Raw genomic sequence first — 288358 nt, 5'->3', positions numbered from 1 at the left:
TGGTGTCATTACTGATCACATGTACAGCATCATGGGATATAGCAGAGTCCCGGGGCCCCTGAAGCCCAATGGTGACCTCTAGAGTTAAGGACAGCTGACATCCATCAATGTAGAGTGGGTTACAAGGCATGGTAGCTGTAGTGCGAGATGAACAAGAGGGCGCCAGACACTTTTTGAATGCAAAGAGATTTATTGTCTCTTAAACAGAACTGTGGGAGAGAGGATTAGGGCCAGGACACCCTTAGGTAGATGCAATGTTAATTGGCAGACTCCGAGACTTCTATAGGTAGACAGCTATACAGATGAAAACCTCCAGGCAGACACCACTTCTGTATAGGTAGGACCGCTGTCTCCTATAGCAACAATCTTGTAGCTGTTACTAACGGTAAAGGAATTAAACTTTCTGCAATACGAACAGTTCTCTTTACCCAACACTCACTGTGGGTCTTCACTCAACGAGCTCCCAGTCTCTTTCACTAGAATTCAGATCCAATAGCCACTGGATCCCCTGAGCTCTCTCACTGTAGCACTCCTCAAATGTCACCCCCGTTGCGCTGCTGGATCCCTGGCACTCACAGATACTCCTCAAGCTTCACCCCTGCTGACACTTTAGCTCCCTGGCTTGGCACTCCACAAGCGTCACCTCTGATCTCCCCCTCTACCTCCGACCACGACAGGTTCCCCGGCCGGCAGAACCGTTACTTCTGGTTGGACTACAAGCCCGCAGTCCCAACCCTGCACTACTTCTAAATAGGCTCTCAGATAGCCTAGCAGCCAGATGTCCCCGGGATAGGCTTTAGGTTTCTGGCCTAGCAGTCCGGGGCAATACAACACACGTCTACCCAGACAGCTGTCCAGGTGGCACAGAACCCCAATCACCTGACTCCACCCAAATAAATAGGCTCTCCCTGCAATCCAAGGGACCAAAGAAAATCCCTGCCCATTGGCTGAGACACCCTGTTCATTCCTAATCTGTCCTTCCAATGCCCTTGTCTTATCTAATGTCACCAGATACCCGGCCATCTAGCGACAGAGGAAAGAAGTGCAGCAATTCCAGAATTAGGGTGAAATCAATTGACTTCCTATCAATTGGCCAATGGCCACTATAACTTGGCAAATAAATTTAAAAGCAACCTTGCCTAAACATCAGGGTGCTACATGTAGATTAAACAGAGGCAAAGATGGCAGCTTCCTTGGCTAAAAACGATAGGGAGCTTAACTTACACTTTAAGTGGTTGTAAATAGTGGTGTAGTGATGAAGGTGGCTCATGATTAAATCCATGATTTTCTTTGTCACTAGAACCTGAGGATGCTATTAGAGATGTAATACTGTCATTATAATGTAAGTGAAGAAATGCAAAGTTGCTAAAGTGACCATTTGTACTGTGAATGTACTTTTATATTCATTTTATTGGTAATATGAACATGTGGATATTTATTTGGGTTTGTTAATATAGTTTATACCAAACTATAATAATTAATCCAAGTAAATATCCTCATGTTCATATTACCAATAAATAAGTATAAAAGCACTTTCACAGTGCAAATGATCACTTTAGCAGTTTTCCATGTCTTCATACACATTATGATGCCGCGTACAGACGATCGGAATTTCTGGCAACAAATGTTCGATGTGAGCTTGTTGTCGGAAATTCCAACCGTGTGTATGCTCCAACGGACGTTTGCTGTTGGAATTTCTGACAGCAACTGTTTGAGAGCTGGTTCTCAAATTTTCCGACAAAAAACCTTTTTGGAAATTACGAGCGTGTGTACACAATTCTGACGCACAAAATTCCATGCATGCTCTGAATCAAGTACAAGACGGAAGCGCTCGGTCTGGTAAAACTAACGTTCATAATGGAGCAGCACATTTCTTACGCTGTAAAGTTTTTCATCTTTTAATGCAGCGCATTCTCTTCTTCTTTATAATACTAGAATAATGAAGTAGTTTTGCTGCTCATATTCACACAGAGTTCGGACAAACTGATTTATTTATTATTATTATTCTCGTGATCTCATGAATTTTTTTTTCGCCATATCTCCAGAATAATGTTTATAATTTTTTTTCTAGTGATCTACTTTTTATTTATTTTTTTATCAAGATCTCCTGAATGTTTTTTTTTTCTAGTGATCTTCATAACATTTTTTGTCGTTTTGTGTGTTAAGTTACCACAACACCATTATTATCTTTTTTTTTGTTTTTTTTTAGCTCAAATATGTTGTTTGGTGTTGGTGTTCCTTTTTAATTTGACATTGTATTTTTGAAATGTACCTGCCTACTCACAAACAAACGGTCCTTTTTGAACTAAAACACATAGCCAAGGACTTTTAAAAAAAAAAAAATTGAAATTTATTAGGGGTCACAACAAAGTACAGAGGAAGGCAACACTGGAGAAACTGTTGAAATTGGCAAAGCCTTTGTACCCCAGGGCAGACATCAATTATTTGACAGGCAAAATTGGTAGCCTGAGGAATCCATTTAATAGGGAGCACAATACGGTCCAGGACTCCGAGAGATCAGGAGCAGCAGCAGATGATATATATGTCCCGAGGCTGTGGTCTTACCACAGCCTGCGTCTTTTGCCAGACCAGACCAAACCAGGCCATCACTCTCTTGTCTTCCTTCCATGCTTCCTTCCAGGCTGTGGCTGTGGTGTTGGATTTGTGGCAGGAGGTGGAGGAGGAGTATGGTCCAACTCACAGACATTACTTTTTTTGGTGAGTTTGCCCATCTCTCCCTTATTTAGGATCTGCAATATGAGCTCCTCACTGATGAAGCGTTGGCCCACCTCCATTTCCTGCATCTTACTGGCCGTCATACAGGCAAAGGCCTCTTGAACACTGGGGGTTGTTGTGAGGACTGCAGTAGCCTGCCGAATCAAATGAAGTGCTGACCCCTCCACGTACCTAGCCTATCTGGGCCTTTTTGTTGAAAGGTGGAGGGGAGAAACCTGTGATTCGGTCAGGCTACTGGGCACGGCCACCTCCTGGCTGCCACTTTCCACGGCCACCTCCTGGCTGCCATTTTCCCCCACCACCTCCTGGCTGCCACTTTCCACAGCCTCCTCCTGGCTGAGACTTTCCTGTGTATGAAAATGGGACATAGTTTTAGTTTTTTGGTTATCAATCACACACAATTTTGAGCTCATGACTGTTGCAAATTCAATGTTAACAAATAGAAAAGTCTATCATTCTGACCCCAGCATTTTTTATTCTTGTCCCAATCATTTTTGGCTACTACTGTCTATTGATATGTAAACCACTTTGTTAAATCAGAAATTAGTGATCAATGATAGCATCTAGTTAACACCATTCAATTTTTGGTCAAGAAATATGTTGAACAATGCTATACCTGACTCAAGCTGGGCTCCTCCACATCTTCCTGGGTGGAAGGCCCAGGTTGGACTTCAGAAGCCTCATCTAAGGTGGAAGGAAGAGTGGAAAGAAGTGTGGAAGGAAGGGTTGAGAGTGTTGGCCTGATTTCAGTCTGGTCTGACAAAAACCGCAGTCTGTCATAGTACCAGAGCCTGGGGACATAAATGTCATCTGCTGCTGCTCCTGATCTTATGGAATCCTGGACCTTCTTGTGCTCCCTATTATATGTGCTCCTCAAGCCACCAATTTTGGCCTTCAAATAGGTGATGTCTGCCGTGGGAATCACCGGTTTCACCAATTCCAACAGTTGATCCAGCGCTGCCTTCCTCTTTAGTTTGTTATTATAAAAAGGGTGTTTCACCTGCCACAGACAGGGCAGCTCTCTGTATTTATCAATGAAGTTGGGGAGGAAGTCATGGTCATTGAATTTATCCATAATCTCTGCAAGACACAACACAAGACAAACCCTAATGTCAGGCTAAACTCTCATAATCTTGTCCCAATATAGGCCTCGATCTATAAGCAGTATAGGCCACTGATGCCCCAAGTTAAAATGGTACCAGCGCTTACGCTACTCCGTCCTCCGCTCACAGATCGTACGTACGTCGCACGTGTGTTATGCTTTATGTATGAATAATGGTGTGTCCTTCGCGCCACTAGGAGTAGTGAATGAAACTAGTGTCTAAATTACACCTAATAATTACAAAAACTATGCAGCACAATCTAATGGTGTACACAAAACCACAGGGTAAAATTAAAAATCAAAGTGATCTCGCGCATAAAAGATAAAGATATATAAATATATAAGAAGTGTTAGAAAAATATCTCTGTGCAAACTGATTAAAATAAAAACAAATATCATATAAATAATGGTGTAAAACGCAATAAGAATAAAAAACACAATAAGAATAAAAAACTCTTCCAAAAAATCAATATGGCTAATGGTAATGAAAAGTCCAAATGGATAATATATGTGCATATAATCCTCCAGGTGCACAAGAAAAATAAGAGGTGTATCCAGATGTGTGACAGAATGGTGTAGGTTAAGGCTGGTGCAAGATAGTATTCATGTGGAATTCCGTGAATTCTCTCACCAGGTGCGGTCTCACAAAACTCTCACCTTAAGCCTATGTAGTATCTCGCATCAACAGGTATTGGTATAAGTCACAGCCTTCTATCCGGGTCCTAATGGGTTAATGAATACTGCAGGTGTGTTCTTGGATAGTTCTCCCCTTCATGGTCCTCCACACATATGTCATGGGTTATTTTGGTATCACCACAGCATATAGGGGGAAGGAAGAGAGAGAGAAGCCTCCACTAGTGCAATATGTTAAAAGTAGGGGTATGTTTATTAAATGCCAACAAAGTAATCTCGTACAATGTTGCAGTTAAAACCAAGCAAATTGGACTCTTACAGTGTTTCAGTTAAAATCAAGCAAAGTAGAATGATAATAAATGTACGGCGTTCTGAGCTCCTTCTCACGTCTCCTCCTAGTGTAACTCGGACTCCGGCGACTCCCTACGTGTTATGACACGTCACGTGTCTTCATCTGGGGATGATGAAGACACGTGACGTGTCATAACGCGTAGGGAGTGGCCGGACACCGTACATAGCTTCATATATGACTGTTATTTATTTTGCCTTGGAATTTATGCATTTGATTTAATTGCTTTTTCATCAGTTATTCCACTCAAGGTTAGTTAGCGCCACATATTTTGTTTTTTAAATGTTTCAGGATGGAGAGCAAAAGAAGAGGCGGGTAAATATGTAATTTATTGGGCTCTTCCTTTTCTGAAGTAACACAGTGAATGATCAGTACTGATCACTCACTGTGTTTGGTAAACTGTGTTTACTATGCTTCAGTTTGTGAATGAATGGGAAGACAGTGTAGAGCTCTTCCTGTTTATTCATACTGTAAGCTGAAGCTGCACAGATGCAGATTGAAGATTGTGTCTCCAATCACTTTCTCTGTCACAAAAGTGAGACCTCAGGAGGTTGTTTAGACCCCTGATATTCCACCAGAGTCCCCCCATCCGGGCTGCTAAAAAAAATTTGAAAAAAAAAAATTATAAAAAATGTAATTGTTAAAAAAAAAAAAATCGTAAAAAAAAAACAACAATAAAAAAAAATACTGACACCATCCACTGCTCTACTGACACTGTCCACTGCCCTGCTGACAGCATCCATTGTTCTACTGACACTGTTTACTGCTCTACTGACTGACATCGTCCACTGCCTACTGACTGACACTGTCCAATGCCTACTGACACTGTCCACTGCTCTACTGACTGACACCTTCCACTGCCTACTGACTGACACTGTCCACTGCTCTACTGACTGACACTTTCCACTGCCTACTGACTGACACTGTCCACTGCTCTACTGACTGACACTTTCCACTGCCTACTGACTGACACTGCCCACTGCTCTACTGACTGACACTGTCCACTGCCCTGCTGACACCATCCACTGCCCTACTGACAGTCCACTGCCATGCTGACACCATCCATTGCTCTACTGACACTGTCCACTGCTCTACTGACTGACACCGACCACTGCTCTACTTACTGACACTGTCCACTGCCTACTGACTGACACTGTCCACTGCCTACTGACTGACACTGTCCACTGCTCTCCTGACTGACACCGTCCACTACCATACTGACTGACACTGTCCACTGCTCTACTGACTGACACTGTCCACTTCTTTGCTGACACCATCCACTGCTCTACTGACACTGTCCACTGCCCTGCTGACGCCATCCATTCCTCTACTCACACCATCCACGGCTTTACTGACTGACACTGACCACTGCTCTACTGACACTGTCCGCTGCCCTACTGACTGACACTGTCCACTTCTCTACTGACTGACACTGTCCACTGCTCTACTGACTGACACTTTCCACTGCCTACTGACTGACACTGCCCACTGCTCTACTGACTGACATCGTCCACTGCCTACTGACTGACACTGTCCAATGCCTACTGACACTGTCCACTGCTCTACTGACTGACACTTTCCACTGCCTACTGACTGACACTGTCCACTGCTCTACTGACTGACACTTTCCACTGCCTACTGACTGACACTGTCCACTGCTCTACTGACTGACACTTTCCACTGCCTACTGACTGACACTGCCCACTGCTCTACTGACTGACACTGTCCACTGCCCTGCTGACACCATCCACTGCCCTACTGACAGTCCACTGCCCTGCTGACACCATCCATTGCTCTACTGACACTGTCCACTGCTCTACTGACTGACACCGACCACTGCTCTACTTACTGACACTGTCCACTGCCTACTGACTGACACTGTCCACTGCCTACTGACTGACACTGTCCACTGCTCTCCTGACTGACACCGTCCACTACCATACTGACTGACACTGTCCACTGCTCTAGTGACTGACACTGTCCACTTCTTTGCTGACACCATCCACTGCTCTACTGACACTGTCCACTGCCCTGCTGACGCCATCCATTCCTCTACTCACACCATCCATGGCTTTACTGACTGACACTGACCACTGCTCTACTGACACTGTCCGCTGCCCTACTGACTGACACTGTCCACTTCTCTACTGACTGACACTGTCCACTTCTCTACTGACTGACACTGCCCACTGCCCCACTGCCCTACTGTCCACACACCATCCTCTGCCTTACTGACACTGTTCACTGCTCTAATGACACCCTCCTCTGCCCCACTCACACCCTTAATTGCTCTACGGACACTGTCCACTGCTCTACTGACTGACACTGTCCACTTTTAAGGTAGGGTAAGTTTATATTTTTATAATGACATTTGTTTTATTATATTTCTTCTTTACTATTTAGTTAGGCCTTACTGGGTAACTTCTTAAAAAAATAAAAATAAAGGGCGCTGAACCCTGGTGATCTTTGATCTCTTTCACGTTGTTCAGGTAGATTGCCATCTCTCAAAGGTTGTCTACCCCTGTTTCAGGGTATTCAAACAATTTTGGAGAAATTGTCCACATTTTGATATACTGTATCTCCCCAAGTCTTTTGAATTACCCTCTCAATATGTAAATAAAGACAATAATTCTTTAGTCACTTTGAGTATATTGGCGTGTGTTGGAAGCGGCTCGTAGTAGTGGGGCCCCAGGTAAACTTTTGCATTGGGGCAAACATGCTTAAAGCAACACCTCTGCTAAGTGTATATTATTTGGTTTGCATTAAGGTTATAGCATCTACAAACTATTGTATAGATACTGGAATTTTTTTTTTATACTAGTAATAGCGGTGATCAGCGACTTATAGCGGGACTGTGATAGTATGGTGGGCAATCTGATGCTGGCTGGGGGGTACACTAACTGACACTGACATCAATGACACTAATACAGTGATCGGTGTTAATACTATACACTCTCACTGTACTAATGACACTGGCTGGGAAGGGGTTAACATCTAGGGGCGATCAAGGGGTTAAATATATGCCTAACTATGTGTAATGTTTGTGTTATGTGGTGCTTATACTAAGTGATCTTGCTGTTTTCTTGCTTTGCAGAGAATAAAAAAATCAGCAAGACCGCCTATCACTGTTCAGAGCTCTGTGTTGTTTACAACACAGAGCTCCCTTTCAATAAATGGCGGAGCTGATCAGTGGGTGCCAGCAGTCAGTCATTGGCCGGCACCCGCTGTTCAGCTTGTGCTGATTTCCCTCATCAGTTTTAACCCCTTTGGGTTGGTGCCTGCTGGCCTCTTAAGGGGTTTAGATTGCCGGGAGGCGGGGTAGGGCTTATGGTCATGTGACCGCTGTGATTGGCTGTCATGAGAGTCACATGATCAGAAAGCTCATGATTGCAAGTAGCGATCGGGAGCTTTCAGTTAGCTGCCGGTAACTTACCGGGAGCGTGCAGGGTGTGTGCTCTCAGCACAGAGCTATTTGTACTATTGAAAGAGAAAATGTTTAATGGGAATTAAATGTGTGGAACTGCCAACATCCTAAATATAGAGAGAAGATATATGCAGCAAGTGCAAAAGGGGCCGTCCCCTTGGACTTTTAAGGCAGAAATAGAAGTAACGAAGTAGGTAAAAAGCAACAGAGTGCCACTTTTATTGAGTACACAATATGATAAAATTTGTGAACATAGCCATAAACAATGATGTTAAAATATACAAAGTATACCAATGATCCAATTAATACACAGATGTATATATCAAACCCAAAGCAAACAATCCAGGTACTGCCTGAGTCAAGCTGAGGTCAGTCCATGAAGATTTATAGCCTGTAACCCAACATGTTTCAAAAATTATTGATATGTATTTTCCTTCATCAGGGGAGGTTTACATTTGGGTGACTTCATCTGAAACATAGATATAGTTACATAATGTTTACGCTGTAATACATAAGAACAAGTAGTTTTACGTAAGGACGTATATAGTATTTGGCTTTAAGGTACTTACATAAAGGGTTCACTATGAGAACATGAGAAAGTAATAAAAACATTACAGGGGATCCATGCTGGCTGAGAGAGTCCGCATGGACAACATAGGTGAACAAGCATGTAAACCCGGACTGGCCGTTGGTTCACATCCACAAGAAGCACTCTGATGGCTGCACCAGCAAAACAGTAATAATGTCTAAAAGCCAGAGAAAAACAAAAGGAAATTAGTCAATGCATTAAGATTAATACAGAGACACAACCAGTGTGCTGTAACAGCAAAGCAGGGGCATAAATTGCCCGGAGTTGCCTGTATTCAAGAATACAATACCTTTGAATATGCTAGTGAGAGTGCACACATCACAGCGGCCATGCTCAAACCGAGACATGCCAGCTATGTGAGCACTATAAATGGGAAGTAGCCTGATGAGGTATCCAACCTCATTTGCTGCATGGAGAACAGATGAGGCTGGATTCAGAGTGGTTCACTGATGCGGAGGCGCGCAAGGCAGCCACACCGCTGGGGCGGAATGACGTCACGTGCTGGCGCGTCACCGGCACCAAAAGGATCCTCTTCCATGTCACAGACACAGTGGGGAAAAGTAGGAGCTCCTCCCTACACATACAGCCTGGTGTGGAGGTAGGGTATCCCTTGCCATCCATCAGCCATGCGCAGGTGGAGCCTACCCGCTGGGTGGTGTTAGAACAAGGCAGCCCAGGGAGCAAACATGTGCCACCCAGTGGACCAAAAGGACAATGTCATCGAGCATGTTTACAATGTGGAAAAATCACAAAAACAAAAGACAAAGAAGGAAAAAGGGAGAATAAAAAGCATAAAAATATGTTTTATTTTTTTAAAGTTCTTTTATTCCTCTTCCATAAAATACAAAGAGTCACACACCACAGGATAGTAGCAAGTGCATCGGGTAGATGCGTTTCACACAGTTACATTGTACTTATTCATTACTAAAGTGTTTGTTAAACCTAAATTTCCTGTCGCATCATGGCAGCATACACTTTGGGTTGTGACTCCGCCCCTCACAACCTGATAGGACCACATAGCTATAAGTTGTAAAGATGGCCCCTGCCCAGTATTCTCTTATTTTTCCTCACCTGAAGGACTGAAGATGTCAGAAGCACCCCCTTACCGAATTCGCCCCAGCCAGGTTCTAGCCTCTCCTGGGTGGAAGTCCTTACCTGTACAGCCTCTAAATGAGCTAGATGGAAGGAACCCCACTCTGGTGATCTCAGGGGTATGTTGCGGCTCCAGTATAAGCCTTAAATAGGCTTAGTTGTGTGCAGCGGTCTCCATTACACTTTTCATTCCTTCTGTGTGTGCGGTGCACACTCTCAGGGCGGCCTGGTCGGTTCGCCAGGTTCCAAGATGGCGCCGAGCGGGGCGCGCCGCTACTGAGCATGTGCGGGTGGGTCGTGACCTCGGCGGCCATGGTGGTTCTTTTAAAAGCCTCAATCTGTCATTATATGATGCCTCTGGTTCCTGAAGACACCCTGACTGCTTTATCAGCTCTGTTTTTCCTTCTGGCGTTCCCCCTTGGGGTAAGTGGTTTCTCCTTTCTTCTGGTACCTGTGTTTGGCTGACTGCATGTTTATACCTGCCTATATCTCTGCCAGGTCTATCTGGTACCTGTGTTTGGCTGACTGCATGTTTATACCTGCCTATATCTCTGCCAGGTTTATCACAGTTTCCTTTCCATGGAGACCGCTGCCCCAGCAGATCACCATCAGCCCAATAGGTAAGGGGGGGGATTTCCATGGTAAGTAGTGAAGATTGAAAAAGAGAGCAGGATCGTACTAATGCTGCCTAATTGGTCAGCCCTACCAGGTCATCAAGGTCATCAAAATCAAGACGAAGAGAGACCTCTCGCAGGAGAAGCCGCTCCAGCCATAGGCGAAGCCGCTCACGCGGCAGAAGTCACTCAGCCCACAGAGGAAGCCGTAGGAGGAGTCGTTCCTACTCCAGGCATAGGCGTTCCTATCACAGGAGATCCCCTGCACGTAGACGTCAGTCTCCTGCACGTCCCTCCAGGCCGGCAGGGAATGCTTGCTGGGTATGCGGGGCCACAGCCCTACCAGACAGATTAGCCTGCCGCAAATGCATGGACGAAGCCACCAGGGAGAAAGAACTGGTCACTGTAGAGCCTACCGGAGTCCCTGCCACGCATATCTCAACTCCAGACGTGGAGGTTACAGCCCTAAGCACCTCCCCATCCCATTCCAGTACATCTAGGGAACAAGAATTCCCGTCAGATGAGGAAGAACTGGAGGCGGCAGCAGGCTTTGATTTTTCGCTCATAGGCCCCTTTGTGAAATCGGTCAAGGAAGCGATTAACTGGGAAGAACCTGAAGAGGTACAACAGAAACAAAGGAAGTATTTTCCAAATCTCAAGAAAGTACCTGAAGCCTTTCCATTCATAGAGGAACTGGATGAGCTTATTAAAGATGAATGGCAGAATCCAGAGAAGAAAGTTAGTCTCTCTAACAGGCTTACCAAGTTGTATCCTCTAAAAGAACCCAGGGTATCTCCCCTGGTTTCCCCTCCAGTGGTGGATGCCTCTTTGATGCACCTAGCCAAGCATCTGACGCTTCCCATTGAGGACGCAGTGACGTTCAGGAATGTCCTGGACAGAAAGGTGGATACGGACCTTAAAAGGGCTTACGTTTTCGCAAGGGGTGCCTGCAGACCAGCAGTGGCACTGGCCGCCGTCGGGAAAGCTATTTCTGGGTGGTCTGCAAACACCGCGAAACTCGTGGCTGAAGGTGCAGATCAAGACCAGATCGTTAAAGCCCTACAGGAACTCAGTCTCGCAGGAGACTTTGTGGCGGAAGCCTCGGTGGATACCATTAGGTCCGCTTTAAGATCTGTGTTAGCCACGGTAATGGCCAGGAGGGCGTTGTGGCTTAAACCCTGGTCAGCCGACCCGGCCTCAAAGTCCAACTGGTGCAGGATTCCATATGATGGAATTAACCTCTTTGGCGCAAAGCTGGATACAGCAATATCCAAAGTGACAGGTGGGAAGTCTGGTCTTATCCCTTCAGACAGAAGACCAAAACAGCAAAGAGCGCCTCCCTTCAAGCGCAATCTCCCGGAAAGATACAGGGATGCAAAATCCTATAGACCTGGGAAGGAGTACAGGAGAACTTGGAAGAACCCTCAGACATCCTTCCTCAAGTTCCAAAAAACCAAGACCCCGGCCTCCAATGAACAGAAACCGTTTTGAAGGTACGCCCGCCCAACCAGCGGTAGTGGGTGCCAGGCTCACAAGTTTCAAGTTGGTTTGGGCGGAATTGATAAAAGATCCATGGACAGTATGTCGGGCACAGGTGGTCTTTCAAGAACCGCCCTCCAAGGGGTCACTTCTGCGCAACCAAACTTCCTCCTTCCAGAGAGAAAAGGCTGTCCTTGGTCCAGTATATCCAGGGCCTGTTAAGGAAACAAGCAATAGTGGAGGTCGCACCATCTCAAAGAGGTCAAGGTTTCTATTCCCCACTCTTCCTGGTAAGGAAAAAGTCAGGGGACTTTCGTCCCGTCCTGGACCTAAAGAAACTCAATTCGGGTAGAAACATTCAGGATGGAGAGCCTTCAATCAATTCTCCAGGCGATAAATCGGGGAGACTGGATGCTCTCAATCGATCTTCGAGACGCATACTTGCATATCCCGATTCACGCAGAGTTCCAGAGATTCCGCCGATTTACGATAAACAGCTGGCACTTCCAATTCCGAAGTCTTCCGTTTGGAATTTCCACCGCACCCAGGACGTTCACGAAAGTCCTATTGCTCGTGATAGCCCACTTGAGAGAGAGGGGATTAAGAGTCCACCATTACCTGGACGACATCCTGCTTCTCTCGGACAACAAGGAATCTCTCATCCAGCATTGGGGAATCCTGGTCTCCACCTTACAGTCTCTAGGGTGGCTTATAAACTGGGAGAAAAGCAGTATCCATCCCACTCAGAGAATGGTCTTTTTAGGGGCCGAGCTGGACACGAGAGAGAACATGGTGGAGCTTCCAGAGGAGAAGATTCCTCCCCTGATTCAGAAGGTGAAGAAGGCTATCTCGGCCAAGAGGCTACCAGCCATAACATGCCTCAGTATCCTGGGCTCTTTGGCATCCACCATTCAGATGGTTCAGTGGGCGCAGTGGAACTCGAGGCCTTTCCAGATTTCCTTCCTGCGCCAGTGGAACGGGATTTCAATGTCCCGGTCAATTCACATCCCTCAGGAGGTGAAGCAATCATTGCTGTGGTGGACTCGGCCTCGCAACTTAAGAAGGTGCAAGAACATTATCACCCCTCACCAGGAGACGGTGTCCTCAGATGCCAGTCTGCAGGGGTGGGGAGCTCACCATCAGCACTTTGCGGCTCAAGGCCGCTGGCCATTCAGGGCACAGGACACAGTGGCAAATGTGTTAGAAATGAGGGCAGCACTCCAGGCGCTCCTGTCCTTCAGCTCCCTCTTGAGAGGAAGACATGTTCTTCTGAGAATGGACAACAAGGTTGCGGTTACCTATGTCAACAGGCAGGGGGGCACCAGAAGCAGGTCCATGATGCAGGAGGTCCGTCCTGTCCTAGAGTGGGCACAAGTGAACCTGTTAAGCCTAAGGGCAATCTATGTTCCGGGAGTCCAGAATGTGCTGGCCGACTCGCTGAGCAGGAATTTCACCTCCAACCACGAGTGGGATCTGAACCCACAGGCCTACGCCCTCATATCCCGGACTTGGGGTTTACCAGAGATAATCCTGGTGGCAACCCCAGAGAATGCGAAATGCCGGAGATTCCTATCAAGAATACCATTCCCTTCGGCGGAGGGGATGGATTGTCTCCTGCACCCCTGGAACTTCCAGCTGGGATACATCTTCCCTCCAACTCCTCTCATAGCGAGGTTTCTCCTGAGACTTAAGGAGTCATCGGCACTGGTGGTGGCAGTGATTCCCTTCTGGCCGAGGAGGCCATAGTTTACCACTCTGATGCAGCTGAATACGGCAGATCCCCTGCCCCTTCCGTTGTCGTCAGACCTACTCTCCCAAGGTCATCTTCTTCACCCGAACCTGGAGAAGCTACATTTGATGGCTTGGAGACTGAAAGGGCTAGGTACCTAGAGCAGGGCTGTTCCCAGAGGGTAGCGGATACCCTTCTCCAGGCCAGGAGGCCTACCACGAATAATACTTACAGGCGAGTCTGGGAGAAGTTTACCGCCTTCGCTCAACAGCAAGGTTGGAACCCATCCTCACCATCGGTGTCACAGGTCCTGGAGTTTCTTCAGTTAGGCCTACAGAAGGGCCTTAGGTCAAGTACCTTAAAGGTCCAAGTCTCGGCCCTGTCCGCCTTGACAGGAGTCAGATGGGCACAAGATCCCCTTGTGGTTCAGTTCCAAAGGGCCTGTCTAAAGCTGAGGCCGCTTAGGAAACCTTCCTTCCCAGTCTGGGACCTCTCAGTTGTACTGGAAGCTTTATCTAAGGAGCCGTTTTTTCCTAATGAGAACATATCCTTATGGGATCTGACGCTGAAAGTCTCATTCCTGATAGCCATAACATCGGCTAAGAGGGTGTCAGAGATGCAAGCCTTAATGGCCAGTGATCCATATCTGATTGTATTGCCAGACAGGTTAGTCTTGAAACCTTCGAACCGGTTCATCCCCAAGGTATCCTCGTCCTTTCACTTCAACCAGGAGATTAACCTTCCGGCCCTCAGTACGGAACAAGGCGACCCTCACCCTCTGGACGTCAAGGGTAATGTCCTGCAGTATCTTTCAGCTACCAGATCCATCAGGAAGACCGAAAGTCTCTTAATCATTCCACATGGATTCAAGAGAGGTCAAGCGGCATCCTCACGCACAATTGCGTCATGGCTGGTAAAGACCATCAAAAAGGCCTACTCACTAAGCAATCATCAAGTACCTGAGGGCTTAAGGGCACACTCCACTAGGGCAGTGGCAATCTCCTGGGCAGCATATTGTCGAGTCTCGGCGGAGACAATTTGCAGAGCGGCCACCTGGTCTTCCAGAGCACCTTTATGTCCCATTACAAGGTGGATTCCGCCTGCTTATCCACGGTGGATTTCGGAAGATCCGTTATCCAGGCCAATTCTTCTGTTCTTTGTTAATAAACTTAGTTTGAATTCCCACCCAGTCTTTGCGAGTTACTCCCCAAAGTGTATGCTGCCATGATGCGACAGGAAAACGGAAAATTGTATACTCACCTTTCCGTAATTTTCCTTTCCTGTCGTATCTTCATGGCAGCATACAATCTCCCACCCGTCTGAGGTGATATATACGGAGAATACTGGGGCAGGGGCCATCTTTACAACTTATAGCTATGTGGTCCTATCAGGTTGTGAGGGGCGGAGTCACAACCCAAAGTGTATGCTGCCATGAAGATACGACAGGAAAGGAAAATTACGGAAAGGTGAGTATACAATTTTCCGTTTTTTTTTACTCTGCCAGCCCCTCTCTTGTATCCACCTATAACACACAGTGTAAGTGTATATGGCAAACTAAGCTTCTATATGACTTTTTTGCAGAGCTTTTTAGGACGGTCATGTGACTCCCGGCTGCTCTTCTACTACGATCCAGGGCTTCAGCAGGAGGAGCTGAGAGGTCATGTGACCGTTGGGCTAGCCGCTCGGCTCCTCCCGCTATAGCTCTTAGATTGGGCAGGGAGTGGCCGGGAGTTATGTGACCGCTCTGAAGAGATCTGCAAAAATGGTATTTAGAAGCACTGTTTTCCACATAAACATACACTGAGTGTTATACCCACATACACAAGTGGGGCTGGCAATAAGTTTTTTTAGGTTTAAATGCCTACTAATAGTGGCAGGAGGAGAGGGGAGGGGCGGCTCTCACACACATTGTCAGGGCTAGGCTCAGCCCTTCCTTCTCAAAGACAGCTGCTCAGCTGACGGCTAATTGCCAGCTCCTTTCTCTCCACAGTGACTCACCTATTGATGATATCCTGCTTGTCAGTCCTGCCTACTTAAGCCCTTCAGCCCAGATGATCTCTGCCTTTGCCTTGGTCACATCTCTAGAGACGCTCTCCTGTGTTCCTGTTAAAGACTTGCTTGGCTGACATTCCTTCTGGCTCCAGATCCTGCTTGCTGTTCTACTACGCTCATCTCTGGCTCCCTGATGTCTTGGCTTGTCTGACTATCCGTTCCGGTTCCTGAACTCTGGCTATGTTTTGACTATGTTTACTCTGTTTACTGTTTCATTATTATTATTAAACAAGTGTGATTGAATTGTACTTCTGTCTCTGTCTGATTCATGGTTTATGACACACATACAGAGCTGACAGTCAAGAAAGGAGGGGGAGAGATGACACGAGACAGAGAGCGGGGCTGCGGATGACAGGGGCACATAAACTGACCACCCACGGTGTCAGGGTTCAGCAGCCATGATATACCGTGGTCGGTTTACAGAAGGGAGGGTAGAAACTGGCAGGATCAGCCAGGTATTTCAGGTGTTACAGGGTGCCAAATGACACAGCACAAGCACTGTGCTGTATAAAATGCGTTAAAGAAACAGGATCAATTTTTATTTTTAGGTTAACAAATGCTTTAATGAAGCTTGGCAGATGCCCTATGTGTGTGTGTTGAGGCCAGTAGAACCCCAGCTGAGTATCAACCCCACTCAGCAGATCCCCAGCTCCTTAGTACCCCTGTTCACCATTGGTACCCTTCTTCAACAGATCTCCAGCTTATTAGTACCCTAATTTAGCAAATCCTCTGCTTAGTAGTACCCAAAACTGTGTTGATGCCCTACTCAGTAGTACCCCCAGCTTTGCTTATGCCTCACTCAGTAGTACCCCCAGCTTTGCTGATCCCCAGCTCAGTAGTACCCTGCTCTGCTGATCCCCAATCAGAAGTAACCCCCAGCTCTACTGATCCTCTGGTTTGCTGATCCCCCTTTCCCTCCTGTCCCTGCTCACCTCCTGCTGTATTGCTTCTATGCTGCTCACCATTCCATGCTGCTCACCAGTGACATTGCTAGTTTCTCCTGCTCTGGTCTGCCAGCTCTGCTGATCCTTTGCCCCTCAGTCCTCTCGCTCCGGTGCCCGCTTACCTTCCACTATTAGATTCCCATGTTGCACACAATGTGTGCCGTCTGCTAGTTGCTCTGCTCCAGTCTGAACACTGCTCACCTTCCTGCTGTTCCACGCTGCCTGCTGCTCCACGCTGCACACCAGATGTGACGTCTGCACCAAACACTTCCAGAAAATATACACATGAACCAGAAATTACAGCTGATGATGTCTTTCTGGTTCCCTTGTTGGTCTCCCAGTGCATCCTGGGATACCTCATACCTGCAATGCGCTGAAGTGTGAATGCAGCCTAATGCCCCTTACACACAGTCGGATTTTCCGACGGAAAATGTTTGATGGGAGCAAGTTGTTGGAAATTCTGACCGTGTGTAGGCTCCATCGGACATTTTCCATCTGATTTTCCTTCACACAAAATTTGAGATCTGGATCTCAAATTTTCCGACAACAAAATCCATTGTCGTAAATTTCGATCGTTTGTACACAATTCTGACACACAAAGTTCCACGCATGTTCGGAATCAAGCAGAAGAGCCACACTGGCTATTGAACTTCATTTTTCTCGGCTCGTCGTACGTGTTATACGTCACCGCGTTCTTGACGTTCGGAATTTCCGACAAGATTTGTGTGACCGTGTGTATGCAAGACAAGTTTGAGCCAACATCCGTGGGAAAAAAATCTATGGATTTTGTTGTCGGAATGTCCGATCGTGTGTACAAGGCATAAGAGTCTTAGTAATAAATGAAGATTAACAGAAGGGCTGCAATACCTTTACTGGAGAAAATTCTGCTTTAGATTCCTTCTTTGGATGCAGATCACATAAAAAAATGTATTCGTTATGCCATTAAGGTATCTGATCTCTGCTGTATCAGAGTTTTGACGTTCAGGTAGGCTTATCCTCTCATCAGAGATTTTAGAATAGCAATGTGAAATTTCTGCAGAAAAAGACACATTTCTTTTCACTTTTTTTTTAAATGGCCAAATTTTCACAGCTCAAAGCTTTAAAACGCTTTTAAAAATATATATGCCACTTCAGCCTGGCATGTGTGAGAGTGTGCCTGGTTAATGTGACATTTAATGTGTTATAAGTAGGACATGTTTTATAGTAAGAACCATTTCCTGTCAAATTACAGATGTTAAATTATACTTGACCTAGTAAAAATTATTTATACGCGGAAGCCTAATCAGTGGAGGTTTGGCAAATCTTTTAATAAATATAAGCCTATAAACATACGTGCATATCAACTTGAGCTTTATTATGTCATAAAATATTATATTATGCATACAGTAGATATCTATAAAATACATTGTATACAAGCAGTTATGTGAAAATGATATTTGAGATAGATAGATAGATAGATAGATAGATAGATAGATAGATAGATAGATAGATAGATAGATAGATTGGACAAAATTATGGAAATACCAGGTAAAAGAACAAAAACCTGGGTCTTGGATCGGCTTTGGCGTCCGAGACGGCCTGAATGCTCCTGGGAATTGACAAATATAAGTCTTGGATGGCAGATAATGGAATCTGATACCACTCTTCATGCAACAATTTTTCCAGTTCTCGCAGAGATGCTGCAAGTGGGAAACGAGCCCGGACCTTGTTATCCCAAATTGACCATAGTGGCTCTATAATGTTGAGGTCTGGCGACTGACAGCACCAGCTGTGTGAATTGGAGCATTTCCGTCTTGGTATATGTCTTCGGGGAACAATGTCTGCACCATGAGGTGCACATGGTCTACCAAAATGTGTACATAGGGGCATGGGGAATACAAAGATATGGCTACAAAAAAAACATGATTGCACCACCACTATGCTTTACTGTTGGCACAAGACAGTCCTGTTCATAAGCTTGGGACAGTGTTTGGAACCGTGTGAAGCTCAAATCATTGGACCATATTACAGTCTTGAATAGTGATCAGCGCAACTTTCTCAGTATGGGATAAACTAAGCTACCTAAAATCATGAGTGTGTGTAACATACATGCAAATATCTAATGTGCAAAATTCTGTGCAAAATAGGCAAATAAAACCTGTGCAAAATAGGCAAAACAGATGTGCAAAGAAATGTGCAAAATTGTATCATACAGCTGCTAATCTAAAGTGCCAAAATATATAAACAATCTTAATGATGCTAATAAAGTGAAAAAGTCACAAATAATACCAAACTCTAAAATTACACAGCAGTGTTTGTGATACGGTATAAAAATGCTGAAAAAAATCTGAAAAACAGTCCGCTATATATAAAGTAGGTAAATAAATGAAATGCTGATCATAATATTAAACAAAATCTTCAATGGGTCATCTTCATGAAAGCCACTCAATGCTCACTGGACTGTTACCTTGATAAGAAGTGTATACAGCAATAACAATGTATTTCACTGGGGGACGTCCACGGATCTCCCGGTCTTTGAATCCAGTGATGGCTGGTGGTAGCTAATGGTGCCTTTCAAGATGATATGCTCCAAGTGTAGGTAATGGCTTTGGAACTCACAGCGTGCTCATTCATGCACAACGGGCATATACAAGGAATAAAAAAGAAGCTCCCATAGTGCAAAAACTTATACATAGACTGATTTATTTAATGACCAAATAAGCACTTACAAAGAAACAAATTAAAAATGGCAGAAATGTAAAAACACGGCATTGCAGACGCCTCATACGTCACTTCCGGTTCATAGGTCTCCGGCCACTCCCTATGCATTACGTCACGACACGTGACTTCATCAGGGGACCCAGACTGGTTGAAAACTACATCAATTTATGTGCAAAGACAGGAAGTGCGTCAGCGGCCATTTTGTTGGAGTCACGTCTCCAACATGAAGGCTGTCATTTTTTAATGGTCAAAAAATAGATATATATTATACTGGCGGCCATGTTTTTGGTGGATAAACAAACCAAATGCGTCGGCGGTCATTTTGTTGGAGTCACGTCTCCAACATGGAGGTTGTCATTATTTGAATGGTCAAACTACAGTATAGACTGCACCTGATCCCTATCCTCAGATAATGATATTTCCTCATTATCAGAATGCTCATCCGATAGGGAACCCAAAGCAGAGGGAAGGGATCTACCCCTTTTTCTGCTATTTTTTAAGGAAGCTGTAACAAAGGTAGTAATCTTTCCTTCTAAACCATCCAATGCAGCCTTTAAAGTGTCTTCTGTGACATAAACAGGGACTGAAACATTGGGAGAGGCTGCAAAACCTGACAGGGGTACAGACTCATCCTGTGAGGCTGCCTCCGGTCTTGCGGGGGGGATGGTATCCTGCAGGCATGTCCAGAACACCCTAGCTGTAGGCGGTGATTTTATGGTGCCTCTTTTACCTCCCCATGAAGCCCTCTTATGAGGAGACATAGTCTTAAGCTGCAAAGCAGAGGTACTAGTGTAAAGTGCAATCACTGTTGTGCTATAGTCTTACAATTTAAAGTTAGCTACAAACTGCACAACCTGATGCCGAGTAGGTGTCTCAGGTTTGCCAGGATCCGATCCACTGAGATGCTTACTGCCCACAGCTCTGTGTCCCACCGCTTACAGGAACTCTGGGCTTTAAAAAAACGGCCACTTTGTGCCTGCGCGCCATGCACGCCACATGCCCCCCCTCCTTCCCCGCTGACCCTGCCGTAAAAGTGCGCCCCCTGCACGTGCGCAGGTAGGACCATCATGGCGGCGCCCCCAGCGAGGGGGGTGAAAGGAGACCCCTTGAGGACTGCGTGGGACCCCCGGACTGCGTGGGATCCCCCCTTTTCAGTTTATGTGGCAGAGGCTGCAGCGGAGGAGGTGAGCGGCTTCACAGACCAGCTTCACTGAGCGTGTAACCTGGAAGGCATGTAAGTATACATCAGGTATATCTCTTACTCCCTCTAGTGGTGGAAACCAGGTAAGGCATAAACTACTCACAGAAGATAATCCATAATGTGTAAACTTTAGGATTGTCTTCACTTACCTTATCCCCGCCACAGGAACTGCTGAGAACAGACAGATTCCAGCCTTCACCCATCACGGCGGGTAGCATTGTGCCAACCTTTAGGGTTCTGGGTTCCTACTCACAGGATCCTCTTCCCTGGACCTGTAGAAGACTCTGCCAGAAACTTTTCTTGCCACTGTTATATTAGTACACCAAAGCCTGGATCCCAGACCTCCAAGGAGAGACATTACAGGCAAAACGTTGCCTCAAGAGGGTTCAAGCCTTGGATCTTCCAATGTGCCTATCCCCAGGGGTGCGCCAGAGCCTCAATTGGTGGTTACTGACCAAGAATATTCTAAAAGGAAAGTCCTTTGTCCCAGTTACTTGGAAACTCCTAACCACAGATGCCAGCCTAATAGGCTGGGGAGCAGTTCTGGAAGAAGCTTCCACCCAGGGAAGATGGTCCAGAGCTGAAAGGCTCTTGCCCATCAACATTCTGGAAATTCGGGCAATTCATCTAGCCCTCAAGGTCTGGACTTTCAGACTACAGGGTCATGCTGTCCGGATGCAGTTCGACAATGCCACAGCTGTGGCTTATATCAATCACCAAGGAGGCACCAGGAGCCTGGATGCCCAAAAAGAGGTGAATCACATTTTTTTGGGGGCAGAAAGGCATATTTCTTGCCTGTCTGCTGTCTTTATTCCAGGGGTAGAAAATTGGCAAGAGTTTGTTTTTGGGCAGAAAGGCATATTCCTTGCCTGTCTGCTGTCTTTATTCCAGGGGTAGAAAATGTTCTAAGCCGCCAGCAGCTGTGTCCAGGAGAATGGTCTCTACACCCCGTCGTATTTCAGACCATATGTAAAAATTAGGGTACCCCGGATGTAGACCTGTTTGCGTCCAGGTTCAACAAAAAACTGGACAGCTTTGTGTCAAGAACAAAGGATCTGCTAGCACAAGGGTCAGATGCCTTAACGATTCCATGGGATCGGTACTCTCTTATCTATGCCTTTCCTCCAATTCCGCTTCTTCCGCTGTTCCTTCAGAGGGTCAAAGGGAAGCAAAGTCGGTCATTCTGGTGGCCCTGACTTGGCCCTTGGGTTCTTCCGCTGCGTCCAGATCTACTCTCACAAGGTCCAATATTCTATCCTGCCTTACGAAGTCTGAATTTGATGGTTTGGCTGTTGAGACCCACATTCTGAAAAACCGTGGGCTCTTGGAATCAGTCCTTTTCACTCTCATTAATGCTAGGAAGCCGGCCTCCAGGCTCATCTACTACAGAATCTGAAAGGCATATATTTCCTGGTGTAAACCCAGAGGGTGGCATCCTAGAAAGTATGCCATTAGCAGAATTCTTGCTTTTCTTCAATTAGGCATTGAAATGAGGCTGGCGTTGAGCACTATCAAGGTCCAGATCTCGGCCTTATCAGTATTCTTTCAAAGGCCACTTGCCTCACATTCCCTGGTCTGGGCCTTTGTTCAGGGGGCACTGCGCTTGAATCCGCCAGTCAAACCTCCTGTGTGCCCATGGGATCTGAATTTGGTTTTTGTCCGTTTTGCAAGAACAACCCTTTTAACCATGCTTCTTTAGTTCTTCTGACATAGAAACTGGTCTTTTTGGTAGCCATTCACTCAACTAGAGCGGTTAGTGCTTCATGAGCAGTGCATCACCAGGCCTCCATGGCTCAGATCTGCAAGGCTGCAACTTGGTTTTCAGTCCATACATTCACTAGATTCTATCAGGTGGATGTAAGAGAGCATGAGGATGCCGCCTTCGGGCGCAGTGTGCTGCAGGCAGCAGTATAGATCCTCTTGTTCGTTGGAGGTCTATGTATTTTCTGATCTGTGTCTCCCTTCCCTCAATTTGGGCATTGCTTTAGGACATCCCACTAAGTAATTACCAAGTCTCTGTGTCCCGTGATGTATGAACAAGAAAATAGGATTTTTAAATACAGCTTACCTGTAAAATCCTTTTCTTGGGAATGTATCATGGGACACAGAGCTCCCATCCCTCTTCGGGATTATACGTTGGGGTACTTATTGCTTTGCTACAAAACTGAGGTACTCTCCATATGGGAGAGGTTATATAGGGGAGGAACTCACTTTGTAATTAGGGTTACCAGTGTCCAATCACCTGAAGGTACTATCTAACCCATTAAGTAATTACCAAGCGTCTGTGTCCCGTGATGTATTCCCAAGAAAAGGATTTTACAGGTAAGCTGTATTTAAAAATCCTATTATTCCTTTAAACCCCTTCCCCCCGACCGTACGCAGATATGCGTACTCGGCTTTCCGGGGTTATACCGGGATGATGCCCGCAGCTGCAGGCATCATCCCGGTACCGTTGTATACAGCGGGCGATCGGCTACCCGTGTATAACAACCGATGCGGCTAAAAGCCGCTCGGCTGTTATACCGGAGGAGCGGGAGGGGACATCCCCCCCTCCCGCCGCCTCCCGCCGCTGTTACCGGGCCTCCCGTGCGATCGGGAGGCCCGGTGTCCATTCGGCTGCCTTCGGCGGCTGGGGGCGGGCTCGAACAAAGCTGTGAGCGGCTTCGTTCCAGCCTTCTTGTTGTAAACGCGGAAGCGACGTCATGATGTCACTTCCCGTTTACTCGGCTGCCAATGGCGCCGAATTTAAAAAAGTACACAGTATTCAGAATCGCCGTTTTCGGCGATCTGAATACTTTGAAGTGTAAAGGAGGGATGGGGGATCTTTTAGACCCCCCATCCCTCCATAAAGAGTACCTGTCACCACCTATTACTGTCACAAGGGATGTTTACATTGCTTGTGACAGCAATAAAAGTAAAAAAAAAAAAAAAAAAAAATTTTAAACACAATTTATAAAGTACAAAAATAAATAAAATAAATAAAAAAAAAAAAATTTTTAAAGTGCCCCTGTCCCCGCGAGCTCGCGCAGCGAAGAAAACGCATACGGAAGTCGCGCCCGCATATGTAAACGGTGTTCAAACCACACATGTGAGGTATCGCCGCGATCGTCAGAGCGAGAGCAATAATTCTAGCCCTAGACCTCCTCTGTAGCTCAAACCTGGTAACCGTAAAAAATGTTTAAAGCGTCGCCTATGGAAATTCATAGGTACCGTAGTTCGTCGCTATTCCACGAGTGCGTGCAATTATAAAGGGTGACATGTTTGGTATCTATTTACTCGGCGTAACATCATCTTTCACATTATACAAAAAAATTGGGGTAACTTTACTGTTTGGATTTTTTAAAATTCATGAAAGTGTCACTTTTCCAAAAATTTGCGTTTAAAACACCGCTGCACAATTACCGTGTGATAAAAAATATTGCAACAATCGCCATTTTATTCTCTAGATTCTCTGCTAAAAAAATATATATAATGTTTGGGGGTTCTAAGTAATTTTCTAGCAAAAAATACGGATTTTAACTTGTAAACACCAAATTTCAAAAATAGGCTTAGTCATGAAAGGGTTAAATATCGTGCCTGGGAGGTGTCTATAGTATGCCTGTAAAGTGGTGCATCTTTCCCGTGTTTAGAACAGTACCACAGCAAAATGACATTTCTAAAGGAAAAATTGGCATTTAAAACTGATCGCCCTCTGACACCACGGGGACTTCTCTATGGCTTTCCCGTGGCGTCAGAGGGGGTGGGGTCACCCGTTTACGTAAGGAGCGGGTGCAGGAGCCTCCGATTGAGGCGGATCGTCCGGAGGACGAAGTAGGGAAGAAGAAGCCGGAGGAAGATGGAGGAGACCGGAGGAAGAAGCAGAGGAAGATGGAGGAAGAAGCGGGGGAAGAAGAAGATGGAGGAAAAAGGAGAAAACCGAAGGGAGACCAGAAGGAGATGGAGGAAGAAGCGGGGGAAAGAAGAAGACATTATTAATAAAGGATTTGTCAAAAACCGGCTATTGTCTTTTTTTACCTTTCTGACACTTTTTTTGTGAAATGGTAGGGGTACATCGTACCCCATTACCATTTCACACGGGGGGAGGCTTTGATCTGGGGGTCCCCTGTTAAAGGGGGCTTCCAGATTCCGATAAGCCCCCCGCCCACATACCCTCACAACCACCGGGCAAGGGTTGTGGGGATGAGGCCCTTGTCCCCATCAACATGGGGACAAGGTGCTTTGGGGGGCTATCCCAAAGCACCCTCCCCATGTTGAGGGCATGTGACCTGGTACGGTTCAGGAGGGGGGTGCTCTCTCATCCCCCCTCTTTTCCTGTGGCCTGCCAGGTTGCGTGCTCAGAAAAGGGTCTGGTATGGATTTTGAGGGGGACCCCTACGCCATTTTTTTGTTATTTTGGTGCAGGGTTCCCATTAAAATCCATACCAGACCTGAAGGGTCTGGTATAGATTTTGAGGGGGACCCCTACGCCATTTTATTTAAATTTGGCGCAGGGTTGCCCTTAATTTCCATATCAGATCCGACGGGCCTAGTATGGATGTTAGGGGGACCCCCACGCAATTTTTTTTTTAAATTTTGGTTCGGGGTTCCCCTTAATATTTATACCAGACCCAAAGTGCCTGGAAATGGACTGGGGGGGAACTCACGCTCTTTTTTTCAATGATTTTTATCTATATTGCCGAGACCTGAAAATTCATTACAGTGATCAGTTTTAAATGATAATTTTTCCTTTAGAAATGTCATTTTGTTGTGGTACTGTTCTAAACACAGGAAAAATGTGCCACTTTACAGGCATACTATAAACACCCCCCAGGCATGATATTTAAAGGAATATTTCATTATTATTGTTTCACTTTAAGCATTAAAAAAATCACTGCTCCCTAAAAAACTTACGTTTTTTTTTTTAAAAATGTAATTGATACATGTCCCCTGGGGCAGGACCTGGGTCCCCAAACACTTTTTATGACAATAACTTGCATATGAGCCTTTAAAATGAACACTTTTGATTTTTCATGCTAATGTCCCATAGACTTTAACGGTGTTCCGGCGACTTTCGAATTTCCCCCGAACACCGCATATTGTTCGGTGTTCACAGAACATCCGAACAACCAAAGTTCGGCCCGAACTTATGCTCCAGCCAAACTGTTCGCCCATCCCTATTTAAGATCATAGATACAGCTATATTGGTGTCCCTTGTTAATTTTACCTTGTATTTTTTTAAATGTAACTGTCTACTTCCAAACTGTCATTTGAAGTAAAACCCATAGCCTAGTATTATTGTACACAATTTTTTTATTGTGCATTAAAAAAAACGAAAAAAAATAAATTAGAGATGCTATCTGCCATCCAAATATAAAAAAACTTAAACAAAAAGTGCATTCTATGCATACAACAATATAGAAAATATAACGAAGAAAATCATTATTCAACAAAACCATAAAAAAAAAAAATAGTAAAGGGGGTAGGGGTGCAAATCCCCAGACCAGAGGCATTGTTGGGGGTCTTGTGGCTGGTATTGCCACTGACCGCCATGCTGCTGTGGTGGGTGGGGCTGCTGTGGTGGGTTGGCTGTGGAGGTGGTGGATGTGGAGCCACAAAATCACACAGGTATGTGTTTCCTTTATTTGGCCCCTCACCCCCTTTTTGAAGAGCTGCAGGATGAGTACCTCACACCTGCTCCTTTGCTCACCGTCCATCTGCCTTAATTCTTGGCAGTCAGCACGGCAAATCCCTCAGCCCCATCTGGATCTGTTCTGATGGCAGTAGTGGCCTGGCTCAGGAAGGCGCACAGGAAGGCAGCTGTTACCTCCTCCAGATTCCTGCTCTTCCTGGCCCTATTAGCATGAGGGAGTAGAAGAGGGATCTGGGACTCCATCTGGCTGCTGGCCAGGGCTCCTCCTGACTTACACTTTCCTGTGTATGAAAATGGGACATAATTAGAATCTTTTTTAGGGTTTGGTCATCAATCACACACAATTTTGATCTCCTCACTGTTGCAAATTAATCACAACTAAACCAATTAATTGCAACTATCATTCTGACACCAGCATTTTTTATTCTTGTACAAATCATTTTTGCTCACTACTGTCCATATCTATATGGAAACAACTTTGTTAAGGCATAAATATTTCAACAATAACGTCTAGTTATCATCATTGTATTTTTGGATACAAATATGTTCAAATATGTGTGGCCTCAGCAGATGTGGAAGGGAGTGTAGACAGCAATGGCCTGGGTTCTGTCTGGTCGGACAAAAACCGCAGGCTGTGGTAATACCACAGCCTGGGGCCATATATGTCATCTGCTGATGCTCCAGATCTCTGTGAGTCCATCACCTTGTTGTGCTCCCTTTTAAAAGTACTCCTCAGGTTTGAGATTTTTGTCTTGACATAGTTTATGTCTGCCCTGGGGTACACTGGCTTCACCAACTCAAGCTGTTTCCTTCCTCGAGATTGTATTTGAGTAGTTTTGACTCTTGAACTTCCAGAGACAGGGCAGCTCCCGATACAGGTCAATGAAAAAAAAATCTGGCGAGGTAAATTTATCCGTCATGATAAATGATATGATACCTGTAAGACAGAACACAAGACAAAACATCATGTCTGGCTTAACTCATAAGCTGCTCCCAATCTAGGCCTCAATCTAAGCAGTATACGCCACTAACCACCTATGCCCCAATTTCCAATTGTCCCTTGGTTTTCTGGCTCCTTTCGTGTGTTGGCGATGGCGATCATTCGTCCTCCACTCCAAGGTCGTTCCTACGGCTGTTCCATCGACCTTGAGTTATGGCTTTATATACACTGTCCTCCTGAGGAGTCCCTCGAACTGTTTGACCACAGTGTTGGGTACATGCTCCAGGAGGATGCCCAGCGTTTAGAAGGCTCTGATGATGATACTGAGCTAGATGAAGGCAGTAACGTGAGCACCGACAGAGTGGGTGCCCAAGAAGGACAGCAATCTGGCAGTCATGTTCCCCTGCTGCAGCATACTGCCAGGTTTGCTCCAGTGATGAGGAGGGAGGAGAGACTCAATGTGGGTGCCTGATAGGAGAGAGGAGGAGGAGGCACATCACCAATGAGGCAGGATGCCCTCCAGGGGCCAGCCTAAGGGCAGCAAACTGACTGCATCACACCTCAGAGCTCCGCATGTGCAGGGCGCTGCTGTCTCTGCACATTATTCCAAAAGTTCTTTGGTGTGGGCCTTTTTTGTGACGAGTGCATCAGATCGCACCACTGCTATTTGCAACATATGTCTCAAGCGTATCTCTCGTGCCCAAAACATCTCCCGCTTGGGCACCACATGCTTGACCAGACATATGTTGACTTGCCATGCAGTTCGTTGGCAAGCGTACCTAAAAGACCCACACCAAAGAACAAAGAGGACCTCTACTTGCTCCTCATCAGCTGGGATCTCCAACCCCACTATACCTTCAGTCCTCTCTGAGACCTGCACTGAGAGGAATGAAGGTGTAGAATTAGGTGTGTCACAGCCAAGTACTTGCGAGCAATCTGCTATCGGTACACCGACGTCAGATTGTACCAGGCAAATTTCCCTGCCCCAGCTGCTGCACCGCAGAATGAAGTTCACTCCCAGCCATCCACATGCCCAGCGGTTGAATGCTAGCTTGGCAAAATTGCTAGCACTTCAACTGCTACCTTTTCAGTTGGTAGACTCTGCCCCCTTCCGTGAGTTTGTGGAATGTGCGGTTCCTCAGTGGCAGGTTCCCAAACACCACTTTTTCTCACGGAAGGCGATTCCGGCTCTCTACCGGCATGTGGAAGGCAATGTCTTGGCCTCGCTGGACAGGGCGGTCAGCGGTAAGGTGCATATTACTGCTGACTCATGGTCCAGCAGGCATGGACAGGGACGTTACCTAAGTTTCACAGTGCATTGGGTGACTCTGCTGGCAGCTGGGAAGGATGCAGGACAAGGTGATTCTGACACACCTCTCTCCTCCACCCCCTCCTCTTCTTCTTCCTCAATGGCCTCTTCCTGTGCTTTGTCCTCGAAAACAGCGGTGCTCCATAGGCGTTTAAGGGGCTACGCAAGTACGCAGGCCAAAAGATGCCATGCGGTGCTTGAGCTGGTGTGCTTGGGGGACAGGAGCCACACTGGGGCAGAGATCCTGTCAGCTCAGCAGGGGCAGGTTCAGAGGTGGTTGACGCCACACCAACTTAAGGCAGGAATGGTGGTTTGGCACCAAGCTCCTCTCCGCCCTAAGACAGGGACAAATGACCTATGTGCCCTGTTTGGCTCAGGTCCTTAACTTGGTGGTGCAGCGGTTCTTGGTCAGGTACCCCGGCTTATAGGATGTCCTGAGGCAGGCCAGGAAAGTCTGTGTGCATTTCCGCCGGTCATATAATGCCAGTGCTCAGCTGGCAGACCTCCAAAAGGAATTTAACCTAATCTGTGACATGCCCACCAGGTGGAACTCAACGTTGGCCATGCTGCAGCGGCTGCACATGCAGCAGAGGGCCATCAATGAGTACCTGTGCCACTATGGCACCATGACAGGGTCAGGGGAGCTTATTTTTTTTCCCCACGCCAGTGGGCCATGATCAGGGATGCATGCACTGTCCTGGCCACGAGGATGGTGAGCATTGACAGTGCATGCATCAGTGACAGTGTCTCCCTTGTCCACCTGTTGGAGCACATGCTACACGTGGAATAATGGACAGGGCACCTGAGGCAGAACAGAGGCAGGAAGAGGAGGACTTCCTTAGCTCTCAAGGCTCCCTTTATCCAGGCAGTGTTCCTGCGTGCCTACCGATCACACAGGAAGAGGAGGAGGAGGATTGTGTCAGCATGGAGGTAGAGCCTGGCACTTAGCATGAGCAGCAGTCTTTAAGGGATCATTTACAGTCCCAAGAAACCCATGGATGTGGCTGGGAGGAGGTGGCTGCGGATCATGTCGTCCTTAGTGACCCAGAGGACTCCGGACCGAATGCCTCAGCAAACCAACGCTGCATGGCCTCCCTGATCTGCAAAGATTGCAGAAGGATCCTCGTATTCATGGTATCAAGGAGAAGGATCAATACTGGCTGGCAACCCTCCTTGATCCACGTTACAAGGGTAAGGTTGCGGACCTTATCTTGCCATCGCAGAGGGAGCAGAGGATGAAACATCTTCGGGAGGCCTTGCAGAAAGGTCTGTGCAACGCGTTCCCAGAGACTGGGAGGTTACAAACTCCTGTTCCTGGACAACGTTGCTGAGGCTTCAGTCAGTCAAAGAAGGATCGGTGGAGAAGGTGGCCGTCTGACCGATGCGTTCAGACAATTTTTTTAGTCCAAGCCCCAAGGTATGATCAATTCCAGCAACCATCGCCAGCATCTGTTTTACATGGTGCAGTAATTCCTAGGGGCAAGATCTGACTTGGACACCTTTCCCACTGAAAATCCTCTGGGTTACTGGGTCTTGAGGATGGATCACTGGCCAGAGCTTGCACAGTATGCAATTGAGCTACTGGCCTGTCCTGCATTCAACGTTCTTTTGGAACGCACATTCAGTGCTGCTGGAGGCTTTGTAACCGATCACATGGTGCGTCATACCACTGACTCAGTCGATCGACTGACCTTCATAAAAATGAATCAGTCTTGGATCACCACCAGCTACCAAGCACCTCATGCTGATGTAACCGAATAATTTTTTTTGAAATGTCAGATCCATTCAAAGACTGCATATGCTGATGCTGAGTGACTATCCTGTTATGCTGAGTAATTATCCTCTTCCTCCTCAATGCTCATGCTGATAGCTTGTAAGAACATTTTTGGTTCTGGGACGCCGCCACCAGTGCCTAAGGCCCAATTTTTCAGCCCCTGTTTAACAGGGGCGTGTAATTACAATTTTTGATGCAATTCTTTGCAGCAGGGCTAGTTCCTGTGCTCCAACTAGAGTATCTGTGAGGGGTTGCAGTGTTGTGGCACCAGCACCAGTGCCTAAGGCCCAATTTTTCAGCTCCTGTTTAACAGGGGCGTGTAATTACAATGTTTGATGTAATTCTTTGCAGCAAGGCTAGTTCCTGCACTCCAACTCGAGTATCTGTGAGGGGTTGCAGTGTTGTGGCACCAGCACCAGTGCCTAAGGCCCAATTTTTCAGCCCCTGTTTAATAGGGGCATGTAATTACAATTTTTGATGCAATTCTTTGCAGCAGGTCTAGTTCCTGTGCACCAACTAGAGTATCTGTGAGGGGTTGCAGTGTTGTGGCACCAGCATCAGTGCCTAAGGCCCAATTTTTCAGCCCCTGTCTAACAGGGGCGTGTAATTACAATTTTTGATGCAATTCTTTGCAGCAGGGCTAGTTCCTGCGCTTCAACTAGAGTATCTTTGAGGGGTTGCAGTGTTGTGGCACCAGCACCAGTGCCTAAGGCCCAATTTTTCTACCCCTGTTCAACAGGGACATGTAATTAGAATTCTTGATCTAATATTTCACAGCAGGGCCCGTTTCTGCACCCACCAAGAGTAACTGTGAGGACTTACAGTGTTGTGGCACCAGCACCACCACCACCACCACCATCAAAGGCCCAATTTTTCTGACCCTGTTCAACAGGGGCATGTAATTACAATTCTTGATATAATATTTCACAGCAGGGCCCGTTCCAGCGCCCACCAAGAGTAACTGTGAGGACTTACAGTGTTGTGGCACCAGCACCACCACCACCATCACCAAAGGCCCAATTTTTCTGCCCCTGTTCAACATGGGCATGTAATTACAATTCTTGATCTAATATTTCATAGCAGGGCCCTGTGAGGGCTTACAGTGTTGTGGCAACACCAACACCTAAGGCCCAAATTTCTGCTTAGTATATAGGGCAGGTCCCTACTTTCAAATATCCAACTTACAAACGACTCCTACTTGCAAATGGAAGGAGACAACAGGAAGTGAGATGAAATCTACCCCTAGGAAGGGAAATTCTCTTCTGTAAGAGTTAATATGGGAAAAAAGTCTCCTTTAGACTGATGCTTTATCACCAATCCTTGTTTCACTAAAAACCCCAAATTTTCAAAAAACATTTGTCATTGGGACAAAAAGTTAGGTGAAATCTTCTGAAGAGGAGACAGCAAAACAAATGTCACGGGGGTGATAACCCTTCCCCATGTTTTCCAAAAAGCTTAAAATAGATTTTTTGGCTGGAGCTAAACATGTTAAAAATGTACCAGTTCAAAATTACAAACAGATTCTACTTAACAACAAACCTACAGTCCCTGTCTTGTTTGCACCGCCTGTATACTGCTGTTCAGAGTATATAGGGCCTGGTGGCCCCACACCTTTCCTTTTTTTAATTTGGGTGCGGGGTTCCTCTTAATATCCATACAAGACCCAAAGGGCCTGGTAATAAACTGGGGGTTACCCATGCAATTTGTCTCACTGATTTTAATTCATATTGCCAGGACCCGACATTACTTTAAAGCCTCAAGCAGTTTTAAATGATTTTTATTCCTTTAAAATGTCATTTTGTGCAGGGACTGTTCTAAGCACGGGAAACACGCACCACTTTACAGACATACTATAGACACCCCCCAGGTGCGATATTTAAAGGAATATTTCACTTTTTTTAAATTTTACTTTAAGCATCATTAAATCACTGTTTCCGAAAAAACGGCCGTTTTTAAAACTTTTTTTGCATTGATATATGTCCCTTGGGGCAGGACCCGGGTCCCCAAACCCTTTTCAGGACAATACCATGCAAATTAGCCTTTAAAATTAGCACTTTTGATTTCGAATGCTCGAATCCCATAGACGTCAATGGGGTTCTAACGTTCGTGCAAATTTTCGGTCCGTTCGCAGGTTCTGGTGCGAACCGAATCGGGGGGTGTTCGGCTCATCCCTAACCAAGATGTTGGTTTGTTTTAAAACCTTAAAATGCACATGTGAATGTGCTTTGAGTAAATTGTTTTTTACTAAACAATGTGTGGCTTATTATTTCAAAGCTCAATACCAGTGTATTTGTTAGGTAGCTGCAGTTACAATGACAATCTGCTCTTAAAATGTGGCCAACTCATGCAATTTTTAGTCCTCCAAAAAATTATAAGAAGTTTTTGAACTTCATGCATTAGATCCATTAAGAACAAAAACATTGTGTGTGTGCAGCAGATCCCACAGCACACCATAATAGTTAGCTGAAGAAGATATTGTCACCTCATGTAGCAAATGAGGTACATTTGCACTATTGGAGCAAGTGGCCAAAATAAAGCCCATTTGTGAACATATTAGACAGATAAGAAACACAAACAACAGTAGTTCAAATGAAATAGGAGTTTATGATCAAATAAATATATTATTCCTGAACAGCTTCAATTTGCTGCCAAGTCACTGCCCCTATACCCACAAAATAATCCAGGTATTTTTGCCGTAGATCTCTGGCATTTTGGGAGGGCAATCCAGTACGGGCATTTTCGAGAGACGTCATCACGCCCACAGATAGCCGAGCTGCAGCCTCTTCAGCTGGGCCTGCCACTGCAGGGTCCGCATCAGTTGGCACTGAGGCAAGGTAGCTGCTAGCATTCCTCCGTAAAAACATTATGGAGGATACAGCAGCACAATACCACATGGTTGACTTTGTATAGCGCCAGGTTAATTGGTATTAAAAACAGCCTGAACCAACTGGAGAGGATGCCAAAGGCATTTTCAACCACCCTTCTGGCACGAGAGAGCCTGTAATTAAATATTCTCTGCTCTGGGGTGAGGTTCCTCATAGGAAACGCCTTCATAAGATGTTCACCCAGAGTCCTCATCTGCAACAAAAACAAAATTGAGGCCCTCAACATTCTCCTCAGCAGGTGGCAAGTTTAAGGTGCCATTCTGGAGCCACTTGTAGAACTCTGTCTGCATAATGACTCCTCCATCAGAGTTGCAGCCATTCTTCCCAACATACAGATACAAGAACTCATATGTGGCAGACACTACAGCTTGCAGGATTATGCTGCAAAAGCCCTTATAATTAAAATAATATGAGCCCGAGTTGGTTGGTGGGTAGGGATGGGCTATCAAACGGCCTTGTGGGGTATGGGCGGGGATTCCAGGGCTGGTGGGTGGGTCTGTGAGAACGCTATGGGAAGCGTGATGGCGCCATCACGCTTCCCATAGCGTTCTCACAGACCCACCAGACCTAGAATCCCCACCCGTACCCCACGTGGCCGTTCGAATCAACCCAGGAACTGGACGACGGGATGACTGAATGCATTGACTGAATGCCCTGCATTACCCACTGCACTTCTCTGGGTAAATACCACGTTCCCCGAACACTACCATCGGGACCTTGCCGCTGACTCCATGCAGGTGGACAGAAGATAGCACGATCAACCAGCTGGAGATGGTGTGAGCAAGATTCGGCTTTTCTAATTGATCTGTGTCACATCCTAGTGCCTACATTGGGTGAGATCTTACCTTTTCATATCCCCAGCACGGGACTGCTACTTTAATCTGCAAGCTGCATTCCACCCCTGAGCACTATTGATTTACCGACCTAGCTACATTTCTTAGCCCGATCCAACCCTCCAGGGTTCATAGTTCCTCACACACAGGAACTTTCCTTCCCTGCTATCTGTGTCCCACGGTATTGAATGTTCATGTTGAACTTTGCAGACAAGGACAGTAGTGTCCACTGCCCCAGCAGCAAGCGGGTTACTGTCAGTTCTCCCCCCCCTTGTTTTCATATTTACATAGAGGTTGTGATTCCCAGGGTGGTTGCACCGCCATCCACCTTCTCCCTATCCACTATTAGCTGTTACTCTGTAATTTACCAGGAATATCAGCTTAATGTCAGATGATCCACAGTAGATATCATCCTGCATTTATTTAATAGGAGGTGTGCATCTGTGTTCGTCTATGACAACGTTGTCAATTTTAGAATCGGTGGTGGTACCTGTTTTTAAACAGTATATTTTTTGATTGGTTTTAAAGTGAATTTTCAATAAATAGTATTTATATATTTTTGACAATTGCCGGTTCCTCCTTGATGAATTGCTCCCCCCCCCCTTTTCTGATATGCGTAACTAATTCAGAGGAACGCACCTAGATCACGGCCTCAATGCCATTGGTGTAAGCAATTGTCTTTATTTTATACAGGCACAGACATCACTGTATCTCCTTGTTACCACATTACTCAGCAGAGCCTTCAGTTCTTTTTTACCCTTTTGTTGTTTACAAAGTATGGCTCAGGCACAAGCCAGGAGCGAAAAGGGAAAATGGACTATTTCTCTTCTGTGTGCACTTTTTACTCAAACATTCACACCCACTCGTAACCACCCCCATTTGCCTCCTGTCCAATAGATATTGCCAAGAGGTAGTCCTTGTAATATCTGTCCATTCTCCAGGAAGCATGCTGTATTGTCCACTAGGGGGCAGCGTTTGTCCATGAATAGCCACTGTCTGACCTGGGTCAAATCTTCATAGACATCTTTGATCTTCTATAGCTCAACCCATCAGTCATCTTGGCAGCAGTGGCTCTCTTTTTGAAGCTTTGTTTGCAGACGTGTTGATCAAGCACTTCAATCTATAGCCAAGCTCTATTCCCTTGCCAGGGGGCATGAATCAACACCCTGCTGGGTCAACTTGCAACTTCCAACTTAGGCCACCTGGCTGTATCAACCAAGAAGTAAAACTGCAGAAATATGAAATTAGACCATGTTGCTATCCAACGTATTCCGCTTTGCGCCTAAAGGGCGCATACCACCCTTCTTCAGACATGGAACAGTTCATAACTGTCTTAACGTGTTAGGTTTTCCAACAGGTCCTTAAGAAACAGCTCCTATGGAACAGTCCATAATGGTCTTAACGGGTTGTGCTTCCCAACATGTGCCGCTTTGCCACTGAGTGACACACCACTATCATTCTTCAGTGACAGCTTCCATGTCACCATTCTGTGTCTTCTGCCTTCCAGTATCTTCACGACGGGATGCAATACAGACAAGGGGTGTCCACTCACTCACCTCACCATTCACCAGCACACACTCAGAGCAACATATTAACCAGCTTTCAGATACAGAGTCTCGAGGAGGGCCTTACTCACCCATATTACTAACCTAAAATACGCATATAACACTATACCATAACATAAATCAACCCATTACCATAATATATACCTATATATATGACCCATCCACTTATGCATCCCGCTCCCAACCTCCTGTAACCCTTTACTGTAAATCCGTGTCGGGATTAGGCAGGCTTGCTCACAATGGCCTTTCCTACTGCAATTTTGGCATGTCAGCGGTATTTTGGGGCAATGACAAACCACAAAATTCCATCCCTGTGCCTGGATTCCAGAGACCATGCCCAGGGTATACCATGCACCTCTGCCCATTGTCAGGTTCAAGGAACACCCTAGTTCCATGACTAATATTACATCAGTATCCTTTGGGACAAAGAAACAAACTCGTCTATGTCCCAGATAATACCCAGGTGCTTCCTTCCCAGCAATGATCTCTCCATCCAGAATCCAGAGTGAAATATCTTCCCAACATTTTTCGTTCACCACCATGTATTGACCTGGCATACAAAGGACATCATGGTCATGCTTCCGACAGAGGATCATATCAACCTGCCTCCAGATTGAAGTTGGCCGATATCTCCACCCGCCCCTGCGTGTACGCCAGAGCCCATGACAGATTTCTGTCCTGTACCATCATACTCTCTACCAACCTCTCAACATGGTTGACAAAATCTGGAGCCACTTTAACCTGGATGTTTATGTGACTTTGTCGAATGTTAAGGATGCCATCAATCTCTCTGAGTAACAAAGCCCCGCTTAAGCTATGGCTAAGAGTTTGTTCCTCAGGATACTGATGTCCACTCCATTAACAACACCCATCAAAAGCTCCTATTCCCCCCAATATAATGCTGAATACATCCCTCCTCTTTTGGTTACTCCTCAGAAATAAGCGCCCTGAATGAACCTCATCCTGTGTCCGCACATCTCTGGGAGTAAGCCACTGGTACAATGACCGCACTTGATTCAGTGTATACTCAGCACATATAGGGTAACAGGCTTTTATCAACCACTGTGAGATGCTGAAGCGCCATGTGGTGAAGGCATACTGTGCCCTGGTAGCCAGCGTTTGTTCCCTTTATCTAACGGAGCATGCTCCTGTGTGTATTCACTGGCATTATCTGTGCAAGGTTCCAACCTCTCAGGTGAGACATCAATCTCCCCAATGTCCAGTTCTGGTGTCCCACATGTCCATTATCCGATAACCTCTCTGTAGGACTGCTAAGATTGAGACACCACGCCTACAAGGAAATTTTCACCCCATTGATGTGTCACCTGGCCAACAGACATCTTATTATGCATAAGTGCCAGCCTCCTAGGTACCTGCACCATATTAATTCCGTTATGTCAATACATGTCACACATTAAAAACCTTTTCTTCTTTCAATTAATCCCTCCATCAAAAAAAAAACGTATTTTACATTTCATGTTCTTAAGTATTGGACAGGTTATATTCCTTCCCCAACCTCCAACCCATTGCACATGTATTCATAGTACGTTTGCATTCCCAAATGACAGGAGAGACTCCGGCAAATTGTTTCACAAGTCTTGTTGATAGGCACAGTCTTTCAGATTCAGCATTAGCACTAAATTGTCCATAAGAAAAAAGCAAGTATTAATCTGAATCTTTTCATTTGTCCCTTCTCTCCTGAATGTTTATCAGAACAAATTTGCAGTGTGGTATGGCACAGGCAAACTGCCAACCAGATGAACATCTGTCATCCATGTTCCAGAGACCTCTCCAATCTCGCTCCACCAGGACTCTGGAAGTGAAAAACAAGAGCAGAATCAAAATCTTATCCATGATATCTGCTCGCTACTATGTTTACTTATAGTTCCTTCCTTGGAACCCAGGAACTTAATATTCCTGGCTTCTGCAACTCTAAACAAATTATCTTTCAGGACCATTCAAGCAGCGCTTCAGAAAACACAAACCAGCGCAAATCTTGTCCACAGTAGAGCAGGCTTTCAGTTCTAGGTTTAGTTGATTCCTTAGCTTATAGGGATTCAAGACAAAAAAAAAAACACATTAGGGTTCGGATTCTGTGCAGAAATAAATTCCACTCGCCTTCTGGGGTACCATTTGAAGTACTTGGCAAAATAAATAGTATTGTACCTATGTATTAATTTGTCTATCCCTATAGTTAGATAGTCCCATCTGGGGTGCTAATTGAAGTAAATGGTACAATAAATATTATTGTACCTATATATTAACTTGTCTATTCCCCTAGTTAGCTAGTCTATTAAAACTACAAGGTGTTGTACAAAGCTTTCTGAAAACAATGCAGCATCCTGCCCCCAGGCTCTTCTAATGAGCCTCTAGCCCTGACATGAGCACTTTGCTGGTTCATGAGAGGTATTGGGCAAATTTCAAAATTACTGGATACTTGGTGTCAGTCTAGAGGGATTTCGGTTACTAGGTAGCATGCAGACTGCACTAGGTCACATCCACATTTGATGCTGATCTTCTATGATTAAAAGAATTGATATCCAATAAACGAAAGGGGTGGGCCAGAGACAGTAAGGCTGAGGACGACAGGCTAGATGGTGCTGTACATCCTCCAGTCAGATTAATAGGCCAGGCTTTAACTTACATGCTGCAGCTTCTAATGTGCAATGTAGAAAGTTCAGTGTACGATTAACAAATTTAAAGTTTAACACCACTTTTGTTGAGAAAAAAACAACCTCCTCTGGGTGATCTATGAATATTGCAAGGATTTCAACAAAGTTTAAGTTCAAATTGGTCTGTTCTTAAGAAAAAGCTGCAAACTTCACTATGTCCTTGAAATACTGATTCTTGAATAGAAGTGTACATGCACTTGTAGTGTTTTAACCTCCCTGGCGGTATGATTATTTCGGATTTTAGGTGCTGAAAGCGGTACAATTATTTTGCATGGAAATTTGGCGTTTTATATTGTAGGTCTGTAAATCTTAACAATAACACACTTAAATCTGTCCAAACCAGAGTCTAGTAAATATCCCGGGTATGATAAAGTTTGAAACACAAAAACATAAATTATAATATAATAAATAAAAATAAATAATAAAAAAAAATAAAAAAAAATAGTAATAAAATAAATTTCCCCACAATTCACTATCGCTCAATTCTGCAAGTGTTCTAATTTACTATCGCTGTTTTCTAGCCGGTCTAAAGCCACTTTTGACGTAAAGGGACACTTTTTGGTTGCTATGGACAATCTCCAGTTTCCAGGCAGAAAGAACAGTGTATATCATGTAAAACTGCATGCAGGGCATGGGCCAGAGCACTGGGGACAAAAGGGATGTGAAATAATTTCATACAGTACTGTAATCTGTAAGATTACAGTACTGTATGTGTTATGATTTTGACATTTTTTTGAATTTGCCGCCAGGCTCCGCCCCCGTGCGTCGCGCCGCTCGCAGGGAACGGAGCCTGGCACGGAGAGGCTTCGGAGGAGGACGGAGCCCTCGGACACTGCGGGGGACATCGCAGGATCCCGGGGACAAGGTAAGTAACGCCGCCCCAGGATCCTGCAATGCGATCCCGAGTGTGGCTCGGGGTTACCGCTAATGGTACTGAATTTTAACCCCGAGCCACACTCGGGAAAACCGCCAGGGAGGCTAGTGAGGATAGTTGCAGTGTCTGCATCCTTTGAAAGTAAATAACGCTTGGGGAATATCTGGCCATAAATATTATTCTGATTGCAGAGAATGCCTAAACTTGTATCTTAGTGCAGCCTTCTGGGAAAATCAGTGAGCCAATCACACAAGCAGGAAATTACATTTGCGGGGGGCAATTCCGTACAACAACTATGTGTAGAACGTCACCAGGTTGCCATATTGGATTGAATTTTACAGAATATTACAGCATCTCTAGATTGAAAAGAACATTTTTATGTTTTTTATGTTTTATGTTTTATTTACAATATGGCTTGTGTAGCATTTGTATATGTTACTTTTTTATTATTTGCTATATTTTATTTCTCAAGAAAGTAGAGTTACCCTTTAAGTACAGGATAGGAGGCTGTACAACTCTGCAGGACTAAGGCTGGTTTCACACCTATGCAAATTGGATGCGGATTTCCCCGCATCCAGTTCGCATGACAGGAGATTGTGACCGGTTCTCTATGGAGCTGGTTCACATATCTCTGTTGTGGCTGCGGAGCAGCTTGCACAGGAATGCTGTGTGTCTTTGGCTCTGTTTCAGGGTTGAATTCAGGCAAAAACTTTGCCCTGATTCTTCCCTAAAATGGAGAACGGGGATGCACCGGATCCCTGATTTGAGCCACATCTGTCCGAGGTGTGAACCCAGCCTATAAGAGAGGCTAGAGTTTAACTTTAATGTAGCTTTTCAGTAAGGGGAGGGGTGCACACTTAAGGCTGGGTTCACACTATTGCGAATTGGATGCGGTTTCCTCCACATCCAATTCTCAATAGCAGGAGATTTTGACCGGCTTTCTATGGAGCCAGTTCACATATCTCCACAGCGGCTCTGGTGCGAATTTGCACAGGAGCTTTGTGCATCTTTTGGTCTGTTTCAGGTCCGAATTCAGCCAAAACATTCGGGCTGAAATCGGACCTGAAACGGTGAACGGGGATGCATCGGACCCCTGCTGTGAGCCGCATGCGAGGATAGTATGAACCCAGCCTAAAGTGTAACTACTTTGTTTTGGCTAAAGTGGACAGGGATTACAACACCGGCCAGTTTTTATTGCTGTCCATGCCTCTGTGAGGGAGATTCACCCTATTTAATTGTCCTGTTTACCATTATAATCAAAAGTGAAAGTAATGAAAATTACAAATTTTGGGTTGACATCAGAAAAGTAATAGAGATGACATTTTCCAATGGAGACACTAGTTCTGCTAACCCTGGTGACACCCCAGAATTCCTTCACTTTGAAGGGATTTCCTCTCACTTCCTGTCTTGGCTATGGGACAGAAAGTAAAGTGAAATCTCTCCTATGGGACACAGATGGCAAAAAAGCGGGTTATAACCCTCCCTTACTCTAATCAAAAAACATTTTGCCTTTAGCTACACTTTCATTGTGTGTACCTACTTTAATCTTGGTTGCTTTGTGTATTTCTTCAGGATCTGTAATGAGATCCAAAGTTAGGCTCTGTGCACATTAGACGCTCAAAAAACGCTGAAAAATGCTGGATATAAAGTGCAGTAGTGTTTTGGTTAAGGATCGGGCACCCGCTGGTGTCCTTAACAACCAGCCCATGTTGAGGACAAGGGCCTCTTCTCCACAACCATGGCTCGGTGGTTGTGGGGTTGACTTATTGGAATCTGGAAGCCCCCAGATCCCGGCCCCCCATGTGCATGAGTTGTCAAAAAGTAAATAAAAACACAAGTCCTTTATTAAAAATTAAAAACAATGTTCCCTGGTATAGATCCATGGAAAAAGGAATCTGACAGAGAGACCTAAATGAGGGTGTGCCACATCCCATAATAGCTAGAAAAAAAGAAAAATACCCCTAGGTATTGGACTTTTGGAGGCACTACCACAATACAAAAAAAAAAAGGTATAAATCGTTTTATTAAACAGTAACATCACAAACAGAAAAATAGAAAAGTATATGGATGCATTTGAACATGGATACAAAGTGAAATCCAGTCAGATGGTGAGTGAACATATCTCCTTGAATCGACGCACTTCAGAGAAAACAATTCCTTCATCAGGGTTCTTTATGGAGAAATTTATATCTGGGGGTACGTAAAGTATCAATAATTAATAATCAATATAAATACAAACAATTTCTATCTCAGATCAATTACATCAAGAAAAGTCACTTACATTGTATTCCTTGATAGAACAACTAAGCATCCACAAAGTTAAAAATAGGAGATATGCAACCTCGCATCCTGCTCCCCACACGCAATGCCCCAATGGTTAGCCCATAATATGTATAAATAGCAGACAGAACATGCCAAGGGGGGACTAAGGAAAATCCCCAATAGCATCCAAAAGATGCCGCATCCTGGCCTGGGCGCAGCTCCTGTATGTGAGCTGGGGTCCACCTTGTTTTTTTTTTTTACTTTTTGACAGTTTTTTGGTGAATGAGTAGGGGTACAATGTACAATGTACACATGGGGGAGCTGGATCTGGGCACCCCCTTGTTAAATGGGCTTTCAGTTTTGGATAAGTCACCCCTGCACCCCCATAACCACCGGGCCTGGGTTGGGGGGGGACAGGCCCTTGTCCTCTTTAACACAGGGACAAGGTGCTTTGGGGGGGGGGGAGCCAAGCCCCCCATGTTGAGGGCATGTGGCCTTCTATGGTTCAGGAGGATGGGGGTGCTCGCTCGCCCCCCCCTTTCCTGGCCTGCCAAGCTGCATTCCTGGATAAGGGTCTGGTAGAGATTTTGGGGGGGATCTCACACCATTTTTATTTTACTTTCATTTTGCCTTGGGATTTCCCTCTAAATCTATACCAGACATAAGGGTCTGGTATGGATTTGGGGGAGGACCCCACACTGTTTTATTTTTTATGTTTTTTGGCGTGGGGCTCCCCTTAAAATCCATACCAGACCTAAAAGGGCCTGGTATGGATTGGGGACAACCACGCTGTTTTTTATTCTCAATTTTTATTGACGGCAATCATTTAGTTTAGATTCAGCTGTCATTGGGGTACCCTGCTGACAGCCGATGAGCCATACATTGTTAAGGACACGGCAGCCGGCTTGCTGGCCTGCTACTTAACAACCAGACATACATAACATATGGTTGTTAAGGATGCCAGCAAGCCACTGGCTAGGGAAGAAAAACGCTGGAAACCAGTGCATAGCAGCTGTTAGCCTTTAGGAGTCACTGCTGGTTCTCTCTCCTTGTGCAGGGTAACTGGTCTTGTCTCCGACGCCACCTCCTGTCGTTTTCTGCAGGCAGCCTGTAGTGAGTGGAGTCTGCTGAGTCCTTCCTACAGCCCTGTTGTCTGTACAGGCTGTGATGATGTCACAGCTACATTTACAGTGTAATATTTGGGTTGGGAAAGGCATTTGGTGCACACACATTGGACTTTGTGTATATATATATCCTTTGTTGCTATTGAGTATATTTAAACTAAAGTTTTTGTGTCCTGAATTTAACTTTAATAGGCAAATCTTGCTGTTGAGGTCCATCCATGTTACCATAACATCCACCTTTCACCACACCAACTGTGAAAGATTATGTTTGCCCCTGGGCTAAAAGTTTCTAATTCTTCCCAGAATTCAGTAAGGTAAAAACATGTGACAGATGTCCACTCTGCAACAAAAGAGGTCCCATAGTGTCTTAGGGACGTCCCTCTACACCCAGGATTGTCATCTACACGGTCCTCTCAGAAGGGTCTCCACACTTCGGTATCTATGCTTCATTTTCAATTTTGCTACATATTCACATATGGTCTTACCCATTTGCTGTTATTTTAAGTGATGCTGTTCTTAACTAGATGGCCCCGTAGTTAACATCTGCCGCATATCATTAAATAAAGAATTTAAAAGAGGCCCCCTAGTTAACATCTGCCCACCGCTAAGCTAACTAACGGATAAAAACACATTATATGGTACAGCTTTGCAGATCACATCACATAGCTTGGTTTATTTTTTTATTTTTTATTATTGTTTTACATAAACTTTTCCCACCAGGACCCAGCCCTGCAAATAATGCTTACCTAAACAGGTATTATGTTTTAGCTATTTGGTTAGGATAGGCCATGCAATTGTGTCTGCAATGATATTTTTCCCTGAGGCTGTTTAAATTAAACATGCACACTTTGCAAGTAATTTAAAGTGACAGAAAATATTGATCATGTAAAAAAACATTTCACATTCAATTGTTAGATGGAAATTATTTTGCAATGGATTTTTACATTACAGATAGTAATTCCCTTGGAGGAATTTGTACTTTCTTAGTAACAACTCTTTTGATTTTTACAATGTAAAACAAAATTTACAGGACACATTCCAGAGTACACTGTGCAATTGACTAAATATTTAAGAAAGATTCTATAAAATTAGATGCCTCAGGCAACGTTGTTCAGGATTACGTATTCAACTGTCTTTCTAATTACCCAGTTGGTTGACCACGTTAATTTCTTTCTTACTTATAGGCTCATGTGTCAAACTAATGTAACAGACTGTGTCCTGGAGGTCTGTGTAAAGTTCAGTTCTTCCACAGAATACACATTCGTAATGACAATCTGTGCTCCCATTTCTGACAGCCTGATAATTAGTGTCACCATTTTGTACACATCTGAGAAATGCTCTTTTGGTACTTTGCTTTATTAGCCAAACTTAAATGTAAGGCCCAAAGAGTTGAATTAAGTTTTCATAACAACAGTGTTGGTGGATGAGTACGTTATTTACGTTCTATTCTTAACTGATAACTAGATATTCAACTAGTAATAGTTATAAATTACATGTAAATCAGCCTAGGCAGTAAATGAACATGATAGGTGGTTCATTTCACATACTGGTGCAGATTAGGAATGAGGTTCGGGTTAGACCCCACCATGGGTTTGCAGAGAATCTCTGGGAAACTGTTGGCTGAAAACTTTTGCAGTTTGACTGCCAGAAAAAAGAAACAATCTATAATGCAATGCATAGTCTTTGCCCCTGCTGAATCACAGGAGCCAAACATTTGAAGGAATGGATACCCCAATCTCCTTTCTATAAAAGGGTTGAATCAGTTTGTGTTGGAGCTGTTGGAGAGCTAATAATTCTGTGGAGGAAAATATCCTTTTTTTTTTTCTTTCATTTTGGCATTAGTACACGTCCCCCATGACAGTGCTTGACTTCCTACAACTTTTTTTTCACAATAGCTCATTTATTAACCCTACAGATGGCCAGAATGAAATAACAAGATCACCCTCAATCGACTGCAGATTTGGGATTCACTGCAGATTTTGCAAACATTAAACTTTGAGCAAGGTTTAAAAATCTGATTGTGAACTGAACCTGGCCAAGTTTGCCCATCCCTATTGCCAATGGCTGTAGGGAATATTTACAGGGCAATGTCAGATCTACTATAAGGCAAAGTTGGTCTGTGTTGTCTATAGGTGGGAAAGACTAGAAGGAATATAGTCAGCCACTCATCTTTTTCTTATCAACAGCAGTAATGCAGTACTCTCTTCTAAGGGTCTTTTCACGTGGGTGTTCTGATCAGGCTGGACCCGATCAGATGGTCCATGCATTCCTATGGTCTGAAGGGTGTAAACGGACTTGTGTTCGTTTAGACCCGCATACCTCCAGGTTCAATCAGGCCTACTAAAGAAATGGAGGAGGACTATGTCCTCTGATTTAGCAGACCAGATTTGCGGCAGCCAGGTGTCTGTTTACTCCCAACTGCCCATAGAGCAGACATGGACCTGTCATCCGCCCGCTCTGCTCTGACCAGCAGGGAATCTGTGAGGATCCCCTGCTGATCAGATTGCACACACAGACCCTTAGTCTGTTGACATATTATTACATTGTTATAGTAATGCACAAGGTAATCTGTTGAGAATGTTCACTCAAAAAACAAAAAAAGGGATTCACTTTGACTATCCAATCATGTGAAAAAATACTGTTTTTATTATTTATTTAATCTTCAGCTTCTTTAGTAAATCAGCCTCATAGGGATTGATTTACTAAAGGCAAATAGGCTGTTCACGTGGATAGTTGCACTTTGCTAGGGAATTGTCAGAGCTTAGTAATTGAGGTGAAGCTCTGCTGACTTCCATAATCCAATCATGTGCAAGTGTGGGGATCTGCTGCCCTCTACTGTTAGCTGCTAATATTGCAGTGTGATATATTATTGCATATTAGCACTTCCTGTCTTAGGAAGGCTGGCTTTGAATTACCAGAAAGAGGAAGTGGAGACAGAGAAGGTCTCAGCCACATATCCTGTGCATGTTGCTAAACCTAAGCCAGAAAGGACTATTATGCAAGTATTTACAGTGGGGCAAAAAAGTATTTAGTCACCCACCAATTGTGCAAGTTCTCCCACTTAAAAAGATGAGAGAGGCCTGTAATTGTCATCATAAGTATACCTTAACTATGAGAGACAAAATGTGGAATCACATGAGCAATCACATGTCTGATTTTTGAAAGAATTTATTTGCAAATTATGGTGGAAAATAAGTATTTTGTCAATATCAAAAGTTCATCTCAGTACTTTGTTATATATCCTTTGTTAGCAATGACAGAGGTCAAACATTTTCTGTAAGTCTTCACAAGGTTGTCACACACTGTTGCTGGTATGTTGGCCCATTCCTCCATGCAGATCTCCTCTAGAGCAGTGATGTTTTGGGGCTGTCGCTGGGCAACATGGACTTTCAACTCCCTCCAAAGGTTTTCTATGGGATTGAGATCTGGAGACTGGCTAGGCCACTCCAGGACCTTGAAATGCTTCTTACTAAGCCACTCCTTCATTGCCTGGGCGGTGTGTTTGGGATCATTGTCATGCTGAAAGACCCAGCCACGTTTCATCTTTAATGCCCTTGCTGATGGGAGGAGGTTTGCACTCAAAATCTCATTATACATGGCCCCATACATTCTTTCATGTACACAGATCAGTCGTCCTGTTCCCTTTGCAGAGAAACAGCCCCAAAGCATGATGTTGCCACCCCATGCTTCACAGTAGGTATGATGTTCTTTGGTTGCAACTCAGCATTCTCTCTCCTCCAAACACGATGAGTTGTGTTTCCATCAAACAGTTCTACTTTGGTTTCATCTGACCATATGACATTCTTCCAATCCTCTTCTGGATCATCCAAATGCTCTCTAGCAAACCTCAGACAGGCCCGGACATGTACTGGCTTAAGCAGGGGGACACATCTGGCACTGCAGTATCTGAGTCCCTGGCGGCGTAGTGTGTTACTGATGGTAGCCTTTGTTACTTTGGTCCCAGCTCTCTGCAGGTCATTCACTAGGTCCCCCCGTGTGGTTCTGGGATTTTTGCTCACCGTTCTTGTGATCATTTTGACCTCACGGGGTGAGATCTTGCATGGAGCCCCCGATCGAGGGAGATTATCAGTGATCTTGTATGTCTTCCATTTTCTAATTATTGCTCCCACAGTTGAGTTCTTCACACCAAGCTGCTTGCCTATTGCAGATTCAGTCTTCCCAGCCTGGTGCAGGTCTACAATTTTGTTTCTGGTGTCCTTCAACAAAGTATCTTTGTTCTATTGTTATTATCTCACATGTACAGTGAGAGACAGCAAGGTCTGTGTTACTGGTCATGGTATGTGTGTAATGGTCACATTCCAGTATATTAGTAGGTGAACCCGTTTATTACAATAGCGTGTATATGCAGCTTTTGTTATTTTAAGCAACACTGTCCCTTCTGGTCTGGGATTCTATAGCTAATGCTCGATAACCAGCATAGGCTAGAGCCAGATTAGGCATACCACATAAAAGAGGGCTATACAAGCAAAAATGTTGTTCTTGCACATAATTGGGTATTCTTTGCAAAATAAAACTTCACCACATTCACTAAGCTCCGGAGCAAATTCCCTATCAGGGTTCAACTTCCCTTGCAAAGTCACAGCTTATTCACCTTTAGTAAATCAACCTCATAGTCTCTAGTCAGAAGTATAATTTCACTTAACTATGAGAGTAACAGATAATGAGCAATTTCCTGTCATCGTCATATCCCCCAAGTAAAAATTACATTTGCAGTGTTTACTTTTTTGGTATAATAAAAGAGGTTGCGCCCACAAATTAGCATGATTTAACACAGTCCATAACTTCAGTTCTTGCAGTGGCGGCCCGTCCATAGGGGGCGCCCGGGCAACGCCCCCCCCCCCCCCCCCCCCCCTCCAGGCAGCAAAAAAAAAAAAAAAAGTCAAAAAAAAAAAAAAAAAAAAGTCAAAAAAAAAAAAAACTTATTACCGGCCCTTTAAAAAAAAAAAAAAAGAAAAAAAAAGGTCCTTACGTGCACTGTGTTCAGACGCCGGACACAGTGCGACGCCGAACACAGTGCACGTATAGGAAGCGCCACGTCTATGCAATCACGAGATTGCAGACGTGGCGCTGCATTTGCGGGCGTTTAGCCCGCCTTGTGGCGTTTTCTGAAGCGCCGAGTAGCTTCCGCCCGGCCATAGTAATAGATACTACAGGCGCTGGGCAGAAGCTACACGGCACTTCAGATTTGATTGACATCTGCCCTGAGTCAGATGTCACTTCCTGCCTCTCTCTCTCATTGCGTCCGAGAGAGGAAACAGGAAGAATGCTGCTGCATGTGTGAGGAGGAGGACACTGCAGGAGACCCAAGGTAAGTACCGCTGGGACTCTGATGGGGACACCTGCTGTGGGGGGACTCTGATGGGGACACCTGCTGTGGGGGGGCTCTGATAGGGACACCTGCTGTGGGGGGACTCTGATGGGGGACACCTGCTGTGGGGGGCTCTGATGGGCGACTCCTGTTTTGGGGGGACTCTGATGGGGACACCTGCTGTGGGGGGGCTCTGATGGGGGACACCTGCTGTGGGGGGCTCTGATGGGCGACTCCTGTTTTGGGGGAACTCTGATGGGGACACCTGCTGTGGGGGGACTCTGATTGAGACACCTGCTTTGGGGGACACCTGCTGTGGGGGGCTCTGATGGGGGACACCTGCTGTGGGGGGACTCTGATGGGGGACACCTGCTGTGGGGGGCTCTGGTGGGGGGCTCTGATAGGGGACTCTGATGGGGACACCTGCTGTGGGGGAGCTCTGGTGGGGACACCTGCTGTGGGGGGACTCTGATGGGGACACCTGCTGTGGGGGGACTCTGATGGGGACATCTGCTGTGGGGGAGCTCTGATGGGGACACCTGCTGTGGGGGGGGGTTCTGATGGGGGACACCTGCTGTGGGGGGACTTTGATGGGGACACCTGCTGTGGGGGGACTCTGATGGGGACACCTGCTGTGGGGGGCTCTGATGGGGACACCTGCTGTGGGGGGCTCTGATGGGGACACCTGCTGTGGGGGGCTCTGATGGGGGACACCTGCTGTGGGGGGCTCTGATGGGGGACACCTGCTGTGGGGGGCTCTGATGGGGGACACCTGCTGTGGGGGGACTCTGATGGAGACACCTGCTGTGGGGGGACTCTGATGGAGACAACTGCTGTAGGGGACACCTGCCGTGAGGGGGCTCTGATGGGGACACCTGCTGTGGGGGGGCTCTGATGGGGGACACCTGCTGTGAGGGGGCTCTGATGGGGACACCTGCTGTGGGGGGGCTCTGATGGGGGACACCTGCTGTGGGGGGACTCTGATGGAGACACCTGCTGTGGGGGGACTCTGATGGAGACAACTGCTGTAGGGGACACCTGCCGTGAGGGGGCTCTGATGGGAACACCTGCTGTGGGGGGGCTCTGATGGGGGACACCTGCTGTGAGGGGGCTCTGATGGGGACACCTGCTGTGGGGGGGCTCTGATGGGGGACACCTGCTGTGGGGGCTCTGATGGGGACACCTGCTGTGGGGGGCTCTGATGGGGACAACTGCTGTGGGGGGATCTGATGGGGACACCTGCTGTTGGGGGGCTCTGATGGGGACACCTGCTGTTGGGGGGCTCTGATGGGGACACCTGCTGTGGGGGGGCTCTGATGGGGGACACCTGCTGTGGGGGGCTCTGATGGGCAACTCCTGTTTTGGGGGGACTCTGATGGGGACACCTGCTGTGGGGGGACTCTGATGGGGACACCTGCTGTGGGGGGACTCTGATTGAGACACCTGCTGTGGGGGACACCTGCTGTGGAGGGCTCTGATGGGGGACACCTTCTGTGGGGGGCTCTGATGGGGAACACCTGCTGTAGGGGGCTCTGATGGGGGACACCTGCTGTGGGGGGACTCTGATGGGGGACACCTGCTGTGGGGGGCTCTGATGGGGGACACCTGCTGTGGGGGGCCCTGATGGGGACACCTGCTGTGGGGGGCTCTGATGGGGACACCTGCTGTTGGGGGGCTCTGATGGGGACACCTGCTGTGGGGGGGCTCTGATGGGGGACACCTGCTGTGGGGGGACTCTGATGGGGGACCCCTGCTGTGGGGGGGCTCTGATGGGGGACACCTGCTGTGAGGGGGCTCTAATGGGGACACCTGCTGTGGGGGGGCTCTGATGGGGGACACCTGCTGTGGGGGGACTCTGATGGAGACACCTGCTGTGGAGGGACTCTGATGGAGACAACTGCTGTAGGGGACACCTGCCGTGAGGGGGCTCTGATGGGGACACCTGCTGTGGGGGGCTCTGATGGGGCACACCTGCTGTGAGGGGGCTCTGATGGGGACACCTGCTGTGGGGGGGCTCTGATGGGGGACACCTGCTGTGGGGGCTCTGATGGGGACACCTGCTGTGGGGGGCTCTGATGGGGACACCTGCTGTGGGGGGCTCTGATGGGGACAACTGCTGTGGGGGGATCTGATGGGGACACCAGCTGTTGGGGGGCTCTGATGGGGACACCTGCTGTTGGGGGGCTCTGATGGGGACACCTGCTGTGGGGGGGCTCTGATGGGGGACACCTGCTGTGGGGGGCTCTGATGGGCGACTCCTGTTTTGGGGGGACTCTGATGGGGACACCTGCTGTGGGGGGACTCTGATGGGGACACCTGCTGTGGGGGGACTCTGATTGAGACACCTGCTGTGGGGGACACCTGCTGTGGAGGGCTCTGATGGGGGACACCTGCTGTGGGGGGCTCTGATGGGGAACACCTGCTGTAGGGGGCTCTGATGGGGGACACCTGCTGTGGGGGGACTCTGATGGGGGACACCTGCTGTGGGGGGCTCTGATGGGGGACACCTGCTGTGGGGGGCTCTGATGGGGACACCTGCTGTTGGGGGGCTCTGATGGGGACACCTGCTGTGGGGGGGCTCTGATGGGGGACACCTGCTGTGGGGGGACTCTGATGGGGGACACCTGCTGTGGGGGGCTCTGATGGGGGACACCTGCTGTGGGGGGCTTTGATAGGGGACACCTGCTGTGGGGGGCTCTGGTGGGGGACTCTGATGGGAGACACCTGCTGTGGGGGGACTTTTATGGGGACACCTGCTGTGGGGGGACTTTGATGGGGACACCTGCTGTGGGGGGACTCTGATGGGGACACCTGCTGTGGGGGGACTCTGATGGAGACACCCTGCTGTGGGGGACACCTGCTGTGGGGGGCTCTAAAGGGGACACCTGCTGTTGGGGGCTCTGATGGGGGACACCTGCTGTTGGGGGCTCTGATGGGGGACACCTGCTGTGGGGGGACACTAATGGCAACTCTGATGTAAGGGGACAGAGGCTGTATTGGGGGGGACAGAGGCTGTATTTGGGGGGGGCAGAGGCTGTATATGGGGGGGGCAGAGGCTGCATTTTGGGGGGGACAGAGGCTGCATTTTTTGGGGGGGGGACAGAGGCTGTATTTGGGGGGGACAGAGGCTACATTTGGGGGGGGCAGAGGCTGCATTTTTGGGGGGCAGAGGCTGTATTTGGGGGGGACAGAGGCTGCATTTGGGGGGGACAGAGGCTGCATTTGGGGGGGGCAGAGGCTGCATTGGGGGGACAGAGGCTTCATTTGGGGGGGGGACACAGGCATGCTGCATTTGGGGGGGGGACAGAGGCTGCATTTGGGGGGACAGAGGCTGCATTTGGGGGAACAGAGGCTGCATTTAATGGGACACAGGCAAGCTGCATTTGGGGGGGACAGAGGCTGCATTTTGGAGAACAGAGGCTGCATTTAATGGGAACAGAGGCTGCATTTAATGGGACACAGGCATGCTGCATGTAATGGGACACAGGCATGCTGCATTTGGGGGGGGACAGAGGCTGCATTTGGGGGGGGACAGAGGCTGCATTTGGGGAGACAGAGGCTGCATTTGGGGGGACAGAGGCTGCATTGGGGGGGACAGAGGCTGCATTTTATGTGACAGAGGCTGCAGTTGATGTGACACAGGCTGCATGTAAGGACAGACTGCTGGGGACACCTGATGGCATCTGGTGGCAGGCGACGTGGCTAGTGACACACTCGGGGCTCCCACTGATTCTGCATTATGGTGAGTTGAATGATTTCATTTTATATTACAATGTAATAATAGTAATAATGCGCTTCAATCATCCTGACACCATAACAACCATGGTGCAGGGATGATTGAAGCGCTAACACCAGGTGTTTGGAGTATCTTTATCTGCTGATTGCTAAACTTTGTAGAATACACATTTCTATTGTTGTGTAGGATCTAGGCCTGCTGTCCCTCTCTCCCTCTCCCTCCATCCCTCGTTCATCTCAGACGCTAACCATACCACCTTAGAGCCACGCCCACTATTTCGCTGAAACCACGCCCATTTTCACCAAGTGGGAGGGGTCAAAAAGGAAGGGCAGGGTCTGGCGCCCCCCCATCCTAAAACTTCACCAGCCGCCACTGAGTTCTTGATATGCATCACAGTGAGATCATACAAAATGAAGAAGTGCCCAACACCATATAAACTGCCTGCTTACCAAATAGCAGGCAATATAAATTGTTCGGCTGTAACCCAGCCACGGCCTTGACTGTAGGAACGGCTGCTGAACACACACAGGAGGCCTGATACCAGATATGGTATTGGCAACCACTTGAGCATCTCACTGGGTCGTAGCCATACGGGGATGTACTCCAGATAGGCTCAATGGAAAGAAAAAAATGAATAAATATAGCTTTGCATTAAAAACAAGTGGCGGCCAGCAACAAAACAGCCCGTCCTTCTCACATACAGCGCAGTGACGTCAGTGAGTGCCCTCCCAGACGCGTTTCGTCATAGGTGACGTTTTCAATGGGGTCAGGCAGCACAATGACACACCACCATAAATACGATCAGACCTCATTCTGAGGCGTAAGCGTCAGGCCTCTAATGCCATTTTGGTTATGGGAATTCAGTACCCATTCAAAGCAGCAAACATAAATTGGGCAGCTTGGCGTGAATCGTCAAGCCGTAATCACCATAACAAAGCTAAACATCCAATCCTGAATGTCACGACTAGGAAACTGACATGCTGAATGACATAGCTGAGAAAAAAAAGGCTGAGAAAAAACACCCCATATTACACCATGCTCCACATCTCATTAACATTATGGGCAGTGGATACTACAAGAAAAATATTAAAAAAAGAAAAAATCTGGTCAATTATATAATAGACCGATAACTAAGGTTCATGCCTATTACCAATACCGGAAATCCGGCAACGGCCGACATAATAGGAAGAACAGCAAAAAGACCTAAAGGGCTAAAAAATATATAAAATATAAAATAAATGATATAAATTAAGGAATTATATAAACCCCTATATGGAGAAAAATGTGAAAAACGAAAACCTAAAGGTGAAAAATCAGGAGACCCCTCACATGGTGTGGGTAATAATCTCCCACTCAATGTGAATACATGTAAACCTAGTACCAAAACTAGGTAAGTGAATATAGGAGCGAATACGCTACTAGATTTGAGAACATATATAAGTATAAATATAAAAAATTGGGATAAATTGTATCAACTACCATAAGTATTCTTGTTCCAGAAAAGAAAAAGAATATGTGTAAGCATAAATAGTGCAAAAAAAAAAAAAAAGTGACCATTGAAATATAATGTGCAAAAATACTGGGTTAAAAACAAAAATATTAATAAAAAATTATAAACAAAAATTATTTATTTGAACAATACTAAGGGAGGAAAAAACTTAGGCCCACCCTTACGTCTCAGACCAAGTTAACATTCAGGTACAAGAATGCATCCTATCTAAGCCTCAGATCAAATATACATTTATGTACATATTTAAACCAAATATAAGCCTAACATCATAGAAACCATTAAGTCATCCCTGTATTACAGACCTATAAGCTTAGATCACATAGACACCAGATGTTCATCATGAATTGTCAATGAACGCATTGACGTCAGTGTCTATATTAAGCCCATAGGGGGTATAGGATTTTTAAGGATGGATCCATGCCATTTCAAGTCTAGATATCTCTCTTGATAAAGAGCTCCCTCTCCAGTAAGGCTTGAATTTATCTATACCAAGAAAAAGAGTCTTGGAAGGGTCTTTATTATGGGTAAGCAAATAATGCTTAGATACAGAATGGTTCTTAAACCCGTTTTTTATGTTTGTAATATGCTCATTCAGGCGAACCTGAAGGGGACGTTTAGTATGGCCTATGTATTGAAACACCGCATGGGCACTGTAAGATGTACACCACTCCTACTATAGAACATGTGATGCATGGCTTAATTGTATAATGTCTCCCAGTAGAAGTGGAGACAAAAGTGGTGGTACGTCTCTGAGTGCATGAACTAAAAGAACATACCCTACATCTCCCACATTTATAGAATCCTGATAGCTGATCAAAGAAACCTCTACTGATGGTCAGTGGATCTATAACATTTGGTGCCATTCGGTTCCTCAATGAAAGAATACCCTTGAACAAAACACGTAGTTTGTCAGGTAGCACAAAACCTAATACTGCATCATTATTCAAAATATCTCAATGCTTAGTAATCAAATGTTTAATGTTCCTATGCTGTAAGGAATAAGAGGTCACAAATGCCACATCCACATTGAGACCCCCTCTAGCTACTGGCTCCCTCTCTACCAAAAGGTTGGTTCTATTCATATTATTAACTGTATTTAAAGTGTCCACCAGGAACTCTCGCTGATAGCCCTTCTCCAAGAATCTTGTGGTAAGAACCTCTGCTTGGACAAGAAACTCACCTGGGTCAGAGCAGTTCCTCCTGAGTCTCATGTACTGACTCTTGGGAACTGATCTGAGTCAGGGACCGAAAATGACAACTATCAGTCGGAATAAATGAGTTCTTATCAGTCTCCTTGAAATAGGTAGACGTGAAAAACTCATTATCTCTGATAGCAATATTAAGATCCAAAAAGTTGATCTTAACCTGGTCCATTGTACAGTTAAGTTGTATGCCCCTCTGATTGACATTAAGGGATCCAATGAACTCAAGGAGATCACACTCTTGGCCGTCCCATAGGAGGAGGATGTCATCAATATATCTGGCCCATAGGACCAATTGTGGTATGTACTTGGTATAGATGACATCCTCCTCCCACTTGGCCATAAAGAGATTTGCCAAGTTCGAGGCATACTTGGCCACCATAGCAACTCCTATATCTTGTCTATAGAATTTGTTGTTGAACCAAAAGTAATTATGAGACGCCGCAAATTGTAACAAGGCCATCAGAAAAGTCACCTGACTCTCATGGAGCCTGGAGTCCCGATCCAAATACCACTTAACAGCCTCAAACTCCAAATGTTAGGGGATGATAGTGTATAAGGAGGTGACATCTGCGGTCACCATCCATATACCAGGTCTGGCAGGGATGTCTGCTAATATGTTTATAATGTGCCTAGAATCCTTAACAAAGGAAGGCATCCTACGCACAAGAGGCTGCAGATAAAAGTCAATGTATCTGCCCACCCGGGACGTAATTGAGTCAATCCCACTAACAATGGGACGTCCCGGGGGCAGACAGGATCCTTATGCAACTTAGGCAGATAATAGATGATAGGAATATGGGGAGCCCTAGGCATCAGATAGAGGCCCTCTTTAGGATTGAGGATGCCTGCTTTACATCCCTCAGCTATTAGTTTCTCCAGATCCTTAGTATATTGATTTTTGGGATCGGAAGGTAATGCAGTATAGGTATTGCTATCATCAACAATCCTATGCAATTCTGTCATATAATCTGCTCTATCCAATACTACAATGACTCCCCCCTTATCTGCAGGCCTTATAACCAAGTCCTTATTATTACATAAAGAGTCTAAGCCATCCTGTAAGGTTTTATTCATTCTGGCCTTCCTGACCTCTATACAGTCAAGATCCCTTAGGACCACATCTCTGAATACCCTAAGTAATGGTGCAAGGGCTCCAGGGGGATTAAAAAGCGAGGCATTAGCCAGACCAGAATGTACAAATGGTGAAACAACTGAACTATTACTAGTAACAGGATTACCAATCATATACCGCTTAACGTTGAGTTTTCTAATGAACTTGTGGACATCCATATTAGTATGGAATTTATCCATACTCTTTGGTGGCGCAAACTTAAGGCCTTTATTCAAAATCAATTGTTCAGCTTCAGTTAAAAATTTTGAACTTAAATTGAATATCCCTCTCCCCACTACATCCTTGGTCTTTTTAGCTGCTCTTGCCCGCCTCCCCCCTCTAGTTCCTCTCCTCTTTCTCCCTGTCTTTTGGTACCTTGTGTTGGTCTGGAAAAACCCCAACTGCTCTGTCCCACCGAGACAGGGGGCTCTCGAGGTGCTGGATATCTATTGTAAGCCTGATGGAATCCTGCTAGGTTGGACCCACTTGATGGAGGGTGATACTGAGAATTATCACACATGAAATCTCCATCAGGTCCATCTTTGTCGCTAAGTGGAAAAAAGGCATTATGGGTAGGGACATTATATTCCCACTCGGGTCCACCCCCCGAATACCCAAAGGACAGGGATTGTTGATCGAAATCAGCAATGGTGTTTTGTCTCCACCCCTCCCCATGATCTACATTGGGGCCTCTCCCTCTTTGATTATACTGATGGCCCCATCCTCTACCCTGGGATGGATGACCCCTGAATCCAGTAGGTGAACCAAGGTAGGATCCCGGTTCATAGGTCTGTACCTGCACCAGTCTTGAAGGACCAAGGAGTCTTAAATAACCCTGATGAGAAGGACCACCTCTACTTGTCCCCTGACCCCTTCGAGGGGATTGATATGTAGGATGATTCCCATTCCTAGGGGGCTTGTTGTTGGAAAAACCAGGTTTGGGATAGGAAGATTGAGTGGGATGTGCTGGGGGCCGTGGCCCTCCACCCACATCCCCTGTAGTGGGTAGGGAAACTTCCATTTGTACATTATTTTGTTTGGACTGCTCCTCAAGGAGTTTCCTTTGCCACTCAAATACAACGTTACTATGATAATCTGCAAGGTCCCTCTTGTAATTCTTTTTCTTTTTGATTCTCTGATCCTTATCCTCCTTTTCCAGGATTTTGAGTAGATTGTGGGATTTGTCACTATCCTTAGTGCGGGCAAGTTTGTCTTTGATAATTTTAATCTCATCAAGTTTGGCTAATTTCACAGTTTTCCTATCAACCAAAAACCGAAGAAAGGAAACTCCTGCCTGGTTAAAATACTTGTACCACTCTTTCAAATCTGATTCACCTTTTTGGGGTGCAACTTCCCACCTTAGGCTTCTTGGAACCATTGCATGCTTAATATAAGTTTCCAAATAGGCAATGTCCCATTTGATTTTCAGAGACCAGAAGGTTCTTTAGTCTAATAAAGATCCCCCCTAGGCCCCCTTCATCATCCTTATAAAACTCAAAAACCCCATCAACATTAACCACCTTAGTGGCCCTAAAATCAAAAACATCCATTGAAGTGCACCAGGTACTCAAATGGTGAAACAGTAGTCACAGCTGCAGTAAGTATATCAGAACAATACAAGGAAAACACATAAAAAACTGCTCTAGACTTATAAGAAAAAACAGAGGCTGCACCTCAAATGTGAGATACACACAATAGACAGGTAGAATAAAAGAGGTTGCGCCCACAAATTAGCATGATTTAACACAGTCCATAACTTCAGTTCTTGATATGCACCACAGTGAGATCACACAAAATGAAGAAGTGCCCGACACCATATAACCACTTGAGGTCCGGGCCATAGCCAAATGACGGCCATAGCGCAGACCTCAATTTCCGGGAGGCCGTCATGGGATGTCCTTCCCTGTGCACGCGTAACGCGTGCACCCTGCAGGGCGCACGGTGCATGCGCTGTGATTACTGAGTCATGGAGACTCGGATGATCACAGATCCGAGTAAGGGGCCATTCCTGGCCCCTTACCATGTGATCAGCTGTCAGCCAATGACAGCTGATCTCATGATGTAAACAAAAGCTCGGTAATCATTTTTTTTTGTCCTCACGCTCTCAGCATGAGAAAAAAAAGCCGATCACCGGCTTATGTTAAAGGGACATCGGTCCCGAAGAGGAAGGAGGCACATATGCCTCATCTGTGCCTGCCAGTGCCACCTGCCATTGCCACCCGCCAGTGCCCACAGTGCCCAGCAGTGCCACCTATCAATGCCCACAAGTGCCACCTATCAATGCCCACCAGTGGTGCCAATCAATGCCACATAGCAGTGCTGCCATCAATGTAAGCAATCAGTGCCCATCACTGCCATCCATCAGTGACCATCACTGCCACCCATCAGTGCCCATCATTGCCACCTATCGGTGCCCATCAGTGCCGCCTCATCAGTGTACATCAATGAAGGAGAAAAATTACCTGTTTGCAAAATTTTATAACAAAATATTTAAAAATATAAAATTTTTTTTTTTAAATTCGGTCTTTTTAAATTTTTTTAACAAAAACTAAAAACCGCAGAGGTGATCAAATACCCCCAAAAGAAAGCTCTATTTGTGGGAAAAAAATGATAAAAATTTCATTTGAGTACAGTGTTGTATGACCGCGCAATTGTCATTCAAAATGCGACAGCGCTAAAATCTGAAAATTGGTCTGGGCAGGAGGGGGATTTAAGTGCCCAGTAAGCAAGTGGATAAACTGCCTGCTTACCGAATAGCAGGCAATATAAAGCATGTGGCTGTAACCCAGCCGCGCCCTTGACTGTAGGAACGGCTGCTGAACACACACAGGAGGCCTGATACCAGATATGGTATTGGCAACCACTTGAGTGTCTCACTGGGTCGTGGCCATACAGGGATGTACTCCAGATAGGCTCAATGGAAAGAAAAAATAAATAAATATAGCTTTGCATTAAAAACAAGTGCCGGCCAGCAACACAGGAGCCCGTCCTCCTCACATACAGCGCGGTGATGTCAGTGTGTGCCCTCCCAGACGTGTTTTGTCATAGGTGACATTTTCAATGGGGGTCGGGCAACGCAATGACACACCGCCATAAATAGGACCAGACTTCGTTCTGAGACGTAAGCGTCAGGCCGCTAACGTCATTTTGGTTATGGGCATCCAGTACCCATTCAAAGCAGCAAACATAAATTGGTAGACTTGGTGTGAATCACACCAAGCCGTAATCACCATAACAATGCTAGACATCCAATCCTGAATGTCAGGACTAGGAGACTGATCAGGATTATTTAAGACTCCTTGGTCCTTCAAGACTGGTGCAGGCACAGACCTATGAACCGGGATCCTACCTTGGTCCACCTACTGGATTCAGGGGTCATCCATCCCAGGGTAGAGGATGGGGCCATCAGTATAATCAGAGAGGGAGAGGCCCCAATGTAGATCATGGGGAGGGGTGGAGACAAAACACAATTGGTGATTTCGATCAACAATCCCCGTCCTTTGGGTATTCGGGGGTGGACCCGAGTGGGAATATAATGTCCCTACCCATAATGCCTTTTTTCCACTTAGCGACAAAGATGGACCTGATAGAGATTTCATGTGTGATTATTCTCAGTATCACTCTCCATCAAATGGGTCCAACCCAGGAGGATTCCATCAGGCTTACAATAGATATCCAGCACCTCGAGAGCCCCCTGTCTCGGTGGGACAGAGCAGTTGGGGTTTTTCCAGACCAACACAAGGTACCAAAAAACAGGGAGAAAGAGGAGAGGAACTAGAGGGGGGAGGCGGGCAAGAGCAGCTAAAAAGACCAAGGACGTAGTGGGGAGAGGGATATTCAATTTAAGTTCAAAATTTTTAGCTGAAGCTGAACAATTGATTTTGAATAAAGGCCTTAAGTTTGCGCCACCAAAGAGTATGGATAAATTCCGTACTTATATGGATGTCCACAAGTTCGTTAGAAAACTCAGCGTTAAGCGGTATATGATTGGTAATCCTGTTACTAAAAATAGTTCAGTTGTTTCACCATTTGTACATTCTGGTCTGGCTAATGCCTCCCTTTTTAATCCCCCTGGAGCCCTTGCACCATCACTTAGGGTATTCAGAGATGTGTTCCTAAGGGATCTTGACCGTATAGAGGTCAGGAAGGCCAGAATTAATAAAACCTTACAGGATGGCTTAGACTCTTTATGTAATAATAAGGACTTGGTTATAAGGCTTGCAGATGAGATGGGAGCCATTGTGGTATTGGATAGAGCAGATTATATGACAGAATTGCATAGGATTGTTGATGATAGCAATACTTACACTGCGTTACCTTCTGATTCCAAAAATCAATATACTAAGGATCTGGAGAAATTAATAGCTGAGGAATGTAAAGCAGGCATCCTCAATCCTAAAGAGGGTCTCTATCTGATGCCTAGGGCTCCCCGTACTCCTATCATCTATTATCTGCCTTAGTTGCATAAGGATCCTGTCTGCCCCCGGGACGTCCCATTGTTAGTGGGATTGACTCAATTACGTCCCGGGTGTGCAGATATATTGACTTTTATCTGCAGCCTCTTGTGCGTAGGATGTCTTCCTTTGCTAATAATTCTAGGCATATTATAAACATATTAGCAGACATCCCTGCCAGACCTGGTATATGGATGGTGACCACAGATGTCACCTCCTTATACACTATCATCCGCCATCATTTGGGGTTTGAGGCTGTTAAGTGGTATTTGGATCGGGACTCCGGGCTCCATGAGAGTCAGGTGACTTTTCTGATGGCCTTGTTACAATTTATGGTGTCCCATAATTACTTTTGGTTCAACAACAAATTCTATAGACAAGATATGGGAGTTGCTATGGGGGCCAAATATGCCCCAAGCTTGGCAAATGTCTTTATGGTCAAGTGGGAGGAGGATGTCATCTATACCAAGGACATACCACAATTGGTCCTATGGGCCAGATATATTGATGACATCCTCCTCCTATGGTATGGCCAAGAGTGTGATCTCCTTGAGTTCATTGGAGGCCTGGTCTGGCTACATGAGTGAGTTACATAACAATTGTAACACGTCTACTAGGGATGATCTAGCGCTCAACCAATACCTTGCTAAGGCCAGAAGACTTCTGAAAAAGAAGTCGAATCTATACTGGCACATTGAATTTTTCCAACAGTACATATTAGATAACATCTGTCCAACTGGACTCAGGATACAATTGTTCCCTTCCTTTAAGAATGTTACCCCGGAACTAAAACGGCTATGGGAACAAGAACTTACAAAATGTAGTATCGAACTGATTAGAATCTTAGTGGCCCAGTATAGGACAGATCTAGCGGCGCTAGACCTAGAACTCATTTCCCTACAGACACAACAAGATGTGGTAAAAAGCCATGCTCAGTTTGACAAAAAATGGCAGGAGTTAAAAGAATATTTGAACAGACTTAATAAGGACATCATATCAAAGAAACAAACTAAAATGTTTAGGGACAAGACGGCCTTCGTGGAAGGCTATGCTTACCGGTGGCATTCGATGCCACAAAACAAAAGAACGAGACAGGGCACTAATAATAGCCATAATGGCCCAAGTTATTCTTCCAGAGAGGAAGACACCGAATCGGATTCATCTCTTGCCTCCTCTTCTACACGACCCCCTTCACAATTCACTAATACACGTACTAATTCTCACTCTGGCCCACGTAAAAGAAGTTTGGGAGGGAACCAACCTCGTACCCCACACCCCAAAAAACGACCTGATGAAATCACCAAACAACATCCACAAATAGCTAAAACGCAACCCTAATGCCCCCATCCGGGCCCTAATGTAGGGACCATGGAAGGTACCCACTCCATCACACACTTAGGCCACCTAGCCACACAGGCACTCACAATGTTACAAAACCCAACAGGATCTAATGTGAATCCTGTCCTCAATACTGGCCCTAGTGGCCCTAATACGATGACACGTGGTACCACCAACACGACCCCACATCAACCAAACACTACAACACCAGTAATGTTTCCTACTAAACAAAGCACGTTGGATGCTCATGTTACCTCTGTAGTAGCACCGTCCCCAAATTTTCCCTCACTCCTGAACCCACCCCCTCCCACGTAGAACTGGACATCATGAACCTTATTCCTTACTCTTTTTCTCAAGCAGATTTTGATCTCCTAAGATTCGGTCTTAGCTTCTGCCCTACCCCACATATGGATAAATATGATACCATTAAAGATCTATATCTCTTCTGTAGAAGACTAACTTACAAATATTTATTTGATGATCAATACATACGCTCTAAAAAAGACAAGGAACTTTCTGAAAGTATCAAACACTTCACTATGGAGGAATTTAGGGCCTTTAGAGATCTTATCCTCCTACTGGAGGAGTATGAGAGGTCCGACTCTCTAACAACTTCGACTGACACGACTACTCTGCCAGTGCCGAAACCCAAAAAATTCAAACCAAAGTCTAGAAAATTTCCAGACCTTACGACTAACCCACATATTTGGGCATTCCTTACAGCTGCCACAAGCGACCTAAGGCGACTGACACTAGATCCACTACCAAAGAATCTACGTTCTGAACAACTACAATCCCTAAAAAAAATTACGTAATTGCCCTGATCTGATTATTAAACAGTCGGACAAAGGGGGCAATATTGTACTGATGACTGAACAACAATATATCAAAATGTGTCTCAACATCTTAAATAATAAAACGTGGTATCGCAAAATCACTGCGAGTGCCAGTCACCGCTTTGCTAACGAATACAAATCTCTTATAGGGGAGGCATACTATACGGGCCTGATACACCAGGATACTTACAACTTCTTGGACAACAGATTTCCTCGCATGGCCACATTCTATGCATTACCAAAGGTTCACAAGAGCCTGAAAGCCCCCCCTGGTCGCCCCATAGTGTCAGCAATAGGTTCATTGACAGAGAATGCAAGTAGGTTTGTTGATTTCTTTTTGACTCCCCATGTCCGGCGACTACCTTTATATGTGCGGGACACCCTAGACCTCCTCAAACAGATTGAGGGGGTATCGGTCCCTCCCGATGCCCTGCTCGTGACCCTGGATGTGGAGGCCTTGTACTCCAGCATCCCTCACGAGCAGGGTGTCGGGATGGTCCGCTCGTTCCTCATGGAGGAGGACCATCATGCATGGCCCTTCAATGATTTCGTGTTGAAATTACTTCTGTTTATATTGACACACAATTGCTTCCTTTTTAATGGTTCCCACTACCTCCAGGTACAGGGCGTGGCTATGGGCACATGCTGTGCCCCGGCCTACGCCAACCTATACCTGGGGGGGTGGGAACGTTATGTCTTCTCGAATGAACAACTCAGTAGCCACACCAATGAGGTGTTGGTGTGGCTAAGATACATCGATGATATTTTCATCATATGGACGGGATCCCAACAAACATTGGCTTCCTTTGTAGATCATCTGAATAGCAATTAATTTAATCTAAAGTTCACTTACAATAGTGATCTACACAAAATTTCGTTCTTAGATCTAACAATCTACAAAGACGCCAATCTGTGCCTGGCCACCACACTCTACCGTAAAGAGACGGCAGGGAATACGATATTTCATGCCTCTAGCGCCCACCCTTCCACCCTGGTACGAAGTATCCCCTATGCACAGTACATCCGCCTTAGGAGAAACTGTACCACTGACAATGAGTTTAAACACCATGCGGATGCACTGAGGGAACGTCTCCTCAAACGGGGTTACTCTAAGTCCCTACTTCGCAGAGCCTTCAATAAAGCCTGGGACCAATCTAGAAATGCACTCCTTTTTTCAAAGGAACCCAGGAGGGAGGAACACTCAACGACGAAATTCATTACCAAATACTCGCACCAACAGTATCAATTACGCAATATACTACAGCAACACTGGCATATTTTATCTGAGGATCCTATCCTAAGGAAATATGTCAGTGACTATCCTGAGATCGATTTTAAAAAAGCACCATCCTTGCGTGACAAATTGACCAAGAGCCACTTTGCACCCTCACAGGCTCAAACGACCAATAGAGTGGGTATACACACGTGTGGACACTGCTCCTTTTGCCCCTGGGTATCGACAGGCTACAAATTCCAATTGCCCAACGGTGAGACATTCTGTCCACGTTTTTGGGCTGACTGTAACACCCAAGGTGTAATATACCTTATGACTTGTAGATGTGGGATATTCTATGTGGGTAAGACCATCCGCCATTTATGGCAAAGGATACGTGACCACGTGTATTACTCTACTAACGGCAAAATGCTTAGTCCCATCAGTAGGCACCTGGATCTATGCCACAGGTTTGACACCTCTGTTGCGAGCTTTATTGTCCTAGCAGTAATCCCTCAAGACCCAAGGGGGGGGCGACTGGGACAGGAGGATACTCCAACAAGAGGCTAAGTGGATTGAACGCCTAAACGCCACCCGGTGGCCAGGCATCAATGAGGTACAATGTTACAAATCTTTCCTTGGATAAAAACCCTAGGTTGACTCATAGTACAACCAACTAAGGTTTCATGCTCTCCAGTAATTAGACAATATGCAACCTATTACAGTCTACTATTTTTAGAATATTGCACCATCAATCCAATGGCCTCCTCCTCTTTGGGATGGAGGACACCCCTGTCCAGTGCTCTGCCCAGTATGGGCACTTTTGCAGCTTAACACAGCCTTACATACTCCCTGCTAGTGCTATGTATGGATACTATGACCCTACCGAGTTAAGGGACCGGTTAATCGCAGGAAATCGCAAACTTGTAATCATACTGCTATTTGCAAAATGTATATGCATATTGTATTTTTTCTATGACTATTAATTATGAGTATGCATTTATGAACTGTATCACCATGAATGGATTCATTTCCTACATGGTAACTAATATTTTAATTATGTAATAAAACACTGGCCCGATGTCTCAGGCCTGTGAGAAGTGCTGTGGTAAAATGATCCCGGGTCCCCATCAACCTGCTGGTGTCTGGATTACATGTGCGGCTGGTAAGCCGCACTCTGCCCTCCCCCCCTTATTCTTTGGGGGATGGTGTCTGCGGCTTTGGGTCAGATCCATCCCTCCCCCCCTGGATTTACAACGCACACTCTATGATATGTGCGTTGCTATCTCCAGGCTCTTTTCCACCTGTTGGTTCCAGCCTTTACAGCGCTTCACACACTGTACTTAGGAGGAACCACTGGGGGGAGCCTTTAGATTTGATACCTATAGGACTGCTCTCCCTCCTCACATCGTTTCTTGACAGAGGCCTCTTTGACCACTGCGCATGCACGATGGACGTGAGTGCGCGCGCAGCCCCGTTCGGCCGAATCAGGTGATGCATGGTTTGCACACCTGATTGGGATTTGTGTACTTTAGGCTGCTAGCAATAGCCTTGTACCACGTCACTACCCTTTATGGCGCTCTGATGCCTGGACATCTCATCCATACAACACAAGTGTCTGGTAAGAATATGCTGAGCCTATACAAGTCTATACTTAAACGCTCTGCAGTTATACCTTATTTATACAAGTAGATGGAACCTTTATATTCCTTTCACTCCCTATTTAGACGGCGGTCCTGGGATCCTACTAGGTAGCTCCCTGCTGGGATAGGATTAGAGCTTCATTGCAGCCATGCTAGTGATGACTTATCTGGTGTCAGGTTTACAAGCAAGTAGCTGACTCATGCTGTCTACAAGACCTGCTCAACCTGCATTACTTATAAGGTAGGAGCAGCCTTTCATGTACAATTATCCAGCCCTATAGGCAGACCCATATATAATAATTATATGAGGATCTATTTATGCTGCCTGACTGAATGACAGAACGGCACATTATAAGGAGTTGGTGTCATTACTGGCTAATTAGATACATCTTTTTATATTCACCAGATTAAAATCTCTGGATTTTCTGATGCATCTTGATCATTGGAGGTTTTGTCTCTAATTATATGGTGTTTCAACCACCCATAACTTCTACCTGATCCGAAGACGGACCCATTTACTTTGGCTGGTATATAAATTGTCATATCCCAGCCTTTTTATCTACCTCCCCCTCTGCTCCCTTTCTTCTTCCTTTCTTCTCTCTTTCTCTTTTTCCCCTCCCCCCCTTTTTTTCCTTCTCCCCCCCTCTTCCCCCCCCCCTCCCCCTCCTTTCATTTTTCCCTTCCCCCTTTCCTTTCCTTCCCCGTCTTTCCAACCCCCCCTCCCCCCCCCTTGTTTGCCCCTCTCTCTCCCCTCTTCCTTCTCCCCTAACCCCCACTCCCCATCTACTGTGCCCCGTGTTCTCATCTACATATGAATGTTTTGATGTCACTACATATGTACAGTAGTCATTACTCCCCCTCCCTTGGACATTTGGGACTCTTTAGGTCACTACCCCCTTGAGTTTATTGGTGATACAAACTTTCCTACCAGACACGTCCCCGCATGTGATCACATGTCACCATATGCTTGTTGAACTTTGGGCCTTTGGGACTGCTCTCTCACAGCACCTAGTGGTTTTGATTGAGACGCATTATTGTAAAGCCTCTATATAAAAACAATATTAATATATTATTGAATGTTTTTCGGTGTATGTCCTTCTTTATTATTCCCCATTACAGGTGTTAGATGCAACTGTTAAATAAGTTGCTTATAGTTTATATTGCTTTGCCAAATTATTGCTTCATATAGGAATTAAGACACAGAGTCAGAAATCCGTGTATCAGTTCTTGAGCATAATGGACTGCCACTCTTTAATCTTCCAAAGGCCTTTTATAGACAATTACACAAACAATAGCATCAGCACAACCCCCCCACACAGGGCAAGGGTAAACAACAACAGGAGTCACCTGGGTTACGAACACAAGCTTCAACACCATGGCAATATAGTTACAAGACAACAAAAGCAGCTTCAATTGGGTTCAACAGCCAAAAAGTTAAAAACAGATTTACACGTAGGCATCATATTAAGTGAGAACTCTAAATTAAATCCCTGACCTTATCAATTTCCCCCTTTGACATCATCCTCTCCTTCCCCCTGGGTCCTCATGAATAAGTTCTAGTCAGTTTTCCCCAGAGTCCTTTCCCTGACCGCGAGTTGTCAGAGGGGTAGAACCCATCTCCCTAGGTATTACCAACATCTTAAAATTCAAGAAGAGGAGTTTTATAGGAGTAGGGTGATGTCAATACACATTTATCGGTATGCCCTGTCTATTCTCCTAATTTTCCTATTTATTTTCCTGTATACACATATATTTGTGATTGTAAGTGATATTAATATTAGAATAATAATTACCATTGGACTTAACAACCAGTGAAAGGTATTGGTTGCTGTAGAAGACATTCCACTAAATATATCCCACCAATGTGGTGCAGTATCCTGTTGTATCTGTGAGGAAAGATGTACTAGTCTACCTTTGTCAATAATTGCAGATACAAGGTTATTCTGTAGGGTATGTTCTAGTGTTTCTATGTGTTGTCTTAACAACTCTGATTGTTCCAAAACCTGTTTTAGTGGGTCTAAAGAAATTATAAAGGGTGTAGTGTCAGTGAGATTATGTACCTCATAAACTGAAGAGAATACCTTATCGGCGTCTGGTTCAAAAAGATAGGTGTCGTTACCCCATTGTAATATTTTAATCTTTTTTATACATCCCGCAAACGGCGCCGATCTATTTAACGCTAACATGGTGCGGTTGTCATTAGTAATGATACAAATATGCTGGGGTCCTATTTCTATGAATCTATTGTTCACATTTATCGGTGTTCTTTGCATTTTGCATATGCTAGTTTGGTATTTTAACAAGCAAGGTTCATATACTGGGGAACTTCTGCCACATACCATTCCCTTATTGGTTCCTTCACATAGAGTTAAATCATGGGTTCTGTTTCCTTTATCTACATATTTCCCATATATTTCTGGATACCAAAACTCGTCATTAATTACTAATGGCATGACCACTATTTTACACATTTCCATTACATCTGCTACCCGATATGCTTCAAACCTTCCTACACACCATTTCTCCTCACATTCTATCTTATCCCCTTTTACTTGGAACCATACACCATCGTCAGTTAGACCTTTAAAATATTTCATCCAGGTATGATAATTTCCCAACTGAAGTTCAGTCCTGGCCCTATTTATTTGTATATGATAGGATAAGAGGTTAAAAGAGCACTGTGTGAAATTTACAAACTGTTGACTTTGATTCCACAGCTGGAGCTCTGCTCCTATAGTGTGATTTATTAACCCTCCCAAAAATTGTAATAGGGGTATTTCTTGCAGTTGGGTTTCAAAAGTGGTGGGTAACCATTTGCTTGTGATAGTCAAGCTGTCAGCTATGTGTCCCCCTGCATGCTTCCATCTGTTGTTCATTTCTTCTATCTCGACCGAGTTTAAAATTCCCATCCCTGTACCTGTCAGTCCCAATAGTGTGTCGTACCATTCTCGTTTATACCTACACTCCGGTATAGAGGGAAAGGTGATATTGAATTTTATTTTTGTTTTCTGTTGTGATGTTGATACATTTATACAAGTGTTTGGTACGGGTGTTAATATGGAAGATTCAATTGTTGGCGTTACTTCTTCCTCCATTTGTATGTGAAACCCATAGGCCTCTGCACTCCAATACCACCCATCATTTCTCTCTTCCCTCCACCAAGATGCACAGAGGAAAGTACTGGATTGATTAACGGTAATATCTGTCAGATTAAACATCCCTTCGGTTATATTCCCTCCTTCTGCCATGACTGTTAATATTTGGTACATTTGTCCCACTACCCGTTCCCGGGCTTGTTTCCATGTCTGTGAAAGGGATATTTTATGACACCTATGGTTCTTACTATTGTTAAAGGGGAAACCCATATTATCGTTCCACTGGAAAGTTACAGTTACTTCTGAGAGGGGGTCTGCCTGTATCCATGCTATACCTACATCTACATGAAACGGTCGCCTATGTCCTTCAACAGTATAATTACCCACAGTGTAATCCTTATTTATCTCATATCCTGATACATTTGCTACTTTAGGATCATCTATACTCCATTCAAAAGTCATTGTTTCTTCTACCTCAAGTACATTAATACCAGGAGTCCATGCATATATTTGTAAAACAACAATCTTCAACAAAAAATATGTAAGTAGATATTTCATCATGTTGTTTTCTCGGGTTGTTTCTTGCAGTGTGATGCGTGTATCCAGGTAGGTTTTCCTTCCAGCTTTACTGAAGTGGCTGTGGTCAGAAGCACTTGATAAGGACCTTCAAACCTTGGCTCCAATGTCTTTCTGGTGTGTTTCTTTACATATACATAATCCCCTGGTAGCAGTGTATGTGTACCTGCTATTGAATTAGGGTCTGGAAGAGAAGAATACCCACTCTTGTGGATCTTAGTTAGACGTTGTTGTAATTGTATTACATATGCAGTCAAACTGTCACATTGCAATTGCATACTCTGTGGAAAGTATAGACCTAATCTAGGCGCATTACCAAAAAGTATCTCATATGGGGACAATCCTGTTTTTCCTGTTGGAGTGTACCTTATAGAGAATAAAACCAAAAGCAGACATTCAGGCCATGGCTTGTTTAACCCTTGCATTGCCTTTTGTATTTTTAACTTTATTGTCCCATTTACTCTCTCCACTGATCCTGAACTCTGTGGGTGGTAAGGGGTGTGAAAACTTTGTTGAACCCCTAACATGGTCATCACATTCTGCATGATTTCTCCTGTAAAGTGTGTCCCCCTATCTGATTCTATGGTTTCAGGAAGACCAAACCTAGGTATTAACTCAGTGATCAGTTTCTTAGCTGTGGCTTTAGCTGTAGCCGATTTTACTGGATAACTTTCGGGCCAACCTGAGAATAAATCAATACACACGAGGACAAATTCAAAAGGGCCGCTCTTAGGCATTTGTATGTAATCAATCTGCAGTCTCTGGAAGGGGTATTGGGCCCGGACCTGGTGTTTTCGTGGGGTTTTTACTCTCTGTCCTGGGTTATTCAGGAGACAGATTTGGCAGGCTGCACAGTAATTTCTTGCAGTGCTACTGAATCCGGGGGCGAGCCATCCTTGGTTCACAATCCTATACATGGAATTGGAACTGACATGTGTGGGTAGGTGAACTGCCACTGCCATTGCTGGGTACAGAGAGGCAGGCAGGCATATTTTGCCCCCTTCCCTCCATACATTGTCAAGGTCTGGTGCTGCTCCCATTCTGACCCACTTATCTTTCTCGCTCTCCCCTGCTTGCTCCTGTAATTTACTCAGCTGCTGCCATGTTGGTTCTGGGATACTCACCTCTACCGCTGCTAAGGTCTCAGGGCTTCCTTCCCCTAGAACTGCCTGTTTTGCAGTCAAATCTGCAAATGCATTTCCTTTGCCTCAATTGTTTTTGCGCTCGTGTGTGCCGCTATCTTCATAATGGCCACTCGTTTAACCTTTTGAAGATTGTTCAGGACTCTCTTAATCCCTTCTCCATGTTTTACAGGTGTACCTGCTGCTGTCAGATAACCTCTAGCCCTCCATATGTGGCCATAATCATGCGCTACACCATAAGCGTAAGCGGAGTCAGTGTAAATATTCCCTTCTCGCCCTTTTAAGTATTCTAGGGCTTGTTCTAAAGCTTTTAATTCTGCTTCTTGTGCTGACATGTGGGCTGGTAAGGGCTATGCTTAAATCACCTGTGTATCAGTCACTACGGCATACCCTGTGTGATATTTACCCTTGTCATCAGCAAACCTACTGCCATCTATGTACAAATTGTGCTCAGTGTTTAAAATTGGTGTATCTGTAACATGTGGGAATCCCATTGTCTCCTGTTCCATGAGCTGAAAACAATCGTGCTCATTTACTTCCTTAAACAAAAGAGTGTTTAGGTACCTCATTTCCTTTCTCACTAGTACTATTAGCACTATCATTCCCCCTTGCCAAATCTGGTGACTGAAGAGGCAAAAAGGTGGCCAAATTTAAAGTTGTACAGCGCTGAAAAGTGACATTTGGAGGTAAGAGTAAAGTACACTGTAACCTTAATTGCCTGGCCATTGAAATGTGTTTGGGCTGTACCTGAGACAAGATTGCATGTATGTCATGTGTGGTATGTACTACGACTGGATTGTCTAGAACAATCTCTGATGACTTATCTATGATAATTGACACTGCAGCTACCGCCCGTACACAAGACGGTGAACCTCTAGGTACTGGATCTAATGCTGCTGAAAAGTAAGCGACTGGTCTTTGTTTTACATGTGCCTGTGTCAGAACACCTGTGGCGTGTCCAGTGATCTCAGCAATGTACAGATTAAATATCTTGGTGTAATCTGGTATACCAATAGCCGGGGCAGAAATCAACAACTTTTTCAAAGTGATAAACGACTCATAAGCTATTTCTGTAAGCACATACAGTACAATTTTCAAACAATTGTATAATGGCTGCATCAAAGCGCTAGCATGTGGTATCCACTGTCTACAATATGACACGATACCTAAAAACATACGCAATTGTTTGAAATTCCATGGGGGTAACATTCCCTTTATCACTTGAACCCTCTCCTCAGTGAGATGTCTCGTACCCTGTGATATACAATGTCCCAAAAAGATAACTTTTTCCTGACACACTTGTAACTTTTTCTTATTAACCTTGCAACCTTTTTCTGCCAAAAATCGCAACAAATCAAGGGTGGTGGCCAAACAAGTTTCTTTGTCAGGGCAGCATAACAATAAATCATCCACATATTGTAACAATACACAGGAATCTGGTGGTACCCATTCTCCCAACACCGTTTGCAATGCTTGCGAATACAAGGTAGGTGAATGCGCCATACCCTGAGGTAGGCGTGTCCAGGTTAGTTGCCGATTTTTTATTGAAAATGCGAACCAAAGTTGGCATTCTTCAGCAAGCGGGACGGAAAAGAAAGCATTCGCTAAATCTATAACCGTAAAGTACATACTGGTTGATGGTATTTGTGACAGTAATGTATGTGGATTGGGTACTAAAGGTGTCATCGGGGCTAGTATTTTGTTGACCGCTCTAAGGTCTTGGACCATTCTATACTTAACTGGACTACCGGCTACTGATTTCTTTTTAACCGGGTACAAGGGAGTGTTTGCCGGTGATTTTACCTCTTTTAGAACTCCACTTTTTAAGAAGGATTGGACCTGCATTTCTATGGCCGTCTCTTGGGGTGCACTAAGTGGATACTGCTTTTGTTGGGGAAGCACTGCTCCTGGAATCAGCTGTAGGGTAACCGGAGGTATGGGCAAAAGTCCAACATCAGCTGGATGTTTTTCCCATAGTTCTCCTGGAAGGGACGACAAAATCTGATCTAAGTCTGAAGGAGGTGTACCGGACAATTCCGATTCCTCCTCTAGGTATTGTATCAGGTTACACATTTCCATGTGTTCTTGATTATCCCCTATAGCTAAGGTGACAGTGCCATCTGGGTGATAGGTAATGTTAGCTCCTATTTTCTGCAAAATGTCAGCTCCTAACAAATTAGTGGGGGCTCCTCTGGATACCAGAAAGCGTGAAAGGAACATGTGGTTTCCTACTTTAACTTTCAGAGGTTTTGTAAGCGGGGCGTCGGCTAAAATGCCATCATATCCAGTTATTAGTAAAGTGTCAGGTGATTTTTGGCCAGGGAGTAGTTCAGAGTCAGAAAGTAACGAGCGTGAAGCTCCTGTATCGACTAAACAAGAGATTTTCTTATTACCAACCGTTATATTTGTCTTAAGCATTGTTGTTTTGGATTTTTCTAAAACCGGGGTGAGTCATGCTCGTGGACCATCTCCCTGCTGCCTGATATGACTATTTTTGTTGTCCCTGGGCTGGTTCCTTCTCTGATTAACTGGAGAATCAACACCTTCCTCAAGCTCCTGAAGAAGCAATCAGAATTTGCGAAACATGTAGAGCCTTACCGAGCCATATCAGTTTGAGGTTATTGAATGGGAACGGAAGGGGGTTATCCCTTCCTTTGTTGTAGGGACCATCCCCTGATTCGTTCTCATACACTTAGGTAGTGATACACACTACCATTTTTCGCAATGTACTGCGTTTTTTTAAAACAAATGTTTACGTTTATCTGATTCTTTTTAACAATTATGTATAAATAAAAGTTTACATTGATTTTTATGATTGGTGCCTACAAAGTCCATTTGTTTTGTTCTCTTGGGTATTCATACCCCCTCCCCTCCCATGGTTCTAAGATTTGTAAAATAGGACATTGGCACTGCCCTACATATAAGATCTCCACAGTCCATCCTGTGATGAGATCTAATAAATCCCCATTCTTTCATTGGATCCATTGATGTCAATCAGAGGGGCATACAACTTATCTGTACGATGGACCAGGTTCAGATCAACTTTTTGGATCTTAATATTGCTATCAGAGATAATGAGTTTGTCATGTCTACCTATTTCAAGGAGACTGATAGGAACTCATTTATTCCGACTGATAGTTGTAATTTCGGTCCCTGGCTCAGATCAGTTCCCAAGAGTCAGTACATGAGACTCAGGAGGAACTGCTCTGACCCAGGAGAGTTTCTTGTCCAAGCAGAGGTTCTTACCACAAGATTCTTGGAGAAGGGCTATCAGTGAGAGTTCCTGGTGGACACTTTAAATACAGTTAATAATATGAATAGAACTGACCTTTTGGTAGTGAGGGAGCCAGTAGCTAGAGGGGGTCTCAATGTGGATGTGCCATTTGTGACCTCTTATTCATTACAGCATAGGAACATTAAACATTTGATTACTAAGCATTGGCATATTTTGAATAATGATGCAGTATTAGGAAGTGCGCTACCTGACAAACCACGTGTTTTGTTCAAGGGTGTTCCCTCATTGAGGAACCGAGTGGCACCAAATGTTATAGATCCACTGACCATCAGGAGAGGTTTCTTTGATCAGCTATCAGGATTCTATAAATGTGGGAGATGTAGGGTATGTTCTTTTAGTTCATGCACTCAGAGAAGTACCACCACTTTTGTCTCCATTTCTACTGGGAGACATTATACAATTAAGCCATGCATCACGTGTTTTACAGTAGGAGTGGTGTACATGTTACAGTGCCCATGCAGGCTTCAATACATAGGCCGAACTAAACATCCCCTTCAGGTTCGCCTGAATGAGTATATTACAAACATAAAAAACATGTTTAAGAACCATTCTGTATAATGATGCAGTATTAGGAAGTGCGCTACATGACAAACCACGTGTTTTGTTCAAGGGTGTTCCCTCATTGAGGAACCGAGTGGCACCAAATGTTATAGATCCACCGACCATCAGGAGAGGTTTCTTTGATCAGCTATCAGGATTCTATAAATGTGGGAGATGTAGGGTATGTTCTTTTAGTTCATGTACTCAGAGAAGTACCACCACTTTTGTCTCCACTTCTACTGGGAGACATTATACAATTAAGCCATGCATCACGTGTTTTACAGTAGGAGTGGTGTACATGTTACAGTGCCCATGCAGGCTTCAATACATAGGCCGAACTAAATATCCCCTTCAGGTTCGCCTGAATGAGCATATTACAAACATAAAAAACGGGTTTAAGAACCATTCTGTATTTAAGCATTATTTGCTTACCCATAATAAAGACCCTTCCAAGACTCTTTTTCTTGGTATAGATAAATTCAAGCCTTACTGGAGAGGGAGCTCTTTATCAAGAGAGGTATCTAGACTTGAAATAGCATGGATCCATCGTTTAAAATCCTATACCCCCTATGGGCTTAATATAGACACCGACGTCAATGCGTTCATTGACAATTCATGATGAACATCTGGTGTCTATGTGGTCTAAGCTTATAGGTCTGTAATACAGGGATGACGTAATGGTTTCTATGATGTTAGGCTTATATTTGGTTTAAATATGTACATAAATGTATATTTGATCTGAGGCTTAGATAGGATGCATTCTTGTACCTGAATGTTAACTTGGTCTGAGACGTAAGGGTGGGCCTAAGTTTTTCCCTCCCTTAGTATTGTTCAAATAAATAATTTTTGTTTATAATTTTTTATTAATATTTTTGTTTTTAGGTTCAATAAAAATTTTATTTTTTTTTAAGACAGGTTTAAACAGAATAAAGCATGAATAAGACCGGAGCCTAACGTTAAGTACAGGTGCTTATATATGACAATACAGTGTGATGTATTCTGTTACTTATATAAAGGTTGCTGAACATAATGTTTATAAAGTTAACATTTAAACAGTAATCTATCTTCAAATGTTAATGCCCTGTCGTGAGTTCTGGACGCCCCAAAGGGGAACTACTGCGTCCAGGTTAAAATAAATTGTTAATAAGGCTTATACATTCGGTGTGGAAAAAATAAAAAATAAAATTTATTCCAGTTCCTTTAAGTCCTGGAAGCACTCATGGTGAGAACTACAGAATACTAGTAATTCCTTGGTGTGGCCAAGAGAGGCCAAGGAGGGTAGGTTTGAATGTGCTAAAGGTAGCTGAAGAGGAAAGGGAAGTATACAGTAAGGGAGGATAAGGAGGTCCGGGGAGCAAGGGGGGGGGGGGGACAGTGGGCCTCGACCCAATATCAGCATCTGTTCCGGGCATTTGGAAAAGCTGTTGTATGGAAATTTAGAATTTTAAAATCTCAGGTCCCATTAGTTGCTGAGAGCCTATGCTTTAGTTTGTCAGAAGCAGAGTAATGCCTCCATATGCTCCAAATAAAAGAGAATTTTGATTGTGTATCTAGTACCTCAGCCTGCATTTTTTCCATGTGCATTGCATTGTTTATTTCATTTACCCATTCCACCAGGGAAGGGGGGGTAGTGGTTTTCCAATGTCTTGGGATTAACTGTCTCCCTGCACTGAGAAAGAATTTCAGAAGATTATGCTTTTGTGATTTAATGGTACCAGGGAGTATGGAAAGGAGAGCAATGGCTGGAGATGGTGTGAGTGGTTTATCGTATATTTTCGTGTATATTTGAAAAATATGTGTCCAAAAAGGGAGAAGCACATCGCACTTCCACCAAATATGTATGTACATACCTTTCGTTGAGGTACATCTCCAGCATATGTCAGAGGCTGAAGGATACATGACCTTGAGAGAGGTTGGGACTCGATACCACCAGTTTGTAGTTTTTTTCCCGAGTATAGCTTGAGATGGCCGATTTATGAGTGAAAAGGAAGGCTTTCTCCCATTCGGCTTCTGTTATATCTCTCCCGAGTTCCTCAGACCAAATTTTAGTATATTTAGGTAGGGATGTATGTACACGGCCCAAAACTAATTGATATATCAGTGATAAAGTGTGTCTAGGAGTTTCCGGGAGTGTGCAAAGTTGCTCGAATCCAGTCAGGGGTCTATGAATTTGTTTAGAGTTATGGAGTTGTTTACAGAAGGAATCCAGGTGTAGACGTGTAAGCCAAGATACCCTAGGTGATAAAGCGACTCGGTCTGTGACATATGTGCCTAGAGTGTTGTGTACGAATTGTCTGGCTGTAGGCCAGGAAGCTCTGTCATAGTCATCTAGGTTTAGGACCGAGCTGCCTTCGGGGAAGGCAGGATTGTCAAATAAGGGAGTGAGAGGGCTCGGTTCAGAGGTTAGAGAGTAAGTCTCCCGCTTACGATACCAGATTATCAAGGCATCCCTAGTGAGAGGGGATATCTCTGTTAAATTTTTGTGTGTCTGACCATAGCCCCATAAGAGAGCGCGGAGATCAATTGAGGACAGATCTTGTTCCACTAAGGTAGAGGCCTTGACCAGCGGGCGGGGAAACCACTCCAGGATATGTGAGATCACTGTCGATGTGTGATAAAGTTCAAAATCTGGCAAATCTGCTCCTCCTTTGGCGGAGGGGGAGCAAAGAAGTTTATGTTTCAATCTAGGGTGGTTTCCCCGCCAGACAAATTTAATTGCTATGGATCGTAGGGTGCGGAAGAAAGCTGCTGGGAGGGTGATTGGAAGGGCCTGGTATAAATAGAGTAATTTGGGGAGAATATCCATTTTTAGTACATTCATGCGACCAAACCAAGATAGTGGCAAGTCCATACGAGTGTCAGTTAGGCGTCTCAATTTCGTCAATAATGGGCTAAAGTTAAGGGCGTATATTTTTGATGAACGTTTCGGAATGGCTGTTCCTAAATATGATATGGAGCTTGTCTGCCATTGAAAGGAGAAGTTGGTTTTGAGAGAGGCAAGGGTGGTCTGAGACAAGGACAAATTTAGAGCCTCCGTTTTGGTGATGTTCAGTTTATAATTGCTAAAGCAGCCAAATCGATCAATCTCAGCTAATATAGATGGGATAGTAATATGTGGTTGGGTTACGTAAAGTAGTAGGTCATCTGCATAAAGGGAGAGTTTACAATGGGAGGAAGGGGTTTCTATACCGTGTATGTTGGGGTTAGCTCTAATAGCTTGGGCCAGATGTTCAATTACCAAGGCAAACAAGAGTGGGGACAGGGGACAGCCTTGTCTAGTGCCATTGGTGATCGTGAATTTCTCCGATTGAGTGCCATTTACTAAAACTGTAGCTGAAGGTTTGGAGTATAGGAACATTATACGTGCTAGCATTCTTGGGCCTAGGCCTAATTGAGAGAGGGTTGCTGATAGGAAGGGCCAGCTGCTGTCAAAGGCTTTTTCTGCGTCGCATGAAAGTAGACAGGTCGGTATGTGGTTACGTTGAATGTATGTCATAAGGTGTATAGTTTTGGTGGTATTGTCCCTGGCTTCACGACCAGGGACAAATCCCACCTGATCTTTATGGACCGTGTTGGGCAGCAAAGGAGATAGGCGGTTTGCAAGGATTTTGGCATATAATTTCAAATCTATATTTAAAAGAGAAATCGGTCTATAATTGGGGCATAGGGAGGGGTCTTTACCTGGTTTTGGGATCACCACTATTTGGGCTTGGAGCAAAGTAGAGGAGGGGGCAAGATTTCCGTCAATGGCGTTGAATGCTTTTGCTAAAAGAGGAGCTAATTGGAGATTAAACGTTTTGTAAAAACGTGAGGAAAACCCATCGGGGCCGGGGCTCTTTCCATTTTTAAGATTTTTAATGGCGGAAAGAAAGTTCGCTTCGGTAAGAGCAGACTCCAACTCCTCCGTGTCGGATGTTGGGAAAGATGGGAGAGCCGTTTCCTGTATATATGAAGGGAGGTCTTGTAAGTGAGATGAGGACAATGAGGATTGTGGGGTAAAATTGTTTAAGGTGGAGTAGTAGTGACGTAATTCTTCAACTATAGCCACATTGTTCAGTATTTTACCTTTGGTAGAGGAGTTAATGAGTTGGATTGGTTTACGGGTTTGTCGGGGCTAAGGTGTGTTTGCTAAATGTCTACCACATTTGTTGGCCTGAGCATAATGAACAAATCGTCCCTTGTCCCTTGCCACCAAGGAACGTTCAGAGAAAATTTGCAAGAGGTCTCTCCTAGCATTGGTGAGTTCTAGTAGAACCGTGGTGTCAGGGTTTTTTTTGTGCGTTTCTTCTAAAGTGGCTATGCTAGCTAAAAGGCGTGTAATGTCATCTGTGCGCGCACGTTTAAGTCGAGCGCCGTGTTGGATAAATTTACCTCTAAGCACACATTTAAGTGCTTCCCATTTCGTCAGTGGGTTGGTGGTGTCTTGGGCGTGATCAGCTATGAAATGTTTAATGGTCTGTACAATATCCTGTGAGCAGACTATGTCAGATAGGAGGTTGTCATTCAACCTCCAGGACGACTGTTTCTTTTGCAGGGGGATATTACCTAGTGTCATGTGTATAGGAGCATGGTCAGACCATAGAGTGAGGCCTATTGAGGAGTGGGGGGAGTAGTCCAACAAGGATTGGGATATGAAAAAATAGTCTAATCTGCTATAAGAAGAGTGTGCTGGAGAATAATATGTGTAATCCTTAGTGGAGGGGTGTAATGTTCTCCACACGTCCACTAAGGAGAGATCAGATAAGATTTGCGTATTTTGGTCAGAGAGGCCGGGGAGAGCGATGACTTACCAGAAGAAGCGTCGAGGCGGGGTATCAAGGTGGCATTGAGATCACCTCCAAGGATGACGTTAGTTGTACTGAATCTCTTCAAACGAGAAATCACGGAGGAAAGAAAACGATGCTGCTCCTGATTTGGAGAATAAACATTAATTATGGTGTAAATCATGTTCATGTATGACAATTTAAGAAATATATATCTGCCTAATGGATCAATATAAGAATCAAGAACGTCTGGTGTGAATGTGGCATGGAAAGCAGTGGAGACTCCTTTCGACTTTGCTACAGGGTTAGTGCTATGAAATCAAATGGGATATTGTTTATGGGACAATTGTGGAATCGCGTCCGATCGAAAATGGGTTTCCTGTAAGAGAAGGATTTGAGTTCGTAATTTATGAAAGTGATAGAGTATATGTCTTCTCTTTTCTGGGGTGTTGAAGCCCCTGCAATTTAAGGAGGCGACTTTAAGGGAAGTAGGGGCTGACATTGCAAGCTCGACTCAGGGGTGCAGCCAGAGAAAGTATGGTCAAGGCCCACTGACCCAGGGGCAAGGGGAGGTTAGGAGGGGGGGGGGAGAAGAAGAGGGAAGTAAGTAGGAGAGATATGGGAGGAAGAGAGAATAGAAGCAAAGACAGTAGAGAACAGAGGCCAAGATGGCCGTACTAACAATGTTGAAATCAACATAACAGCTAAAACCGCAATGGGAGCTGTAAACCCTAAGTGTGGGGGTCGCGGTCAGAGCATGGGGAGGCCCGCACACGCCGGGCATTTTCCAATAAATATTATCTAAATATTAGGGGGCTCAGGCTCTGCATTGCCTAATATGAGAAGGAGAGAATAAACTATTAAAGGATGTACAAAATGACATCCAACACCATAAACTTGTAGGCCTGCAGGGATACATTCACAACTTCTTAATTTAACAGTGTTCTGCAATAAGGCTGGGGGGGAGAGATATATCAAAAGGGGGTGGAAATCTATGGCGGTAAAAGGGACCGTCGATATAAACATTTAAATTACTTCTGTAGGAAAAGAGAAAAAAAAAACAAAAAAAAACAAAACACATGTATCCCACTGCAAAAAGGTGAGATTTGTGTACAGAAGATCTATATGGGATCAACAGTATAAAACAACGTCCCAACATAGTTGCAAACTGTAAACAGGAATATCTTCACTGGTCCGGAACCTGTGAAGGAAAAGTATGGTTAAGACAAGAGTAGAGAACAATTGTTCATCCATCGGTTGCTCTGGATGCATGCGATTTAGGACGTTTGTTCTTCTTAGTCTTCGTTTGCCAGCCTGTAGCGGTCTGGAAGCCTGGGGTGGCAGCATGAAGAGGCCAATCTGGTATGGGAATTTGTGGCAGTTCAAATGTTCCCAGGAATTTCGGGAGGTCTCCAAGAGTGCGGAATGTTGCTGACTTTCCGTCATGGGATGCAAAAAGATTGAAAGGAAAGCCCCAACGATATTTTATTTGTTTTGCTTGAAGGGCACTTGTGAGGGGTTTCAGGGCTCTCCTCATGTCGAGTGTCAATTTGGAGACGTCAGGGAGTAATGATACTGGGGTCCCATTGAAGTAAATGGCGTCTTGGGTTCTTGCTGCTTTCATTATTGCGTCTTTAATCGCATAGAAGTGCACTCTACAGATTACATCTCTGGGGTGCTCCAGGTTAGGGTTCTTAGGGCCGAGAGCTCTGTGAACACGATCTAACTCTAAGGGAGCATCTTTCTCCTTGTGGAGCAGGTCATTAAATATGGCGATGACAGCAGGGGCTAGATCTGTGGTTTCTACCGACTCTGGTAGGCCTCGGATGCGTATGTTGTTGCGTCTGGCTCTATTTTCCTGGTCATCTTGGTGGTAAATCAGTTGTTGGATCTGTAGTGTGTGGTCATGTAAAATAACCTCATGAGCTTGAAGTGTGGAGGTATTTTCCTCTACCTCATGTTCTACTTCTTCCAGCCTGTTTGTTACATCTTTGCGGAGCTCGGTAATCTCCTGTTTGTATGATCTTTCTAGTCTCTGCACATAGGTTTCAAAGTCATGCTTGGTGGGGAGGGCCTTAATGTAGGCTTCCATGTCCCAGCCACCATAAGATCTATGTGAGTCTGGGGATTGGCAGGCCGAGCGGACTGAGCCGTTATCTGAATCTGGAGGGGACCTGGCACGCTGTCTTGTTTTCATATGTGATGTGGAGCGCTGTGAAGCAGCTCCCTGTGAGGCCGCGTGTGTGCCTGAGGTCCGGGCCGTCGCCATCTTGGAAGAGGGGGGGTCGCGCTGTGTCTGGCCCAAATGGGTGAAAAAGCGGTCTATGTCACCCTCGTTATGTGGCTCGGGAGTGTGGTGTCTCTCTCCCCCTCCTTTCCTCCCCATTACCGACCTGTTTGCAGGGTCTTGCAGGCGCTGTGAGCCTCATTTGTGCCGACGTGTGCGGGAGCTCCAGGCAGACACGTCCTGCTACTCCATGCGCTAGGCCACGCCCCAATATTTTTGTTTTTAACCCAGTATTTTGCACATTATATTTCAATGGTCATTTTTTTTTTGCACTAGTTATGCTTACACATATTCTTTTTCTTTTCTGGAACAAGAATACTTATGGTAGTTGATACAATTTATCACAATTTTTTATATTTATACTTATATATATTCACAAATCTAGTAGCGTATTCACTCCTATATTCACTTACCTAGTTTTGGTAATAGGTTTATATGTATTCACATTGAGTGGGAGATTATTACCCACACCATGTGAGGCGTCTCCCGATTTTTCACCTTTAGGTTTGTTTTTCACATTTTTCTCCATATAGGAGTTTATATAATTCCTTAATTTATATCATTTATTTTATATTTTTTAGCCCTTTAGGTCTTTTTGCTGTTCTTCCTATTCTGTCGACCGTTGCCGGATTTCCGGTATTGGTAATAGGCATGAACCTTAGTTATCGATCTCTTTTATAATTGACCAGATTTTTACTTTTTTAATATTTTTCTTGTAGTATCCACTGCCCATAATGTTAATGAGATGTGGAGCATGGTGTAATATGGGGTGGTTTTTCTCAGCTGTTTTTTTCTCAGTTATGTCATTCAGCATGTCAGTTTCCTAGTCTTGACATTCAGGATTGGATGTCTAGCATTGTTATGGTGATTACGGCTTGACGATTCATGCCAAGCCGCTCAATTTATGTTTGCTGCTTTGAATGGGTACTGGATGCCCATAACCAAAATGGCGCTTACGTCTCAGAATGAAATTGCGTTGCCCGACCCCCATTGAAAACGTCACCTATGATGAAACGCGTCTGGGAGGGCACTCACTGATGTCACCGCACTGTATGTGAGGAGGACGAGCTCCTGTGTTGCCGGCCGGCACTTGTTTTTAATGTGAAGGTATATTTATTCATTTTTTCTTTCCATTGAGCCTATCTGGAGTACATCCGTGTATGGCCACGACCCAGTGAGACTGTCAGGAAAAGCCCTCTTGTAAATATCCCAGCAAACTGAAGGTTAAACGAATGCCTGTGCATAGAAGCGCCATCTGGCGCTCGCGCACGCGCGCAATAGCACCAATAGCGCTAATAGCGCGCACGGGCACACGCCCGTGCGCAATAGCGCCAAAAGCGTCGCACGGGCGCACGGGTGCGCACGCCCCCTGTAACAACACTTGGCGCCAAAGATAGGCTATTTAAAGGAGACTGTTCCAATGCTGCCCTGCTGTCCGGTCTACAGCGTTTCCTGAGACCCCTGCTCCCTTGTTACCAGTTTCTCTGTATCCAGTACTTACTTGGCTTGTTCCTGACTTACCTGTTTGCTGCCTGCCCCGATCTCGGCTTGGACTCTGACTATTCTCTTGGTTTGCCCTCCTGTACCTGATCTGCCCGCCAGTACCTTGACCCGGCTTGTCTGTACCTCCCTGCTGTCTGCAACCTGTTACAGGACTACAGTGCACCTCCCTGCTGTCTGCAACCTGTTACAGGACTACAGTGCACCTCCCTGCTGTCTGCAACCTGCTACGGGAATACAGTGCACCTCCCTGCTGTCTGCAACCTGTTACAGGACTACAGTGCACCTCCCTGCTGTCTGTCTATTGTGTGTATCCCACATTTGAGTTGCAGCCTCTGTTTTTTCTTATAAGTCTAGCGCAGTTTTTTGTGTTTTACTTTTTTGGTATGACTGAAACATTTTGCTAATCTGCTCCTCCTCTGATTAGTAGTGATAGTGAACTGGCTTAGGTTTGGTTTGACAGAAGATTTGTGAATCCAGCCTGAAAAATGCGAACCCGAGTCACTGTGTGGGAGGCTAGCGCGACGAACATGCCAGGCTAGAGCTCCGCTCTGTGAGGGAGAATAAACCGCAAATAAAGGCAGACCACGGACACAGAAACGGTAAAAATCTTGTTACTATTCACCCTAGAGGTGAGGGGGACATTATTCAAGAATAATGGTGCTGGGAGGTGCCAGGAATAAAACCAAAACTAGCTCTAATAGCGGCACCCAGGCAAGACATATTATGAAAAAGGCGCCAGTCTCCTCAGGTAATTTTACCTCAGACAAGAAACTCAAATCCAAGCAGCCAAAAGCTATCTCCTTGGGAGATTCTGACTCTGAACCTGATTCAAATATGTTACATTCTTCACAACAAAACTCTGATATTCCTTCTAACATTTTGAAACAATTTGAAAAAATGTTACATAAAGCATTACAACAAACATCAGAGCAAATTACTAGTAATCTGACTAGAGAGATCAGAGAACTGGGGAGACGCACCGAAGCATTGGAAATGAAAATGGAAGATATAGAAAATTCTACACAGGATGCTTTCTCTGAAATAGATATCCTCAAAGAGGAAAATATTATTTTACAGAATAGACTGGAGGACTATGAGAATCGCGCTGGAAGATCGAATTTGCGATTCAGAGGCTTACCAGAATCACAGACCTGCAATCAACAATCACAGCATTATGCCAAGAATTACTACCTGGCATTTCGGTGGAAAGGCTTGAAATTGACAGAGTACATAGGGCACTTATACCCAAAAAAACTGATGGCCCCCCCAGGGATATTATAGCAAAATTTCATTTTTTTCGTTCAAAAGAACAACTTCTAGAAGCGGCTAGAGGGAAAAATAATCTAACATTTCAGGGACATAGTTATCAACTATTTGCTGACTTATCCCAGTTAACAATATCTAAGAGGCGTGCAATGAAGCCTCATCTACTGGAACTTCAATGTCATGCCATTAAGTATCAATGGGGCTTCCCGTTCTCCCTAAAATTCACCCACCAGGGGACCAGAACTACAACATGTACTCCAAGACCTCAAATTGATTGATGGTACAACTATAGCCTCCACCTCACATAGGAGATCAGCTTCTGCCTCCTCCATTCAGAAAACATCCTCCTCTGAGACAAAAAATGGAAACCATCATACACACAAAAGAGGACGATTTGCATCCTCACAACAAGAACAAGATGACGCCATGGACTGAGTAATATGCACTTATATAATATAGCCATTTCAGCTAAGACAGCACCTACTGGGAGAACAGAATTGTAATTACATTTCTGAATACTCTTCCTAAACCAAAAACTAATACTCCATCTAGCTCACTAGTGAGCAATTGGACATACACTATGAACTAGATTATCTAATTTATTAATTTATACCTTATTGGTATAAGTTTATAATTAAATAACAAAATTTTTATTATGATTTTAGGTTCCCCTTTTTGGTAGTTTTTATTTTATTTATTTATTTATTTATTTATTATTATTTTTTTAGAAGCATGGTATGGTATATGTTCAGATAATATTTTTACTTTCTGAACACCTAAATAGTCCCTAATGTATGGAGGACTGATTAAAATATTATATATATATAATTTTTTTAAAATTTTTATGTATGTGTGTATATATATATATATATATATATATATATATATATATATATATATATATGTATATTTTATTATTTATTTATTTTTATATTATTATATTTCCTCCTCCTTTTTTGTTTCTCAATGGCTTTTTTGGTATTTTTTATTTTAGAAACATGGTATGGTAAGTGTTCAGACAATATTTATGCTGTCTGAACACCTAAACAATCCCTATTATATGGTGGACTGATTAAATTATTATATATGTATATGTATTTTTTTATTCTGTATGTGTGTATGTATATGTATATGTAAATGTATATATATGTATACATTTTTTATTTTTTATTATTTCTTTATTTATTTATTTTTATATCATTATATTTCCTCCTCCTTTTTTGTTTCTCAAGATAAAATTGTGAAATAACAACATTTTTATTTTGAATTTAAGTTCCCTTTTTATAGTACTTTTTATTTTAGAAACATGGTATGGTAAGCGTTCAAATAATATTTTTACTTTCAGAGCACCTATATAGTCCCTAATGTATGGTGGACTGATTAGGTTAGCATGTATGTATGTATAGATATATATGTAGGTGTATGTATATATGTGTGTATATGTGTATATATATATATATATATATATATATATATATATATATATGTATACATTTTTTGTTCAGTATATATATACACGTATACACATTTTTTATTTTTTATTTATTTTTATATTATTATATTTCCTCCTCCTTTTTTTGTTTCTCAATGTAAAACTGTGAAACAACCACCAAGGATGGAAAATCTTATTTAACTGAAGTTTATTTAAAATTCTTCATTAATTTGATATATATAGTTTTTGAATAGTCTTAATTTCACAGTTTAATTTACATTTCTTTGGTCACCCCAATAGGAAGGAAAGGGTTTCATATCCTTTTCTATTAGTTGGACATCCAAATATGTTTCTGATATTACTGCACTCCTTTATTCCCATTCAATTTTTTTCCCATTCGCTTTATATTTAATATAAACATGTGCCCTTCAAAATAATAGACATTACCAATTATATGAAACTCAGGCTCTTAAATTTACAATTTTATACTTTACAATCTTCATATTTTTGTGATAAATTTTCTTTCTTTTTAAGGCAGATTCCCCCATGCACGGAAATCACATGTGCCTCACCATGCCTTCCTCGGATTCCCATAGTAATATATGGGGACCAGACGAAGGCCTCCTTTCCCCTGTTGGGAAGTCCTTGACCCCAACTCGGGTATTCTTCGAATCTACTTACATTTGTACTATACTCAAATGCTTTATAATTTTTATTGTTTCTTATTTCCTCTCTAAGTTATCCTACTATGGATCTGGCTATCTATCTCTTTGTTTCAAATCCGCGCAGGTCAGGCCGAATAGTCACTGCACCCAGACAACTGGTAAGCGCATACTCTTGTTTCAATTGCCATGGCTCCTTGAAATATTTTATCTCTGAATGTCCAGGGTCTTAATGTTCCTCAGAAACAAGTAAAAGCCTTTCGGTCATTTCAGTCTAAAAAAGCACACATTGTATGTCTACAAGAGACTCACTTTACCCCGACTTCAACCCCTAAATTTTTTAGTACTTCTTATCCCCAAGTTTACACCGCCTCGGCGCTCACTAAAAAACGTGGAACTCTCATTGCGTTTCATCGCTCTACCCCATTTACCTAAAGACCCTGAGGGTCGCTACCTAATTCTAATGGGATACATTATGGACACAGCTGTAACGGTGGTCTCATACTATGCACCAAATTATTGTCCTGTACCCTTTCTATCGCACCTATTTAATATCATTAACACCCACAAAATGGGATCAATTTTTATATGTGGGGACTCCAACCAGGTCCTCCTTCCATTTCTTGACAAAACCCCTTATACCCCACCACGAACACAAGATGCTAGGTCTTTATCTCAACTTCTTTCTAGGCACAATTTGATTGACTCTTGGAGAGAATCTAATCCAGCTAAAAGAAATTATACATATTTTTCTAATCCACATCAAACTAGTCGCATAGACCATATCTTTGTAACAATAGGGATGGTTCCTGAAGTAATTTTATCTAAAATTATCCCTATACCCTGGTCAGATCACAATGCAGTTTATACCTCGGTGGCTTCTACTATACCCAAGGGGCATGACCCTTCATGGTATCTTCCAGATGTGCTACTTAAACACCCCTCCCACTGTTTAACAATCCAACAGGCTCTAAATGACTACGTAGAACATAACAAAAGTGACGAAATCTCCTCACTCACAATTTGGGAGGCACACAAACCAGTTCTGAGAGGAATACTTCAGCAACAAGCAGGTATACTCAAACGGGATCGTGTAAAATTGGCTAGACAATTAGAAACTGAATTTAATGCATCATTCGTAGCTTTTCAAAACAATCCTAACCAGAAAGGGAAAATTCGCTTAGAGAAAGCCCGCCTAGAATATAATCTTTTCTTAACTGAATCTGCTGACAAATCCCTCAGGAAAACTAAGCATATGTTTTATAAGAATTCCAATAAACCAAGTACTCTCATGGCAAGGGCATTAAAGTATATTAACAAATCTTATAAACCTATTAGACTCAAAATAGCAGACAACGTATACACCAGTAAAACTTAAAATCGTACAGAAATTTAGCTCTCATTTGATAACTCTATACACAGAGACAAATAAAACTAACATTGAGGAAGCTGATGCCTTTTTTTCACGTATCAACCTACCCAAAATGACGGAATCCCAAAAATTGTCAATAGAAAAAACCATAACTAGCGATGAAGTAGCAGAGGCTATTAAAACATAAAAAATAAATAAAAGGCCGGGACCAGACGGATTCACAGCCCTTTATTATCGAACTTTTACAGACATTATCTCACCCATGCTTGTTGAAGCGTTTAATGACCTATTAAATAATAAATCCTTTAGACAAGAATCATTATTGGCAATCATCTGCATGATTCCTAAACTTCACTCAGATGATACTCTATGTACAAATTATTGCCCCATATCCATGTTGAACATGGACATTAAAGTGTTGGCAAAAATTCTAGCAGCTCGCCTTAATATGATCATTGGTACCCTCGTACATCGTGACCAAGTAGGTTTCATGCCCTCCCGACAGGCAGGTGACAATGTACGAAGAGCAACCTTCTTGGCACACATAGCTAAAAAACGTCACATACCTGTTTGCTTTCTCTCACTTGACATAAAGAAGGCTTTTGATTCTATTGCATGGCCTTACTTGAATTATACCTTGCAGAAATGGGGATTCGGTCCAAATTTTATAAATTGGATTACGGCTCTATATAACAAACCTAAAGCGTATGTCAAATACGCAGGTTATAAATCTGACTTCTTCAACATTGAGAGAGGCAAAGACAAGGATTTCCCCTATCCCCATTGATATTCGCCCTCCTAATAGAACCACTCGCACTAGTAATTAGATCTGACCCCACTATAACAGGGATAGAAATGGGAGGATTTCAACATAAGCTCTGTTTGTTTGCAGACGATATCCTCCTATTTCTTCCATCTCCACAAGTGTCAGGCCCAAACCTAATCCCAATTCTCAATAAATTTGCTAACATTTCTGGTTTATACATAAACCCTGAAAAATGTTTAGCATTGAACATATCTCTTTCTAACATTGAACTGACTTCAGCTAAAATTAGTCTTCCTTTCACATGGTCGAACAGATCAATCCCATACTTAGGCATACATCTTACAGTATCATTAGCAGATATATTTTCAGTTAATTACCCTCCAATTTTAAAACAATTATCAAATTTAATGAAATCATGGTCTCATCTTCCATTATCTAATATAAAAATGACGATACTACTGAAATTACTGTACTTATTCAGAGTATTACCAATTCCTATTCCAGCTTATCACCTAAGAATATTACAAAGGAAAACATCGTCATACATATGGGGTTCCTCCAAACCACGCATACAACTACATAAACTATGTCTCCCAAAATTAAACGGAGGCCTAGGTTGCCCTAATTTTGCTTATTACTATAGGGCTGCACACATAGCAAGCCTGGCTAAATATCATGCGTATCAGGAGACCCCGTTATGGGTACATATTGAAGCCACAGAATGCGATCCTATTCCAATATCAAACTTACTATGGATCACTCCAAAAGATCGCATAGACCTAAAGAATCCAATTACTAAACACTACATTACCCTTTGGGATAGATTCAAAAAGAATAACCATTTACAATCATCTCATAACCGATGTTGTCATTCTATAAAAATCCTGCTTTCTATCCAGCATGGATATTCCCTAATTCCTTTAAAGAATGGGTATCTAGAGACGTACTGTGTATGTATACATTTGTACATTCCTCATCATTCATTCCTTTTTCAACCCTTTGTGAGAGATATGGTCTACCGCAGTCGGAATTATTTAGATACTTCCAAATTAAAAATTTCTTTGCACCCTTAGTGTCTACCACATCCCCATTAACACATATGACTAGTTTCGAAGAAGTTTGTAAAAAAGATCCGCATGCTAGAGGCACAATCTCTACTATATATTCTCACCTGCTGGTTCATTCCAGTAAAGACAAATTATCCTATGTCCTGAAATGGGAAGAGGACCTTGAGCGTACTTTTGATAATTCAGATTGGAAACAAATATGGTCAACAACAAAAACTGCTTCCCCTAATATATTGGCGGTTGAGGCTAATTATAAAGTTTTAACTCGCTGGTATCTAGTACCTACTAGAGTAGCAAAATATGTGCAAAATTATTCGGCGCAATGTTTTCGGGGTTGTTTGGACCCTGGCACATACCTTCATATCTGGTGGTCGTGTCCATTAGCTCAAATATTCTGGAGGGGAATTTTTAACATTGCAACTAACCTTATTGGGAAAACAATCCCTTTTGATCCAGCAATGGCCCTTCTCAACTTAAAACCTGAATTCATAACGTATACCCAATTCAAATTGTTGGTATATCTCTTCACAGCAGCTAAACAGACTTTAGCAAAATCTTGGAAATGACCAACATTAGATATAAATGAAGCAAAAGTTAAAATGAATTACTATATGACTCATGCCAAGATGATAGCTATAGAATTGGACACGATCCCCAGATTTGAGGTAATATGGCAGCCTTGGATTACATATTCCATGCCAACCCTAGACAAGAGTGTTCTACTGCCATGGTAGTTGTGATAACAAGATATAGGCTATATTTCCTTGTCAAAAGAAGTTTATTGAGTATACAATGTTATAAAGATACTTAAAGTAAGTTTACAAGGATCTATAAAGTAAGCTCATTGTTTTACAGTAGGGTTTCTATAGGTAAATATAATGAAATTTCAAATATTAAACATTGGGTTTACGTAAACCTAAATTAAAGATATATATCATTTCCTTAGTTACTTTTGTAGGTATTTAAATGATTTATACCTACTATACATATTGTTTACAAGTAGAGTGTATATAGGTCAAATAAATTCTGATAATGAGCTTTAATCGTAAGGTGGAGAAAAGGAAAGAAAAAGAAGAAAAAGGGTTGAAAGGTAGAGGTATGGTCCACAAGGTTGTCCCGCTCGTCAATTTATTATTCTTTTTAGTTCTCTTTGAAGCCTTAGAATGGGTGTCTCTGTAAGTCATTTAATCTGTTACCATGGCAACAGGACAGAGTCATTGAAGTTTGACAGGAACTTTTGTTTTATCCAAGGATGCCAAAGTTTTTCAAATTTTGGAATTTGATTTTGATCGATGGCTACCATCTTAGCATGGGACATTGTATTATTCATTCTGTGAATTGTTTCTGCTAGTACCAATGTAGGAGATTTCCATGCCTTGGCCACTGTTTGTTTTGCAGCCGTTATTAGTTGGATCATAAGTTTAAATTGAGAGAGTGTTAACCATTCCGGTTTTAGATTAAGTAAAGTTAAATATGGATCTGGTTGTATTATTTTTTTAAATATTTTAGATGCAATCACGAAGACTTCCTTCCAGAAGGTTTGGATTACTGGGCACGTCCACCATATGTGTGAATATGTGCCTATTTCTGGGCATCCTCGAAAACAAAGAGCTGAGGTATTAGGTGAATATTTTGCCACTCTAGCGGGTACAAGGTACCAGCGAGTTAGGACTTTATAATTTGTCTCCAGTGCTAAGATGTTGGGTGAAGATGACTTAGATGTGAGCCATATGTTAGACCAGTCCGTGTCTTCTAAAGTTCGTCCCAGGTCCTCCTCCCACCTCTGAACGTAAGAGGGTCTATTAAGATTTGCTACTCCATATAATTGATTATAAAGTGATGAAATTGTACCTTTAGCAAATGGATCTTTTGTACAGATTGATTCAAAAATGGATAATTGGGATAATGGTGTATCCCCCTTTAGGAATGGTGTATAGAAATTTTTGATTTGGAGATAGTTAAATATCTCAGAGTTTGGTAGATCATATTTTTCTCTAAGCGATGGGAATGAAAGGAATGATTTAGATGCTATGAAGTCATTTAGTGTCTGAATGCCTGATGTTGTCCAAGCTTTAAAAGAATTTGGGTAGATCCATGCCGGATAAAAGGCCGGATTTCTGATAAAAGAAAGGAGAGGATTGTGTGGAGATTGTAACTGATATTTGGTTTTTAGTTTATCCCAGAGAGATAAGAAGTGTTTAGTTATGGGATTATGAATTTTAAAGCGGTCTTTAGGATCAAGCCATAATAAATTTGATATTAATAGAGGGTCATTTTCTGAAGCCTCTATAAATACCCATAATGGGATTTCCTGTTTTGCATGGTATTAGACAGACTTGCCAAATGTGCTGCTCTGTAGTAGTTAGTAAAATTAGGGTATCCCAGGCCTCCTTTATTTTTGGGAAGATGTAGTGTGTGTATAGGTATATGTGGTTTAGAAGAGCCCCATATAAACGAAGTTGCTCTTTTTTGTACTATTCTCAAAAAATAGGAAGGAATTGGAATAGGGAGGACTCTGAATAGATAAAGCAATTTGGGTAGAATAGTCATTTTGATTGCATTAACCTTCCCTATCCAGGATAAAGGAAGTTGCGACCATTGTTTTATTAGATTTGTGATCTGTCTTAATACAGGAGGATAATTGGTTGAGAATAAGACAGAATGAGATGCTGTTAAATGAATTCCAAGATATGGGATTGATTTTTCTGCCCATGTGAATGGGAGTGCAGCCCTATCCGGGATCAATTCCATGTTTGTGAGTGAAATATTAAGCATTAGGCATTTCTTAGGATTAATCATAAGGCCGGATAGGGCTGCAAATCCATCAAGAGCTGGTATTAAGTTAGGACCAGAGACCTGTGGTGATGATAGAAAAAGTAATATATCGTCTGCAAATATACATAATTTGTGTGTAATACCTCCTACTTCAATGCCAGTTATAGTTTGGTTTGTTCTGATGTATTGGGCCATGGGTTCGAGTATAAGGGCAAATAATAAGGGAGATAATGGGCAACCCTGTCGGGTACCTCTTTCGATATTAAAGGCTTCAGATTTGTATCCAGCATATTTTATATAGGCTTTGGGTTTATTATATAATGCTTTGATCCATGTTAAAAAGTGGGGTCCAAAACCCCATTTTTGTAATGAATATTGCATATATTGCCAGGATACTGTGTCAAATGCCCTCTTAATATCGAGAGATAGAAAACATAAAGGGATTTTCCGTTTTTTAGCAATATGTGCCAATAACACTGCCCTGTGTATATTATTGCCTGCCTGTCTATTTGGCATGAAGCCTACTTGATCTCTATGTATTAATTTTCCTATAATGCTATTAAGGCGTTTTGCTATTATTTTTGCTAATAATTTAATATCGAGGTTTAACAGAGAGATAGGCCGATAATTCACACAGGAAGTATCATCAGAAAGGGGTTTTGGGATCATACAAACAATTGCCATTAGTGTTTCTTGCCGAAAAGAATGTCCATCTAGAAGTTTGTTAAACGTTTCAGTGAGAATGGGAGAGAGTATTTCTGAGAATGTTTTATAGTATAAAGCCGAGTAGCCGTCTGGGCCTGGTCTTTTGTTAAGTTTTAGGTCTTTTATGGCGTTAGCAACTTCATCTATAGTTATAGGCTCATCCAAACTGCTTTTTTGATTCTGAGATAACTCAGGTAAGGTTATTTTTGAGAAGAAGGATTCAGCCTCTGTAGGATTAAATTCATTGTTTGTTTTGTATAAAGTTGCGAGATGTGAGTGAAATTTATGGACTATTTTAACTGGATTACAAGTGTAAACATTTTTTGATAATTTCAAACGTATTGGTTTGAAAGATTTGTTAGTTGAATTTAATGCCCGAGCCAAATATGTACCTGGTTTGTTTGTATTCATGTAGAAATTGTGTTTGGAGCATTTGAGGGATTTATCAACTGACTCAGTGAGAAATAGATCGTATTCCAATCTAGATTTTTCCAGATGAGATTTTGTACTCTGAGATGGATTATCTTGAAATGATATGTAGGCTGCATTAAAATTGAGTTCTAGTTTTTTTGCTAGATTTTTGCGTTCCCGTTTAAATAGTGCCATTTGTCTTTGTATTGTACCACGCAAGACAGGCTTATGAGCTTCCCACAGTGTTATTGGGGAGATGTCTGTTGTATTATTAATTGATATGTATTCCTTTAAAGCTTGTTCAATGGCCATCTGATGTAGTGGGTGTTTGAGCATTATGTCCGGTAAGTACCACATTGGGTCATGCGCTTTTGGTATGGCTGAGGCTATAGTAGTGTATACTGCATTATGGTCAGACCACGGAATCGGAATTATATCTGATGCAATCATTTCTGGTATCATTCCTATTGTTAGAAAAATATGATCTATTCTGGTGAAGGTTTGATGAGGGTGCGAGAAATAAGTGAATTTCTTTTTCATTGGGTTACTTTCTCTCCACGAATCTACCAGATTGTATTTGGAAAGAAGTTGAGAAAAAGGTAATCTAGAGGTTATTTTGGATGGTGTAAAAGGTGATTTATCTAGAAATAGGAGGAGGACCTGGTTCGAATCCCCACACATTATCACTGTTCCTATTTTGTGTGTATTAATCACTTGTAATATATGTGAGAGGAATGGTGTAGGTTGTTTGTTAGGAGCGTAGTAGGAAATCACCATGATTGCTGTATCCATTATATAACCCATGAGTATCAGGTATCTACCTTCTGGGTCTTTAATTTCTGATGATAAGGTGAATGGTGTGGATCGGTGAAATGCAATTAGAGTTCCCCTTTGCTTGGTACAGGCAGAAGCCGTGTAAATTTGTTGATAAAAAGGAGAAATATATTTTGGAGTAGAATCTTTGGTGAAGTGTGTTTCTTGGAGGCATACTACGGAAGGCTTTGGTCCTTTTTTGAGGGACATTTATTCCCTTAACATTCATGGAAAGTATATTCAGTGGTGCCATGGCAATAGATCAAATAGTTTTGACTTACTTTTTGTTATGCAGAGCTGACTGCGCAGATCAACCTGTGTGGACTGAAGAGATGAATAGATAGAAAAGAAACCAGTGAATTCTGGAGTAAAGAGTAAACAAAAAACATATGAGATTAGATGATACATTGTATAAATTATTTTTTGCAAGTAATCACAATTTACCCGTTAAAGAGAATAAATATCTCTCTCAGGGGAATAAGTGCCTTCGTCACACTCCCACATAATATGGTTGGGAGAATGAGGAGGGCTAATGGGGGTACACGGATCTTCCGCTTACAGGAGAGAAGTGCTATGTCAAAAGACATCAAAATGATGGTTCATTAATTGGAGTGCAGAATATAGTTTTTGTTGAAATTATTTATTCCAGGGTGGTTGTATATGGTTAGTCTTGCCCTAGGCTAAATAATTCAGTTAGAAAGGTACTGTTAATAACTTTGGTATTGATGAAGATAGTTTGAATTATTTTGGGATTTTAACCCTTTTAGAGTAAACAATTACATATTTTATTCATATGCAACTGTTTAGATATGTTAACTCATAAAATTGAGGTTGTATTGCTTCAGATTAGAATAAACAAAAACATAATTCTAGGAACTAGTTAGGTAATAATATATTTGTTTTAAGAAAAGAAAGAAAAAGCTTCCATTACTTCTGGGTTTTTGAACATATTTGTCCTAAAAAGTAATAAATCTATTGTTATTACCTGATAATATATAACTGAACAAGAATTTCCTTATTTCACTTATATATTCTAAGGCTATATGAATCAGAAGTAATAAGAAATATAACTGGAATGTAACATGATCCCACACAGTGTGTGACTATCAGAATGCAGTTACATTCAGTTATAAATACAGGTTTTTTATAGAGAACCATCTCTTAGTATAATAAATGAAGAGATATCAGGAATTAGGATGTCAGTCCATTGAATCTTCTTGGTCCATGGATGATGTGGCATAACGGCCTCTTTTGTGAGAATGATGATTCCCATTTTGTTCTGAAATTTTCTGGGTGCTGCCTAAAGGTGAAGATGATGCCATTCTTCTGCGTGTGGGAGTGTTGCTGCTTGTGGGTTCTGTCAGATTTAATTTTAAAAGGGTTTGTTGTAGTTCATCTGCTGATCTGCTTCTGTAAATTGTACCTTGGTAGGATATAGGCTATATTTCAGCCCTAGTTGTTGTGGTGACTTTCGGCCTGACCTCGCGGATTCTTTCCCTTAACCTTCTTCTCTTCTCCCCTTCCTACTATACTTTTTATCCTTTCTTTTCCTTATACTATATTATTCTATGATATTGAAGCTCTAATTGATATTTAAATAATAATCTCAATTATTGTCTAGAAATAGAAATAAAACAAGGCAAACGATGTAGCAGAACTTACATAACTCATTTAAATCTATTCTTTTGAAATGGACAAGGACTCCAAAGTTCTTTTTCTTTCCTATTTCTTTATTTCCTTTTAAAATATATTGCCTTGTGTTAGAATATATTGTCTTGTTTTACGATATTATTAATGAATTAACTATTCTTTAATTGTAAATGAGCTTCCTTATACTGAATGTATGTTATTATTCAATGTTATCTGTACATAATCTCCGTACTCAATAAAACTATTTTGACGAGGAAAAATGCGAACCCAAAATATAGTGCCCAAACCCAATTGATGTTTAAATCTTGCAATTTCTTTCAAGGCCAATTTGCAAGCCTTTGGTTAATAAACTGCTTCTGTTTGTAAACAAAGGATCCTGGGTGAAATCATCGGCCACATGGTTACCAGGGTCGACGTTCATCTGCAGAGTGTAAAGGAACTCTGCAAGTTCAGATGTAAGGGGAATGGATGCATCTAAACCTTCACCGTGTCCGTGATGGCCAACACCGGCTTATGCTGCTGAGAAAAATGGAGTGGTGGTTCAAAAGAGTGGTGGTTCAAAAGCAGAAAAGAAAAGAGCAAGTCGACGGCTTCTTAGATTAAGAGCATAACCTGAGTGAGGGATCTGCTAACTCAGAGCAACATCTAGACTAGACGGAGCTTGGTCCTGAGCAGTGGTGTGGTCTTGCCACAGTACCCAGATACTATTAAAACTATCATGCGTGCCCCTGCATATCGCCACCCAGTTCTCTGCCTCCTAAATCTCATTTGTTCTGTCTCTGGGACAGATAGCTAAACCTTTTTATCCTAATAACTTCAGATACCATATTTCTTTGATCTCAGTTTTATTAGAACAAGCCAGGTGAAACTACAAAATAACAGTAATAGACCTCAATAAGTATAATATTGCATACAATACAGTATACATTGCATAAACAACGATATACAGTACAAGATGAGATAATAAAAACTTACTTTTTAAGTTCTCTAAGGGGTGATGACGATAGATTGAGAAATACATGTCTTACTTCCTGCAATGTTTTGAAAAGAATGGTGGCTGGTTCACTTCCTGTTAAGATTCTGCCCAGAATTCCCTGCTTGCTGACAACTTCCTTAATTACACATATATTAAAACAAATAAACAGAACTGCAGCAATACCAAAAAGGAAGGCTAGATGTAGCCTGCACACCACATATGATTGTCTTAAGTAAATTACACATTTTGCATGTAAATTCAACAACACAGGTACAAATAAGGTACAAATAATCAGCAAGACAGCTGGTGGACAGAACACTCCCCGCCTGACATCAAGTGATGTCACTAACAGAGTCCTCTGTAGAAAGAAATAGAATAAGTTCAGTCACTGGTCTCAAGAATACTTTAACCTCATTCTGTTGAAAGATCTTGACCTCGACCTTACGGACACGATTATCCTTGCTTGGGAGTACTTTGGTGATCAAACCTAAAGGCCACATATTCCTTAGTGCCTGGCAATCCTTCATGAGCACAACATCACCAGGTTTAAGATTAGGCTTTTCCGTGTGCCACTTTCTTGTTACTTGTAGAGTAGATATATATTGTTCCCTCCACTGGTTACAGAAGGTATTGTCAAGGGTTTGTACTTGTCTCCATTGACGTTTGTAAGGGTCCTTCTCACAAAACTCTCCAGCTGGAGCACCGGCAAGACGAGTCTTTTGCGTGAGTAACATAGCAGGTGTGAGGACCACTGGATCTTCAGAGTCACTTGAAATGGATGTCAAAGGTCTGGCATTAATGATAGCTATAACCTCTGCCATAAATGTCACTAAACATTCGTGAGTAAGCCTTGCAGTTCCTACTTGTAGGAAGATAGAGTCAAGAATTCTACTGGCTATGCCTATCATCCTCTCCCAAACACCTCCCATGTGAGAAGAGTGAGGTGGGTTGAAGATCCACGTGCAGTCTTGTTCACTCAAGTATCTTCCTACTCCCGTTAACATCCAAGTTAGAAGGAATTTGAAGTTCTTTTACTGCTCCTACAAAGTTAGACCCTCTGTCAGAACGAATGAGTTTCATTGGGCCTCTGATTGCAATTAGTTCAGCTAGCTCTGTGGCTAATACTGTAGCACAAAGTTCCAGCCTGGGTATGGTGTGTTCGGGAAATGCTGCAAGTTTTGCTTTCCCATTACAAACCCTATGTGGCATTGTCCTTTAGTGTCTATGGTTTTCAGGTAAGCTACAGCAGCAATTGCTTTAACAGAAGCATCCGAAAACACACAAAGTCTTTGCATCTGAACGTCAGCAGATGACAGAGGAGCATATGGTCGTGGAATTTTAAGGTTGGATAGAGCTGTTAGTGAGTCCTTCCACTCTAGTCATAGTTTCTTCTTGTCGGTGGGGAGAGGGTGGTCCCAATCTAGCGACTCACAGGTTAAGTCTCTCAGTAGTGCTTTACCCTGGATGGTGACAGGTGCTGCAAAGCCTAAGGGATCATACAGGCTGTTTATAGTAAACAGGACACCTCTACAGGTAAAGGGTTTTTCTTCTGTGTTTACTTGGAAAGTAAACGTGTCAGATCTTAAGTCCCAAAGCAAACCAAGGCTGCGTTGCATGGGAAGTGAGTCTGTGCCTAGATCTAAATCCTTTAACTCATTAGAATGATCTTGGACAGGAAAGGCTTCTAAAACTTCTCTACTGTTGGAAGCAATCGTGTGGAGTCTTAAGTTGGAACACGCAAGCATCGCCTGAGTTCTTTTGAGGAGACTGATTGCAGCTTCATTTGTGGGTAGTGATTTCAAGCAATCATCTATATAGAAATCCTTGTCCACAAACTATCTGACATCTGACCCATACTCTAACTCTCCCACTCTAGCAGAGTGTCTGAGGCCATATATAGCAACTGCAGGGGAAGGACTATTGCCAAATGTGTGCACCCTCATGCAGTATTCTGTGATGTCTCCAGAGGGGTTGTTGTCCCTGAACCAGAGAAACCTCAGAAAGTTACGGTGTTCTTCTTTAACAAGAAAGCAATAGAACATTTGTTGTATGCCTGCCATGAATGCGACTGAATCTTTGCGAACGCGAAGAAGTACTCCTAATAGTCTGTTGTTAAGGTCAGGGCCAGAGAGAAGGACATCATTTAGAGAGACACCCTCATGTTTGGCGCTGGAATCAAACACCACTCTAATCTCTCCTGGCTTCTTAGGGTGATAGACCCTGAATATAGGTAAGTACCAGCATTCCTCTGAGTCTTTGAGGTTTGGGGCTATCTCAACATGACCATTCTGGAATATTTTCTCCATGAAGGAAAGGAAATGATCTTTTATCTCTGGTTGCCTTTCAAGATTGTGTCTTAGGGAAGTAAGACGTTTATATGGTTTATATGCTAGTTCCCTATTGTTAGGCAAACGTTGTCTTCGTGGTCTAAAGGGAAGAGGTGCAACCCAGCTATTAGTCCCGTCTTTCTCCATACTTCTTTCCATAACTTCTAGGAAGAGCCTATTCTCAATGGACATCGCTACCTGGTTGTCTTCCTTTGTTCTTCTGAACACTGTGCTTCCTAAGTCACTTTGGTCTTTGTCATAGGTATTGCTGTCACAGTGGGGACTTAAGAAGGGAAGAGGTACAGGGTTGTTGTGTGGTAGCTACTTTATGAGGATGTGATTTTGACAAGGTAGAGAAAAAGAGGACAGCCATTCTCAAGGGTACTAGTGAGCAGGTTATTAACAGATGCAGGTTTGTGTGCACCTCCCAGGCAAACATCACCTATAATGACCCACCCGAGATTCAGTTTTTGGGCATATGGGGCGTTTTTAGGACCATTGATCAGTTTTCTTACTTTGTGGACTTGCAAGATATCCCTCCCTAGGAGTAAGATTATCTAAGCCTGATCATCTAGTTCTGGTATGAGATGTGCTATGTGATTCAAGTGAGTCTGTGAGCTGCTGCGTCTGGTGTGGGAATCTCTGATCTGTTGTCTGGCATCTGGTTGCACCCTCTTATGGTCGGTAAGGGTAGGCATGTCTTACCATCCATAGATTCAATTTGTAGACCGTCATCTCTTCTCACCGCCATTTCCCCAATACCTGCACAAGTCCTAAGGGAGAAAGAATTGCTCGGGCCTTTAAGGTTTAGAATGTCAAAAAACACAGATCTAGCTAGTGACTTATTACTCTGATCATCCAAGATGACATAGAGCTTGACTGCTTTGTCTCTGCGTCCTTTTGGGTAAACTCTCACTAGACAGATTTTAGAGCAGGATCTGCCACCTGTACTTCCTTTGCAGACTTCAGTGCACTGTGAAATGATTGCTATGGCGTCTGTACTAGAGTCTTTGGTCTCCCCGCCTTGCTCCTTGTCCCTATGAACAGGTGGAAAAGTTTTTGGAGTAGGCCTTGGGTGTAGAGCTGTGTTGTGCTCTGTGCTGTCACATTCTGTACATTTGACACTGACTTTACAATCCTTGGCAAAATGTGTGGATGAAGAGCAGCACTTGTAACAGATGTTGTTCTTTTTGAGGAAAGCTTTGCGATCCTGGATGGTCTTTGTCCTGAAGGCTCTGCATTTCAGAAGAGGATGTGGCATCTTATGTAGAGGGCAGAACTTAGTAGGGTCACTGTCATGATCCTCTGGATGAGACTCTGCAAATCTGTGGGAAGAAATGTTAGTTTTGTGCACTGCTACTGGAGCTCTGAGTTGTTTAGGGCCAGAAGAAGTGGTATAAAACACTGAAAAAATGAGGCTGGGGTCATCTTTCATTTCTGCTTGTCTGTCTACAAAGTCCACAAACTCACTAAAGGGTGGAAAAGGCACATTGTGTTTTCATTTGTAGTTACAGCCATTAGTAATCCATCTTTCGTGCAACTCATAAGGAAGTTTTTGTGCTAAGGAGTTAATACCTCTAGCAGAGTCAAGATAAGAAAGGCCAGGTGAATCTGCTTCTGCTTTAGCCACTTGTAACTCCATACACAAGTCACTGACTTCTCTGAGTCTTTGGTATCCTCTGCTAGGTATTTTTGGGAAGTCTTCTATTCTTTTAAACAGTGTACTCTCTATAGCCTCTGGGGAGCCATAACATCTCTCCAGATGTTTGCAAGGCCTATCTCAGGGTGGTTTATGTTAATGTCTCTGATTCTTTTGGCATGTTCAACAGAATAATTGCCAAGCCACTTTACGAGGAGGTCTATCTGGTCCCTGCAGGATAGATCTAGACCTTGAATGGCACTCTGGAAAGAGGATCGCCACGCGCTATAGTGTTGGGGGGGGATCACTGAATTTGACAAGTCCTTGGGTAACTAACTCTCTTTTGGCCAGGAACTGCCAATGTCTGCAGTAGCCTGATTGGCATTGGGGTAGGCTGCTGGTGTATTGTGGTGCGGTGTTAAGGCATACCTGGTAAAAGTCTCTTCTTTAGGCGCGCTGGGTTCAAACTTGCATAAGGTTGGCAGTTCGTACCAGCTCGTTGCATACACCTTTGGAGTGAAGACTGGTGTTTTATGCTTGTATGAAGGCTGGGCACCTTGTGGAGTAGAAGGTTTGGTAGGGACTGGAAAGTCTGGAACTCTGTCAGATCTTTCTTGCTTGTAGCACTGGGGTTCATATTCATCTTGTTGCTGCTTAAGTTGATGTGACTCACTGACGTCATGTTTAATTTCTTGTTGTGGGATGCTGCTTGGGTCATAGTGCTGATAGACATAATCTGACATGCGTTGTGAAGAATCTTATTGGTCCTCCTCTAGACCAGGTATGCTGCTGCCTACTCTTGACTCATCGTAGATGGCTGCTTCTAAAGCTTCTGCTTCTGCAATGGCGGCAGCAGCGTCTCTGTCCACTGCCAGCTTCTCCATGTTAGCTTCTAAGATAGCTTGCTGCAATTTCAGAGATGCTTCCTGCTGGGCTGGCTCTTCCTCCAGGTGTATTCTTTCCCTCTCTCTCTTGTTCCATGCGTACTCTTTCTTGTTCTTTCTCTTGCTCCAAGCGTACTCTTTCTTGTTCTTTCTCTTGCTCCAAGCGTACTCTTTCTTGTTCTTTCTCTTGCTCCCAGCATACTCTTTCCTTCTCTCTCTCTTGCTCCAAGCGTACTCTTTCCTTCTCTCTCTCTTGTTCCTGTCTCACCTTTTCTGCATCAAGGTGGACCTTTTCTTTTTTCATCTGCAACTCTTGGTCTGCAAATGTGGCCCTGGCTCTTTGTGCTTCAGCTTTTGAATGGGCGATAGCAGCCGCATTTGCGACAGATGACTTAGATGAGCTTGCTCGTGAACGTGTTTTGTAGGAATATGTCCCACTGTGAGACATGGCTGCGGGGAGGAAGCTGTCTTGCTGTATAGAGACTGCTCTAGTGTTGATGCTGCTTGACAGAACGCGTCTCTGTGTAGAGTGGCTGCTTGCTTCGCCTGCCACAGGCCTGTTTCTGTTCTAGTTATACCTCGACATCTTTACCTGTAGCGTTGGAAAAATAACCATTATTCACATGGATATTTCTAAGCGGTAAGGAATAGACATCACGCTAGTGTTGGTGCTGTGGTGTTCTACTACAGGGAGATAGGGATTTGACTATTCTGTGTATGTTTTGCAGGAGCTATAAGTGTGGCCCTAAATGGCCTGGTAGCCATTTTTAATTAGGTATTTCCCATATTTCATATATTTTAAATATGAATCCATGGTTGATACATCTTTGGCATCAGCTGTTGATATTTGTTATGTTTTATTTTACAAAAGGTTTTGATTAATATTCAATAAGACAAATAGAGCCAACAGTTAGATAGTTACATTGCATAATACTCAGATACAGAGACATGCATATTCGAGGCTCGGGGCCTCACAATATTTGGAGTTATAGAATAAATAGCCGAAACGACTCCTGGTTCATGTCACAGTGTGGAAAATAACATTACAGGAGCATCCAGCCATATGGCTGAATGTGGCAAGGCAAACACACTTGTGTGCTGAACCAAGGGGTTTCTGTATATACAAAATCGGGAGTAAATTAAAGTACAATGTAAAAAGGAAAAAAAAAAAAACTAACACCATAAACGTGTTAAGGGATATCAAATCTGATACATTTGATGTATAATGTCTGAAAATGTGTATTTACTGTATGTTATGAGCATAACAATTCCCTTGTAACTATAGCAGATGTTGTAACGCGTTCTTCAATGGGTTCTTGAAGTATGTTTTTATATATAGTACTTTTTTAGGTAATTGTTACCTTTTTTTAAAAGAAATTATTTGTACCTAATAAAATTGATTGTGTTTTGTTTAACATTTTTCCAATGATGTAGATTACTTCTATAATATAAAAGTTATTCTTTTTGCAAACATGGTCATGATCATATCATGTCAATGACTTCCTCCGGAATACCCAGAAGCTTGTTTACAAAGTGAAACCAGCCAGAGGGTGGGTCAGGAAAGTCATTCATTTAGTGCCAATATTGATACTGCCATTACAGTAAATGAACCACTTTCTAGCTGTAACAGCAGCCAGGGGTTTGGGTAGGCAAACAGGCGAAATCTGTAGAAAATCACTTTGTTTACCGGTGTTGTGAACCTCAAGCAACAAGAGTTTGGGTTGAACTCTCTGATAACCCGAATCCAAAGCTCATGCCTACTGATTAGTAGAAAATAATGTAAAATTTTCATGCTTTTATGATTACTTTGATTGATCTATTTGTTAAATTCTCAGACAAACATACCGTATTTGTACTTCTGTTGGTGTCATAATGTAGATGAAGGTGAAATCTTTCTTTGTTCAAGACTAGAGCTGGGCCCTCAGGGGCTTTGCCTCTTCCACATCTGTAGCTATACTGGTGTTGTCTTTTTTTAAACTATGGAAGCATTTAAAATTACGTGTTTTTAATTGAGACTAAAGTTATGCTGTCAGTGGCTTTACTGCTTTCACTGCTGTTGTTATACCACTGCTGTTGTTTTCTTTAAACATAGAGTTACATAAGGAAAAGCTTTAAGAATAGAGCTGGGCCGTCAATGGATTTGCATCTTCCACCTTTAACTTTTCAATTGCTGCTGTTGACTTGCTTAGCTATGTAGGCACCTACGAGTAAAATATACAAGTTTTTGTCAACATCAAAATAAAATTCTAGTATTTAATCAGCAATGTAATTTTCTTCAATGCACCATGCAAAAACAGGCAAATTTTGGGTCCAATAAATTCAGCTAGCATATTCTTAACTATTCAGCAAAGACCCCCTTTATTGCTATCAAGTGACTATTAAAGGATCATGTGAAAACTAGAAAGGAATGGGATAAGTAACTGAGCAGGCTGGTTTTACGGATTAGACAGAAAAGCTTCTTAAAGTATGAGATCAAAGCAAATATAATTTTGCTTGGCAATAAATACGTTCTTATATCAATTGTACTGGTAGATATTTGAAGCCATGGCCACATTCCTTGTCTAATTCCTGTAAAGTTAATTTGTTACAGTACAAAGAAGAACAATAAACGTGAATTATTTTACACCTGAATCTGTCCTCAGCTGTACGACTATAACCGTTCTGTTGTTTCTGACTGTACAGTTGTCAATATTGTGTTTTTATTCAATGTGTTTAAAGAAATGCTCATTGCTTTAGTTTAGCTGCATGGTGCAGATTTGCAATGCACAATGTGGGGAATCTGGAGTTGCTGAACAAGCTAAAGATAGAAGCTGATTGGTTCTCATGCACAGCTGCTCCAAATTCTGGCTTCTCCATGTTTGATAAATTACCTGTGGTTTTATGTGTGCAGTGGCACATAATGGGTACAAACTCATATCCCAAACAAACAAATGATTTCCCAGCACACTTAAGTAGCCTGCAAAAAAAAAAAAGTCCCCGTATAATAACACACATTAACCACTTAAGCCCCGGACCATTTGGTTGCCCAAAGACCAGAGCACTTTTTTGCGATTTGGCACTGCGCCGCTTTAACTGACAATTGCGCGGTCGTACGACGTGGCTCACAAACAAAATTGACGTCCTTTATTCCCCACAAATAGAGCTTTCTTTTGGTGGTATTTGATCACCTCTGTGGTTTTTATTTTTTGCACTATAAACAAAAAAATAGCAACAATTTTGAAAAAAATGCATTATTTTTTACTTTTTGCTACAATAAATACCCCCAAAAAATGTATAAAATTTTTTTTTTTCCTCAGTTTAGGCCGATACGTATTCTTCTACATATTTTTAGTAAAAGAAATCTCAATAATCGTTTATTGATTAGTTTGCGCAAAAGTTATAGCATCTACAAAATAGGGGAATGTTTTATGACATTTTTATTAATAATTTTTTTTTTTACTAGTAATGGCGGCGATCAGCAATTTTTATCGTGACTGCGACATTATGGCGGACAGATCGGACACTTTTGGTGTGATTTTGGGACCATTCACCATTCATTTATACAGCGATCAGTGCGATTAAAAATGCATTGATTACTGTGTAAATGTGACTGGCAGTGAAGGGGTTAACCACTGGGGGGCAGTGAAGGGGTTAAGTGTGTCCATGATTCTAACTGTGGGGGGGACGTGTCTGTGTGTGACACGACACTGATCACCCCTCCCTCCCGATTACAGGGAGCTGTGATCAGTGTCCTGTCACTAGGCAGAACAATCTTCCCCTCTGTGAGACGATCGCGGGTATCCCCATCCGTGGGACCCACGATCACACTCACGGAAGTTGTGGAGCGCGTGCCCTCAAACTGCTTCTTAAAGGGCGACGTACAGGTACAATAATCTGCCTGTACAAGCCCTCCTGCCGACGTGTATCGGCGTGAGCCAGTCGGCAAGCGGTTAACCATTTGCCGACCACTGCACACTGATATACGTCGGCACAATGGCAGCAGTGGGCAAATGGGCGTACCTGTATGTCCCCTTTAATTGGCAGGACTAGTGTACGCGCGCCAACGCGTACAGCTTGACTGTGCTCTTCCGGCCATCGTGTCACGGGGCCGCAGAACACTTAACCCCTTGATCGCCCCCTAGTGTTTAACCCCTTCCCTGCCAGTGTCATTTACACAGTAATAAGTGCATTTCTATAGCAATGATCGCTTTACACATGACAATGGTCCCAAAATAGCGTCAAAAGTGTCCAATATGTCGCATTCAGGATAAAAATTGCAGATCGCCGCCATTACTAATAAAAAAAATAATAATAAAAATGATTAATAATAAAAATGCCATAAAACTATCCCCTAGTTTGTAGACGCTATAACTTTTGCGCAAACCAATAAATATAAGCTTCTTGTGATTTTTTTTACCAAAAATATGTAGAAGACTACATATCGGCCTAAACTGAGGAAAAAAAATTCTTTTTTTATATATTTTTGGGGGATATTTATTATAGCAAAAAGTAAAAAATATTGCTTTTTTTTCAAAATTGTCGCTCTTTTTTTGTTTATAGCGCAAAAAATAAAAAGCGTAGAGGTGATCAGATACCACCAAAAGAAAGCTCTATTTGTGGGAAAAAAGGACATCAATTTTGTTTGGGTACAACATCGCACGATCATGCAATTGTCATTTAAAGCGGCGCAGCGCTGAATTGCAAAAAGTGCTCTGGTCAGGAAGGGGGTAAAATCTTCCAGGGCTGAAGTGGTTAAAAACGGATGGTTAAGTTGCACATATTTGCAAATGTATATGTAAGCCACACTGCCTTACTAAGGATCCTCTGTTTAAGTGTGGTCCTAACTCTATATTTGAGAGTCATCATATTGGAGCATATATAGCAGTCATTAAATTAGGGGCAGACATGCCCGGAGGGAGCCCATTTCTCAGTAGGCACAGGGACACATTAGGTGCAGCTTCCATATATTTGCAAATGTGCGCAACTAAACCCTTGTTTTTTTATGTAAATTGTTAGACAGGGTCAATTTGTTTATTTTGCGGGCTAGCTGGTAGTGTGCTGGGAAAGAGGTATGCCTGGGCAGCCATTCAGTTGTAGTTTGGATTAGGAAATGGAAATGTTCACATTGAACTGTATTACCAAAAGACATTTAAGTAAAGTTGTATCAACTGTCCCGAGCCTGGTCTGAAGTTATTTAAAGGGGTGCATGTTGGTTCTGGTGTATCAAAAGAACCAGGGTCTGTACAGCACAAAGGGGTATGAAGTTCAAGGGTTTACTCTGCAAGACAAGGAGGAGGAATGCAGTTGTTATGAGTAACCACGCACTAATTTAAGACACACAGCAACCAGTCTCTAGGCATGGTACCTGGTATAGGTGACAAGTCTTCTGGTATCAAGGGGGTCAATGTCTGGCTCCCTCCCTAGCGGTCGGTTCCCAGTAGCAATCAGAACCGAACCCACATTACAGAGATCCATGGCCTGGTTGCAAGGTACAGAAGTAAAGGAGTTAATGAGTGCACGCATAAGGTTGTGCACGGAAGGACCCTATTCTGTTACTGGGAGTGAGGTAACAGAGGTATGCTGGACTGGTGGAGAGGGTACAGGCTCAGCAGCTTCCCTCCTAATGCAGCATACTGTACATCAAGCGTGTGTAGTGACATGCAACAGCACTTTCCAGAGAATTCTACACTTATATAGCACACAGTGTGATGACTCATCTCCAAGTCAGGGAACTGCCGTAATGTTAGATTTTTCACACGACTGCAGTCTCCACCTGGTCCCGGGCATTAATGAGCGCACTCTGCACGAAAGGTACCCCCATGTGCAGGGCGAGTAGTCTCCTTACACATACTTTTTTTTACATACGGTATTTTTTTTACGACCTGGTCCTCCCAAGCACACCAGGTATGCATGTTGGTATCACAAACTGTGAGCCAGGTGTGTGCAAACCACATGCCCTTCAGCATTAGATGGATACTTTCAGAGGGGTCTCCCTCAAAATGGGAGTGCCTCCCTAGAGCACTGCACTTTGGGCACCTATTTAGTCCACCAATGTGTGCTGGTAGGTAAGATAATAAAAATAAAAATAAAAAAAAAAAACACCACATTACATTAAAAACACTATTATTATTCACTTTTCCAGGCTTCAGCAAGGTCTGAAGATGTCCCGCAGAGCGTAAACCACAATCAGATGAGCATTGTTGGGTTTCCCACAATGGGCATGGTAGTAAAAAGTGTTATAAATTGCTGGCTAGAGGAAGTCCATATTCTTAACAGCATATTTATGGACAACGTAATGTAGTTTTTATAACAGTAAAACATGCTTATAACAGAAAAAAAGATGAGCACATTATTACTATGTAATATTATTATTACTAATAGAAGAGCTTGTCTTACTTTAGGCTTACTAGTAAACTGATATAATAAGGGCACCACAGCCAGTTTACTTCCAAATAATTAAAAGCGGTGGAAAACCCTCTTTTTTTTTTTAGTTAAATAACAAACATGTCATACCTCCACTGTGCAGTTCATTTTGCACAGAGTGGCCCCGGTCCTCCTCTTCTGGTGTCCCCCAGCGGCGCTGGTGGCTCCTCCCTGCATTGAGTGTCCACGCTGGAGAAGGCTCTCCTAAGGTGGATACCCGTGCAGGGGCACTCCCGAGTCCTGCATTTGTGTCCATTCACACAGAATGCAGGACTTGGCCCCACCCCCCTAGTGCCGCGTCATTGGATTTGATTGACAGCAGCGGGAGCCAATGGCTGTGCTGCTATCAATCTATCCAATCAGAACCAGCTAGAGCTGGTGTGCTTGTTCCATGCTGCAGAATGACAGCGTTCAGGTAAGTAAAACAGGCGGGGCTGCAGCACTACAGAAGGTTTTTCACCTTAATGCAAAGAATGCATTAATGAAAAACTATGAGGGTTTACAACCCCTTTAATGTGTTCAAAGTGTATGTTAACCCTAATAATGATCTTCTCTTATTTACGCACTTTTGGTCTGGTAAATACAGTATCTCACAAAAGTGAGTAAACCCCTCACATTTATTTTATGTAAATATTTTATTATATCTTTTCATGTGACAAAAATGACACTTTGCTACAATGTAAAGTAGTAAGGTTTTTCACCTTAATGCAAAGAATGCATTAATGAAAAACTATGAGGGTTTACAACCCCTTTAATGTGTTCAAAGTGTATGTTAACCCCAATAATGATCTTCTTTTATTTACTCATTTTTGGTCTGGTAAATACAGTATCTCACAAAAGTGAGTACACCCCTCACATTTATTTTATGTAAATATTTTATTATATCTTTTCATGTGACAAAAATGACACTTTGCTACAATGTAAAGTAGTGAGTGTACAGCTTATATAACAGTGTAAATTTGCTGTCCCCTCAAAATAACTCAACACACAGCCATTAATGTCTAAACCGCTGGCAACAAAAGTGAGTACACCCCTAAGTGAAAATGTCCAAATTGGGCACAAAGTGTCAATATTTTGTTTGGCCACCATTATTTTCCAGCACTGCCTCAACCCTCTTGGGCATGGAGTTCACCAGAGCTTCACAGGTTGCCACTGGAGTCCTCTTCCACTCGTGACGACATCACGGAGCTGGTGGATGTTAGAGACCTTACGCTCCTCCACCTTCCGTTTGAGGATGCCCCATAGATGCTCAATAGGGTTTAGGTCTGGAGACATGCTTATCGAGTCCATCACCTTTACCTTCAGCTTCTTTAGCAAGGCATTGGTCACCTTGGAGGTGTGTTTGGGATCCTTATCATGTTGGAATACTGACCTGCAGCCCAGTCTCTGAAGGGAGGAGATCATGCTCTGCTTCAGTATGTCACAGTACATGTTGGCATTTATGGTTCCCTCAATGAACTGTAGCTCCCCAGTGCAGCCCCAGACCATGACACTCATTACACCATGCTTGACTGTAGGCAAGACACACTTGTCTTTGTACTGCTTACCTGGTTGCCGCCACACGCACTTGACACCATCTGAACTAAATAAGATTATCTTGGTCTCATCAGATCACAGGACATGGTTCCAGTAATCCATGTCCTTAGTCTGCTTGTCTTTAGCAAACTATTTGCAGTCTTTCTTGTGCATCATCTTTAGAAGAGGCTTCTTTCTGGGACGACAGCCATGCTAATGTTTCCCCCCTAATGTTTTGTTGTAAAAAGGCTTATAAAAGTGCCCACTGCTAAACGCTGGCACAAAAACGCTAAATGTGAGCATTTTTTATACAGCGTCTTGACCTTGGTATCCCTGCCATTATCTGATATTTCCACTGTCCCGGCACAATCCACTGGTTCCTTTATGTCAAGAGAGAGGAGGGGGAGGGGGTCATGCTCTGCTTCTGTATGTCACAGTACATGTTGGCATTCATGGTTCTCTCAATGAACTGTAGCTCCCCAGTGCTGGCAGCACTCATGCAGCCCAAGACCATGACACTCCCACCACCATGCTTGACTGTAGGCAAGACACACTTGTCTTTGTACTCCTCACCTGGTTGCCGCCACACACGCTTGACACCATGTGAGCCAAATAAGTTTATCTTTGTCTCATCAGACCACAGGACATGGTTCTAGTAATCCATGTCCTTAGTCTGCTTGTCTTTAGCAAACTATTTGCAGGCTTTCTTGTGCATCATCTTTAGAAGAGGCTTCCTTCTGGGACGACAGCCATGTAGACCAATTTGATGTAGTGTGCGTCATATGGTCTGAGCACTGACAGGCTGACCCCCCACCCCTTCAACCTCTGCAGCAATGCTTACAGCACTCATACATCTATTTCCCAAAGACAAGCTCTATATATGACGCTGAGAATGTACACTCAACTTCTTTGGTCAACCATGGCGAGGCCTGTTCTGAGTAGAACCTGTCCTGTTAAACCTTTGTATGGTCTTGGCTACCATGCTGCAGCTCAGTTTCAGGGTTTTGGAAATCTTCTTATAGCCTAAGCCATTTTTATGTAGAGCAATAATTCTTTTTTTCAGATCCTCAGAGAGGTCTTTGCCATGAGGTGCCATGTTAAACTTCCAGTGACCAGTATGAGAAAGTGAGAGCTATAAAACCAAATTTAACACACCTGCTCCACATTCACACCTGAGACCTTGTAACACTAACGAGTCCATTGACACCGGGGAGGAAAAATGGCAAATTGGGCCCAATTTGGACATTTTCACTTGGGGGTGTACTCACTTTTGTTGCCAGCAGTTTAGACATTAAGCTGTGTGTTGAGTTATTTTGAGGGGACAGCAAATTTACACTGTTATACAAGCTGTACACTCACTACTTTACATTGTAGCAAAGTATCATTTCTTCAGAATTGTCACATGAAAATATATCATAAAATATTTACAAAAATGTAAAGGGTGTACACACTTTTGTGAGATACTGTGAATCATTGAAAGTGTTTTTGGTATATCTGTTTGAAAAGTGCAACAAAACGCATTTTGAACATGCCAGAAATCTTGAAATTTCCTTAGCACTCTGCTTCTGCTGCACTATTATCAGCTACATTCTTCCCAGCTCTGTTGGTGGACTACAGAACACTTCCATGTTATGAAGAAAAGGATAAGGGTAGAGATTACCCATCCTATGGCGACAACACGTTTCCCCAATAGAAACAATACAGTTAATGTCACAATGTCACTCTAGGCCTGCAAGTGTGGTAATGGCAGGTTGATGGGAAAATAAGAAGAAAATATACCAAAGTGTGTAACCAGATTTTCAGTGATATGGAGATGTGCAAGTTGTCAGACTGGCTTTCTAACAAGTAATATGTTAAATGTGGGTGGGCAGTAAATTTACCTTATCCCTTAAATTGCTCCTTGAGAAGTTGCAATGCAATATCTGACATGTGACGTCCTTGTTCCTGTAGCATTATAGCTTGACCTCTGCATTGTGAGATTATAGGCATGACTGATGACTGTTATTCTAACAAGATTTGGAGTGTCTTCCAGAGCACTGTAGCTGGCAGCTGATGTTAATTATGTTACTACCATGGTGCCTATTGTTCTTCTTAGGCCTGTTGGAGAGGACGCTTTATCTGAGAACCTGCAGGAACTGGCGGGAATGCATACTGTTCTTCACAAAGTATACGTGAAAGTAATGAACCTCAAGAAAAAGCTGCCCGGTTACAATCACAATGGATACAGAACAACCCTGCCACCAGCAGGACAAGCTGAAAATGACGCGTTTGTGACATTCATTATATATCTCAGTTAGCTCCAGAAATATCAATCTTTAACATTCAAAATGTCTACAAAATCTATAGTCAACACAATTTATTATTTTTTGAGATTTTAATTAGGATCATTTTTTTATGGGAGGTGTTATGCTTTCTAGTAAAGGGTCCGTTTTGGTCAGTTTTATAATGTCCTGTAGTTTTATACACTTTTGTCACTACAATGAATCATACATATATGGGTAGTATACCTTTGGAGTTTTGATACATGGATTTTTCTGGATTATTTTTTTTCCCAATTCCATTTTTATTTTCTTTATGGTTTGATGTTTTATGTAATTTAATATTTGTTAACATATGTTTCTTTTATTCACTGTTATTGTCATACCATCATATTCTTACAGGTGGTATCTGGTCTGATATTTATAGATTTTATTTTTGCTTTTAGTTCTTATTTTTTATTTCTACTAATGTGGGGAAATATCAAAATTTTTTCTTTAAAATGCTATTTCATTTTTTTTACTTTCATCTCTTTGGAGGCTTCTTATTTTGCCTATTAATCCTCATCTGTTGATAATTTCTTACCATTTGGGATAATGAATATTATTTGTGTTTCCCATAATGTACAGGGTTTCAGTTCTCCTAATAAGATAAGTAAAGCCTTCTCTCATTACAAACATTTAGATGCAAAATGTCAATAATACTAACTATAATAAACAAGTCTAATATAAAGTGGAATATCCAAGGAAGAAAATCTTCATAAAATTTATGAAGATTTTCTTCCTTGAATATTGCACTTTATATTAGACTTGTTTATTATAGTTAGTATTATTGTTTATTAGCACCGAGTAAGCGCCACATTATTCTTCTTTTACATTTCTCTTCACAGATGAATGCCGGTTTTCACTGTACAGGGCAGATAGCAGACGTGTGGGGGAGCGGTTTGCTGATGTCAACGTTGTGGATCGAGTGGCACATGGTGACAGTGGGGTTATGGTATGGGCAGACATATGCTATGGACAATGAACACAGGTGCATTTTATTGATGGCATTTTGAATGCACAGAGATACCGTGACAAGATCCTGAGGCCCATTGTTGTGCCATTCATCCACGACCATCACCTCATGTTGCAGCATGATAATGCACGGCCCCATGTTGCAAGCATCTGTACACAATTCCTGGAAGCTGAAAACATCCCAGTTCTTGCATGGCCAGCATAATCACATGTCACCCATTGAGCATGTTTGTGATGCTCTGAATCGGCGTACACAACAGCGTGCTCCATTTCCTGCCAATATCCAGCAACTTCGCACAGCCATTGAAGAGGAGAGGACCAACATTCCACAGGCCACAATCAACAACCTGATCAACTCTATGTGAAGGAAATGTGCTGCACTGCGTGAGGCAAATGGTGGTCGCACCAGATACTGACTGGTTTTCAGACCCTCCAATACAGTAAAACTGCACATTTTAGAGTGGCCTTTTATTGTGGCCAGCCTAAGGCACACCTGTGCAATAATCATGCTGTCTAATCAGCATCTTGATATGCCAGACCTGTGAGGTGGATGGATTATCTTGACAAAGGAGAAGTGCTCACTAACACAGATTTAGACAGATTTGTGAACAATATTTGAGAGAAATAGGCCTTTTGTGTACATAGAAAAAGTTATAGATCTTTGAGTTCAGCTCATGATAAATAGGGGCAAACACAAAAGTGTTGCGTTCAGAGACATCGCCAGGGGGTGACTATCGAGGCTGGAGCCCCGAATGTGGAGCCCATAGCCCCGAGTCTTAGCGGGTGTGGAGGAGAGATGAGCAGGCGGGTCGCGGCTGCGGTGGGTGGCATTGGAGGTGGAGGAGAGACGAGCAGGCATGTACAGGCACTGAGCCATCGGACCGCTACCTTCCTCACCCACCTGCAGTGTTCACCTCTTCTCCCTGCTTAGTTATGCAGCGTGGCTGCATACAGAGATGATCCTAGGAGTGGACACTGATAAGCTCATCGTACGATCCAGAAGACATGCAGACGCACACAGCTGTGACATGAACTTCCTTGGCACTCGTTCTCTTGTTCTTTCCTTCCCCCGCTCTCCATCCTGTCTGCTGCCGTGGAGAATCTAGATAAGAGTGGGGGAAGGAAAGAACAAGAGAACGAGTGCCGAGGAAGTTAATGTCACAGCTGTGTGTGGCTGCATGTCTTCTGGATCGTACGATGAGCTTATTAGTGTCCACTCCTAGGATCATGTCTGTATGCTTGTCTGTGTACTGTCGTGTCTGTATGCCTATTTAAGCAGGGAGAGGAGGTGAGCGCTGGGAGGGGGGGATAGAGCAGCATGGGGGGGGGACTAGAGGAGCACGGGGACCAGAGCAGGGGGGGGGGGACCAGCAGACCACATGTGGGACCAAAACAGCATGCGGGGGATCAGCGGAGCATGCAGGGGACCAGTGCAGCACACAGCACATGGGGGACCAGCGCAGCACACAGCACATGGGGGACCAGCGCAGCACACAGCACATGGGGGACCAGCGCAGCACGCCGGGGACCAGAACAGTATGCGGGGGACCAGCGCAGCACACAGCACATGGGGGACCAGCGCAGCACATGGGGGACCAGCGCAGCACATGGGGGACCAGCGCAGCATGCGGGGGACCAGAAAAGCATTTGGGGGACCAGCACAGCACACAGCACATGGGGGACCAGAGCAGCACTTGGGGGACCAGCGCAGCACACAGCACATGGGGGACCAGAGCAGCACTTGGGGGACCAGCGCAGCACACAGCACATGGGGGACCAGCGCAGCACACAGCACATGGGGGACCAGTGCAGCACGCGGGGGACCAGCGCAGCACACAGCGCATGGGGGACCAGAGCAGCACTTGGGGGACCAGCGTAGCACACAGCACATGGGGGACCAGTGCAGCACATGGGGGACCAGCGCAGCACACAGCATATGGGGGACCAGCGCAGCACACGGGGGACCAGCACAGCACAGGGGGACCACAGGAGCAAGGGGGATCAGAAGAGGAATGCAGAAGCATGTGGGGGAACAGAGAAGCAGGGGGGGACCAGAGAAGCACGCGGGGGACCAGAGGAGCACAGGTGGACCGCAGGAGCAAGGGAGACCAGAAGATCAAGAGAGAAATGCAGAAGCATGTGGGGGAACAGAGAAGCAGGGGGGACCAGAGGAGCACAGGGGGACCAGCGCAGCACGCGGGGGACCAGCGCAGCACACGGGGGACCAGAGGAGCACAGGGGGACCAGAGGAGCACAGGGGGACCACAGGAGCAAGGGGGACCAGAAGATCCGGCATGGGTGAGACCTGTCAAAGTTGGCCGGTCTGGATGAAGTCCAGGGCCAAATTTTTGTCCTAGTCCAGCCCTGGAGACAAGCGGGTGGATGAGCAGAGGTGACATCATCTCTCTCCGCCCGCCTGTCACCACTCTTCTGCTCTCACAGCTGGGACTTCAATGTGGGAGTGATGTGCAGAGGGGAGCAGAGAGATAACGTCATCTCTCACTGCCTGCCACACATCAGCGCTCTTCTGCCCTCACAGTGCGGGCCTCTTCAATGTCGGAGGTGTGGTGGGGAGCAGAGAGATTACATCATCTCTCAGTGCCCGCCCAACATCTCCGCTCTCCTGCCCTCACTAAATGGGCCAGTGCTGCCAGCCTGCCACCAATGCAGCGAGAATGCACATTTGGTGGCACTGGCTGGCATGGCAAGTGACAATCTGCTAATGGTGGCAAGTGACCTGGCAAGTGACAATCTGCTAATGGTGGCAGGTGACATGGCAAGTGACAACCTGCAAATGGTGGCAAGTGACAATCTGCAAATGGTGGCAAATGGTGGCAAGTGACAATCTGCAAATGGTGGCAAGTGACAATCTGCAAATGGTGGCAAGTGACAATTTGCAAATGGTGGCAGGTGATGTGGCAAATGACACGCCCAGGGCTCCCACTGATTCTGCATTATGGTGAGTTGAACCACTTCATTATATATTACAATATAACAATAGAAACAATGCGCTTTGATCACCCTGACACCATATCAACCATGGTGCCATGATGATTGAAACGCCAACACCAGCCTTCCTTTGCCCGCAAAAAATTGCTTACCACCGGCGTGCCCAGCCCCCCCCCCCCAGGTTGGTGACCGCTGCTATGGGCTCTAGCCCCAGATCTTTTTCAGACCTAGCAACGCCCCCGGTTGCGTTTATAATTTTGCTCAGTGTATATGTAGCAACTCTCCCAGATAAAAAGGTTTGATTTCCACTCTCTATAACCTTATGATTTCTGCTGAAGATGAATGTAAATGGCTTTATATGTCTAAATGGGAAGAAGAATTGAACACACATTATTGTTTACAGTGGAAACCAGATGGATTAGCATGCGTAAATGTACTAAATCTTTGATGGTACGTGAATCTGCACTTAAACTCCTTAAAAAGAATAGAATAAGTGCGCTTACAATCAAGTGGTCAAAAATATATAAAATTAAGTAGTGATAAAAATTCATAAATTGCCTGTAAATAAATAATAAAATCCAATAATGAATAAATTCATAAAGTGCCTGTGAACAAATGATAAAGTCCAATAATAAATGAAGTGCACATATGATCAGGTGACCAAAAATATATATTAAAAAATGAAATAGTGATTAAAGTTCATAAATTGCTAGCGAATAAATAATTGAGTCCATTCATAGAGAACTCGATGAGGACAAACAAATCCCATGAAGGAGAGTCACACATCCACAGTTCATCGGTCCCAGCCCGTGTGAGAGGAAAGAGGAAGAAGGGAGTGTGAGGGAAGCTTCCAGGCAGACGGTGAATCCAGGTGACAGTAAAATTGAGCCCTTACCAAAAGTGGTGGACCTCCCTAGTAGCAAGGTCATATGCACATGCAGATACAGCCCTCTGCGGGGACAGATGGATAACAGCGTCTGGATTCACAGATGTATATAACGTTCCAGGGGGGGGGCACTCCAACGTGTCAGCCTAAATAGAAGCACTCACGGAGCCGCTGTCATCTCCGCTCTCCCTGGTAACACCAAAAAGCGACCGTAGTCTTCCCAAATTGACACAAGGTACGTCGTGCGCTGACAGCGGCGGATTTCCCGTCGTACCTTGTTGTGTCAATTTGGGAAGACTACGGTCACTGTTTGGTGTTACCGGGGAGAGCGGAGATGACAGCGGTTCCGTGAGTGCTTCTCCCTAGGCTGACACGTTGGAGTGGCCTGGAACGTTATATACATCTGTGAATCCGGACGCTGTTATCCATCTGTCCCCGCAGAGGGCTGTATCTGCATGTGCATATGACCTTGCTACTAAGGAGGTCCACCACTTCTGGTAAGGGCTCAATTTTACTGTCACCTGGATTCACCGTCTGCCTGGATGCTTCCCTCACACTCCCTTCTTCCTCTTTTCTCTCACACGGGCAGGGACCGATGAACCGTGGATGTGTGACTCTCCTTCATGGAATTTGTTTGTCCTCATCGAGTTCTCTATGAATGGACTCAATTATTTATTCGCTAACAATTTATGAACTTTAATCACTATTTCATTTTTTAATATATATTTTTGGTCACCTGATCATATGTGCACTTAATTTATTATTGGACTTTATCATTTATTTACAGGCACTTTATGAATGTATTCATTATTGGATTTTATTATTTATTTACAGGCAATTTATGAATTTTTATCACTACTTAATTTCATATATTTTTGATCACTTGATTTTAAGCGCACTTATTCTATTCTTTTTATTTTTATTACACTGATATTAGTGTTTTTTTGTTGCAGCTGCAGTTTAGTGTTTACATAATTGTTTGCTTTTTAACGCGTTTTTTTCTTTTATACTTAAACTCCTTACTCGCTGGTACTATACACTTCAGCGCTTAAATAAGATTTTTCCACATCTTTCCTCTTTTTGTTTTCGAGGTTGCCCTATTTCAGGCTCCTTTTTACATTTATTTTGGGAGTGTGGGAAATTACTACCTACCTGGACAGAACTATTCTCTATATTTGACAAAATGACATGTAAAAAACTTGCTTTAACATATGAACACTGTCTTCTTTTAGATAATATCCCAGAGGTTCCTAAATGCCTCTCAAATCGTATCTATACTATATGTTTAGCCATGCACTGGGCCATAGCTCTAAATCGGAAATCTGATGTGGTACCATTTCCATAAGTGATTTCTTGAGTTGACCAAATTATGCAGATGGAAAGCATTTTTCACACCTTACATGATTCTAGACCCTCTTTTGATGCTAAATGGACACCTTGGTTTCTTTACAGACATCCAATTTAATATAATTTTCAAACCTCACTTTATGGACCTTTATTCCTCTTTTATTTTACTTTGAATTGATAATTATATACTTATTGGGAGTTATTTACGAAAGGCAAATCTACTTTGCACTACAAGTGCACTTCAAGTGCACTGAAAGTGCACTTGGAAGCGCAGTCGCTGTAGATTGGAGGGGAAGATCTGAAATGAGGGGAAGCTCTGCTGATTTTATCATCCAGTCATGTGCAAGATAAAATTATGTTTTTAATTTTCCTTGCATGTCCCCCTCAGATCTACAGCGACTGCACTTCCAAGTGCACTTTCAGTACAATTTCAAGTGCACTTGCAGTGCAAAGTGGATTTGTCGTTCGTAAATAACCCCCATAGTGTTATATTATATCTTCACATGGATATTTGTAATTTGACTACCTTATTGTAAAATTGTGATCCAATATTGCTTTATCTTCGATATTTGTTCATTTATATTGTAAATTTGTACAATAAAAAGTTTGTAAACAAAAAGAGTTTTGCTACATGGGTAGTCAATGTGTGTATATAGCCCCACCACTTTTCACCATTGTTCAAAGACCCTAGAAGAGGAGGTCTAGGGCTGCTCTGTGCAAAACCATTGCTCAGAGCAGGTAAGTATGACCTTTTTATTATTTAAAAAATAAAATGTATCTTTACAATCACTTTAAGCTCTGGACAAGGGTAAAATGCATTGTAAGACATACTATTATTCAATAAAGCTGATTAAATAAAATAAAGACTTGTGGAGTGCAACTTAAATCTTTGCCATGTAGATAGTGACTGAAGAGACAACTCAAGTTGCCTGTCTGAATATTCACGACCGGTGAGCGATAAACATTGCATAACAAAAGAACCCGAGTGATTCTGGTGGATTACTCCTCCATCTATTGCCCCTGCATTCACCCTCCTGAGGTTCTCATGGCCTCATCTTTTGCATAGTTAATCACTTGCCAGTTGCCACCAAATCACATATCTGGTACATCATTGGACTTCAAGTAGTTGCACTGGGATGATATGCAGCTGCGTGCATCATCCTGGTACCATTTTTTTAGAGCCAACTGTCGGCTCTCTTGTACTAGCAATTGGAGCCGCTAAGTAGCTATTACAAGCAGTGGGAGGGGACTACCCCCCACCGGGAGACCTAAGCTACCAGCCGGAATGTCCGCCAGCTAGTCAGACACCCAAACAAAGCCAGGATCCACTTTGATCGGGTCTCTGCTATAGTAACCCGGAACCAGGCCCGGATTGGCCATAGGGCAAACCGGGCACTTGCCCGATGGGCCGGGGCTGCCAGGCTGCAAGTCCTTGCGGGTCCAAGGCAGCTGGGCTGCTCTTTGAGCCCGTGTTGCTCACTTGGCCTCTCCACGGCTGCCCGGCTGCCAGTATAGCTCAGCCATCGGTGCCAGGGGCGCGGAAACATGAAAGGGGTGGAGCTAGAGGAGACACATTCAGTCTCTCCACAGCCGCTCGTATAGGTCAGCCGTCGGTGCCGGGGGGTGTGACTACGAAGGGGGAGGAGCTAGAGCAGACACCTGCTGCAGACACCTTGGAGCCGGATAAGAGAGAACGTGAGTGCGGCCTCCCACAGTAACCTGGATAGGAGGAGCAGTGGGGACGGCTGCATATAGAAGAATTATTCTCTCCATCTTCCTCCTGCAGTCTCTGAATGCCTGCGAGAGGGAGAGGAAAACCAGGCATTATGAGACTGCAGGCGGAAGATGGAGAGAATGATTCTTCTATATGCAGCCGGCCCCACTGCTCCTCCTATCCTGCTTCTTTCTGCTGCCCCCCCTGTGCTCTCCACCCCACCCATGCTCTTTGCCCCCTTGTACTCTCCACTGCTCCCCTGTGTTCTCATCCACCCCCCATGCTCTCCGCTGCCCCTGTGCTCTCCACCTCCCACATGCTCTCCACCTCCCCCCTGTGCTATCCACCTCCCCCCATTCTCTCCAGCCCCCCGTGCTCTCCACCTCCCCCCATGCTCTCCGCTGCCCCCCTGTGCTCTCCACATACCTACTTGCTCTCCGCTTCCCCCCTGTGTTCTCCTCTTCTTCCCTGTGTTCTCTGCCTCTCCCCTGTGCTCTTGCCCCACCCCATGTTCTCAAGGTTCCTCCCTGTTCTCTCCACCCCCCCCATGCTCTTTTCTGGCCCCCCCTTGCCCCCCCCCCACATCTCTGCCAGGTTCCCCCCTCCCAGGGGATCCATCAGGGTGGAGAGTGGGGAAGGGGCCAGTTAACATGTCATGGGCTGCTCAATCCAAAATGCCGGGCCTATTTTTTGTCCCAGTCCGGGCCTGCCCGGAACCAATGACATGACATTACGTCCGATTTACTTTTTTTTTAAAAATCTAAAGTATTCAAAAACACTGATCTTGGTGTTTTGAATGCTTTTAAGGGTAGAGGAGGGATTTGGGGTCTTATAAACCCCAGATTCCTCCATGAAGAGTAAATGTCACTTGCCTATTGCTGTCAGGATGTTTTCATGTCCTTGTGACAGCAATAAAAGTGATAAAAAAAGCAACAGTGTAAAAAAAACTAAAAAATGTATAATAACATTTTTTTTTAAGGTGCCCCTATCCCCCCTTTCTAACTCGCACAGGCAAAAGCACTCACTGGTCCCACACGCATGCAAACACCGATCGTCCCACACATGTAAGGTATCACCACGAATGTTTGATCATAAGCAGTAATTTTAGCACTAGACCCCCTCTGTAAATCTAAAGTGGTAACCTGTAACAGTTTTTAAAGTGTTGACTATGTATAGTAAGATTAACATTGTTTGTCACCGTTGCACAGGCGTGCACAATTTTAAAGTGTGACATGTTTGGTATATATTTACTCAGCGTAAGAACATCTTTTATATTTTACAAAAAAATAAGGCTGTATTGTGTTTTTTTTTTTACATTAATATTCAAAAAAGTGTATTTTTTCCCAAAAATTGTGTTTGAAAAACCACTGCATAAATACCATGTGACATAATTGCAAAAACCCACCAATTTATTCTCTAGGATCCTCTGCTTTAAAAAAAAAAAAAAAATATATATATATATATATATATATATATATATATATATATATATATATATATATATATATATATATATATAATATTTGGGGGTTCTAAGTAATCTTCTAGCAAAAATTAATGATTGTTACATGTAAATAAAATGTGCCAGAAAAAGCCTGCAGCACACATTATTTGTTGTGAGTATGATTTGTAATGTATGCAACATAAGATGTGTGACATTGTGTAGATGAATGTAATCTACAACATACCTACAGTATTTGAATATTGGTAGAATACCCTATGATGCTCTCCTGATGAAGCAGGCCATCCTATACCTCAAAAATGTGTTGAGCTACCTTCACCCCACTGGACTAACTGCAACAGCTATTCTGACATATCTGAATTTAATATTCTATGTATATAATGTATATTCAGCCTTCTTATTTTTAAGGAGTTTTACTTTCTGCATACTGCATACAAATACAGCAACGTCTTAGAAAGGATCTGTGTGTTTACCAGAGAGAAACCCTCAAGAAGACACTTATTTACAACAGGTAGAGAGATATCTGCTAGATTCAAATGTTAGGGCTCCTTGAAGCTTAAAGTGTTTGTTAACCCTAACATTTCATATTCCTGATATGTGCCTCCTGTACCATGTACTTGTATGAAAAAGTATTATGTTCTTTTTGTATTGCTTAACTTGTGTAAAATCCCTGGTTTCTGCCAGTCCCTCTGCTTTCCTATTAACTACTGACCTCACTAAGCAGGAGAGCACAGCGTGGTCAGTTCTCTAGATATGCTGGGAACTCAGCCTGCTCTCCTCCACTGATCAGACTTGCTCTAACACGCCCCCCCCCTCAGCCATTCACTTGGAAGATCAGTGTCCTGCTGCTTCTCCTCCCCCCAGCTCTTATGCAGCTGAGAACAGAGGGAATGTAATAACTTATAAAAAAGGGTATTTATAGTGTTTTTTTTTTTTTACAAGGTGATCGTTTACAATCACTTTAAAGAGAGTTACAAAGCAAACATGACTGATAATTTATCTTATATGTGAAAAGGAGCACAATGTATAGCTGCTGCCTGGGGCGTAACTTGAAGCTTTTGGGCCCAGATGCAAAAGTTGATCTGGCCCCCCCCCTCACAGACACCCGCTGCTTCCACCCTGCGCCAAGATCCTCCAAGTTTCTGTCAGCTGCACATGCACACAAGGTGGGTTGGAGGCAGGCCATACTCTGAGGTTCCGGGTGAAAGTGGTGGGCTTGTATGTAAAAGAGATTCATATACAAGCCCACCATTTTCACCTGGCAGCTCAGAATGTAGCAGGGCAGGGAGGGGCTGTTCTGAGCTGCATGTAGGGGGGGGGGGGGGGGGGAGAGTGCACCGCTGGGGGAAAAGGGCTTGCCAATGATTGTGGGATTTTTCTATTTTTATAGGTGGGGGGGGGATTTCAAGTCTCTTAAAGCGCTTTCAAACGGAATCTATAGTGAATATACTCCCTCAATCCGGGCCAGTGACTGGAGCACTACCTCTACCCTACACTACATCCTGGAGACTGGGTGATGCAGCCACAGGAGCACACATGTAGAGCAGGACGGACAACTGTGCTCCCAGATCAGCCCCAATTCCTGCACCTGTCAGCATGGCATAGGATGGGGTCAGCGGGGCATAGGACAGGGTCAGCTGAGCATAGGATGGGGGGTTAGCGGAGCATAGGATGGCGTCAGCAGGGCAGAGGACAGGGGTCAACAGGGGAGAGGACAGGGGTCAACAGGGCAGAGGACAGGGTCAGCGGGGCATAGGACGGGGTCAGAGGGGCATAGGATGGGGTCAGCAGGGCATAGGATAAGGTCAACAGGGAAGAGGACAGGAGTCAGCAGGGCATAGCATGGCTTTGGCAGAGTATAGGACAGGGATCAGCAGGACAGAGGACACAGTCAGCGGGGGCTGAGGACAGGGTCAGCTGGGTAGAGGATGGGGTCAGCATGACAGAGGACCAGGGTTAGCAGGGCATGAGACAGGGGTTAATAGGGCAGAGGATGGGCTTCAGCCAGTAGGGCCAGTAGGAAAGAGGATAGGGGTCAGCAGAGCATAGGATGGCATCAGAAGGGCATAGGACAAGGATCAGCAGGGCATAGGATGAGGTCAGCAGAGTAGAGGACAAGGGTCAGTGGGGTATAGGATTGGATCAGCAGGGCTTAGGACAAGGTAGGTGTATGTGTGTCAAAGTCAACAATCAAGAGAAGACTTCACCAGAGTGAATACAGAGGGTTCACCACAAAAACAGGAAGGTCAGATTAGAGTTTGCCAAACAACATCTAAAAAAGCCTTCACAGTTCTGGAACAACATCTTATAGACAGATGAGACCAGGGCTGGACTGGGACAAAAATTTGGCCCTGGACTTCACCCAGACTGGCCCACTTTGACAGGTCTCTCCCATGCCGGCTTGCCACCCAAGCCCCCCCCCCCACTAGCTATTAGCCGTTTTACATTATTTCTCTTATAGGCAGTATCAGTGGGGAAGCTAGACATTATTTCACCTGGGGCAAAGAATCAGTTTGCCCCCCCCCCCCCCCCAATGGAACAAGATTAGGCAGGAAAGTGAGGCCACCCTCCTTCCAGATCGTATGATGAGCTTCTAAGTGTTGACTCCTGAGCATCATGTCTGTATTCAGGCGCGCTGCATAACTAGCCAGGGAGAGGAGGTGAGCACTGCGGGGGGGGGGGACAGAGGACTGGAGGGAGGCAGCGGTCCACTGTCACTGAAATCGGCCCACTGAGCCATCGGCCCACCGGGAAACTCCCTGTAGTCCCAATGGCCAGTACATGCCTGGATGAGACCAAGATCAACTTGTACCAGAGTGATGGGAAGAGAAGAGTATGGAGAAGGAAAGGAACTGCTCATGATCCAAAGCATACCACCTCATCAGTGAAACATGGTGTTGGTAGTGTCACAGCATGGGCATGCATGGCTGCCAATGGAACTGGTTCTCTTGTAGCAGGATGAATTCTGAAGTGTTTCGGGCAATATTATCTGCTCATATTCACCAAAATGCTTCAGAACTCATTGGACGGCGCTTCACAGTGCAGATGGACAATGACCTGAAGCATACTGCGAAAGCAACCAGAGAGTTTTTTAAGGGAAAGAAGTGGAATGTTATGCAATGGCCAAGTCAATCACCTGACCTGAATCCAATTGAGCATGCATTTCACTTGCTGAAGACAAAACTAAAGGGAAAATGCCCCAAGAACAAGCAAGAACTGAAGACAGTTGCAGTAGAGGCCTGGCAGAGCATCACCAGGGATGAAACCCAGCATCTGGTGATGTCTATGCATTGCAGACTTCAGGCTGTAATTGACTGCAAAGGATTTGCAACCGAGTATTAAAAAGTGAAAGTTTGATGGATGATTGTTAATCTGTCCCATTACTTTTGGTCCCTTAAAAAGTGGGAGTTGGGAGCTGAAAGTCTGCAGTTAAAGCACATCTTGTTAGTTTCATTTCAAATCCATTGTGGTGGTGTATAGAGCCAAAAAGATTAGAATTGTGTCGATGTCCAAATATTTATGGACCTGACTGTACATCCGACCTTTCAAGGTACATGACTCACAGAGAATTTAACACATGCCTTATGAGGTTTGACGATTGCCGAGTGAACTACCGGAGCTGGAAGTCCACGTTCAAATCAATAGTCCAGGACCTCAACATTCCGCCCCTTCAAAAATTAGATCTGCTAACCAGATGGTTGGGACCTCAATCATAAGACTATTTAGAGACTTAAAACTGTTCAAAACCTCGAACCAGACAAGAACCTCGATCTTGCATGTGAGAGATTAGAGCAAACCTACGGAAAACCTGAAGTGACAAAAATTTTTCTTCCTAAAGAGACTACAGGACCTTTGGAGATCTTTTCTTTGAGCTTTACATCACCAAGGAAGATCCACATCTACCAAGTCTTAGCTTCACCAAAAAATTGCCCTGCCATATCCAAGAACAATGGGCAACAGTGGGTTCAAAGTAGAAGGAAAAACATAGTTTCCTTTCCACTTTTCTCCTTCTTTTCAAAGTTAGCCATAGTAAAAAATGATTCAACTTCTCAATCATTGATCTGAATATTACTAGACCCCCAACTACAGAAAGAGAACACTTAGCCACACAGATATGTTGTCTCCATTAAAAAGAAGGGATTAACATCCACTGCAAACAGAGACCATGAAGAAAAGCAAAAGAAACAAAACTCCTAATATCTCATCCACAACAAACCACACCCACTCAGATAGTATTGTGTGTTCAAAAGGTGAAGCCTTTTGAAGAATGCAAGGAGTTTCTAAGGAACCATGATGTTAGCTTCAGATACTGCGTGTCTACTGAGCGCTTTGACAGAAACTGGAAAGATACAATTAAACACGTAGAATGAGATAGTGATAGGCACAGACCTCCCTTACACTAAGACCCCTTTAAACAAGATTCTACATCCGCTGACGATCTTACTCCAATGATCTCAACTCCAATGATCATATCTAAATAATAGGCTACATCACAAAGGATTTCCAGGAAAACCAGTGCTAAAATATGTCTAGGTAAAGTGTCTCATTACATAAGGTCTGGATGCAGACACTCCAGTGATAGTATATTGCGGGCAAAAAAAAACCCTTCATCTTTAGCAGCCCCCCTTTTCATAAGACAAGCAGGCCTACCGATACTAGGTTGCCCCCAGGACCTAATACTCAAAACTATATACTCTAGTTGTAGAATGTTGCTAACCAAGGTAGAGGAAAGTAGACATAATGTACAGCAATGGGAGAAGCAATGGCCTTGCAGCAAGCTGGAACCTGGTCATGGCCTCCAGGTACACCCAGCTGAGAATGCGGATACCCTTTAGCATGTGTAGAGTACAACAGCAGGAGACTGAAGGGAACACCAAGAGACAAACTGAGGTCAGGGTGGGTGTCAGGCAAGCAAAGACATTAGACAAAGCTTGGTACACGGGTATTCAGACAGGATACATGAAGTAGTAAGTGGCCAGAAGCTCAGAGAACTATGAAGTTGCTCAGGCAGCATGGCCTGCACAGAGCACGTATATATAGGGAGGCAGACTGGGAGGTGACCCAGGAAGTAATATGAGAGAAAAGGATATAAAACCCACAGTAGAGCAGGTGACGCCTATAGGTGAAAAAAAGAAGTCACCAGCACATGTGAAATGGAGTCACAGATCTAGCAGAACACTGCAGCAAGAGGTAAGAATTTTACAAACAGAAAACTGCTGGCTAGACAAGTGACAGTCTACACCACAGAATCAGAGCAGTTTTAGTGAGACAACATCTTGAACTATTACTGACAGCAGCAAGACTCAACCTTCAACAACAGGTGACCAGGAATCTAATACTGAGATCCTGCTAAACAATACTGATGTTCATCATTTCATAAACTTTGAATAATTTTCTACCCATTAAGACACATCTGATATAACCGACAGCTCAAGCATCACTCTGCTATCCATGAAGAGCCTAGGAAACTAATCTGAGCTGTCGACATCAATAATTGGGCAGGAAAACCCTTTTCTTCGCAAACTGGAGGAAGAGCATCCTAAAGATGGGGTTGTCAAGCAAATTCTTCATCGAACTAGAGACTATCTTACTTCCACCCGCAAGAGGCTTTTTCACCCTTGGAGAAATGACTTGATGCTTTTCAGGGCTGCTACAGTTGTGACAAGTCTACCATAACAAATGGGGGGATGGATTGAGCCGGGATGGGATTGGGGTGTTGGATGGAGCCAGCATGGGATCGGGGTGTTAGATGGAGTTGGGATGGGATCTGGGGGGGTGGATGGAGCCGGGATGAGATTGGGGTGTTGGATGGAGCCAGGATGAGATCAGGGTGTTAGATGGAGTTGGGATGGGATCCGGGGGGGGTGGATGGATCCGGGATGGGATCAGGGGGATGGATGGAGCTCGGATGGGATCTTTGATTTGAGAGGGGGGGTTAGAGGATATGTGCAAGGGGGAGAGGAATTGTGCTGGGGGGGTTAAACTTCAAATCTGCCTCCCTCCTTCTACTTCTAGCCCAAAACAAAGCACCCCTAGTACCTACCCTCAAACCCCCCCTCACCAGAATTACTCCTGGCAGCATAGATGTTACATGTCAATGCCCCCCCCACTAAGAGGAATCCCCTTCAGTTCTCTCACATAGAGGAGTTCAGCTCCCATGGTTGAGACTAGGGATGAGCTTCGTGTTTGAGTTGAACCTATGTTCGACTTGAACCTCGTCTGTTCGACCGTTCGTCGAATTGCGAACGATGTGGGCCGTTCGCGCCAAATTCGTGTGGCGCGTCACGGCCCATAATTCACTGCGGCATCTCAGTGCATTGCTGGCTGATGATTGGCCAAGCATGCACTATGACCCGCATGCTTGGCCAATCACAGCGCCATCAGTAGAGAGAGCTGTAATTGGCCAAAGCCAGGGTGGCTTTGGCCAATTATGGCTCAGGGGGTTTAGAACACGCCCCACACTATATAAGGCCACCTGCACGGCGGCCCTGTGTAGTGTGTTCCGGCATGCTGAGAGATAGAGAGAGAGAGAGAGACAGTGTCATTTCATTTGAGTTAGATAGATTAGGCAGAACAGTCAGTCAGTTAGCTGCACTTACAGTGTATTGTGTATATATATGTGTGACAAACCTAGCCGGGACAGAGGCTGTTGGAGAGGACTGAATGCAAGCCTGTTGCCTTTTGATTATGGGCCCTGGATTTTCAATGGAACAATACTCTTTGTGAAGTGAATTAGAAAACAGTTCTGATGTACTCCAAGACTGGTGTTGTCTAGTTCTTGGGGGTCCCTATAGCCAGACCCATTGGACTCGTGTTCCAGAACTTAGGAAGCGGTATACTGACGGAAGCACTCAAGCGGAGTGTGGGACGTTCCGTGACATTGGTGGCAAGCAGCGGGAAAGCTTCCTGCAGTCTGGGACATCCAAACCTCCAACTGGATCCAAGATCAGCATAGCAGACATCAGTCACCCCAGCGGAGATATGGACCTGGCATCAGAATTCTCGGGGCTGCTGCAGATCATCCTTTCAACATACACCAGAACGGTGTCTGAGGATGAATACCTGGAGCTCAGGCAGCTGATTCGGGTGAAGCTCTGGATTGGAGCCCTTCAGCTCGCTGGTATAAAATAGGGCAAGTGCTTTCCAACCCAAGAGCAACGGGCCAGTGACCAACGGGCATTGCGGATGGCATTCCTGGGAGAGCGGCCCCAGGAGCAATGGGTGACTGAGTTGGACAGGCTGGTCCAGCAGGAGATAGAGCTGGACAATCGTTATCGGGCTCTGCAATGGCACGCAGAGGAGGGATATTTAGGGGAGACAACAGAATGCTCTCCGGAGAGATATGACTTTGGAGGCCCTGGATTGCTGTGGGAGAGCCTTACAGATCATTTTATGTTTGGTGATGAAGGGGAACCTGACCTTGAGGACCTGCGAGAATATAGAGAGGCTATGCTCGGTCTTGCAGGGGTCTCAGAGCTTAAACCTGATCTGGACCATTTGCTAAGGAAGGAACAGCATCTGGAAAGGGCATACAGGAAACTGCTAGAACAAGTTCAGCAGCATGCCAGAGAATCGGCAGTGGAAAATCCGGAGATTGCCGTCCCCAAACCTGAAGTGCTGACAACAGGGCAGAGCTCTCCTAATCTCTGCCCAGAAATGATAGCATCTTCTGGGTTCCATGGACAGGAGATGGTGAACCTCTATCCCCAGACATCAGTTGCAGAGACATGGGATTTGATAGACTTTTCTGCTGAGGAAGAAGAACCTGATGAGACTCCAGCAGAAGAGCTGCTATCAGGGCCAAAGTTCACTGTGTTCTGCCCAGCACCAACAGTAGTCGGCCTTTCTCCCACAACACTGACAGGGACATGTGATTTTCTGCCAGCAGCATCTATGGAGTTAAAACAAACTTCTCCAGCTGAAGATCTGGTAACTGAACAGAGGGTCCAAGACCTCTGTCCCACACGTTTACCAATTCCAGAGACTGGGGATTTAATAGACGTTTCTGTAGAGGAGGAACCACCTGGCAAACCCCCAGCAGAAGTGCTGGCAACCGGACAGAGGGTCCAAGACCTCTGCCCCACATCTGCAGCAATTGTGGAGGCCGAAGGTGAGGAGGTGGCAGTCTATCGCGAGCTGCAGATCAGGATCCAAGGAGAGAATGCAGTCATCACCTCACAACTGCAGCTTGACCTGGTGTCGGTGGATGGGGCTTCAGTCCCCACCTGTATACCCCAGGGATGCTGGGCAGTCGGCCCAGATCCCCAACAGCAGGATGGAGTGAGCCCAGTCCCCCTGTCTTCTCTCCAGTGGCAGAAAGGACTCCAGGGAGAAGGGCCAGTCCCGGCCTCTCCCCAGCGGCGGATATGGTCTCTGAGAGAGGCAGAGGATGGCTGGGTGAGTAATACTCTGTTTGAAACAATTTGTTTGGGGTACTGTGTGGGTACAGGCAGTAGAGGACTGGAACTATGGACTAACTTCGGAGTCAACCCATCTGGGGTCTCCTCCTGTGTTAGTCTCCTGCCGAAAGGGGAGAAATGTGACAAACCTAGCCGGGACAGAGGCTGTTGGAGAGGACTGAATGCAAGCCTGTTGCCTTTTGATTATGGGCCCTGGATTTTCAATGGAACAATACTCTTTGTGAAGTGAATTAGAAAACAGTTCTGATGTACTCCAAGACTAGTGTTGTCTAGTTCTTGGGGGTTCCTATAGCCAGATCCATTGGACTCGTGTTCCAGAACTTAGGAAGCGGTATACTGACGGAAGCACTCAAGCGGAGTGTGGGGCGTTCCGTGACTATATACATCCCAGGTGTTGTATATATATATATATATATATATATATATATACACTGTATTCAGTTTAGCTAGATCCGTTCCTGTTATCTTCCTACTGACAGGCAGGCTTGTCTTGTTACAGTATTTACAGCTACCTGAAGAAAATTGCTGATGTTCTTTTGATCCTATTAGTACCACAGTCAGGCAGCTAGACTATTTACAGTTAGTGTAGTGCGTCCCCCTCACAGTGTTCAGCTAAAGCTACAAGTTAGTTCAGTGTGACCTCTGCACAGTGTTCAGCTAAAGCTACAAGTTAGTGTAGTGCGTCCTCCTCACAGTGTTCAGCTAAAGCTACAAGTTAGTGTAGCGCGTCCTCCTCACAGTGTTCAGCTAAAGCTACAAGTTAGTGCAGTGCGTCCTCCTCACAGTGTTCAGCTAAAGCTACAGGTTAGTTTAGTGTGACCTCTGCACAGTGTTCAGCTAAAGCTACAAGTTAGTGTAGTGCGTCCTCCTCACAGTGTTCAGCTAAAACTACAAGTTAGTGTAGTGCGTGCTCTGAACAGTGTTCAGCTAAAACTACAAGTTAGTGTAGTGCGACCTCTGCACAGTGTTCAGCTAAAGCTACAAGTTAGTGTAGTGCATCCTCCTCACAGTGTTCAGCTAAAGCTACAAGTTAGTGTAGCGCGTCCTCCTCACAGTGTTCAGCTAAAGCTACAAGTTAGTGTAGTGCGTCCTCCTCACAGTGTTCAGCTAAAGCTACAGGTTAGTTTAGTGTGACCTCTGCACAGTGTTCAGCTAAAGCTACAAGTTAGTGTAGTGCGTCCTCCTCACAGTGTTCAGCTAAAACTACAAGTTAGTGTAGTGCGACCTCTGCATAGTGTTCAGCTAAAGCTACAAGTTAGTGTAGTGAGTCCTCTGAACAGTGTTCATCTAAAGCTACAAGTTAGTGTAGTGCGTCCTGCTCACAGTGTTCAGCTAAAGCTACAAGTTAGTGTAGTGCGTCCTCCTCACAGTGTTCAGCTAAAGCTACAAGTTAGTGTAGTGCGACCTCTGCATAGTGTTCAGCTAAAGCTACAAGTTAGTGTAGTGCGTCCTCTGAACAGTGTTCAGCTAAAGCTAAAAGTTAGTGTAGTGCGACCTTTGCACAGTGTTCAGCTAAAGCTACCTGTAGAAGGTTGGTGGTGTTTTCCTGATCCTTTCACTACCGCAGGCAGCTAAAGTATTTACACATTAGTGTAGTGCAACCTCTGCACAGTGTTCAGCTAAAGCTACCTGTAGAAGGTTGGTGGTGTTTTCCTGATCCTATCACTGCCGCAGGCGGCTAAAGTATTTACACATTAGTGTAGTGCGACCTCTGCACAGTGTTCAGCTAAAGCTACCTGTAGAAGGTTGGTGGTGTTTTCCTGATTCTATTACTACCGCAGGCAGCTAAAGTATTTACACGTTAGTGTAGTGCGACCTCTGCACTGTTCAGCTAAAGCTACCTGTAGAAGGTTGGTGGTGTTTTCCTGATCCTATCACTACCGCAGGCAGCTAAAGTATTTACACGTTAGTGTAGTGCGACCTCTGCACAGTGTTCAGCTAAAGCTACCTGTAGAAGATTGGTGGTGTTTTCCCGATCCTATCACTACCGCAGCCAACTAAAGTATTTAGTTAATGCGTTCCCCATTGAGAACGTCAACATATGACGAAACGCGTCCGGAAGGGGCGTGCTGACGTCACCACGTTGTTCTGTTGAGGACGGGAGTGTGTCCGGAGGCCGGCCGGCTTCGTTTTATTTTTCTTCAGCCTTTTAATCTCCATTATATGTAAGTGTTATTCTTCTTAATAAAATACGATTTATGCAGTATTACACTATTGGCTCTTTCATCATATATGCACCGCTGAGTTCGGGTTGAGTGGTCAAGACGTATTTACACCGTTCCTGTCAGGAGTTCGGCTTGTACCCTAATACATCTGCCCACTTTGTTTGCATATCTGGTAAGGAGGTCTTCCCTAAGGTTCGTTGCTATCAGTGTTTGCCTACTTGGTGTTTGGTCCCTGGCTACATTGAATCTGCTCACAAGGGTTTGCCATCTGGTAAGCAGCCTGCACTATTAGTTTACAGCACTTTGTGGGATCTTCTTCTACACATCTTTTTGGGGTGATTGATACACGCTGACTGTCCATTTATATCTGGTAAGCAGATTTTGGGTGTCGTTCAAGCCTTTACCTATTCACCTTACAATTTGCATGATTGCATGATACTCACTACATTACCCTGGCTATTGGCACATGATTTTATATGAACACTTATGATTTAAGGTTAGTTGAGTGTCACACATTTTTTTTTTTGGTTTTGGAGTTGTTTATGTCAACAGTATTACTCTATATATTTTTTCATATATTTTTGGATCATACTTTGTGGATTTACGTGACGAGGGCGCTCATCCTGCTTCACCTGGATTGCTCATCAAAAGGCCCAGGCTGGGTTCAAGCCACTCGCCCCTTTTTTTGGCTTACTTCTGGTAAGCGCAATACTTATTGGTGTGTTCCGGATATAATGTCTATCAGCACTGTTTCTTCTTTGGATGAAGTTCACGTCATTCACCTAAGATAAACTTACCTTCTTTCTTCTTTTTTGTTTGGATCACATTTTGGACTATTTATTTTATGTATGGGACTTCATAGTTGGAATATTGTTCACATCATTTTTTTAGCGCGGTTTTTGCTTTTTTGATTTTTTTAAAGTATTTACACGTTAGTGTAGTGCGACCTCTGCACAGTGTTCAGCTAAAGCTACCTGTAGAAGGTTGGTGGTGTTTTCCTGATCCTATCACTACCGCAGGCAGCTAAAGTATTTACACGTTAGTGTAGTGCGACCTCTGCACAGTGTTCAGCTAAAGCTACCTGTAGAAGGTTGGTGGTGTTTTCCTGATCCTATCACTACCGCAGGCAGCCAAAGTATTTACACGTTAGTGTAGTGCGACCTCTGCACTGTTCAGCCAAAGCTACCTGTAGAAGGTTGGTGGTGTTTTCCTGATCCTATCACTACCGCAGGCAGCTAAAGTATTTACACGTTAGTGTAGTGCGACCTCTGCACTGTTCAGCTAAAGCTACCTGTAGAAGGTTGGTGGTGTTTTCCTGATCCTATCACTACCGCAGGCAGCTAAAGTATTTACACGTTAGTGTAGTGCGACCTCTGCACAGTGTTCAACTAAAGCTACCTGCAGAAGGTTGGTGGTGTTTTCCTGATCCTATCACTACCACAGGCAGCTAAATTATTTACACGTTAGTGTAGTGTGACCTCTGCACAGTGTTCAGCTAAAGCTACCTGTAGAAGGTTGGTGGTGTTTTCGTGATCCTATCACTACCGCAGGCAGCTAAAGTATTTACACGTTAGTGTAGTGCAACCTCTGCACTGTTCAGCTAAAGCTACCTGTAGAAGGTTGGTGGTGTTTTCCTGATCCTATCACTACCACAGGCAGCTAAATTATTTACACGTTAGTGTAGTGCGACCTCTGCACAGTGTTCAGCTAAAGCTACCTGTAGAAGGTTGGTGGTGTTTTCCTGATCCTATCACTACCGCAGGCAGCTAAAGTATTTACACATTAGTGTAGTGCGACCTCTGCACTGTTCAGCTAAAGCTACCTGTAGAAGGTTGGTGGTGTTTTCCTGATCCTATCACTACCGCAGGCAGCTAAATTATTTACACGTTAGTGTAGTGCGACCTCTGCACTGTTCAGCTAAAGCTAACTGTAGAAGGTTGGTGGCTTTTTCCTGATCCTATCACTACCACAGGCAGCTAAATTATTTACACGTTAGTGTAGTGCGACCTCTGCGCAGTGTTCAGCTAAAGCTACCTGTAGAAGGTTGGTGGTGTTTTCCTGATCCTATCACTACCGCAGGCAGCTAAAGTATTTACACATTAGTGTAGTGCGACCTCTGCACTGTTCAGCTAAAGCTACCTGTAGAAGGTTGGTGGTGTTTTCCTGATCCTATCACTACCGCAGGCAGCTAAATTATTTACACGTTAGTGTAGTGCGACCTATGCACTGTTCAGCTAAAGCTAACTGTAGAAGGTTGGTGGTGTTTTCCTGATCCTATCACTACCACAGGCAGCTAAATTATTTACACGTTAGTGTAGTGCGACCTCTGCACAGTGTTCAACTAAAGCTACTTGCAGAAGGTTGGTGGTGTTTTCCTGATCCTATCACTACCACAGGCAGCTAAATTATTTACACGTTAGTGTAGTGTGACCTCTGCACAGTGTTCAGCTAAAGCTACCTGTAGAAGGTTGGTGGTGTTTTCCTGATCCTATCACTACCGCAGGCAGCTAAAGTATTTACACGTTAGTGTAGTGCGACCTCTGCACTGTTCAGCTAAAGCTACCTGTAGAAGGTTGGTGGTGTTTTCCTGATCCTATCACTACCGCAGGCAGCTAAATTATTTACACGTTAGTGTAGTGCAACCTCTGCACTGTTCAGCTAAAGCTAACTGTAGAAGGTTGGTGGTGTTTTCCTGATCCTATCACTACCACAGGCAGCTAAATTATTTAGACGTTAGTGTAGTGCGACCTCTGCACAGTGTTCAGCTAAAGCTACCTGTAGAAGGTTGGTGGTGTTTTCCTGATCCTATCACTACCGCAGGCAGCTAAAGTATTTACACATTAGTGTAGTGCGACCTCTGCACTGTTCAGCTAAAGCTACCTGTAGAAGGTTGGTGGTGTTTTCCTGATCCTATCACTACCGCAGGCAGCTAAATTATTTACACGTTAGTGTAGTGCGACCTCTGCACTGTTCAGCTAAAGCTAACTGTAGAAGGTTGGTGGCTTTTTCCTGATCCTATCACTACCACAGGCAGCTAAATTATTTACACGTTAGTGTAGTGCGACCTCTGCACAGTGTTCAGCTAAAGCTACCTGTAGAAGGTTGGTGGTGTTTTCCTGATCCTATCACTACCGCAGGCAGCTAAAGTATTTACACGTTAGTGTAGTGCGACCTCTGCACAGTGTTCAGCTAAAGCTACCTGTAGAAGGTTGGTGGTGTTTTCCTGATCCTATCACTACCACAGGCAGCTAAAGTATTTACACGTTAGTGTAGTGCGACCTCTGCACAGTGTTCAGCTAAAGCTACCTGTAGAAGGTTGGTGGTGTTTTCCTGATCCTATCACTACCACAGGCAGCTAAAATATTTACATGTTAGTGTAGTGCGACCTCTGCACTGTTCAGCTAAAGCTACCTGTAGAAGGTTGGTGGTGTTTTCCTGATCCTATCACTACCGCAGGCAGCTAAATTATTTACATGTTAGTGTAGTGCGACCTCTGCACAGTGTTCAGCTAAAGCTACCTGTAGAAGGTTGGTGGTGTTTTCCTGATCCTATCACTACCGCAGGCAGCTAAAGTATTTACACGTTAGTGTAGTGTGACCTCTGCACTGTTCAGCTAAAGCTACCTGTAGAAGGTTGGTGGTGTTTTCCTGATCCTATCACTACCGCAGGCAGCTAAATTATTTACACGTTAGTGTAGTGCGACCTCTGCACTGTTCAGCTAAAGCTAACTGTAGAAGGTTGGTGGTGTTTTCCTGATCCTATCACTACCACAGGCAGCTAAATTATTTACACGTTAGTGTAGTGCGACCTCTGCACAGTGTTCAGCTAAAGCTACCTGTAGAAGGTTGGTGGTGTTTTCCTGATCCTATCACTACCGCAGGCAGCTAAAGTATTTACACATTAGTGTAGTGCGACCTCTGCACTGTTCAGCTAAAGCTACCTGTAGATGGTTGGTGGTGTTTTCCTGATCCTATCACTACCGCAGGCAGCTAAATTATTTACACGTTAGTGTAGTGCGACCTCTGCACTGTTCAGCTAAAGCTAACTGTAGAAGGTTGGTGGTGTTTTCTTGATCCTATCACTACCACAGGCAGCTAAATTATTTACACGTTAGTGTAGTGCGACCTCTGCACAGTGTTCAGCTAAAGCTACCTGTAGAAGGTTGGTGGTGTTTTCCTGATCCTATCACTACCGCAGGCAGCTAAAGTATTTACACGTTAGTGTAGTGCGACCTCTGCACAGTGTTCAGCTAAAGCTACCTGTAGAAGGTTGGTGGTGTTTTCCTGATCCTATCACTACCACAGGCAGCTAAAATATTTACACGTTAGTGTAGTGCGACCTCTGCACTGTTCAGCTAAAGCTACCTGTAGAAGGTTGGTGGTGTTTTCCTGATCCTATCACTACCGCAGGCAGCTAAATTATTTACACGTTAGTGTAGTGCGACCTCTGCACAGTGTTCAGCTAAAGCTACCTGTAGAAGGTTGGTGGTGTTTTCCTGATCCTATCACTACCGCAGGCAGCTAAATTATTTACACGTTAGTGTAGTGCGACCTCTGCACTGTTCAGCTAAAGCTAACTGTAGAAGGTTGGTGGTGTTTTCCTGATCCTATCACTACCACAGGCAGCTAAATTATTTACACGTTAGTGTAGTGCGACCTCTGCACAGTGTTCAGCTAAAGCTACCTGTAGAAGGTTGGTGGTGTTTTCCTGATCCTATCACTACCGCAGGCAGCTAAAGTATTTACACGTTAGTGTAGTGCGACCTCTGCACAGTGTTCATCTAAAGCTACCTGTAGAAGGTTGGTGGTGTTTTCCTGATCCTATCACTACCGCAGGCAGCTAAAGTATTTACACGTTAGTGTAGTGCGACCTCTGCACAGTGTTCAGCTAAAGCTACCTGTAGAAGGTTGGTGGTGTTTTCCTGATCCTATCACTACCGCAGGCAGCTAAAGTATTTACACGTTAGTGTAGTGCGACCTCTGCACAGTGTTCAGCTAAAGCTACCTGTAGAAGGTTGGTGGTGTTTTCCTGATCCTATCACTACCACAGGCAGCTAAAATATTTACACGTTAGTGTAGTGCGACCTCTGCACTGTTCAGCTAAAGCTACCTGTAGAAGGTTGGTGGTGTTTTCCTGATCCTATCACTACCACAGGCAGCTAAATTATTTACAAGTTAGTGTAGTGCGACCTCTGCACAGTGTTCAGCTAAAGCTACCTGTAGAAGGTTGGTGGTGTTCTCATACTGTAGGCAGACAGTTGATTTTGCTAGCTGCAGTATCAGTATATATATATATATATATATATATATATATATATATATCCCAGCTTAGTGTAGCTACAGGCCATTAGTATGTCTGGAAGGCCAACAAGGAGAGGAAGACAGTCACAAGCCAATAAAAGACGGCAAGCAGGCTCTGTGTCTAGAGGCAACGGTGCTGGTCATGGAGATGGTGCATCCTCATCAGCAGCTGGCCGTGTTGAGCCGCAACATGCGGAAGATTTGGTCGAGTGGATGACCAAGCCGTCCTCATCCTCCTCATCCTCCCTCACCCATGCTCAGGGTACTTTGTCTGGCAAAGCAGCTGCCAACGCGGCCTTTTCCCTCAGCTCAATGGCATCAGTGACTCCTTCCCTAGCCCCACCATGTCTTCCTGAGGAGTCCCTCGAACTGTTTGACCACAGTGTTGGGTACATGCTCCAGGAGGATGCCCAGCGTTTAGAAGGCTATGATGACGATACTGAGCTAGATGAAGGCAGTAACGTGAGCACGGACAGAGGGGGTGCCCAAGAAGGACAGCAATCTGGCAGTCATGTTCCCCCTGCTGCAGCATACTGCCAGGTTTTCTCCAGTGATGAGGAGGGAGGGGATGATGAGGTCACTGACTCAACGTGGGTGCCTGATAGGAGAGCGGAGGAGGAGGAGGAGGAGGCACATCACCAACGAGGCAGGATGCCCTCCAGAGGCCAGCCTAAGAGCAGCACACTGACTGCATCACACCGCAAAGCTCCGCATGTGCAGGGCGCTGCTGTCTCTGCACCTTATTCCAAAAGTTCTTTGGTGTGGGCCTTTTTTGAGACGAGTGCATCAGATCGCACCACTGCTATTTGCAACATATGTCTCAAGCGTATCTTGCGTGGCCAAAACATCTCCCGCTTGGGCGCCACATGCTTGACCAGACATATGTTGACCTGCCATGCAGTTCGTTGGCAAGCATATCTAAAAGACCCACACCAAAGAACACAGAGGACCTCTCCTTGCTCCTCATCAGCTGAGATCTCCAACCCCACTATACCTTCAGTCCTCTCTGAGACCTGCAAAGAGAGGAATGAAGGTGTAGAATTAGGTGTGTCACAGCCAAGTACTTGTGGGCAATCTGCTTTCGGTACACCGATGTCAGATTGTACCAGGCAAATTTCCCTGCCCCAGCTGCTGCACCGCCGAAAGAAGTTCGCTCCCAGCCATCCACATGCCCAGCGGTTGAATGCTAGCTTGGCAAAATTGCTAGCACTTCAACTGCTGCCTTTTCAGTTGGTAGACTCTGCCCCCTTCCATGAGTTTGTGGAATATGCGGTTCCTCAGTGGCAGGTACCCAAATGCCACTTTTTCTCATGGAAGGCTATTCCGGCTCTCTACCGGAATGTGGAAGGCAATGTCTTGGCCAGTAGTTTTGGAGGTTGTTCCGCCACTACGCCTCCAAAATGCCACTACTAATGATTGTTACACGCCTCTCTCCTCCACCCCCTCCTCTTCTTCTTCCTCCATGGCCTCTTCCTGTGCTTTGTCCTCGGTACAAGCGGTGCTATGTAGGCATTCAAGGGGCTATGCAAGTACGCAGGCCAAAAGATGCCATGCGGTGCTTGAGCTGGTGTGCTTGGGGGACCGGAGCTACACGGGGGCAGAGGTTCTCTCAGCTCTGCAGGGGCAGGTTCAGAGGTGGTTGATGCCACGCCAACTTAAGGCAGGAATGGTGGTTTGCGACAATGGCACCAACCTCCTCTCCGCCCTCCGACAGGGACAACTGACCCATGTGCCCTGTTTGGCTCACGTCCTTAACTTGGTGGTGCAGCGGTTCTTGGGCAGGTACCCGGGCTTACAGGATGTCCTGAGGCAGGCCAGGAAAGTCTGTGTGCATTTCCGCCGGTCATATAATGCCAGTGTTCGGCTGGCAGACCTCCAAAAGGAGTTTAACCTGCCCAAGAACCGCCTAATCTGTGACATGCCCACCAGGTGGAACTCCACGTTGGCCATGCTGCAGCGGCTGCACATGCAGCAGAGGGCCATCAATGAGTACCTGTGCAACTATGGCACCAGGACAGGGTCAGGGGAGCTTGTTTTCTTTTCCCCATGCCAGTGGGCCATGATCAGGGATGCATGCACTGTCCTGTCACCATTTGAGGAGGCCACGAGGATGGTGAGCAGTGACAGTGCATGCATCAGTGACACTGTCCCCCTTGTCCACCTGTTGGAGCACACACTGCGTGGAATAATGGACAGGGCACTTGAGGCAGAACAGAGGCAGGAAGAGGAGGACTTCCTTAGCTCTCAAGGCCCCCTTTATCCAGACAGTGTTCCTGTGTGCCCGCCGATCACACAGGAAGAGGACGAGGAGGAGGAGGAGGAAGAGGAAGAGGAGGAGGATTGTGTCAGTATGGAGGTGGAGCCTGGCACTCAGCATCAGCAGCAGTCTTTAAGGGATCAGTCCCAAGAAATACATGGACTTGTACGTGGCTGGGAGGTGGTGGCTGCGGACTATGTTGTCCTTAGTGACCCAGAGGACTCCGGACCGAATGCCTCAGCAAACCTACACTACATGGCCTCCCTGATCCTGCAAAGCCTGCGTAAGGATCCTCGTATTCGTGGTATCAAGGAGAAGGACCAATACTGGCTGGCAACCCTCCTTGATCCACGTTACAAGGGTAAGGTTGCAGACCTTATCTTGCCGTTGCAGAGGGAGCAGAGGATGAAACATCTTCGGGAGGCCTTGCAGAAAGGTCTGTGCAACGTGTTCCTAGAGACTGGGAGGTTACAAACTCCTGTTTCTGGACAATGTGTTGCTGAGGCTTCGGTCAGTCAAAGAAGGAGCGGTGGAGAAGGTGGCCGTCTGACTGATGCGTTCAGACAATTTTTTAGTCCACAGCCCCAAGGTTCCAGCAACCATCGCCAGCGTCTGTTTTACATGGTACAGGAATACCTAGGGGCAAGATCTGACTTGGACACCTTTCCCATCGAAAATCCTCTGGGTTACTGGGTCTTGAGGATGGATCACTGGCCAGAGCTTGCACAGTGTGCAATTGAGCTACTGGCCTGTCCTGCATCCAGCGTTCTTTCGGAACGTTCATTCAGTGCTGCCGGAGGTTTTGTAACCGATCACAGGGTGCGTCTGTCCACTGACTTGGTCGATCGACTGACCTTCATAAAAATGAATCAGTTTTGGATCACCACCAGCTACCAAGCACCTAATGCTGATGTAACCGAATAATTTTTTTTGAAATGTCAGATCCCTTCGAAGACTAGATATACAGAGGTTGAGTACAGCGCTGCGCTAGAGATGACAAACAGCAGCCAACACACCCGTAGACTCAGGATCAAAACTAACAATAAAAACTCAACAGTGTGGCGCTAGAATATACGTGAAAAAAATAAGTACAGTGAATACAAATCAAATATATTGGTATGAGCCAATAAATTCCGTGAATTACAAGTTAATGAATAAAAGTTATCAATCAATATACATGTATTGAACAAAGTGTAAAAAATGTGAAATATAAAGTCCAAATAAATGTGCAAACACAAGCAAAAAAAAAGTCTATGACAACGGTGAAAAAATAATAATGGTGGTAAACAGGTATCTCCTGGGCATGCAGGGGGATGGTTCCGGACCGGCAACCTGGTAGGTAAATGAACCGTGGAGAAACCGGGAGTGCACAGAGAGTTGAAATCGGTGCTAGGACTATCACCAGAAACCAAGGAGGCTTACCAGAATCAGTGGCCTGAAATGGCGTATGCCAAACAGGTCAAAAAGGCTTGATGACCAACAGGTCTAGGCAAGTAATCTGGCCAGATGTCATCATACAGGGAGGGAAGGAGATCAGCACGGCTTCCTCAGCGATGGATACACCGTAAACCAGGTAAATGGTATGGATAACATGTGAGGAAAAAACACTCACATAGCGTAATAACGTTTGAACTTGGATTTATTAAAATAAAAGGAAAACAAACTCACATTTTCAGAAGATAAAAACAGCATATAGTCTTGTAGCGGTAGTTATGAGGGGTCCACCCAACATGTTTCAACTAAAAAGTCATCATCTGGGGTGTGGACCCCCTCATCCCACCACTTTATATATAGATAAATGATAAATGATGACCCCCACTGGGAATGTCCGAAACCGGAAGTGCTTCTGACGATCTTTATTTCCGGTTTCGGGGGTATTGGTACATCTAATTAGGTTATATATATATAGATGGACGTCTGTATTTGGTTTGAATAAACCTAAGATAAACAGTAAAAAGGAATAAGAGGGAAAAAAACGGCTTTTTTTTTTTTTTTCCCTCTTATTCCTTTTTACTGTTTATCTTAGGTTTATTCAAACCAAATACAGACGTCCATCTATATATATATAACCTAATTAGATGTACCAATACCCCCGAAACCGGAAATAAAGATCGTCAGAAGCACTTCCGGTTTCGGACATTCCCAGTGGGGGTCATCATTTATCATTTATCTATATATAAAGCGGTGGGATGAGGGGGTCCACACCCCAGATGATGACTTTTTAGTTGAAACATGTTGGGTGGACCCCTCATAACTACCGCTACAAGACTATATGCTGTTTTTATCTTCTGAAAATGTGAGTTTGTTTTCCTTTTATTTTAATAAATCCAAGTTCAAACGTTATTACGCTATGTGAGTGTTTTTTCCTCACATGTTATCCATACCATTTACCTGGTTTACGGTGTATCCATCGCTGAGGAAGCCGTGCTGATCTCCTTCCCTCCCTGTATGATGACATCTGGCCAGATTACTTGCCTAGACTTGTTGGTCATCAAGCCTTTTTGACCTGTTTGGCATACGCCATTTCAGGCCACTGATTCTGGTAAGCCTCCTTGGTTTCTGGTGATAGTCCTAGCACCGATTTCAACTCTCTGTGCACTCCCGGTTTCTCCACGGTTCATTTACCTACCAGGTTGCCGGTCCGGAACCATCCCCCTGCATGCCCAGGAGATACCTGTTTACCACCATTATTATTTTTTCACCGTTGTCATAGACTTTTTTTTGCTTGTGTTTGCACATTTATTTGGACTTTATATTTCACATTTTTTACACTTTGTTCAATACATGTATATTGATTGATATCTTTTATTCATTAACTTGTAATTCACGGAATTTTTTGGCTCATACCAATATATTTGATTTGTATTCACTGTACTTATTTTTTTCACGTATATTCTAGCGCCACACTGTTGAGTTTTTATTGTTAGATCCCTTCAAAGACTGCCTATGCTGATGCTGAGTGACTATCCTGTTATGCTGAGTAATTATCCTCTTCCTCCTCAATGATCATGCTTGTAAGAACGTTTTTGGTTCTGGTCGCCGTCACCAGTGCCTAAGGCCCAATTTTTAAGCCCCTATTTAACAAGGGCATGGAAATACAATTTTTGATGCAGTTTTTTGCAGCAGGGCTAGTTCCTGCACTCCAACTAGATTAACTGTGAGGACTTACAGTGTTGTGGCACCAACACCACCACCACCACCACCAAAGGCCCAATTTTTCAGCCCCTGTTCAACAGGGGCATGTAATTACAATTCTTGATCGAATATTTCACAGCAGGGCCCTTTTCTGCGCCCACCAAGATTAACTGTGAGGACTTTCACTGTTGTGCCACCAGCACCACCACCACCAAAGGCCCAATTTTTCTGGCCCTGTTCAACAGGGGCATGTAATTACAATTCTTTTTTGAATATTTCACAGCAGGGCATGTTTCTGTGCCCACCAAGATTAACTGTGAGGACTTACAGTGTTGTGGCACCAACACCACCACCAAAGGCCCAATTTTTCTGACCCTGTTCAACAGGGGCATGTAATTACAATTCTTGATCTAATATTTCACAGCAGGGCCCGTTCCAGCGCCAACCAAGAGTAACTGTGAGGACTTACAGTGTTGTGGCACCAGCACCACTACCACCATCACCAAAGGCCCAATTTTTCTGGCCCCGTTCAACAAGGGCATGTAATTACAATTCTTGATCTAATATTTCACAGCAGGGCCCTGTGAGGGCTTACAGTGTTGAGGCCACAACAACACCTAAGGCCCAAATTTCTGCTGAGTATATAGGGCAGGCCCCTACTTTCAAACATCCAACTTACAAACGACTCCTACTTGCAAACTGAAGGAGACAACAGGAAGTGAGATGAAATCTACTCCATAGGAAGGGAAATTCTCTCCTGTAATGCCCCGTACACATGGTCGGACTTTGTTCGGACATTCCGACAACAAAATCCTAGGATTTTTTCCAACAGATGTTGGCTCAAACTTGTCTTGCATACACACGGTCACACAAAGTTGTCGGAAAATCCGATCGTTCTAAACGCGGTGACGTAAAACACGTACGTCGGGACTATAAACGGGGCAGTGGCCAATAGCTTTCATCTCTTTATTTATTCTGAGCATGCGTGGCACTTTGTCCGTCGGATTTGTGTACACACGATCGGAATTTCCGACAACGGATTTTGTTGTCGGAAAATTTTATATCCTGCTCTCAAACTTTGTGTGTCGGAAAATCCGATGGAAAATGTGTGATGGAGCCTACACACGGTTGGAATTTCCAACAACAAGGTCCTATCACACATTTTCCGTCGGAAAATCCGACCGTGTGTATGGGGCATTAGAGTTAATATGGGAAAAACTTTTCTCCTTTTCACTGATGCTTTATCACCAATCCTTGTTTCACTAAAAACCCCAAATTTTCAAAAAACATTTGTCATTGGGACAAAAAGTGAGGTGAAATCTTCTGAAGAGGAGCACAGATAGCAAAACAAATGTCACAGGGGTGATAACCCTTCCCTATGTTTTCCAAAAAGCTTAAAAACATATTTTTTGGCTGGAGCTACACTTTAAAAATGTACCAGTTCAAAATTACAAACAGATTCTACTTAACAACAAACCTACAGTCCCTGTCTTGTTTGCACCACCTGTATACTGCTGTTAAGAGTATATAGGGCCTGGGGGCTCCACGCCTTTCCTTTTTTTAATTTGGGTGCGGGGTTCCCCTTAATATCCATACAGGACCCAAAGGGCCTGGTAATGGACTGGAGGGTACCCATGCTGTTTGTCTCACTGATTTTCATCCATATTGCCAGGGCCCAACATTACACTAAAGCCGCAAGCAGTTTTAAATGACTTTTTTTCCTTTAAAAATGTCATTTTGTGCAGGGACTGTTCTAAGCACAGGAAACACGCACCACTTTACAGGCATACTATAGACACCCCCAGGTACGATATTTAAAAGAATATTTCATTTTTTTTTTTTTATTACTTTAAGCATCATTAACCACTAGGCGTCCGCGCTATAGCCGAAAGACGGCTACAGCGCGGACTCCAATTGCCGGGAGGGCGTCCCTGGACGTCCTCCTGTTTACTTCCGCATTGCGCGCTCCCGCGAGCGCGCATCGCGGAAGTTTTGTGCTGGCCGTGTCCCTCGGACACAGCCAGTCACAGATCACCGTAAACGGCCAATGACAGCGGCCGTTTACGGTGCGATCGGCGGTGCCAATGAGAGAGGATCTCATATGTAAACATATGAGATCCTCTCTCATCGCCGGCTCTCCCTCCTCACACAGAGACAGCGTGTGAGGAGGGAGAGCGAACCGCTGCGGCGGTGAGTGTAAAAAAAAAAAAAAAAAAAAAAGGTGTCCCTGCCATCTGCCCTGCTATCTGCCCTGTCATCTGCCCCTGCCATCTGCCCTGTCATCTGCCCTGTCATCTGCCCCTGCCATCTGCCCCTGCCATCTGCCCCTGCCATCTGCCCTGTCATCTGCCCCTGCCATCTGCCCCTGCCATCTGCCCCTGCCATCTGTCCCCACTGCCACGTATAAGTGCCATCTGTTATCAGTGCCACATAGTGCCATCTGTCATCAGTGCCACATAGTGCCATCTGTCATCAGTGCCACATAGTGCCATCTGTCATCAGTGCCATCTGTCATCAGTGCCACCTGTCAGTGTCACGTGCCATCTGTCATCAGTGTCACGTGTCATCAGTGCCACGTATTAGTGCCACCTGTCATCAGTGTCATCAGTGCCACGTATCAGTGCCACCTGTCATCAGTGTCATCAGTGCCACGTATTAGTGCCATCTGTCATCAGTGCCACGTATTAGTGCCATCTGTCATCAGTGCCACGTATTAGTGCCATCTGTCATCAGTGCCATGTATTAGTGCCATCTTTCATCAGTGCCACATGTCATCAGTGCCACATATCAGTGCCATTTGTCATCAGCGCCACATGTCGTCAGTGCCACATATTAGTGCCATGTGTCATCAGTGCCACATATTAGTGCCATCTGTCAGTGCCACGTATTAGTGCCATCTGTCAGTGCCACGTATTAGTGCCATCTGTCATCAGTGCCATGTATTAGTGCCATCTGTCATCAGTGCCACGTCAGTGCCACGTATCAGTGCCATCTGTCATCAGTGCCACATCAGTGCCACGTATCAGTGCCATTTGTCATCAGTGCCACGTCAGTGTCACGTGTCATTGTCCTGGTGCTCCAGGGCCTTCAAAAGTGTAATAGGTAGTCAACAAATTAGATGTGTAATTTATGCTCCTAGAACACCTGATGGTGCTCCCTGCATGTTGGGCCTCTGCATGTGGCCAGTTAGTGAAAAAGTCCCACACATGTGGTATCGTAATACTCAGGAGGAGTAGCAGAATGTATTTTGGGGTGTCATTTGTGGTATATACATGCCATGTGAGAGAAATAACCTATTACAATGACAATTTTGTGGGGGGGGGGGAATCTTCATTTTGCAAAGAATTGTGGGAAAAAATGACAACATCAAAAACCTCACCATGCATCTTACTAAATACCTTGGAATGTCTACTTTCAAAAAAGGGGTCATTTGGGGGGTATTTGTACTTTCCTGACTTGTTCGGGTCACAAGAAATGAGATAGGCCGTCAGTGCATCAGATGTGATCAATTTTTATGATTTGCACCATAACTTGTAGACTCTCTAACTTTCAGAAAGACCAAATAATATCCACTAATTTGGGTTATTTTTACCAAAGATATGTAGCAGTATAAATTGTGGCCAAAATTTATGAAGAAAAATTACTAATTTGAAAAATTTTATCACAGAAACTAAGAAAAATGCGTTTTTTTTCAAAATTTGCGGTCTTTTTTCATTTATAGCGCAAAAAATAAAAAACCCAGAGGTGATCAAATACCACCAAAAGAAAGCTCTATTTGTATGAAAAAAAGGACAAAAAATTCATTTGGGTACAGTATTGCATGACTGAGTAATTGTCATTCAAAGTGTGAGAGCGCTGAAAGCTGAAAATTGGTCTGGTCACGAAGGGGGTTTAAGTGCCCAGTTGTCAGGTGGTTAAAATCACTGCTCCCGAAAAAACGGACGTTTTTAAAAGTTTTTTTTTGCATTGATACATGTCCCCTGGGGCAGGTCTCGGGTCCCCAAACCCTTTTTAGGACAATACCATGCAAATTAGCCTTTAAAATGAGCACTTTTGATTTCGAACGTTCGAGTCCCATAGACGTCAATGGGGTTCTAACGTTCATGCGAATTTTCTGTCCGTTCGCAGGTTCTGGTGCGAACCAAGCCGAGGGGTGTTCGGCTCATCCCTAGTTGAGACACAGGATCTTCCATTCTATTACTAGGAACATCTCCTTGCTGAGTACCGAGCCCTGCTTCCAGTCTGATCTTGTCTCCATCCTCCTTGCTGAGAGCCTCTTCACAGTCTCATCGGAAGTTCAGACCAGCCCCTGCATCAGCGATCCTGCCAGGCACTTGTGCTACTCTGCACTTCCGAGCTTCCTGTCTGTCTATCAGGGGTTCTCGAGTCAGAGGTGTAAGAGAAGCCTTTACCTGCATACCGTACTCTACAATCAGTATCAAAGTCACCAGGATTTGGGATTATGCAGAGTTAGTTCCTGGATGGTGCAGCCACAGATAGACATATCAGTCTGCATATCCCATCCAGCTGGTGATTTAATGTGAGTTCAAGCACGCCTGCCTGTTGGAGGTCCTAATATGCACCATCTATTCTTCACCGTTCCGGATGTGGCCATTGAGGTGTATTATTATACCATCACAGTCTCCCATCAAGCATCTGCAGGATTGAATGATCCAATCGCCTGACTGAGCCACCGCCGCACGGCGAGTGTGTCCACCCACTGCGGTAAGTGTACCTAATTCTTCCATCATCCAACATGCATATCTGTGAATGGTATATGGAGAAGCCTGCTCAGTTGCACTTATCATCTGTTGAAAAGGCATCACCCCTATATTCTCTTCATATGGGAATTTACCTCATTGAGGAGTATTTTAGCTTGAGTTCATCACAGACTGTTTTTTGCCTTTTTTCTTTTTTCACAGAAATGTTATGTTTTTTTTTTTTTTGTGCACATTTGACATCTCTTTTTTGATCTTTATGATTTATATATTAGATGTTGGTTTCTGATTCATGAGCAGCCACCAGTTTCACATTCATCCCTTGGGGATGCTCTGTTGATTTTGATCTTCACATTAGCGCTGCATTTTATACATTTTTTTCTATCTGATATACAGTTCACTACACTGTTGATGCTGGCTGCTAAGTTACTGTTTTTTGCCCTTTGTAACCACTAGTAGCGCAACTTTTTTTCACATTTCTTGTTTACATTGGCAGATCCCCGTTCTGCCTCTCTAAGGAGTGATTGCATGTGGGCGGTGGACATCGTGGCCGCCGGACCCGTGCATTGGCTCCCCCACTGTGCAGTGGGCACGCGCCCTGCAGTGTCTTGTGCACAAAACGATGTACAGGTACGTCGTTTTGCGCAATAGGGCCGCCCTGCCGCAGTATATATGCGGTGGGCGGTCCTTAAGTGGTTAAAAGATTGGAAAAACATAATTTGTAATGCATGTACCTGAAGTAAAATTGCATTGGGTTCAGCTTCTGCAATTGAACAGTTAAGCTGCCCGTGCCGTGGCTGATTACATGTTAGCAAATAGCCATACTGTTTCCACAGACTGGGGCTAATGGGGTTTGTCACTGTATACAGTGCCTTGAAAAAATATTCATACCCCTTGAAAATTTCCACATTTTGTCATGTTACAATCAAAATTCTTTACAAATAAATATGTGAAAAGTGTGGCGTGCATTTGTAATCAGCCCCCTTTACTCTGATACCCCTAACTAAAATCTAGTGGAACCAATTGCCTTCAGAAGTCACCTAATTAGTAAATAGAGACCATCTGTTTGTAATTTAATCTCAGTAGAAATACAGCAGTTCTGTGAAGCCCTCAGAGGTTTGTTAGAGAACCTTAGTGAACAAACAGCATCATGAAGGCCAAGGAACACACAAGACAGGTCAGGGATAAAGTTGTGGAGAGGTTTAAAGCAGGGTTAGGTTATTAAAAAATATCCCAAGCTTTGAACATCTCACGGAGCACTGTTCAATCCATCAACCAAAAATGGAAAGAGTATGGCACAACTGCAAACCTACCAAGACATGGCCGTCCACCTAAACTGACAGGCCGTGGAAAGAGAGAATTAATCAGAGAAGTGTAATGATATAATATGTATAGTAGGATAGATAATTAATATTTAGGTATTATAATGATGATGTAAGTACTCTTCCGCAGCAACCCAATTCTTCCAGAGAGATGCACTTTATTGACTTCCAACACAGAACAAGGTCCAAAAGTCCACAGATGACAATATCCAGCAGAGTATATCATTCAGAGTCCCATGTTCCTAGATTTGCGCCTTCTTAGTCATACACAGTCAGACGATATACTGACTATAGACTGAACACCATGTTATATTCACTAGATATTGAATGGCTGAGCAATTTGATTGGCCGTCTCCATTCAGGCCTTTGATATACTTTAGTCTTTCAGACAGACAACAACCCCCAGCCGTGAACAGCTGCAGTCATAAACCGCCCCAATTTGCACTCCCGCATATCAACATCAACAAGTCCCCTTAGATATGTGTAATTAGATTAGATTAACAGATACCACCTGAACACCCTTTGAAATGTTCAACTAGGTTTAACACATCAAAGGGTCTTCAGCTGTCCCCTTGCTATGTTAAAATTCAGTTGACTTGGACAATTCAACTGAATTTCTGGTCAACATGGCACTCCAATACAACATTATACATAAATCGGCCAACATATTACAACATATACCCCCACTTGGGTCGGTTCTAACTACTAGAACTGACCCATAAATTAAACAACAAAAATATTATGATTTAATGTACTGAATGCTTTACAATGGCTCATATAAAATGTGAAGTTGAAACTGGTTACATCTCTCTTCACCAGCCTCTAAAATATCCCCATGAAACAGTTATTAGATAATATAACTTTTAGACTGTGACTGGAAAAGGATTTGGTAAACGTCAGTGGCCCATATAGCTGTTAGGCCTTATTATATCACATCAAGATCTTGAATATTGCACAAAGACGAGCTGATGACACAGTCCATTCTTCGGTCTGACTTCCTCACATCTCTCACCATCTCACTGAAAGTAAACTTGGTATGCTCTGGCAGCTCCAATCCACATAAGTCCAGAATTCTCTCATCTCCAGGCTCAAGCTTTTCATTTCTAAAGATGCTTTTACACAAACATTCTACTTTCATCTTTATAGTAAGAAGAACTATCAATGTACCAGCACTCACTTTCAAGGTCAAAAAGGTTTGGATATGGCAGTAAAAACTGTACTGCAAACTATTTCCTTACACTTGACATTCATGAGTCCATCTTGCAAGCATGTTAGCAATGATGTCCTGTTGTGTACCTGTCAAGTACCTGAATTTGTTGATTGCCAGCCACAATTTGCTTTTGTAATTTGCTGTAGGCCGACCCCTCATTGCCTTCAATAGAGCAGTTACTTGGATCATTCAGTCAATAATTCCACCTGAATGGTATACCAACATATACATATACCCCCACACAATGGTTCAGATAGAATCAGCTTGACATCAGTGTTTATCAGATCTTCTATCCAGACAAAGCGGCAGTGGAAATTCTTGCCAGTATCCTCACCATTAAAGGTAGAAAGGTCTTTTTCATCCATATATGTCATAGCCTGTAGCATATAACTGAATCAACAAAGTTTCAAATCATGACTAGAGTGATGAATTTCACTCACCCCTCTTATAAATTTAGGAAAACCACCCAACATACTATAATTTATGCTATGCCAAGCCATTGTGCAGCATCTCACCTTAGATATCAAATATATTGATCAATACGCATTATGTAATATGTACAGATGTTATGAAAATTATTTTAGGTATAAATGCTTCTCTTTGGTTTTAAGATAAAGTTTAAGAAATAAAACAAACAAAATAAAAAATGAAAAGCAAAAAAGGGAGAAAAATTAAAAATTAGGGTGTTGAAGAAAAAAGAAAAAAGGTCCATTGCTTCATGAATATTGAGAGTCCATGAATTCTTTATAATTCCTTCTATAGTGATATATTGTCTATTCAGCGTTTCTCCCCCACTAGCCAGCAATTGCAGACTGTGCTTCTGCTATTCACATGCAAGCAAGTATCTCCGGCCATATCTAAAAGACAAAAGAACTCTCCAACAAAACTAATTAGCAAGGTCCTTAAACGTTGTTTGAAGTTAAAACAAAACACTATTTACACGTTTACAGTTTGGAGCTAATTCACCCCCACTGCTCGAGAAGTGTCATTTGCATTCAAAAACAGATCTGGAGAATATACATCTTCTGCATTTATGACACCCTGTACCCCCTTCAACTGCTGTAATAATGTATCACGTTCCCCTCTCATCTTGTCATACTCAATCTTCAGGTGGTCATATTTCTGTTTTAACTGAGAAAACGGTATCCAGGTTTTGGACCTTTTCTTATTATTATTTTGGTCAGCTCTGTTTTTCATATTAATATCATCTATATTTGACCCAGTGTCTCCTCTCTGGGTGTTATCATAGGATATTATCTTCTGATCTTTAGGTTCAGTATTTGTCCTAAATCAATTTTGACAGCCTGCTCATTTGACTTTCTCCATAAATGGTCTGCTCTCAACAATATGTCTTTTAAATCATAAGGATTTGGGGTAACTAATAAAATATTTTGTTTGATATCTTCATGCAACGCATCTAGAAACATACTCATATGTATCAAGCCCCCACGCTCAAATGCAAGATTATTACCGACCAATAATTCCATAATAGTTGCTATCCTGTGTGACAATTCATAGGGAGATTCATTTTGCATCTGTTGGATCCTCCCATGAATAGTAACATCAGAACGTACACCATACAAAACACATAATAATTCCAGTAATATGTCCCTTGTCCTCAGAGGCTGAATACAGAGCTGTTTAATTCTCATCCAAAGACCACTTCCTATAGAATGTTTCAAAACTCTTTCTAAGTCAGATGGGTTGAGATTGTACATATCTCTGACCTGCTGCACGTCACAAAACCATTTTAAAAATCTTTTTAAATCATGGCATGGAACCATTCCTATTTCTTTAAGAATTGCGTCTAATTCTTTTGGTTTCAAAGGCTTCATTACAAGTCGAACTTCACCTGTATTATTATTATTGTTATAAACTGTGGTAGTCACAGTGGGGGCAGCTGGTAATGAATTATCAGATTTAATATGAGGTTCTGTTTCATTTGATAGAAAGTTTGTGTTTGTATTTTGCTGAAGATAGCTGAATCCAAGATTTGATGCATATCTGCATTCCTGAGAGCTCTTCTCTAATTCCATAATTCTTAATTTTAATCTCTCATTTTCCTCTGATAATTCATCACAACGTTTAGATTTCTCAAGCAAAGCTCCCCCAATGGTAACTGCATGCAATTTTAAATTGAGGCTCGGTTCACACTAGGACGACTTGGGATCCGACTTGTAAGCCCTCAAGTCGCCCCAAGTCGCCCCAGAAAGAGATTCACATTACAGTGAATGGGAGCGTCTTAATAGACACTACTGAAGTCGCTCCGACTTCAGAGCGTACTCCCTGTACTACTTGGATCTGACTTGGTAGGCGACCTGTACCATAGAAATCAATGGAAGTCGCCTCCAAGTCGGATCTCTCTCTACAGTCAAGCGACTTGGCAGGGAAAAAATTTAGTTTGCCCAGGCAAACCCCTCCCTCCCAGAGAGCTGATTATCCTGTGATTGGCCACAGCCCAAGTCGCCTGGCCTGGAGGCGACTTGAAGTCGCGTTGTAATTTCCTAAAGTCGCGCTGAATTCGCGCTGAAGTCGCGTTGAAGCCGCGTTGAAGTCGCCGTACAAAGTCGCGCTAAAATCGTGTTGCCCCTGTGTGAACCGAGCCTTACTGTTTTGTAACCTCTCACAAACATTGTTGCTATTATCAACTGCCTTCTGTAACTGGGTAATTTCCTCAACCTTACCCTTTAAAGAACTTTCCATTGTTAAACAGCAAGATAATAAGCCCTGTATAATACAACCTTTTCTTTTACTTTCTGAAATTTTGCTATCAAAAACATTTTTCTCTAAAAATTCCTTCATCGTAGTCCACGTCTGCTTACATTTTTCTGGAATTTCATGGCGCTTAATACATTTTAATACCCATCTTAACTTTATCAGAACTGACACTAGCTTCACACTGAGTAAGCATTTAGACTATATTATTAATAATTTAAAAAAAAAGGAAATATTTTACTCACCGCATTAATTACTCCTTCAGCTTCCAGTTCAGGTCTTCTGGTACACGACACAGTCCTTTTTTGGTTGTTGTTTCCAGTCTCCAGAGAATAATTCTGGGGATTCCCAACTTGTTAAATTTTGTAGATCAGACTTTCTTATGTCACAACCAGACATTCGAGTCACAGCACAGCTCTTGGTTCTTCATCAGACTTCTGTCCACCTCACAGGATTGTTGTCACCACCGACTTCTGTTACTAAGTCCGAAAATGCTCTTCTGGTCACTTGAACGGCACCAATGTAGTGATATGATGTTCAAAGAATGGGTCACGGCCCCAATGTAGTGATATGATATGTATAGTAGTATAGTAGTATCGTGGGTATGATAATTAATTAGTAAGTACTCTTCCGCAGCAACCCAATTCTTCCAGAGAGATGCACTTTATTGACTTCCAACACAGAACAAGGTCCAAAGTCCACAGATGACAAAAAATCCGACAGAGTATATAATTCAGAGTCCCATTTTTTCCTAGGTCTGTGCCTTCATAGACATATACAGACAAAACTATACTGACTAAATGCCAGCTTGAATGTCCTCTCTGAAATACTAGTCCACTAGGAGGGAGTTTCTGCTAGGTCAACCCAAAATACTCTTTGATCTTATTGTTACCCCCTCAAGTCTAATTACCGTCAATAAATACTTCTTCTATGGTCCTTTAAACAATGTACCCTTTGAAATGTTCAGTTAGGTTTACAGACCATACCTCACACACCTAGGTAGACTTGCATAAGATCAACACATCAAAGGGTCTTCAGCTGTTATATTAAAATTGAGTTGGCTTGGACAAATCGACCATTGTCAACTGAATTCTGGCCTGGTCAAAATTTGTGTTGTATGTGTACATACATATAATAATATAATATAATCCCACATAAATCGGCGAACATATTACAACAATATTGACTGTATTTTTTATATTGATTTTTTATATTGATTTTATATTGATTTTTTTGTATCAATTGTTGGAAATGTTTTTATTCTCATTTTATCTCATTCTCATTATTCTCATTTCACTTTATGTACACTACATAGAACAAGCGCACCATTGCTCAAGAATTTTATATCCTTTAATGCTTAAGATCATTTTAAAAGGTGCAGCTTTTTTTCTCATTAGTATTCACCCATATACCTAACAGCACTTCAGTATCTTACCACACAGGTTTTTGTATCTTTCACCCAGTACTGCACTGACATACTAGTCCACTAGGAGGGAGTTTCTGCTAGGTCAACCCAAAATACTCTTTGATCTTATTGTTACCCCCTCGAGTCTAATTACCGTCAATAAATACTTCTTCTATGGTCCTTTAAACAATGTACCCTTTGAAATGTTCAGTTAGGTTTACAGACCATACCTCACACACCTAGGTAGACTTGCATAAGATCAACACATCAAAGGGTCTTCAGCTGTTATATTAAAATTGAGTTGGCTTGGACAAATCGACCATTGTCAACTGAATTCTGGCCTGGTCAAAATTTGTGTTGTATGTGTACATACATATAATAATATAATATAATCCCACATAAATCGGCGAACATATTACAACAATATTGACTGTATTTTTTATATTGATTTTTTATATTGATTTTATATTGATTTTTTTGTATCAATTGTTGGAAATGTTTTTATTCTCATTTTATCTCATTCTCATTATTCTCATTTCACTTTATGTACACTACATAGAACAAGCGCACCATTGCTCAAGAATTTTATATCCTTTAATGCTTAAGATCATTTTAAAAGGTGCAGCTTTTTTTCTCATTAGTATTCACCCATATACCTAACAGCACTTCAGTATCTTACCACACAGGTTTTTGTATCTTTCACCCAGTACTGCACTGACATTTCTGGATGCTGTGTCGTGGGGAAAGCAAAAGAATTGTCAAAGGATCTGTGGGAAAAGGCAGTTAAACTGTATAAAACAGGAAAGGGATATAAAAAGATGTCCAAGGAATTGAGAATCCCAATCAGCAGTGTTCAAACTCTAATCAAGAAGTGGAAAATGAGGGGTTCTGTTGAAACCAAACCACAGTCAGGTAGACCAACTAACATTTCAGCCACAACTGCCAGGAAAATTCTTCGGGATGCAAAGAAAAACCCACAAATAACTTCAGGTGAAATACAGGACTCTAAAAACATGTGGTGTGGCTGTTTCAAGATGCACACTAAGGAGGCACTTGAAGAAAGATGGGCTACATGGTTGAGTCGCCAGAAGAAAGCCATTACTACCATTTTGCCAGAAAGTATCCTGCTTACAATACGTCATACAGCACAGAGACAAGCCTCAAACCTTCTGGCACAAAGTCATTTGGAGTGATGAGACCAAAATTGAGCTTTTTGGCTACAACCATAAACGCTACATTTGGAGAGGAGTCAACAAGTATGAATGAAAGGTACACCATTCCTACTGTGAAACACGGAGGTGGATCGCTAACGTTTTGGGGATGTGTGAGCTACAAAGGCACAGGAAATTTGGTCAAAATTGATGGCAAGATGAATGCAGTATGGTATCAAAAAATACTGGAGGAACATTTGCCTTCATCAGCCAGGAAGCTGTGCATGGGATGTACTTGGACATTCCAACATGACAATGATCCAAAACACAAGGCCAAGTCGACCTGTCATTGGCTACAGCAGAATAAAGTGAAGGTTCTGCAGTGGCTATCTCAGTCTCCTGACCTCAATATCATTGAGCCACTCTGGGGAGATCTCAAACGTGCACAGCCCAGGAATTTACAGGAACTGGAGGCTTTTTGCCAAGAGGAATGGACAGCTTTACCATCTGAGAAGATAAAGAGCCTTGTTCTGTCTCTGGGACAGCTAGCTAAACCTTCTTATCCCAATAACTGTAGATACCATATTTCTTTGATCTCAGTTTTATTAGAACAAGCCAGGTAAAACTAGAAAATAACAGAAACAGACTTCAATAAGTACAATATTGCATACAATACAGCATACATTGCAGAAACAACGATGTACAATACAAGATGTGTTAGTAAAAACGTACTTTTTAAGTTGTCTAAGGGGTGATGATGATAGATTCAGAAAGACATGTCTTACTTCCTGCAATGTGTTGAAAAGAATGGTGGCTGGTTCACTTCCTGTTAAGAATCTACCCAGAATTCCCTGCTTGCTGACAACTTCCTTAATTACACATATATTAAAACAAATAAACATAACTGCAGCAATACCAAAAAGGAATGCTAGATGGAGCCTGCACACTACATATGATTGTCTTAAGTAAATTACACATTTTGCATGTAAATTTAACAACACAGGTACAAATAAGGTACAAATAATCAGCAAGACATCTGGTGGACAGAACACTCCCTGCCTGACATCAAGTGATGTCACTAACAGAGTCCTCCATAGAAAGCAACAGAATAAGTTTGGTCACTGGTCTCAAGAATACTTTAGCCTCATTCTGTTGAAAGATCTTAACCTCGACCTTACGGACATGATTATCTTTGCTTGGTAGTAGTTTGGTGATCAAACCTAAAGGCCACATATTCCTTAGTGCCTGGGATCCCCTGATGAAGTCACGTGTGCCGTGACATCACGCGTAGGGATGGGACAGGCACTCTATAGTGATCAGCAGTACGAGCTCACCGCTCGTCGGATCTCCACTTGCTACTATATTTTTTTAATCTATCCTTTATCAAACGATATTACACCATTGTGGGATCTTCCTTTGATGTTTTTTATCTTGGTGACCCCGGGATACTATTTGAGAGACAGATGTCCCCAGAGGAGCTAAGCCTGGATAGGATCCAATTAAAATCGTTCCCATAAGTGGTTGATGCTGTGGCTTTGCTAGTTAAGGGCCACCATGCCCAATATTGGCTAATGCGAATACCCCATTACCTACAGGTAAGGGGCCACTGCCCACCACTGCGTGCTGTGCTGCATGAAGAAAAATTACACGTCACTAGTCACTTTAATTTATCTGAAATGGACCACTGTTGATACACGATTTTGAACTTTTTAAGTGGACACTCTTTAAGCACGCTGATTCGTGGACTTTATATTTATTTTTGTATATATTTTCTATATTTTACTTTTTGAAGTTGCTGAATACCATACAGGTTCTAGTTCACTCTCACTTTTTTATGTCCAATGAGCACTAGTCACTTTCTATTGTTGCTTGCTATATATTTCACTGTGTACACTGATTATTTTAGTCAGGTATTGCCAATTTTTGGTATTCGTCACTTTTTGTTATTTTCACATTGATTTCACATATGATTATATTTTGCACCAGGTTGCCTATGTTGACTTTTTACGCCAGGATTTTAATGTGAGACACTAATACTGTTAATTTATTGAGTTATTGTCATAGATTTGTATACGATTTTAAGGATTAGCGCAACACCACACTTCCACTTACCTATTTGACATTTAGGGGCAGGTTGTACCCCACCAGGTGTAGGCGGCTTTTCCTAATCTTACTCCCCCTCTCCTTTCCCCGTATATGATAGCGCAGGAATATTCTTTATCTAATCACCAGGTTTAAGATTAGGCTTTTCAGTGTGCCACTTTCTCCTTACTTGTAGAGTAGATATATATATTGTTCTCTCCACTGGTTCCAGAAGGTATTGGCAAGGGTTTGTACTTGTCTCCATTGACGTTTGTAAAGGTCCTTCTCACAAAACTCTCCAGCTGGAGCACCGGCAAGACTAGTCTTTTGCGTGAGTAACATGGCAGGTGTGAGGCCCACGGGATCTTCAGAGTCACTTGAAATGGATGCCAAAGGTCTGGCGTTAATGATAGCTGTAACCTCTGCCATAAATGTCACTAAACATTCGTGAGTAAGCCTTGCAATTCCTACTTGTAGGAAGATAGAGTCAAGAATTCTGTGGGCTATGCCTATCATCCTCTCCCAAACACCTCCCATGTGAGAAGAGTGAGGTGGGTTGAAGATCCACGTGCAGTCTAGTTCACTCAAGTATCTTTCTACTCTGAGAGCATCCAAGTTAGAAGGAATTTGAAGTTCTTTTACTGCTCCTACAAAGTTAGTGACACGTACCTCGTATGTGAGCCTGACGTGCAGAGGGAGACCTCTCGTACAGCCCTGGTTCCCAGATCACTGGAGTTGAGGACAGTGACCGTAGGAGCACAGCGGGGTATGAGTGCCTGGTGGATTCTCTGGAACTGGAGATGATGTCCACTGGGAGACACTGGAACTGGCTGGAGTGCTGGGTGCAGGTAAGCTGGATACAAGTCAGCAGGTAAGCTGGATGCAGGTCAGCAGGATGCAGGTAAGCTGGATACAGGTCAGCAGGGTGCAGGTGAGCTGGATGCAGGTCAGCAGGCTGCAGGTAAGCTGGATGCAGGTCATCAGGATGCAGGTAAGCTGGATGCAGGTCAGCAGGCTGCAGGTAAGCTGGATGCAGGTCAGCAGGATGCAGGTAAGCTGGATGCAGGTCAGCAGGGTGCAGGTGAGCTGGATGCAGGTCAACAGGCTGCAGGTAAGCTGGATGCAGGTCAGCAGGATGCAGGTAAGCTGGATGCAGGTCAGCAGGGTGCACACAGCAGGCAGAAGCAAGGTCAGACAAGCCGAGTCATACACAGTGGATCAGTTCAACAGAATCGGCAGGCAAGGAATAGTCAAGTTCGGGATGGTTTCTGGTAACAGGAGATCAGACAGGCAGGTAAACAGAATCAGAGTCAGGGAAAGCCAAGGTTCAGGATTGGAGACAGCAGTGTGGTCAGAGAGCCAGGTCAGGTGATCGGAATAGAACATTGTTGTATGTCTGCCATAAATGCGACTGAATCTTTGCGAAAGCGAAGAAGTACTCCTAATAGTCTGTTGTTAAGGTCAGGGCCAGAGAGGAGGACATCATTTAGAGAGACACCCTAATGCTTGGCGCTAGAATCGAACACCACTCTAATCTGCCCTGGCTTCTTAGGGTGATAGACCCCAAATATAGATAAGTACCAGCATTCCTCTGAGTCTTTGAGATTTGGGGCTATCTCAGCATGACCATTCTGGAATATTTTCTCCATGAAGGAAAGGAAATGTTCCTTCATCTCTGGTTTCCTTTGAAGATTGTGTCTTAGGGAAGTGAGATGTTTATATGCTAGTTCTCTATTGTTAGGTAAACGTTGTCTTTGTGGTCTAAAGGGAAGAAGTGCAACCCAACTATTAGTCCCGTCTTTCTCCATACTCCTTTCCATAACGTCTAAGAAGAGCCTATCCTCAATGGACATTGCTACCTAGTTATCTTCCTCTGTTCTCTGGAACACTGTGCTTCCTAAGTCGCTTTGGTCGTTGTCATAAGTATTGCTGTCACAGAGGGGACGTAGGAAGGGAAGAGGTACAGGGTTGTTGTGTGGTAGCTCCTTTATGAGGACGTGATTCTGACAGGGTTGGAAAAGAGTAGGACAACCATTCTCGAGGGTACTAGTGAGCAGGTTATTAACAGATGCAGGTTTGTGTACACCTCCCAGGCAAACATCACCTATAATGACCCACCCAAGATCCAGTTTTTGGGCATATGGGGCATTTTTAGGACCGTTGATCAGTTTTCTTACTTTGTGGACTTGCAAGATACCCCTTCCTAGGAGTAAGATTATCTGAGCCTGATCATCTAGTTCTGGTATGAGATGTGCTATGTGATTCAGGTGAGTCTGGTGAGCTGCTGCGTCTGGTGTGGGAATCTCTGATCTGTTGTCTGGCATCTGGTTGCACTCTATTATGGTCAGTAAGGGTAGGCATGTCTTACCATCCATAGATTCAATTTGTAGGCCGTCAGCTCTTCTCCCCTCCGTTTCCACTGTACCTGCACAAGTCCTAAGGGAGTAAGGGCTGCTGGGGCCTTTAAGGTTTAGAATGTCAAAAAACACAGATCTAGCTAGTGACTTATTACTAGTCAAGGTAGAGCTTGACTGCTTTGTCTCTGCGTCCTTTTGGATAAACTCTCACAAGACAGATTTTAGAGCAGGATCTGCCACCTGTACTTCCTTTGCAGTCTTCAGTGCACTGTGAAGTGATTGGTGTCTGTACTAGAGTCTTTGGTCTCCCTGCCTTGCTCCTTGACCTTAAAGTCCTTGGCAAAATGTGTGGATGAAGAGCAGCACTTGTAACAGATGTTGTTCTCTTTGAGGAAAGCTTTGCGATCCTGGATGGTCTTTGTCCCAAAGGCTCTGCATTCCAGAAGAGGATGTGGCATCTTATGTAGAGGGCAGAACTTAGTAGAGTCGCTGTCTTGATCCTCTGGCTGAGACTCTGCAAATCTGTGGGAAGAAATGTTAGTTTTGTGCACTGCTACTAGAGCTCTGAGTTGTTTAGGGCCAGAAGAAATGGTATAAGACACTGGAAAAATGAAGCTGGGGTCATTTTTCATTCCTGCTTGTCTGTCTACAAAGTCCACAAACTCCCTAAAGGGTGGAAAAGGCACATTGTGTTTTCGTTTGTAGTTATAGCCATGAGTAATCCATCTTTCGTTTAACTCATAAGGAAGTTTTTGTGCTAAGGAGTTAATACCTCCAGCAGAGTCAAGATAAGAAAGGCCAGGTAAGTCTCCTTCTGCTTTAGCAACTTGTAACTCCATACAAAGGTCACTGAATTCTCTGAGTCTTTGGTAACCTCTGCTAGGTATTTTTGGGAAGTCTTCTATCCTTTTAAACAGTGTACTATTTATAGCCTCTGGTGAGCCATAACATCTATTCCAGATGTTTGTAAGGCCTATCTCAGGGTGGTTTATATTAATGTCTCTGATAATTTTGGCACATTCAGCAGAATCATTGCCAAGCCACTTTACGAGGAGTTCTATCTGTTCCCTGCAGGATAGATCTAGACCTTGAATGACACTCTGGAAAGCAGATCGCCACGCCCTGTAGTGTTGGGGGCGATCACTGAATTTGACAAGTCCTTGAGTAACTAACTCTCTTTTGGCCAGGAACTTGGCAAAGTCTACATTAGCCTGATTGGCATTGGGGTAGACTGCTGGTGTATTGTAGTGCGGTGTAAAGGCATACCTGGTAAAAGTCTCTTCTTTAGGCGCGCTGGGTTCAAACTTACATAAGGTTGGCAGTTCAGGCTTGTATGAAGGCTGGGTACCTTGTGGAGTAGAAGGTTTGGTTGGAACTGGAAAGTCTGGAACTCTGTCAGATTTTTCTTGCTTGTAGCACTGGGTTCCCAGGTCGTCTTGTTGCTGCTTTATTTGATGTGACTCAATGACGTTATGTTTGATTTCTTGTTGTGGGATGCTGCTTGGGTCCCAGTGCTGGTAGACATAATCTGACGTGCTTTGTGAAGAATCTTGTTGTGGGATGCTGCTTGGGTCCCAGTGCTGGTAGACATAATCTGATGTGCGTTGTGAAGAATCTTGTTGGTCCTCTTCTAGACCCGGTATGCTGCTGCCTAATCTTCTTGGTTCTAAAGCTTCTGCTCCTGCAGTGGCGGCGGCAGCGTCTCTTTCCACTGCCAGCTTCTCCATGTTAGTTTCTAAGATAGCTTGCTGCAATTTCAGAGATGCTTCCTGCTGGGCTAGCTCTCCTTCCAGGCGTATTCTTTTCTTCTCTCTCTCTTGTTCCATGTGTACTCTTTCTTGCTCTCTCTCGTTCCATGCGCACTCTTTCTTGCTCCAAGCGTACTCTTTCCTTCTCTCTCTCTTGCTCCAAGCGTACTCTTTCCTTCTCTCTCTCTTATTCCATGTGTACTCTTTCTTGCTCTCTCTCTTGTTCCATGTGTACTCTTTCTTGCTCCCTCTCTTGTTCCATGCGTACTCTTTCTTGCTCCAAGCGTACTCTTTCCTTCTCTCTCTCTCTTGCTCCAAGAGTACTCTTTCCTTCTCTCTCTCTTGTTCCTGTTTCACCTTTTCTGCATCAAGGCGGGCCTTTTCTTTTTTCATCTGCAACTCTTGGTCTGCGAATGCGGCCCTGGCTTTTGCTGCTTCGGATTTTGAACGGGCGATAGCTGCTGCATTTGTGACAGATGACTTAGATGAGCTTGCTCATGAACGTGTTTTGTAAGAAGATGTCCCACTGTGAGACATGGCTGTGGGGAAGAAGCTGTCTTGCTGTATAGAGACCGTTCTAGTGTCTTTGCTGCTTGACAGCGCGCGTCTCTGTGTAGCGTGGCTGCTTGCTTCGCCTGCCGCAGGCCTGTATCTTTAAGGCTTCTGACTGTATGGATACTGCATAGTCCTGGGCTGTACAGACTTCCGAAGTCGGCTTATCTTCCCTTCAGAGGTCAGCTTAAAAATTTCACTGTTCTGTCTCTGGGACAGCTAGCTAAACCTTCTTATCCCAATAACTGTAGATACCATATTTCTTTGATCTCAGTTTTATTAGAACAAGCCAGGTGAAACTACAAAATAACAGAAACAGACTTCAATAAGTACAATATTGCATACAATACAGCATACATTGCAGAAACAACGATGTACAATACAAGATGTGATAGTAAAAACTTACTTTTTAAGTTCTCTAAGGGGTGATGATGATAGATTGAGAAAGACATGTCTTACTTCCTGCAATGTGTTGAAAAGAATGGTGGCTGGTTCACTTCCTGTTAAGATTCTACCCAGAATTCCCTGCTTGCTGACAACTTCCTTAACCACTTGCCGACCGCCTCACGTCTATATACGTGAGCAGAATGGCACGGGCAGGCAAAATCACGTACCCATACGTGATTGCCTTCCCGCGGGCGGGGGGTCCAATCGGACCCCCCCCGGTGCCAGCGGCGGTCGGCATTTGTCTGGGAGCGTTGAGAGGCGAGGGGGAGGCCATCCGATCGTGGCCCCCCCCTCGCGATTGCTCCCAGCCAATGAGAGACATCCCCTGCCTGTGTATAGTACACACAGGCAGAGGATGTGATGTCATCTCTCCTCGGCTCGGCAGTTTCCGTTCCGGCGCCGAGGAGAGAAGACATCTGAGTAAGTGTAACACACACACACACAGTAGAACATGCCAGGCATACATTACACCCCCGATCCCCCCCCGATCGCCCCCCGATCCCCCCCAATCACCCCCCCCTGTCACAAACTGACACCAAGCAGGTTTTTTTTTTTTTTTTTTCCCCTGATTACTGCATGGTGTCAGTTTGTGACAGTTAGTGTGGTAGGGCAGTATGTGTTAGCGCCCTTTAGGTCTAGGGTACCCCCCTAACCCCCCCTAATAAAGTTTTAACCCCTTGATCACCCCCCGTCACCAGTGTCACTAAGCGATCATTTTTCTGATCGCTGTATTAGTGTCACTGGTTCCGCTAGTTAGGGACGTAAATATTTAGGTTCGCTGTCAGTGTTTTATAGCGACAGGGACCCCCATATACTACCTAATAAATGTTTTAACCCCCTGATTGCCCCCTAGTTAACCCTTTCACCACTGATCACCGTATAACTGTTACGGGTGACGCTGGTTAGTTCGTTTATTTTTTATAGTGTCAGGGCACCCGCCGTTTATTACCGAATAAAGGTTTAGCCCCCTGATCGCCCGGCGATGATATGCGTCACCCCAGGCAGCGTCAGATTAGCGCCAGTACCGCTAACACCCACGCACGCAGCATACGCCTCCCTTAGTGGTATAGTATCTGAACGGATCAATATCTGATCCGATCAGATCTATACTAGCGTCCCCAGCAGTTTAGGGTTCCCAAAAACGCAGTGTTAGCGGGATCAGCCCAGATACCTGCTTGCACCTGCGTTTTGCCCCTCCGCCCGGCCCACCCAAGTGCAGTATCGATGGATTACTGTCACTTACAAAACACTAAACGCATAACTGCAGCGTTCGCAGAGTCAGGCCTGATCCCTGCAATCGCTAACAGTTTTTTTGGTAGCGTTTTGGTGAACTGGCAAGCACCAGCCCCAGGCAGTGTCAGGTTAGCGCCAGTAGCGCTAACACCCACGTACGCACCGTACACCTCCCTTAGTGGTATAGTATCTGATCGGATCAATATCTGATCCGATCAGATCTATACTAGCGTCCCCAGCAGTTTAGGGTTCCCAAAAACGCAGTGTTAGCGGGATCAGCCCAAATACCTGCTAGCACCTGCGTTTTGCCCCTCCGCCCGGCCCAGCCCAGCCCACCCAAGTGCAGTATCGATCGATCACTGACACTTACAAAACACTAAACGCATAACTGCAGCGTTCGCAGAGTCAGGCCTGATCCCTGCGATCGCTAACAGTTTTTTTTGTAGCGTTTTGGTGAACTGGCAAGCACCAGCGGCCTAGTACACCCCGGTCGTAGTCAAGCCAGCACTGCAGTAACACGTGGTGACGTGACGAGTCCCATAAGTGCAGTTCAAGCTGGTGAGGTGGCAAGCACAAGTAGTGTCCCGCTGCCACCAAAAAGACAAACACAGGCCCGTTGTGCCCATAGTGCCCTTCCTGCTGCATTCGCCAATCCTAATTGGGAACCACCACTTCTGCAGCGCCCGTACTTCCCCCATTCACATCCCCAACCAAATGCAGTTGGCTGCATGAGAGGCATTTTCTTTATGTCCTCCCGAGTACCCCTACCCAACGAACCCCCCAAAAAAGATGTCGTGTCTGCAGCAAGCGTGGATATAGGCGTGACACCCGCTATTATTGTCCCTCCTGTCCTGACAATCCTGGTCTTTGCATTGGTGAATGTTTTGAACGCTACCATTCACTAGTTGAGTATTAGCGTAGGGTACAGCATTCCGCAGACTAGGCACACTTTCACAGGGTCTCCCAAGATGCCTGGAACCGGTTACAGTTATAAAAGTTACAGTTACAAAAAAAGTGTAAAAAAAGTGTAAAAAAAAAAAAAAAACACAAACAAAAATATAAAATAAAAAAAAATAGTTGTCGTTTTATTGTTCTCTCTCTCTCTATTCTCTCTCTATTGTTCTGCTCTTTTTTACTGTATTCTATTCTGCAATGTTTTATTGTTATTATGTTTTATCATGTTTGCTTTTCAGTTATGCAATTTTTTATACTTTACCGTTTACTGTGCTTTATTGTTAACCATTTTTTTGTCTTCAGGTACGCCATTCACGAATTTGAGTGGTTATACCAGAATGATGCCTCCAGGTTTAGGTATCATCTTGGTATCATTCTTTTCAGCCAGTGGTCGGCTTTCATGTAAAAGCAATCCTAGCGGCTAATTAGCCTCTAGACTGCTTTTACAAACCGTGGGAGGGAATGCCCCCCCCACCGTCTTCCGTGTTTTTCTCTGGCTCTCCTGTCTCAACAGGGAACCTGAGAATGCAGCCGGTGATTCAGCCAGCTGACCATAGAGCTGATCAGAGACCAGAGTGGCTCCAAACATCTCTATGGCCTAAGAAACCGGAAGCTACGAGCATTTTATGACTTAGATTTCGCCGGATGTAAACAGCGCCATTGGGAAATTGGGGAAGCATTTTATCACACCGATCTTGGTGTGGTCAGATGCTTTGAGGGCAGAGGAGAGATCTAGGGTCTAATAGACCCCAATTTTTTCAAAAAAGAGTACCTGTCACTACCTATTGCTATCATAGGGGATATTTACATTCCCTGAGATAACAATAAAAATGATTTTAAAAAAAAATGAAAGGAACAGTTTAAAAATAAGATAAAAAAGCAAAAAAATAATAAAGAAAAAAAAAAAAAAAAAAAAAAAAAAAAAGCACCCCTGTCCCCCCTGCTCTCGCGCTAAGGCGAATGCAAGCGTCGGTCTGGCGTCAAATGTAAACAGCAATTGCACCATGCATGTGAGGTATCACCACGAAGGTCAGATCGAGTGAAGTAATTTTAGCAGTAGACCTCCTCTGTAAATCTAAAGTGGTAACCTGTAAAGGCTTTTAAAGGCTTTTAAAGATGTATTAATTTTGTTGCCACTGCACGTTTGTGCGCAATTTTAAAGCATGTCATGTTTGGTATCCATGTACTCGGCCTAAGATCATCTTTTTTATTTCATCAAACATTTGGGCAATATAGTGTGTTTTAGTGCATTAAAATTTAAAAAAGTATGTTTTTTCCACAAAAAATGCGTTTGAAAAATCGCTGCGCAAATACTGTGTGAAAAAAAAAAATGAAACACCCACCATTTTAATCTGTAGGGCATTTTCTTTAAAAAATATATAATGTTTGGGGGTTCAAAGTAATTTTCTTGCAAAAAAAAAAATAATTTTTTCATGTAATCAAAAAGTGTCAGAAAGGGCTTTGTCTTCAAGTGGTTAGAAGAGTGGGTGATGTGTGACATAAGCTTCTAAATGTTGTGCATAAAATGCCAAGACAGTTCAAAACCCCCCCAAATGACCCCATTTTGGAAAGTAGACACCCCAAGCTATTTGCTGAGAGGCATGTCGAGTCCATGGAATATTTTATATTGTGACACAAGTTGCGGGAAAGAGACAAATTTTTTTTTTTTTTTGCACAAAGTTGTCACTAAATGATATATTGCTCAAACATGCCATGGGGATATGTGAAATTACACCCCAAAATAAATTCTGTTGCTTCTCCTGAGTATGGGGATACCACATGTGTGGGACTTTTTGGGAGCCTAGCCGCGTACGGGACCCCGAAAACCAAGCACCGCCTTCAGGCTTTCTAGGGGCGTAAATTTTTGATTTCACTCTTCACTGCCTATCACAGTTTCGGAGGCCATGGAATGCCCAGGTGGCACAAAACCCCCCAAAATGACCCCATTTTGGAAAGTAGACACCCCAAGCTATTTGCTGAGAGGTATAGTGAGTATTTTGCAGACCTCACTTTTTGTCACAAAGTTTTGAAAATTGAAAAAAGAAAAAAAAAAAAGTTTTTTCTTGTCTTTCTTCATTTTCAAAAACAAATGAGAGCTGCAAAATACTCACCATGCCTCTCAGCAAATAGCTTGGGGTGTCTACTTTCCAAAATGGGGTCATTTGGGGGGGGGTTTGTGCCATCTTGGCATTTTATGGCCTTCAAAACTGTGATAGGTAGTGAGGAGTGAAATCAAAAATTTATGCCCTTAGAAATCCTGAAGGCGGTGCTTGGTTTTCGGTGCCCCGTACGCAGCTAGGCTCCCAAAAAGTCCCACACATGTGGTATCCCCGTACTCAGGAGAAGCAGCTGAATGTATTTTGGGGTGCAATTCCACATATGCCCATGGCCTGTGTGAGAAATATATAATTTAGTGACAACTTTTTGTAAATTTTTTTTTTTTTTTGTCATTATTCAATCACTTGGGACAAAAAAAATAAATATTCAATGGGCTCAACATGCCTCTCAGCAATTTCCTTGGGGTGTCTACTTTCCAAAATGGGGTCATTTGGGGGGGGTTTGTACTGTCCTGCCATTTTAGCACCTCAAGAATTGACATAGGCAGTCATAAACTAAAAGCTGTGCAAATTCCAGAAAATGTACCCTAGTTTGTAGACGCTATAACTTTTGCGCAAACCAATAAATATACGCTTATTGACATTTTTTTTTACCAAAGACATGTGGCCGAATACATTTTGGCCTAAATGTATAACTAAAATTGAGTTTATTGGATTTTTTTTTATAACAAAAAGTAGAAAATATCATTTTTTTTCAAAATTTTCGGTCTTTTTCCATTTATAGCGCAAAAAATAAAAACGGCAGAGGTGATCAAATACCATCAAAAGAAAGCTCTATTTGTGGGAAGAAAAGGACGCAAATTTCGTTTGGGTACAGCATTGCATGACCGCGCAATTAGCAGTTAAAGCGACGCAGTGCCAAATTGTAAAAAGTACTCTGGTCAGGAAGGGGGTAAATCCTTCCGGGGCTGAAGCGGTTAATTACACATACATTTAAACAAATAAACAGAACTGCAGCAATACCAAAAAGGAACGCTAGATGGAGCCTGCACACCACATATGATTGTCTTAAGTAAATTACACATTTTGCGTGTAAATTTAACAACACAGGTACAAATAAGGTACAAATAATCAGCAAGACATCTGGTGGACAGAACAAGCCTTATCCACAAATACCACAAAAAGGTCAAGCTATCATTGATGTTAAAGGGGGCAATACACGGTATTAAGAATTGGGGTATGTAAACTTTTGATTAGTGTCATTTGGGTATTTTTTGTTGTCATTATGATTTAAAAAGAGTATACACAGTTGATTTATAATAAATGGCTTACCTAACTAACCACGAGTGAAAGAAATGTTTTTGTGTTATCATTCATAGTCTCTGAAAAATGGCAAAGTAATCATAAATTCTGGCAGGGTGTGTAAACTTATGAGCACAACTGTAACGAAATGAACACCTAATGCATCCAGTATACTTGCCATAATTGTTCTTACATGCACATGAGATTAAAACATTTTCCAGAAAAGCGAGTGCTATCCCTGTCATACTTTGACCTTGAATTGCAGGGCCACTTGTAACCACTTGCCAACCACCGCACACACATATACGTCGGCAGAATGGCACAGGCAGGCAAATGGGTGTACCTGTACGTCCCTTTGAATTTTCCGCTTATCGGGCGGGCACGTGTGCGTCGCTTCTGGAGTGTGCCCGCGGGTCCTGCGAACGTGATGTTCGCCGGTGGCCCGCGATTGCGGTGAGGAGAGGCAGAATGGGGAGATGCCTATGTAAACAAGGCATTTCCCTGTTCTGCCTAGCAACATGGCAGGGATCTACTGCTCCCTGTCATCTGGAGCAGTGATCTCTGTCATGTTGTAGTGAGCCCATCCCCCCACAGTTAGAATCACTCCCTAGGACACACTTAACCCCTTGATCGCCCCCTAGTGTTTAACTCCTTTCCTGCCAGTGTCATTTATACAGTAATCAGTGGCTTTTTGTAGCTCTGATCGCTGTATAAATGACAATGGTCCCAAAATAGTGTCAAAAGTGTCCGATGTGTCCGCCATAATGTCGCAGTCCCGATAAAAATCGCAGATCGCCGCCATTACTAGTAAAAAAAAAAAATAATAATAAAAATGTCATAAATCTATCCCCTATTTTGTAGACGCTATAATTTTTGCGCAAATCAATCAATATATACTTACTGCGATTTTTTTTTTACCATAAATATGTAGAAGAATACATATCGGCCTAAACTGTGGAAGAAATTTGTTTTTTTATATATTTTTTGGGGGTATTTATTATAGCAAAAAGTAAAAAATATTGCTTGAGGTGCCATGTTGAACTTCCAGTGACCAGTATGAGAGAGTGAGAGCGATAATACCAAATTTAACACACCTGATCACTATTCACACCTGAGACCTTGTAACACTAACGAGTCACATGACACCGGGGAGGGAAAATGGCTAATTGGGCCCAATTTGGACATTTTCACTTAGAGGTGTACTCACTTTTTTGCCAGCAGTTTAGACATTAATGGCTGTGTTGAGTTATTTTTAGGGGACAGCACATTTACACTGTTATACAAGCTGTACACTCACTACTTTACATTGTAGCAAAGTATCATTTCTTCAGAATTGTCACATGAAAAGATATAATAAAATATTTACAAAAATGTGAGGGGTGTACTCACTTTTGTGAGCCACTGTATAATTATTTCCAGATCTGTCTGTAAATAGCTGGATTAGGATAAATTAATCCTATATCTACAGGAAAGCCAGGAACGTACATGGCAAGTGCTGGCAGGGGCCAGCACAGAGGCGGGTGGAGAGAAAGAGGTGCAGGCACTAGGAAAGAGTAGATGGGTGACAGTCAGGAAGGGTAGAGGAAGAAGTGCCAGGGAGGCCAATCCAGGGCGGGAGCATCCCAATAAGTACTCTCCATTGAGTGACATTGGTGAAACCAGTCAGGGACCAGCACTGCTGGAGATGAGGGACTCTCCTAGCTACAGGGGGAAGAACTCCTCCAGTGAGAGTGGAAGGAAGCGAAGGGAAAGAAAAGATTCTGGTGGTAGGGGACTCAGTTCTTAGAAGGACAGAGAGGGCAATCTGTAACAAAGACCTGAAGCGCCAAACTGTATGTTGTCTACCGGGCGCTCGTGTTTGGCGCATCATGGATCTGGTGGACAGATTACTGGGAGGGGCTGGGGAAGACCCGGCTGTAATGGTGCATGTTGGCACCAATGACAAAGTCAGAGGCAGATGTAGTGTCTTAAAGAATGATTTTAGGGACTTGGGAACTAAATTGAGGAAAAGGACCTCCAAGGTAGTATTCTCAGGAATACTATTGGTACATCGAGCCACACCAGAAAGGCAGAGGGAGATTAGGGAAGTAAACAAGTGGCTGAAGAGCTGGTGTAGTAAGGAGGGGTTTGGGTTCCTGAAGGACTGGGCCGACTTCTCAGTCAATCACCAGTACTATAGAAGGGATGGACTGCACCTAAATGAGGAGGGTGAAGATCAGCCCGGAGTAAAGATGGCCAAAAAGTTAGAGGGGTTTTTAAACTGGGCAACAGGGGGAGGTCCCAGAGGTAGAGATAGTCAGCGCGAAACATATTCCAGAGGGTAGTATTGGGGGCATTAGTGGTAGGTTGACTAAAGCACATAAACCCAAGGTAAGTATAGTAACAAGTCCTAGTTGCAATCTCGGAACACCCAATAAGAGGATGGTATTCCACCAGTCTAAACTACGTGGCATGTTCACCAATGCCAGGAGCCTGACGGACAAGATGGGTGAACTAGAGATACTGTTGTACAAGGAAAATGTGGATTTTGTAGGATTTTCAGAGACCTGGTTCAACAGCTCTCATGATTGGCTGGAAACCATTCAAGGGTATACCCTTTATCGCAGGGATAGAGAGGGTAAAAAAGGGGAGGGTTATGCCTATATATCAAGAATAATGTACAAGTGAATGTGAGAGATGACATCACTAAGGGAGATAGGAAGGAGGTGGAATCCTTATGGGTAGAGCTCCAAAGGAATGAAGCTAAGGGGAAAATATTACTGGGTGTATGCTATAGGCCCCCTAACCTGAGGGAGGAGGAGAGGGATCTCCTATCACAAGTTGGATTAGCAGCAAGGATGGGAAGTGTTATCATAATGGGGGATTTTAATTATCCAGACATAGACTGGGTGGAGGGAACAACACATTCACCTAAGGCTTGCCAGTTCCTAAATGCCTTGCAGGACGATTTCATGGTTCAGATGGTAGACGCCCCAACTAGAAATAAACTACTGGATCTACTGATTACCAACAATACAGATCTGATCACGGATGTGGAAATACGGGGCAATTTAGGAAACCGCGATCACAGGTCAATTGGCTTCAGTATAAATCACACAAATAGGAAACATAAGGGGAATACAAAGACACTGAATTTCAAAAGAGCCAACTTCCCTAAACTACAAACCTTGTTAGAAGGCATGAATTGGGATAAAATCTTAGGAACAAAGAACATGGAGGAGAAATGGGTTTGCTTTAAGAGCATATTTAATAAGGGCATTAGCCAATCGATCCCATTGGGTAATACATTTAAAAGAGCGAACAAAAGTCCTGGATGGCTTGACTCCAAAATAAAAATGCATATAAAAGCAAAGGAGAAGACGAGAAGACCTTCAAAAAATACAAGGTTGAGAGATCATCATCAGCTTTCAGACTTTATAAAGAAAGCAACTAGAAATGTAAGGGGGCAGTTAGGGCAGCTAAGATAGAACACAAAAGACACATGGCAGAGGAGAGCAAAAAAAATGCCAAGAAATTCTTTAAGTATGCAAACAGTAAAAGAGGGAGGACAGACCATATTGGCCCAATAAAGAATGAGGAAGGACATCTGGTTACAAAGGATGGGGAGATGGTGAAGGTATTGAATCTATTCTTCTCCTCAGTCTTCCACGAGGGAATCGGGGGCTTCAGTAACCAAAACTGCAGTGTTTATCCTTATGACACATCACAGGAAGCACCTCCATGGTTACAGAGGACAGAATTAAAATTAGACTTGGGAAACATAACATTAATAAATCACAGGGACCAGATGGCTTGTATCCGAGGGTACTTAGGGAACTCAGTCAAGCAATTGCCAGACCATTGTTCCTAATTTTTACTGACAGTCTACTGACTGTAAAGCATAAAAATAGGAAACCGCGCTAGACTAGGTAAATAGAAACCAAAAGCAGCAACTCAATGGTGGGATACACACAGATAGATAAATGGATGGAAAGGAGCTGCGCTCAAACACAAATAATGAATAAAAAATGAATATTAAATAGTAAATGGTGAAATCAGTCCATAAATACTAAATCAATAATCCATAAATTGATCAGGTAACCACCACAGTTACTTCAAACAAATCAAAAAGTGCCCAACCACCATACGAATTGCCTGCTTACCGAATAGCAGGCAACAGGAAGCGATCGGCTGTAACCCAGCCACAGCCTTTGACTTCCAAGGAGGGCTGCTGGACTGACATGGGACTGCCCCTAGTCATAGCTCTGGTAATAACAACCCCCTAGGCGTCCCACTGGATCGAAGCTCTACTGGAATGTACTCCGGGGAAGCTCAAAGAAGGGAGAAACTGACCATAGCGTAATACTGTATATCATTTATTATAAAAAAAAAGTATTGCACTTACATAGATTAAAAACATATAGACCAAATGCCGGCCGACAAACATAAAAGCTGTCCTCCTCACAGACAGCGTGGTGATGTAAGTGCGTGCCCTCACAGATGCGTTTTGTCATAGGTGACGTTTGAAACCGTCACCTATGACGAAACGCATCTGGGAGGGCACAAACTGACGTCACCACGCTGTCTGTGAGGGGGCGGGCTTCAGACGAATGCTGGTATCTGTCAGCAGGGTTCCGGTCAGCATAGCACCCGCAGCGGTACTCGTAGGGAACATCTTGGGTCCCACCATAGATGGTACCAATGGAAAAGAAGACATGGCCGCACTCTGATCCTTTCCACACGATCACGCGGGCTGTGACCGTCACCTTCGTTACCTCAATTTCACCAGAACCGGGTCTAGGGTCCCGTTGAGCTTAATACCAGACAATGTAGGCACTGAACACTTGAGTATCTTTTCCAAGATTTTAATAAAGAGTAACTGAAGGAAGTAGCAGGAAAGAGGTAGAAGAAGAGTTGCAGGGAAGTTCAAATACCTTTTCTTAGTGTAGTATTAGGAATTGGAATCTTGTAGATGAACATACTCTCCTTTTAGAGTTGAATCTTTGCCCGCCCGGATAGGTTTCTCTCACTAACCTAGCAGCCGATACGCAGCACGAACAAAAGTCTCTGCCACAGACATGAATGTAATAGAAACCTGTGCAATCCTCTGCCACAGGATGTAATGGTTTACGATAAACAGCAAACACAGCACTAGAACCTTTAAGCTGACCCGGCAGTACTATGCGGTAGGTTAACTTTAGGATGCGTCCTCCAACTGAGTCACCAGGCCACTCTCCAGACCAGCACTCTGCATGATCCTTCCATGATGGGTCCTCCCCTGGAATCTTCTCAGTTGTCCAGCTTCTTTCCATAGAACAGACAGCACAGGACCATTCCTTCGCTGCTGTGGTAGGCCCCAGACAGGCTTCTGGGCCCACCCACACACTGCAGCAACGTGGTCCTCCCGGTCGGAGGACCACGAGGTAGTACTCCTAACACATACCTGTCGGCCAGGAGGGCCAGAAGGTGGAAGGAAAGTGCCCCTAAAACATGGCGTCTGTCCCATAAATACCCTCTCCCAGAATGCAACTCGGAGGACCACCTCCACCGAGTTATCTCCGGGACAGAGGAGCACTTATACACTTTAACGTGTTGCCTTTCCAACAACGACCCATGGCGACACCCACAGGCACAGTGTGAAATTACATGCAACACAGCCAACCTGGAACAGAGGCTAAATCTGACTATGTATGAACAGGTAACCCACTAAATTTACCTATAAGCGGTAGATTGAAAAATCTACCAGCGCTACATAATACTGACATATAATCACACACATAGGTTGAACTTGATGGACTTGTGTCTTTTTTCAACCTCACCTACTATGTAACTATATAACTATGTAACAGCCATGGCCAAAAGTTTTTAGAATGTCACAAATATTAATTTTCACAAAGTCTGCTACCTCTGTTTTTATAATGGCAATTTGCATATACTCCAGAATGTTATAAAGAGTGATCAGATGAATTGCAATTATTTGCAACATCCCTCTTTCCCATGAAAATGAACTTAATCCCATAAAAAAACATTTCCATTTCCACTGCATTTGTGAAGAAGGCTTCAGGGCACCCAAGAAAGTCCAGCAAGCGCCAGGACCGTCTCCTACAGTTGATTCAGCTGCGGGATTGGGGCATCACCAGTGCAGAGCTTGCTCAGGAATGGCAGCAGGCAGGTGTGAGTGTATCTGCATGCACATCTGCATGCACAGTGAGTCGTAGACTTTTGGAGGATGGCCTGGTGTCAAGAAGGACAGCAATGAAGCCACTTCTCCCCAGGAAAAAATCAGGGACCGACTAATATTCTGCAAAAGGTACAAGGATTGGACTGCTGAGGACTGGGGTAAACTCATTCTCTCTGATGAAACCCCTTTCCAATTGTTTGCGGCATCCGGAAAAAAACCTTGTCCAGAGAAGAAAAGGTGAGTGCTACTATCAGTCCTGTGTCATGGCAACAGTAAACCATCATGAGACCATTCATGTGTGGAGTTGCTTCTCAGCCAAGGGAGTGGGCTCCAAATTTTGTCTAAGAACACAGCCATGAATAAAGAATGGTACAAAAACATCCTCAGAGCAACGTCTCCCAACCATCCAAGAACAGTTTGGTGAGGAACAATGCCTTTTCCAGCATGCTATTTCGGGCACCTTGCCAGAAGATAAAAGTGATAACTAAGTGGCTTGGGGAACAAAACATTGAAATTTTGAGGCAGGTGAACAAAAAAAACTCAAATTCTGACAAACTCCAAGCATAGATTATGCCAGATTGGGCTGCCATCAGTCAGGATGTGGCCCAGAAGTTGATTGACAACATGCTAGGGCAAATTACAAAGATTTGTGTCATTCTCAAAACTTTTGGCCACGGCTGTAGACACCTAGACATAGTTATCTAAAAAAAAAAAAAAGTACAGGTGCATTTTATTTGAAGTGGAAATTCCTTTTTTTATGCAATAATATGTGTGCAATAACAGTTTATATGGATGTCAGAACTTTAACTTTACCAGGGCTTTAAACTTAATAAGATTTTTCAGGAAACAGCAATCATCCGTTCACGGTGTTTATTAATAAAACTGTTCTCACTAGTATCGGTTTCTGTGCACATGTATACCCAATCTTGGCAAGAGCTTCAGGGCACTGGAAACACTCAGTTGCTTGGAAATGAAAAGATTAATAGTACCATTCTGATCATTGCCAGCTGTGTCATATCGTATGCTTTTACTGCTATTTTGCCTCTCTTGTGTCTGCATTAATAGTGCTTCAGTATTATAAAAAGCCAAACCCAAGAATTTAGCATCTTTTCTTATATCCAAATACAAATGCTGCCATGCATAGATTGCAAGATTTTTGGTTATTTCTTACTGAAGCTGAGATTGGGATATCCTTTAAAATGTACCTTTCTTTACTTTAAATTGCTTTAAATTGCCTTACAAATTAATATTAAGCACTGCAAGGTGCTACTGACTTTAAATCCATTGCTGCATGACATCCTTGGAGCCCACTTACCTGGGCACCTGCAGCTGGGAATATGTCTTTCAAAAGTAGAATGCAAAGATCTGCAGTGCAGACAAAAGGTCATCGTGTCTGACCAAGATTATCTCATTGGACACCATGACTGGCACTCGATTTACTTATGGGGACATTTATAATCTATGTTTATTAATATCTTTAGAAGTAAAATCGGCATCAGTCACAGGGGTTGATTTACTAAAGGCAAATAGACTGTGCACTCTGCAAGGGCAGTTGCTTCAGAGCTTAGCAAATGAGGTAGAGATTCAATTTGCAAGGAATACTCAATCACGTGCAAGGAAAATTTAAAAAACTGCATTTTTTCTTGCACATGGTTGGATGATGGAAGTCAGCAAAGCTTCACATCATTTACTAAGCTCTGGAGCAACTGCTCCAACTGCAAAGTGCATAGTCTGTTTGCCTTTAGTAAACCAACCCCACAATGTCTAGTGAGATAATCCATGTCAATGATGGTGTCCAGGGATGTAATCCATGTCAATCAAGATGAACCATTGGTAAAAGTTGCACTATCTCTGCTAAATGACAGGTTCCCACCTGCAGCAGTTTAAATTTACCACCAATAATCTTGGGTGACACCAGTGTTGTCACCCAGGATTCTTGGCTGTAAATTTAAACTACACAGCTCTGGGAATCAGTTTTTTAGCAGTGAAATTATGGCGTGTACAACCTAACTTGTCCACTGTTGACTTTTAAGGTGTTCGGATTCAGGTTTGATGTTTTTGCCTATCTTCACAGGCATAGTCAAGCAACATGTGTGGTTGTAAGGATGGTGACTAGCTTCTACATATACATTATCACCTGGAACAATCAATTGCATTTAACCACTTCAGCCCTGAGCCTCTTTTTTACTGTCAGGGAAATGGCCAAAGAACTGGCAATCTTACCAACACCCATAATGGCCACATCCGGCGCACTCACGTGTGTATTGGCGTACGTAGATGTGTGACTGCGCAAATGGACGTACGCAGATGAGCAACAAAGCTAACGGGTGTATGCAGATGTGCGACGGCACTAACGGGCGTACATAGATATGCAATGGTGCCTCCTGGCCTATATAAACTTGCTGCTGAGACCTGTGCATTGCTGGATTATCGTCAGCTCCCCTGTGTTCCTGTGCTCCTGTGTTTCCTGACCTTTGACCTCCCGATGCCGAACCAGCTTGCTTAACCTGTTATCCTGGTTTGACCTCTGGCTTGTACTACTGACCCTGTGTTTGATCTCAGCTTGGCTCACCAACTATGCTGCAACCTGTCTCACCATGTATGACCCTGGCTTATTCCAGTTCTGCTACCTCAATCTCACATGAAATGATTTACCATGCATGACCCCTGGCCTGGCTCCTGGTTCTGTTTCCGGATTGTCCATCTGTCAAGTTCACCTGGTACTCCGCAAGTACACCTGCCCTACAGTGCATCTTGCTTATTCCAGCAACTTTACGGTGATCAGCACATCAAACCACAGCAACTGGCAAACCGTGCTTCTTTGGGCACTGCACTCCCTGTACCACTTCCAGGGGTGCACTGCACTTAGCTGCAAGGGGAGCCCTCTCAGCATCTCAGCCTCGCACCTGGTACGTGACATTTACACTTGTTGTTTACAAGTTAAAATCATTTTTTTTGCTAGAAAATTACTTAGAACCCCGAACATTATATATATATTTTTGTTCTAAGAGAATAAAATGGCTGTCATTGCAATACTTTCTGCCGTATTTACGCAGTGGTCTTACAAGTGCACTTTTTTGGGAAAAAATTCACTTTTTTGAATTGCGCCCGCTCGTGGAATGGCGACAAACTTTTACTCCCAAAAATCTCCATAGGTGATGTTTAAAAATTTCTACAGGTTACCAGTTTTGAGTTACAGAGGAGGCCTAGGGCTAGAAATATTGTTCTCACTCTATCGATCATGACGATACCTCACATGTGTGATTTGAACACAATTTTCATATGTGGGCGCTACTCGTCTATGCATTTGCTTCTGCGCGCAAGCTCGTCGGGACGGAGAGCTTTAAAAAAAAACATTTTTTTTTCTTATTTATTTTACTTTCATTTTTTTATTTTGACACAGTTTTAAAAAAAATAAAATTTGGGTCACTTTTATTCCTATTACAAGGAATGTATACATCCCCTGCAAAAGAAAAAAAGCATGATGGGACCTCTTAAATATGAGATTTGGGGTCAAAAAGACCTCAGATCTCATATTTACACTAAGATGCAATAAAATGCTTCTGCCCTTCCATGCCATGGAGCAGAGCAGGGGCCTTCTTCCTCTCAGTTGGCAGCCAGGCATCCACAGGAGAGGACGTGATCATCTCCGCCACTACCGGCGGGTACGGAGTATGGCGGAGACGACCGGAGCGCAGCGGGAGGGGGATGGGCACCTCTCCCGCCGCCAATAAAAGTGATCTTGTGGCGAATCCGCCGCAGAGACCACTTTTATCCCAAAGAGAAATGCACGGCGTTCCCAAAAAAGAACGGGGTTATGGCAGCTAGCTGACATACGGGTACGTCGTTTTGCGTGAATTGGTTAAAAAGGCAGTGTAAAGAACAGTGATTATATACAAAAAGCGGAAACCCATAGCTTTTAAACAGATAAGCCTCTAGCTTCTCGTCTTCACAAATTTCTTTATGGATGTGTTCTGCCTCAACTACATGTCCATAAAATTTATCTCCAGCGATATATAGGGCTTAAACAACCTGATGTTCTAATTATCCCTTGCATCGATTCAGACAGTTTAACTTGATGAACAAACTCACATGTTGCAGAAGACAAATGAGGAAAGCCTTTAGAATGTTCCGTTTAATGGAGAATACTTATAGGTAGAAAAACTTTAATGTTGTAAGCCACATGGAAAGATGTCTACACCATGGCAGGAAACAATAGAAAGAATCCAAAAGAATCCAAAAAGAAAGAAGGGTAGGGGATAGACACAAGTACAGTGAGAGAAAGCGTTCAGCTTGGACAGGAGAAAGCACCTTAACCACTTGCCCACTGGGCACTTAAACCCCCTTCCTAACTAGACCAATTTTCAGCTTTCGGTGCTGTCACACTTTGAACGACAATTACTCAGTCATGCAACATTGTACCCATATGACATTTTGTCCTATAAAAGAAAAAAGACCGAAAATTCTGTAAAAAAATTAATTCTTCTTCGTTTCTGGTAAAATTTTGCAAATTAGTAATTTTCCTTCTTAAATTTTGGCCAAAATTGATACTGCTACATATCTTTGGTAAAAATAACCCAAATCGGTGTATATTATATGGTCTGCGTGAAAGTTGAGCCCTTTTTTGGAAGGTAGTCATGCCAAGGTATTTAGTAAGAGGTGTGGTGAGTTTTTTGAAGTTGTATTTTTTTTCCCACAATTCTTTGCAAAATCAAGATTTTTTTTTCTTTTTTTTTGTCACAAAATTTTCATATTAGCAGGTTATTTCTTACAAACTGTCAGGGCTGGGCTCAGCCCTTCCTTCTCAGAGCTGGCCGCTCACCTGTCGGCTAATTGCAAGCTCCTATCCCTCCACAGTTACTCAGCTGTTGATGATATCCTGCTCGTCAGTCCTGCCTACTTAAGCCGTCCAGCCCAAAGGATCTCTGCCTTCGCCTTGGTCAACATCACAGAAACCATCTCTTGCGATCCTGTTCAACACTTGCTTTGCTGACATCCCTTCTGGCTCCAGATCCTGCTTGCTGTTCCACTACATTGATCCCTGACTTCTGGCTTGGCTAACTATCCATTCCAGTTACTTAACTTTGGCTATGTTTTGACTACATTTGTTCTTTTTACTTTTTTTATTAAACAATTGTGATTTAACTTTACTTCTGACTCGGCCTGATTTCATGTTTTCTGACACACACAGCATATGCATACCACAAATGACACCCCATAACACATTCTACTACGTCTCCTGAGTATGGCGATATCACATGTGTGAGACTTTTACACAGCCTGGCCACATACAGAGGCCCAACATGCAGGGTGCACCACTAGGTGTTCTAGGAGCATAAATTACACATATAATTTCTTGACTACCTCTTGCACTTTTGAAGGCCCTGGAGCACCAGGACAATAGAAACACCCCAAAAATGACCCAATTTTGGAAAGAAAACACCCCAACGTATAATCTTTGAGGCATAATGAGTCTTTTGAACATGTCATTTTTTTCTACAAGTTTTTGGAAAATGTGGAAAGAAAATGAAAACGCATTTTTTTTTACACAAAGTTGTCCAAAATTACACCTCAAAAAAGATTATCCTACTCCTCCTGAGTACAGCGATACCACATGTGGGAGACTTTTCCACAGCCTGGCCACATACAGAGGCCCAACATGCAGGGAGCACCATTAGGTGTTCTAGGGGCATAAATGTCAAATCTAATTTGACTACCTATTACACTTTTGTGAGACACCGATGAGCACTGTAGTGGCACTGATGGGCACTGTAGTGGCATGGATGTTGCATGGATGAGGCATGGCTGAGTATGGCTGGGTATGGCTGAGTATGGCTGGGTATTGCTGAGTATGGCTGAGTATGGCTGGGTATTGCTGAGTATGGTTGGGTATTTCTGAGTATGGTTGGGTATTGCTGAGTATGGCTGGATATTGCTGAGTATGGCTGAGTATGGCTAAGTATGGCTGGGTATGGCTGTGTATTGCTGAGTATAGCTGGGTATTGTTGGGTATAGCTGAGTATAGCTGGGTATTGCTGGGTATGGCTGAGTATGGCTGAGTATGGCAAAGTATGGCTGAGTATGGCTGAGTATTGCTGGGGATGGCTGAGTATGGCTGGGTATTGCTGAGTATGGCTGGGTATTGCTGGGTATTGTTGAGTATGGCTGGGTATGGCTGTGTATGGCTGGGTATGGCTGAGTATGGCTGGGTATGGCTGAGTATGGCTGAGTATTGCTGAGTATGGCTGGGTTTTGCTATGTATGGCTGAGTATGGCTGGATATTTTTAGGTATGGCTGAGTATGGCTGGGTATAGCTGGGTATTTCTAGGTATGGCTGAGTATGGCTGGGTATGGCTGAGTATCGCTGGGTATGGCTGAGTATGGCTAGGTATTGCTGGGTATTGCTGAGTATGGCTGGGTTTTGCTGTGTATGGCTGGGTATAGCTGGGTATTTCTAGGAATGACTGAGTATAGCTGGGTATGGCTGAGTATTGCTTGGTATGGCTGGGTATTGCTGAGTATGGCTGGGTATTGCTGAGTATGGCTGGGTATTGCTGGGTATTGTTGAGTATGGCTGGGTATGGCTGGGTATAGCTGAGTATTTCTAGGTATGGCTGAGTATGGCTGGGTATGGCTGAGTATGCCTGGGTATTGCTGAGTATGGCTGGGTATTGCTGAGTATGGCTGAGCATGGCTGGGCATTGCTGAGTATGGCTGAGTATGGCTGAGCATGGATGGGTATTGCTGAGTGTGGCTGAGTATGACTGGGTATTGCTGAGTATACCTGGGTATGGCTGGGTATGGCTGAGTATGACTGAGTATTGCTGAGTATGGCTGAGTATGGCTGGGTATGGCTGAGTATGGAAGGGGGTGGATGTGATGGCTGAGTATGGTTGGCATGGCTGAGAATGGATGGCTGAGTATGGATGGCATGGCTAAGAATGGATGGCTGTGTATGGATGGCATGGCTGAGTATGGATGAGATGGCTGAGTATGGATGGCTGAGTATGGATGGCATGGCTGAGTGTGGATGGCTGAGCATGGATGGATGAATGATAATGGATGGATAGCTGAGTATGACAGAGGAATGGCTGAGCATGGATAGATGGATGAGGCTGCATGGGCACAGAGCAGTGCTGTGGGCACTACAGATCCAGCCCACAGCGCTGCTGCACCCGATTTCTTCCCCTTCTGCTCACACTGTACCGTTCGGTACAGAGAAGGGAGAGAGGAACTGGATATATATATCTATATATATGTAGCAATAACTCTCGGTGGAGCTGCTGGTTTATTATTGGGCCTGTTCTCTATTCTCTTCACCCCTCTTAAATTGTTGAATCCCCTTGACACAACTGTAGTGCAGAGTTGTAATAATATTAATACCAACTTTAACCCACAATATACACTTATATTGTATTTTACCTCTACCTGGGTGCTTGTAGCTCCACCTGCAGGAAAAATAACAACACTGCACATAAACTTCTGTAATAATCAAAACGACTTCTTTGTTTGGGTAAATGATATATTTTATATAGAAAGTTATTACAGTGACTACACTATCACACCAACGTAGTGTAACAGTATAGTAGATAATTATGACAATATTGATAACCTACACAGAATAACTAAATCTATATTTATACCAGGGAGCTCCCCCTGCTCTAAACCGTAAAGTCACTACTCTTTGTAACTAGATGCAGGGCCCTGCAGTAAAAAAGAGATAGTCTTGACGTCTTCAGTCTTCGCTAGCTTATGAATTTGTAATTGTAATCCACGAAAGGGTTCCTCTTGGGTGTTGGGCAGTGTAAGGTAATACACTAAAACAGTTATAATCCAGCAGACTGATCAAGTATTCTTATACGAAGGAGACAAACATCTAGTATCAGTTCTTGAATACTGAAGTCTATGCAGATGTAATGTTCTCCAACTTAACTTGTTCTGTGGGACTATCAGTCCCAGCAACACTCTGTAACAGTTCTAAGTGTGTGTAGTATTTAAACAAACTTCTGGGTGTTAACCCTCTCACCACACGAGATCTGGGCGGATGGATGCCTCTGTTTCAACAGTTCTCAGTCTGTACGGAACCACCGCCACGCCGTCACACTGCTCCGTTCAGTAACGATCAGGAGTCCTCGGTTACCTCCTTCACGGGTCTCTGGAACAATCACTTCTGCTGCTTCAGCACACTGTGATATAATGGCAGGATCCCTGCTGCCGCTCCGCTCCCTCACAAGGTAGGCCGCAACCCTGTGGGACACACACACCCACAGAGTCCTGCTGGCAGGCCACACGTCCCAGGAACAAGAGACCTAAGATGGCCGCTCCCAGCCCTTTTATATCCTGCCACAATGCAGTTCAGTTCTTTTCTTGTCCAGGAGCATTGTGGGTAGGTCACAGTTAAAGTTCAGAAGTAAACAATCAATCACTTCCATGTCACTTCTCTTAATCATGAAACATAAAAGTATTGTACCTTTCCAATTGTCCACAAGATGGCACTATAACAACTTATGTCCAGTATAACACACATATGACTAAAAACAAAAGTTGTCAGCGCTACATACTCCCCCTGCTTTAAATCTTTGGTCCCCAAAGATATGTAAGACCTTGTTCCTGTTACACATCTTAGCCTCTAAACGAGTGCACAGGACCGACAGAGGAGCCTCCCACCAATTTTCAGGTGTTGGAAAGCTATTCTGTGTACCCACAACTGTCACCTTAGTATCAGATACAGATGTGCCAATGGGTGAAACAGGGCTCTCATTGTCCAGATTGACTGAGGAGGAACTAGGCTCATCAACATTTCTTTTGCTGGTAACCTGTGTTGTCTCAGAACACTCACCCAAAGTATCATAGGTTAGTCTCTTAGGTGGGCGAATGTTCCTCTTTCCCCTTTGTTCTTTTGGTGTGTCCTCTATTTCTGGATGGACACTATTCTCTTCTACTTCAGTGGGAGATAAACACTTCTCAGTTCTTTCGGACAATGGTACAAACTCTGAAGCTTCTGGCCTAAGGGCCTCACTACCCTCATTGGTTGTTGGTGATGAAACACTCGCTTCAGCTTCGGGTATATTAGATGACCACAACCAGCTAATGTCCATCTCTCTCTCCTCACTGTCTTCAGTTGTCAAAGCCCCAGACTGGGACCTAGTTACAGGCCGTTGTGCAACCTCTGATGTAGATGATAACTCCTCCTCGGGGATTATCCTGACTGCATCAGTAAGGGGCAAAAGGTGATTCCGATGCCAAGTCTTAATTGGTCTAGCACTTCCCTCTGGCCTAATTTCAAATACTGGAAGTCCTGGGAGCTGTTTACAAACAATGTATGGCTGTGATCTCCAGCGATTCGCCAACTTGTGTTTGCCAGGAATACCCAAATTCCTTAATAGGACTTGGACACCAGTTTGAAGATCTTGAACCCTTACTTTGAGGTCAAAGTTTCTTTTATTTCTGCTCCCTCTGCTGTCTGACATAGTCTGAGCCTTCTCATAAGCAATCTTCAGACTCTTCCTCAGCCTATTTGTATATCCTCGATGAGAAGCCTCTGAGGTGTGATCCAGAGAAGTTCCAAAAGCAAAGTCCACTGGTAATCTAGCTTCTCGCCCAAACATCAGCCGCTAAGGTGAATATCCTGTGACGTCACTCTTGGTGCTTTTATATGCATGTACTAAAGCAGCAATATGTTTACTCCAGTTGGGCTTTTCTCAGAGGTTAGTGTCCCCAACATATTAAGAAGAGTTCTATTAAACCTTTCTGGCTGAGGTGTAGTTCTAGACTTCTGAATTCCCAACAGATCCAATAATCTCCTGATGAGCGTACTCTCAAAGTCTCTTCCCTGATCTGAGTGAATCATCTGTGGTAAGCCATAAAGAAAGCCCGGAGCAATAGCAATCAAGCGAATAAGCGCAGGGCGGGCATGACGGGGTTAACAGGGAATTAACTAGTTTAAAAGGGGTGGTGAGTATAGAGCCGAGGGGGAGGGGCTGGAGGAATATTGATAAGGGGGCCCCGCCTGGGATGAGTCACCAAAGCGTGGGGGAAAGTTAGAGAGAAGCAACATGGCAGAGGTGGAGAGAATTCTGGCCCAGCTCAGAGAGGAGGCAGCAGTGCGGGGTCCCGAGTGGCTTCAGGCGACGTTAGGTACGGCACTCATGAGGACTGATGCGGCATCCGGGCAGGCGGGCAGGAGCGTTACCAGAGCCCGCAGGGCCAGACCTCCGGAGCGGTATTCGCCGGAGCAACGATCGGAGGCACAGCGGCAGGCGGGGGGGAGCCGGGGGGTATCTGCGACGGGCCCACCCCCAAAACGGACGGCACGGACTAACAGCGGCAGCCCAGGTAGAACAAAAGACCGGGAACCCAGATCAGGCAGCACAAGGCAGGGAAAAGACAGGGCATTGCGGCCTAGCAGACGCAGTGAGTGCCAGCGCGCTGGCCCCTCCCCCAGGCTACCAGAGACAGAACGGGGATAGTGCAAAGGAGGAATGCAGATGGGAGCTCCGAGCCTTCAGCGGCAGGAGATCCACAGTGGCCTGATCAAGGACAGAGGGAGCAGAGAAAGGGGAGAACGGAGGCCACCAGGACTGAGGTACCGCACACCGGTCCTGGTAAGGCTGTCCAAAAGTCGCCACAGGGACGCGCTGCTCAGAGGAGGGAGAGGATGTCTGAGGCAGCAACAGCCAGCGGGCCTGGTAGGCTCTCATCAGAAGAGAAGGAAGATATGGTGCTGAACCTTGCGGATGATCGATCGGAGTCAGAAGAAGAGGCTGATGGGGCGACACCCGTTCGGGGAGGACAGCAGATGTGGACGGCAGACGATCGGCTGATGGGGCGACACCTATGCAGCCCGGTAAGTCAGCAGCTATTGTACCTGAGACATGTTTGTAAGAGTGCAGTGGGCCTAGCAGTGGGTCAGGGTCTGGGACAGCAAGGGGGGGGACGGGGGAGACCTCCGTGGGTGCTGTAGGTTTATTGGGTTTCTTGGAAGGAATCAAAGATCTAGTACGGAAGTTTGAGCAGGCCGGCAAAACAGCAGTGGGGCCAGCGGCAGCTTGGGTCCCACCTGTAGCAGGATCGGGGGAAAACGCAGGGTCAGGTGGGAGTACAGAGATGACGGTGGTCGCAGGGGCCGGCTCGGTGCCTGCCAAGGAAGGGGAGAGTACGGTCGTTGCGCAGGGGACAGGCAAGACGGCTGTGGCCAGTGAGACGGTGGCGAGGCAGGATATAATTAGAATTGTGGATGCAGCAAAATGTGAAGTATATGTGTGTTATGAAGGGCCGTTAGGAGCGCATCTGAAGCAGGAGGTCAGAGAGAAGCTGTGAAAAGGTGAGTATGTGGAGATTTTTTCTTTACTCCCTTTGGAAAAATTCAATTTAGATAGAGTAAAACCTGACGATTCCAAAAAAGAGGACGAAGAGAAAAGGAGATACCGGTTAATCCCGCGTACATTTACCAATTGGCTGCAGGTGTTCGCCATAATGGCAAGTGTTATTGGGGAAAAACAACCCGAACATTGTTCGGCGCTGTTTTGCTATCAGGATTCTATTGGGGAAGCGTATAGAGTTTATGGCGGGACTGCGTGGCTGAGGTATGATGAACAGTTTCGGCAACGGAGGGCAGTGCGAAAAGAGCTGCGATGGGACCACAAGGATATCAGCCTATGGATGCGTTTAATGACGTCTGCGCGGGCACCGAACCAGTTTTTTCAGGGGGGGGGCGGCGGACCTTCAGCACAGGGACAGTCGGCCGGAAACAGAAAAGGGGTGTGCTGGCAATATAACTCAGGGACATGCAAGTTCGGAAGTTCATGTAGGTTCAAGCATGAGTGTTCAGGGTGCAATGGAGCCCATTCAGCATCCAGATGCTTCAAACAAGGTAAGGGTCGCTCAGGGGAAGCTGGACACAAGAGGGAGGACTCCGGTGAGAGTGGGAAGGATGCGGCCGTTTCTCGGTAGGTATCCGGATAAGAAAGCGGCAAAATTATTGGAAGAAGGTTTCTCCGTGGGCTTCCGAATACCCTGTTCATTGGCGATAGTTCCTCCCGTTCCACCCAACCTCCGGTCCGCTTTGCAACACCCAGACGTGGTTGGTGAAAAACTACGTAAGGAGGTTGCAATGGGAAGGATGGCGGGGCCATTCTCGTCGGCACCTTTGGCTGATCTGGTGGTGTCACCACTGGGGGTAGTGCCGAAGAAGGAACCCAATAAATTCAGGCTCATCCATCACCTGTCCTTTCCAAAAGGGGGGTCGGTGAATGACGCCATAGATCAGGAAGCGTGCTCAGTGACATATACGTCATTTGATGCAGCCGTAGGGTGGGTGCGCCGGTACGGAAAAGGGGCACTGTTGGCTAAGGTTGATATAGGATCGGCTTTTAGGCTGTTACCAGTGCACCCTGAAAGTTTTAGGTTGCTAGGATGTCATTGGGACGATGAGTTCTACGTCGACCAATGCCTACCGATGGGTTGCTCTATATCATGTGCGATATTTGAGCAATTCAGCTCTTTTGTAGAGTGGGTGGTAAGGGAGGTGTCGGGTATAAATTCTATAATTCATTACCTGGATGACTTCCTATGCATAGGACCGGCTGAGTCCAGGATCTGCGCGGTGCTCTTGGCAACGCTGGAACACATAGCAGACAGGTTTGGCATTCCATTGGCGCCTGAAAAAACTGAGGGACCTTGTACGGTCATCACATTTCTAGGCATCGTCCTGGATTCGGAAGCCATGGAATGCAGGTTACCGGAGGCAAAGTTGGCAGACCTGAAAACAGAGATTGCGAGGCTGATTGGATTGCGAAAAGTGCAATTGCGCTTATTGCAATCGGTGTTAGGCAAGCTTAATTTTGCTTGTCGCATTTTACCTATGGGGAGGGTGTTCAGTCGTCGGCTGGCAGCAAGTACGAGTGGCATTAAGTCCCCAAGACATTTTGTACGCTTGGTCAAGGCGCATAGGGATGACCTGAGGGTATGGCATACCTTTTTGGAGTCATTCAATGGCCGAGCGTTATGGATGGCAGGACCGGTCAGTAATTTCGACCTGGAGCTCTTTACAGACGCAGCAGGGTCTTCAGGTTTTGGAGCTTTCTTCCAGGGACAATGGAGTGCAGGCCCCTGGCCACAGTCCTGGATAGCGGCGGGTTTCACAAAGAATTTGGTGCTGTTGGAATTTTTTCCAGTAGTGCTTGCAGTGGAGTTGTGGGGAGCATCTTTCAGGGATCTGAAGGTGCGTTTCCATGGGGACAATTTGGGGGTGGTGCAGGTAATCAATAAGAACACGGCATCTTCTCCGCCGGTTGTTAGATTACTTCAACATTTGGTGCTGAGATGCTTACAACTGAATGTTTTCATTCACGCTGTACACCTGCCAGGAGTGGAGAATGTGATAGCAGATGCATTATCTCGCTTCCAGTGGGACAGGTTCCGAGAGTTGGCGCCGGATGCGGAGCAACAAGGAGTGCCTTGTCCCGAATGGTTGTGGGGGATAGCGTTGGAATCATCACGGGATGGATAAAGCGGTCGGTAAGTGGGTCTACGTGGTCAGCATACACGAGGGTCTGGAAGGAGTGGTTGGCGTTTGTGCAAGAGGTGGGTGAAGAGCCGAATGGGCAAGCAGGACGTTTACTCGTTTTATACTACGTAGCCAGGAAAATGGAAGAGGGGGTGTCTGCATCTGTAGTGAATGCGCAACTGTCAGGTTTAGCCTTCTTGTTCAAATTACAGGGGCGGTCTGATTTTACAAAAGATTTCTGGGTGAGGCAGGCCGTAAAAGGTTACAGGCGATCGGTGGTTCGGAAGGATACCAGGAAGCCCGTGACATTTGAGATTCTCAAGGGTATAGTAGCCAAGTTGAGGGAGGTGTGTTCATCGGAATTTGAGATAAAATTTTTTACAGTCGCGTTTTTGTTGGCGTTTTTTGGGGCATTTAGAATTGGGGAACTGGTCAGCCCTTCAAAGAAAGTACAAGGGGGGATTGGGAGCCAGGAGGTGGAGTGCAGTAGGGGAAGGCTGTCCTTGTGGTTAAAAAAAAATCAAAAACAGATCAGGCGGGCAGGGGGAAGCTGGTACAGGTGTTTCCAATTCCGGGTTCGCCTTTATGCCCGATGGAAGCGGTAAGGGTTTTCATGCGGGTTCGCCCGGCGGGGCTGGGCGCGTTTTTGGTACATGAGGATGGAACGCCGTTGTCACGTTTTTAGTTTGGGGCTATATTTAGAAAATGCTTGGAGCAGTTGGGTTTGGATGGCAAAGCATTTTCATCCCACTCATTCAGGATAGGAGCAGCAACAGAAGCAGCGAGGCAAGGGATGGATATGGAGGCAGTGAAACGGATTGGGCGGTGGGAGTCGAACAGGTTCAGGTCTTACGTTAGGCCCCACCTGGTGGTAGGTTTGTGAGGTAATCAAGTGGGCAGGACTCTTCAGTCTGCCCGGGTATGGTTTTTTGCAAATGATGGTCATGCTATAACGTATGTTGTTTTTTCCTCTTTTAATTTCAGGTTCGGCGACCGGGATGGTCTGGATCATGGGCCATTCCTATGTCTGCTGGGGGGCACGGAGAGGGGACGTGAGGTACGATGGTAGGCAGTTGGGTTTTGACAGAAAGGAAGCCTACATAAAATGGTTTGGAGTCCCGGGAATGTTATGGGGCCGGTTGGTTCCTGAGGTGCAGCGTTATGCAGCTAGGGACAGACCACCTGATGTGTTAGTATTACATGTGGGCGGCAATGATTTGGGGATTAGGTCCATGTTAGACATTACACGAGACATCAAATCAGATATTGACCGCTTGATGGAGCAATTTCCTGATATGGTCGTTGTATGGTCAGATATAGTGGCGCGTATGACATGGAGAATGGCCAGATCAGTGGAAGGTATTAATAGAGCCAGGAGCAAGATTAATAGGGAGGTGAGCAAATTCATGGTACGGAAGGGAGGGTTGGCAATACGTCATCTCGAGTTGGAGTTTGAGACCTGGAGATATTTGAAAAAAGATGGGGTTCATTTAAACGAGGTAGGCATAGACATGTGGGCTTTGGGCCTTCAAGACGGTATACAACGAGCACTTCGGGTGTGGAGGGGCATCCAAGGGTAAGGGAATTACCCTTGTTTGCTGTGGCGGACGTTGGTCTGTGCAGGGAAAGAAGATATCAGAAGGATGAGATCGGGACTATCGTTGGAGGGGTCCTGATGGTGGTTCCCGGTTAACGGAGGTTAGCCGGGAAGTGATAATGGGGCACTGCGGTCAGGCGTAGTCTTTGAGCCAGCTTGTCGGCTTGAGGCAGGGATAATACATTTGAGAGGGACTGCAGTGCAAGAAGGTTTATTAACACAGAGGTTTATTAATTTCCTGCTCAGACCAACGATAGATTTCATGGGTTTTATAACAGATATGTTTTTTCTACTTATACGTTTTATATGTTTTGATATTTGAGTCATTATATTTGTTAAATAAAGTAGGCTGCTACGGCCTTTGTTACCCCAAGAGCACGGTGTGGTCTCGGTTAATGAATACGTTTATAAGTGGGGTAGTATAGTTTATGGGGGAGTTAAACACATCTGTTATACAACAGTCAAGAAAGCCCGGAGCAATAGCAATCAAGCGAATAAGCGCAGGCGGGCATGACGGGGTTAACAGGGAATTAACTAGTTTAAAAGGGGTGGTGAGTATAGAGCCGAGGGGGAGGGGCTGGAGGAATATTGATAAGGGGGCCCCGCCTGGGATGAGTCACCAAAGCGTGGGGGAAAGTTCCCACCCACCCTCCCTATGGATAGCGGTTGTTTCGATTGGGAAGTGTTTTTTCTGTTTTTCTTCATAGGTACTAGCAATAGGATGTCGTAGCGGTGGCGGACGTTGGTCTGTGCAGGGAAAGAAGATATCAGAAGGATGAGATCGGGACTATCGTTGGAGGGGTCCTGATGGTGGTTCCCGGTTAACGGAGGTTAGCCGGGAAGTGATAATGGGGCACTGCGGTCAGGGGTAGTCTTTGAGCCAGCTTGTCGGCTTGAGGCAGGGATAATACATTTGAGAGGGACTGCAGTGCAAGAAGGTTTATTAACACAGAGGTTTATTAATTTCCTGCTCAGACCAACGTTAGATTTCATAGGTTTTATAACAGATATGTTTTTTCTACTTATACGTTTTATATGTTTTGATATTTGAGTCATTATATTTGTTAAATAAAGTAGGCTGCTGCGGACTTTGTTACCCCAAGAGCACGGTGTGGTCTCGGTTAATGAATACGTTTATAAGTGGGGTAGTATAGTTTATGGGGGAGTTAAACACATCTGTTATACAACAGTCATGGACAAAGAACTTCTCCACTAATGTCTTTGCCACTGTGACTGCCTTCTGATATTTTGTGGCGAAAGCTTGAGCATATCTGGTAAAATGGTCTGTGACTACCAGAATATTTCCTTGCCCACTCAAGTCAGATTCTAGACACAGGAAATCTATGCAAACTAAATCCATGGGACCTTGGCTTGATAAATGACCCATCAGGGGCTGCCCGTTGCGGTAAAGTCTTTCTCTGGATACACCTATGACAGGAATGACAGTAATTCTCCACTTCTTTCCTCATGTAAGGCCAATAGAATCTATCCCTTCTCAATTGGAGTGTTCTTTCTGCCCCCATATGTCCATGACAATCATGTAGAGCCATTAACACTGTCTCTCTGTGTTTCTCTGGCAGAAACAGTTGCCACTTCTCCTCCATATCTTCAGAGGGGCCCCTTCGGTAGACCACCCCTTGTTGCAACTGCAACCGACTCCACTCTTTATGTAACAACAGAGCTTCTTTCTGAGCACTTTTCAAAAGTAAATCAGGGCGCTGACTCTCCAGAGCTTCCAATACTGAACTGCAGAGTGGATCCTCCTGTTGGTCCTTCCTAAGGTCTGTTCTCGATAACTTAGGTAGACCTTCTGCTGCAATCTGAGAGACATTACAGTAATACCTAGGTACCCCTGCTGTAGTCACTCCAATCTCTTCAGCTCTGGCCCCACCTTTCTCCTGTTTTTCTGCTCCTTCACAAAGGGCTCCAAAGAGTCCGATCTTCTTGGGAGCTCAGGGGACTGTGGGGTCTTCTTGACAGCGCATCAGCATCTCTGTTACCCACTCCTGGTCTGTATTTCAAGCTGAAGGAGAAGGTTGAAAGAGCAGCCAACCACCTATGGCCTGTGGCATCCAACTTCGCGGTGGTAAGCAAGTATTTGAGGGGGTTGTTAACCGTTTTGACTACAAACTCTGCACCATACAGGTAATCTCTCAGCTTGTCTACCACGAACCACTTCAAGGCCAGAAACTCAAGTTTATGAGTGGGATAGTTCTTCTCAGCAGGAGACAGGCTCTGGCTCACATAAGCAATGGGCCTTAAATGTCCATCACGATCTTGGTAGAGTACTCCACCTAGGCCGTCTCGGCTAGCATCCACGTGCAGTTCATAGGGCTTGGTAGGATCCGCATAAGCTAACACTGGAGCAGTGGTAAGGCTCCACTTCAATTGTCTGAATGTCTCCTCACATTACGGAGTCCACTGATCCAGTATGGACTCCTTTTTCTTCCGAGGCCCTTCCTTTCGCCTCCAAGGTTCCTCCGAATCCACATCAGCCCCTTCCTGATTCTTCAATAGCTCTGTAAGTGGGTGGGCTATCTTTGCAAACCCCTCCACAAACCTCCGATAGTAGGAGCAGAATCCTAGGAATGACCTGAGCTCAGTCACGTTTGTGGGCTTGGGCTAAGAAATAACAGCTTCCAACTTCTCAGGGTCAGTTGCTACACCTTCTTCAGACAAAATGTGCCCCAAATAGTTCACCGAAGATTGATAGAACTGACATTTCTCCATTGAAAGTTTCAGGCCCTCATCACTTAATCTCTTCAGAACCTTTTCCAGTCGCTCTTCATGCTCTTCAAGAGTTCGGCCAAAGACTATGATATCGTCTAAGTATACTAAGACCTCAATCAAGTTCATGTCACCTACTGTCTTCTCCATAAGCTGCTGGAAAGTTGCTGGGGCCCCAGACAGACCTTGTGGCATCCGGTTAAATTCATAGAATCCCACGGGGGTAATGAAAGCAATCTTCTCCTTATCCTCAGGTCTCATGGGGATCTGATAATAACCACTCTTCAAATCTAATACACTGAACCACTTCGCCCCTGACAGGCTCTGTAGGGCATCTTCTATACGAGGAGTAGTGTATTGATCGGGAATAGTCCGTCGGTTCAGGGTCCTATAGTCGATACACAGTCGTAGTGACCCATTTTTCTTCCTCACTACCACTATCGGGTAGGCGTATGGACTCCTGGACTCTCTGATGATCCCAGTCCTTTTCAGCTCAGCCAGCTGTTCTCGAAGGTCCTCAAGATCTCCCGGTGGGATCCTCCTGACCCTTTCTCGGAAAGGTTTGTCTTCCTCCAGCCGGATCTTGTGTTCTGCACTCTTGGCATACCCCACATCAAACTCACTCTTCGAGAAAACCTCTTTCCATTTTATGAGCTGAGCTTTGGCCCTCTCCATCCAAACAGGCGTAAGGGAGGTGTTCTTTGGGTAAAAGTTCTCTATGGGAATCTCCTCTTCGGGTCCTCTTTTGACATCACTTGGCGAGACCGGGGTTGCTTGATTCGCCTGCCCCAGCAGCATTCTTGCTGGTATCTTCACCGGCAGGGCTGTTGTGTTCCGACAAACCTTTCCCACCCCCCTGCTGGAGCTTCCTGTTCGTGTACTTTATTCTTGTACATTTGGGTTAGCATAGGATGTACCTTCATGGCCGGGCACTTTACTTCTGTACAAGCGGTGTCTGGAGTCTTCTGACCAGATCAGTATTTGTTCCGATGATAAGGGAACTTTTATGAGCCCCAGGGGGCCGAGGACACACAACCGCCAAGGTGTCGAAAGTCTCCACCTTTTTAGCCACACTCGGGTCAAAGGTAAGTTTGATAGGGATATACCCCTCATAAGGAAAGTTCTGGGTACCTAGGCCCCATATCTCCAACTCTTCCAACTTTTGCAGAGGGAGATGCTTGAGATGCTTCTTATAGAAATCTTTATATAATAAGGTCACTTGGGCTCCTGTATCCAGCAGGGCTTTGGCATATATTCCTTCTACCTGGATGGGGATGATTGGAGAGGGTCCCACTAAGTTGCGGGGAAATTCACCATGAGTGTTCGGCTTCTTCTGCTTGTTAGTGCGCATCTTGATTCCTCGTCTCCATGGACGCTCATTCAGCTTCATTCCTCCTCTTACTCTCAAAACTTTGTGAACCTGGGTTTCGTTGGAGTTGATGACTGTTACAGGGCACCCAGTTGACTCCTTCACTGGGGCCCTTTGAAGTTTTCCGCCGGCTTTTGAAGTTGTGCTGCTGCCCTTGGACTTGGGTACACTCTCCCAACATGACCAGCTCCTCCACAGTTGAAACAAAGTCCAGATTCCCTTCTGAATGTGAAGTCTGATATTTTTTATTTTCTTTAGTTCCTCCATTGGGTGGATCAGAGGATCTTGTGGTCAGCAGAGCCATCATCTCCATTAACTGGGCCACCTGAGTCTTAAGGAGCGCAATCTGAGGATCCTCTTCCATCACACTAACTGTCCTGACTCCAACAGTGTGTTTTGGTTCTTGAATTTTTTCCTTTTTCCTTTCTAGGATAGCTTCTTCCTCCCGTACAATCCGAATTAGATCTGGGTACTTCAATATGGCTCCATCTTGACAAGTTCTTAACTGGAGGGTCATGGGATCCAAAGGATAGGCACCTCTTAAAACTTGTTTGGCTCAAACTTCATCCACCTTACTAGGATCTAATCCCTTCTTTAACAATATTTGGTGAATGACCTTGTCTAACCATCTCATATATTCTGACAGCTTCTCTCCTGTTTCTTGATAGGTGTGTTCGAATTGATAAATTAGATCAGAAACCTTCTCGGTACGTCCGAACACATCTTGCAGGATATCTAAGTAGTCTTGGGCTACACGGTTTTGTTTGCTAAGCTTCAGATTTCGAATAGCCTCGGAAGCAGGCCCTTTCAGACTTTCAGTAATCCGCTGTTTTTTTTGGGTTTCAGGGATGTCCCACTCATCCTATACTTGCGTGGCCTATTCCAACCACTCTTCAAAGGTGTCTTCTCCTTTGGGTACAGGCAGTTGCCCCGAGAAAATGCCCAGTTTTCAGTACCCAGTCCCTGAATATGTTGGGTTCCCTTTTTGACATTGGGACACCAAATCTCCCAGGGCTTTAAAGAGCTCTGGCTCAATTGCAGCCGGTGCTGACTGTGATGGAACCATGGTTTCTGCTGAACTCATCTGGGGGAAGGTGGCAAGATTCTCCCCTTCTTCCCTTGGGTGGGTCAGATAAAATTTGGTCTTGTCAGCGAGTTCAACACTTGCACCCCTCAAATTTTCCGGAACTCCCTTCCTCCACTCCAATAATGCATAAGTATGGAATGACTCATGATTGGGTCTTACTGCGACCACCTTGGCTCTTTGTTCTGGGGATAGTGTTTTTACCACTCGGTTAATGTGTTCTTTCTCCCAGATATCTCCCCAGAGTTCCATGGCCACGCTCGCTTCTGAGCGGGTGCCTTCCGCCTCACACCACTGTGCCACAGTAGGGGGATCCATTCTATGGTTCTTAAGGGGGTGCTTGACTTTAGAGTGACAGTTATCCCGGGACGAGCCCCCACATGTAGCAATAACTCTCGGTGGAGCTGCTGGTTTATTATTGGGCCTGTTCTCTATGCTCTTCACCCCTCTTAAATTGTTCAATCCCCTTGACACAACTGTAGTGCAGTGTTGTAATAATATTAATACCAACTTTAACCCACAATATACACTTATATTGTATTTTACCTCTACCTGGGTGCTTGTGGCTCCACCTGCAGGGAAAATAACAACACTGCACATAAACTTCTGTAATAATCAAAATTACTTCTTTCTTTGGGTAAATTATATATTTTATATAGAAAGTTATTACAGTGACTACACTATCACACCAATGTAGTGTAACAGTATAGTAGATAATTATGACAATATTGATAACATACACAGAATATAACTAAATCTATATTTTTACCAGGGAGCTCCCCCTGCTCTAAACCGTAGTTTACTCTTTGTTTACTCTTTGTAACTAGATGCAGGGCCCTGCAGTAAAAAAGAGATAGTCTTGACGTCTTCAGTCTTCGCTAGCTTATGAATTTGTAATTGTAATCCACAAAAGGGGTCCTCTTGGGTGTTGCGCAGTGTAAGGTAATACACTAAAACAGTTATAATCCAGCAGACTGATCAAGTATTCTTATACGAAGGAGACAAACATCTAGTATCAGTTCTTGAATACTGAAGTCTATGCAGATGTAATGGTCTCAAACTTAACTTGTTCCGTGGGACTATCAGTCCCAGCAACACTCTGTAACAGTTCTAAGTGTGTGTAGTATTTAAACAAACTTCTGGGTGTTAACCCTCTCACCACACGAGATCCGGGCGGATGGATGCCTCTGTTTCAACAGTTCTCAGTCCGTACGGAACCACCGCCACGCCGTCACACTGCTCCGTTCAGTAACGATCAGGAGTCCTCGGTTACCTCCTCCATGGGTCTCCGGAACAATCACTTCTGCTGCTTCAGCACACTGTGATATGATGGCAAGATCCCTGCTGCCGCTCCGCTCCCTCACAAGGTAGCCGCAACCCTGTGGGACACACACATCCACAGAGTCCTGCTGGCAGGTCACGCGTCCCAGGAACAAGAGACCTAAGATGGCCGCTCCCAGCCCTTTTACATCCTCCCACAATGCAGTTCAGTTCTTCTCTTGTCCAGGAGCATTGTGGGTAGGTCACAGTTAAAGTTCAGAAGTAAACAATCAATCACTTCCATGTCACTTCTCTTAATCATGAAACATAAAAGTATTGTACTTTTTCAATTGTACTATAACAACTAATGTCCTGTATAACACACATATGGCTAAAAACAAAAGTTGTCAGCACTACATATATATCTTTATAAATACAGTATCTCACGAAAAGTGAATACACCCCTCACATTTTTGTAAATATTTTATTATATCTTTTCATGTGACAACACTGAATAAATTACACTTTTCTACAATGTAAAGTAGTAAGTGTACAGCTTGTATAATAGTGTAAATTTGCTGTCCCCTCAAAATAACTTATCACACAGCCATCAATGTATAAACCGCTGGCAACAAAAGTGGGTACACCCCTAAGTGAAAAAGCCAAAATTGGGCCCAAAGTGTCAATATTATGTGTGGACACAGGGCAGCCGTCAGAAATTTTTGGGCCCCTTACACAGCTTTAGGCCTGCCCCTCTCACACCTGTATATATGTCAGCCCCCCCACACACCTGTATATTTGTCAGCCCACCTCCCATCTGTATATTTGTCAGCCCCCCACACACACATCTGTATATATGTCAGCCCCCCACACACCTGTATATACACCAGCCCCCCCACACACACCTGTATATATGTCACCCCCCCACACACCTGTATATATGCCTGTGAGCCCCCACACACACCTTTATATATGCCAGCCCCCCCACACACACACCTGTATATATGTCAGCCCCCCGCACACACCTGTATATATGTCAGCCCCCCTCCCCCACACACACCTGTATATATGTCAGGCCCCCCCACACACCTGTATATATGTCACCCCCACACACACTACTGTATATAAAAAAGCCCCCTAAACACACACCTGTATATATGGCAGCCCCACATATACACAAACAGCCCCTCCCTTTCCATCACAGCCCCTACTTGTAAAGAAGATCTGCCTATCTGGTCCCACCTCATCTCACAAAGCTGACATGTTGCTGGCACAGAGAAGCACAGTACACGAGGGTGCACATGCACATAGTAGCCAGAGGTGGCAGTAAAGTGCTCATTGACATAGAGAGCAGAATCAGCCAAGATCATTTCTGTAATGCACAGCACGGCTCCCCTTCACCGGTCCTGCTTTCTTCTGGCCCGGACGGGCCCCTTACAGTTGTAATGGCTGTACCCCCCTGATGGAGGCCCTGTGTGGACAACATTATTTTCCAGCACTTCCTTAACCCTCTTGGTCATGGAGTTCACCAGAGCTTCACAGGTTGCCAATGGAGTCCTCTTCCACTCCTCCATGACGACATCACAGAACTGGTGGATGTTAGAGATCTTGCGCTCCTTCACCTTCCATTTGAGGATGCCCCACAGATGCTCAATAGGGTTTAGTTCTAGAGACATGCTTGGCCAGTCCATCATATTTACACTCAGCTTCTTTAGTCATCTTGGAGGTGTGTTTGGGTTTGGTATCATGTTGCAATACTGCCTTGCGGTCCAGTATCCAAAGGAAGGGGATCATTCTCTGCTTCAGTATGTCACGGTACATGTTGGCATTCATGGTTCCCTCAATGCTTGACTGTAGGCAAGACACACTTGTCTTTGTACTCATCACGTGGTTGCCGCCACACACGCTTGACACCATCTGAACCAAATAAGTTTATCTTGGTCTCATCAGACCACAGGACATGATTCCAGTAATCCATGTCCTTAGTCTGCCTGTCTTCAGCAAACTGTTTGTGGCCTTTCTTATGCATCATCTTTAAAAGAAGCTTCCTTCTGGGACGACAGCCATGGAGACCAATTTTATGTAGTGCGCGGCGTATAATCTGAGCACTGACAGGCTGACCCCCCCACCCCTTCAACCTCTGCAGCAATGCTGGCAGCACTCATACGTCTATTTCCCAAAGACAACCTCTGGATATGATGCTGAGCATGTGCACTCAACTTCTTTGGTTGACCATGGCAAGGCCTTTTCTGAGTGGAACCTGTCCTGTTAAAACACTTTATGGTCTTGGCCACCTTGATGCGGCTCAGTTTCAGGGTCTTGGGAATCTTCTTATAGCATAGGCCTTCTTTATGTATAACAATAATTCTTTTTTTCAGATCTCAGAGAGTTCTTTGCCATGAGGTGCCATGTTGAACTTCCAGTGACCAGTATGAGAGAGTGAGAGCGATAACACCAAATTTAACACACCTGGGGGACGTGTCTGGATGTGAGCTAGGGAAGACGTGCTAGAGCTGAGCTCCTCACAGGCAGAGATAATCCAGTGTCATCCCTGCCTTAATCCACCTCAGAGAGTCTCCATTTTAACTGAGCTGGTGCCTGGGCCCCCTCTGCTACTGCCCTAGGTGGCTCTTAGTGAAGTTTGGTGACCTAAATCCGATTCGGGCCTGCAGCTTGGCCCGCACCGCGGACGCCCGTCGCCATCTTGAGGCCTACGGATCTCCCGGAGGCCTCGGCTCTTCCATCCCGGATCCCGAGGATCAAACGAACATCTTGCCCAATGCACATCAGTTGCGGTGACTCCGGGGGTCGGGGGCTACGTGTGCAGCGGTGGATGGTTGACTGGAGATCCCTAAAACCGGCTCCGGTACCCCGCGGCTGGACGCCATCTTGCTGCCTGCGGACTCGGCCTGTCTCATCCTCTGGGCACAGTGAGTAGCTGGGCAGTCGCCTATCTTTCCCATACTGGTTACCCCCTTAAAGAGACTGTACACCGCCATATTGTGGGGGGTCTGTCCGCCATCCTTAGACGCGCCGTGAGGGAGCTTTGTTATCCCGATCAGAATCCACAGCCATCCTGCTCGAGGGTTATCGGATTCCGCCACCAAACCCTCCATCCAGGTCCCTGGGCACTCCCTGAACAATCCCCTGTCTGTCTGGAGAATTCCGGCCATTCGCTCGCCCCTCTATCCGGCCCACGGCCGGCTCCATCTCTTGGGGACCGGCCGCCATCTTGAGAAGTGCTGTGAGGGAGCTGTGCTGTCCCGGACAGAATCCATAGCCATCCTGCTCTGGCGCTTGCTGAATCCCCCACCGGGTCCTCCATCCAGGTTCTTGGGCATCCCCTGAATGGACCTCCGCCTGCCTGGAGAGTCCCAGCCGTCCGTTAGCCCTACTACCAGATTCACTGCCGGCTCCATCTGTCATCTTGGGGCCTGTGGGACCTGCAGATCCTCCACACTCGGCTACCACCCATAGCGGAACAGACGGCAGCACCTTCCGTACATACCCGTGGTGGCTCCGTGGACTGGGAGGCGGGATTTTGTGAGAACTGGAAACCGCCAGAAATACCCTGCATGGGACTACACTCCGGGAACAGAGGTGAGGAACGGCCGTCCTGCTGCACCTGGAGCCCACCAGTAGCTCCCTCGTCCCTCCTGGACCGGGTCCAGACCCCAGGCTATTACAAAATCACCCCGCTTGCAGGGGAGTGGTCCCACCATCTCATAGACTGGTTCTTCAAAGGTCCTGGGTGTTTGATCCTTACCCCCACAAAGCCCCGTGTACACCTCATCGGGCAACATGTAACCCCACAACAAATTTGGAACAAGCTATTGCCCTTGGATAGGGGTGATAAGATGAACTAAAGTCATAATCATAACTAAGTGGGGGCGCATGCGAGACGCGATGCAGTTCACCATTTGTAATTGAGAAATTCATCTATTCAGCGAGGATTTAACACACACTGCAAGGATCAATTACCTTAAATAATTATATTTTTTTATAAACATCCCTGCAGTTCATACTAGTGCATGCCGTCAGGCAAGAAGGCGTACAATCGCCGTGCGCAACAGCACTCTTTAATCACATACCCTCTGCGCAATAAGGAGCAGAATAAAATGGCGCATAAAGGTGCTAGTTCGTCACTGGTACAGTCCCCTACAACTGCCAGTGGCCCTTCGCACAAGTCCTCTCCAACACAGAACAGTGACCTCCCCTTTCAGATCACAAAAGCAGATTTGGACTCCAGCTTAACCAAGATCTACGAAAAACTTGTTGACAAAATACAGTGTGAACTCCAAAAAACAACAAACACACTCACACAAGAAATAGCAACCCAGGGAGGACGAACAGATGTTCTTGAAACCAAGCATGATGAGCTATCACTTGCACACAACGATCTTAGAGGGGACTTTGAACTGTTAGCTGAAAACCACTCATACTTACAATCTCAAGTGGAAGATTTAGACAATCGAAACCGTAGGAACAACCTGAGGATTCGTGGTATTCCAGAATCGGTCACCGAACTGATGCCAGTGTTATCCAAACTGTTCCACAATCTCCTTCCGGATTTACCTCCATCCTCATTTGTGTGTGACAGAATCCATAGGGCCTTGCGTCCTAAACCACCCCCAGACAAACCTTCACGTGACATTATACTATGCATGAAAGACTTTATCACAAAAGAAAGCATACTAAGAGCATCCAGGAATATGCATAACATTGAATTGGATGTAACAAAAATTCAAATATTTCCTGATATTTCACAAGCTACCCTGGAAAGGAGACGCAAAATGAAAGCGATAACTTCAGTATTTCAATCAGCTCACATCAGATACCGCTGGGGCTTTCCATTTAAATTAACAGTGCCACACAATGGCACCACTTATACAGTTTTCAACATCTCGGAAGGTAAAGATCTCCTGGTAAAGTTGGGTCTTTTAGACCCAGGGGCAGTAGCAAGACCTCCTACCACCCCTCATACCTCACTGATCTGGGCCACCCCAGCCACGCGTCGTGGACAAGGAATTTGGCGTCCATCATTCAGAAATCTGGATGCCTGAAAATAAAGTTGACGCATACCTACGGCTGAAAATTCACACTTCTGAAGGGGGAGGAGAGAAAGAAGGAAGAGAGGGAGAGAAAATTTTTTTTTTCCTTTTTCTTTTTTTTTTGTTGTCTCCCTTTCCTTCGCAGGGTTCAAAGAACAATTTTTACAGTTCTAAAAATTTACAAATTTTGAAGTTTGATTTACTGTGCTTGGTAAAGTAGTTCTACCACTTTAAAAGGTATTGGGTAGGTATTTCACAGTTCCTACCATGCGATCTTATGCGATCATATACATTTAACCCCTTTTTTTTTCCATCTATGAGGTTTTTTCCACTAATTTTTTCAACATACGTCACGGCATGCTCTTATATTCTTGTCTATAGAATCCTCGCTGAGGCTGATCTGCTCCGCCTCAGCTAGTTTGTCCCCCTACTCACAATGGACTCCAAAAGCATGGTTCAAATAGTGGATACATTTCTACGACTGATCCTGCTATCCATTGTTTTAATGATGGATGCTCCACTTGTGAGTAATTGACAATATTGTCCACAACAATATTATTTTCGGTCAGGCAGTGCTTCTTACCCTGACCCCCAAGCTATAAATAATTTTTCTCATAATTATACTAAAATATTCTATTTTTACAAAATTTTGAAAAGGTTGAACAAATTCTCTCTATTTTACTTAAGATGTTATGATGGTGCATTGTTGTGCAATGTAGCACTGTTATTATCTAGGAGTTTATTTTTTCTAGGGTTCTACTGTTCAGGTACCCAAATCTTCAGTCTACACATAGACTAGTATAGACAAGTATAATATATTATTTGATATAGAAAGGTCAACAAAAAAACACTTATGCAAAATTTTGATGTATATTCCGATATATCGTATTTATGAAGATATAGATGGTAACACAGTGATCTCCAGATTTTTCTCTATCTCAGGTAATTTTTCTTTATTGATGTTATCATTGTTATCCAATTTACTATTACCACACCAACTTTGCCAAATGCTTTGCCTTGGGCCTTGTGATCCATTGCCACTACCTTATAACTATCATCGCTTTCTAACACCAATACAATGGGGCTTAGGGTGATTTCTCACAATGCCCAGGGCATTAATTCACCTCACAAGAGAAAGAAAGCTTTTCGACACTATAAAAGATTAGGAGCGGATATAATATTAATGCAAGAAACTCACTTCGCAACAGACAAACACCCTAAATTCATTGACAAAAGTTTCAGCCAATTTTATTGCACTACTTACAACACAAAATCTAGGGGTGCTGCCATATTTATTAGGAACTCAGTGGTTTTTGAGGTTCAGAATGTCTTTAAGGACCCAGAAAGCCGTTATTTGATTTTGAAAGGCTCAATTAAAGGACGTTCGGTTACCATTGCCTCAGTATATGCTCCAAACGAGGCCCACTCAAACTTTTTCAACAAATTTTTTGAGACTTTAGATAATTATCATTCCGCACATCTAATAGTGGGTGGGGACTTCAATTTAGCTGCTCACTCGGTTCTGGACAGAAGCAGAGTTGTCCCTTCCTCTAAAGCTTTCCCTAAATCGCTGAACAGATCACTATATAATCATTAATTAGTAGATACTTGGAGAGCCCACAACATAGGTATCAAATCCTACACATTCTATTCCCACCCGCATAACAGCTTTGCACGACTTGATTATATCTTCTGCACCCCAATCCTACTGGCCAATTCCTCTAAAGCAGATACACAAGCATGTCCTTGGTCGGATCACCATATAACCTCCTTTAACACTTCACGCATAGGTCTAGCCAACACAACACACTCATGGCGAATAAACGATTCCTTGCTCACAGATCCATCAAGCAACCAGCAAATTCTATCTCACCTAGAGCAATACTTCGCACACAACGTAACACCTGACATGTCTCCTACAAATATCTGGATGGCACATAAAGCGGTAATGAGAGGCCATCTGATAAATATTGCCTCAATTAGAAACAAATCCAAACTTGCAGATATTAGATCCCTCACAAATGATCTAGATAATTTATATCACAGACACAACCAAAACCCATCTAGTGACCTTTTTAAACAGATTCAAGAGAAACGCACTACCTTAGACACATTATTAGCATCGGACACCGAAAAGGCCCTCAGGTGGTCTAAAGCCAGATTCTTACTCAACAGTAATTCATATTCCACCATGTTCACTAGAAAACTTAATAAATCTACAAAACCACCCCACACATACAAATTAAGGAACCCATCTGGAAATATGGTGTCCCATCCCAAAGAAGTCATGAAACTGTTCTTAGACTTCTATAAAAATCTTCTTTCCACATCACAATCAGCCCCCAAACAGTCTTCCCTTGACTGGCTTAACAACATTACATTGCCCACTCTTTCTAAGGACCAAATAGAATCTCTCAATGCCCCTTGTACAGACATAGAAGTTTGCAGAATCATTAGAACTTTAAAGATATCTACTGCCCCAGGCCCAGACGGCTATTCCTCGTCCTACTATAAAAAACTATCCTCCTTTTTTTAATAGTATTAAAAATTTACTTAAACTTTGGTCGTCATACCAGATTTCATTCTCGGGTAGAATAGTGGCTGTAAAAATGATGATATTACCCAAGCTTTTATTTTTTTTCAGAGCCCTTCCTCTTATTCTACATAAAAAAACATTAGATTCCTTACAGAGAGAGATCAACAAATTCATATGGCTAAACAAGAAACCCAGATTTAGCTATTCCCTTATGTTTAGACCTCAAGGAAAAGGAGGCCTCAGCATTTCTAATCTTTGGTATTATTATCTATCGGCCAGATTTACCCAATTAGCCCAATGGTATGCCCCTTTACTTCAAAAGCCTTGGCTCCGGTTCGAAGAAGAATCCATCCTACCCTTCAATCTACAAGGACTTCTCTGGTCCAAGACTATCCCACCACAAAAAATTAGACCCCTAAATCTCATCGTCACTCACACCCTTCAACTATGGAACAGACAAGTCTCTAAATTCAAATTATCCTCTCACATTCCCCCCTTGGCTTCCTTTCTAGGTGATCCTCGTTTCCCCCTCCCAGACAGAGCTCAAGATCAAAACTCTCTAACGAATTGGAAGTCACATAACCTAACACATTTAAAATCGCTCTCCCACAACAATTCATTCCTCACTTTCTCCAGTCTACAAATAAAATAAGATTTCCCACCTACTGAACTAGAGAACTATACAAATATAAGACAATTCTATCAGAAATATCATTCACTTACACTTCATCCCCCCTATACACAATTTGAGCAAATTTGTATCTCTTTCCCCCGTGATAGTGGTTTAATCTCCAGATTATATAAAAGTTTAAATGAGACCAACATGCCTGAGAAATCACATCCCATGCTACAATGGGAATCAGATTTAAATACCTAATTTACTCCTGATCAATGGGATACTATTTTTACAAATCTCCATAAATGTTCCAAAACAACCTCGATCAGGGAATCATCCATCAAATTGCTCTATAGATGGTATCTTACCCCCGCTAAACTTAACTCATTCTATCCCTCACTATCCCCACTCTGCTTTAGGGGTTGCCCCTCTCAGGGTACACTTTTACATATCTTTTGGGATTGTCCCCATATAAAAAACACCTGGCATAAGGCTAGCATAATCATTGAAAAAATATCCGGTAGGAAGTTTTCTCCTACACCCCAAATCTATCTTCTATTCTCCCCTATACAGGATATTCCAATGACTAGCACAAGGCTAATCCACACATTTCTCAGCTCCATTCATTGGGCTATAGCCTTCAATTGGCGCTCCACTACGGTACCTTGGTCACAAATTCTCAACCGCATGTCGAACATCAGACTTTCTGAAAAAATTCACCACACGTTATATGACTCTATGCCTCTTTATCAAAAAAGTGGACCCTCTGGGACACCATCTCTCTGATTTAGAAACATTTCTATTTTATTTTCCTCACCTCCTTAATACATACGTAATTGTCCTTCCTTCTTCCCTCCATGATAACTGGCATATTTATGACACTGTGCATTATTTCATCTGACTAACCATAACCCTTTTTTATTTCCTGTACAACATTCACTGTTAAAGATATCTGTATACATACCTGTACCATCATTGTAATTGTTTTATACCTTGACCTTTTACATAATAAAAATCGTTTGTAAACAAAAAAAAAATTTAACACACGTGCCCCCCATTCACTCCTGAGACCTTGTAACACTAACAAGTCACATGACACCAGGGAGGTAAAATGGCTAGTTGGGGCCAATTTGGACATTTTCACTTAGGGGTGTACTCACTTTTGTTGCCAGCAATTTAGACATTGATGGCTGTGTGATGAGTTATTTTGAGGGGACAGCAAATTTAAACTGTTATACAAGCCATACACTCACTACTTTACATTGTAGTAAAGTGTCATTTCTTCAGTGTTGTCACATGAAAAGATATAATAAAATATTTACAAAAATGTGAGGGGTGTACTCACTTTTGTGAGATACTTTATATTCAATAAGTACAGTACTGATGAATGTCCTGGAACCTGTATCAAGAAACATGCAATGACAATATCACATATTAACCATCAATTAAGATGAAGCTTGACTGGATGGTCAAAGTGACCTGGAAAACAAGAAAAAAGTATGCCACAAGCAAACATAAACCTAAGTTTAGATTGTCCAGTTGCAACTCTTTACATGTCCCAACAAAGTTGGTACCACAATCAGATCTAAGCTGCATGACCGGTCCTCTGACAGATGAAGGAAGAAAAATCCATAGGCTCGATCACTTCTATATGTATCGCTTGGATGCTGTGACAGGCAAACAATACAGCCCACCTTTCACTATTGGCAGCTCCACTACGAGTTCTGTGATGACAGACCATGGGCCGAAAATGTATACTGCTACATAGGTGAAGGGTGGATCTGTACTTAGGCGATCAGTTGGGAGACTTGCCATTTGTTGCTGTTACATAGTTAGGTTGAAAAAAGACACAAGTCCATCTAGTTCAACCAATAAAAAAAACATACAATCCCATATACACAGTCCTATAACCACACCAAAGCATAAACCAAATTTGCTACAGCAGGGGAAAAAATTCAGGCAAAATTCAGGCAATCGGATATTCCCTGGATCAACTTTCTTATAAATGTAAGTATTCAGTTATATTGTGTACATTTAGGAAATAATCCAGTCCTTTTTAAAAGCAATCTACTGAGCTGGCCAGAACCACATCTGGAGGGAATATATTCCACATTTTCACAGCTCTTACTTTTCGTATTCCGTAAATCTCTTTTCCTCCAGACGTAAAGAGTGCCCCCTTGTCCTCTGTGATAACCTTAAAGTGAATAACTCTAATTACAGCATGTATTTGTACATGTTGATCATACCCCCCTTAGTCTCCTGTTCTCAATAGAGAATAAATTCAGTTCCTCTAATCTTTCCTCATAGCTGAGCTCCTCCATGCCTCTTATCAGTTTGGTTGCCCTTCTCTGCACTTTCTCCAATTCCCCGATATCCTTTTTGAGAACTGGTGCCCAAAACTGAACTGCATATTCCAGGTGAGGTCTTACTACTGATTTGTTCAGGGGAAAAGTGATCTCTCTCTCTCTCTCTCTCTCTCTCTCTCTCTATGGAGTCTATACCTCTCTTAATACAAGAAAGGACTTTGCTCGCTTTGGAAACTGCAGCTTGGCATTGCATGCTATTATTAGGCTTATGGTCTACCAAAACCCCCAGATCCTTCTCCACTATGGATTTCCCCAGGTGTACTCCCCCTAGTATGTATGACGCATGCATATTGTTAGCCCCCAAGTGCATAACTTTACATTTATCAACATTAAACCTCATCTGCCACATAGTTGCCCAACTAAACAATGCACTGAGGTCAGCTTGTACGTTGGAGACATCCTGTAAGGATGTTATTTCACTGCATAGCTTGCGGCCATCAAGGACTGAAATGGCTTTTGTAATCCCAGACCCTATATCATTTATAAAGATATTAAAAAGTAAGGGTCCCAACACTGAACCTTGGGGTACACCACTGATAACCTTAGATCATTCCGAGTAAGAATCATTAACCACTACTCTCTGAATTCTGTCTTTTAGCCAGTCTTTTTTATACATTTGTAGCACCCCGGAGTTTAGGCCGGGATGCTCCTCACAAATTTACTTGCCAGGAGTAGTTATCCTGGTTGATTGTTAGAGATCCATTGATTTCTCCCTAAGTTTGGCCTTGTTGCACTTTTCTCTTCTACCACTAGATGGTGGGCGTACTTGGTGGTACTAGATACCAGAAGGGCAACCCAAGGTCAGGTTATGGGTATGTGGGGTATCTCAGCCAATGGGCAGGGATTTTCTTGGTTCCCTATGTATTCGGATGGAGTCAGGTGATCTAGGTTCTGTGCCACCTGAACGGCTGTCTGGGTGGACGTGTGTCGTGTGCCCCGGGCTGCTAGGCCAGAGATTGGGCCTATCCCAGGGGCGTCTGGCTGCTAAGCTGTCTGAGGGTCTATCCAGAAGCAAGAGAGCAGCGCAGGGTTGGGATTGCAGCTTGCAGTCCAACCAGAAGTGATGGTTCTGCTGGTTGGAGAACCTGTCAATGGTCGGAGGTAGAGGGGAAGCTGTCGGCACTATGGGACCAACCACCTTATTACCAAGGACCACAGTGAGCAACTGAAGCAAGTATCGGAGCAGTATTCTCACCAAACGAGCACAGTGGAGAATCAGGAAAATTTCAGGCAGTGATCAAGTCAGGGATCCAGCCAGATGAGGTGACGCTTGCAGAGCAGCCTTGTGTGTCAAGCCAGGGACTGAGCGGTCCAGTGGGGTGAAGAGCTTGAGGCGTATCGGGAGTGCCAAGCTAGGGACCTAGCAGAGAAGCGGGGGTGACGCTTGAGGAAGATACCACCGTGAAGATTGGAGGAGCTCAAGGGATTCAGTGACAGTGAATCAGAGAGTGTAGTGAGAGACAGGGAGCTCAGCGTACTGAAGAACTACAAAGAGAAGTTGTAGTGAAGGTGAAAGCACTATTACGCTTTGTGTTACGAACTGTTAAAGACTGTTGCCATAGGAGACCGGATTCCTACACGTGCAGATGTGGCTTCTTGCTGGAGGCCTTTCCCTGCATGGCTGTCCTCCTATTGAAGTCTCTGAGTCTGCTGTTTGAACTTGCAACTACTCAAGGGTGTCCTGGCCCTAACCCTCTTTCCTCCATTAAAGTTTGTAAGAGATATAAACATCTCTTTTGCATTCAGGAAGTGTCTGGCACCCAATAACTTCCACCTTGCACCCACTATGAATCACAACACACCATATACAGAAGGATGTCAGCTATCTCTGGCCCTGAAGGTCCTCATTAGACTGAAGGAGGCCGGAGACCTTGCTACATTTGGCACCCAACATGGAGCTAAGGTGTTGTCCTTGCTGTAGTTGCCCATAGCAACCAGCTTCGGCTCCACTGGGACTCCGTCTGGCTCCGTGGGAAGGTGGCAAGTAACCATTACCCTTCTTATAGGCTATGTTGTCGTGTGTACTATCAATTTGGGGAAGAACCAACAAGTCTCATTGCTCAGGGGAAAGGATCAGCCTGGTCCGTTGGCAGGGGGAGAAGCCCCTGCTCTGCAGAGGATAAGGAAGTGTTGCCACGTGCGTCTGATTGTGGGTTAGAGAAGGAGATGGCGCAGTTTGGAAGCTTCATGGTGGATTGGCCGATGAACGTTCCGGATATCGGATTTGGCCTAAGCGAATCCAAAGGCATAGTGATGGACACCAGAGTGCGGTACACCACCAGGGGTAAGATTGCCCTGTATACCGCTAGAGGCTATGAGGCTCTAGGACTGATCTGTGACCTATGTTCTGGCCTGACCACGCAGTTGAGGCCTTGGATCGTCTGCGGATGTTGTGGGGAACAGATGTTTAAGAGACATTAAGCGTTTTGTCACCACGGTGAACACCAAAGGAGAAACCTTGATCCTGCCCGATCCTGGGATACTATTGGTAAATGTTGTGAAGATAACAATATCATCTCTCTCTGTGAATTACAAATGTGCATTTGTGGAGTCAAACTTAGGTGAGTAAATAACTTGGAATTGGGTTATCTCATGGTGGCCATGGACAACAAAACAGTCTCATGAGTCACATGGGCAGTTTGTAAAGGTCTCCCGTCAAAGTGTCAGGGTTGGGCTCAGCCCTTCCTTCTCTGAGCTGGCCGCTCAGCTGTTAGCTAATTGCCAGCTCCCATCTCTCTCCACAGTTACCCAGCTGTTGTTGATTGTGCTCGTCAGTCCTGCCTACTTAAAGTCATCCAGCTCACTTGATCTCCGCCTTCTCCTTTGTCAACATCACAGAGACTTTCGCCTGTGTTCCTGTTAAAGACTTGCTCAGCTGACGTTCCTTCTGGCTCCTGATCCTGCTTGCTGTACTTCTACGTTTATGCCTGGCTCTCTGACATTTGCTTGGCTGACTACCCGATCCGGTTACTGAACTCTGGCTTGTTTTGACTAGGCTTACTCTGTTTACCTTATTATTATTCTTATTAAACAAGTGTGATTTAACTTTATTTCTGTCTCGGTCTGATTCATGGTCCCTGATGGTAGGCGAATGCCATGAATTCAGAAGATACAGTTAATCCACTTGTTGGTAATATTTTTTCCAGATTGGATGAGCAAGATCACCGCATGGATCAGTTTGCCATAGCGTTACAAACACTCCTGAATCGCATGTCTCACCTGGAGTCTACCGCTGTGGCTGCTCCGGTACAACCTGAGTTGCAGGCCATCCCAGCTGCTGCGCCAGTCTCTGTGCAGGCACCCGCCTCGAGTATTACCTCTACAAGAGGTATGTCTGGTTCCGCTTCGCTTCCCCAGCGATTTGGGGGCAATCCAGTTCAATGTAGAGGGTTTCTCAACCAGGTTGAGATTTACATTGAGATGCTGCCCCAGGCATTTCCCACGGACAGAAGCAAAGTAGGTTTCATGATATCTTTGTTTTCTGAGAGAGCTTTGGCCTGGGCAAACCCTCTATGGGAGACGCAAAAACCTGTTGTCTTGAGTTAGCCTGACTTTGTGGCCTCCTTTAAAAGGGTATTTGATGTTCCCGCATGCTCTGCTTCTGCTGCCAAGTGCCTCATATCCATCAAACAGAGTACGAGAACTGTTGCCGATTACGCCATTGAATTCCGTACTCTGGCAGCAGAGGTTGCTTGGAACAATGAGGCCCTCGTGGCTGCTTTTTCTCATGGTCTCTCGGATTCCATCAAGGATGAGATAGCAGCCCGAGATATACCCACTGAGCTTGAGAGGTTGATCACGTGACTCCAGACTCAGAGAAAGACTCCCTTTTAAGGAGCGCTTGTGGAATCCTCCTGTACATTTGCCTCCGAGCTTTGCAGTCCCACTCTTGCCTCCCTCACCTCCCATGCCTCCTGGTATTGAGTCGGTCAGTGAAGATGAACCCATGCACTTGGGCTTCATGCCTCTCTCTGCAGATGAGAGAACCTTTAGGAGGAGGGAGAGATTTTGCCTTTATTGTGGGTAGGCAGGTTACTTTTTGAAGTCTTGTCCTACCCGTCCAGGGAACGCCCGAACCTTGAGGTCCTGTCATGGACAGGCATTAGGTGGCGTTGTTTCGTCCCCAATTATCCAGCAGGATAAGCCCCTGGTTTCGGTCACCCTTTCTTGGGCTGAGTCGTCCATCGAGATACAGGCTCTAATGGACTCTGGGGCTGCAGGCCTGTTCATTGATGCTGCCTTTGTATTGCAGCATTCAATTCCACTGCAGCTGTGTGACAATCCACTTGCCATTGAGGTTCTTGATGGGAGACCTCTACAGCCTGCCCATGTGACTCATGAGACAGTTCCATTGTCCATGGCTGTAGGGGCTCTTCACCATGGGATAATCCAATTCCAAGTTATTTCCTCACCTAGATTTCCACTGGTTATTGGTTATCCTTGGTTACAGAGGCACAACCCCTCTTTTGATTGGCTCCATGCTGAGGTTCTGTCCTGGTCACCACAATGCAGTGAGACATGCTTCCAGAAGGTAGCTAAGGTTCTGTGCTGCTCTTTACTCTCCTCCCTGCCGGAGGAGTACCACAATTTTAGCGATGTCTTTGACAAAGGTCAAGCCGGTAGTTTGCCTCCACACCAGTCTTATGATTGCGCAATTGACCTTCAACCTGGTGCCATACCCCCTCGTGGCCGGGTTTACCCTTTGTCGGTCTTGGAGGATAAGACCATGGAGGAGTATGTTACAGACGCACTTTCTCGAGGTTTCATTTGCAAATCCTCGTCTCCTGCTGGTGCTGGTTTCTTCTTTGTGAAGAAGAAGAACAGTGAACTGAGACCTTGTATTGATTATATGGGTCTCAATCGTTTCACGATTAAGAATGCCTACCCGATTCCATTGATTACTGAGTTATTTGACCGCCTCAAGGGAGCAACGGTTTTCACGAAGCTTGATTTGAGAGGGGCATACAATCTCGTGTGGATTAAGGAGGGCGACGAGTAGAAAACTGTGTTTAATACCAGAACAGGCCATTATGAGCACCTCGTAATGCCTTTTGGACTTTGTAACGCCCCGGCAGTTTTCCAGGAATTCATTAACAATGTCCTCTGAGATTTGTTGCAGTTATGTGTGGTGGTTTATTTCGATGATATCCTCATGTTTTCCAAGTGCCAGGAGAGCCACCACACAGATGTCTGTCGTGTGCTTCAGAAACGAAGAGAAAACAAGCTCTATTGTAAACTGGAGAAGTGCGAGTTCCATCGTGAACAGGTTAAATTCCTGGGCTATGTCATTTCCACTGCTGGTTTTTCGATGGACCCAGAGAAACTTTCGGCAGTCCTACAGTGGCCCCAACCCATGGGTTTACGTCCTCTGCATCGTTTCCTGGGCTTTTCCAACTATTATCGGAAGTTTATTCGTAACTTCTTGTCTCTGGTCAAGCCCCTGACTGATATCACCAGAAAGGACGGTAACCCACAGTGTGGAGTCCATTAAGGCCTTTGAGAGTCTTAAGGCTGCCTTTGTTTCTGCTCCTGTGTTGGCACATCTTGATCCTACATTGTCTTTTATCCTAGAAGTTGATGCTTCTGAGAATGGAGTTGGCGCCCTTCTGTCTCAACTCACCTGCAGAGTGCAATTACAAAATTGGTGACAGAGAGCTGTTGGCGATCATTTTAGCCCTGAAAGAATGGAGACATCTCCTTGAAGGTACCACTGTGCCAGTTCTCATTTTTACTGACCATAAGAATCACATTCTTGTCTGAGGCTAAGCGCCTCTCTCCCAGAAGGGCGTGATGGGCTCTTTTCTTGTCGAGTTTTAATTACATTGTCTCATTCGTACCCGGTACTTATAATGTAAGGGCTGACGCCTTGTCATGACAATTTTTCTCCACTTCCAAGTTGGAGTCGGTTCCAGTTCCTGTGATTCCTCCTGATCGTATTCTGGCTATGGTTCGCACCAGTCTTACTTCTCCTTTGGGTGACAAAATTCTTGCTACTCAGGTCCATGCTCCTCCTGAGAAACCTTGTGACCGCTGCTTTGTCCCAGAGAGTCTCCGTACTGCCGTGCTCCAGACTGACCATTCTCCCAAGGCAGCTGGCCACCCTGGGAAGAATCAACTCGTTTGGGCCATTTCCCAACAAGTCTGTTGGCCTAGTCTACGATCTGATGTAACTGCCTTGGTAGCTGTCTGTTCCATGTGTGCTCAGAATAAGACTCCACGACACCTTCCAGTGGGCCTCCTACAACCCATACCCAATGGAGAGAGGCCCTGGACCCACCTGTCTATGAATTTCATTGTGGAGTTACCCAACTCCCAGGGCAACACTGTTATCCTTATGGTGGTTGACCGGTTCTCAAAGATGTGTCATTGTATTCCACTTATGAAGTTGCCCACTTCTAAGGAACTGGCTTCCATTTTTTTTCTCGGGAGATCTTTCACTTACATGGGCTACCCAAGGTGATTTTCTCGGACAGGGGTAGTCAGTTTGTCTCCCGGTTCTGGCGAGCCTTTTGTGCACAGTTGGGAATTCAGCTTGCTTTCTCCTCTGCGTATCACCCGCAGTCTAATGGGGCCGCAGAACGAGCCAATCAGTCCTTGGAGCAATTCTTACGTTCCTATATTTCTGACCATCATAACAACTGGTCAGACTTATTACCGTGGGCAGAGTTTGCTCAAAACAGTGCCTTGAATTCTGCTTCCCGATTCTCCCTGTTTATGGCGAATTATGGTTTCCAACCTTCCATGTTGCCTGACTCATTTGTTCCGCAGAGTATCCCTGCGTTAGAGAAGCATCTCTGTGGTCTTCGTTCCACTTGGGCACAAGTTCAGGAGGCTTTGCAACATGCTAACGATAGGTACAGACTCCATGCTGACCGCAGACGCCTGCCTGCACCTTCCTACCAGGTTGGAGACAGAGTCTGGCTGTTGTCTTGCAACCTCTGACTTTGTGTTCCTTCTTTGAAGTTCACACCTCTGTTTATTGGGCCTTTCCATATCCTTCACAGAATTAACCCAGTGGCTTACGCCTTGGACCTTCCTCCTAGTATGCACATCTCTAATGTGTTTCAGGTCTCCTTATTGAAACCTTTGGTCTGCAATATCTTTACCACCTCTGTGCCACGTCCTCATCCTATACATGTTGAGAACCATGAGGAGTATGAAGTACAATCCATTGTTGACGCCATAGGTTCCGTGGGCGCATATAGTACCTGGTGCATTGGAAGGGGTACGGTCCGGAGGAACGCTCTTGGGTCTCATGCTCGGACATACATGCCCCTGTCCTCCTCCGTGATTTCCATAGACATTTTCCCCTCAAGCCCAGTTGTCCTCCGAGGGGGAGGGGTCGTCGAGGAGAGGGTACTGTCAGGGCTGGGCTCAGCCCTTCCTTCTCTGAGTTGGCCGCTCAGCTGTCGGCTAATTGCCAGCTCCCATCTCTCTCCACAGTTACCCAGCTGTTGTTGATTCTGCTCGTCAGTCCTGCCTACTTAAAATCGTCCATCTCACTTGATCTCTGCCTTCGCCTTTGTCAACATTACGGAGACTTTCTCCTGTGTTCCTGTTAAAGACTTGCTCGGCTGATGTTCCTTCTGGCTCCTGATCCTGCTTGCTGTACTTCTATATTTATATCTGGCTCTCTGACTTTTGCTTGGCTGACTACCTGATTCGGTTACTGAACTCTGGCTTGTTTTGACTACGCTTACTCTGTTTACCTTATTATTATTATTATTAAACAAGTGTGATTTAACTATACTTCTGTCTCGGTCTGGTTCCTGATACAAAGAGCCTCAATGGCAAGTGGAGTGGCACGAAGCTGCAGCGGAATCGAGTGCTTAGATACAAAGGCAGCATCAATGAACAGGCCTGAAGCCTCAGAGTCGATTACAGCCTATATCTCAACAGACGAGTCAGACCAAGAAAGAATAACCGGGACCAGAGGGTTATCCTTCTGTATAACTAGGGACAAAAAGGTCTGTCCGCTACAGGACCTCAAGGTTCGGGTGTTCCCTGGACGGATAGGACAAGACTTCAAAAAGTGATCTGCCTGACCACAATAAAGGCACAATCTCTCCCTCCCCCTAAAGGTTCTCTCATCCACAGACAGACGTGTGAAGCCCAAGTGCATGGGTTCATCTTCACTGACCGACTCGGTACCAGGAGGAATGGAAGGAGAGGGAGGCAAGGGTGGGACTGCAAAGCTCGGAGACAAATGTACAGGAGGCTTCTGCAAGTGCTCCTTAAAAGAGAGTCTTTCTCTGAGTCTGGAGTCAATGAGGATGGCAAACGTGATTAACTTCTCCAGCTCAGTAGGTATATCTCGGGCTGCTATCTCATCTTTAAATGGTATCCGAGAGACCATGAGATAAAGCAGCCACAAGGGCCTCATTGTTACATGCAACCTCTGCTGCCAGAGTACGGAATTCAATGGTGTAATCGGCAACAGTTCTTGTACTCTGATGGACATGAGGCACTTGGCAGCAGAAGCGGAGCATGCGGGAATGTGAAATACAATTTTAAAAGAAGTCACAAACTCTGGGTAACTCAGGACAACGGGTTTTTGTGTCTCCCATAGAGTTTACCCAGGCCAAGGCAATATCAGAAAGCAAAGATATCACGAAACCTACTTTGCTTCTGTCCGTGGGAAACGCCTGGGGCAGCATCTTGAAGTATATCTCAACCTGAGAAATCCTCTGCTCCTGAATCGCAGCAATTGCAGGGAGTGCTCTCAAAGAGTCATGCTGGTCTGTGCCCTGAAAATTGCCAGTATGCCTCCCTCTGAAAAGTAACATGCTGATCCAAAGTTGTGGAATATCAGCATGTTTATTCTTCATCTGTGAAGAAAAGTTGTCTCAATCCCTGGCTGTGCTAAGGACAGACTGAAAAAAATACTTAAAATGTAAGGGGACCTTTGTGACCAGGAAGATGAATAGTTCTTCAAAAGTTACGGTCCCTTGCCTGTTGGCATGGCTAAACATGTTGCCTGCAAATGGTCATGCACTTGTCCCCAGAGTTGTCCCTGTGAAGAAGGGAAGCTGCTGGGAAACAAAAGTTGTTGACCAAGTTGTTGCACCTCTAGTGAACTTCCTGTTGGACTCTGGGGCTCCAAGGACAATGAGGTATTTAGTTAGGTAGGTAGAATGTGCTGTGGCAAAAAGTTCTCACCTTGAAACTTGGATGATTGGACTGAAAGGTACACAAGGATTGTTCTTTGGGACACTGACCACTAGGTGGCGTGAGAGTGCCAGCCTGAGTGAGTCATAATCTCAGCTTTGCTCATGTTTCAATGATTGATAAGTAAAAGTTTTTCTAGAATTACTATGGAAAAGGGGTGGGGCCCAATTTCAACTGTAGATATGGCTAGATATAGTCATTGCTAAAAGTATATACAGTATCTCACAAAAGTGAGTACACACCTCACATTTTTGTAAATATTTTATTATATCTTTTCATGTGACAACACTGAAGAAATTACACTTTGTTACAATGTAAAGTAGTCAGTGTACAGCTTGTATAACAGTGTAAATTTGCTGTCCTCTCAAAATAACTCAACACACAGCTATTAATGTCAATATTTTGTGTGGCCACCATTATTTTCCAGCACTGCCTTAACCCTCTTGGGCATGGAGTTCACCAGAGGTTCACAGGTTGCCACTGAAGTCCTCTTCCATTCCTCCATGACAACATTGTGGAGCTGGTGGATGTTAGAGACCTTGCACTCCTCCACCATCCGTTTGAGGATGCCCCACAGATGCACAATAGGGTTTAGGTCTGGAGACATGCTTGGCTAGGCCATCGCTGTTACTATCAGATTCTTTAGCAAGGCAGTGGTCGTCTTGGAGGTGTGTTTGGGGTCGTTATCATGTTGGAATACTGCCCTGTGGCTCAGTCTCTGAAGGCAGGGGATCATGCTCTGCTTCAGTATGTCACAGTACATGTCGGCATTCATGGTTCCCTCAATGAACTGTAGCTCACCAGTGGTGCCAGCACTCATGCAGCCCCAGACCATGACAATCCCATCATCATGCTTGACTGCAGGCAGGACACACTTGTCTTTGTACTCCTCACCTGGTTGCCACCACACACGCTTGACACCATGATGGCTTTTTCCACACGTATTTGCTGTTGTTTTCATAAACTATATGATCCCTTGCGAGTTTATCATTCTTACCCGAGATTACATTTCTCTCCAGCCTATCAAGATTTTTATTTAAGCGTTTGTCTAAATCCACAGAACCCAAAATAATATACAGTGGGGGAGGAAAGTATTCAGACTCCCTTACATTTTTCACTCTTTGTTATATTGCAGCCATTTGCTAAAATCATTTAAGTTAATTTTTTTCCTCATTAATGTACACACAGCACCCCATGTTGACAGAAAAACACAGAATCATTGACATTTTTGCTGATTTATTGATAAAGAAAAACTGAAATATCACATGGTCCTAAGTATTCAGACCCTTAGCTCAGTATTTAGTAGAAGCACCCTTTTGATCTAATACAGCCATGAGTCTTTTTGGGAAATATGCAACAAGTTTTTCACACCTGGATTTGGGGATCCTCTGCCATTCCTCCTTGCAGATCCTCTCCAGTTCTGTCAGGTTGGATGGTAAACGTTGGTGGACAGCCATTTTTAGGTCTCTCCAGAGATGCTCAATTGGGTTTAAGTCAAGGCTCTGGCTGGGCCATTCAAGAACAGTCACGGAGTTGTTGTGAAGCCACTCCTTTGTTATTTTAGCTGTGTGTTTAGGGTCATTGTCTTGTTGGAAGGTAAACCTTGGGCCCAGCTTGAGCTCCTGAGCACTCTGGAGAAGGTTTTCGTCCACGATATATCTCTATACTTGGCCACATTCATCTTTCCCTCGATCGCAACCAGTCATCCTGTCCCTGCAGCTGAAAAACACCCCGACAGCATGATGCTGCCACCATCATGCTTCACTGTTGGGACTGTATTGGACAGGTGATGAGCAGTGCCTGGTTTTCTCCACACATACCGCTTAGAATTAACGCCAAAAAGTTCTATCTTGGCCTCATCAGACCAGAGTATCTTATTTCTCACCATCTTGGAGTCCTTCAGGTGTTTTTTTAGCAAACTCCATGTGGGTTTTCATGTGTCTTGCACTGAGGAGAGGCTTCCGTCGGGCCACTTTGCCATAAAGCCCCGACTGGTGCAGGGCTGCAGTGATGGTTGACTTTCTACAACTTTCTCCTATCTCCCGACTGCATCTCTGGAGCTCAGCCACAGTGATCTTTGGGTTCTTCCTTACCTCTCTCACCAAGGCTCTTCTCCCCCGATAGCTCAGTTTGGCTGGACGGCCAGCTCTAGGAAGGGTTCTGGTCGTCCCAAACGTCTTCCATTTAAGGATTATGGAGGCCACTGTGCTCTTAGGAACCTTAAGTGCAGCAGAAATTTTTTGGTAACCTTGGCCAGATCTGTGCCTTGCCACAATTCTGTCTCTGAGCTCTTCAGGCAGTTCCTTTGACCTCATGATTCTCATTTGCTCTGACATGCACTGTGAGCTGTAAGCTCTTATATAGACAAGTGTGTGGCTTTCCTAATCAAGTCCAATCAGTATAATCAAACACAGCTGGACTCAAATGAAGGTGTAGAACCATCTCAAGGATGATCAGAAGAAATGGACAGCACCTGAGTTAAATATATGAGTGTCACAGCAAAGGGTCTCAATTCTTAGGACCATGTGATATTTCAGTTTTTCATTTTTAATAAATCTGCAAAAATGTCAACAATTCTGTGTTTTTCTGTCAATATAGGGTGCTGTGTGTACATTAATGAGGAAAAAAAATGAACTTAAATGATTTTAGCAAATGGCTGCAATATAACAAAGAGTGAAAAATTTAAGGGGGTCCGAATACTTTCCGTCCCCACTGTATATATGGAAAATATATTTTCCATACATATATTATTTTGGGTTCTGGGATATTTGTTGCTCATGGTCCCCCCAAGTTTTTCTTCTTCTTTTTCCCCCTTTCCTCCACTTTCCTTTTATTTATTTCTTCCCTCCCCTTTTTTTGCACTGTGCAAATTAGGTTGGTTTCAGGGTACATACTTGGTTTCTATGGTTATTTTTCCTCGAAGCCGTGTACAAAGTTAAGTAGTAATGATACAATGTGCAATATTATTATCATTATGATCAGCCTTTAATGTACACTCATCATCTATACATTAGTTGTATCACAGGATTGTGCGGATGACATAATTGGCGTTCTTTATTATTATTTTAACTATAATATATTTTATATTTCTGATACATTGTGGCAGATGTCTGTAAACTTGACGCCAATATAGGTAGCTATTTTCATACAAGAACTTTGTGTTCTAGGGGGATCCATTTTTGAGCTGCATGCACTGTCGCCTATGCTCTTGGAAGGAGGGCTATGTTCCCTTTCCCTGTCCTTTAGCGAGTACGTCCGTGCATGCATAGTTTTTTAACTTAATGCATACATATTTTATAGGTAGCAGTGTAGTTGCCACTAGTAACAAACATCCACCATATCACCCCGCTGCCAGACTCCTATATATATATTGCAGAGACAATGAACAGTCATTTGCTTTGTTTTGTTTTGTTTATTGGGGGTACAACTTGGTTGGGGGAAGGGGTATATGGGATGCCCATAGAACAGATCACTTTGCCATCATATTTAGAGATTTTATAGATTTAGCACATAGTTTGAGCCTGAAGAAATGATGTGCAGGTTTAACAGCTACAGTCTTTTTCCTGCATCACCCTGCAGACTATTGCTCCTTCTCTACCTAACTCCTGCAGACTATTGCTTCCAGAACTTTCTCATCAATGACCATGTAGAGATGAGAACATCACCCTTGACCGTGTAGGGGTGATGTTCCCAGAAATCCTCTCCTCCTGCACAAACTTATACTGTAGCATATTACTTTCTTGTCACATCTTCTTCTGTAAGCAAAAGAACCTACTTTGAATAGTTTCTCATGCTGACTTGGCTGGTTGCTCGCTGCTACTAGGCCAGAGGCCTGCAGTATCTCTCCCCAGAGGCCTAGTAGTTTAAAAGCATATTCAGAACGGTGGACTACTGTTCGCAGCTAGCCCAGCTTGCAAATCCTGTGCCCTCAGGCCACATCGATTTGACATTAATCCCCACAGTCTCTCCTCTGATCCAGAACTCCTCATCGATGACCGTGTAATGATGAGGACTTCACTAATGACCGTGTAAAAGTGAAGTTCTCTGACAGACTTCCTGGCACATCCAGCCCTCCACTGTGGTACACTCACTGACCTTTCTCTGCCCCGAGTCCTTGATGGAGAACTTAACTGGCTGGAAACATTCCGACAGCTTCACCTGCCCCCCTGCTCCAGGAGTTCCTCATCAGTGACTGTGTAATGATGAGGACTTCACTAATGACTGTGTAAAAGTGAAGCTCCCTCACAGCTTTTCCCAGGCCTCCTCCTGCTATCGGCGCACCCCCCCCCCCCCAGATGGGGTTGCCCTCCTGCTGCTGTCTAGTACTCCATTTTCCACTTCACCCTGCTGACAACTCCTCCCAGTGGCATGTTACCTCAGCTTATATAGGAGGCCCACCCCCTGCCAATACCAGTTGGGGATTGGTCAGAGCTCCCACATGAGCTGCCTGCCACTCCAGTTCTAGGCCCTGCCCCTCTTCCAGAACATTCTCCCTGGAAGCAGGGGAGGCGCCTCAGAACTAGAGCACAGGTGGTCACACCCACTGCTACACTAACCACTCCCTGTGCCCAGATTAAAACAGACAGGCCTAGCTCAAAGCATAGGCCTGCCTAAATTTACCTGTGCTGACAGTCTCCCTAGTAAAAATCCTATACTAGCACCTACCTATTGGTAAAGGGTGATACATTGCACATTTTATACACATTCAAACTACAAGTCCCTGCAGCTAGATACATACAATTGAAAGCAGAGCATTGCTCCCTTGGGAAGAATACTCTGCCTATCAGAGGTCTTCATCTGTTCCCACGGTGGAGATGGACAGCCGTTACATCCCTGGCGTTCCTAAAAGAAGACACAAACAACATACAACCTATCTATACAACTATCTTTACAGGTAGTTCACCAGGCAGAGGGAGATACAATCCTCCACGTGGTGAAAGAAAACACATTCTTCAAACTTTACAAAGGGTGGCACGTTTTTCCCTGTTTCTCTGTCACTTCCTCAGGAGGGATCTAAGGGGACCACCTGGTGGCCACAGTCCAAACATGCATGCCGGTGGACAATAAAACCTCCTAATTGCTCCTGAGTGGAGGGGCCCCTCCTGAAAGTTAGGTAACAAAGAGTTTTGGCAGGGACAGTACACCCTAGGGTCCGTGATGTCCTCCCATCAGGCACCCTGAGTGGCGGGCAAAGGCTGTCTCTGCAAGAAATTTTGTCAGTGAAGAAAAACCACACAGGCCCTGCCCTGTCCTGCAGTCCTTGTGGCCGCTTTTATATGGGCTGCACAGCACAGCACAGCAGTCCTCCTACATATAAAAACATAGATCAACGTACATCATAAATCTGACAACCTCTTCCGGCTACCCCCTTCTCCTCTGACAGAGACCGAGTGGCTCCTAGTAGGCCGACCCGCCTTTACAACCAGGACTCAGTCTCGGTGTATAGAACGGCCCAACTTCCATTCTTGTTGGATATCTTTAATACGGGCCCAGACCTCACGTTCTGGCACCCGGAGTGGCTTGGGCACATGCAAGAAGTCCCAAACCAGGCTATCTTCCCACTGTACCCGTGAGTCTTCAATGACATGGTTTGGGCTGGGACATAAGGGTAATCTAAGCCCCACTCTAAGGCAACCCTCCTTTGTACCTCCCGCTGGAAATGTGAGATTCGGTGTAACTCTTTAGGTTTTCCTTTTCCAGGCAGGAAGCAGGCATCTGGGGCCTTGATGACCCACTGACTGTATGTGGGTGCCCTGGTCTGGGTAGTGGATGGCTGATTGATGAAAAGTCTGCTGGCTTGTACTGAGGTCCATGCTGGGGATTGTGGTTCCTTCATTGCCTCGGATGGGGTATCTACAGATGGGGAATCTCCATTCTCCCACTCCTCCTCACTGGAGCCCTCCTCTGGGGAAGACCAAGAAAACAGCTTCTCCACTGATCCGAACCTCTCCAGCAATCTGGGAAAACCCCAGTCTATGACCTGGCCTTTGCTCACCTCATCCCGCTCACCTGAAGGTTCTCCCTCCTGCAGCATTGGCTCCCTCCGGATGGGCACAGCAAGGGACAAGGAGGCACACACAGTTTCAGGTTCTCTGAGGGGAGAACTGATAGATCGCCTGTTCATACAGAGCGATCTGTTAGTTTCCCTGCACAGTCCACATCTCCCTTCAGTTAGAACACTTCCTAGGACACACATTAACCCCTTCATTTCCCCCTAGTGTTAACCCCTTCACTGCCAGTGACATTTTTACAGTAATCAATGCATTTTTAATTGCACTGATCGCTGTATTAAAGCCAATGGTCCCAAAAATGTGTCAAGATTGTCTGACGTGTCCGCCATAATGTTGCAGTCATAATAAAAATCACTGATCGCCGCCATTACTAGTAAAAAAAAAAAATATTAATAAAAATGCCATAAAACTATCCCCTATTTTGTAGACGCTATAACTTTTACGCAAACAAATCAATATACGCTTATTGCGATTCTTTTAATCAAAAATATGTAGAAGAATATGTTTTGGCCTAAACTGATGAAAAAAAAATGTTTTTTTTATATATTTTTTGGGATATTTATTATAGCAAACAGTAAAATATTATGCGTTTTTTTCAAAATTGTCGCTCTTTTTTTGTTTATAGCGCAAAAAATATAAACCGCAGGTGATCAAATACCACCAAAAGAAAACTCTATTTGTGGGGGAAAAAGGTCATCGATTTTGTTTGGGAGCCACGTTGCACGACCGCGCAATTGTCAGTTAAAGCAACACAGTGCCGAATAGCAAAAAGTGCTCTGGTCTTTGGCCAGCCAAATGGTCCGGGGCTCAATTGGTTAAAAGCTGACCTCTATGTCAGAATTGTATTAATATTTTCACTGATTAATGACATCTGTAGGTAACTGGTGTTTCTCATTACAAATCGGTGTTTCACATGATCTAGTTGCATTTGTCTTGATTATTCTGATGCATATGTATATATACATACCAGTATGTATATGTAACTCTTTAGCTATGACTAAGCACCTGTTGGTGTGAAACCGTCAACTATACATGTTGGTAAATGTACACGTGGAGGTTTTGGACCTCTGTCTTTTTTATGAAATAAAAGGTGAATTTTTTGGAGAGATGGGTTCGCTTTAAGAGCATATTAGTGAACAAGAGTCCTGGATGGCTTAATGCCAATGTAAAAATGCATATAAAAGAAGGCCTTAAAAAAATACAAGGTTGAGGGATCATTATCAGCATTCAAACTTTATAAAGAATGCAACAAATGCAACGGAAGAATTTGCTCCCTTCCTGACCAGAGCATTTTTTGACGTCCTTTTTTTCCCTATCAATAACTTCTCTGCAGGAAGTTTGGAGGAAACCTTGCAAGAAGATCTGAACAAATTAATGGGGCGGGCAACTGCATGGCAAATTTGGTTTAATGTAGAAAAATGGAAAAAAATGCATTTGGGTGGAAAAAGTATGAATGCATCTATACTCTAGGGGGTGAACCTCTGGGGGAATCTAGGATGGAAAAGGACCTGGGGGTCCTAGTAGATGATAGGCTCAGCAATGGCATGCAATGCCAAGCTGCTGCTAACAAAGCAAACAGAATATTGGCATGCATTAAAAAAAGTATTAACTCCAGGGATAAAGCGATAATTCTCCCACTCTACAAGATTCTGGTCTGACCGCACCTAGAGTATGCTGTCCAGTTCTGGGGACCAGTCCTCAGGAAGGATGTTCTGGAAATGGAGCGAGTACAAAGAAGGGCAACAAAGCTAATAAAGGGTTTGGAGGACATTAGTTATGAAGAAAGGTTGCGAGCACTGAACGTATTCTCTCTGGAGAAGAGACGCTTGAGAGGGGATATGATTTTCAATTTACAAATACCATACTGGTGACCCCACAATAGGGATAAAACTTTTTCGCGGAAGAAGAAAGAAGAAAAGAGGTTTAACCCTAAACTACGTAGAGGGTTCTTTACTGTAAGAGCGGCAAGGATGTGGAATTCCTTTCCACAGGCGGTGGTCTCAGCGGGGGGCATCGATAGTTTAAAAAAACTATTAGATGAGCACCTGAATGACCGCAACATACAGGGATATACAATATAATACTGACATATAATCACACACATAGGTTGGACTTGATGGAGTTGTGTCTTTTTTCAACCTCACCTACTATGTAACTATGCAACTGAATCTTTGCCTTTATTGCGGTCAGTCAGATCACTACGCCCTCAGGTGTCCAAATAAATCAAGCCGAACAAGACAAACCATTGCAGCGGCCAGTCAAAAAGAATTGTCCACATCTAGGGAACAAGTGGGATCCATTACACAACCCTTGTCTTCCGTAACGCAAGGAGAAAATGAGATTGTCCGTCATCACCCACATTTTACTGTAAGCATCACTCTTAAAAAGAAAGACCAGTTATTCTCCATCTCAGCAATTCTGGATTCCGGGGCTGGTGGTAACTCTATGAATTTGAAGTTTGCTGAAGAAAGTTGAATCACCCAAATACCTAAACCATCCCCAGTACATATGGAGACAGTGGATGGCTTTCTACTCGCCTCCAGGATTAATCACTCATGAGACTGTTCCTCTGCAGTTAAGTATCAAGCCTGGACTTTAAAAGTTAATATTTTTCAACCTGATTTCTTCTCCTCAATTTCCTGTTATTTTAAGAATACCATGGCTATCAGTTCATAACCCCACTGTTGACTGGCAGGCCAGAAACCTTGCCTTTTCTTCTAAACATTGTCAGTTACACTGTCTAAAGAAGGACACCTCACCCACTGTTATTGGAGTGACATTGACTAACCTGGAAAGATTTCCCCCCAGCATAGGTGTGCGCAGCCTATTGCATTAGGGTGTGCACAAGGGTGTGCACCCCAAAGCTCAAACACACATTCCAGTCTCTGCAGCCTTAGTTGCACTGGACATTGAATGAATGGGAAGTGCTCTGTGCTGAACGGCTTCACAGTATACTATGCTTCAGTTATGAATGAACAACACAGTGAGTGAGTTCATTGTGTTCATTTAGAAAAGGAAGGGGCCAGTAAATTACATATTTACTAGCCCCTTCCCCCCATTCTCCACTCTGAAATATCCCCCACAGAAGACAGGGGGAGAAGAGAGAAGGGAAACCAGCAGCACTGTGAGGGGAGGCACAATATGGGGGGAAGCCTGGCCAGGAAGGGGAATCAGCACTGCATGTAGTGATTAGGGTGAGCCCTGTGCAAGCTTATGCCCCCCCAGTATCAAGACTTTAAAGACATTTGTGATAAAAGAAATGCAAACTAATTGCCACCGCACCAAGTCTATAAGTGCCCAATAGAGCTTGTATCAGGTGCCCCAATTCCCTTTGGTTGCCTCTACAACCTTTCTGAGCCAGAACTGAAAGCCTTAGGGGACTTTCTGCAAGTACTTATCCACCCTTCAACATCCCCTGCTGGAGCCCCGCTATTCTTTGTTGCAAACAAAGATGGAACCCTGCGCCCATGCATTGATTACAGAGAATTAAATAAAACGAAAGTCAAGAATCATCACCCACTTCCATTAATTCCAGAACTATTCGAGAGACTTAGAACAGCAAGCTTGATCTGCGGGGTGCATATAATCTTGTTCGCATTCGTCATGGAGATGAATGGAAGACGGCCTTTCGGACAAGATATGGGCATTATGAATCCCTAGTAATGCCCATTGGTCTCTGTAATGCACCAGAGACCTTTCAACAATTCATAAATTATGTTTTCAGAGACTTGTTAGACCAATTTGTGGTGGCTTTTCTGGATGATTTGCTTATCTTTTCGACCAATTTACTGGAGCACCGGGATCATGTCCGTACTGTCTTATGCTGCGTACACACAAGCGGACTTTTCAACGGACTTTACGACGGACTTTACGAATTAACGGACTTGCCTACACACGATCAACCAAAGTCCGACGGATTCGTACGTGAGGACGTACGACCAGACTAAAATAAGGAAGTGCATAGCCAGTAGCCAATAGCTGCCCTAGCATTAGTTTTTGTCCGTCGGACTAGCATACAGACGAGCGGACTTTTCGACCGGACTCGAGTCCATCGGAAAGATTTGAAACATGTTTCATTTCTAGGTCCGTCGAACTTTTGGGGAAAAAAAGTCTGACGGACTCCGGTCCGCCGGACCAAGTATGCCCTAAAGTCCGGTCATGTGTACGCGGCATTAGAACGACTACGACAAAATAAATCATATATTAAATTGGAAAAATGTGATTTCGAACAGACCTGTATGCAGTTATTGGGCTACATCCTCTCTCCTGAAGGACTGAACATGGATTCCAGCAAGATCCAAGCCATCCTAGACTGGCCTACCCCCACGAATATAAAGCATGTGCTACGGGTATTGGGGTTCGCAAACTTTTACCGGAGATTTATTAAAAACTTTTCCAAAATTGTGGCTCTCATTACTTATGTGACAAGAAAGGAGACACGCTTCCAGTGGTAGAAATAGCTTTCTCACATCTAAAAACTGTATGCACCACTGCAGCTGTATTGGTACTTCCTAATCCAGAACTTCTCTTTATAGTAGAAGTAGATGTCTCCAATACAGCTATCAGAGCAGTTCTTTTTCAGAGGATTGGTGAACATTTTATATTACACCCATGTGCATTTTATTCCCGCTAAATGACAACTGCAGAACAGAACTATGATATCCGCAACAAGGAACTTTAAGCAATAAAAGAAGCCTTCTCTGAATGGAGACACCTTCTGGAGGGCACCACACATCACGTAACTGTCCTCCCTAACCATAAAAATCTTGAATTTATTAAATCCACAAAGAGGCTCAATGCAAGGCAGGCAAGGTGGACTCTTTTTTTTTTTTTCAAGATTCAATTTTGTAATTTCTTATAGACCAGGATGTAAAAATGGAAAAGCAGATGCTTTTGGATTGTGACCCCCGACTACGAAACTCTCCTCCTGCATCGACCTTGGCTTGTGACCCCAACACTGATCATAGGTATAGCTATTCAGACTTTCCTGTCTCTCGCAGACCTGACAACTGAGCTTGTCTGGCATTGTCAGCCATTGGTCTCCATTCATTACAGGTATTCTCCTAACACTAACATTTTGTGGTATACCTTTCCATTCTCCACGTCCAGACACACACAAGGCCCTGTGGAAGCAGCGGACTCAGACTCCAACACATGAGTGTCATAGAAGTGTTACTCGTCTTTATTTCCTGATTCTTTATCTTAAGTATAACATACAAAACAGGATATGACCGGGCATTATTAAACCAATAGGGACTTGTCCAACCACATACATAGGGTGTGTTCTATGTACCCCAAACATTCCTTATCTAATCATAAACACTTAATAAAGCATACACTAAATATTCATGAGCATAATTAAAGATTTGCTTAATCAAGCAATTTCTTATTTGCTATAGGAATATTCCACTAAGCGAGTTCCTCTTTTCTTGCAAGCTTTACTTCCTTCTTTTCCTACCACAGTGTTCTGGGCATCCGGCCGGATTTCTTTCTCTGCAATATGTGTTCCCTTCTCTTATAACACTATTGCAAAATATATCAAGACAGAAGGTTAAATTAATTATTAACCACTTCAGCCCCGGAAGGATTTACCCCCTTCCTGACCAGAGCACTTTTTGCGATTCGGCACTGCGTCGATTTATCTGACAATTGCGCAGTCGTGCGACCTTGTACCCAAACAAAATTGACGTCCTTTTTTCCTCACAAATAGAGCTTTTTTTTGGTGGTATTTGATCACTTCTGTGGTTTTTATTTTTTGCGCTATAAAGAAAAAAAAGAGAGACAATTTTGAAAAAAAACACATTATTTTTTACTTTTTGCTATAATAAATATCCCCCAAAAATATCTAAAAATACAATTCTTCTACATATTTTTGTTAAAAAAAAATTGCAATAAGCGTGTATTAACTGGTTTGCGCAAAAGTTATACAAAATAGGGGATAGTTTTATGGCATTTTTATTATTATTTTTTTTTTTATTAGTAATGGCAACGATCTGTGATTTTTATTGGGACCACAACATTATACCAGACACATCGGACATTTTTGACACTATTTTGTGACCAATGTAATTTCAGTCATATTCAGTGCTATAAAAATGCATTGATTACTGTGTAAATGACACTGGCAGTGAAGGGGTTAACCACTAGGGGGCGATGAAGGGGTTAACTGTGTCCTAGAGAGTGATTCTAACTGTGGGAGGGAGGGGCTATAACACACATGACAGCGATCACTGCTCTCGATGACAGAGAGCAGTGATCTCTGTCCTGTCACTAGGCAGAACGGGGAAATGCTTTGTTTACAAAAGCATCTCTCCGTTCTACCTCTCCGTGACACGATAGCGGGCACCCGGTGGACATCGAGTCCGCGGGACCCGCGGTCCCGGAGAACGCAGCGCCGCTTCCTAAAGGGGACGTACCTGTATGCCCTTCTGCCCACCAGTGCCATTCTGCCGAAGTATATCACGTGCGCTGGTCGGGAAGCGGTTAAAGGAGCACTCTAGAATAAGTCACAAGTGACAAGCTGAAATTAGTCAAGTGGGCATATCCTTCAAGTATCACTGGTGATGTCAGTAGCAATTAGTCAGTCCCCCCCCCAGCGTGAGTTAGTGGCAGATCCCCCCCCCCCCCCCCCCGCACTTCCCACTATAAGTCACCGATTAATGCCATTAGTAGTAATGGAAAAAAATTCCTTTTCTGACTATATGTGTAGAAATGTAGCCACACTCTTTTGCCGAGATGAACTGGAGACTATGAACTATGGAATTTGTAGAGTGTATAGAGCAGTGCGCATGATAGCAACTAACATGCACTGCTTGTTTCAAACAGAAGTTAAAGTGGTTGTAAAGGCAGAAGTTTTTTTTTATCTTAATGCATTAAGATACAAAGCCTTCTGTGTGCAGCAGAAGGGGCTATGGCTCAGTGTCTGAATGGACACAATGAGCTGTGGCTCAGCTTGGGTGCCCCCATAGCAAGCTGCTTGTTGTGGGGGCACTCAATAGGAGGGAGGGGACAGGAGAGCTGAAGACGGACCCGAGAAGAAGAAAATCTGGGCTGCTCTGTACAAAACCACTGCACAGAGCATGTAAGTATAACATGTCTAAACTATGTGGCATGTTCACCGATGCCAGGAGCCTGGCAGACAAGATGGGTGAACTAGAGATACTGTTGTATGAGGAGGATTTGGATTTTGTTGGAATTTCAGAGACCTGGTTCAACAGCTCTCATGATTGGCTGGCAACCATTCAAGGGTATTCCCCTTATCGCAGGGATAGAGAGGGTAAAAAAGGGGGAGGGGTATGTCTATATATCAAAAATAATGTACAAGTGAATGTGAGAGATGACATCACTAAGGGAGCTAGGGAGGAGGTGGAATCCTTATGGGTAGAGCTCCAAAGGGATGAAGCTAAGGGGAAAATGATTACTGGGAGTATGCTATAGGCCCCCTAACCTAAGGAAGGAGGTGGACCTCCTATCACAATTTGGATTAGCAGCAAGGATGGGAAGTGTCATCATAATGGGTATTTTAATTATCCAGGCATAAACTGGGCAGAGGGAACCACACATTTGTCTAAGGCTCCCCAGTTCCTAAATGTCTTGCAGCAAAATTTCATGGGTCAGATGGTAGAAGCACAACCTAGAAATAAAGCGTTACTAGATCTACTGATTACCAACAATACAGACCTGATCAAATATGGGGCAATTTAGGAAACAGCGCTCATAGGTCAATTGGCTTCAGTATAAATCACACAAATAGGAAACATAAGGGGAATACAAAGACACTGAATTTCAAAAAAGCCAACTTCACTAAACTACGAACCTTGCTAGAAGATATAATTTGGGATAAAATCTTAGGACATGGAGGAGAGATGGGTTCGCATTAAGAGCATAATAAATAAGGGCATTAGCCAGTGCATCCCATTGGATTTAAAAATGTAAAAGCGTGAACAAAAGTCCAGAGTGGCTTAACTCCAATGTAAAACGGCATATAAAAGCAAAGGAGAAGGCTTTGAAAAAATATGAGGTTGAGGGATCATCATCAGCATTCAGATTTTATAAAGAATGCAACAAGAAATGTAAGGGTGCAATTAGGGCGGCTGAGATAGAACACGAAAGACACATAGCAGAGGAGAGCAAAAAAAAAAATCCCAAGAAATTCTTTAAGTATGAAACTGTAAAAAAGGGAGGACAGACCATATTGGCCCCATAAAGAATGAAGAAGGACATCTGGTTACAAAGGATGGGGAGATGGCATAGAAGGAATACCTTAAAGCAGAAAGTCAGACCACAGCAGGAATTTGGAGATTTGGAGGAGGCTGTGAACAATGGTTATTGGGGGCTGGTGTGTGTTTTTATTTTTTTTGGGGGGGGGCGACAAACTACCACCCCCCCGGTCGGCCGGCGGCACCCCCCGCCCCCCCTGTCAGTTGGTTGCCCCCCCTGCACTTACCCTATGTAGGTTGCGGGCTTCTATCGCATCCCCTCTCCTCTGCATCATGGCGGCTTCTGCCATGCGCCTCCTCCTCCTGTGTGTCCAATAGGATCGCCTGTCCTTTCAGCCACTCGGGTGACATGCCTCAGGACCTGCTTCCTGAATGGCGGGGAGGAGGATCAGTGTAACAATAGCGAATATTCATTCGCTATTGTCACACAACTGGGTTGGCTTGTACCACAGTGCTCTTGTGAGAGTTTGCCCGGAAGGGAGGGGGGATGAGTCATAAGAGGGCCAATGAGAGCTGCAGAGCTGGAGGTGTGCCTCTGTGTGTCTGTGTAAATCCAGGAAGTGAACAGGCAGCAGCTTCAGCTGTCCACAGTTAAAATGATTGCAGCCAGATTCAGTGGAGGGAGATTTCTGTAGCATATTTTCCTGTGCTTTTCTCTCCACAAGAATGGACACCCCTTTATTCAGGTGTAGCACCCTGCTGTTTAGGCAGGGTTGCTAATACATTCAGTTGGTCAGGTATTAATCATCCTGGCTGATTGTTAGAAGATCCACTGATTCCTCTCTAACTCTGGTTTGCTGTATCTTTTCTCTTCTGTCACTAGGTGGTGCTTGCTGGTGGCATTAAATTGACAAGGGTGTAGCAAGGTCGGACTATGGATGGATGGGGTGTCTCAGCCAATTGGCAGGGTTTCTTGGTCTCTTGGCCTGCTGGGAGAGCCTATTTATTTGGATGGAGTCAGGCGATCGGGGTTCTGTGCCACCTGGATGGCTGTCTGGGTTGATGTGTGTTATGTCGCCTGGGCTGCTAGGCCAGAAGCCTGAGGCCTATTCAGGGAACACCTGGCTGCTAGGCTGCCTAAGGCCTATCTAGGAGCAGGAGAAGCAGCGTGTGGTTGGGACTGCAGGATTGGAGTCCAACTGAGTTGTGAAGGTTCAGCCGGACGGGGAGCCAGTTGTGGTCGGAGAAAGAGGGGAAGCTGTCGCCACTAAGGGACCATCCACCTTGTTACCGGAGACTACAGTGAGTAAGCTGGAGCCAGTACCAGAGCAGTTCTTTACCAGCTGGGGATGGTAAAGAAGGGGGAAAGCTTCAGCAGGTGCCAAGCCAGGGACCCAGCCGGACAGCAGGGATGACGCTTGAGTAGCATCGAGTATCAAGCTAGGGACCCAGCAGCATAGCAGGGGTGACGCTTGAGGAGTATACAGCGTGCTAGCTCAGGAGATTCAGTGGTGATTGGATCTGGAGGTCTAGTGAGAGACTGGGAGCTTAGTGAGTAAAGACCTACAGTAAGAGACTGTAGTGAAAGAGAAGAACTATTTTGTGTTGCCAATAGTTAAGTACAACTACCGTTAGTGACTGTTACAAGATTTGTTGCCATAGGAGGCAGCAGTCCTATCTATACAGAAGTGTTATCTGGCTGGAGGCCTTCCACTGTATAGCTGTCTACCTATAGAAGTGTCTGCCAATTATCATTGCATCTACTCAAGGGTGTCCTGGCCCTAACCCTCTCTCCCAGTTTTGTTAAGAGACAATAAATCTCTTTTGCATTCAAAAAGTGTCTGGTGCCCATCACTCCCTCTTGCATCACACCCACCATGCCTTGTAACCCACTCTACAAAGACGGATATCAGCTATCCCTGACTTTGGAGGTCGCCATTAGGCCTTTGGAGGTTTGGGACCTTGCGACACAGGTATTATACAGGATCAGTATCTACTTCATGAACTTAGATGCTGGCTCAGAGATGACACAATCATAAATCTTGGTGCCTATGCAGCTCTTTGATGTTTTTCCAAATGTCTGACACAGACTAGTCTCTGCAGTCCTCCACTTTGTAAATGCTACAAAGATACAATGTAGCAGTTTATTGGAAAGGAAACTGCGGAAATACATCCTCCTGCCTGCAGCACACTGATGACATGACCTCAGCCTAGGCAAAGTCACTTGCCTGGATCTCAAGGACTACTTTTCAATGAGAAAGGGTGCAGATTGTTTGAAAAATTATACTGTTGCTATATATTTTAAAATAAATAAACTATAATTGTGTTGTGCTGTCAAATAAAGTTTTATGTTACAAAAATACTGTTTCTTTAAAAAGTAATCTGAAAAATAATACATTACAATATCATTGCAGTGTGCTCAATACTTATGTTACCAACATTATTGGTGAAATGGTGCAAAATCACATAGCAAGTAAAGTGAACACAAATTATATATACATCTAGCATGTGTCTAAAATCAGTAAACAAATCTTAAGTTGATATAACCTATAAGATTTGGAGGAAAAGAATTCCACACCATTAGTTTATTTACCATCTGGGTGAGGGTAGAGAGTAAATTAAAGTGGTTGTAAAGGTAAAAGGTTTTTTTACCTTAACCTTCCTGGCGGTATTCCCGAGTGTGGCTCGGGGTTAAATTTCAGTACCATTAGTGGTAACCCCGAGCCACACTCGGGGTTGCATCTCAGGATCCTGGTCCAGGTTACTTACCTTGTCCCTAGAATCCTGCAATGTCCCCCCGCTGTGTCTGTGGGCTGTGTCCTCCACCCGATGCACAGTGTGGTGGGCTACGTTCCCCACGAGCATCACAACGCATGGGGGCAGAGCCCGGCGGCAAATTCTGAAAGTACAAAAAACAATACATACAGTACACTGTAATCTTACAGATTACATTATTGTATCAAATCATTTCACATCCATTTTGTCCCTAGTGCTTTGTCCAGTGCCCTGCATGCAGTTTTCTATTATTTATACTGTTCTTTTTGCCTGGAAACTTGAGATTGTCCATAGCAACTAAAAAGTGTTCCTTTACGTCAAAAGTGGTTTTAGACCAGCTAGAAAACAGCGATATAGGGCGTACACACGGTCGGACTTTGTTCGGACATTCCGACAACAAAATCCTAGGATTTTTTGCGACGGATGTTGGCTCAAACTTGTTTTGCCTACACACGGTCGCGTAAAGTTGTCGGAATTTCCGATCGCCAACCACGCGGTCACGTACACCACGTACGACGAGACTAGAAAAGGCCGGTTCAGAACCAAGCGCGGCACCCTTTGGGCTCCTTTTGCTAATCTCGTGTTAGTAAAAGTTTGGTGAGAGACGATTCGCGCTTTTTCAGACTCATGGCTTTCAGATCGTTTTCTGCCGTTCAGTTTGTGCTTGTGGGTTTGTATCTGCTCTTCAGTGCGTGCAGTCAGTTCGTATCAGAGTTTTCTGTGTGATCTTGCCTGCTCGTTGCTGTTTTTCAGGTCGCTCTTCACAGGCCTTGCTGTTCTTCAGTGCGTTCTGTTACTTCGTTCTGAGCAGCCGACCGTTTTCCTAGCCATGTTTCGTATGCGTACTCCTCGTAGAGTTCGTGCTGTGCGGGGGCTTGGTGTTGGGGTCCTGACCTTGACACAAGTCCAGTCCATGAACAGGGTGGGGAGGAGTTCATGGACCAAGAATTGGTTGCTTCAGCGTGACCAGTTCTGCCATATGCCTTTGCTCCGTGAGATCCGTGAGAATAATCCTGATGATTTCAGGAACTTTCTCAGGATGACAGACCCCGTGTTTCACCGTTTGTTGGCTTCGCTGACCCCCTATATCAGCAGGCAGGATACCTGCATGAGGCAAGCCATCACTCCGGAGCAGAGGCTGGTCGCTACCCTGCGGTATTTGGCCACAGGGAGAAGTCTGCAGGACTTGAAGTTCTCGACAGGCATCTCCCCCCAGGCTCTGGGTATCATCATCCCAGAGACCTGTACTGCCATCATACAGGTCCTGCAGAAGGAGTATATGAAGGTAGGATTTTTATCCTTTTATATCACATTTTATTGTCTTTAATGTTTGATAATATATTGTATTTCTTTCCTCATTCCCTAATTACCATGCTTGTAATATGCTGTGAATGTCCCCTTTGTCCTCATGCATGCTGGATTTTTATGTAATTATTATTTAAGGTCCTTCATACATATTTGCCCTTCAATAACCTCCCCAGCATGGTGTCTCCTGCCCTATATTCACCTCATGTAGTCACTTAACAATGTATTTTATCAGCTCCATAGTAGTGCTTTACCCCAAACACCCCCTAAAATGTTTGGTAATGTTATTTTTGATTTAAATTCAGGCAGAGTGCCAGAGGCTTTTTTTTGTGGTGTCCCAAAATAATTTTTAGTAACCCTCCCTCCCCCAACTGCTAAGTCAGCTGATCCCAATTCTCTATCCTCAATCATCTATCTGCTGACTTTGCCAAACCCATACACACTATACCTATCTCTTTTGTGGTCAGATTTATGGCTGAATTACCCAAAGCATGTAGTGCAAGGGCCTGCCTGTATACTTTCCAATGGTACTGTTTAAAGTTTTTGTATCCTATTATTATCTTGATAGGTAATAGCAGAATGTCCAAATGTCCTCAAATGTGTACAGTGTGTATTTATATCTTTGTATTATGACACTTCTTACCTGTCCAGTGGGCTGCCAATAGTGTAACTAAGGAGGGGCTGTTCCAAGTAAGACCCATTATTTAGGCATTCATCTCTCAATGAAGTGAAGAGGGTTACCTGTCCAAGATTTCCACACACCCCATAATGTTAGAAATTACCCATGAGAGGGGGGGAGGGGGAATATGATAGGTGTACCTTATACTTTGGCCTTGTTAAATTCCCCTTAATAAATGCTATCTGGAGGTTGCCCCATAATGTTTGTGTCTAATCTGCTTGCCATGTTTCAGAGTAAAAATAGTAATGTTTATTGTTTTTTCCTCAACAGTTTCCTTCCACGCCACAGGAATGGCAGACTGTGGCCTCCCACTTTGCCCAGCGGTGGGACTTTCCTAACTGCGGAGGGGCAATTGATGGGAAACACGTCCACATCGTCCCACCACCCAACTCGGGGTCGTACTATTATAATTACAAGGGGTTTAATAGTATAGTGATGTTGGCGGTGGTGTCGGCTAATTACGACTTCTTGTATGTGGACGTGGGGAAGAATGGCCGGATGTCCGATGGTGGAGTCATCGCCCAGACGGAGTTCTACAGGCGTCTCCAGAATGGCAGCTTGGACTTGCCAGCTCCAGAGGACAATGTGGAAGGACTCCCATTTGTGTTAGTTGTTGATGAAGCATTTGCGCTGGGGGACCACATGATGCGGCCATTCCCGATGAGGACCCTCACCCCGGAACGGAGGGTTTTTAATTACCGGCTGGCCAGAGCCCGAAGAGTGGTGGAGAACACATTTGGAATCCTGGCCAGCCGGTTCCGCCTATTTCTGACACCTATCCATATGGCAGAGTATAAACTGAACCATATAATACTTGCGTGCTGTGTTCTCCATAACTTTTTACGGAAACATTCGGCCAACTATGCTGGCTCAGTTGGGCCTGAGGCCGGAATCCTACATCAAACCACACTGACGGCGCTTGAAAGTGGCCGTCCTGGCTTTCCCTCCCTGAGTGCCCGTGATGTCCGGTTACGCTACCTGGAGTTCTTTGCGGGTAGGGGGGCTATCAATATGCCAGACAATATGTGAAGCCTTTTTAAAATAAAAAAAAAAAGAAAATCTTTGTGGACATTTACTGCTTGTGTTTGTTTTAGCTGACCCTGACAGAAATGTTTTGAGTGCAGAAAATGTCGTGATTGGGTAACCTTATACAAAGCACTGTTGGCTGTTATTTCCTAAATGCAAAAACACATTTCACTACAAGTGCAATTGCAACTGCACTGAAACTGCACTTGTAGTGCAAAGAGGATTTGCCCTTAGGAAATAACCCCCACTTTTGCATAAAACAGCTATTACATCACCTCAAAAGTGTTGTAGTGTTGAGACAATAATCCACACATTCTTGAGTAAGCCACTTTTTTATACCTGCACAATCACATGTGCATTTACCAAAGGTTTTTAAAACAAACCAACATGTTTGTTGTATAACAATTTTTGCAGTAGCATTATCAAAAATTGAAATGTCCATTTCAGATAAAACAGGCCTGTGTAAAACCAACAAGAAAGCCAAAAAACTTGAACTTACAAAGTTCACATTAGGTAAAACCTGAAGGCTATATCAGACATCAGTATTTAGGAACTGGGTTTGATATAGCGTTCAGATGGGGGGAAATCACCCCTGGAAAAGCCAAATTTGGAAGATGCACACCAATTTCCCAATGTCAACATGTGCTATCTGCTATCAGGGGGGATCAAGGGACGTGTTTTGGGGGAGCAAGCCCTTCCTCAACGCGACTTTATAATTGAGGAAGGGGTTGCACCCCCAAAACGCGTCCATTGATCTCCCGTGATGGCAGATAGCACATGTTGGCACACTGTGTGCATCCTCCAAATGTGGCTTTTCAAAACATTGCAAAAAAATTTAAAAGATTGAACCACAATACAAAAAGTGATTTTGTGGGGTTTTAAATTCGCCCCAAAACATCAATGATGTTATTATTTTTTTAATAACATCATGGATTTTTTGCTGGATGTTTTGCAGTTAGGCATTACACCCCATGATCTCCCCGATCAGGATCTGGGCACTTTCTGAAGCTAAGCCTTCTCTATCCCTCACATCACGATCACCTAAAAAGAGATAAAGAAAAAAAAAACAGGTCTCAAAAATCTGCCACCATCCATCTCTTTTACCTGAGCCTGTGGTCGCAGACACTCACCTGTTGTGGTGCCAATCTCCACCACATCTTCTTCATCCTCCTGCTCAGCTTGTGTTGGTGTAAGTTCCCCTTCTTCCAGAGGTGGGGGGTCTCTGGTCTCCTCGGATGAGGGGTGTCCTCCGAGTCTTTTCTCCCCTATGTAAAACAAAAATGGTATAATTAGCACACAGATATTTGATGGCAGAACTAGAAATAGGAAACATTGCTTGGAAGTGGGGTACAATTGTCTATTTTAGCCGAGTTCCAATATGTATTTTTTTTATTGCCCTTTGTCAAGCTGCAATACTTTACCTGTTTAGTACAAGCTTCACAGATGGAGACCCCCTATAGTATACACTGGAGCACCTGTGTGGCCCCCTAATAAAAATGGTGTTCTTGTGTCCCACACTAGTGCTCCAGGAACAGGCCACACACGGTCGGAATTGACGTGATCGGATTTTGTTGTCGGAAAATTTTATCTCCTGCTGTCCAACTTTGTGTGTCCGATGGAGCCCACACACGGTCGGAATTTCCGACAACACGCTCCGATCAGACATTTTCCATCAGAAAATCCGACCGTGTGTACGGGGCAATAGTGAATTAGAACACTTGCAGAACTGAGCAATAGTGATTTGTAGGAAAATTCATTTTATTATTATTATATTATTATTTTTGATAAATATTTATAGTTATTTATTATATTATAATTTAAGATTTCGTGTTTCAAACTTTATCATACCTGGGATGTCTACTAGACTCTTGTTTGGACAGATCTGAGTGAGTTATTCCTAAGAATTACAGGCCTACAATATAAAATGCCAAGTTTCTATGCAAAACAATTGTACCGCTTTGAGATTCAAAAATCTGACATAATCATATCGCCAGGGAGGCAACTGCAAACTCCTCACTGTCCTGCTTACAATGGTGTCTGTCAACATAAAGGAAGCAAGGGAAAATCTGCAACAGAACGGAGACAAATATAAAACTGGCAGGTTTCTATCCTTCCCCAACTGAACTAAATATGTGTTTATTTCTGTCTGTAATGAGGTGTAAATATGGGGCCTCATAGCAAAATTCTAATGGGGCCCTTGTTAACTCTCTCTATAGTAGAGTCAACTGTGACAATATGTACCATTGATCTTAATATAAGGTATGCCTAAATCAAGGACAGATAGCAGGAGAGGATAGACAGAGCAATAAAAGGGACCGGAGCCAGTGTTGCCAACCGTCCGTTAATTTACGGGCAGCCCGTAAATTTCAGCCTGTTTTTGGGCCGCCTGTAAATGTCCGTTAGGGGCAACCGTGTCCGTAAAAATGATGGCTGCTGTCCGACATCGCAACTGCGACATTCTGAAGCCTGCCGAGCTCGGGAAATCTCGTACGTGCTCGGCAGGGCGGGCGCATGCGCAGTGAAGTGATGGCGCCGCTCGGTGCCATTTTTGAATGTCAGGCACTCCGTTCTTGGTATCTCGCCACAGTGATAGTGAGCGGAGGAGGAGGAGGTGGTCGGTCGGTCTCTGCCTGGCGGGAGGGAGTGCTGAACAGCGCCGCTGAGCTGTCCTGACTGATCATCCACTCTCCACTCCAGGACCAGGTCAGTCAGAAACTGATTTTCAGCCTGAGCCGATGAGGGAGGACAGGACAGCTAGAGCAGAGCAGAGCTGAGCCATTCAATAGGAGAACACTACACACGCAGCCTCTGACCCCCTGCCCTGTGCCATGTCCAAGCAGCCTCTGACCCCCTGCCCTGTGCCATGTCCAAGCAGCCTCTGGCCCCCTGCCCTGTGCCATGTCCAAGCAGCCTCTGACCCCCTGTGCCATGTCCAAGCAGCCTCTGACCCCCCCGTGCCATGTCTACGCAGCCTCTGACCCCCCCGTGCCATGTCTATGTAGCCTCTGACCCCCCGTGCCATGTCTACGTAGCCTCTGACCCCCCATGCCATATCTACGCAGCCTCTGACCCCCCATGCCATGTCTACGCAGCCTCTGACCCCCGTGCCATGTCCACGCAGCCTCTGACCCCCTCCTGTTCCACGTAAATGGAGAAATATGGTTGTTGACTTTTTTGTTTAACTTAAACACATTGCAAATAGCACTAGCAACATGTTTATCGTTTAAATATTTATATTTGCACTGTTTAGCACTGAAAACAGGCATTTTAGGTACTTTTTTGCAGTGGCAGTAAAAAATGCAGCTCTGCCAGTAAATGTCATGGTTTTTGCCAGTAAAAAAATTGGTGCCGTTCGTAAATTTTGGCGTCCTGCCAGTAAATTTCACTTCGGGGGGTTGGCAACACTGACCGGAGCTTTGGATAAAAGGTATAGTTGTAGTAGCAATTATAATAAAAACTATAATGATATTTTATATTATGACAAAATGATTAACTGTCTTGCACACAATTACTTTCTAGCCCTGAGGGCTTGTTCACACCAGACTGCACAATATAATGGGTGCAGGCTTGTGTCCATTGTTTAGAAGCAACACGTTTCATTGTTTCAATACAAGGCACTTGTTTAGCCCCTTTTATAAGGGCATTTCAGATCCATGGAGCCCTATGAACTCGGGAGTGTAAACACTCGCCTACCCCTGGATCCCATCAGGTCCAGAAAAGAAAAATCAGAAGAGGGTTGCAGTCCAGGAGACGGGATCAGTGGTACACCGATGTAAAAGGGTATACCCAGCCAGCTATAGAGCTTAGCAGGGTCTGCCCGTATCGGCTCTGCATAAACAAAGCAGGCACAGATTTGACCCCTGCTGATCAGAGCGGGCTCCGCTCCATATGAAAGGGGCGTTTACCTTTTTTTAACTTTATTAAAATGTCACAAAGTGGCTTTTCATTCATGTCTATGCACTACAGCTTCACTGCATTGACATGAGCTGAGGAGTATTGCGAAAAAATGTAATGCAACATGTGTGAATTTTTATGCAATGCACCACAACCCATCTCAATGCAGTGTTAAAGTGACACTAAACTATGTCCTTATTCTCCAAAGATAATCTATACAAATCCACTACTTAAAGCTGAGCTCGATCTGTTGATATACTTTACATAGTTAGTTTGGACCAGCTTGGCCCTTCACTAACATGTGAGGCCACTGGATGTGCGTTATAAACAGTATGTAGCTGCAGGTACATACAGCATACCGATTTTTATTCTTTTATAATTTTTTTAAACATTTTTATTTATTTTTCATGTACCTATCCAAGTTTAACTTGTTGTAATGGAGGATATAACCAGAACTTTTACAGTGACCACTTCAAGAGGTCACTTCTACCTGGAGCAATTATCATGGTCGAAAATTGTTGCACTTTTGTAAACAATTACTTTTTTTAAAAAAACATTTTTTTAAATTTTTTTTTAAGTTCTTGATGTTAAATTTCAGCCGATGTTAGCATTTATCTTGCACTGCATGTCATGCCTTTTTGATTTACAGAAAAAAAAATACTTGTGTATAATGCCACATTTTTGTGTGTCCACTGCTGGTGGAAAAGTGTCAACTTTCTGTGGGTCCTCTATGGGTGGAATTAGACCCCCCTCTAATGGTAGTATTGCACCCCTTTCTGTGGGTGGAATAGTACCTTTCCTGTGGGTGTTCTGTGGGTGGAATTAGGCTCTCGGTGGGTGGAATGCCCTTTTCTGAGGGTTTGAAAAGGCCCCACTTTCTGGTACCGCACTGGTTACCGCCACCAAAGGGTTGTGTTAAATATTGCACCTTTTTTAGTTCCAGTGTTGTTTCTGAACTGGACTTAGATTACCGCACAATTTTTTGCAATATATACCGCCAATTTTTTTTTCCGTTGTTTACGGCAAAATCTTTATTTTTTTTTTTTTGTGAATTGTGCTTAACTTATCACATACAACAATATATGCAAATGAGTTTCATGATACCCTTATCGCATGCGGTAAACGTTAGTGATTCGACCCCATTGTGATGCTAGAATTCAAGGTGGCTAAGTAAAAATTATATATTTTTTTGTTTTTGTTTTTTTTTTTAGTTTTGTGACATTTTAAACCTCAATAAAAGGCAATGGCCATTTTTTTCACTATTTATTATCAAGGGTGTTGTATGGTCACAGCATACACTTTCATTTTATAACATTATCATTGTAATCACAATACAAGCAATAGTTATTATTCACAATCCAATATTTGCATACTTGAGAAATCTCCTTACATGTTGAGAGTGCTGCCTGTCTGCTGGACATCTCTTTCATCAACTTCCTGGAATCTCTGCATGCTTTGTAGCCTCTCCTCTGCTGCATACTTCCGATTTTTACAGACTTTCAATTTTTTAATGTGTAGGCTGGTGCTTACTAGTGTTGGGCCCGCTGTTCGAGTCAAACGTAAGTTAGACTCGAACATCAGGTGTTTGTGTGTTCGCTGAACAAACGGGGCTAGGTGGGAAATTCGCCCGCTGCCGAGCACCCCATAATGCACTGCGATCTCACAGTGCATAGATTGCTGCTGATTGGCCAAAGCATGCACTTGACCTGTATGCTTTGTCCAATCAAAGCACAATGTACTGAATACAAATGTACAATGTTCCAGCCAGCAAAAGATTGAGAGCAGGTTCTCTATTTTTCAGTCAGAAAAAGTTCCTATCCGAAAATGCGATCATCTGTATGCAATTCCGACGCGCAAAACATCATGCATGCTCAGAATCAAGTACGAAGCGCTGGGTCTGGTAAAACTAGCGTTTGTAATGGAGATAGCACATTCATCATGCTGTCAATTTTTGTATCTTTTAATGCAGCGCATTCTTTTATTCTTTATAATGCTAGAAGAATTAAGTTGTTTTGCAGCTGATATTCACACAAAGTTCTGACAAACGTATTTCTTTATTATTTCTTGTGATCTCCTTAATAATATTTTTAGTTTTTAAAGCCAGATCTCCATATTAATGTTTAGAATTATTTTTTTTAGTGATTTTTTTCCTTTTTTATTAAGCTTAAATGACCTTAAATAAATAGGGATAATTGTAGACACGCACCCACACTCACTCAGGTGGGACTGGTGTCTTTATTCAACCTTACCCACTATGTAACTATCTTGTATTTTTTAACCACAAGGAGGTTGGTGTCTCTTGTTAATTTGACATTGTATTTTTGAAATGTACCTGCCTACTCACAAACAAACTGTCCTTTTTTAATAAAAACACATAGTCAAGTATTTGTTGAAAACAAAATTACCATTTATTCTGGGTCATAACAAAAGAAAGAGGGAAGGCAACGCTGGAGAAACTGCAGAAATTTGTGAAGCCTTTGTACCCCAGGGCAGACATCAACTAATTGAAAATTAAAATTGGTAGCCTGAAAATTAAAATTGGTAGCCAATTTTAATTTGAAAATTAAAATTGGTAGCCTGTCACAAAACTAAAAAAAAAAACAAAAACAAAAAAATATATAATTTTTACTTAGCCACCTTGAATTCTAGCATCACAATGGGGAGTCCATAAAATAGGGAGCACAATGGTCCTGGACTCCGAGAGATCAGGAACAGCAGCAGATGACATATATGTCCCCAGGCTGTGGTACTACAACACCCTGCATCTTCTGTCAGACCAGACTGAACCCAGGCCATCACTCTCTTGTCTTGCTTCCAAGCTTCCCTGAGTTGGAGGAGGTGTAGGAGGAGGAGGAGGAGGAGGAGGTGAAGGAGGAGGAGGAGGATGGACGAACTCAGAAAGGTGTGTATTTTCTGTCATTTGTTCACTCAACCCCTTATTTAGGGTCTGTAAAATTATGTTCTCACATAAGAGGCATTGTCCCTTCTCCATTTCCTGCATTTCCGCTGCTAATATGCAGCCATAGCCCTCTTGAACGCTGGGGGGGTCGTTCAGGGTCCCATGAGCATCCAGAATGAGGGCAAGTGCTGCCTCCTCCACGTTCCTCCCTTTCCTGGGCCTTTTGGGTGAAAGGCAGAGGTGAGGGACCTGGGATTGGGTCAGTCCACTGGGCCTGGCCATCCCCTGGCTGCCACTTCCCCCTGCCACCTCCTGGCTACCACTTACCCCTGCCACCTCCTGGCTGCCACTTCCCCCTGCCACCTGCCACCTCCTGGCTGCCACATTCCAGACTCTCATCCTGGCTGAGGCTTTCCTGTGTATAAAAAAGGGACATAGTTTTATTTTTTGCTTCATCGATCACACACAATTTTCAGCTCATGACTGTTGCAAATTGAATGTTAATAAACAGAAAAGACTATCATTCTGACCCCAGCAGTTTTCATTCTTGTCCCAATCATTTTTTGGCCACTACTGTCTATTGATATGTAAAACACTTTTTGTTCAATCATTAATTTCTTAGCAATAATAACATCTAGTTAACATCATTAATTTTAGGACAAGAAATATGTAGAAAAATACTATACCTGCCTCAAGCTGGGCTATACCTGCCTCACGCTGGGCTAGACTTCTTCCTGGCTGGAAGGCCAAGGTTGGTCCTCAGAAGCCTCAGCTGGGGTGGAAGGAAGTGTGGAAAGTGATGACCTCACTTCAGTCTGGTCTTCCAGAAAACGCATTTTGTTGTAGTAACACAGACTGGGTACATACACGTCCTCTGCTGCTGCTCCTAACCTCTGGGATGCCAGGACATTATTACACTCCTTCTTGTATGTGCTCCTCAAGCCAGGGCCGGGACAAGGGGTGGGCAGGAGGGGCGGCTGCCCTGGGCACTGTAGTATCATGTTAGGTGGAAGGGGCTCCACAAGGAGATTGGGGATGAGAGGATTTATGTTGGAAAGGGGAAATGGGGGGGGGCTAGGGGTAAATCTTGTTCTAGGAGGAGAAATTTGGGAGAGGCGGGGGTGCTAAGAGTGGTGATTTAGGGGGATTTGTGTTATGAGGGGGTTTAGGGGAAGAGCATTTGTACTATGAGGGGGGATTTAGGGGGATTTGTGTTGGGAGAGCGAATTTGAAGTGGGGGGTGAGAAGATGTGTACTAGTAGGAGAAATTGTAGGGGTAGAGAATTTGTGCTAGGAGGGGTGAAGTTTTTTTTGGGGGGGGGGATTTGGGGGACAGGAGGGGGAAAAGATTTCTGCTGAGAGGGGGGATTTCAGCGGGGGGGGGGGCGAATTTGTACTGGGAGGAGGGAGGGAGAATTTATGCTTGGGGGGGTAAGCATTCAGATTAGTGTTCAGTGTTTTTGCAGGGGTATTTTTGCTGACACATAATGGTCATACACTTGGGGGGGGTAGTTTGGCATATTTGCCCTGGGCTCTAGGTTACCTTGTCCCAGAACTGCCTCAAGCCACCAATTTTCCTGTCCAAAAAATTGCTGTCTGCGTTGGGAAGCTCCGTCTTCACAAATTCCAGCAGTTTCTTCAGCGCTGCCTTCCTAGCTGGTCTGTAATGGTAAAAATTATGTTTGACTTGCCATAAACTGGGCAGTTCTCTGAACCTATCGATAAACTGGCTCATAAACTCTGGCTTTTTGAACAGATTCATTATTTCTGCAAGACAAAAAGCAAGAGAAAAACCCTAATGTCAGGCTAAACTCTCATAATCGTATCACAATATAGGTCTCAATCTAGAAGCAGTATAGGCCACTGATGCCCCAAGTTAAAATGTTACCTTCGTTCTAATGACCGGCACTTCCTCCACTCACAGATCGTAGTCCGACGCACGCGCGTTGCACTTTATATACACTGCGCATGCGTGAAACTCTGCACGTGTCGCCCACCCCTGACGTTCTTTCTAGAATATTCCCCGCCCCTTCTCTTTCGGCACAGTGGTAGAGGACATGTCGGAGACACAGCAGGTAAGTAATTCCAGTAACGACGAGGAAAGCCAGGAGCCAGGAACGTCATGATCCCGGAGGAGATTTAAGGCCTCAAATAGGGCCTTTGTAGAGATGATGGAGATGGTGGACATCTTGAAGAGGGCCAACTATGATGGGAAGTATGGACCTTACATAAACCCAAATGTGAGAAAGACCAAGATCATGTCTAAAGTTGTGAGAAGTCTGTACAGAAATTTTGGGGTATGGTGATCCAAGGAGCAACTGAGGAAACGATGGTCAGACCTGAAATTGAGGGAGCAGAAGTAGTACAGAAGGATCAAGAAAGTGCTTCTAAAAAGTAAGTAGTTTCCTGTGTTTCTATTATTATTATTACTTGCAAGCTGCTCCATGTGCTTTTCTTTACTGTTGTACAGTTTAAAATGGCAACTTTCAGGCTTGTGGACACAGTAATCAGTCGTAGTAAACATCGTTCGTTCGCCCACTAATAATACAATGTTTTTTGCAGATACAGGGTTAACTACATTTGGTCATGCCTATTTGTATTAAAATAAGTTTAGTACATTGTTGTCTAGATGTGTTTGTAACTAGAATGAAATGCAAACTTGATTCAGTGTAATGTAAGGAGAGGACACTCAGCAGCTGTTTACACATCTGGATGCAGGAGCACTAGTGTGGGACACCAGAACAAACTTTTTAGGGTGTCCCGCACATGTGCTCCAGTGGATACTAGGGGTGTCTCCATGTGTGAATATTGTCCAAAAAAGTTAAGTATTCCAGCTTTAGAAAGGGAAGAAAAATGTCTTCAGCTTGGAACACTGCCAAAACAGACAATTGTACCACACAACCAGAGGATGTGGAGGAAGGAAAGGTGGTTGAAATAGTGACCACAACAGGTGAGTGTCTGAGACCACAGCTTCAGGTAATAGATGTATGCCTGCATATTTATAATGCATGGTGTGTTTTTTAATTTTAGGTGATGTGCATGTTGTGGAAGAGGATTCGCATTTCACAAGTGAAAGTGTACAAATGCTAATCTAGGACATAATGGTGTGTAGTCGGGATTTAGACATCATCCAGCAAAAAACCAATGATGTTGAACAAAAACTGAAGAACATGATTGATGTATTAGGGAGAATCTAAATAACAACAAAATAACACCATTTTATAATTTTTGGGAGAAATTTCCTAAAGTTTTAATACATTTTAAAAGCCAAATTTTGAAGATGCACACAGTGGGGTTGATTTACTAAACCTGGAGAGTGCAAAATCTGTTGCAGCTGTGCACAGAAACCAATCGGCTTCCAGGTTTTATTGCCAAAGTTTAATTGAACAATCTCAAGTCAGGAGATGATTGGCTACCATGCACAGCTGCACCAGATTTTGCACTCTCCAGGTTTAGTAAATCAACCCCCGTGTGTCAACATGTGCTATCTGCCATCATGAGATATGAATGTACGTGTTTTGTGGGTGCAACCTCTTCCTCGCAACTCCAGTAGGTGAGAGGAAGGGGTTGCACCCACAAAACATGTCCTTTGATCCCCCATGATGGGAGCTAGCACATGTTGACATTAGGCATGGGATCAGGAGGGAAATCCGCATTTTAAATCCCAATTTTTGTGCATCTTCAAAATTTGGCTTTTACAGGGGTGATATCACCCCATCTGATAAAGGCAATATCAACACAGTTTTGACACACCAATGTCTGATATTGCCTTCACTTTTTGTACGTTGAACTTTGTAAGTTCCAGAGTTGTGTATGTTATGGTTTGAAACATGCCTATTATTGCAAAATATAAAACTAAAAATGTCAAACTTAATTAAACAAACATGTATTTTTGGTGGAAAAATGTTTTACAATGCACATGTGAATGTGCACGGAGTAAAAGTTTTTATACTCAACAATGTGTGGCTTCTTCTTTCAATGCTCAATACCAGTTTTTGTATTAAGTTGGTGTTTACAGTGACAATGGGGGTTATTTAATAAAGCAAAATCCACTTGGCACTACAAGTGCACTAGGAGAACCTAGGAGACAGCTAAAAGAAACACAAGCAGTAAGTCAAATTCAAGATGATTTCAGATCAAAATAATTTTTTATTTTATAAAAGAATCAAAAATTTGCTGACATAGCAATGGCCCCCCTACCCGTGAAATAGTCCAGATATTTTTGCCGCACATCACAGGCGTTTTGGGGGGGGCAAGCCAGGACGGTCAGGGCCGTCATTGTATTCATGTCCTGAATTGCGGCCTCAGGCCCAACTGAGGCCACATAATTTGGAGCATTTCTCCTTAAATAGTTATGGAGAATACAGCACGCTAGCACTATGTGATTCAGTTTATACTCCGCCATGTTTATTGTCATAAGGAATAGGCAGAACTGGCTGGCCATTATACCAAACGCATTCTCCACCACTTTTCTGGCTCTGGCCAGCCGGTAATTAAAAACCCTCTTCTCCGGGGGGGAATGGTCTCATCAGATGTTCACCCAGACCAAATGCTTCATCTGTGACAAACACAAATGGGAGTCCTTCCACGTTCTCTTCCGGAGGGGGAAATCCCAAGCCACCACTCTGGAGATGTCAGTAGAACTCAGTCTGGGCAAAGACCCCACCATCCGACATCAGGCCATTCTTCCCCACATCCACATATAAAAACTCATATGTTGCCGACACCACTGCCATCAACACGATACTATGAAACCCCTTATAGTTAAAATAGTATGACCCAGAGTGGGGTGGTGGGACGATATGGACATGTTTCCCATCGATTGTCCCTCCGCAGTGGGGAAAGTCCCAACGGTTGGCAAACTGGGAGACCACAGTCTGCCATTCCTGTGGCATTGAAGGAAACTGTGGAGTCAAACCAGAAAAAATAAAATTACTACTTTTGCACATAACATTGCAAGCAGATTAGACACAAGATTGGCCAACATCAGTATAACATTTATTTGAAGGAGTATTTAAAGACAAAAAGATAAGGTACACTTATCAGATTCCTCACCCTCTCTGGATGGCCCATTGTAAAAATTTTAGGGGGGTGTTCTAGATGAGTTTGGGACCCCCCAAAAAATGCCTCTGGCACTCTGCCTGAATTTAAGGACAGCAATAACATTTGTACACATTTTAGGGGGTATTTAGGGTAAAGCACTATGGAGCTGACAAAATACATTGTTAAGTGACTAGGCTAGGTGTGTATGGGCCCAGGATAGCATGCTGGGGAAGTTAGTGAAGGCAAATATGCATGAAGGACAAAAAAGGAGCATTAAAAGCTTACAGCATGCATGAGGACAAAGGGGACATTCACAGCATATTACATGCATGGTAATTAGGGAATAATGAAAGAAATACAATACATTAGCAAACATTAAATACATAGAATGTGATGTTAACCACTTGCTTACTGGGCACTTAAACCCCCCTCCTGCCCAGACCAATTTTCAGCTTTCAGCGCTGACGCACTTTGAATGACAATTGCGCGGTCATACAACACTGTACCCAAATGAAATTTTTATCATTTTTTTCCCACAAATAGAGCTTTCTTTTGGTGGTATTTAATCACAGCTAGGATTTTTATTTTTTGCTAAACAAACAAAAAAAGATGGAAAATTTTGAAAAAAAAAAATCATGTTTCATAGTTTGTTATAAAATTTTGCAACAGGTAATTTTTCTCCTTCATTGATATGCGCTGATGAGGCGGCACTGGTGGGCACTGATAGGCTGCACTGATGGGCGCGGATAGGCACAGTTAAGGTGGCACTGATAGGCACAGTTAAGGCGGCACTGATAGGCACAGTTAAGGCAGCACTGATAGGCACAGATAAGGCGGCACTGATGGCCACTTATGGGCGCTGATGGGTGGCACTGATGGGTGACACTGATGGGTGGCACAGATAGGTGGCACTGATGGACACTGATAGGTACCACTGATGGGGGGCACTGATGGGTGGCACTGATGGGGGGCACTGATGGGTGGCACTGATGGGCACTTATGGGCACCGGTAGCTGACACTGATGGGCACTGATAGGTGGCACTGATGTGCAGCACTGTTGTTGTGGCACTGATTGTGAGCGCTGATGGGTGGCACTGTGGGCGCTGATGGGTGGCATTGTGGGCACTGATGGGTGGCACTGTGGGCACTGATGGGTGATGTTGGTGGGCACTGGTAGGCGGCACTGCTGCCTATTGCTAGGTGTCACTGGCAGGAGGCACAGATGATCGCTGTGATCGGGACTGATGTCCCTCTCATGGCCGCCGGTGATCGGCTTTTTTTTTCCTCCTCACGCTGTCAGCGCGAGGAGAAAAAATAGCCGATTACCGGCTCTGTTTACATTGGCTGACAGCTGATCATATGGTAAGGGGTCGGGACCGACCCCTTACTCCGATCTGTGATCAGGCGAGTCTCATAGACTCGCTGATCACCGAGCATGGCGCGCGCCCTGCAGGGGGCGCGCAGGCCGCTCGTGCACGGGACGACATCAATAGACATAGTCCTGGCAATGTAGGTCCACACTGTTGCCGTCATTCGGCAATAGCGCGGATCTGAAGAGGTTAAAGGAGAAAACCTCCTTTAAAAACAGGTCTCTGGAATAATGATTTCCAGAGCCTGGGGGGAGATGCCTGTTGAGAACTTGAGGTCCTGCAGACTTCTCCCTGTCGCCAAGTACCGCAACAAGGCAACTAGCCTCTGTTCAGGAGTGATGGCTTGCCGTATGCAGGTGTTCTGCTTCGTAATATAAGGGGACAGCAAAGCCAACAGAAAAATGGGATCCGTCATCCTGAGAAAAATCCTGAAATCATCAGGATTATTCTCCTGAATCTCCCGCAAGGCATATGACAGAATTGGTGATGCTGGAGCAACCAATTCTTGGTCCATGAGCTCCTCCCCGCCCTGTTCTTGGAGTGGGCTTGGGTCAAAGCAAGAACCCCAACACCAAGCCCCCGCATAGCAAGAACTCTACGATGAGTATGTAACCGCAACATGGCTTCAAAATGGTTGGCTATTCAGAACGAACTAACAGAAAGCACTGTAAAACAGAAAGGCCTGAGAAGAGCGAGCTGAAAATCAGAAACGAGCGGACAAGAACGCACTGAGAAACAAATACGTACTATAATAATACGCACTGAAACCCAGATGCGAACTGACTACACGCACTGAAGAACAGATACGAACCCACAAGCACAAACTGAAGAGCAGTAACGATCGGAAAAGCACGAGGCTGAAAAGCACGAATTGTCTCTCACCAAACTTCTACTAGCACGAGATAAACATGAGATTAGCAGAAGGAGCCCAAAGAGTGGTGCGCTTTGTATGGAACGTCCCTTTTTTAGTGCCGTCGTACGTGTTGTACGTCACCGCGTTCTTGGCGGTTGAAAGTTCTGAGAACTTTTGTGTGACCGTGTGTATGCAAGCCAAGCTTGAGCGGAATTCCGTCGGAAAAACCATCTAAGGTTTTTCCGACGAAAATTTCGATCGTGTGTACGCGGCATTAGGCACCTTTCATACACGCACACCGATCGGATCTGCCTGTTAGTTTTTCAGATGGGCCCAATTGGACCACCCATTGTTCTCTATGGAGAGGCTGATGTAAATGGACATGTGTCCGTTTACACCCGCCTGCATCCGATCCGTTCCGCTAAAAAACAGATGGCTGGGGATCTCATTCCCTATCCATCTAGCAGATCGGATGGTATCGGATGGAAATGGACAGGCGGTACATTTCCATCTGACCGCCCCATAGAGAACAGCGGGGCGGTGCATTAGTGGAGTGGACATGGACCTGTCATCCGCCTGCTTAGCGGGGATCAGCAGACAGATCCCCCGCTGAGCAGGCAGATCTGCTTGACAGAGGCCTCTTCATCTTACCAGGAGCGGCTGGTCCATTAGGGGTGGACCTGGGGGGGGTTGTTTGCTGCCCCCCCAAAAAAAGTTTAGTACCAGCCGCCATTGGGTCTTACTATGTTTTTGTTTTTTTGAAAAAAAAATAACTTTTTAAAATTTTTTTACAGTTACATTTTATTTATTTTATGAGGGTCTTTGGTGAGATATCAGAGGTACCCCCATATCTCTTTTTTTGAGGCAGAGAAAGGGACTGAAGTTAGTCCTTTTTCTCTGCAGCACTTCACTTAAAAGTATAAGGAATCTGTATAGAGATTCCTCATTCATTCATATGTAGCATGACCCCCTTGGGGACTGCTTAGATTTACCTGCTCATCTGTACCGCAATGACCTTGTGAACATTCCAACCCTCCTGATACTCTGGGTTCACACATCTTTGCACCACCTTGAAATAATAAGTCAAACAACTCAGTGCATTTATATTCTATTAACGTTTACTGGAACAATTCATAGAAGATATTGTTACACAGATGAGGCAACAGATCTACTGAGCTTTGGGTACCAGTCCTAGCTCAGTAGAGGAATCCCTCTAGAGAAACACAAGGCAAGATAATTTGTAGATAAACAGTATATTATATACACATATGTACAGTAGGATACTACTTGAACCTGAAAGGATAAGCAAAGTTTAAGTATTTATAATGGCACACTTCTAAAGGGGGAACCCAGGCCGGCCTATTAACCTTAAATCTAAATGAGATATCAGACTTAATAGAAATGGTATGAGGGCCCTCTAAGTAGTTTATTGACAGCAATGTCCCCATTGCAGGCCTGATGATCTTCACCAGCAGTCGGAGCTCATTAAGTATATCCAATAAGGTGCAGTAACAAGCAATGAGATTTCTTGAGATGGAAGAAGCTAAAGATGTCTATGTACAGTGTTCAAAGGTAGGTGCAGTTAAGTATTCCCAAGGTAAAGCTGTCTGTACACAGTGTCCCAGTGAAGTAATAAGGAAAGGTTTGCAAGGGTGGGCAATTGGTCTCTCACCAGCGACCAGGCCGATTCAATGCCTTCTGGACAGCAGCTCCCGGAGCGACACTCCTGCTGCGGATCCACTGTGACGATCTCCTGGTGCGAGGCTCGATGGATGTCTGACGAACAGCAAGCAGTGTTAGGCTCTTCTCATCCGGGAATGTTGTACCCCATATGGTAGGCCACGACCCCGCTCTCCATGCATGGAGAAGTCCGTCACGCGTTAGGCCCAGGAGGAAGAGAGCGTGGGGCAGGTCTCTGGCTTTTTTTATAGCTCCTCCCAGCAAACTCTCTGATGGTAGCAAAGATGCCTGGGATATGTAGTCCAGGTGTATAGTCAGCCAGAGCAATTGCCATTCTGAGGAACTACTAACCCCACAATCCCTTTAGTTTGGCTCACGAATATGATGTCTGTTAGTCACGCTGGGCACTAGAGGAACATGCGATATATAGAACTAGATAAATGGGAACTAGTGCGCAAAACCACAATGTGGGCAAGAAAATCTTGAACCTGACGGTAAACCACCCGATGGAGAGCCGCCAACATAGACAGGTCCACTCAGTTCCCCAAAATACAATTAAATAAAGATATGTGGCGCTATTCCATCAATCAGTGGTACCACTCGAAATATAAAATGTAATGGGCCGATCAAACCCCACCTTCTACAGTAAATGTCCGGAGAAAGTACCCAATAAGTATTAGCATACCAAGTGAATAAAAAATGGTGGAGATACAATTCTAAGGTATGGGAAAATTTAAAATCTATAAATATACTATCAAGTGCTTAATCAACAATACCAGTTTCCCCTCGTTAAGTAAAAACAAAATATTTTTCTATGTGAATCTGTGAAAAAATAAAACTAACTTCTCAAATAAGATGCTCAAAACCAAAGTTCATGTGATAATGATAAATAAGTGCCTTACTAACAAATCAATACCTCATACATATTCACTGTAGATGAAATAAATAAATATATGGATATAAATATGCCTAATATGGTAAAGTGACCCTTATTCGTGAGTTTGCATATACAAATATTAAAGTGACAAAATAGTGCAAACATATCATATGTTCAGCATAAAATGTGCAATAATTGATACATGGCCAAATGCAAATTTCAATCGTACCATAAAATTATAATAAATAAGTAATAAAAATAATAAATTAATAGGGCAGCCAATCCCACCACAGGGATGCTGTCCCAAACAGTGACAATAGTGTAGTATAGTCCAAAAAAGTGCAGTAGTGGTAGGTGTTTTCCACAGCAAAGTCTTTACACACAGTGCTAAACCAATGTGCAGTGATTTTTTCTTTTTTCTATGCACGTTTTAGTGCATCTCCCAAGTGTTTCCCCCAGCCTCTCACCTCCAGAAGCGGCCCCCAATGGGCCAAGTAGAGCGGGTGGATAGTAACTAGGAAAGGATATGTTCCCTGCAGCGTGTCTTTAAGCATCAAATGAGTCTGTCTCTCTTCCCCAGCTTCCAGCGCTTTCAGCGGTCCCAGCAATTTAATCAAGAACAGAGGAGAGGTCTCATGGTGTAGTATTTAAAAACACATTTATTTGAAAAAAACGTAATAACTTACATTAAAATAAGCAGCAAACGGTAGATGTAAGCAAAGCTTCCGGGTTCGGCCGTCCCCGTGAAGCGTCGGCACCTGACTCCTCCTACCCTGACGCGTTGCGTCACAGCACGTGACTTTATCAAAGGGATTTGATAAAGTCACGTGCTGTGACGCAACGCGTCAGGGTAGGAGGAGTCAGGTGCCGACGCTTCACGGGGACGGCCGAACCCGGAAGCTTTGCTTACATCTACCGTTTGCTGCTTATTTTAATGTAAGTTATTACGTTTTTTTCAAATAAATGTGTTTTTAAATACTACACCATGAGACCTCTCCTCTGTTCTTGATTAAATTGCTGGGACCGCTGAAAGCGCTGGAAGCTGGGGAAGAGAGACAGACTCATTTGATGCTTAAAGACACGCTGCAGGGAACATATCCTTTCCTAGTTACTATCCACCCGCTCTACTTGGCCCATTGGGGGCCGCTTCTGGAGGTGAGAGGCTGGGGGAAACACTTGGGAGATGCACTAAAACGTGCATAGAAAAAAGAAAAAATCACTGCACATTGGTTTAGCACTGTGTGTAAAGACTTTGCTGTGGAAAACACCTACCACTACTGCACTTTTTTGGACTATACTACACTATTGTCACTGTTTGGGACAGCATCCCTGTGGTGGGATTGGCTGCCCTATTAATTTATTATTTTTATTACTTATTTATTATAATTTTATGGTACGATTGAAATTTGCATTTGGCCATGTATCAATTATTGCACATTTTATGCTGAACATATGATATCTTTGCACTATTTTGTCACTTTAATATTTGTATATGCAAACTCACGAATAAGGGTCACTTTACCATATTAGGCATATTTATATCCATATATTTATTTATTTCATCTACAGTGAATATGTATGAGGTATTGATTTGTTAGTAAGGCACTTATTTATCATTATCACATGAACTTTGGTTTTGAGCATCTTATTTGAGAAGTTAGTTTTATTTTTTCACAGATTCACATAGAAAAATATTTTGTTTTTACTTAACGAGGGGAAACTGGTATTGTTGATTAAGCACTTGATAGTATATTTATAGATTTTAAATTTTCCCATACCTTAGAATTGTATCTCCACCATTTTTTATTCACTTGGTATGCTAATACTTATTGGGTACTTTCTCCGGACATTTACTGTAGAAGGTGGGGTTTGATCGGCCCATTACATTTTATATTTCGAGTGGTACCACTGATTGATGGAATAGCGCCACATATCTTTATTTAATGCGATATATAGAAATACCGGAGGATCACTGTACTTTGCAATTGTAGTCCAGATTGCTACATCCTCCTCCCACTTGAAAATCTTTGGTCCCGGAAGACAAAAGACAAACCGTGGGATCACTTTACTGTATCATAAGAAAACTAATGATTAATCATCTGACAAACCAGAAGTTACAACAGCCAACAACTGACCCAAAGAAGAATCTTCTAACAGTAAATTATATACATTATCAGGCAAAGTCATATTAATTTTTTGAAAAGCCAATAACAAATCAGTGGCCCACCCAGTAGTGTCAGGAGGCGGATCAAGGTCATCCTTTACTAAAGGTTCAGTAAAGGAGGCAAGTGCTTGACTGGAACGTTGGTCACGTGAATGGAACCTCTATGGGAATGGTAAATATGGGAAATCTCCCTTGTATTTGTATCTAAATATGTTGGTCTTAAGTCTTTTATGTCCTACTATTTGTATATTAATGTTGTAAGAAATTTACTCTGCATTCCTTCATGTAATCCATGATTTTTACCTTTTTCCTGTACAATTAGATAGCTTGATGTGTATTAGTCTAGGCCTACTTTACTATATAATAATACATTTTAGTTATTGTGTTAAAGCCTTCACTCGTGGTCAAAGAACTTTCATTTAACCCAAATCATATTTGAGAGATATTAAATCTTAAATATAGTATACGGGTAACATAATTGGCGACTGATATAACGGATACAATAAATAATATTATATCTGTGTATTAATTTGTCTCCTCCCTATAGTTGCTAATCTGTATGAGTCTGATAAGCACAATGATATGTCAAACACCTCTGCTTAGTAAACGTGTTACATTTATTTCCCAAGAAAATAGGAAACTAACATAAAAGTATTAAAAGAAGTTACAATATTACATAGCTTACAATCAGAACACAATACAAGAATATACTTATCACGTCCTCTCGGCTGGTCTGCAGGTGTAGTAAGAGGGAGCTCTGTGCCGCATGGAGTTTAGGCCCAAGCCAGCACTCAGAGCAAAGTCCCAAGATGGCAGAGAGACAACCTCATGGTAAGGTTTTTCAGCAAGAAAGAGAGAGAACTCTCTGTCACAACCCTTTTTACAAACTCACTCATCACTCCTTCAAACTCCCCCCATTGCCAGTCCCATTTGCTTTGGACCAATCAGTGTTTACATGACAATCCTCCTTATATTACTGACTGTTCTGCCATACTTGGCTCTGGGGGCAGCATTGCAGTTCTGGGCCGTCTTTGTAATCAATCTCTTTGAAGCTTCTAGCACACCAGGTGGGCTGGAGATAAGCCCTTTTGCTAAGCAGATTCTGTTTGGGGCCACATTCCTCTGTACCTTTTAAAACTGTGGGACAGCAAGTGTCAGCATGGCTGGTCTTGGAAATAAGGAAACATATGTATAACATCCAGAAATATGATAGTAATTCATGTTGAATTCCAACAGCGACGCACAAAGTTGAGGACCAGGACTGAAAGTATTTAATATAATACCGAGATTTGTGTATTGCAGGTTATTAGGCTAGATTTTAAACTGAGTCAATTTTTCCGATAGTTTGGAGGTCACAGCAAGTTTATCTAGGGAAAAATATAGGTAAATGTTTTATTTTGTTTTGTTTTATTAGTGGGTATCAGAATAACTCGGAGATAATAAGGAGAGAGGATATACCACATATTGTTTTTTCTTTAATATCCCGTAATTATAGTTGAAAAAGTACATTGGAAGTACCATTATAACCGGTCAATGTAATGGGGAGGAAGTACTTAGCGGGAAAAATGTTGTTTTTATTTATTTGTTTCTTTTGTGCTCACCAAGCTTCATTGCTTCAAAACTAACCATTGTTTGAGTGTGCTGTATGGTAAGTACATATGTGTTTTATTGGAAAGACACTGAAAGAGTGTGGTCTTGGTTATTTTGTTGAAAAGGTTCAACAGGTTTTTGTTTTTTATGTAAATGGTGTGTCCACTAAACGCATAGCATTTGTGTGTAGGGCGTTGAAATAGAGCTACAAGAGAGTTGTTTCTTTATTTGTTTGTTTTTTTTTTTTTTTTGCTGTGGGAATTTACAAGCAGTAATAGTCTCATTGTTTTCTGTTAAAATACCAAACTGTGGAAGTCTTGTTACCAAAGCTAATATCTGAGAACAGTTAATTTTAGAGTGTAAAATAAGGTGCATTTAGCATACTACAGTATATTATACCTTGAAATTTTTTTTGGTTAGGAGAAATCCTACCAATAATTTGATAAGCTCAGTTTGTCGTATAGTATTTTTTTCTGTAGGTTTTTTTAAAAAACTGAATTGGGTCTAACAACTATTGGTGTAAAGACGGCTGTGTTTACCTTTCTATTGCCTAGAGGGTTACCATAGTGTCCCTTGTGTGCTGGTCACGACACTATTGTTCAGCACGTCTCCTCTATCTTTTGTTTCTTGGGTGTAGACTCTATTCTCTGAAGATACCAGTGTTATTTTAATGTTTGTGTCTCCACTCTTGTGCATATTCTAAGTGGTAGACTACTGTGTCAGAAGTCTGTTCTGTGGTGGATTGTTGTATCGTCACTGAACTTGTACATCATGGAGAAATTGATGGCCAGGATTGCTAAAGGTAAAAATAGCTCTGAAATAATAAGAGCAATGGAGGAATGTAAAAACCCATGGCACCCAGTGGCTTTTACATTCCTCCATTGCTCTTATGGACCTGGAGGTGGAGGACCCTATACCAAAGATAATAGCATCTTAATTTAAAAAATACCCTTTAGTTCAACTAATAGTAGCTCACCACTTTTATAATAAAAAAAGGTTCCCTACTTTCTACTCGATTCACAGCATATGGGAAGCAGTACGAAATATTACTCAACATAAGGAATATATGAAACATATGCCAATATAGGATAACTACTGCCTTTATGAATTAATTAAACTTTCGGAATTCTCAGACTGGGCGGGCATAATATTTCTTCATCAGTTATATGAAGATGACAATAATTTCTATCAATACCTTCAAATACGTCATGCATTACAAGTTCAAAAATCCAAACACTCTAAAATATTAACAAAGGCAACTAACGGTTGCCTGTACAAAATGAGGATTAATAGGAATTCTTTATTCTAACTCACAAATAATGGAGAATACTGAAAAACATAAAAATAATTTTTACGGGGGCAAGGATATATAGAGGACTTAGATGAGGAGGACTGGACACGTGATCTGGAAATACTTTCCAGGACATCTCTCTCGCCCTCCCAAAGGCTATCTCAGCTTTTTATCATACATAGGGCTCATTATACTCCACAAAAACTCTATGTTTGGGGAAAATACACAACGGCATTATGCCCGAGATGCTCTTTATTTAATGGCTCTCTGATTCACATGCTCTGGCAATGTCCAAAGCTCCATCGATATTGGGAAAAAGTATTTAAAACTTTAAACTTGGTATGAAATCGTTTTTTATGAGCACAAACAGACCAATTTGATTTTAACATCACATCCCTAGATACTAATAGATAGAAAGAGAAAGAAATGGGACTTTGTGGGTGCAAAGTAAATTGTCAAAATATCAAATATAATGTATAAAAATTATTTTATTTTCTATTTTGAGGAGCAAAATAAAAAATTAATATATAACAAATGGCTGGTACAGTTAGTCACAATTTCATCGAAACAGCAATATAAGATGGACTTCCCAACATGTTTCGCCCATATGTTGGGCTTCTTCAGGGGATGCTGTCCGGTTTGGGGGTACAAGCCTTCTATTAAGAAACACAAACGTATATACATATCATGTTCGATCAATTATTTTGAAAGACCCATGTGGGGTTATTCCATGACTTTAGTCTAAATACCATCAAATTTATGGCTCTCGAACATATTCCCCTTGATGTTAGAGGAGGTAGCAATGACCAAAAGCTTTTGCAATTGGAATCGCGTTGGATTTATTTTTTTAAAGCCACTGTGTATCCTGGGCTAAATGAAACGCTTAGTTACAAACCATTCTTATAATATCCCTGACTGTAATACATTGCTATCTTCCTCTGATATCTATTCTTTACGACTCTCCCCTTATTCCCTTACTCACTCCCTTCCCTCTCCCAATACACACCTCCCTCCCCATTTCCATTCCTTCCCTCCTCCTCCTTCCCTCCCTCCTTTCTATTTCTGTCATATGTCTCTAAAGGTGTCAACAACACATCCCCCTCCTTTGCATTACCCCACTTGGCCTTTATTAATTAAATATGATTAACAGTAATATCTATTTATTTTGAACAAATATTTAAAGGTAAAGATTTTTCGGATGACATGATGAATTTTCAGCTAAAGATCATGTAGTTGCTATGTATCTTTTAATATTGCATTTTTACATATCAACATAAATAATTGAATTTGTTAGTGAATATGTTTATTTTGCCTGTTTTTGTTATTTTCTCCTTTTTGTAATAAATAAGTAATTTGTAAATGCATCTGTGTCTCAACGCCTCTGGCCCTGCTTTGTTCCCTAATATCCATACTTCTCCTATGACTAATAACCAGCTGATCGCCCAGTGACTGGGTGTTTCTGCCCATTCGGTCCTCTTGTGTACTTTGGGCGACCATATGGACGCCCAGGGTGTTCCTGTCAAAACTGACCGGGCACCCGATTCACTGTTCGGCATGCATGTACTTCGCTGTCCCTCTCCAGATCTCTATATGTCTTCTGACATGTGAGATTCTCCCTCCCATCCACCAGAGGGAATCCTGGCTTCCGCCTTCTGACCGGGCCCTTGGACCCAGTGGGAACAGATGGGCCGCGTGGAAGGACGCGGCTCGCTCATGCGCAGCACGGTTCTCACGTCTGCATCTGGTTCTCGGACTGGATGGATGGTATTTAAAGCCGCTATGTGCAGCAATCAGACACTGCAGGAACCGAGGGACACAACGTTATCTACTAATCAGGTAACTTTCTAACCAGCTAAAATCTTGGAAAATAGCCTCACTCTTGTTCTAGGCATATCATACTGTCAATAATCTCTGAAGTTTTTTGTGTTTACTTTTTCTTGCCGGCATTGTACTGCAAGTGTTTAATCTTCTTCCCTTTTGTTTTCTCTTCTCTATTTGTGCTACTAGATAGCCTTAGAAAGAAAGAAGCACCTGAGAGTGTTAAAAGTGTGTGGCCCTTGGTATTAAGTCTGCTGCAGAACCTGTTCCTGTAAGTGGACTATATATTATAGCCTATTGCCTTTTTATATCAGGAAGGGCATTCCATCTTACCTTCTGATATCTAAACGCATCTGATACATTTTTCTATCCTTTTAGTTGGTCCTTGTATGCCATCTATCTGTGGAGATGCACATGCAAAATTATAAAAATGTAAATGTTCATACACTATATTATTTTCAAAATAATTGATTGGACATGATATGTATATATGTTCATGTTTTTTAATAGAAGGCTTGTACCCCCAAACTGGACAGCATCCCCTGAAGAAGCCCAAAATATGGGCAAAATATGTTGGGAAGTCCATTTTATATTGTTGTTTCAATGAAATTGTGACTAACTGTACCAGTCATTTGTTATATTTAAATTTTTTATTTTGCTCCTCAAAATAGAAAATAAAAGAATTTTTATACATTATATTTGATATTTTGACAATTTACTTTGCACCCACAAAGACCCATTTTCCTTCTCTTTCTATCTTTTAAACTTAGTATGCTCCACTGAGATAACGGGGATGCCCAAACTTGCACTATTGGGTATAATACCTGATGGAGCATTACCAGTAGAGATGCGTAGTACTATGTGGATAAGATCCCTATACTTAGCATGTAAAGTCATTCTACAAAAATGGATATCCGTTGACTGTCCAACTCATAAACAATGGGTTGAGAAACTTAATTATACACTTAAAAAAAAAAAAAATAACATATAATCATAGAGGTACACCGCAAAAGTTTGGTAAAATATGGTCATGTTGGATAGAACCTAGTAATGGACTATATGATGTTTTAACTAGTAGAGAGGAGTGAAGGTAGAGGAGATAGATGGAAGCAAAGAGTTGAGGCAGAAGAATGAGGAGTAGAAGAACATAAAAGAAAGTTAATTTGATACTGAATGGAGGAAGTTGCCATAGTCTGATGATTGACATTTGGGGAGTCTAATCTGATGTGCAAAATGTATCTATGTTCTTATTGTTTTTTTTTCTTTTTTTAAGTTATTTTGTAGTCTGTGAGGTGCAAGGTTTGTTTGTGTGTTTTCTTATTTTATGATACTTTATGGATTGACGTGACTTATTATTTGTTTGTATGTATTATAATAAAAATAAAAAAATTATTTGATTGAAAAAAAATAAAAGCCCATGCCACCAGGCACAAGAGTATGTAAATATAATGCTTACAGAGAAAAAATACAGTAAACGTGAGGGTAAGACTGCACTAATTTTTGCGGCTTGCTGGTTGGCTAACAACTACAGACAGTTATTGTTGCAAAATATATCTCTCAAGGAGGATCTAAAAATAGCCAAAAGTAATATCAGTACTCTTATGCCGCGTACACATGGTCGGAATTTCCGTCAACAAATGTTCGATGTGAGCTTGTTGTCAGAAATTCCGACCGTGTGTAGGCTCCATCGGACATTTGTTGTCAGAATTTCTGACAACAAAAATTTGAGAGCTGGTTCTCAAATTTTCCGACAACAATATCCGTTGGTGGAAATTCTAATCGTGTGTACACAATTCCAATGCACAAATTTCCACGCATGCTCGGAATCAAGCAGAAGAGCCGCACTGGCTATTGAACTTCATTTTTGTCGGCTTACCCTACGTGTTGTACATCACCGCGTTCTTGACGTTCGGAATTTCCGACAACATTTGTGCGACCGTGTGTATGCAAGACAAGTTTGAGCCAACATCCGTCGGAAATAAATCCAGGATTTTGTTCTCGGAATGTCCGATCCTGTGTACGCTGCATAAGAGTTTCTATGACAAATTTGAATGCTAGCAACCAGCAACCAACAATAGACAACCAAAACAAGCAGGGAGAGGTTGATCAGCTGGCAGGGGGGCTGAAGAAGGCAAAGAGTTAAGCCTCGTACACACGATCAGATTTTTGGCAGGGAATTGTGCGATGACAAAAAATATAAATTAGTGCAGCGCTAAAATCTTTAAGAAAATAATATATTAATTAGGTGAAAACAAACTAAACCAAAAAAACTAAAGCAGACAAATTTGAAATATGCTATTGTTGTGAAAATTAAATCACCTAGTGATGTAAAACTACATCAGGTATACATAATTGATATGCACATAAACAAAAATGACAATGATGATCCTCAGATGTGAATCAATACACTCCACAATTGCAATAATCAGAGTGGCATATAATGTGAGTCTGTTGATCATAAGTGAAATATAACATGCGTGATAAATATTAAAATAAGTCCCAATACATTTGCAAAAGGAAGAGAAAGAATGGCCAGTGAATAATACGATCAACACTGTGATGAGAAGAAGAGTCACTTATCCAATGAAGCGGAACCCCCAAGGTGAGTAAGTTGTCTCCTTACCAGCTAAAAAGAACAATAAGTTGGTCTCACCAGGCCCAGGGAATTGGGTCTCCCAAAAACCTTAAAGATACTTCAGGGCTGTTGCATCTGTATCGCCAAAAAGGATAGAAGAGATCGAGGGCTGCTCCGTCTGTGGTTGGCGGTATCACTGCTTCCTCCAGGTTCCTGGGGCACTGCACAGGGCTGGGCTCTCTCGGCTGCGTGATGACAGACTGTTTGCCTAAAAGCCAACTGTTAGTACTCTTCATCAGACAATTGTTGTCCAATTTTTCGCCAACAAATGTTGGATGGCAGGCTAGTAAATTTTCAGCAGACAACGGTCTGTTGTCAGATTTTCCTATCGTCTGTACACAAGTCTGTCACACAAAAGTTGAAAGTAAAAACACGCATGCTCAGAATCAATGCTCACCAAACACGACATTAGCAGAAGGTGCCCAATAGGTGGCACTCAAAAGCTGAAATTCCTCGTAGTACGTCACTATGTTCGCATTTGTTGCCCGACAATTGTGTATCGTTTGTATGCAAGACAAGTTCCTGGCACACACCCTTCGGACAAATGTCTGACGCTTTGTTGGCCAACAATCCGATCATGTGTACGAGGCTTAAATGTAAACAACCGTCTGCATCTTCCGGCCCAGGGCAGCTTGTGCAATCTCCACATACCATAGATTGTAATGCAACAGGTTTGAGAATGTCTAGATGCAACAGGAAATTATCTCCATCTGGAGTATGTGCTAGTTTCAACAACTCATTAAAAGGGGGGGCTCTTTTGAAAGTGCCCCTATATATCTCGTTTGAAGACAGAAAAAGTTGTTAATCAGGTTTTCGCCATTGAATATTCTCAGCCTAAAACCACACCAATTGTTAAGAGACGCTTTAATACTTTACAAAAGATAAAGTGCTACACCTGTGGGTTATTCTGTCACATTGCTTGGTTTTGTTTGTCTTCTGGTGAAAAGATATTAAAACAAAATCAATATACAACAAAGAGGCGTGACGTGGAAGTGTACTCACCATACTGGGGTGAAGGGCCTAGGAGTAAATAAATATGAAAATACAAGATCATAAATCCCTTCCTCAACTATTAAGGCCGAGAATGAGGCTTTACAGTATGAGTTTAAATAAAACAGGAACAGGATGAGTTTGTGAAAGAATTCCAATCCTTTAAAAATCGTTATTGAATCCTTGAATTGGAAAAATGGAGGGAATAACTTGTCCATTGGGAACCAAATCAGTACACTAAAACCGGGAATGAAATACAAGATATAAGTTATTTTTTAGAGGTCCATGGCACTTTAGTTTCAATAGATAAAAGTGGGAATGTCATTGACCATTTACCAATGTACACTTAAGAATGTTGTATTGTTTGCTTTAAATAGGTGTGTTTTGTTTTTCCTTACAAATTGACTCATGTGCTGTTAATATGTGCGAAGGTTATATGTCTACATGTTGTCTTCTTAGACTTTAAGTACTTAAAAACTCACCAAGTTTTCCTATAATTTTTTTTGTCTGTCAGAGCATAGATATGTGGGTGGTTCCTTTACATTTTTGTCTGTACTTACTGTTGATGGACTCATTATCTCTGCTGGAAGGTGGTTCCAAGCATCCACAACTAGTGTAGTTATCGGAAACCTCTCAGAGAGGTAGAGTGAGGTGTTAATGTTTTTTGAGTTTTGTATTTTAGGGTAAATACACAAACATGGACAGATAATACAGAGCGGACCCAGACTGGGCAAATTACGTTGAAACACAGAGGACCTTAAAGCATAGTTTTTATGTTTGTTTTAAGGAGAAGCCTAGAATGGAATTAATTGCAGTCAGGCCTAACTAAATTCTAAAATATATATATATTTTTTGGTGGTCTGTTTTATTAAACAGAGTTTCTGTCCTCTCTCTAATACTACTTCTTGTGGCCTGCTTGACTTGCAAATTGATCTTCACTGAGAATCAATTAATATGTTAATCACCACCGAGAGAGGGCGTTGCCTTTTGTATAGCTGCAATGTTTGAAGGCAGTTTCAATTGTTTTTTTTGTTTTTTTGTTTAACAAAATACAGATTCAATGCTCTTTAACAATTTAAAGAGGAAGGGGTATCACAAATCTCAGGTTGAGGCAGCATTAAATCTGTACCTTTTTTAAAAAAAATAATATTAATAATTTTGTTTAATTTTCTTTTTTCCCTTTTTCTTTTAACGTTAACTATTTTTTTTCTTTCCTATATCACCTTTATTTTTTTGGTGATTCTTGAGTTTGGTTTCACTATGGTAAAAAAAAAAAGAGGGGCGTATGGGGAACATTATATGGAGAACATATTTATTTATTTTTATTCATATTACAAAGTTTAAAAACATACAACATCGCAGTTTAGCATACGGCAGCACATAATACAAAAGAAGAAAAGGCGAAGAAGACCATTATTATTTTATAATTCCTCTCCCACCCTCCTCCCACCTGCACTACTCCCAACCCACCACCACACACCAGCCAATCCTAAATTGTACATGTCTGATTATTGATTATCGAACGAAAGCAGTCAAAGGCAGAGAAAAAGCCCACTCTATGGGCAGAGATTCAACATCAAAGAGAGATCGCGGAGGACAGGAGGAGGCGGAGGCGGGAGTATGGTGGGGAGCGGGGGAGGGGTTCTCCCCAGATCCCCCCCTAAGGGGAATCCCATCTCCTCCAACCAAGGTCCTCACAATCTCGCAAACTTCCTAAGATTGTTTTGTCTAATATATACCACTCTCTCACTCCAAACCATTAAATTGATAGTCTCTTTCCAATTCTTCACGGTTGGAGGAGACTGTGCCTGCCATTTCTGTAATATCAATTTCCTTGCCTGGAACAGGCATCTCAATACTGCAAGAGTAAAATCAATTGGAACTCTATCTACTTCCAAGCACCCTAATAGGCATGTCTTAGGCTCGGGCACTAATTTAGTCCTGAAGATTTTGTTTATCCTCTCAACTATCTCCACCCAGTATCTAAATAGCTTTGGGCACTTCCACACCATGTAGATAAGATCTCCTGTCGCCTTGCACCTGGGGCACTCATCATTTGGTTTCCATCCTAATTTAAACATTTTTTTGGGGGTATGGTAGACTCTATGGATTAGGAACAGGTGAGAGACTTTCTGTGAGGGGGAAATCGAGACCACTACTCCTTGTCCTAGGATCTTATCCCATTCTTCCATAGTTATTGTCCCTACATCACTCTCCCACCCCGCTCTGCTCTTAAGGGGTCCCATTCCACTCATTATTTTCTCCCCAAGACTGGCTTATAGCTTAGTAATTAAGCCTTTGGTTGAAGCTGATTTAATTATTTTTGTAAGTACCGGGGTCTGAATCCATTCAATGGTTTGGGACCTGAATTGGGCTTGAGTGGCATGTCTAATCTGGAGATATTTATAGAAAGTCTTATTTGAAATGTTGAATTCCCGTCTTAAATCTACAAATGGCTTCATGAGGTTGCCCTCATATAATTGGATTAAACGGTTCATGCCCTGTCTTTCCCATTCACGAGGTCTCTCTATACCCCTTATTTCGGCCAGATTTTTTTTTGTGCCATAGAGGTGTATATTTGGTAATTCCCTATATACCCCGTTGGGCTTCTGTAAAAAAAAGAATCTGCTTCTAGTTCCTCCACTAGTGTATTGTATGGGGCCTCCGTTATCATCATTTTATTACTGGAGTTCCCGCCCCCTACGGCTCCACATCCCGCTAGATGTTGGAGCTGGGATGACAAAAAATATAGTCTCAGATGCAGAATCGCTATACCTCCTGCTTTGATTTGCAGACCGATCCTGGATTGGCCCTTCTTCCAAATTAGTTCCCTAAACAGGGACTCGATTCTCTTAAACCATTTCTGACCAATCCAGTTCAGGGAGTTATGGAGTAAATATCTGCGGAAGCCATATCATTTTGATTAAATTACAACGCCCTGCAACAGACAAAGGAAAATGGCACCAAATATCTCTCTTTTGCTTTAATTTCAATAGCAATGGGGCTTTAATTGGCTCATGTCACTGGTGATCCAGACACCTAAGTATTTCAGTTTGGCCACTACCTTCAAGGAGGCAGTAACTGGTCACCAAGTGGGTCGACTGGCAGCAAAGCCGACTTATCCCAATTGATGACCAGTCCAGAAAATCGCTCAAACTCGCCGACCATATGTATTACTATGTTTAGCGAAGTTTCAACATCTCCAAAAAAAACAGGACATCGTCTGCAAATAGCACGATCCTGTCTTCCTCTAGGCGACGCCGAAACCCCTGTATGTCTGGTCGTGATCTAGTCATGATTGCGAGAGGTTCTATTGCCAAAGCAAACAATAGAGGAGACAGGGGGCAACCCTGTCTCATCCCTCTCTCCAGCTGGAACATTTCTGAATGTTCATTATTGATTTTGATTCTTGCTCTAGGATCATTATAGAGTACTTTCACCCATCCAATAAAAGAGGGGCCAAACCCGAATCGCTCTAGCACCTTTCATAGATAGTCCCATTCTAGACTATCAAAGGCTTTAGCGGTATTCAAGGCCAAGATGGCCTTGGGGCCTAGATTGACAGTGGGAATCTGCATGTTTAAAAATACTCAAGGGCGGACTGACAATTCATGGGGCCCCCCGGCAATAGGAGATTATGTTGTTGATTGTTTTCAGCAGTACAGGGAGTAATACCTCACCGTAGCGTTTATATATTTCTACCGGAAGCCCGTCCGGGCCTAGTGATTTTTGGTTAGGCATCTCTGCCACTGCCCATTTTAACTCTTCTAGGGTCACTGGTGCCTCTATGTTTGTTCTATCTTTCTCTGACAAGGTTGGGCATGAAATTCGCTGGAGGAAAACATCCATTGCTACACCCTCCACTCTTCTATTGGATTTATACAGAGACTTATAATAATCGATAATGTAATGTAAACTTGTAATAATCGCTCCACTCGATGACCTTATTGCTGAAACAGTAGAGGGGGAAGTATTAGATTTAATCAAAAGGGACAGGGTACTGCCGACCCTCTCCCCCTCACCAAAGTAGTGCTGCCACTGAAATATCCGTCTATTCACCGTCCTCCTGGTAGTTGCCATTTTATAGACTTGTTGCTTATCTAGCCATTCACTCTGTCTGTCAGCGGTTGGATCTTCAACATATCTCTTCTCTGCCTGGATCACCTCGTTCTTAATTACCCCCTTCCATTCTCTCGATCTCCCCTTAGTTCTTGCCACTTGTTGGATTAAAAGGCCTCTGAGATAGGCCTTCAAGGAGTCCCAAACCACCCCAGGAGGCGTCGTGTCTGTATTGATTTGTACAAATTCCTTCAATCTAAACACCACTTCTCCCGGGTTACCAATCAGTTCCAGCCAATAAGGGCTAGTTTTCCATTCTCTAGACTTTGGACTTTGCCCCCAGTGTTTATTATCAGCGCCAATGGGGAGTGGTCCGAGACCCCTCTTGGGCCGTACTCTATATTACTTACTGATGATATTGCTTCCCCATTACCCAGGGCCATGTCAATTCTAGAAAGAGTGAGGTAAGAGCGTGAAAAGCAAGAATACTGCCTTTCTTGTGGATAGCGCATTCGCCATTTATCACTCAAACCCATTTCCACCAGGAATCGAGATAGCCGACCTTCACCTGCTGGATTAGGTCTATTTACCGGTGGGAATCTGTCTAGACTCTTATCCAGTACTTAATTAAAATCGCCCACCACTATTATTGGAGTTCCTGCTTTATCCAGAACAAACTTTAATAGCCTATGTAGGACATCCAGCTTGAAAGGGGGGGGGGGGGGATATAAATGTTTGCCAACACAAAAAGTTTTGTTTTCCATTAAACAGAGCAAAAAAATGTACCGGCCCTGTTTGTCGATACAACTCTCTCTGCAGGAAAATGCCATGCCTCTACCCACTAGGATACTCACTCCCCTTGAATAGGAGGAGTGGACCGTGTGGAATTGAGCTTGAAACCTCCGTTTGGGGTATTGGACCGCAGTATCAGCTGTAAAATGTGTTTCCTGCAGACAGAGTAGTCCAGGCCCCCTCCCCTCCAACAGTGATAGGACCGTAGCTCTCTTAATTGGGTCCCCCAAACCCCGGACATTCCAGGAGGTTATACTAAAATTTCTTTCTTGCATGGTAAAATAAAAAAAAAAAATCAACACTAAAGATCTGTGAAAAACTAAGAAAAGAAAATAATTTGATCAACCTAATAGACTCGTGCACACCTCTCCAACCTGAGTGATTATTCAAAGCTATGTATTTCTCCCTCTCAACATATCTTCCCCGTCTCACTATTTGTGCCGTTCAACATGTTAATATTTCTGATGTGTGGTTTATGACCTTCTCCCTACACCTAACCCCTTCCCCCACATCCCTCCCACCCAACCCTCCCTTACCCCCCCCGCCCATGCCCTTTAGGGCCAATCCTAAGAGCTTCACTTGTGACCTTACTATACACTTTTCCTATCTCACTTATGTACATTCGAACCAAAAAGGTGCCTCCCCCCTCCACTCTCGCCATAATGGACAAACCAATCTTATTGCAGTGATATTACAGTGGTATTACAGTGATTTTACAATGGTGGAGAAAAAAAAGGGGAAGGAAAAAGGGGGAGGGCCAAGGGAGGAGGGAGGAGAAAAAAAAATAAGGGCCACCAGGTACAATACGCCTTGGCCAAACTCCCCCCCCCCCAACATAATCAAAACAGTTCCATGCTCAAGTATTTCCTGTAAGTCTCTCTTATTTTCCTCCAGCCACTTCTCCACTTCAGGCGGTGAGTTAAAAAATAAAGTTCTACCCAATGCTGTCAACCGCAGGTGGGCTGGGTACAGCAAAGCATAGATAATCTTGTACTTCTGCAAAGTCCGCTTAACTGGGATAAATTCCACTCTACGTTTCTGGAGATCTGGTGAAAAGTCCGGGTAAAATGAGACTCTAACCCCATTATACATGATGGCCCCCATTTCTCTGGCCTTCTGTAGTAGGATCACCTTATCGTTATAATTAACAAGTTTCAAGAGTAGTGGCCTAGGCCTAGTCTGCACCCCCGTCTGTCAGATCCTGCAGGGGACTCAATGTGCTCTTAAAGTTATGACCTCTGCCGTAGCCTGCTAAAGGCAGGACTAGTACAGTAGCTACACACAGTAGCCAAGGACGGAGCTATATGCACAAATGTTTGGCAGCAGCCAAGGTTTTAGCCCATCGGGGTTGGTATAACTGAACACAGTTTCAGTAAAAGGAGTTAGTGGTGAGTTGCAATGGCAACAAGATCCCCCTGGACACTTGAAGGGTCATACACACACACACAGTGGTATTCAGCAGAAGGTGGGGCAGAGTTACTTGCAGGCATATGGCAATGGAGGAAGAAAGATGGGAGATGAAAATCAGACAACCTGGCTGAAGGGCGTAACCATTCAAATTGTTACACCTGTCACTGGGAAAGGGTCTCATTATTATTGACACATACCTCGTATGTGAGCCTGACGTGCAGAGGGAGACCTCTCGTACAGCCCTGGTTCCCAGATCACTGGAGTTGAGGATAGTGACCGTAGGAGCACAGTGGGGTATGAGTGCCTGGTGGATTCTCTGGAACTGGAGATGATGTCCACTGGGAGACACTGGAACTGACTGGAGTGCCGGGTGCAGGTAAGCTGGATACAAGTCAGCAGGTAAGCCGGATGCAGGTCAGCAGGGTGCAGGTGAGCTGGATGCAGGTCAGCAGGATGCAGGTAAGCTGGATGCAGGTCAGCAGGATGCAGGTAAGCTGGATGCAGGTCAGCAGGCTGCAGGTGAGCTGGATGCAGGTCAGCAGGCTGCAGGTGAGCTGGATGCAGGTCAGCAGGATGCAGGTGAGCTGGATGCAGGTCAGCGGGCTGCAGGTAAGCTGGATGCAGGTCAGCAGGCTGCAGGTGAGCTGGATGCAGGTCAGCAGGATGCAGGTAAGCTGGATGCAGGTCAGCAGGGTGCACACAGCAGGCAGAAGCAAGGTCAGACAAGCCGGGTCATACACAGTGGATCAGTTCAACAGATTCGGCAGGCGAGGAATAGTCAAGTTCGGGCTGGTTTCTGGTAACAGGAGATCAGACAGGCAGGTAAACAGAATCAGAGTCAGGGAAAGCCAAGGTTCAGGATTGGAGACAGCAGCGTGGTCAGAGAGCCAGGTCAGGTGATCGGATGCTGATTACAGGAACAGGTCACAGGTGAAGCTGCAGATCAAACAGCAAGTGCTGAATTGTGGAAGCCCCTCTTAAAGGCCACTGGGCGCCAAAGCCGAATCACTGTGCGTGCGATCTCTGCGATCGGCACATGCGCATTGGCGCACGCCTGTTCGTTACTGGGAACCTGTTGGTGGGGATGCGCCTGAGCCCTGTTGCAGGTCTGGAAGTAGTATGTCCATGACAATTATGTTGCAGTATAGCTATAAGAATTCTAATCAAAGGTCCTTAATACTCAGAATGACAAGATAAGCATTCATTTGAAGACATATGTCTTAAAAGTACTTACGTGTTTTTCTTTCTCTACCTTTGTCCACATTAATAAAGTATAATTTCAGAAAGCCAGGAAAGCTGGCCCAAAGGCCATTACTGTATGTATCCAATTGGAATCACCATGGAAGGCTGTCTCAGAAGCAAGGGCAACATGACCAGATTGGCATTACAGTATAGACAGAAATGTAGACTGTAGAGATGGAGAGTTTAAAAGTTTATTCCTCAGAGAGTTTTTTTATTTCAGAAGGCAAAGCCAAAAGTTACACATATTAAAGGAGATTACACATAAACCATTATTTTAGGTGTGGCCGAGTCTCATATTCTCAACTGGCCACAAAGGGCCATTTGTTGCCTTATGAGTTTATGTGAAATCTCCATTAATAGCTGTAAAACATTGGAGATTGTGCAGAGATTGTGTGGAGGGTGTGCAACATAGCTTCACAGAAGTGTCTGTTAGACAGACAATTCGGTGCCTAAGCTTGTGTATACAAACAATGGGACCCAAACCTAATTGTTCTACACATACTCACTTCAAAGGATCCAATGTTTGAATATGCAATGAGAGGCCGTGGTCAGTCTGTCATGTATATTTAATTTCCCTGAAAATGTAATCTACTTACAAGGTTAAGTTTCCTGCTCAAAATAGTCTGGGACAAGGATTTGCTTTAAAGGGGGCTGACTTATGCAAAGTATAGGGATTGGAGATGTAGCCAGTCCTTAACCAGGAATAGAGAAGACCACCAATCAGAGCCACGCCATGCCAACCAATGAGGCATCAGCCTGTAATGATATACACAGATTAGATGGGAGGGAAACACACACTCTATGGCAGAGCAGTCACGTGAATGGAACCTGTATGGGAATTGTAAATATGGGAAATCTCCCTTGTACTTGTATCTAAATATGTTGTAGATTAATGTTTTAAGGAATATACTCTGTATTCCTTCATGTAATCCATGATTTTTACCCTTTTCCTGTACAATTAGTTACCTTGATGTGTATGAGTCTAGGCCTACTTTACTATATACCAACACATTTTTGTTATTGTGTTTGTGGTGGAGAGATTGGCTATACGCTATACATAATCAATCTTACCTGCACTCACGCTCCCTTTCAGCCTTTTGGTATAATGCATGCTTTAATAACCCATGTCTCCATTCTTCCCCAGTAAACCAACTTAGTCACCTCTCTGATGTTGTTAGCTCCTTCATTTATATCAATGCCTTGCTGGGCAGAGACTTTCGGCTTTTATTTACACACACAAAGGAAGTCACAAACTGGAAGCCCTGCCTCCAACAGCCAATCGCCTCCTACACAGGATGTGACCTCACAGGATATGACCAAATAAGGATATGACAACACAAGATGTGACAACACAGGAAAAATGAATTTATACAACAACCAATGAACACAGTTCCTGCTGATGGGAGTTTATCTGCAGGTGTATGCCCATGGCACCACAAATATGTTGATCAGGCATACAGGGGTGACACAAGCGCACTTCCACTAAACCGATAATGTGTTTGCAGAGCGAACACCCCCCCCCCCCCCCAGACGAACGTCTGTGCATCACACAGGGGCCCTTTCGCCGGCAGACATATCCTCACTCTGCAAACACCTCTCTCCAACAACAGGAAGTTTTTCACTACCTAACAGATTTCAACCAGCATCAGTCTGCCCCAGTCAGCTCTTTAGAGCGGGTTGCAGCAGAACTAACACTGGGAGACTCTATGACAATACATATTAAAATACATCTTTATAAAACTTCCACAACAGTGTTAAAGCTTTCACTCATGGTCAAAGAACTTTCATTTACCCAAATCATATCTGAGAAATATTAAATCTCAAATATATTTTATGGGTAACACCTCCTGGTTCCTTAGATGGACCTCTTCCAACTGCATTCGTTCCCACTCTCTATGGACTACTTTGGCCCCCTCAATGGGGCTTTTCAACAGTATCTGAGGGTCCTGGGTGGATAACAATTTCCTTATCAGACTCCCCAATGGATCTTCTTGTTGGTCCGGTCTCATATCCTCTCTTGTCAGCTGAGGCAATTCTTGGCTGCGCACTTGGGTCAAATCACAGTAATATCTTGGTATGCCTGCAGGGGTGACTCCCGCAGCTTCGGCCCCTATGGCCCCTCTGTAAATGGACCCAACTCTTCTGGCCAGCGCTGGTAAAGTGAGGCCTTAGAGAAGGAGCGTCAGCATCTCGGTTTCCCACTCCTGGTCGATTTCAAGCTGAACTGGAATTCAGACAGGGCTGCCAACCATTGACGTCCAGTGGCATCCAACTTGGCAGTGTACACTAGTTAAGTTAAGGGGTTGGTGTTAGTCTTCACCACAAAGGTAGCTCTGTACAGATAGCAGTGGCGGCTGGTGAAGTTTTAGGATGGGGGGTGCAAGACCCTCCCTTCCTTTTTGATGCCTCCCACTTATAAGCCCCACTCCTTATAGCATCCACCCACTCTGTCTCCTGTATTCCACTTGCTTCCACACATACTGTCAGGAGGAGTATACAGCTCAGCATCACAGGACAGAGTATACACCCCAGAATCACAGGACTGAGTATACAGCCCCAGAACCACAGGACAGAGTATACAGCCCAGACTGACAGCAGAGTATACAGCCCCAGAATCACAGCAGAGTATACAGTACAGAATCACAGCAGAGTATACAGCCCAGAGTCACAGCATAGTATACAGCCCAGAATCACAGCAGAGTATACAGCCCAGACTCACAGCAGAGTATACATCCCAGAATCACAGCAGAGTATACAGTCCAGAATCACAGCAGAGTATACAGTTCAGAATCACAGCAGAGTATACAGCCTAGAATCACAGCAGAGTATACAGCCCAGACTAACAACAGAGTATACAGCCCAGAATCAAAGGAGTGTATACAGCCCAGAATCACAGCAGAGTATACAACTGAGAATCACAGCAGAGTATACAGCCCAGAATAACACCAGAGTATACAGTCCAGTCTCACAGCAGAGTATACATTCCAGAATCACAGCAGAGTATACAGCCCAGAATCACAGCAGAATGCACAGTCCAGACTCACAGCAGAGTATACAGCCCAGAATCACAGCAGAGTATACAGCCCAGAATCACACCAGAGTATATAGTCCAGACTCACAGCAGAGTATACAGCCCAGAATCACACCAGAGTATACAGTCCAGACTCACAGCAGAGTATACAGTCCAGAATCACAGCAGAGTATACAGCCCAGAATCACAGCAGAGTATACAGTCCAGATTTACAGCAGAGTTTACAGCCCAGAATCACAGCAGAGTATACAGCTCAGACTCACAGCAGAGTATACAGTCCAGACTCACAGCAGAGTATACAGACCAGAATCACAGCATAGTGTACAGTCCATAATCACAGCAGAGTATATGGCCCAGAGTCACAGCAGAGTATACAGCCCAGAATCACAGCAGAGTATACAGTCCAGACTCACAGCAGAGTATATAGCCCAGAATTACAGCAGAGTACACAGCCCAGACTCACAGCAGAGTATACAGCCCAGAATCACAGCATAGTATATAGTCCAGAATCACAGCAGAGCATACAGTCTAGAATCACAGCAGAGTATACAGCCCATAATCACAGCATACTGATCAGCACTGTTCACATCATTGATTATCAACACATTACATTACTGATCATCATCCCATTACTGATCACCAATGATCACATCATCAAAGAACATCACATTGCCGGAACACAGTGTGCCCTTGTACACCTTGTGCCCCCTAGAGTCCATGAGGTTATATCTATACAGGCTCTTATGTGACAGCCCGATGACATGTAGTACATAGACAGGACTGTACTGACCACCTGCACTGTCTGCCCGGACACCTACTGATCAGAGGACTTGTCTGCTGTTGCTGGGCTGAGGAGTCAGTTGCTAGGACAACTGACACCTCAGGGGGTGTCTTGGGGGGAGTCCTGAGTCTGGACTGTCCAGCACCCTGTCCCCCTTCTTCTTCATATCCAGCAGCTCAGGGACATCATGCAAGGCTAGCTTGCCAACCATAGCTGCCCGAGCTCCAGGCTGGGATGGAGGCGTCAGTGTAGAGAGGAGGGAGGGCTGTGAATAAACCGCTCTGCTTGGGCTGGAGCTTTTATTTTTAAATGCCCTTTTTTTTGTGACTGCCTGGGGGGGCGGTGCCCGTGCGCCCCCTATGGACGGGCCGCCACTGACAGATAGTCACGTAGCTTATTTACCACAGCCCACTTGAGGGCCAAGAACTCCAATTTGTGCACAGGATAGTTCTTCTCAGGGTGGGGGTGAGACTGCGACTCACATAGGCCACCGGGCGGAGTATCCCCTCCGACTCTTGATACAAAACCCCCCCAAGATTGATGAGTGTAGGCCGACACCAGTTCTTTAACCAAGCTCTCCTTCAGTCGTTCAAAAGCCCTTTCACACTTCACCATCCATTGCTCTTGAATAGATTCACTGGGCTTCTTGGGGCCTCCTTTCTGAGCTTTCTGCTGATCCCCCTCCATTTGTTTCTGTAACAGCTGAGCCCCCCTCCGCTTGTTTCTGTATCAGTAGAACTGGCACATCTCTAACGACAGTTTAAGCCCCTCTGTGTGTAGTCATTGGAAAACTTTCTCCAACCGAGCTTAATGCTCTTTCATCGTTCTGCCGAACACGATGATATCATCGCATCAAGATATGCTAGCACTTCTACCAAGTTCATATCACCCACAGTGTTCTCCATCAATTTCTGGAAAGTTGGAGGAGCCCCTGTTAATTCTTGTGGCATTTGGTCAAACTCAAAAAACCCTAGAGGGCTGATGAAAGCCGTTTTTCATGGTCATCTGGATGCATAGGTATCTGGTAGTATCCACTCTTTAGATCCAGCACACTGAACCATTTAGCCCCCGATAAGCATTACAGGGCCAGTTCTATGCTGGGTGTTGATTACTGATCTGGGATAGTCTCACTACCACCATCGGGGAAGCATTAGGGCTCCTGGACTCCTTAATGACCCCTGACCTCTTCAGCTCAGCCAGCTGTTCTCGAAGATCCTCCAGATCACACAAGAGAATTCGCATGGCCCTTTCACGAAAAAGCTTATTTTCAGTTAGACAAATTTGATGTTGAGCACTCCTGGCACAGCCCACATCAAAGTCATTCTTAGAGAACATTTTCTCCCATCGGGCGATCTGAGCTTTGATCCTCTCCTCCCATCCGGAGGGCAGATTTGGGCAGTGAAAAGTTGTTCCTCTTCTATCTCCCTTCTGAACTAGCTCATTCCTCACCACTGGGGTGGGAGCACTCACTTTTCCAATCACCATCCGGGGCTTTAAGCTGATTGGGTGACTAGTGACATTCCTCACACTGACAGGAATTTGCCCCCCGCTTCTCAGTAAGGCCCTAGTGGGTATGATCTCTGGGACCAGTTCTATCCAAAACCTCCTCCTCTGTTGAGTCAGCTTCCACCACCACATAAGGACCCGTCTGGTCCCAAAACAGCTTGACCGTGGCTTTCAGACAGGCCCTCTCCCCTGGCTGCAACACCCTTTCATGGGTATCCAATCGCCACAGTCTTCCTACTCCTTCTTTTCCTTCAACACTCGCTGGAACGTCTGCCTCAGCTGTTGATAATTCTTGCCTACTGGGGCACCCTCCAAGGCCAGTGAATTGAGTAGTCTCCTCACAAGTTTAGTGTTGGTGCCTATCAACAAGGAATTTCAGCCTGTCCCAGGAGGTCAGGGGCAGACAACAGCCGGCGTATCGAAAGTCTCTGGTTTTCCTGCCACTGCAGTATCGAAGGTTATCTTGATGGGTAGGTATCCATTGTATGGGCACTTCTGAGTTTCTATGCCCCAAAACTCCTTGAGCTTGCACAAAGGGATATGCTTCAAGTATTTGTGGTAAAAGTCTCGATACAGCAACGTCACCTGAGCTCCAGTATCCAGTAGGGCTTGAGTATAGATGCCCTCTACTTTTTCCGAGACTATAGGGGAGGGCCCCACTAAGTTCTTCGGCAGGTTTCCTGCGGTTGACTCTATAGTTTGTGCTCTATTCAGCCTCTTTGGAGGCAGTGGAGTTGGTCTAACTACTCGCTCAGTAAGGTTCCCTTCCCTGAGGATTTTGTTTCTCTTGTGTTTCTGGGTAAAGAAGGGGAAGGGGCAGCAGATGACTTGTGTCCCTTCTTCTTATCATGTATTTTCTTGGTTTTGGAGCGCAGTTTTCCCTCAGGACTCTCAACTAGCTTCTTCACTGAGGTCCCCTGAAGTTTCCCGTCGGCTTTGGGAAGAGTAATTTTAGTAAGGCTCTCAGAACTTCAGTGAGTAATTGAGGGCTGATGCTAGTCTTGGGGCACTCAGCTCAGAAGTGTCCAATCTCTCCACACCCCTAACATCTCTTTTCTCGCCCTTGGGACAGTTTTGGCTCCCCAAACGAGTCCCTTCTTCTTGAACCTTCCCTTGGGTCTCCATCAATCGCATCAGAGCATAATACATCTGGGTTTGTGCCTGAGCTACCTGGGCCATCAGTTCGGTTGGCCCGAGTTCAGTTATTGGCTTGTTAGTGTCAGGAGTGGTCAATTCCACTGGTCCAGACTCAGTTCCACTATCCTCATCTGAGAAAACCATTTCCACATGAAAAGCCTGAGCCACCACCTTCTCTCTAGTCTCAATAATAGAGCTTGATTCTCTCGATCTTTGGCTTTTCTCTTCTAATAGAGACTCCTCTTCTTGTATTTCTCTTATCCTTTTAGGGTACATGGGCACCACCTGGGTTCTCTTCAGTAGCAACTTTAACACAATAGGATGGTTTGGCCAAGCTCCTTGAATAGCCCGGTCTAGGCGAGCTAGGTCAACATCTTTGGGGTCCATACCCCTCTTGAGGATAATTTGATGCAGCATTCTGTCTACTCGAGATATGAATTCGGGCAGACTCTCCCCCTTTTGTTGGTGAGTGTGGTTGAATTTGTACATCAGGTCTACGGCGGTTCCAACCCTCCCAAATACAAAGCATCTATGTAGTCCATGGCAACACAAGTTTTCTTGCCCATCCTCAGATTATGGATCACATCAGCCGCCGGGCCTCGTAGGCTCTCACTAAGCCGTTGCCATTTCACAGCCCCTGAAACACTCCACTCTTCCATGGCCTGAAGGGCCTGACTCATCCAGGTTTCAAACTCATCTTTCCCCACAGGAGTCGGCAACTGCCCTGAGAAAAACCTGAGTCTTCGATAGCTCTGATGGGCATTTCCAGACCCATTCTTCACTAGGCTATCGACTAGTTGGCTCATATCAGTGTAGAAAGAGAGGGGGGCATTGACCCCTTGAGAGTTGGCTCCCACAGATACGGAACCCTTCTCCTGAGCCCTGGTCGATGGCTGCCCCTCAGCATGTTCTACCCCCACTTTGAGTAGGATCACTTTAGCAATCACCCCTTCAGCCAGACGTACCTCTTCCTCCTAAAAAAAAAAAACACTTCCTGCCACTCTAGTAGTACCCTGACTTGATCCAAATTGTATGTGGCTTCAGTTTCCACAATGTGGGCCCAGAGTCCTGGGGCCAGACCTCTCAGTCACCTACTGATCTCTCTCTCAGTGTGCTCACTTCTTGAAATCTCCAGGACAGTGCTCCTCTGCATTTAAACTCCCTGACTTCTGCCCCAGGCAACCGCAGCCACTGAAGCAGCTTCCCACGTGGATTGTGGCTCTTGTCTAGGTTGACTAGGGTCGGCTGCAGATGGCATCCTGGATGAGCCCCCAGATGTAGCACGACCCCCTTGGGGACTGCTTGGATTTATCTGCTCATCTGCCCCTCCATGACCTTGTGAACATTCCAACCCACCTGACACTCTGGGTTCACACATCTTTGCACCACCTTGAAGTAATAAGTCAAACTGCGTTTATATTCTATTAACGCTTACTGGAACAATTCAAAGAAGATATTGTTACACAGATGAGGCAACAGATATATTGAGCTTTGGGTAACAGTCCTAGCTCAGTAGAGGAATCCCTCTAGCGTAACTCAAGACAAGATAATTTGTAAATAAACAATATATTATATACACATATGTACAGTAGGATAATACTTGAACCTGAAAGGATAAGGAAAGGTTAAGTATTATACTGGCAAACTTCTAAAGGGGGAACCCAGGCCGGCCTATTAACCATAAATCCTAATGAGAGATCAGACTTAATAGAAATGGTATGAGGGCCCTTTAAGTAGTAATAACAGCAATGTCCCAGTTGCAGGCCTGATGGTCTTCAATGGCAGTCAGAGCTCATTAACTATATCCAATAAGATGTGTATGTACAGTGTTCAAAGATAGGTGCAGTAAAGTGTTCCCAAGGTAAAGCTGTCTGTACACAATGTCCCAGTGAAGTAATAAGGAAAGGTTTGCAAAGGTGCTAGGCTGATTCATTGCCTTCTGGACAGCAGCTCCCGGAGCGATGCTCGTGCTGTGAATCCACTGTGACGATCTCCCGGTGTAAGGTTTGCAGCACGGACTGTCGGATGACCGAGGTGGTGCTGGATGGATGTCTGACGAACAGCAAGCAGTGCTAGGCTCTTCTCATCTGGGTTGGATTGTTGTACCCTGCGTGGTAGGCAGCGACCCTGCTTTCCATGCAGGGAGAGGTCCATCACACGTCAGGCCCAGGAGGAAGAGAGAGCGTGGGGCAGGTCTCTGGCTTCTTTTATAGCTCCTCCCAGCAATCTCTCTGATGGTAGCAAAGATCCCTGGGATATGTAGTCCAGGTGTATAGTCATGCGGAGCAATTGCCATGTCCCCCAAGCCAAAACTTCACCCACACCGCTCCCCCCTCCCCCCACCGCGCTCCCCAGCCTGACAGCTCGCCGTAGCTCAATGCCAGGCAGAAGCTGCAGGTGGCAGGAGGGAAGGAGGCATGCTGTCGGAGCAGGCATAAATCGGGGGTGCGGGGGCTAGAGTTGCCACCTGTCCGGGATTCACCCGAGAACAGTTCAGGTTTTGAATCATGTGTCCGGGTTTCAGTCCGCCTAAAACCCAGACACAATATTCAGACAGGAATATGTAGCTCAGAACAGGGCCTGATAGGAGGGTGAGGGGGCACTATGCACGCCACATTACTATTTTCTTTGGAGCGCCCAAAGGTGTCCCAGGTCTTTTACAATCCTATAGTATGCTAAAAAAAAATTTTTTTTTGCAGTGCGCTGCTGAAGTGTTCGGGTTTGGCTTAAAGAAAAAGTGGCAACCCTAGCGGGGGCAGTACAGGGTCCGATTTGACTGGTTGGGGGGACACATTTGGATCCCCCCTAGCCCCATGCAGCACCTTAAGCCGGCGGGAGTAGAAGAGGAGGGATGCCAGCTTATTATTTTAGCTGCAGGGGATCGGGTGGAGGGGGGGCTTGGATCGGGTGGAGGGGGGTAATTAGTGCTGGAGGGGAAGAAGGGGGTGAAGAGAATAGGAAAGGAGAGTGGGGGAGTGGGGGGAGCAGTTTAAGGTGAAAGGGAAAGGCAGGAGGTGGAGTGGCTGGGGACAGGGAAGAGGCGGCATGGGTGGGGAGGTCACATTTGAGGTTAATAACTGTGATCAGCGAGTAGTAATCCACTGATCAGAGTTATAGAATTGCTCAACAGAGTCTGCTGAACAATTCTGCTCTAAGTTTATGGTCATTAACATAACCATGAGCTTATAGGAGAGGGAGAAATGAGGTCCGTATGGCGTACGAACCTGGCCACCTGCAGGCACTTCTGTAGGTCTGTACGGCACAAAGATTTGGCAGTGAAAGGGTTAATGGAGTTTGTATGTTTGCTAGAACTTTTTCCCTGTTTGAGATGTTCTGGTGGGAACTGAACCGGGGGCGGGGGGGTGTTCGGCCTTTCCCTAGTGCTTGCGATATGCTATTGTATATATTATTGTTAACAAGGTTACTTTATATGTGAATACATTCCAGTCACTATAGGACTATTTACATATACGCAGCTAGATCTGAGGGCTCTTGGACAAAAGAAGTATTTTCATCTGCAATATACACTTACCGGCTACTTTGTTAGGTGTACCTTGCTAGTGCCAAATTGGACACCCTTTTGCCTAGAGAACTGCCTTAATTCTTCGTGGCATAGATTCAACAAGGTGTTGGAAAGATTCCTCAGAGATTTTGGTATATATTGACATGATAGCATCACGTAGTTGCTGCAGATTTGTCAGCTGCACATCCATGATGTGAATCTCCCGTCCCACCAAATCCCAAAGATGCTCTATTGGATTGAGATCTATTGACTGTGGAGGCCAGTGGAGTACAGTGAACTCATTGTCATGTTCAAGAAACCAGTTTGAGATGATTTGAGCTTTGTGACATGGTGCATTATCCTGCTGGAAATAGCCATCAGAAGATGGGTACACTGTAGTCATAAAGGGATGGACATGGTCAGCAACAATACTCAGGTAGGCCGTGGTGATTAAACAATGCTTGATTGGTACTTTGGGGCCCAAAGTGTGCCAAGAAAATATCCCCCACACTATTACACCACCACCACCAGCCTGAACAAGGCAGGATGGATCCATGCTTTCATGTTGTTTATTCCAAATTCTGACCCTACCATCTGAAAGTCTCAGCTGAAATCGAGACTCTTCAGACCAAGCAACGCTTTTCCAATCTTCTATTGTCCAATTTTGCTGTGCCTGTGTGAATTTTAGCCTCAGTTTTCTGTTCTTAGCTGACAGGAGTGGCACCCGGTGTGGTCTTCTGCTGCTCTAGCCCATCTTCTTCGATGTGTTGTGCCAGAGATGGTATTCTGCAGACCTTGGTTGTAATGAGTAGTTATTTGAGTTACTGTTGCCTTTCTATCATCTTGAACCAGTCTGCCCATTCTCCTCTGACCTCTGACATCAACAAGGCATTTTCGCCCACACAACTGCCGCTCAGTCTAAGTTTACATCTATGCGGTTGCGGCGTTTTTCAGGCACGTTTTGTAGTGCATTTCGCATTTTTAAACCTGCGTTTTTGATGCGTTTTTGCATGCATTTTGCATTTTGTGGGGTTTTTTTTTGTTCCCTTTAAAAACACTGTATATAGCTGGTCTGGTATTGGTTTGGAGGGAAACCCCACACCAAAATTGACAAAAAAAAATTGGATGGGGCCCCCCAAAATCCATACCAGACCCTTATTCGAGCATGCAGCCTGGCAGGCAAGAAAAAGGGATGGGATGAGCAAGCGCCCCCCTCCTAAACCATACCAGGCCACATGCCCTTAACATGGGGGGTGCTTTGGGACAGGGGGCCTCTGCCCCCCACCCTAAAGTACCTTGTCCCCATGTTGATGGGACAAGGGCCTCTTCCCCACAACCCTGGGTTGTGGTTGTGGGGTCTGCGGGCGGGGGGCTTATCAAAATCTGGAAGCCCCCTTTACAAGTACCCATACATAGTACCCCTACCCATTTACCAAAAAAGTGTAAAAGTGCATAAAGACAGTGAAAGAGTTTTTGACAATTCCTTTATTAACCACTTCAGCCCCGGAAGGATTTACCCCCTTCCTGACCAGAGCACTTTTTACAATTTGGCACTGCGTCGCTTTAACTGCTAATTGCGCGGTCATGCAATGCTGTACCCAAACGAAATTTGTGTCCTTTTCTTCCCACAAATAGAGCTTTATTTTGATGGTATTTGATCACCTCTGCCGCTTTTATTTTTTGCGCTATAAACGGAAAAAGACCGAAAATTTTGAAAAAAAATGATATTTTCTACTTTTTGTTATAAAAAAAATCCATTAAAATCAATTTTAGTCATACATTTAGGCCAAAATGTATTCGGCCACATGTCTTTGGTAAAAAAAATGTCAATAAGCGTATATTTATTGGTTTGCGCAAAAGTTATAGCGCCTACAAACTAGGGTACATTTTCTGGAATTTACACAGCTTTTAGTTTATGACTGTCTATGTCATTTCATGAGGTGCTAAAATGGCAGGGCAAACCCCCCAAATGACCCAATTTTGGAAAGTAGACACCCCAAGGAAATTGCTGAGAGGAATGTTGAACCCATTGAATATTTATTTTTTTTGTCCCAAGTGATTGAATAATGACAAAAAAAAAAAAAAAAAATTACAAAAAGTTGTCACTAAATGATATATTGCTCACACAGGCCATGGGCATATGTGGAATTGCACCCCAAAATACATTCAGCTGCTTCTCCTGAGTACGGGGATACCAAATGTGTGGGACTTTTTGGGAGCCTAGCCGCGTACGGGGCCCGAAAACCAAGCACCGCCTTCAGGATTTCAAAGGGCATACATTTTTGATTTTACTCCTCACTACCTATCACAGTTTTGAAGGCCATAAAATGCCAAGATGGCACAAACCTCCCCCAAATGACCCCATTTTGGAAAGTAGACACCCCAAGCTATTTGCTGAGAGGCATGTTGAGTCCATGGAATATTTTATATTTGGACACAAGTTGCGGGAAAGTGACAATTTGTTTTTTTTTTGGGTTTTTTTTGCACAAAGTTGTCACTAAATGATATATTGCTCAAACATGCCATGGGCATTTGTGGAATTACACCCCAAAATACATTCTGCTGCTTCTCCTGAGTACGGGGATACCACATGTGTGGGACTTTTTGGGAGCCTAGCCGCGTACGGGGCCCCGAAAACCAAGCACCGCCTTCAGGATTTCAAAGGGCATAAATTTTTGATTTTACTCCTCACTACCTATCACAGTTTTGAAGGCCATAAAATGCCAAGATGGCACAAACCCCCCCCCAAATGACCCCATTTTGGAAAGTAGACACCCCAAGCTATTTGCTGAGAGGCATGTTGAGTCCATGGAATATTTTATATTTGGACACAAGTTGCGGGAAAGTGACAATTTTTTTTTTTTTTTTTTGCACAAAGTTGTCACTAAATGATATATTGCTCAAACATGCCATGGGCATATGTGGAATTACACCCCAAAATACATTCTGCTGCTTCTCCTGAGTACGGGGATACCACATGTGTGGGACTTTTTGGGAGCCTAGCCGCGTACGGGGACCCGAAAACCAAGCACCGCCTTCAGGATTTCTAAGGGCATAAATTTTTGATTTTACTCCTCACTACCTATCACAGTTTTGAAGGCCATAAAATGCCAAGATGGCACAAACCCCCCCCAAATGACCCCATTTTGGAAAGTAGACATCCCAAGCTATTTGCTGAGAGGCATGTTGAGTCCATGGAATATTTTATTTTTTGACACAAGTTGCGGGAAAGTGACAATTTTTTTTTTTTTTGCACAAAGTTGTCACTAAATGATATATTGCTCACACAGGCCATGGGCTTATGTGGAATTGCACCCCAAAATACATTCTGCTGATTCTCCTGAGTATGGGGATACCACATGTGTGGGACTTTTTGGGAGCCTAGCCGCGTACGGGGCCCCGAAAACCCAGCACCGCCTTCAGGATTTCTAAGGGCGTAAAGTTGTGATTTCACTCCTCACTACCTATCACATTTTTGAAGGCCATAAAATGCCCAGATGGCACAAAACCCCCCCAAATGACCCCATTTTGGAAAGTAGACACCCCAAGCTATTTGCTGAGAGGCATGATGAGTACATGGAATATTTTATATTTTGACACAAGTTGCGGGAAAGTGACAATTTTTTTTTTTTTTTTGCACAAAGTTGTCACTAAATGATATATTGCTCAAACATGCCATGGGCATATGTGGCATTACACCCCAAAATACATTCTGCTGCTTCTCCTGAGTACGGGGATACCACATGAGTGGCACTTTTTGGGAGCCTAGCTTCATACGGGGCCCCGAAATCCAATCACCGCCTTCAGGATTTCTAAGAGCGTTAATTTTTGATTTCACTCCTTACTACCCATCACAGTTTTGAAGGCCATAAAATGCCAAGATAGCACAAAACCGCCCCAAAATGACCCCATTTTGGAAAGTAGACACCCCAAGCTATTTGCTGAGAGGCATGGTGAGTATTTTGCAGCTCTCATTTGTTTTTGAAAATGAAGAAAGACAAGAAAAACGTATTTTTTTTTTCTTTTTTCAATTTTCAAAAGTTTGTGACAAAAAGTGAGGTCTGCAAAATACTCACTATACCTCTCAGCAAATAGCTTTGGGTGTCTATTTTCCAAAATGGGGTCATTTGGGGGGGTTTGTGCCATCTGGGCATTACATGGCCTCCGAAACTGTGATAGGCAGTGAAGAGTGAAATCAAAAATTTACGCCCTTAGAAAGCCTGAAGGCGGTGCTTGGTTTTCGGGGTCCCCTATGCGGTTAGGCTCCCAAAAAGTCTCACACATGTGGTATCCCCGTACTCAGGAGAGGCAACAGAATGTATTTTGGGGTGTAATTTCACATATTCCCATGGCATGTTTGAGCAATATATCATTTAGTGACAACTTTGTGCAAAAAAAAAAAAAAAAATTTGTTTTTTTCCCGCAACTTGTGTCACAATATAAAATATTCCATGGACTCGACATGCCTCTCAGCAAATAGCTTGGGGTGTCTACTTTCCAAAATGGGGTCATTTGGGGGGGTTTTGAACTGTCCTGGCATTTTATGCACAACATTTAGAAGCTTATGTCACACATCACCCACTCTTCTAACCACTTGAAGACAAAGCCCTTTCTGACACTTTTTGTTTACATGAAAAAATTATTTTTTTTTGCAAGAAAATTACTTTGAACCCCCAAACATTATATATTTTTTTAAAGCAAATGCCCTACAGATTAAAATGGTGGGTGTTTCATTTTTTTTTTTCACACAGTATTTGCGCAGCGATTTTTCAAACGCATTTTTTGGGGAAAAAACACACTTTTTAAAATTCTAATGCACTAAAACACACTATATTGCCCAAATGTTTGATGAAATAAAAAAGATGATCTTAGGCCGAGTACATGGATACCAAACATGACATGTTTTAAAATTGCGCATAAACGTGCAGTGGCGACAAAGTAAATACATTTTAAAAGCCTTTAAAAGCCTTTACAGGTTACCACTTTAGATTTACAGAGGAGGTCTACTGCTAAAATTACTGCCCTCGATCTGACCTTCGCGGTGATACCTCACATGCATGGTGCAATTGCTGTTTACATTTGACGCCAGACCAACGCTTGCGTTCGCTTTTTTTTTTTTATTAATTTTTTGATTTTTTATCTTATTTTTAAACTGTTCCTTTCATTTTTATTTTTTTTAAATCATTTTTATTGTTATCTCAGGGAATGTAAATATCCCCTATGATAGCAATAGGTAGTGACAGGTACTCTTTTTTGAAAAAATTGGGGTCTATTAGACCCTAGATCTCTCCTCTGCCCTCAAAGCATCTGACCACACCAAGATCGGTGTGATAAAATGCTTTCCCAATTTCCCAATGGCGCTGTTTACATCCGGCGAAATCTAAGTCATGAAATGCTTGTAGCTTCCGGATTCTTAGGCCATAGAGATGTTTGGAGCCATTCTGGTCTCTGATCAGCTCTATGGTCAGCTGGCCGAATCACCGGCTGCATTCTCAGGTTCCCTGTTGGGACAGGAGAGCCAGAGAAAAACATGGAAGACGGTGGGGGGGGGGCATTTCCTCCCACTGCTTGTAAAAGCAGTCTAGAGGCTAATTAGCCGCTAGGATTGCTTTTACATGAAAGCCGACCGCTGGCTGAAAAGAATGATACCAAGATGATACCTAAACCTGCAGGCATCATTCTGGTATAACCACTCAAAGTCCAGCAACATACCAGTACGTTGCTGGTCCTTGTTGGGCATATATTGTAAACTTTTTTTCATGCAGCCTGTGGGCTGAACGAAAAAAAGATATTGATCGGTGGGTATGCCCACCATTAGAATACCTCCCTTCATCCACCCACTTCTAATGATGGGCATACATGCACCATTTATATATGCCGAAGCATGGGGGCATCCTCCCGCAAAAGGCAGGAGCAAATTGCTCCTCCACCCACTGCCCCCACGCTTCGGCATATATGCTGAAGTATGTAACTGTGGTGGTGAAATCACCTCCGACAGCGCTGGAGTCACGGCTTTATGTATCGTGGGAGCAAATGCTGTTGCTGTCAAGATAAATAAATCCGCGCTGCAACTGAATGGCGTACCTGCAAAGCAAATGATGGTTAACAAAAAACAAAGTAACATTACAGTATAACAGTAATACTTACCATACCTGCAAAGCAAATACAAAAAAAAAACATAGTAAAAAATAAAACATTTAACGCAACCTGTGCCTACCTAAAATATATATGCCAAAGCATGGGGGCATCCTCCCGCAAAAGGCAGGAGCAAATCGCTCCTCCACCCACTTCTGCCCCCACGCTTCGGCATATATGCTGAAGTATGTAACTGTGGTGGTGAAATCACCTCCGTCAGCGCTGGAGTCACGGCTTTATGTATCGTGGGAGCAAACGCTGTTGCTGTCAAGATAAATAAATCCGCGCTGCAGCTGAATGGCGTACCTGAAAACAAAAAAATGTTTAAAACACAGTAAACTATAAAAAAATTACATACCTGAAAAGCAAACATGATAAAACATAACAATAAAACATTGCAGAATAGAATACAGTAAAAAAGAGCAGAACAATAGAGAGAAAATAGAGAGAGAGAGAACAATAAAACGACAACTATTTTTGGTTTTTTTATTTTATATTTTTTTTGTGTATTTTTTTTTTTTTACTTTTTTTTTTTTATAACTGTAACTTTTAAAACTGTAACGGTTCCAGGTTTGGGTCTCTCAAAATGCGATGGCATCTTGGGAGACCCTGTGGAAGTGTGTCCTAGTCTGTGCAGTGCTGTACCCTACGCTAATACTCAACTAGTGTATGGTAGCGTTCAAAACATTCACCAATGCAAAGACCAGGATTGCCAGGACAGGAGGGACAATAATACCGGGTGTCACGCCTAAATCCGCGCTTTCTGCAGACACAACATTTTCTTTGGGGGGCTCGTTGGGTAGGGGTACTCTGGAGGACATAAGGAAAATGCCTCTCATGCAGCCGGCCTACTGCATTTGGATTGGGAAGGTGAGGTGGAGCACCGTCTGGAAACAGAAGGGCTCTGACGATCTCTTCCTGGAATTTAAGGAAGGATCCAGTCCGTCCTGAAGCTCTGTATAGCACATGAGCGTTCAGCAAAGCCAATTGAAATAAATAAACAGACACTTTTTTGTACCAGCGTCTGGCCTTACGGGCAATTAGGTACGGCGCCAACAACTGGTCGTTGAGGTCCACCCCTCCCATATTAAGGTTGTATTCGTGGACACAGAGGGGTTTCTCCACAACACCAGTCGCCGTAGTAATTTGGGTCGTCGTGTCTGCATGAAGGGAGGTGAGAACGAAAACATTCTTCTTATCCCTCCACTTCATAGCGAGCAAATTATTATACTGCAAGCAGGCTCTCTCCCCCAGCCTAAGACGGGAATCTACAAGCCGCTGGGGAAAGCCCCGGCGATTAGGTCGCACGGTGCCACATGCTCCAATCTGCTGATCAAACAAGTGACTAAAAAGTGGCACGCTCGTATAATAATTGTCCACGTACAAGTGGTACCCCTTTCCGAATAAGGGTGACACCAAGTCCCACACTATCTTGCCAGCGCTTCCTATGTAGTCAGGGCAGTTTATCGGCTCTACGTGACTATCTTGCCCTCGTAAACCATAAATCTACATGTATAGCCTGTGGCCCTGTCACAGAGCTTATACATCTTGACCCCGTATCTGGCACGCTTGCTGGGAAGGTACTGTTTGAAGGACAAGCGGCCAGAAAACTTAATCAGGGACTCATCAACGCAGACAACTTGATGGGGAGTAAACAAGTCTGCAAAACGTTGGTTGAAGTGGTTTACGAGGGGCCGAATTTTGTAGAGCCGATCGTATGCAGGGTCTCCACGAGGACGACAGAGTTCATTGTCATTGAAGTGCATGAACCGCAAAATCTGCTCGTATCGTGCCCTGGCCATTGAAGCAGAGAACACGGGCATATGGTGAATTGGGTCAGTGGACCAATATGACCGCAACTCACTCTTTTTGGTTATGCCCATGTTGAGGGAAAGGCCCAGAAAGATCTTAAATTCGGAGACCGCAATTGGTCTCCAATCTCTGGCAAGGGAGGACTGGGGATTAGCGGCGATGTGTTGACCAGCGTACAAATTGCTTTGGTCCACAATAGATCTATAGAGATCTTCGGTGAAAAACAGTGAATAAAAATCCAGTGGCATAAAGTCAACTGTTTCCACCTGAATTCCGGGTTGGCCAGTGAAAGGGGGAAGTACGGGTGCTGCAGAAGTGGTGGGTACCCAATTTGGATTGGCGAATGCAGCAGGAAGGGCACTATGGGCACGACGGGCCTGTGTTTGTCTTCTTGGTGGCAGCGGGACACTAGTTGTGCTTGCCACCTCGCCAGCTTGAACTGCACTTATGGGACTCGCCACGTCACCACGTGATACTGCAGTGCTGGATGTACGACCAGGGTGTACTAGGCCGCTGGTGCTTGCCAGTTCACCAGAAGGAGTAGCGGCACTAGTACTTCTCTGCTCCATACGAGAGCCCTGCGGTTCTTGCTCTTCAAGGACAGAAGAAGAAGATCGGGGGTCTGGTACGCCTGACCCTAGCAGGGACCACAACTCCGTCGTCAGAGCTATCTGTCATGGAGCCGCTGTCCTCTACAGGTTCGTATTCTGAGCTTGAACTTGACAGATGAGTGACTTCCTCTTCACTATCTGTCATGCTCAGAAACGTGTAGGCCTCTTCACTAGTGTACCTTCTATTTGCCATTTTGGGCTCTAAATTTAGGGGTACACTAGTGAGACTCACAGGCAAAAAAGCTCCTGACTGTCAGCGACTGATTCAAAGCGCTACCAAAAAACTGTTAGCGATCGCAGGGATCAGGCCTGACTCTGCGAACGCTGCAGTTATGTGTGCTTAGTGTTTTGTGACAGTTATCGATCGATACTGCACTTGGGTGGGCTGGGCTGGGCCGAGGAGCAAAACGCAGGTGCTAGCAGGTATCTGGGCTGATCCCGCTAACACTGCTTTTTTTTGGGGGACCCTAAACTGCTGGGGAGTATAGATCTGATCGGATCAGATATCGATCCGTTCAGATACTATAGCACTAAGGGAGGTGTATGCTGCGTGCGTGGGTGTTAGCGGTACTGGCGCTAACCTGACGCTGCCTGGGGCGACGCAGACCTTATCTGATCCTAAAAACTTAACTTCTATCACCGCCGGGCAATTAGGGGGTTAAACCTTTATAGGGTAATAAACGGCGGGTGCCCTAAAACTGTAATAAACTACAATAAACTACAAAAAACAAACCAACTAACCAGCGTCACCCGTAACAATTATATGGTGATCGCTGGTGAAAGGGTTAACTAGGGGGCAATCAAGGGGTTAAAACCTTTAGTAGGTAGTATATGGGGGTCCCTGTCGCTATAAAACACTGACAGCAAACCTATATACTTACCTCCCTAACTAGCGTCACCTGTGTCACTAATACAGCGATCAGAAAAAC

Source organism: Aquarana catesbeiana, linkage group LG05 (assembly GCF_042186555.1).
Source record: "Aquarana catesbeiana isolate 2022-GZ linkage group LG05, ASM4218655v1, whole genome shotgun sequence".
Classification (NCBI taxonomy): Eukaryota; Metazoa; Chordata; class Amphibia; order Anura; family Ranidae; genus Aquarana; species Aquarana catesbeiana.
The sequence above is the reverse complement of the archived record's forward strand: the minus strand, read 5'-3'. Positions refer to the sequence as shown.